A 257230-nucleotide genomic window follows, 5' to 3' on the forward strand; every position below is an offset into this window, starting at 1 on the left:
TGACAACAACAATGCGCTTAATACAAGAACACGCCTTTCATCTACCTTGTCAGTTCCATGTACACCATTTGCGTCTGATTTTGCATGTTTCTTGCTTGGTTTGAAACAAGCTGCAACGAGGCTATGAAGGCGACACAGTATGGGCGTACTGACCAGCACAAACGAAAAGCCATGCCTATAGACCTAAACACGTAGTGGTAGTTAATCTGACAGGTCAAGCCAGAAAAGTGAAGCTTTGGTTCTAAAGAAGGACAAGCAATAGTATTACGATGATCTCAACCAGCGTGTCGTTATGTTGTTACAGAGTATGTATTTGTGGTTTTGGCGTAGCTAGCTATCGATACAACATACGGAACCAAGACATTTACCAGCCAGTTAGCAAGCTAGCTAAGTTAACTGTCTAGTTATGACCATGGAAGTACAGCTACCTTCCATGGACGCTTCTTCCGAATATCCTCAAAATCGTCTCCAAAGATGGATGCAAGCGCTTCAAGTTCATTTTCTTGTTGAACAGTGTAGTCGTCCAGCTCATCTGCAACGCTTTGAAAAGAACTCATTCTGTTGCATGATACATATCACTCACGCACGCCCCTTTTCCATAACGGCGCCATCGTGACAATTCACAACTAACTCGCTATATATAAAACCGTTTAACTGCGATTAATAGCTTCATAGTGAAATTATGTCTCGCATCCGGGAGCAGGTACTGCGAACGAAAACTTCCACCTAAACTTCCGATATTAGCTAGTCACAACATGCAACTGCAAAACAGTTGAATACGCTGGCGCGTGGCAGTCGTCATGTCGCCGCAGACAAAACGTCATTACGTTTTCGAGCCTAAACAGTATGTCGTGTGAAGCGTCATTTCGGTTCAAGGTAAGCATTTGACTGCAAACACTTCATTGGAGAACACAGATCGAAGCAATGTGTTTACGTTAATGTGCTTTGTCTGAAGGAGTCCTTTCGTGGTATTTTCTATTGCATATTATGTCTTGACAGGATACATTTTTGTCATGCGAATAAATGTTTTTCACTGGTGCTATATTGTTAAATTTTAAACTAAGTAGCAAAATAAACTGAAATGATGTGCATGTATTTTAGTAGCCTATTTAGAAATCATTGTGAAAAATGAACCATGCTAAATAGTGTGCCATTTTTCTCTTACAAGTGAAACCATGTCTATTCAACACCAAATTTGGCTGAATACATTTTTTTTGTCTGTGATATTTTTAATTTATGGAAATAATTCATGAGTGAAATTTTAGCTACGCATTTTTCTGTAAACTGGTACAAAAGTGTTTGAATTCACTCTTTTTTGGACCTAAAGAAATCCTTTATTGTTCTGCACAGTGTTATTTATAGACTAACTGGCGTGCTGCTTTGATCTGTCTGAAGCAGGGGCAGGTTTGGGATGGCAAACAAACAAGGGGTGCTGAATGTGAGAAGGCATTAGCAGGCAACAGCTGCAACAATGAGACATGGGGAGGAAGACTGGAAGGGTGGCTGTCAGAGACACAGATCTGTCCCTGCTGCCCCTCGTGCGACCGTATAAGGACAGAAGTCCCCTGACAGCAGACATTTCAGCCAAGTCACTCAGTCATACAATAATCTCCAGTCTTTCTCCTTACTGCTAAAACTGACCCTTCAGCATTGCCATTTCAATCTAAGAGTTTTGCTACATCAACACAATTATATTATTTATAAATCTGAAAATAAATAGTCTTGAAGTGTTATTTGTGTATCATTTAATGCCTATACTGCCATTATGTGCTTACCATTTTTAAACGAACAACATTTAATATTTCTGAAGATAATCCAGCATATTTTATATCTTTATATCATATTTTTATATGTTTCACTGTGGAATGCTACATTGTTAGACAAAACTTGTCAGCTTATATGTGTTCAAGTTAATTGCATAACAAACCTAGTCTGACGTGTTTGCACCTACCAGTGTGCGTCATTTGTTTCAGCCACGTGTGACTACATTAGTGTCATTCCAGTTTAACATCCATCAGATGCATACAGTGCAAGGAACTCTGGAGGATTGCATGTGCCACCTATCTATGTTGATACTGCGAAAAACATTTAAAAATAGGCACTTAACATCATCCGGTGGGACTGCTTAGAGGTGAAAAATGTTGTCACATAATTCAGCTGTGACATAAGATGATGGAACACAGGTTCAAAAAATAATTTCTACTGTCTCAATGGCTACTTACTTAAATGGCAAAGTATTTAACTTAGTACATTGTGATTATCAATTTATTGCCGTCACAACAGCACAGTAATGTTTCCTGCCTTTCAATGTTACTAAAAATGTTACAAATTGAGCATGCTGTATAAAATTACAATTAAGGCATTTGAATGATAAAACTGAACACACATAAGGTGCTGAGAAAGGACACATCACATAATAGTATTGTTAGTCAAACTTAGGTCAGTGTGTTGCAAAAAAAATAAGGCTACTCATTTTTTCCCTAAAGATGGTTAATTCATTTTAATTAGTTGCCAGGGAATTGTGTCAAAAAGGTATGAAGGCTTTGTATTGGAAAAGGAAAACTGTATTTCCTCATCGAGTAAAATAAGAGATGTAAAGCGGGGGGAGGGTGGCGACAAATAAGGACCTTCAGCTGCAACTTCAACACCCTGAAGCCACACTGGTTGCACACTGAATGACACCTGTTACACGCCATGACCCTAAAAGGAGAGAGCTGAACCAATCAGAGCCTGGCTGCAGCTGCCATGGGGCCGCCTTAACAGCCAGCATGGAGGAGGGCCACATCGGTGTAACTCTCAGCTGTCCGGCATGTTTAAGGCCCCCATCCCACATACCAGGACGTTGGCCTACTGACATATACAGTATTCTACAGATTGGATGGGAGCCCCTTTCAAACATTTCCTTAAGCAGACCTGCAAATCCACATTTACAGCCCGGCATCCAGGATGGTCATTCTAGTGCGACTGGCTGGACCGATAGGATGACGTCACTCACTGTCGTTTATACGTCCATGCATGGATCCTCTGTCATTATTTCATAGCTTATTATTTACATTTATATGTTGGAAAGGAGCTCTAAGTGTGCCTGAGCATATTACCAAAAAGTGCTGTTGATCCAGTTCTTAGACATAATAAACAAAGTATGACATGAGCCATAGCTTACACATATGTGTGTTTGTAAATGTGCTTTAAATCAGCAATGTAGCATTGTCTTGCCAAATGAGATATAAAATGTAACAATACTGATGTTATTTATGTGTCAACTGAATGAATTTCCGATTAAAGAAAATTGCTAGAACAAGGAAAACAAACATACTACAATGAATCCAGAGTCTTTGAACAATTACAATAGGGTAGAACCTTTTCTGAAATTAAATGAAAGCCCTCTTCATTTAATTTAATGTCTATGTGATACATGACATTCACTGAGATTAATTTAATGTTCCATGAAAACCAATTTTGTGATTAAATAAAGTTATGTCCAACTTTGTCAGGGCTTGTCAGGCCAATAAATTGGCTGGACCATATTCATTGTAAACATGAACAGTGGCCTTTGTACAAATAAAAATAAATATATGAAACGAAAAATGGAGCATTCTATATGACAAAAAAATATGCATAGGGAAAATATGAACGTATGCATTTAAATGCCAATGTGTTAGTAAAATAATATTAGAACAGAAAACATTTTATGGAAATTAAATAATTGCAAACATAATGTCCCAAATAACAAGTTAAAGCAAAAATACAGAGTTAAACTAAATAATACTTTCAATTTATGACTAATTTTATTTTTCATAACAAGCAGGCCTGGGTTGTCCGAGGATCCATCTCTCCATTTTAGTGGTGTCTCTTCAGAGCAGATCAGATACATTTGAAAGTTTTTTTAGCAGTTCTAAATTTGGCTTGTGTGAACCCCTGGACCCGCCCCCTAGTCCCCAGTTGCAGGCTTATTTAAGAAGCCCCTCTCTCCCTCGCCTTTTGTCCCAGTGGAAGCATCAGTCTTGCGATACAACTTGGTGAGTGTTTGCTGCTCCTTTTCTCTTTGGACTACTCCACACTTGCTGGGACTGGGTATCCACTCTCAGCCCTTGCATGACTTTAGATTTAATGCTGAGAGGATGCTAGTTGCAATAAATGTTAAGAACTTCATTGGCTACCATAGTCTTCTCCTCCACTGACCAAATCAAAGGTGGAAGGACAGATTAAAAAAGAAATTGACTGAACTGCATACTCAACTGATAATATATTTGGAATCAGCCAACGATGGCATCTGCATTTCTGTTTGGTCTGTGATGGATGATGCCTATTTAAATACTATCAGAAAATATGAGCAAGAAAATATGATTGCAGCTGTAAGCATACAAAATAAGGTTAATATTCTTTCTTAAGTTTACTGTGGTAGAACAGCATGTGCCATGCTCCTGCCAGGCATTCAAAAGTTTAACAGTAAGTTCTCAAGAGAAGAGTTGAGAGGTTTCTTAGGATCAAATAGGCATATTGATCAAAACCTGGGCAATGTGTAATGAATGAAGCTGTCAGAGGCCGGGGACTGGGAGCCATGTTGTGAACAGAGGTGTTACAATGTGCTGACAGCTGCAGCAGCATCAGGCTGCTGCTGTCATTTGTCAGGAGCCAAGCTGTCTCAGCCGGGAAACAGTGACCGATAGGGAGCTCTAAGCAACTGGGTATAGCCCAGTTTGGAGTTTTCAGGGCTAGGGCTTAAAATAGACAGCTTGCCCAGGGCTCGGATATGTCTCTTTTTGGCTTCACCTAGACAGATCCAGTGTTTTGCCACATTAAACTATTAAGATATAGATATTAAGATACATCTTAATATTACCTGTTAAGATCCAGAATTTGCTACCTATATCTACAATGCATTGCATCTTTATCTGAATTAAATTCATTCAAAACAACAAAAAACAACTGTTGTATAATCTAACTAAATAACAAAGAAATCCAATGTAGAAAAGGTACTGAAATACTTTCACACCGCAACTTCGTTGGAAACAACATTCTTGCATGCACCTGAATAGATGATCGCATTACATTGTATAACGTTAATGGAGTAGCTACCTACAACCTATATGCGCATTACATCTAGCCTAAATCCATTCATCTCAATCATCTCTAAATAGGCTGAACCATTTATTCTAGAAGAAATATACATATTTCTCTCTGTGCACCTTAGTTTTAAAGTAACAGCTTTTAAAACAATACAAACGATACACATTTTAAGTTTTAAGAGTTCTTTAAAAAACAACTTATTTCGCTTTTGCTAAGTGTTTGCATTAGCATGTGTATGTTCCTCCAACGAAATTAATTTCTTATCTTACAATTCTGCATTTCTCTCCTCCAAAGACCATCCCAGAAAACACCAACCATGTGTGACGACGAAGAGACTACCGCCCTTGTGTGCGACAATGGCTCTGGCTTGGTCAAGGCTGGATTTGCCGGAGATGACGCTCCCCGTGCCGTCTTTCCTTCCATTGTTGGGAGACCCCGCCACCAGGTGTGATTCAGACCATGCAAAAAAAGTTGTACAACACGGTTAAAATAACAACCTTTATACAATAAAATATGTGATAGTTTATCTAATGCATTGGATTTGCATCTTCTATGTGGTGGTACTCTTTATGGTAACCATAAAAAAACTATGCACCCGATCAATTTTTCATTTTCTCATGAATGAAGAGTAATTCTGTGAAACTACACTCTTTATCAAATGGTGAGCAGTATGCCGTCATTAGGGTCAAGATGGTTGTGTGCTTCTCCTGACCTGTTTCTTTTCTCTCTCCCAGGGTGTGATGGTGGGTATGGGCCAGAAAGACAGCTACGTAGGAGATGAAGCCCAAAGCAAGAGGGGTATCCTCACACTGAAGTATCCCATCGAGCACGGCATCATCACCAACTGGGACGATATGGAGAAGGTAGGGGATTTAGTATGCACATACTCCCACTGCATGGCAATATGTTTAGGCCACCAATGGTCATCACTGACTTTTGGCGTTAGCATTGAGACATTGAAAGTAAATAATTTAATCAGATGTACATTTAGACTCCCTCTAGCTCTCTGTAGTGCATGTAGTTTGCTGTTGTACCGCAGAACCTGTATAAAATAGTAGGTTATCGTAACTAAGTACATTATGAATTGTAAGTTCTCAAACAATGTTTCATAATCATTGCAAAATTGCAGAATAAATATTGCAAGGATATTCCCAATCACCCAAAACTGCATTTAGTTTTGTTTTGCTTATTTGACAATTATTTAAAAACATGGCACAAAATAGATTTATCTTAAGATCTTCAAAGATAGCACAAAAAGTCACACTTATTTACATTATAGGCATTTAGTAGGCACTCTTATTCAGAAAGACTTATACAATGTTTTTATGGAACTTTTATTTCCACTTTGGTCGTTGCAATGCATGTGCCAACAGTGGACATTCGATTATGTCTATTTTGTGTTGAGTCCTCTTCTTTGGCACTTTTCAGATCTGGCATCACACCTTCTACAATGAGTTGCGTGTGGCCCCTGAGGAGCACCCCACTCTGCTCACAGAGGCCCCCCTGAACCCCAAGGCCAACAGAGAGAAGATGACCCAGGTAAATTAACACTCCAGCCTTGCATAAACTCCTACTTTGAATTTAAAGAATGTGCCACTCTATCGACACAGCAAACCTTTAAAGACAATGCCATCGCCTCTTGCAGATCATGTTTGAGACCTTCAACGTCCCCGCCATGTATGTGGCCATCCAGGCTGTGCTGTCCCTGTATGCGTCTGGCCGTACCACTGGTTAGTACATCAGAGTTTTATCTTTCTTTCTGAAATCAGTCCACGAGAACAGTTGATATTACCCAGATTCTTGGAAGAACTTTTGCTTGGGAATTGTGAAACACAATTGCTTGGGTTTTCCAATACATGCTATTACAATGCAGTCGTGTTTAATGACTTTTTAAAATATTGAAAGAATGTACAAGTCCCTCCAGGAAACTGAGTTTTGCCAAGAGAATTGATCATTTTAAGGCTTGGAGATTAATTTAAAAATTGGCATCCATGTGGACAAACAAGGTCAAGCACAAAATGGTATAGTGCTGAAAGAGATCTCTGTCATTGCCAGACAGCTTGACAAATTGCTCTTGCATTGTAAAGGATTAGCAATACTCTTCTTTTGGCATAGTATGTGCCCCACCTACAATCATTAATGTCATCAGTAGTGTGTGTTTATGATGTAACAAATGCCCAGGGTTATTGACATACGAAACCGAGGACATGACATGGCATGCAGACTGACTGATAGTCTTGTCTGTCTGTAGGTATTGTGCTGGACTCTGGTGATGGTGTGACCCACAATGTCCCCATCTATGAGGGTTATGCTCTGCCCCACGCCATCATGCGTCTGGATCTGGCTGGTCGTGATCTGACCGACTACCTGATGAAGATCCTGACTGAGAGAGGCTACTCTTTTGTCACAACCGGTAAGAACAACACAGATAATTTAGGAATCAAATAGCAAAAAATATTTGAGCTATTTTGAACATGACAATGTAGCAGCTTCTGAGGAGAGAGGATTTTAGGTACTTTATGGAGACTGTTACTCTTAACTTAAATTGAGGTATATAGCAGCCACCATTCAAAGACTATGGCTACTTTGGTGGATCTCCCTATTTGTGACTTCACAATCATGAGTTAAAATTACATTATTTGATGCCATGGGGTAGCCCTTTGCTCACTTAGTAAGAAAGTGTGTAAGAGACACCATTTTGTAGGGATAATTAATTATTTATAGCCAAAAATATGTGCGTTAATGTGCATATTGATGTTTTAATGGTGTATGTGCATACAGTGGAGCCACTGATTGCTAGAGATCTCAAATCACTGTGTTTTTCCACTGAAATTGATCATGTCTTCTCTGAAACTTGTTCACTCTAGCTGAGCGTGAGATCGTGCGTGACATCAAGGAGAAGCTGTGCTATGTGGCTCTGGACTTTGAGAATGAGATGGCCACCGCTGCTTCTTCCTCCTCCCTGGAGAAGAGCTACGAGCTGCCTGACGGCCAGGTCATCACCATCGGAAATGAGCGTTTCCGTTGCCCCGAGACTCTCTTCCAGCCTTCCTTCATTGGTGAGTCCCACTCCCTCACCCTTTTCATTGTAATCCACTATTGTATCTGTAGCATCACTGAAAACAAGTACGCTACAAAAAAACAAAAATGTCCTTACAAAAACATTTTTAAAAAACTTGATGTTTTCAACAGGATTCAATGTGTTGTTTTGTGTGATTATATATCACTATATTGTGACTGAAATGAACACATAATCTGATGTTTCTATCTATTTAAGTGACTTTTATATTTGCCTGACAGGTATGGAGTCTGCTGGTATTCATGAGACTGCTTACAACAGCATCATGAAGTGTGACATTGATATCCGTAAGGACCTGTATGCCAACAATGTCCTGTCTGGCGGTACCACCATGTACCCTGGTATTGCTGACCGCATGCAGAAGGAAATCACAGCCCTTGCCCCAAGCACCATGAAGATCAAGGTGAGGGAAACCACTTTTTAATTTACCAGTAATGGAAGCAACTATATTGCTTCAGGGCAGATAAATTGAAATAAAGGCACACATCATGGTCCTGTCATGTCAAATTAATCATTCAGCACTTGTATCAATTGAAACTTCAGAAAAGATTAGTTTTGGCATTTTTAATTAATGAATGTCCTGTCCTCTGTTTGCCCACTAGATCATTGCACCCCCTGAGCGTAAGTACTCTGTCTGGATCGGTGGCTCCATCTTGGCTTCCCTGTCCACCTTCCAGCAGATGTGGATCAGCAAGCAGGAATATGATGAGGCAGGCCCCTCCATTGTCCACAGAAAGTGCTTCTAAGCAATCAACCCTTTTCCATTCACTCTATGGATTTGTACTGTGCCATTTACTGTATATACATGTACTGTTGTTATAAAAATAGATGCTTGTAACAGTATTTTTGTGCTTTTTCTTTATTCAAATGAAAATAAAATCACCATCACCAGGATCCATAAAATTAAACTGAATATAGTCATTTTATAGACAAATACTTCATAGACAAAGATGATACACAATTATGTTACATTACAGTCATTTAGCAGTTGCATGCAGATATACAATACTTTAAATTGGGTACCTCTTTACATCTTGGTGAACTCGGTCATTGGAATTACCCAGTGACAAAGGCAGGATCACATTTATGCAGCTAAAAGCACATGAGCTGTGATGCAATAAAAAGTTGGTGACTCATAATTAAATATTACACAGAGGTATTGCAAATCACACTTGAATTAATTCTGCTCAGCACTCTGGCTGGTGTTTGGTGTTATTTTACCTCCCTGCATGAATTATTTCCCTCATCTGACAAGGATAATTTCATGTTGCAAGATTAACATAATCTAGGAAGAAAATAAACTCATAACTCATAAAAAATAACTACACCATTTTAACAAGCAGTTAATGCTTCTTAATTAGGTGCTTTTCATGCCATGGAGAATAAAACTTCCATGTTCATATTGTGCTATATTGCAAACAACCATAAAAAAATAGGTTAATTATTTTTAACTGATCAAATTAAAGACTGAGGTGAATTGATAGGCTCAGAACTGATGAAAGTGTGGACATGTGGCCACTAAACCTAACCATCTGGAAGAATTCAAAGCCAAAGTAGTAACAAGCCAAACCTGCAATGTGCGAATATGTTTAAGGCCATAAGGTTAAGAAATTGAACATATGTTCATCAACCTAATTAGGACCCTATTGATTAACCTTTGTGTTTCATTTGATCAAAAAAATTACAATTTTGTATGCAATTGTTTGCAATATAGCACAATATGCACATGGATTTTTTTTCTTTATGGTATGCAAAGCTATTTCTGACATAATGTGACTTTAGATGGTAAATAATCCCTCTAAACATGAAAAGCACCTAATTAACAAAAAATAAAAGCTTGTTAAAATGCTGGGATTGAAATTGTGGTTGTAAAAGAAACCCAGCATACACATCGGGCCCCAGCACGGAGTTTGGGACCTCAGACCGTATAAAGAAAGGACCCGTGCACTGTTCAACACTACAGGTTTTTAGCGGGCATTTCCACGGCCACCTGCTAACTGTGCTAAGTCTGAAACTTGGGTCCTGATATTTGAACATGTTGTAGCCAATCAGCGTACGGATGCAGAAAGCGCCTGCCGTTTGAATGGTTTGCGGAACAACGCAATACGGGTCAGATGTTAATGAAACGGGTAGTGTTTATGTAAGTGTAGTTAATTGATAATTCAGGAATTTAGAGAAGAATGTAGCTATTTCTTACATCTAGACCGATAAGTAGTTGTTCAAGTCAGCGTAACGTAACCGAAAGTCGTAGACAAATGAAGTGAAGAATTGAAATTAGACTTGGAACGTGAAAGAAGGTCCTTGTATATGCCAGACGGGGTGGATAGCTAGTTAACATTAGCTAGAAAGCTAGGATGTTGACTGGTCAAGCAAAGTTTATCGAATCTAATAAAACTACACGGAAGGTTTGAGAAAGGAAGGGGGTCGCTCAGTGGTTGTTTTCGGAACGTTACTGAATTGTTTTGGAAAAGTTGGCACGCTTAAATACTTAACAAGAAAGAAAATGAAGATTTCGGATAGAAATGTGATGCGCTTGGCCGTCGTACAACACATCCGCACAACGTACGGAATAAAGATGAAAAACTGGAACAAAAGCAAAGCAAGCAACAAGTTGACAGCAAGCCACTCGGTAAGTGTGATAACTAGCTAATTAAAATGGCTAATGTTGTCTAGTCTAGCTAAGTTAGGTTTCTTGCTGGTTGGCTTTTTAAAGATAATTCGTAGTTAAATGGGCCGATTTAGATATGTACGTGGCTGGCTAACTTGAAGTTTTGCACAGCCAGTGTGTGATATGTATTGAGCTTGCAAGCAAACCATCGTGGGCTAAATACTTGACTAAGTAAGCTACCTAGATGGCTACTGAGCGGGTAACTTTTGGTTAACAACTAACATTAACGTTACGGTTAACAACTAACATTAACGTTACCGAGTAGTTATATGTTCGTCGTCGATGTGTTAGTTTAACTGAGCTAAACTGCAAACACTATCGCTATGTTTGTAAAGTAGTATTTTAGTAACATGAAGCTGTTTTTCTTCAACTAGGATATATTCTAACGCCCGTAAATCATCGCTAAAGGCAAAGTTAGTGTTACCAGCATGGTTGTTTTTCATATGCAGACCGACGTTATGCCCTAGGCTAAGAGGCCTCAGCAGTCGATCTGAACATATGTTGCATCAGGTAGAAGGTAACATGGTCAAACTGGGAAGGGTTGGAACGTGTATGTTTAATAGATAAGGTTAACTGGTAAAATGCCGTTTCCTCAGTTGTTCCTAAGTAGACGAGATGGTTAGTCGGCTACATAGCCGTTTTATACAGCCCACAATTCAAGTCTGCAAAACAAACACGCGATAGTGCCAGCAAAGGTAGTTTGGCTTACGTTAAATGTAACATTCTGCTCTGTGCAACGGATGCCTCTTGTACATACAACAAAATATTTCCTAGCTATACGTGGAAATACTGCCACTGCAGTGCAAACAATTCTTTTAAAACTAGGTCTACAGAAAAACGTCTTTCACTGCGGCCAACAAACCGTAATCGAAATGCATGACCAGACCTTAAGATTGTCTAGTCGTTTTATAGATGAACAGTGTTGCATCTGTGTCGAAGTCTCTCTGTTCCCCACACTACGATTTAAGTCTTTGTAAAGCACAATAGAGACTTTGTAATCAGGTGAGACTAATTTACCAAATTGCATGCTGTGGAATGTCAGCATTGCAAAATTGACAGCTGAACAGAACATTTCTGCCGATCCAGAAATTTTTGAAAAACGCTTACTGTTGAAATATTTGCTTAAAATTTTACTATGTTATTAAAACTTATATAATGGAAAATCTTCTGTGGTGTCTCGTGCATGACATTTAACATTCGTTAATGTAGGCTATATTTATGTGTATATATGTGTGTATAATAAGCGACCTTTTCAAACAGACCGGATGTGGTCATTACATTACATTACATTACAGGCATTTGGCAGACGCTCTTATCCAGAGCGACGTACAACAAAGTGTATAACCATAACCAGGAACAAGTGTGTCGAAAACCCTAGAGAGAAGTACCGTTCCAAGTGCAGGGAAGAACCGCATACCGGCCAGCTTTAGTTGCCAGTATTACCGCAGGATACACTAAATCTGTGATGGAGCTCGGTAAGCTTTGACTGGTCTCTGTTTTTCCCTCCTAGAGCAAAGTATTTGGAGTGCCTCTGGATACTTTGCGGCAGTGCAATGTGGCTGAATATGGGAGCATACCCTGGTAAGACTGTCGGTGTTCACTTGGTACTTTACTCACACTGTCATATAACGTACATTGCAAAAAATTCTGTAGTAAGGATTTAACTGTTCCCCTCAATCTTATTGTTAGTGTTACGGTATTGATTAATTTTAATATGAAATTGCTCAAACAGAGCCAACCAATTTAAATTGCTTAATTTGAACATGGTCAATACTGATCTAATAATTCGTCCTATATCCTTTTATCTCCAGCTTTCTGGTGGATACTTGTACATGTCTAATGGAGCATGTTGACACAGAGGGCTTGTTTAGGAAGTCTGGCTCGGTTGTTCGTCTGAAAGCCCTCAAAGTAAGTGATAGTTGGTTGTGTCCAACTGTCCATGTATTACGGTTGTGTAAGGGGCCTGGAAAAGGAATTTAAACATGATGCAGAATGCATGAATAACACTCCAAGCAACACATGTTGATGACTACAATACTTACCAAGTTCAGTGCATTGTTTATTCACTGTTCATCTGTTTTGAGGACTGCTGAGGAATTTTGTGTCTTGCATAGCACATTTTTACAATAAACATCCTTTTTTTGTTTCACCTAACACTGGTTGCTTGTCCCTGCATGATTTGTGCCATTTTGTCTAGCAACTTGCACCGTCGCCATTTTAATTGTCGTTAAGTTTGTTAAAGCAGTTGTGTTTGGTCCTTCAGGCAAAGCTGGACCAGGGTGAGGAGTGCATCCCTACAGCGCTCCCCTGTGACGTGGCTGGCCTCCTGAAGCAGTTCTTTCGTGAGCTGCCCGACCCCGTCATCCCCCCCGAGCTGCACGAGGCTCTGCTGAAAGCACAGCAGCTGCCCACTGCTGAGGAGAGGACCTCGGCCACCCTGCTGCTGTCCTGCATGCTGCCCGACAGAAACCTGCATGCCCTGCGCTATTTCTTCATTTTTCTCAACAACGTTTCGCTGAGGTAGAGTACTTTTATATGCACAGTGTAACTGCTTACATGTCTGCAGTCCTACTGGTGAGATCAGTGCCCTTGATCCCTCTTCGTATTTTTTCTTCTTCTCTTCCTCATCCCAGATGTGCGGACAACAAGATGGACAGCAGTAACCTTTCGGTGATTTTCGCCCCAAACCTCCTCCATTCCAGCGACGGGACGGAGAAGATGAGCAGCAGCACCGAGAGGCGCTTGAAGCTACAAGCCGCCGTGCTGCACTGCTTCATTGAGAATGCTCAGGCCTTTGGTAGGACTCAAAACTTCACTTTCTTCTGAGCGCAGTGTGTACGCTGCTTATTTAAGCGTGAATGCGTTCAGTCCTGCTGTGGAGTAGCTTCTGAAAGCCCCCAATCTTATAGGTGTGGTTCCTCAGTTCATCGCCGAGAAGGTCCCTGCCATGCTGGGCTGCGAGCCTGGGCTGGGCTCCCCTTTCCTGGATGCCACCGAGGATGGGGATGTGGACTCTGGGGTGAAGAAGAGGAGGAGGCGCAGTCTTGGAGGTGAGTTGTAACCTGCAGTGATCTTCCACAGTCCTGTATGCAATTAACTTTTAGATTTAAGCTGTTATTCCTCGTAAGTGTGAAATGTAGTGTCAAATCAAGTTTAATCCTCTGGTGCTTTCTTCACTTGGAGCTCCAGACATGCTTCAGATCTCACACATATAAAATGGTATTATGTCTTGCATTCCAGATATGGTAAATGGAGCTCTCAATAAGTTAAAAAGTAGTAGAACTCCCACAAATACACCCCAAACTGACACGTCAGGTAGGTGTTGAGGTATAGACTTCCTGCATTCTAAACTTGTTCCCAACAGTGCCTCATTGATATGTCTGCATATTCAAACTACCCATTTCGCCTCAAAGAATCTGCTCATAATTGACAATAAATGGACTGTGTAGTGAAAAGCTTAAATTCAAATTAATAAATTAACTTTGAGGAAGGGTGGCTTGAATAGTATTTTATTGCTGATGGTAGTGAATGCATTCGTCTAGCAGCTTTGTCCTGCAGATGCACCTCTTTGGCAACGTTAAGAAAATGTGCTTGTTCAAATTTGCACCATTTGCCGATTCTTTGCTTGTGTTCCTGCTACTTGTTCCAGTATCTTTATTGCTATGAATCAATGATGCCTGCTTTTACATATGGAATGAATCAACTTAATCGACTTCATTTCCAGTCTCAAACCTATTTAATTCTGCTGCCCTTGTTCAAAATTTGTTGTTTAATGGAATAAAGTTTCATTGTATTTCTTTCTTTGTCAAGGCTTTTCATCAGCTACTCCTGTGATTAGGACTCCAAACACTAAACGGAAGCTCGGTCCAGAATCTGCCTATAGCATGGGGTTCTCAAACAAGAAACGGAGATCCATCAAGAAGAACCTCGGTCTGGAATTGCTTCCAAACGTTTTGTTTGGTACCGGCTCCACCCCTGGCTCAGGTATACTTACCCTAAGTCTTAATAAGAGCAGCAGCATCTCTAGCAGGGCTTTCATGACCCTTGAAGGTCAGCGTTGTTCATGTTACGTCTCTTTCCTCTCCTCCCAGTACACCTTGAATCCAGCCCATCTGTGTCCCTGGACTCCTCCCAGAATGCATTGTCTTCAGTGGGCGTGGCCAGTAGGCACTCTGCCAGCTCTTCCAGGAGAAAGAGCAGACGAATCAGCAATAAGCATGTCAACAGGTAGGTGGTGAGCTGGATAACCTTATAAAACATTAGATAGTCGGCCTTGAACACCACCAGACGCTACCTCAAGTTATTTTATGCAATTGTACATTTGGATCCAATTGGAGGCAAAGAAGCGAAGGGAGATGAGATGAGGTGAGGCCTTTTTCTGTAGGAAATCATGGATAAGCATTGAGCATGGCAGGTCCGTGTGGTAACTGAGTCTTTTGAATGGATACCATTCATCCCGCAGCCATTTGATTTGCATGCTTAAATGTTGCGCCTTGATTTTCAGAGTTGAATCTGGAAAGGCTGGCTGCTTCTCCCCCAAGGTCACCAAGAAAGAGGCAGTGCGCAAGTCCCTGCGGCTGCGCTTCAGTCTGGGAAAGAGCAGCAGAGAGCCTGTAAGTCCCACTTCCGCTGAGTGAGTGTTTGATTCAGCACTCGGGTCTGTGTTGCCGTTGGTTGGAACGGGTCCTCGAATCAAGCCATGTGACCTCAAATGAGTTCATTGTGAGCAGCTGATTTTTAAATAATCTGCAGTTATGTCTGTGCATGGGGGTACGGTTTTGCATGAACATTATTTTATTGAATGTGATTTATCTTTCTAACCTTTTTGTTTTTAAAGCATTTTAATTGGCTTGCACATTTACATTAACCAATTAAGTTATATAGCGCTTTTGGTTTTGGATTTTAAACTATGTCATTTTGGGCACACAATGTATAATAACAGTGTGTCCCAATGCCTTAATCGGTTTAAAATTAAAATGGTATCACTCATTTCTTAATAATAAAAACTAAATTATTGGTATATCAATGTGTTGTTTCCACATAATTGACTCAATCTTTGCACTTTTGTACAATGATGCTTGTATAAAACTCTTGCATCTCTTGTAAATTTTACGTCAGTGCATTGTTTTTGAATATACACTACATAATGTTCATTGTTAATCCTAACTGAAGGGTTAAATATGCATTTTTAATATTTAAAAAGAGGAACTGTTAATATAGATAATACTGTTTGCACTTCAATGCAATGTACATCTGTAACTCGGTGTGGGTTTTTAGTGAACTGTAACATTTTTGTAAAATGTTTTTCTAATGCATTATATTGGACTGTATATTTACAACAAAATAAAATAATAATGACCAACTACTTGGGGTTCTCTGAATATGTTATTAGTCATACGTGATTCTTATTATGTACAGTAGCTGAAGTCTCCTGTCTCATAACCTTACGCAGTTAGAAATTTTTACGCGCGGTTACTCGATCAGGAGAATAAAAGATAGATACCTCTATTCCTGCAGAGTGTCATTTCACATTCACTTCCGGCGCCAAAAGGATCAGAGACCATTGGCTGGCGACTTGCCACTCAAGAAAGCGCCACCAGTTTTCGGTTCACCACAGAGACCGCATTTAGTCCTGCAGTTTTGCGAATCAAGAACACCTCAAAAAGTAAGTACTTCCTCTATCTTGTGTTTGGACTTTTTTTTCTTCTAGATTTAGCACTATCTCGATGGAAAAAAGCGACATCTCTCAATTTTGCTTTGCAGGTTCCAAGTTTATGAGCAAGTCTGAGGACAACTTGCTCACCCCCCAGTGCGATACCACCGGACACAGGACGTCCTGGAATGGAGCCAGCCCGGTTGGGCCCCAGAAATTCAGTACAGACTCCTACACAGACACGCCCATCGGTGCGTGCCTCAAGAACAACTACTTCTCGGAGCCCGTCCTGGTGCCAGGCAAGCCCCCGGTCATCGGTGGCATCCCCAAACGCCTCTGCTGCGTCACCAGTGCCGAGAGCCTGGAGGGCGACGGCTCCTTCACCGAGAGCGACCGCGTGACCGGCCCCACCCTCCTCAAGATCAAGAGGGCCTTCACAGAGTCCGGCAGTGATCTGCGCTCTCTCGTTCAGGAACACGGCGCCCCTTCTGGAGCGGCGGGGCAACCGAAGCCAAACGACACGACCTGCGGTTCCGTACACCCAGAGTCGTCTGCAAGAAGGGACACTGTGTTGGAGGGCAAACCGAATGTGTACACGCCAAACCTAAAGAAGACTGTAGTGGATGACCAGGACGTCACCTTTGGTCAAATAGAAATAGTGCCTTTGTCTCCTTTGCACATAGACAGTGCCCTTTTTGAGACGGATCCATTGTATTGTCCACTGGAGAAAGAGGGCAGCAGGCTGTTCCAGTCTACTGCTGGCAATGATGACGGTGTTAAAGATGGAGAGACTGAGCATGTAAATAGCAGCAGGCTCATTGAAGCCCTTGATATCAGCCCTCTGCACTTCAAACTTGGTCCCTCATCGGAAGCACAGTCGACGCCTTACAGAAACGCAGTGCCTGTTCAGGAGCCGGACACTCCACTGCCTACTGCTAGTGAAGTCCCAGCAGCCACACAGCCCCAGTCCGTGAAAGAGCCTGACCCCAGAGCGCTCGCGCGAAATCCAGAAAACTCCTCAGACACCGCAGAGATGCTCAGACTGAGGGTGGCTGATCACGTCCAACGGTTCAATAAGCTCACCTTGAACTCCCCAAAGGCGAGAGGCTGCCGGTCCCCGCTCAAGTTCCAGCGAACCCCTGTGCGCCAGTCCGTCAGAAGGATCAACTCCCTCCTGGGGGACCCGAGACCCTCGCGGCCCGACAGTTGCACAGCCGCTGTGGGGTCCCCCATCGTGAAGTCGGTTAGTTGTGATAGCGGCCTGTCTAAGGGTGCAGAGCTAACGCTGCACCAGGCTGAAAGCCAGGTTTACGTTTCCTGTGCCCCTTCTAACAAGCGGTACAGCTCACGGGTGCCCCCTCCTGTCCCACCCAAGAAGTGCACTAGCATCAGACGACAAAGCCTGCATACCGCACTTGGTGATGTGACCAACAAGATGCAGCAGAAGGCCAAAGGTGACCTGCCCCTGCCAAATAAGAGCAGTACAACAACAGCGCAAAACCCAGGGATGTCTGCTGTCCGTGAAATCGCTGAGAAAGAAAAGTGCCGCTATAAGGGCTCGCCAAAGAACCCCCTACCTGAAGGCAGGCTACGTTCAGCCACCAAGCCCATCGATCTATGAATCTCACGCTTGACCTCATGCTACGTGCAATGGTATGGTCCAGCTGAGATGGACTAAATTGCTTCAGACCATTCCATTTTTTTATTAGACTTTCCTGAGTACCTTATAATTTGTTTACTCAGTTTCCAAATGCTGTTCTGTGTAATGTGACTGATTGCATAATGTCTGTTTAACTGCTGATGCGTCGACCTTATTTTATGTTGCAGCCAAAATGTTTTAAAGCGGGTTTGCATTTATACATTGTTCGGTACTATTGGTGCATGAGGGGTTGACTGAGACTGAGAATTATTTTAGCCTATAGTGCTCATTGTGCAGTTTGTGGTTATGAGTGAGCATGGATGGTTGGATTTCGAGTCTGTAGTAATTTATACCTAATTTCTTGTGGGTTATTTTCAGAAGTAATGTGTGGGGAAAACTGGTGTTGGTTGAAGTTCGGCTTTTTCCTTTAAATTCTATTTTGTGCATTTCTATTAGATGTTGGTTGGTAAAATATGCCTTGTATTTATAGAAACATTTTAGCTTTGGACATATTTAAGAATGAGGTTTAATTAGCAGTATTACTTTTATTTGATTTTTTAAAATGTGTGATACAGTCTGTCCATTTCAAAACAAAATGGAAAATGTAAAAAAAAAAAAATATATTTTTGCCTTGAAATAATGTACAGATTAAGTTTAAGAGTTCACTGGGTTTAGTGTGCTTTTTTGATTGGTCCAGGCCGCTTTTGTGTACAGTGACGGATACTTTACATACTTCAAGGCGTTTCTGACCACCTACAGTATTAGCTTATGGTATCAGGGCTTTCAGGAGGTGACTCCAAAGCACTGATGTTATGCCTTCTGACCTTTTGCCAGACTTTTCTGCAAAAAGCTATGTTTATACTTATTTTTATTTGACATGACCATGCAACCTGCACTGCGTGAAAATATGGTGTGGCTTTCAACATCAGCATTTCTTCATGGATCTTGGGATGTAGAGCTTGTGCAGAGTTTGAGAACTGATGAGAATCTGCTCATATGTTAAGCCTGTGGAAGCATAACATCACTATAGGCTGGTTTGGGGTTACTTGGCGTGCATTTTCTTGCTTTAGACCACAAACCCCTGAATGCCCTGGTATCTGGCAGGTTGTCAAACTTCTCTAAATGTTAAGTATCCAATTTATCCTTTGTTGCACTCAAACTGTCTAGGGTAGTCAAAAACATACACTAATGCTGAAATCTATCAACAAATTATGATATTTTCTATCACAATTTACGATAGTGAATACCCATTGTAAACTACTCCTTTAAGTACAAATCCAACCTGTAATAAACTATGCACAAACGTTGGTAATTACATTTTTCGTTTTTTGTGTAACTGAAGTGCCTTACAGTCTAAAGAAACACCTCCATTTAGTTGCAGTGTACATATAGCGTATGAAGTTTTCTTTTGTGTAATTTAACTGGGTGCTTGAACTAGGCCTGTCAAGCTGTCGTCATCACGAATTGTAGGTGCACAGCAACCATCGACGGATGTAGAAAATGGTAATAAGCTGCTTCGCAACTCAGAAATAAGATTGTTTTAAATATACAGTAAAAGAGAAAATATTTGCGGGGCAGTTAGCATGTTACACTGACACTAGGCCTACTTTTTAACTGTCAATGTTATTTATCTGACAGATTAGCATATAGTTGTATAGCTATCAATTACCGTATTTTACATAGTGATATATCATTTGCATGCCAGGACAATATTACTGCATTAGCAAAACATTTTCATAAAAAGCAGGACTTGTAATATCCTAGTGCTGCACGATCTAAGTCTGACTAATCGTTATAAATGCTATCTTTATAACGTTAAATAAGGGGCTATGTCACTATACAGATTTACAGGTGATCAGTACATTTCTAAACACGAAAGTGATTCATTCATGATTTTATTGCATACATGTACTGCTTTTCAGTTTATTTTTAGCATTCTGTAATTAGATGCCACCTTTGCCATCTAACAAGACTTGAAACGGTCATATGTGGGTAATTTATATTACCTTGATGTTTTGCAGCTGTTAAACTGGTGTTAAACTGGATTAGGCCCATATTGCACTTTCAATGCAACGATTACATAAATAATGGGTGAGCGAAGGTACTACACATTTACATGACATTTTAAGCTTTAGTAGATGTTCTTATTTCGAGCGAGTTACGCAGTTCACATTTTTTTGAGTATACACGTGGGCTATATACAATCTGTTTATTGGATATTTTACTGAAGAAATTCGAATTTAGCCTACCTATGGTATGCATATTCTGCATTATCAAGGAGTTTTGCGTGGCTACATCAAAACTGACTTACACCTACCGAAGCAATAAAAAAACGGGTTTTGGTTGCAGCATTGGTCTGTATTAACAAAAAATCTGGATCTGGAAGGGTCTTCTGAATTTTGCTAGGGCCAATAGCAGCTTGAGACTGCAGCGGGGTTGGCTGCCCTAGCAACAGCATAAATTATTAATCGTGACAGGGCTGCACCCAGGAGGAAAATAAAACCGTCCCCTTTCCTTCTATCTGCGTCCGGATATATTATGGTAAGCAAATATAATTTGACGCATTTTGTAAATAAAATGTTTCGTTCGTACACGCATGGTTTCTCAAGAGCATAAAAATGAAGGTAGTAATTTAAAAATGTATAGCTCTTGCTTGACATAGCATAGTGCTCTTTTGAATAACAATGTGTCTGCCGGGCCTATGACACTAACTCGGTAGGCAAATATTCTTACAGACAAGACGACGTTACGCAGTGCACATTAGTCTAGGCATATAAATCCCAAGGTTAATCAGGTTGGTTCTTATCGTGTATGGCTGCAAATAGTTCATTTTAAAGATGTGATTGCAGTAAATAATCCAATGTTCTTTTTGAAAATTTCCTTCCGATATTAATATGTAGTCTATTTGAAATAAACGGAAACAACTCAATGCTACCCAAATAATGTATAACGGCAAATGGGCTACTTTCATGCGAAATATTTTTGATAAGAAAATAAGGTGGAAAGCACGCGGCATAGGCTACATCTCCAGCTGTTTTCCCCAATTCACTAGGCCTGTCAATAGGCTACGTTAGCCTATACCTTTTTAAAGTCACTGAACGTGATTGATGTCACTTCAGGCGACCGCAGCCATGCCGACCACGACAGGGCGGTTGTGCAGAGCTGTGCTTTGCGCTTTGGTGTGTTCGGCCCTGACATCTGGCCTCAGCATCCGCGCTGTGGACAAGATATCGGAAGCTGACATACAGCGCGTACTGCACGGTATCATGGAGCAGCTGGGAATCGCGCGACCCAGAGTGGAGTACACTGCACAGCAGGCGACCAACGTCGTGGGACCTCAAAGCATTCAAGGTAAATGAATGTCTCATAGTTCCAATTTCGACGATATTTTTTTAAAGATTTGTACCGGGGAGGTATGAATATCTGGTAACGTTGGCTTGGATGTGGAACCGCATGGGGTCAATTATTATTTCTGTAAGCATGATTACAAAGTAGCCTACTCACAACGGATAGGAAACACAGAAAATATAACAATAAGATCATAAAGATATATATAGTCCAGTTTTAATATTAAGAAAATGGAAAATAATATGTAGTAACAAAACAAACAATAATTAGCAAACAAGAAATTGGGATTCATAAATCAGTGAGTCCTTTCTGTGGTGACTTTTAAACTGAGAAACTAACTGGTTTCTCCTTCATTGTCCAGGTGCACTGTTATGAAGGTTTCACCTTTTTCATAGTGACAAATTATAATTTGTCCAGATTGTAGGGACTCTGGTTCAGACACCTTTCCCTCTTCTTTTATTTCCCACCAAACATTGCTTCAACTGGCAGAGGCTCAAACACTGCCTTTACACATGTGTTTCAGTGGCTGGGGCTGGTGGATAACACTCCAGACAAGTGTCTCTCTGAAGGATGAGGTCACCCACAGTGGATTGGCTCTGCTGTGGTTGCCTGCAATACAGACGGTCCCCAATGTAGAATGGTCACCGCAACGCCACACAGATCTATAGTCTGAAAATGTGACTCGGCCAGAGGCCCCCCAGTGCAATCAGCAAGCAGCAGCCAGCCTTATCCATTATCTTGTTTGGAATCCTGCAAAAGGGCCCTTGGTGATTATTATCATGTGTAACCAAGTTGACCATTTCGACACCTGAAATCAAAGTATTTTATTCTCCCAATATCCATATCATTTACAAACAATAAAGTGCTGAGCTTCTAAATTTGTGGCTTCTCTAGAATATTGTATGAGGGAGCCATGCACATGATAACTAAGGTCACTCACAAACTATGCTAATTCTCTTCTTCCAGAAGAGGGTGCTGTAGGGGAAGCAAACCGGACATCAAAACACTATGACTTGATTACTAGTGTAAACTTGTGGCCAGTATTAATATTGGGAACATCAATGGCCAAGAAACATATTCTGCTAGAAACCTGATACCTGAACTTTTAATTTCCCAAATTAGATATGCTTCAAAATGTGGTTAGCCCAAACAAAGCTCTATTTGTTATAAGTTAACCAAACAAAAAGCATAACCGTATTAGAAAAGTAGTCTAAGCTGTGTATGTTTTTTTATTTGATTTATGCTTTGCTTTAACTGTCCCTTTCTGGGAAATGTGGTGCATAAAAGCAGCCACTAATAACTTAGGAAACCCCCTTTTGCCACCAGGTGGTGCTCATGAGGGACTCCAGCACCTTGGCCCCTATGGAAACGTTGTAGCTGAGTTGACAGGTAACAACATCCCAAAGGAGGACCAGGCCTATCCAGACCCTCCAAACCCCTGTCCTCTGGGCAAAACAGGTGGGCTATAACATGTTTAGCAGCAGTCACGTGATGCACATAGCATACTGTTTCTACGTGAATAAAATGTTCACTTGATTTAGTCTTTTCACTGTATTTATTTCCACACTCTATATTTCCATCTCTTTGTACTTCCATTTCAATATTTCAGGCTTTCTGCACTCCCTGGTGGATTGAGATACCTGCCTACTTTCTCTTGAAAACACCTCTTTAAAATACATGATGTATTCTGCCGCTTTCTCCATTTTTATACTGTTAACACTTCATTTTATGCCCTCTATTTCATGATGGTACATAAGAATTTAACCTAGATTATTTTAAAGATTTAACCTCCGGTTACAATTTTTCAAAATTAAACAGATATACCTTTCTTTCATTTTAACCAGGATTTATCCAATGATCCAGGGTCATTTATCCAACTGTAACATGCATGGTATGTCAGCCTGGACAGGGGTATCTTCTAAAAGAACTACTGCTGCTGCTAACTACTACTACTACTACTATTACTAATAATAATAATAATTCTAATGATCATCATCAACATCATCATCATCATCTTCATTTAAGGGTGATACAGTCCGTCTGTACTTCTGCAAATACCTGTGGCAATAGCAACTCTCCATCTGCCAGTTTAGAGGTCATTAAAGGGTAATAAGCCCGCACCCCTTAGAAAGTCGTTTTTCTCTTCACATAGGATAGTGCTGTCCAATAAACCACATTTGTGAAGCACATATACACCAAGGACTAACTCTTAATCCTGCCGCAATTACATACCAAAGTCTCTTTAAGGGTTCTCATAGACTAATTACCTACTTTAGTTTGTTCTATGTATACAGTTTGAGAATCAGTGTAATACCCATCTAGAATTATGAGGTGTAAGAATGCTTGATGCTATAAGCACTGTAATGATGGAATATCTCTGCAAGACTTCTGTGTATATGGAACCTTTCATGTGGTTTGAACCATACAAAACTGCTTAATGTGTTTTAGTCAATGTCCGAGTCCATCAGCCCCAGTTGTGAAAGCATCGCTCGGTTGCTGACACCTTGCAGATTTGAGGCTTGTAAGAGAATCTGTGCAGAACAGGGCACTTGAGGAACCGAGGATGTGTTTATCTTCCTCACAAAGAGCCCTCACGCAAAGAGCCAGCTGTCCCCTAGGCATTCAACTCTGTCTTTCTTTTGGTCCTGTCACATACAAGCCCTTCAGAATGCAAACAGCCATGATGCCTTACAGAGGGGCTCTAAGGCTGCTCTCTGTAACCAGGTCTCAAACCTATCCATGCTTGCTGTGAGAGCAACTGTGCACAGGCGAGCGCAAAGCTGTAGCTTTAAGGTCAGTTCAGAACTATTCATACGGATGGATCTCTTTCATGCAACATGGGACGTAACATGGCCAATACGGGAACCTTGCAGTCAGAATGTGCCGTCTTGCCTGTGTAATGTAACCGGAGTTTCTCCCACTTCTGGCATTTTGTGGGTGGTGGTCATCGCTTGGCTACACACAGCAGATTCAAGCATGAGGTCCGATATTAATCTTTCATGCACATCAATACTAGGCCGATCTGGTTTGAGAAAATGGTGGTTGGGAGAGGTCCAAGTCTGGGCAGTCTGGCAGGGTATGTTTGAGAGCAAGAGCGGTGATCTGGGCCAAGTCTCCAGGGCGATCTCTCCAGATGAATCCATACAGAGCCTGGTCCAAACTGGCCCAACACTTACTGTGAACTGCAGCGAGTGTTTTATAGCCTATGTTCCATGGTCTTAACACTTGTAGGATGTTTTTTTGAAGGATTGTTCACTGTTTTTAAGAAATTCCCCTTTCGTGCATACACCATCAACAGATTTTCATCAGCAAATTTTTTAACTTGTTAGCTTAGCATGTGGATATATTATGTATTTGTTAAAAAACATACTATACAACTACTGTATATCCTTTGGTGTGAGTGATTGGTATAAAACAGGATTGCTGGTTTTCATCACCCTTTTTGACAAGGTTAACTGAATGTGGTTGTGTATAGGTAGGTGTTTGGTATGTGCTATAGACATGAATGCAGTAGTGTTTTGGTGATTGATTTTATGTGTCAGTGGTAGTGTTTGGTGATCTGCTCAGTTCACTATTTTCTTGGTGCCACAGCAGTGGACGGATGCCTGGAGAGCTCCCCAAACACAGCCAAGTTTAGCAAGGAGTTCCAGCAGCACCAGCGCCTGTTTGACCCAGAGCACAACTACCCGATGCTGGCTAAGTGGGTAAGTGAGGAAAAGTGGGTTGTAACTAGATGTTACAACCCACGGTCGGTGTAATCTGTAGGGAGTTGGGACTAGTTGGACAAACCTGCTCACTGTCATTGCTGCATTGTCCAGAATTGTGTGAGTTACCCTTTTTCAACTAGGTCTGACACATTGGTCTTTAAATCTAAATGTATGATGACTTTCCTCTTGGATACACAGGCCCTGAGGAAGACAAAAAAATGTGGTCAAAACATGTTCACCTGTTTTCGTTCATGTTTGTTTAAATATTCCTGTGGAACATGCCATTAAAATAAAGAGTTTTGAAATGTATTTTCCTCTTCCTCTTTCACATAAGAGTGCCTTGAATACAAAGGAAGTACACTCTATTCATGTTTTCCACACTTTTCAAGAGTTTGGGATTTCTCGTTTTTTTGTCTTGTTTGATTTCCCCCTGGCTGAAAGAGCACCCTTTTTCTTAAATTTTTTTACATTAGTTTGATACACTGAGCAGCCAGTGTTCTCTCATCACAATGGGGCTGACACATTTTTATTAGGAGTGTGATTAATAATCTTAAATGTATACCTACGTGTAACTGTAACCCTTGTCTTCCCTGGACCTCACGTCATTTAGTTTATATGAACTCGCCACAGTTTTTCCGCAGCAAGTATGCTCCCAAGACTAGCTAGTCTTCCGCCCACCTTTAAGGGCTGCCTGTGAAATGTGTCAGCTACTATATTTTGCTGATTGTTTACTCAGTGGTGTCTGACTACATCGAATAACTGTTTATGGATATCTCAGATTTGTCATTCTGTCTGTATGCTCTTAAGTGACTTAAGTTTACACCCACAAAGTATCATTTTTATGCCATTCTCATTGTAATGTAGATGTCAGTGAATCAATTAATTCCTTTTGAGTGGTAAACAGCCAACAACAATGGCATTAATGTGCAAAAAAAAAAGAAATTTGACATTTCATTTTTTTCCCACAAGAGAGCTTCAGAGCAGGCAGGGGTGAAGTATAAACTTTTATGAGAAAAGACATTGGTACTGTGACTGATTTTCCTTACTATTTTCTTCTAGAACAAGGAGCTGCTGTATGAGAAAATGAATGGTGGAGCAAAAAGAAAGAAGAGGGTACTCATCTCTTTATGACTTCATTTCTATGGAAAGCTGTCACATTCTTTGACATCTTTGAGAGTGACCAATCACTCAATGACACATATGGTAAAGAAGTACTGTAGCCACCCCCCAACAAACGCCTATTCTAGTAACACCATCTTTTATCATTTGTTCCAGAGCACCAATCCTTATTTGATGGGCCAGAGATTGGATAATGTGGTGGCTAAAAAATCTGTGCCCCATTTCTCAGAAGAAGATGACTCCAACATCACCAGCACAAAGAAATAATGAGCCAGCTCCAGAATGGTACACACCATGCTGTAACATTTTGAATGACTTTGGGGGTCTTATCAACATAACTAAATAACAAAAACATATAAATATATGCACGTACACAATACAGTTTTACTTTGTCATAACCTAGGAGCTTTCATTTCCTTTATTCCAATTCAAGTAATTCATTTTGCCATAATCAGAGACTTCCCCATTTGTTGGTAAGCTGTTCTAGAGTCTCTTATTCAGGGCTACCCAACCCTGTTCCTGGAGATCTGCCATCCTGTTGGTTTTCACTTCTACCCTAACAGAGCACACCTCATTCGACAGCTAGAGCAGTGGTTTCCAAACCTCTCCTTGGATACCCTCAGCCCAGTTCTGGTATTTCAGCACTTGATTACTTGCATTAGATGTGCTTGAGATGGAACACATCAAATACCTGGATCTGGCTGGGGATAATCAAGGGGCGGTTTGGGAACCACTGAGTGAGAGATCTCATTAAGCTGCTAATTAGTAGAATCAGGCGTGCCAAATTAGGGTTGAAATGAAAACTTAGAGGACGGTATATCTCCAGGAACAGGGTTGGGTAACCTTGCTCTCACTAGTTCATAAACCCAGCTACCATATTACAGTCCCTCTAAACCACCAGTTATTTACTGCCCAGTTCTTTTTTTCTCTGAAACTCACTGTCCTACTGCCTGTATATCAGCAAGGTTATCACAGGGTGATCCTTCCTCTGCGTATGTGTGCGATGTAGATATGCTGAGCCCAATAAAAACTTCAATTGATAATGTGCACATCTGGTCTTGCACAGAAGAATTATGGATTTATATTTTTTGGTATTAAGGGTATGAGTGGGAGCTTAATGCCACAATGCAGATAATATTTTGTGTTTGCACCTGGGATATTCTTTTCAAGAGTGTTCTATAGGGAGATCTCGGCGTTGGGGAAGTGACTGTGAACCATGTGTTGAGCACATGGGTGCATTACGACTACAACAGGGTTTTGAAGAGCCAAAGAGAGGGGCAAGAGTTTGAGGATGTAGGGTTTGTACTGAAAGATATCTTTGGCAAAGTGCTAACAATTTCAAATACTTATTATAGAAGTTTATGCCAGAAGCACATTTCACCTCAATTGATTATTCTGTAAACAAAAACATACAAAAATGATAAATATTTGGCATAGCAAATGATGTGGGCCGTGTATTATTATTTATTTATTTTTACTATAAAACATACATTTTTTATCTACATTATTCATTCAATGTTGTACAATACATCACTCCAGCTTTTGTATTTTATTTAATTTATTCAATCTACAGTACCTAAAATATCCATAATTCAGACTGGATGTTACCAACATTTACCTTAAAAACGAGGTTCCTATATATGCCTGTGAAAGTAATACTTGATGCCCGACGTTATTTAAATATTGCCTACTTTAAAAGTAAAATTACAAATGTTTCGCACAACAAACTGAAATATTCACAATTGCTCCCACAGAATGGCAATGCGTCAAGATTCAGTAAAGATTTTGCCGATTACTGTAGGCCTACTTGTCATGTGTATACCATTGTTTTCAGTGAAGGTACTGGATCAGTGGAGGAATTCATGAAATCGCCAGCTGTATTAAAACAAATACCTTTGTGTTCATTAAAAATATATATTTTTAATTATCTAAAAATCCTGGTTGTTGTGAGGTTTTGACAAGAAACCAGTTTAAAAACAACAATTTGGAAATGTGTGCCAGACATGGAAATAGTTTTAGCATCTTTTTTAGGGGCTGATGTTCGCGACATCAATTTTGCGCTGTAGAATTCTTATACAATATATGTTAATACCTAGTTTGGCTCGCTTGTATTAGGTTTTGTTGTCGTGTCATTCGATAAAGTAAATGAAAAATGATTTAATAATACATGCTTCATGTAGGCATACTTTATGTATATATATTACCGAAGGACCATCATTGATGTACATTCATACATGTAAAAATGTCAATATGCCCTTGTTCTTGCAAGTCTTGTATTTATAGACATATATTTGCAGTAAATTACATCGTTCAGCCGGGTATGGAAGTCGTTGCATTAATTCTCTACTGGCGGAAAATATCATTAGAAAATAGGCTAACAATTTCACAATAGCAACCATGTTATTATTTTATAATGAATAACGTTTCGTCGTTGTTGTTGTTGTTATTATTATTATTATTATTATTAATAACAATAATAAATGGTATCTTTGTGTGTACATACACATCATTCTCATGTTATCCTTTACTGGAAAATAATGTAATTCTGTATTTCACGTATCTTCTAAAATTGCAATTACATAAATGTGTTAAAACGTTGAAAAAACGTTCAGTGCATGTGATTCTGTAGGATTATTTTTTTCATGAGTTTTTATTTCTTTCTTTTTTCGTCCGTTTGTAACATATTGGAAATGAACCAGGACCGACATGCCATTACACACTTTTACTTATGCAATTAATTTAATCAATTGCTAGAGATTTGCTACCTTGCATAACTAATGTAGGCTGCAACATTTAACAGAATGTATAACTCAAACATGCTGATTTATTCTTCTTCATAATGTATGTGGTGGTCAGTAACCCCCCTCCCCCTGACACACACACACACACACACACGAACACAACTGCGTCTGTGAACTGTTTCTCTCAAGTGGGTTCGGGGAAGTGTTGAGGGGGCGGATAGTTTGATTTTTCCTCGCATCTTGCCCAGCCAATAATGTGGAGGGAAGTGTTCTGCACATCTCAGCTGGCAGACATTTAAAAAGGAGACAGTCCGGCGCTGCTGCAATTTGTACTAAACCCAGTCTCTCTTTCTATGGAATCGTTAGCAACTACAGACTCCCACAAGCGCGCACCCCCACTGTTGTACTGTCCACACGTTTAGTGTTTTCTTGTCTGGGGAAAAGTTGATACAAAGAACACCTTCGGGATACCACTACTTTTGCCTTTGTTTGGAGTATTAACAGGTGAGTTATTTTCACGTATTTCTCGTTAATTTTAATTATAAATCAACATGCGTAAAACGACGAGTCCGTTAACTTCGAGGAATTACAAAGCATGCAACGAAACAGGTGACAAGTTTTCTAAACCAGCATTCTGTTGAGGACAATACTTATTTCACTGAATATTTAAAAAAAAATCATCAAGCTGCAGATGAATACAGGCTTCCGTCGGATCACCAACAGTTTATTTAAAATGTTTATCTTCGAGTGTTATATGGAAAAGTTTGCTAGAATATATATATATATAATATATATTATATAATATATAATATATTGCCTATATATAAATGGACTAAAAACCTCGACGTTACAGCAAGGTATTAGACTAGATAGACTCTTGCGCACCCATATCAGGCTGAAAGGTTATACGATTGAAGAATAACTTTGTACACTCTCATTGTTTAATCTTTAAAGTTGTCTTTTGAGCTAACATGGAAAGTACTCACAGTCCTTGCCCTAAAACTGTTTATAAACTAAAACTCTTTATAAGCACCACCAACATGGGATGTAGACTTTGTGACAAAGGATGCATATAGAAACTTTCGATTTCTTTAATATTACCAGGAATTCACATCCACAATGTAATTCGTTAACTGTGGGCTGTTATGTTCTCTCTTTATACATGTTTTTTAGTTCATTTTTTATATTTCAAAATGAAATAGAAATCAGCAAGTATTTTGTGTCATAAAGTTAAGTATATGCATATACCTCACATTATGAGGAGACTTGTGGCGCATAACTAAATGTGACGTGCGAAGTAGGCTATTCATGCGTCTTGGTTCTTGTCGCTTATACTTAAAATTGATTTTGTCCTCACTTTATTTTCTTCAAGAATGACCGGATCTGCGCGAGTCATCTGTGCCATGGTCTTCGTCTTTGGGCTGATCTTCTGCCCGGTGGTTTGCAAGAGGAATCGAGGTTCCCAAGGCGCCATCCCTCATCCCGACAAAAACAATCCTAACGAATCAGAGCAGCAACCGCAGCCACCGCAGGCGGGTTCAGGGTCCCGGGGGCGAGGCAGGGGGTCGGCTGCGCCTGCAGAGGAGGTGCTGGAGTCTAGCCAGGAAGCATTGCATGTCACGGAGCGCAGTTACTTGAAACGCGACTGGTGCAAGACTCAGCCGCTTAAGCAAACTATCCACGAGGAGGGGTGCGTCAGTCGCACAATCATCAATAGATTCTGCTATGGACAATGCAATTCGTTCTACATCCCCAGACATGTTCGCAGGGAGGAAGGTGCCTTCCAGTCTTGTTCCTTCTGTAAGCCGAAAAGATTCACCACAATGACTTTCACTCTTAACTGTCCGGACCAGCAGCCTCCTACCAAAAAGAAACGCGTTCAGCGCGTAAAGCAGTGCCGCTGCATTTCAATAGATCTGGACTAGGTCAATAATTGTATTATGCTGTGTTGATCTGGCAATTTATTTAACACAAAAGGGATGATTCACGCACGGCGTATGTACAACACGGTTATAAATGGGACTTATCTGCCCCAGCAGAACTCTGGGAAATCTTCAGACGGGAAAGAAAAATGAAAAACCACGAACATACATGTCAAATGATGTGAATACATTATTTTAGAAGTCAGAGTTTGATTGTATTTAAATGCACGCGGTTCATGACCAAACCTACACACGGCACGTTTTTGTTGCGCATTGCAAATAACTAATATCACCAAATATAGCAGTTCACCAGGTACAACATAAGTGTGAAATTAACACATTACAAACCGTGGTTTGACATATAGCCAAATTCACTGCTGTCATACGCTCTGAAGACTGCAGAACTTGGCTTGCTCGTGTAGGCTATAATACCTACAAGAAAAGCCAGCGGATACAATATAGTGGTATCCATTTTTTTAAGTTCCACAAGTTGGACAGAACCAGCCATATTCCGGACCACTTATACGGGGTATGCTTTATCTCCTTATTCCAACTGCATAATGCATTTTTGCCAGACTTTAAATATTGATTGAGTGGATAGATAGTTTCCACTATGTGGAATGTGAAAACAGAACAGAGTGATGATAATATTTAATGTAATTATGAGACGGTTGTATTATTAATATGTATGCTGCATACATGTCTGTGAATCTCACTTAGTCTAAATTGTCTTAGTTGCTGTTTGAGAGAAAATGTTGATTTGTAATGATCTATGTTATAAGACATCAATGGGACTGAATTACAATAGCCTACAAGTGTTCGCAATTTCAAATGTGTACCGGTCAAATAACTGTCTTGGTTTTTAAACAGCTTTTTTTCCACTGTAAAAAGCTGATACATAATCTTTAGGGTAACATCCTTCTTGTAAATTAATAACATAACGTTGTACAAACTGCAGCAGGATCATGACTTTTCCAGGAGCCAATTAAAACGTTGGGAAAACTTGAGCTGTAGCGAAGTTTTGCGCCTTGACTGAAACGGTTGCCCAGAACTAGCGTAACACCCGCATACTACCACGCTAAATACTGTTGTTAAATTTCAGCACACACGGCGGACACTACAAGGGTGAATGGGTCATAAATTATTTGGAAATTGCGAAGACTCCGATTTCATGTGGAGCATTTTATGCATCAAGTTAACCCGAAACACCAAATAAAAGGCATCTTCTCTGGCGATGGCGTACTTTCTTCTCGCTCGGAGCCAACCTCTTGCTGAGACTTTTATACGTTTCTTAGACCCTTGGATACATTTCGTCGTAAACCGATATAATTTATGAGGAAAGACCTCGGGAAACGCGATTAGATGTCAAGCACAACAACCTTTTCAACCACCCCTTCAAAAGATGTTATCCAGGTTAACTATAGACTCTCCACTGGTTCACAAAACCTGCCACAGCCATAGGTTTTCATCATCTCAGTGCTTAAGTGCAATGTGCTGCTTCTTAAATCTAGGCCTACAGAAATAGGTCAATATACCATTCGCTAAAGTAGGCCTAAATATTATAAAACAAGAGTTGTCAGAGTCTCCCTTAACCAAAATTTAAAAAGCTGGGGAAAAAACGTGTTAAGTGGCATAGTTGGTAACAAGTCACTTGTTTACGAGGTCACATGATGTGTATCATTACTTTATTTAAATTAAGACCAAGAAATAAAACAATATATTAAGTGTTTAATGTTATTCTAGGATGGATATGCATCTAGGTATCTGAATCAAAATCTGAATTCAGAATCTAGGCTATAATAATAGCCCGAATCTGAATGATCCTCTGATAACTAGTAGCCTAGTTACTTGTCTTGAGTCTTTACCTACTAATTAAGTGGATGCGAAACCATCTTGTGATTCATAGCAAGTTTTTATGTTGTTCTGGCTAAGCCCAATGATGTAAAACAAGCAGTTAAAACCAGATCACGAATGTTCCCAAATGTAGTCACGGATGGCAAAAGACCATTTACACAAATACTTGGTAAACAGATGTACATTTTCAGCCCAATAATTTCACCTTCAGCTGTCTGGCCTGGAGGTAGATGGGTAGCGTTTACACATAACTAGAAAACGTACTGTTTCCCGTTCAAATCCTCATACATTAGATACCCTATCTGAGAATATTGTACGCTACAGTGCTTAGTTCCACGGAAGCTGTTCTCGAACTCAACCGTACAGCTGTTGGCTGTGATGTCAAGTGAAGAAACTCATTTGAACTGTATGATGTAATTGTACTACAAAAACGATATTTTACAAAGAAAGGCACTTTCATAAAATAATAAAATACAATACATAGCCTAAATCCACAGGACCACCAGTCTCAATTTAGCTTAAACCAAATGTTCCATTTGACAAATTTAGGTTTCACAAATGAGCTAATCAGAAGTAAATGGGTAGCCTAGTTATGGCTTTAAGCTTCAAATGAGTCATTATACGCTATCAAACAAATACCAGTTTGCCATTGCATGCATTTTTGCCGAACACACAGATTGGATTGCTGACATCTATCTTTCACTGCCATTGCATAAATTGAACATGCAAATCAAATCGTTTTTATATCTTAGTTCCAAGTTATTTTTCTGGAAATGATGCAGGGACGTTTCTAGCCACGTTTCAATAAATTGCTTTAATCCCAGACTGAGACGCATTCCTCCTCAATCAGCGCTCATTGGAAATTCTCTGGCAGGAGTTCGTAGCTACTTCCAATAGTTCTCGATGGCTCAAAGGGCTCGGAACAAAAACTCGGAAAACAACCGCACCATACATTTTGCTTAAACGTACACGTGTCGCCAATATTATCCCCGTTAAATGTGAAATCAAGTTATAATGTTGAACACTTAATTAACAACTGAAAGTCATGTTGTGGCATAAAATTAGCGAGTTTTTCCTTCATCATTCAGAGCTCACCTCAATGTATACGCTACCGTACCAAGCAATAAAACATGACCTATGATAATATGGGAAATGGCCCAAACTGGATTAGTAATCAAATTTATTGAATACACTAATTTCATATTTCTGCCCCAATGTAGCTCCTGTAGTGAACCTTGGTAAGAATAAGACAAAATATTTCAATGCTTAATGGTCTTGATATTTTTTTCTCATGTAAAATGACTGATCTGAGTCACTTCATCACTTAAACGTTAAACTGTCAAGAGATCTTGGATTCATCTTATAAATAACAAAGGAAACAAATTACAAATAGAAATATTTTTGTCACTAGAGTGCAGTTGAAACTGTACGGATATAGCACAAGTTATATTTAATGTACTAATCCATCTGAAATATTGAAAACAGGAAATTGACATTTTTTTAAATTAAACATTTGATTGTGAACATTAAGGGTATTTTTATTGGTGCCATCCTTCACAAGTGAGTAATCTGGTCAACCCTGCATTTACTTTACAACATCCATATTCAGAGCTAATCATACATTTTGATTTTCATGATAAACAAAATAAAAATGGGTAGGCATACATGAATATGAATGTTCTTCTGCCAGCGTACTGCATTTGAAGTTCAAAAAGATCATCTACCACATTTGATAGGGCAAACCGGTTATTATACACACACACACACACACACACACACACATTTAAAACCTTTTTTTGCATGAGTGCGATCACTCAATCCAAGTTCTAAGTGAGAAAAAAGAATCTGTAAATAGCTAGGCCATTATTACAATTTATATTTCACATTTTAATTTATAACCAGGTTTTACATGGGGGTGGCAACTTTAAGAAAAAATATGTCTCATCTAATTTAACCATATTGATTCCTTATTCACACGAGTATTTTTTCCACTTAAAATACAAAAATACATCTTCAATGGCCATACAATAGACAATTTGGCATAAAATAAATCTCTAATTTATATGTACATATATACTTCAAACCCTATTAATTTATAATGAATTACCTTTTTGTTTTTCTCCACGACAACTTTCAATTTTCATCCAGAATTCAAATAGAAATGCTTTATTAAATAAATATATATGGTTTCTTCCTAAAAGTACAATGGACAATAAGTTTTTATAACATCATTCAATAATTCACAGATGTTACACTTACAGTGAGAAAAATATTGCATAGGAATTAAAACAGAGGTTTAAAAAAAGTGCAATATATCTGAACCACTACCATTTCGGCTGCAGAGTGGCATAGCAAGTAAAGCTGTTGCAAGCAGGAAAGTGCTTAGGATTGTGATGCATATTCTCATATCTCATAACATGTAATATCCATTTATTCAAGAAGGATTCTATAAGAATATCTATGCATTTTATATACACACAAGAATGCAAACTCAGTGGAACACTCAAGTACTTTCAATTAGAACCAAAATTGTACTCAAACCAGTCCGTGAAGCACCTAGTCCGCCTGAACAATTTAAAGGAATAGTCTTCAAAGACAGGTGTCATCATCTAGCATTGCCTGACCTTCCCCTGAAAGGGTCCCTGTAGTTCACATAAAACCATGTTTATCTTGCCATCGTAGTCTGTCTCAATAACTGTCAGTCCAAAATGGTGGGAATTTCTTCTTAATTATGATATAAATCTTTCATCCTGGAACATGCTTAATTAACAAATTTGGCAGAATCTGCCAACATAAGGGATGAACCGATGATGATCCACGTGTGCTGAAAAAATAAACGTGGATTTGCTTTGATATTGTAAAACATTTTTTCTGGCCCATACATTATAGATAATGAATGACATGTTTTAATTGTTTGTTTTGCGTCAGTTCTTCATCTGATTATGTATGTAAGTAGTGAGTTTGAGTTAAAACCATTTCATCTTTGTATGCTACATATAACAGAACTATAATGCATTTGATTGAGTTCAAGAAAGATCAATTCCAATGTCTAGAAGAAAGTGCTTCCACATTTACTAGGCATATGAGAACACAAGTGACCTTTTTTTTCATATATACCTCGTGTTTAAGCAGTCTCAACATTGTGTTGCTACATCCTCACAGACCAGCCACAGAGATGCCGTTAAAATGAGACCCATTCTTGATGTGACACACTGGTTATAGGATACTGGATATCCAAGCATTCACGTCACTGTCTTGGACTTCTACCTTCTCTGACTCTTAACAGAATGGTAAGTATCTTCCACTCCAAAAAAGCAGAGATGGCTCCTGTCTCATCTGGCCCCCTTATAAACTGTAAGTACTAGTTCTGGACAGTAGGACAGGAAGTAGTAAGGTCTTGGCACTGAGGCAAAGTGAGAACTGAGGTATGATGTCCAGAGGATATCCAAGGTGAGGATTATATAGCTGGAGGTGAAACACACAACTTTCTTTATTTCTTTCTTCACTCTTCTGTCTCTCTTAGCTAGCTGGAGGGCACACCTGCTTCCTTCTGTCGAAGTCGCTCTTTCTGTTGCGGGTAGAAAGGAGGCTGTGACACTTTTCAAATGTCAGATTTGGTATTAAGCATTTCAGTTACTTCCTGGAATCTGAATATTTTTTTTTTGACTTAATCCATGTATACATTATTGAATTGTTGAAATGGATTTTGTATTTAACACAAGGGAAGGCTTGTGAGTTAGTGTTTGATATTAATTTACCTATTATTACACAATGAAGGCCTTCTGTATTTGCATGCCATACAAAAATATTCATTGTTACAAAAAAAAAAAAAAAAATAAAGTGCCTTAAAGCTGTAAAAACACATTCTCTGTAAAAATGTAAAAAGATCAAAGATTATCTTGATTATCTAAGAGTATTTAGTTTGGCTAAGCACACTTCGAATATTGAATGGATTAGATGTTTTCAGAAGCAAGTGAGAAATAATTAAACACAACTTTATTCATTAAAACATCAGTGACTTCCAATAAATTGCCAGTTGAATAAAAAGTAACATTCCAATAAGATTCCTTTTAATAACCCATCCCATTCCATGCTTGCTTGTTTTTTTTTTGCATGAATGTATTAATTTTTCTTTGAAAAACAAATATTACACAACTCCTGCTCTGTACTGACCCAAACAACACAAGTCAATTGAATGATTCATAAACAAAATTTTGTTTTTTATTTTATTCTGTTATTCTCAAAACTGCGAAAAGGAGCATCTGCCTCTTACCAGACTTTTGGGGTTGATCTTCTTAGTCTCCACTTTCTTCTCTGCAGTGATCTTCTTCACAGTCTGCTGAGCCTCCTTTAGCCTATAACAGGGACATTTGCAAACAACCAGCAGTTATCAATGGTAACGACTGAGAATGGACATTAAAGAATAATGGTTTTGCAGACACATAATCTAATGATATGTTGGCTGACAGCAAAGTGGCATGTTGGTTAGAGCAACAGGGTCCCGCCCCCAGGTCTTGTTTGATACTTAATGAGAATTCCTTCCTCTCACTTTGTTAGCGATCTGCAGCTAAATCGAGGTGTGCTCTTAGCGGGTTGAGGGAGATCCCATAGATACTATCCATACTGGGGCTACTCCTAGAATCATTCACTATCCAAATCTATTCTTCAGCAGTACTTCACAATAAAGAGGAACAATTTGAAAAACCCCCTCCTCAAAAAAGCAAAATATGCTGACAAAAACCATATGGGACACTAGCACTTCGGAAGGTGAAGCTTAAAGAATTAAACATGGTAGCGCGAGGTAGTGTTCATGTGACCTGGGGAACACTTCACAGGGCAGACGTGTGTCAGGGGAGGACCTCTAGAGACCGCCGGCTGCTACATATGGACACAGGTGACTTGGCCTTGATGAATGGAAGGCAAAATAAATCTGCACTTCTACAAAACTCATACAGTTCGTTCTGGCTACTTAATCTGAATTCCTGCTTAAGTGTTAAATGAGGCACAAAGTATGAAGTCCAAACAGCCAGAGGACCCCCCGGGCTGAGGAGAAATCATTAGGGCCATGTCCAGAGGTTGCCCCTGTTTCATGTTAACATTGTCACGAATGGAGGATTTTAAGGCGGGGCAACCAGTGGGGCCTGGGAACAGCCAAATCCGAACTACCACACCGCTGCTTTTTTCAGAATCTTCACATGGAGCTGAGAATTGGCAGATGAGCCAAAAACAATAAGATGAATATTTAAGTTGATCCCCACCCACTAAAAAAGTTCATAATAAATAAATAAAATTATAGCCTAGCACTGGCGTCCACAGCAAATCTGGTCTCACACCTGCATGTTTGCTAAATGATGCTTCGGGTGCTCCTTTCTCAGTTTTCATACCATTTATTTATAATTAAGCAGTGATATATTTTTTTAAACACAGATCTTCCTTCAGAGAGCTCCCTCATCTCAGGTGTATTCTTCGAGCCTTTTTACCTTTGCCTCAGCTGTTCATTGTCATGGTTCATTGCAGAGTTTTCAGCATCGTAGTAAAAGGAAGCACTTTCAAAGAAGTCAGTTGCACAAAGCAAGGGAGAACAAATAATTACTACAAGATGTCCAGGGGGAAAGACTGACAGTAGCTGGGATATTAGAGACCTCATGGTGCAGCACAGGAGTCACGAGGGACCGTGCCTATCGGGTGGTCTATCATAATGAAAAATACACCAACAGCGCAGTACCACCGCACGTCCCCAATGCTAATAACAGCTATATCAACTCAGCTTGGGAAAATGAAAATTAGCAGTATATGCTCGTACAGCTAATTCCCGACCAATTATTTTTTTATCAAGAAAGCAAATCCACGTCAGCCTTTTTTTTTCTTTTAGCGTGCTGGGAAAAATGAAGGTCCTTTATGCATCTACAAGCTACATGAACCCTGATACTTTTCTCATTTGACTGTGGGCAGTGGTGCCTACTTACGAATGGTGCAGGACAAAGAACTGTTTGCTACAGTAACTTTGAAGCCCTTTCTCCCATGGACATGTGCGCTAGCCATGAGCATGCTATTTTAACTCTTCTTTAAAATTTACATGCTGTTAACATGAGAAAACTGAGAGAAAAATTACACTAGGTTTATGAGACAGTTAGTGTGTTTCTAAAAATAAAATAAAAAACGCATACAAACATTCTGGATTTATGGGTCTGTAAACAGTATTTAAAAATATAGGTAATTGTACATAAGCACCTTCAGATGTGGGTAAAATGGGAGATGATTGCCTAGTAAACAATTAGGAGAAGTACCATGGGATGGCATTTGGATCATTAACTCACCACTTAAAGACCTTCTAGGGAAGAATAGCAGCTCTGTTCTATGATATGCAATGCTACAATTTAAAGCAACATACACAAAAGCAATATTTTGTCATACTGGTCCTTTAAAATGCTGGAAACTATTGTTTTAAACCTTAATACACATTCAATATTAAAGGTCCCCAATCTTCTTTTACATCATACATCCTTGTGTAAATTAATTGAATCAAGCATACACTTGGATTTAAATTTTCTGCCATCGTTGTTTACCATTTCATCCATACATTCCCTTGATTTTAAACCAGCCAACAGAGACAGAGAGAGATTTACAGGGAACTGTATCTGTAAACCAACAGTATTAACCCTGTTCTTTGGATTCTTCAGATCATGGCAACATTTAAGAGTTCTCCTGGAACACCCCCCCTTTAATGGGCTCCTGTTGCCCTAATAAAGCTAGGAGGCTGCAGAGAGTGGTGCTGTCCCACAGTTTGACACTCCTGTTAGGAAGCCCTGGGTCAGACATTGAGAGAGACATTGTAAATCCAGCCCTAGGCTTTGACATTGTACCAAGCCTTGGACCAGGCCTCCCTCCCTTTGCTTTGATGCAACTTTGGTCTGCTTTAATACCTGGTAAAAAACAGTCCATATTGTATATGGAATTCACATTGTCTCAATTAAAGGGATTCACACAACACAGAGATGTGTAAGAGCGAGATGCACAATCTGGCCTATGTTACGGGAGCTTCCCCTCAGCAGGTAATTGAAGAACATTAAAAAGGTGTTGTCATTCCTTGATTTAGAGGGCAAAGGCCCAACTTCCCCACAGACACAGACAGACCACTGTTTGAAAAAAACGAACCTTTTCTTTCACTGTGGTGTCAAAACAACTGCAAGAGCTGGGAAATGGGTTACAGGGATTTCTGGTTCTGGAAAGCATAGCTGTGTTCCCACCACATCCCACTTTTTTTTATAATTCCAGCATCTGACTGCTCACCTCTCCTTGGAGATGTTTTTGCTTTCCTGCTTCCAAGTGTTCTTGAAGTCGCTGCAGAACTCGTACCACAGCATGAAGACGCTGCTGGGCGCTACCTCCTTCTCCCCAGACTTGGGCTTCACACCGAAGTAGTTCACCGTGTCCTGGAAGCTGTGGAGGGGGAGACCGAGGCTGTGAGACGGCCTCCCACTGGGCTTCAGGGGAGTCGGCAGCGGAGGCTCCGATTATCGCATTGACCCCTCCTGCCCGAGGGGAAGTGAGCCAAGACTCGGCTGCTCCTGCAGAGCCGCGAGCCTCACTGCAGGGCCTGTTTGCTCACCGCAGCTACTCTCTCAGTCTTTTCTTTTCCATCCTGGAACGGAGACTACTGTGTGGGGTGAAGAACCTTTACATGCATACAAATGTGTGAAGCATGCAGCGCATACCAGTGCACCCATGTCTACGCACATATACATGTTGGGCATACGTATCCATACATACTATACACACACACCTAACTGTGTGCCGAATGCATTCATTCAGTCACTCTACATGTACGTACACCCTAAACTGCCTAATGTTTCTTTAAGCAAATGCACATGCAATAATGCTTTTCAAGAGTGCAAATGTACTTGTACCAAATTGGATTAACCCAAATATTAAAATGTCTTGCGGTACAAAATCTGTCACTGAGATAATTCTTGTTGGTTTGTGAAATGTAATAACATGCAGAAACCTGTGGTTAACCAACACTCAGTTAGACCCAGCCATCAACTGTCTGCTAACGAACCGTGGCTTCTTTAATTACAGTAGGAAAAAACCTCTAGCACAGAACAATGACCTGCGCTTGGTCATATGTTTTTTATATTTAAATTAAGTTTTCTTTTTGGCAGAGTCTCTCTTTGTTTAATTTGTATCAATAAAGCAGTAAATAACACTTCCACCATTTAAAAAACAGTTAAAGTCACACAAAAGATACACAGTGCCTAGGGTTTGTTGGAATGAAGTAGCACGTATGTTCTGGAGCACTGAAAGAGATTCATGGATCTCATACATCATACATAAGGAGAATCTCCAGTTGGAGAGACTTCAGGGCAGCTTGTAGGGCAAATACTGAGGCTAATTCAATTGTAACCAAAGCTGACTCTTCACAAAAGTGGTTCTCACAGCTCAGGGACGCTCTCCACCTTGTACATTAAAGACTTTCCTTGCCCTTGTTGTCATGCACTGTACATAAAGGAGCCATGATTCAAGGGATGTGCCGGGATCGACAAACAGTTTTTGACCTCCAGATGGTAAGTGGCTTTTGCGATGTTAATGGAAGACATACTAGCAGGACCGCAATGTGCACGGCAGAAGTTTCCAGAGCGAAGCCACTTTCCACTCCCGGTTATCCGTCACGCACTCCGCCACTGCGGCACTTGGGAAGATAGTGTCGTAGATCATCCTTCCCTCTCCCTCGAACCCGAGCGGAACTCCAGGAACAGAGGCCGGGAGCTTTGATTTACTAAATTGACATCAATTCTCAAGCCCTTTGTAGACTCTGCTTGGACCCGCTATGATTAATTATCCCTCTTTTGTATTGGATCGTTTTATGACTCGGGTCATGTGTCAGAATGGACACAAATCACACAGAGCCTGCGTTGAGTTTAGCATCCCCATGGCCACACTCAGATATCTGCACCTTTAGATCAGTATGGCGTCATTGCGGTGAGAATTTTTATTGCTTCATGAGATGGCATGAAGAATGAAAAAAGGGGCCCTTTACATACTTCTGGGGAATATTAGAACAAAAATACACAAATATGAGAGCACAGATGAGTAAATACCCAAACAGTACAGCGCATACACACACACACACACACACAATTTACAATATGAAAGCTTCGACATGAAAGCTTGACCAATAAGAATATGAAGATTCTAAAATAAGTCCTTAGTATGCCACAGTCGCCTGAATAAACTAAAGTACACCTGCATATCAGGAAGGAAAGCATCATGAATGAGGGGAAATTTAATGGGCCTTCAAATGTGAATGTACAAGGTAACCTCAACAAAACAGAAACATAAAATTAGCAAATTAGGACTGTATTTTCTGCAGAGAGCGACCTTCCTCGTACAAGCTGGTTAGCATACACTAGAGGGTTATGCACTGGTAGTATGTGTCTGAGAAACTAATCATGTGAATTATCAAAATAATAAATAGGTGTTACACAATCGTGTTGCAATGGACGGGACCACACGGTATGCTTGCCAGTGACACTGTACAGATTTGTTCTGACAAAGGACTGCAACACGGAATGTGGTCTAGAGTGGGCACTGAAAATGGAATCTGGGCAGAGCCTCAGTTGATTCAGAGACCATTGTGACCTGAAGGCTGCAGAGACGCTATTGTGAAATGTGATTGTTTTTGTTGAGGTGAGTTGGGTAACCACAGCGTTGGTCTCCATATACCTTGAGGAGATCATGCTGGTATTAAAATGGAATGCAAGAAATGTATACACAATCCTTCATGTCCCACTCCCATTCTTGTGTAAAACTGAAAGTTTAAATAAACAGTCAGAAGGCTCCAGCAATGGCAGAAGCTTGCTTTTAGTGCTTGGCTGAACTATGGAAGATGAAGATACTATAGCCCACTCACACTCAGCTGAACACACTGATTCATTCCCCTCTCACAGCAGATTAGGTCTTACAGTACTGTATGGAATATTTACTGTATGTCATTTCTAGAGTTTCTATAGAGACATGTATGAACAGAAAGAGTGGCTTAATGGAAAATGGCTTAGATTAGTTTGGACCTGTAGAGATGGGGTGGAAGACATATGAGGGACCATAGTGATTCTGGCCTAGTTAAATCTAATCCCCTAGCACGCGTTCTAGTCCTCATATAGAATCACCACTCTGTGGTCTAGGCAGATATTTTTTTTCTGAAAACTTGTTCAAGTAAGATGAAAAATGAATGGTGCAGCTGGGTAGAAGGAAATTCGGAAGTGGTGTTGGTGAGCCAGTAGGGGGCAGTTTTTCCTCTGAACCAAGAGGAAAAAGGAGTACCTTCCCAGTACAGTGATGAGCACTGAGGTCCTTGTACACTATGGTCATTAAAGATCCATTTACCACAGAGTAGGGAGTTTCTTTGCTGTCTTGGCAAAAATTCTCAGTTTGGATTTCTCTGTCTGATCATAAAAGCCCCACAGACAAATGGCACAAACAAATCCTCCATCTCAGTTGATGTGTGGTGAAGATTCTGAGATTAAATAGCAACTGTATGTCAGAACAGATGAGGGTGCTAGACATTGGTAGTGACTGAGGTGAGTCAGTTCCCTGATTTTACAAGATCAGTGGAAGCCACTATATAAAATAAACCAATAACATTGATTTAATTCACTGTTATTTTTTGGGGAAACAGTATCCTACAAGGACCAGTGATGGGGGTTGTGGCTTGGACATCGCAAACCAGTTATGGGATGTGCTCTTGGCTTAAATGTGCTTAGTGGTTAGTGTGGTCAATTCTTTTTGGTTAACTGTAAAAACAATACATTTTGATAATTAAATTTGGTCTACATGCAAAGTATGTTTTCACCACATTTCTAATAATATAACACAGTGAACATATGCGTCATCCTAATTTGCTACATCCAACATTACCCCCAAAATAACTTAATGCTTAATGCTAAAATAGAATTTGAGTAGAAATCTTCCTTATTTAACCCAGGCAATTAAGGGCTGTTTGTATATACTATGTGTAGAGACACACACACACATGCACGAACACACACACACACACACACACACATACATACACACAAACATTTTTTATTATTTTTTAAAATTTGACTGAGCATTGCAGTACTGCTATGTAATGTAACAATGCTGAGGCTCAGTTGAGACATTTTGTTAAAGCATTCAATTTGATTTTGAGTAGCACAAGCAATAAACCAATAAAAAAAAATCACATCTTTCGTCCAACACTGTGTGTGGACCTCCCCCATCAGGACAGATATTAGGGTCCAACCAGGATCCCAACATATGGCCAGGGCTACACGCATCACCAGCATGTCATTTTAACGAGGTGTGTCGGTGGGAACGTGAGAAAGCCCCTTTAATGCCTCTGGTTTTGGATAAAATAAAAGCCGAACGTCATTACAGGCCCCACATAAAGCTGCCATGCGCTTTTGATCAATATTGTGAACCTGGCACTTTCATTAGTTCGGGTGCTAGACCTGACACTGAAGCTGTAAGAGAGATGCAACGCTGAAAAACCGTGGAAGATGAAATCATCAAAAGCCTCTGTGAAAGCCTGGCTCATGGAAGCCTTTGAGAATGCAGTTTGATTGGTTTGAAATTGAGCCACAAGGTGAAAACATTTGGAAAGGTTTGCTGAATTACGGTATTGTCCAAAACTAGCTATGGCTTAATTGTTTATAGTTCCCCATTTCCAATGTCTAGTGTATTTCTGATTGCCCTTTTATGTGCTATCCGTGATTTATTTTCAAATCGAGTTAGTTACGATTTAAAGCAAACAACTCCGGTTTCTATCTAAACAAGGAAAAATAATCAATTTGCTTTGTTTGTCCTCTCCAGTGTATTTTCCGATATGAAATTTTCCAGATATCATTTCCCCTTACAAAAGTTAAACGTCTGCCAGTTCACAAATTTCCCAATAAATCAAGAGGGGCCGTTTCTGGTTGCGACTTCTTGGACACTGCCCCACCAAACACAGAAGATAAGGACAGAGAGCGGTTCTAGAATGTAACGGATGAAGGTACGTCCCGGTCCACATTTCCAGGCATCACTCCAGTTTCCTATCCTGGATTAATTATCCAGCCACTGGATTATGACCCGTGCACTTTGTAAATGACAGAGGGTCCCGTGTTAGGGTGGACGTTAAAGCCCAGTTGAAGGGCCCTGCGCTGGAGCTTCTCTTATCTGAGGATTCTTTATCAGGTCATGCTAATTGCCACTGACAGCTGTACAAATCGCTGGTATTACTTTTATCTGATGCTGGGAGCTGGATGGTTCTTATCTGTGTGAAACATGCTAAATAATTGACGACGACAGTATGATACTGACTATCAATTACACTTGGCTGTGTTCCCTTCCATACGTTTAGAGACTCCACTAGGAAACAGAGCATTACGACTGGAGTAAGACACATTCAAAAGATGCCTGTTCCAAAATAGATACCAGGCATAGTTTGGTCAAAGCCATTTGAATTATCATTGAGGTATTGTACAATACCAAAAAACAATTACATTCTTGATATTAAGTAAACCACAAGCTTGTTAGTTTCAGAGAGATTATTCTGTACCTTTTCTGTGCAGCTTTGAGATGGTCGTCTTCTGCGCTGTGTTCGTTTTGTGCTGGAAAAATGAATAAATAATTGGTTACATTCCAAGTACAGAAACGAAGCTGAAGTCAAACAAGGACATGTATAATGAAGTAATGCAGTTTTAGTTGATTAGGGTGTCTGAATGACTACACATAGTGTAGGCCTACGTATTGTAGCAAATACAAATGTAAGGTCAGTCTGGATTCCATTATGGACATTTTATGTATGAAGCCTGTCGTAAAAAAAGCAGAAAGAGATATTTGTATCTACAAACTTCAGTTAAAACAGCAAGCCATCTGGTGACATGCAGTACGGTGGGTAATAGAAGTGCAGTTATCAGTTTTAATGTCATGCCTAGTACTTAAATATAAGAGATACAAATATAAGAGAAATAAGAGAGTGTTGATGAGAAATACACACAGAAATTAAGGGACAGCAAACTCCCGTGTCCCACCCTGAGTGGGTGGTCCAGCCAGGAGTGTTGCCCCAGTAGAAAGGATGGGTGGTATAGGGAGGACACCATTACAAACCCCCCCCTGCTGATTCTGCTCTGGAATCTGTGTTTCCCAGGCTAGGTTTTACTGTCCACTAACCACTGCAAAGCTGTTCATGAATGTTACTGAACTCCATTGATCGTCTTAGTGGAGAGACTCATGTTTCACCACTGTCAGTTATGCAGTGAGGAACACAGCCGGCCCACTCATAAAGGTGCCCAAACTGGGGGGCAGCACAGAAAGAGGGGCTGGGGACTGCTGAGGGAGAATTCAGGAGAAGGGTTCTTTGACTGTGGGTAGGGCTGTGATGGCTGGGTCGTGAGAAGTAGGGGTCTGGGGCAATGGCTTGTGGGCCAGTGGAAAGGTCAAGGGAGTTGATGTTTAGGAACTGAGCTGAAGAGCAGGGATGAAGAGTTCAGCTGTGGAGTACTGAGCTCAGGACTGTAAATGGTTTAGGAGCTGAGGAGCATAGCTGAGGAGTAGCAGAAGTGAGGAGCATAGCTGAGGAGCAGGGCTAAGGAGGAGTAGGGCTGGGGAGCACAAGGACTCCTGTGGAGCCTGGCCATGTAAAAGGGCCTAAATGCAAGGCAGATGTGTGCAGTGGGCCAGACCGAGGTGCAAGAATTTATCTAGGGCCAGAGAGTGCCTGTGATCTCAGATTTATTGCATTTTTCCAGATTCATCCTTTTTACAATGATGGGGGGACCTTTCCCAATTGAAGATTTAAGAGGGGGAAGTCTCCAAAAAATTGTTCAAAGGCAGGTTTGGGGGTGTGTGTGAGAGAGGGTGAGCTCGAGGCACCGCCACCCCTGTTTTTTTTTTCTTCTAAATATGTATGGGTAAGCAGACTAAGAAGGTAACCTTAATGAAGGAAGGACAGCCATGTCTTGCATTGGAAGGGAGGGGGCAGGGGAAACGGAGGGAAGGGCCGTGACCAATGGTGTTTGCCACGGCGGGGGTTTACTGGCGCCTGAGGTACTCCTCCAGTGCGGCTTTGTGCAAAGGTGGCACCGCAGTTCGTGGGACCAGCCCAGCGAGAGGATGTGTGAGTTTTCTCTTCCCCCGCTCCCTCTGTAAACATGAAACCAGGAGTGGCTAGCACAGGAGTGGCTAGAAAGTTATGGGACTTGCATGCTGAGAGGGACAATAAATTAGGACCTTTAAAACTCTGACACACTTTACCAAACCCTTTTTTTTTAACCTTAAAGTCAGATAATAAATGTTTGAAATTTGAAATTAATTACAAAGTGGCCTGTTGCTTTCTGTCTTATTCCCAGCTCCTCGATTTTGTAAACAACTTTAATGCAAAATTGTTCAGTTCAGTGAAAGGACTGGGATTTTCACATACTGTGCTAATTGCTAACCTTACCACACTTTCGTAATTTTCCTCATACTCACACTTTCAGTGGAACTCCATCACTCTCCAAAAGAGGAAAAAGGGTCAAGTACAAAATGTAAAAAGCATTACACGGAGGCAGAGTTCTCGTGTTTCTCAACCACTGTAGACCGTCTGTACACTGTTAATCTTTGTAAACTTAAATATTACAGTCATCTGTCACAAGGAAATGCAAACACTTGGGGTATCTTATCTTTTATATTAATGCAATACGAATAATATTAACCTTCTAATATCAGAGTACATGATGTTTCTGTCAAAATTGTACAAATACCGCAGAGGAGAAATAATCATTGACCCTCCAGTTTCATGATGTGGTAACAGATTGGATGACACACAGAAACATGGCCAAAGTGTCCATGACCAGTCCATTACAGGAAGGTCTTCATTTCTCCTGGATATTCTCCAGATATTTCCTTGAACATCTCCTGTACAGGCGAGACAGCCCATTTCACTGTCCATGAGGAGATGATTAAATCCTCTTTTGGACTCAGCAAAACAATCTCTCCCTTTTGAAGATGACACTGTCACTGGCTATTCATGTCACAAGAATGCCGGTTTAGCACAACTCCTGAATGTGCCCGCGACTGGTCCACAGACACTGTATTAGTCACTGTGGGGCTTTACTGTAAGAGCTGATGCGTCGCGAGAAATTATAAATAACAGGGTGCACTAAACTGAACCACATGTTCCTCTCTTTGTCGGAACCACGCACAAGCTAGTGCTGCTATGCGAACACAGCAAATCCAATGGTACTTAATGTGGATGCCCATGCAATTGACAGGACAAAAATTCAATTACTGCATAGAACCTCAAAACAGTAATTGTACACAGAAACATCCCTCTTCCAATATCTGGAACCTTTAATTCCTGTCAAGACGATGTGAAAGAATAAGACTATTACTGGGAATGGAGGATACTAAATAGAAGTTTGTTTCAAATTCAACTCAGATTTTTTTTAATTCCTTGTCTGCTTAACAACCCCCTCCACACCCCATCATCACGCTGCTGTGAAACCAACAGCACTCTAAATATTTGCTGGAAACATCAAAGGAGGAAACAAAATCTGGGTAGGATATAGAAAACTGAGGAGTTGGATCTGTTGTTGGCTGCTTTTGTTACAGCCTACGCAGTCAAAGCAGACTGTTCAAAAGCATATTTGTGAGAAAAAAAAACAAAAAAACACTCTCTCATTGAAGCCATTACACCAGGATAAATAAAACCATAGCTCTCATGGCAGCGAGCTCAGTGCCCAACCTGAAAATGCAAGGAGGACTTGGTAAATAGGATGCATAGCCACAGCTGGTACAGTTTCATATTCCATTTTCTGCTTTGACACAAACATCCCTGGGACTCACCATGCACCTTTATATAAAGTTCAGATGTTGTGATTTATGTTGAGCATTAATAAATGTTAAAAACGTCGGTGAGAGAGCAGGACAGAAAGTGGGATGGGGGGTTGAAGGGGGGTGTGGGGGTAGAAGAAGGGTAATGGATTGCAGGATAATGGTTCAATGAGTTCTTGAGATGTAAAACCTTGTCAGATCACAGCCCAGTTTAAAAGCCCACGCTCAGGTCGTTCGAGTTCACCTGTGGGCCCTGCTGTGAGGGAGCTGCCTTTGCGGTCACTTGAACCTGTCGCAGTGGTGGGGCCGTAAACCGCTCACGCCTGAGTTATTGGTCACTGCTCCACGTCCGCGCTGAAATACGCAGAGCAGCCACCACTGCGCAGGTAGAGACGGCACAAAGGATGGGCAGGGGATGGTGCGGTGGCCGTACACCAAAATTTATGGCAATAACAAAGCGTGTAGTTGTGCATGTGTGAGGAGAACAAGTTCTCCAGACATTATTTGAAGCAAGAGACACACAGACACAAATATGCATGCATCTGTGTGCACACACACACACACACACACACACACGTGATTTAAGAGCAAGCACCGGACCCCACCCTTTTCTCATTCACTAATCCAGGTGTGTTCCCCTTACTGTCGACTCCCAGCAAGACCCTGGTGCACCTGCAAGTGAGAAGCCACTTTTACACAGGCCCCACACTCAGACTTCACACAGCTCAGGGTCACTGAAGCACAGGCACAAACGTTTTAGGTAAAAAAAGAGAGAAATCACCGGAAGAGTATGCAAACAGCAATGGAGAGCTGAGTGTTTAAAATAAAAAAGATTGATCAACAAGAAATTCTATTGGAGGGTTAAGAGTTCATGTCAATAACACAGTGTCAAGATGATTGAGGATAGGTCGGGGGGTCAAAAATGGCTTGGAATACCTTCAACTTGTGACTGTGTATGTGGAGAAAGGGGAAATCAAAATGACTTGATTTTTCTAATTGTCAATTGATGTGTTCACTGTAAAGGGCTACTTTTTGCAAGCATGCACATGCTCAATGTTTAAAGTCTGTCAAAAATGACAAGCAGAGAAGAAACCTGGAGACAGGAAACACTCCACAGTGTTTTAAATCAGGTGTTCAGAAATATGCAAGGCAAAATCAAAATGACAGATGAAGCACAACTACCACCTCCACTGCAGAGAAAGGTCAGCGTACACAGGAAACAGTTCCTCCTCTCCCCTTCTCATCTCCACAAGTGAATACATAAATATAACAGATTGCATCGCTATTTGCAGCCATTTCCAGAAAACATTGGGATGGTTAATGGTTGCATTTTAGCACAAATGCTATCCCAGCTTTAAGTGATAGTTTAAAAAAAAGTCAAAGATGTGCTAGAGGACTCTAACTGCAGATAAATGGGAATACAAAGAATTGGAACATTAAATCACTGTAACAGCCTGTAATAATGTAATAATAATTAGAATAATAATATTAATAATACTTCCTTAAATACATATTTGGTTGAAAGAATGATACATCGCTTCACTAGTCCAATACAGGTGTAAAAATGACTCCTCATTTTTAGAAAATGAACAAAAAATTAGATGAGAAAATTAGATTGTAATGGCAAAGCAAAAGCCAAGAATGCCAAGAAATGTCTGCTCCATGGAGCCAATTTTGATGAATAACTACTCAAAATTCACAGTATTCATACTCAAAAAGTATGTTATAATAATACTAATAATAATAATCATAATAATCATAATAATACATAAAGAGAACCTTAGAAAGCAGCCATTTTGATCATTCACTCTCTAACATGGGTAATAATAACAATAACCCCACTCAAAGGGGTTGAGAAGTGTTACTGTCAATTTCTCCTTTCTGTTTGGTGCAGGAATTGTTTAGAAGTATCCCTGTGGAGTTTATTTTTAAGAAGTGTTTTGGTAACCAACACTATTTTGTAGCCAGTGGCAACAACCAAGGTTTTAAGACCATTTGGAAGCCGGGACACTGTGCCACACTGTGCTCACGTACATTCAGATGCCTGCCGTTAAAAGGTGAATAAACAAACTGTAACAAGTCAGTGGAAAATTTCAACTTGCATTCTAAAGCTCATAGACAAATGCCACCACAGTGTGTTTCAAAGTTCCTTAGAACAGGGGCATGCAGCAAAAAACTTTTGAAAATTCCAGTGAGTACCACTTATTCACTACCCTTCCTTAATTGTCATTCTGCACCTAAAACATATGGACACAATCTTGCCGCAAGATGCCTAATTTGCATGTTTTATAGAAGGAGGCTATTGTTTTACAATATTTTAGCCTACCGCAAGCAATTTATGAAATTCCCCTTTTTTTACTTTAGAACCTGGATCTGCTTGCGTGATGTTAACAGTTTTGTCTGTCAGGAACACTTTGGGAGATTAAAGAGGTGATGATGTGGCCTGAGAAACAAGGCTCCACTTAGAAACCTGTAGACTTCCCAAGACAGGGGTTCCTGGCATTATTGTTTGTCATCAGACAGCTCTTGGTGGTGGAGGAAAAAGAGCTAATTGGATCTTTTTCCTTATCTTGCCTGAGGTATCTTTGCAAAGTGGTGAAGGTAAAGATTGCACACAGGTGGGGCCAGATTTTTCAGAATTCCTTTTTGGCAGAGCTTGCTCTACAATTCCATCTTGTTCTGTGGTTTCAGAAGGCATACTTGGTTCCCAGGTTTTAACCCTTCATTGATCACAGCTAGAAAACCATAAACCACATAAAATGTGTGCTGCTGGCATGGCATGTGGGTAGAATGTATCTTGCAGTCCTTACTGGCACTTGGTAAAGTATGTGAGAACTACTTTTCATGCTGCCTCTGAACCTTCCTTGTTCCTTTATAGAAAAACTATGATAACAATACATAGACAGGGATGACTTCAACATAAAAGTGGCCCTCAGTTCTATATATTCTTCTATTTATTATTATTTTTTTCTAGAACATTCAGTGCTTACTAAGTCAAAACACTAGATTATTGATCATGACTCTGCAAATGTGCCAGTGTTTATGTAACTCTGGCAAGTGTGGGCCCACATATGACTCCATCGATTTCAATGTTAAAATAACACTTTTAAAAGTGTTACAAAATATACACTAACGGGGTAACGTTTTTGACACTGCCAGAATTCTACAAGCTTTGACTATGCTTCAGCAAAAAAAAAAAAAAAAAAAAGAAAAAAAAAAGAAAAAGAAAAGGTGATATCAGGCACAGGACTCTGTCCTATTTCAGCAAAACGGTTTACACTTACTTGGCTGCTAAAAATAATTACTGATGCTCGTGATAGGTATTCACATAATTCCTCTGAATGGGAGCAGTATTCACACCGTAGATTTAAATGTTTGTCACTGGAGCGGAAACATTAAATGAGTTTCCTCCTTAAGGACAATTTAATGGCTCAATAAATTACTGTAATGTTACACCTAATACATGACCATTTTGTTATTCAGTCAATTATAACAGTGTTGAAGGCCTGTTTTAAACAGGATATATTTTTATATATATTAATACCTGCCTTGTATTCTTGCTACATAAGTATTATTACATTTGCTTAACCTTCTTTTTTGAAAAATAGGCAAAATAGACATTTTATGGTCAGTTGTGTATAAGTATGTAGCTATGTAATTCATACGAAGAACAATTGATCACATTTGGTAATTTGCTTGGCAAGCAAAACAAGGATTGTCATACCAACAATCTTAGTGTTGGTAAGATGGTGCTGAACAGCAGATAAAATACTACACAATACTACAAAAATAAATAAAAATAAAATTGATAAGGCTGCTGATATTAGTTGAATTATTTGATATGCTTTGATACGTTTTCACAACAAATTTATTTGGCTTTCAGAGTGCAGTCCTACAGTCATGTTAATCTGAATGAATGGTTCCTATAGCATTTGCAAAGAATCAATGACAATTAATAAGTTTATATCTTGCCAAATCGAGGCAGACAAGAAAAGGAGGAACTCATTTGTGGAATTGGTTATGACTGCCATGTTTGTTTCACCATACTTGAGTGACTCTTTATGAATAATACAAAATATTACTGCACCACCGGTTACACTTATGCTTATTTGATACTTTTATAGTATGTAGTTCATGGTAATTTTCAAACAGGGTTATGAAATGCATTAACCAGCAACGCATCATCTGTCATTTGCACCATCAGTCATAAATGTCAAGAAGAAACTACAAAGTAAATTTAGTAACTGTATTCTATCTTGAATCCCACAATGCATCATTATGAGAAATGGGGAATTTGAGACCCTACTCCTGTTGTGCCAGCAATGCCATGGTGAAAACTGAGACAAATATGAAGGGATTCTTTGGCCCTCAAATGTGCCTACTGCTCCATTTCATTCTGTGATCATAATCATCTCATCAGACAATGACACGGCATTAAAAATGGAAACATTTCCATTTATATTCTACTTGTACTGGTTCACCTTCAGAACTCAAAGCAGCGGTACCGAAGAAGTATGCTCTGCTGCCCTGGGCTTGCTCTGCTTCACTCAGCCCTCCCAGCAACTGCCAAAGCCACCCTGATTCCCATCTCACACTGTCTGCAGCCTCAACCTAACTCGGAACCATCTCTCCAAAGAATAGAAAGTCACAGATGATAATCAGGGTCAGAGAGGGACGAATCGAGATGTTCTCCATGGGAGCAGAACGAGCGCGACTTTATCTAGGGAGCGGAGATGGTTTAAAGGGCAAATGGTAAAGAGAGAGAGAGTGAGAGAGAGAGAGAGAGAGACAGATAGATATAAAGAGAGAGACAGAGAGGCAGAGAGAGAGATCAGGGAGGCGTGCCGAGGTGCACCCTGCCACGGTGGTCCCCCCGCCATCACACCGAGACCAGCTTGTGTTTACAAGCCTGCAGCTGGGGAAGTCCCGCCGGCTTTACAGGAGGACGGACTATACGCGGCATCCTACCCCGTGCCGCTTTTGATACCCGAGCCGTCTTACAGTGCGCATTCCCCTCATTCCTGCACCAGCCCCACAGGGTGACGGCGTAGCGAGTTACCGCCACCATGCTGAAATTAAGCAGGCAAGCGCGGTATGAAAATAAGCAAGAAAGCGTCAAAATTACGCCGCAATGGCTTCGGAAATCGCGTATGAGTAAACCGAATCAGTCGCCTGACCGCCACGAACCCCCTCCAAATTCTCCCCTTTTCCTCTCGCAAGATCAGGAAATGTTTTATCTTGGGAGATGTAAAAATGCAGATCAAAGACTTTCTTGGTTAAGTGTGGAGACAGCCTGTAGTTTACAAGAAAAAGATGAAAAAAATTCATCATTACTGTCTCACTCTCAGGATTTAGAGTTTCTGTAAATATACAAGAGTGAAGGCTCCTCATGAATCAATTCCAGAGACTTGCTCTCGCTTGAGCCCCAAATTGCCTCAGACATTGTGAGTAATATAGCACATTTGGGAATGCCAGTTTCCAAGCGCCGTCGTTATAATCAGCCGAAAAAGGGTCTATGGAGCCCACTGAGAGTCTAAACACATCTAAACATAATCAGTCCAGCCGCTCCGGCCCCTGGCTTTATTAGCAGACCTGCTCGGGATCAAAAGGGAAGCTTGGGCTCGGGTTAGGTGACACGTTATGTTTCCAATCCACAGCGTCTGCTAGTGCATTGACTCAAACAAAACATATCACCTTCTTGTAGTCAACACAAGGGGTGGGGGAATTTCTTTATTTCCTGTTTGCTTTACTCACCGGTTGAGATGAAAGCTTCCATTTTCTCCTTGAACGGCTGGAGGTGCTCCTCCGAGGAGTTTGCACACACCTTCTCCACATTCTTTTCACAAGCTGAAAAAAGGCAAATGCATTAGATTATTTGGGATTTTTACACCAGGATGTAATGAAATTTTGTATCCGGAGGGAGACAGAGTTGAAACTGTCTTCAGGGTGTTTTTTGTCTAAAAGGAAAAACAAAAAGGCTGCACTAAAGGCAAATACACCCAATAAATTAATGATTAATTTCCTAGCAACATTTTCATAATGAACTCAAGCCTTTAGGGAGGGCACAGCATAAGAAGCCTGCCAGAGCAGTACAAGCAGATGGCTTAAAGGAACCTTTAAATTAGATTGGCTTCCAAGAAACGACATTTTTATTTCTATTAGCTGTTAGAAGACGAAATAATTTCCTTTGGAGGTAACAATTAAGTTTTCTGGTGGTAGAAGAATGTATGTAAAACTGTAATTCAAGTAATTAATGGACAAGAATGAGCAAAATACAGATTTTCAGTATCTGTCAGATAGGAATCTTGGGAAATATTTCTACTGCTATCTGGAGATAGAACGTGTGAGACGTTGCAGTGGAGTACCCAGGAGTACCGTTCTAGGAAACCTCTCTGAACTTCCCACAGCACCTGCTGCCCCCTGTGAAGCAGACCTATCCCAGGCTGACTCTGTGAGAGAATAACCTCAGCCAGCCTGGCCCTGTTCTCCTCAGTGTTCACACTACAGGCAGCACATCTGGAGAGTGTAAGCCTGGCTGTCTCTTCACATTCAGCCCCAGAGCTGCGCTTCCTTCAGGGGGGTTACCAGCAGCAAGCCTCTAAAAAAGCCCCCATGGCCTGCCACCCCCAGAGGGTCTGGGCCCAGTCACCTGGGAAACGGTACCGGACGGCACGGCCCCGGCTATTCCACGTACACACGCTAATGGCTGAGCACGGGGATCCTGTTTGTTGTTTGTTCTTAACGCCCTTTGTTTTGCTGCCAAACTACGCGGCTTGCACAAGCGATGCCTTGGCAACACTCTGGTCAAACTGTTCTGCTGCCATCAAAGATCTGCTGTAGGGTGCTGAATAAAGAGCAGTGTTAATAAAGTTCACATTTTTAGAACCTGTTAGTCATTAATAACTGCAGTAAATACCTTTTGTTGGTTATAACTACGCACTTAAATAGTTTCAGAACAGAACAGAACGACTGGCTGCTCAAGGTTTGAGTTACCTACTACACGGTATTTGTTGTTGGCTGCCTCTATAACATTCTGTTGCCTCAGAACAATCCTTTCAAATAACAAACAGCACATTCCATATAAAACCAGACCATCAAACAAATAGCATGTTAAAAATAAAAACAGGCTTCTGACACTCAGTGGCTGCCTATGGGTCACTAATACCAAAATTCAGGAAGAAATTGGAGCTCTAAAATGCTGTATATAGGAGTTAACTTAGTCTGGTGCTTCTGTGTTTATACTATGCCTCCCTAGTTTACATGGTACTCTTTTTGCAGTTCCCACAGCAGAGGGGCTGCTGAGATGGCATATTCAGCACTGCTCAATGTACAGATAAGCTTGAGCATGAATTAGCTCTGCAGGGCTCATTCTCCCAGTGCAAGAGGGGACGAAAAAGGGCAGGAACTATTACATCAAATACTGACTTCAATTCGCAGGGTGCAGTAGACTAGTCATAACTATGGGTGGGTGTTTGTCACAGAAGTTGTAGGTGTCACAGATTCAGTGACTTTTGCCATTTGTTTTGGAGCTCTGTGACTCCCAGTTTTTTTTTTTGCCATTTCTGCTGTTTCCCCTGTTTTTAGTGCTTCCATGCTCATAACTGTCAACTTAAAACAGCCTATATTGTGATAGGTCTAAGCATTTTTACCATGTTTCCAAATGCCTGGAAAACCAAAGATCGACAAATTAGAGGAATCTGGAACGCGCTTCCAGAAGAAAGAGTCCCATCCTTGCCAAACATTGCAATAAGATTTCTGATGGCCTCTGACAGTGTTAATGCTCAGCAATCCTTTCCCCATGCGAAAGTAACATTGTCAGTGACAACAGGTGCTACAATCAAGGACTCAAACCAGGCAATGTACTATAGAAAACGAACACACGGTAACCCCGTTTTATTATTTTAGTAATGCAATTTAAACATGCTCGTTTTCTTACAATGTTTTGTCAAATTAAAGGCAAAAAAGGAAACTCTTTCTTTCCAAGATGGACCAAAGCGATTCATTACACCAGCCTATCAATGCATAATACTCGTATTTGCTTCTAGCGGCACCTGCCCACTAATTGTTTTTTAAACTTCAAGCACTCAACACTGTTGCAATGCTTGCATGTTCTTTCAATCATCTCCCACTGCTGTGCATGAGATCTATTAATTAATTCAATTAATTGATGTTTAAAAAAAAAAAAAAAAAACGCTCTGTGATTCCTTGATTTTCTTTGCCATGACTGATCTGTGACATTAGCCAATGTATATTTTTCACACCACAAGCCACCAGTGTTTAACAGGAGAGTTCTGCACTGAACAGAGGAGCAAGACTCAAAACAGGCATGTCTGTCTGTAAGGCTCAGTTTGTATGATTGAGCCACCTGAATGCTGCTAGAGAGGGATATCTGATGAAGTTCATGTCCAGGTGGGTGAGAAACATTACTCACCGTCACGGCAATTCACTTTTTAATAATGCTCACCGGCTGTTATCCATGGATAATTGCTAAAGGTTGATTTGAAATGATATCCATCCCAGGTAGGCCTGGCTGAGCGCAGAAAAAAGGCCACAGGTGCATAAATTCACCGTTCGTAGAGAGGCACTGCAGGTGCACTCACCTCATCCCAAGCCAAAAGGGCCACCAGTTTGACGAGCGACCTTAAACAAGAAAACTCTGTTTTCCCCATCCGGGACGTTATACCCCCATCCCCCAATCCAGCCCCCCACCCAACCTCTTCTGCTTACGTATTACCGGCTGTTCACAATGGCTAGGCAGCAATTTTGTGGCGGCTACCCCTGAACAAAGCAAACTGCGGTCTAGACAGTGAGGACCACAAAAAAGGAAACTCCAAAAAACAACAGCAGCTCTACAAAAAACATTCAGCATTCCCTGGATTCGGGACACTGTCTCTGTATAGGCCACGGGTGGGGCGGGGTGGGGTGGGGGGGGGCAGCAGGGGGGACGGGCTTTTTTTGAGTATAATTACTCCTCCTTCGTTGTTTACAGGCCCCGCTCCTGCTCTAATCCCATTACGGCAAATAAATCCATGCTGTTCTCTAATTGGCCGGCTAGAGTTAATCGGGCCCTCTCTGCCCGCAGATCTGTATCAACTTACCGGTGGGTATGCGGTCTGAGGGAAAGCTTCCCCCTGATCAAGACCAGAGAGCACACAAGACCCGCACTTTTTTTTAAGGTCTCTTACTAGGTCTCTTATTCCATTTAAAATGATTCTATTCTACTGTAAGCCCTGTATTGGACTGAAAACAGTACGTTCTGCTGGGCCAGCTAACTCCTTGACTCATTTTTTGTTGGTACTGAATAAACAGCATTCAGAGCCTTCCACATCTGAAGAAATTATTCATCAAACAGTACACAGCTGAATTCCGTAGCCTGGTCAGACCTACAGGAGCATCCGTGGTGAGCTTCTCCTTCCCTCCTTTTTTATCCCCTCCTTCATCGCTGGGAAAGATAAATCCCCCGAATCGTAGACGCCCCTCCACCTGAGCCAGAGGCCGTCTCGGCGCTCCCCCTGGGCTATCGGCTGTTTGGACGATGCTCTGATGCTGGCTGCAGATATCTGCGCTCCGCCTGCAACGCTGCCCCGCGCTTTTGTCTGCGCCGTTTGTTCCCTCCGGCTTCCTGTCCAATCAGAGGATCACAGGGGACTCGTCTCCCGCCGCAGTCATAATACGCCCTGATGGGAGCCGGAGCTCAGCGACCGCGGCCGATCAGCATCGGCCACCAGATAAGATTACAAAGAATACTGTTTTCATTCAGGATTTGTGTAAACTGTGGAGGAGGGAGCGGAGCGCTGGGTCTCAACTCTGGTTTTTTGCCTTTTGTGGGGAAGAAGAGCTCATTATCAAAAGGGGGGAAAAGGGCAATGCTGTCACTTAACCTATAAATAAATAGGACACGGACTCCTAAAAATAGAGGTGGAACAGATATTTAAAAATTGTTGTGTTGTCCTTCAAAAGTCTCATGCCGTGCTCAGTAATCATTGATTTTTATATGAACTCTGTTAATAATTACAACATTGGGAAACCTGTAAACCTAGACTACAGTTTATAACAAAAATAAATTCTAACATTCACTCCTTCCAAGTTCCAATAAAAGAACATTAAGAGGGAATCCACATAAAGTTCACATGATAGCAATGAGGCAAAAAAACACTTGAAAGCAAAATGAACCATGTGCTTATTTTGAAAGTTCAAACCCCAACAAAAACAAAAGAAAAAAACAAAAGCGGCGCTCGCCGATGTCAGGGCACACATAGATACGGAGCACTCAACCGAAGCATGAAGTAGATTCAAAAGCTTGAGACAAAGCTGAGATGAGCACGATGTCACGGTCATTCCACCGCACAATACGAATGTTGTGTTCACGGGCAAAGAATGTTATTGTCTCAGGCGTATCTCTGGCACGCATCTGGGGCCGCGGTGAAGACCGCCTGATACGGCATCGATGTAGCGCAGATAAAATGTTGATACAGTGTATCACGGAGTCGCGTATCCCACCGCCCGTCAGGCAGACAGAGATAAAGCCTCTGGACGAGCGAGGCGGACTGTTTCCCTCGTTGCATAAGAGCACAGGTGAAGCTGCTGGATCCAGCCAGCTTTACCTGGTAAAGTACGAACAGAGAATAAAAAGATACAAAAATCAGATGGGCAGGATTATAATCGTATCTTAAAGGCGCCAGGGATGCATTAGGGAGACTCCAGAGAGTCTCTACCAACCAAGAAAGAGAGAGAGTAGGTCAGACGGAGAGAGAGAGAGAGAGAGAGATGTCCTTGGGGACACGTGCACTGGGCAGACTGCCACACTAGAGGATTGCATCATTAGAACGTATAGAACAAAAACACAGAAATCCAATTCAACGGCTTGGTCAGCCAAACCTTTCACTAAAAGAAGGTCATTTACCAGCATTAAATACTGTTGTGACAGTGTCACTATAAGTTTTAGCTATGCAGCAAAATAACAGCAATGTGGTTTTAGGCAGGTGAGCGAAGTGGTTTTAATATGCACAATGAGGAAGTTGCACTGAAGTTTCCATTTTAAAATGATAAAATAATTATCAATTATGATTATGATTATTATTATTATTATTACAACAACAACATTCAAATTTACTGTAAGAAAAAAGTTAATTCGACAACTTTGTAAAAATAAATGTGAGTGTATTACAAATTGCACAAGAACTGATACATATCAACGCAGGTTCTCAGTCATTTGCTGTGCTGCCATTGTTTTTCAGTTTTTTTTGCAATTCCAGAAATTAGCATCATGACAAAATTTGATGATGCCAAAAGTAGAAATGTATTTTTCCCAAGAAAGAAAATATTCTTCAGTGCAAAGACAACCTTGGGCAGATAAATAATAACATGCAGCTACACACACACACACACACACACAACCATTTCAGGTTTTTCTCCTGAGTGTGATAATGTTTTGGAAAGTCTTTTTGTGTCTGAGCCTATCCAAGGAGGTCAGGCTCTTCAGTCAGTATGCCTGGCAGGTCTGTGTTATTTACACTGTGTCATGGATCATCCGAGCAAAGCAGCGGAATTCTACAGATAATCCACAATTATATACAACCTCAGTGGGCCGCCAGGCTTTCATTCCCCCCCCCCCCCCCCAACATAAATTCCATCTACTCCACAGGCTAGAGAGCTCTGTTGTGCAGCCCTGGGATTGTAATTTACCCTAATAAATATATTCCCATCATTCCACACACGTTAAAAACTACACTACCTGCTCCTTGAGACTTTGAACATGGAGTTCATGCCCCCAAGATCATCTTTATAGCATGCCACAAAGATAAAATAAATAAAGAGTAAATGTTCTACTGATAAATAATGCTCCTTCGCAGGAGGCATTGGTTGAGGTAGCAATCGTAATGAGCTGGAGGAATTTTTTCACTTTTACCCTAGAACTATTTGAATATTGTACATTTGAATATTTGATGTCATGAACCCCTGCTCGCTTAAAAAAACAGACTAATTGTGGTGTGTAGTAGAGTCATTGGATGTGTTCAAGGGTGTCAGTGTATAGTGTGTAGTAGAGTCAGTGGGGGCATGTAGTAGTGCCAGTGTGCTGTGTGTAGTAGAGTCAGTGGGGGCGTGTAGTAGTATCAGTTTGCTGTGTGTAGTAGAGTCAGTGGGGGCGTAGGGGAGTGTCAGTTTGCTGTGTGTAGTAGAGTCAGTGGGGGCGTAGGGGAGTGTCAGTTTGCTGTGTGTAGTAGAGTCAGTGGGGGCGTAGGGGAGTGTCAGTTTGCTGTGTGTAGTAGAGTCAGTGGGGGCGTAGGGGAGTGTCAGTTTGCTGTGTGTAGTAGAGTCAGTGAGGGCATAGGGGAATGCCAGCATCTGGGAGGTGGCTGAGCAGTGGGTCTGTTTGTGCTCTGCTGCCTCTCTGAGTGAATTAGAGTGGCTGAGTGGTGTGGGAAATAGCCAGCACACAATGCTGTTACAGCACCCATGAGACTTTATCTCTCCTTCCAGCCAACAGAGAAACAGCCGTCTCTACATGTACACACAGACAGTCTAAGGCATCCTGTGCCAAACTATGTAGGCTATACAGTTTGAGAGTACATAAATACAGGTTTGTTTCTTGTAGTTGGGATGCAATTTAAAAATGGCTTGATTTAATTTAATTTCAGGCATTTCTTGTTATGTGAATTGATACTTAAAATCAGTTCAATTTAACCTTTCTATAGACTCTTTCATCATGCTGTTTTTTGAACTTGCATTTACGAGCATTGCTAACTTTTAATCTATGCCACATATTTATTGCTATTTTTTTGGGTTTCGGATTGTTTTTGATTGTATTTTGGGCTGTACTAACAAACAAATACCCCTTGCCATTTAATGAAGTGAATTTCATTGCTATCAATAGCTTGATTCTTCACTCAAGGGTATGGGGCTGCATAGCCACATAATTGGCACTGTATAAACAAAATCCTTATTATAAATGATTATTAATTTGATAAATTCTAAGATAGATGACAGCTAAAAACACAGCTGACCTGAGAATATTCACAGCGAAGCAGGAAACAGGCATTTATGCACAGAGACTGGGGCAGGCTACCGTGCACACCATGGAAGAGGAACTTCCACGGTGGATCAGAGGCCCGGGAGCCCATTTAAAAGACTGCACACATGGGCCTTGGAGCCCGCGCTTCCACAGTAAAAACGCCTCTCAGAGTAAAGGCCTTACCTCGTTTTGACATTACGGGGCATTTAAAATAAAGACACTGCCTGATTTGCCGTGGTGATGAAGGTCTAAGCCCCGTACGAGCCTTCTGTGAAACATTAAACTCCCCTCGGCAGCAAATGAGCTCTGACTGTTCACTTTTATTTGATACTTCTTCATCCCGGAGCGTCTTGCCTCGCTGTCCGCTTCAATTACGCCGCAGTTAAAGTGATGTTTACGTGCGGTTTCCCTCAAGGAGGGATAAAAGAGCCCCTCCGTAGCCTCGTTCTGCCCCCGGAATGCATCCCCCGCCAGGCTCCTGGGACACGTTGGACTCCGGGATCAGTGCGTAGCACCGCCGACTTCACGGAACCAGCAGAGGGGATTACCTGCCCCGTGCGGTGCAGCATCAGCGTTGTACTGTAATCCTGTCCGTTTTTCAGAACGTAACATACAACCAGCAGAGAGCCAAATGCGCACCAACCCCCTTGCAATATTCACCATTACACTGCAATTGGAGAACGGCCCTTTTACAGCATGACACCTCAACGTTCAATTAACTGCCTACATGACACTTTAAAGCTGTTTCAGGGAAACATCTCCTTCTCCTTTATTAGTCCTAGTTTACTGCAGAAGAGACTCCCTTCTTGCCGTAGGCGGTGATGACCCACGGCACGTTCGGCTGAAAAGCTATTTGAGGATGCAGCCTGAACGGGAGGTACAGAGGATTGTCAGGCCTGAAGCGGAGGAGCGCAGGGAAGGAACGATCCCGGGGCAGCGGTGAAAAGAGCAGCCCCGGCCCCCACCTCCCCAGGAGGAAGGCTGATCAAACACAGATCATGTTTCTGCACAGAGAAGCAGGGAGAGGGCAGTGGGGCCGGGCGGGTCGTCAAGCCAGAGGCCAGCGTGCTCCCGTGTGACCGCGCCGCACAAACAACAACTGATTCCCTCCTCCCCGCGCTAACCCAGCGCACCCCCCTCCCCCCGCCCCCACACACACACAACACCGAGGCGGATAAATCACCGCGACCCGGCGCCGCTGCTTTGGGGCAGACCCCAGAGATGGGGATGGGAGACGGAGGGGGCCGACTCCCATGTCCAAGGTCCGGAGAGCGGGGACCTGTCGAGTGAGCCTTCTCTAAGGACGACAGGAGGAGGAAAAGGAGAGGTGGAATTTCCCATGTGCCATGCACTGGGGCCCGCTCCCTCGCTTTTAGGGAAAGGTACCGGCAGAGGACCTGCAATGGTACACGGTATTACACAGAGCTATACGAAAATAGCAAATTGCATCAGGCTATAGAGACACTTTATTTTTAAAAGGTACTTTTTTTGGTGATTACTAAAATGGTGATTACTGAAACGGTGATTACTAAAAACATGAGGCGACTTCTTTCACCAGCCAAGATAACATTTAGAGCCAAACCTCAAGTTGGACATGCTCAGCAAAAACACTAAGACTTTTTTTTCTTACAGGGCCGTGCCAATACCCCTAAGGGCATTCAGAGCAGACTTTTAAACTTCTGGAGAGATCAAATGCGAAGGCTCTTATGTTGCATTTATTGTCTCCGAGTCTCGGCTTTAGACTAATAAATGACTGACAGCTCAAGGTGGGCCTGGGACTCTTTTGCAGACTCTTTGTATTTTTCCCGCAGGTCAGAGAGGATCAGGGTTTAACAGAAATCTGCAAAGTGAGGGGAAAATGGCCAGCATATCTAATTGCTTTCATATGGCGTGTTATTGGTTGATTTTAATAATCACAGGCATAGGGGCTGGAGGGGTTCCACAGCAGACTAGTACTCAAAGCCTTTCACCTCAGGACTGGCTAGTGGACAATTGGGTGGACCAGGTGGCTCTCTCTCTCTCTCTCTCTCTCTCTCCATCTCTCTCTCTCTCTCACACACACACACACACACACACACACATACACAGAGGAGAGCATCTTACCTATTTCCACACTAAAATCGTTACTCGCTTATTTCCAAGATCAAATTTCAGGTTCACACCTCCCACGGACATATAAACTGTCAGCTTACGGAACAGAATTGGCTTTGTTCTTATGAAATGCCCACACTGCTACTACAAAAGATGCTCTCCTAAAACATGAGTATCTGAATAGGTGGTGTGGGAGTAATAACTTGCCTGTTATAGCGTTACATAGCAAAAGTAAAATCGAGACATTCCTGGTGATCAGCCATTTGTTCCAAGGGACTCCAGGGGTGAATATAGTGAATTATGACTTTGAGATAACGCTAACAATCATGTCATTGCAATCGTAAAGTGGCCAGTTACCTGTCAGATCCCTCTTGAGCTTCCTGATGTCCTTCTCCAGGTCATCAAACTTCACTTGGGCAGCCAGGAAGAGGTCCTGTGGCTCAGGCAGAGGGAAGACACTCTTGTCTGTCCCTGCATTCTGAGAATAAGCAGGAGCAGATCAGGGACAAATAAAAATATAGACTGGTGCTGCGGACAAGTGCAAAAGTCTGCCTGGTATCTTAAGTGCAAGTCTTAATCTGCAATCAGCTTAATTATTAAGTTAATTATTCATTGTTAATTCATCACAAAACACCCTGTTGTTGGTGAGAGACTGACATGACAGGACCAGCAGTGACCTTGTTATTCCATCCAATGACCCAAAATACAGAAACTGCGTGACTGACAGTTAAAGATGCAACACCAGGAACAATACCCAGCTCACTGCATAGTACGTTGCAAAGAAGTGAAATGTCGTGCTTTACACATATAGAGACAAAACTCACCATTAGTTTCAGTGTGCAACACTACGGTCGTTGCTTTCTTTAATCGTAATCACTTTCATGCAGTGTTCATGCGCAATTCAAATGACCAGTTATTTAAAATAAGTAACACATGAGCCACAGTCATATGTGCCAGATTATCGGTTGTTTTATGCATCACTAAACAATGGCATCTGCATGTCCGTCGAGTTTAGCGTCACAGTAGAGTTTTCTGCGCATACCCTGTCAGTACATGGCTTTATCACCAAGAGCATGGCTTCTTCACTCATTCAGTGTGGCGGCACTCTACCTTGTCAAAGTTGCGGAGATAGTATGACACCACGTAGTCCACCAAACTGATACGATTGTCCTGAAAGACAGGAAATGCCAATGAGTCTAGGAAGACAGCAATGGCAGAACACAGTTCTGTTTCTTTTCAAATACTGATTTCCCACACCACTGCCGATATAGCTATTCCCCATTAGTTAGAGAATACATTCATTCCGTCGGACTATACCCTGCTCTTGACATCCTTCAGTTTGGGCAGGATATCCAGGCCGAAGCCGTCGGCCTGGCCCCTGGTCCTGTTCCCGCCGTTCATGTAGTTCCCGAAGGCCAGAATCAGCCCAATCACCTGCTTCACAGTGTCATGATCCAGAAGACCCTAGAAACAGCCATAGTCATTGTTCAAATCATACAGAAACTAAAGGACCTACAGCACTGTATTTCTGTACAGGAGGCATAGTTAAGAGCTCCAGGCCAGGCTTGACACCAGGCTGTGCTGAACACCACTTCTTTCCTTATGAGTCCAGTCCAGAGCCCTAACCACAGCTCCCAGATGGTCCTGTTCTACATCACAAGATGAAGCAACCTCTCTGGCTCGGCTTTGCGTCTTTTATCCCCTAAACACAGCGCCATGACTTTGAGAAATGCATTGTATAAAAATAAAAAGGCTGAAGTCACCGGTTTGCTATTTTGAGAATGGAGAAAGAGGCGCGATTCCTCTGTTTCCCCTTATCCCACACGGTGCTCAACGATGTAGATCACAGCGCCGTCAGTCAGGGACCAGCATAATGCATGCACGTCATTCCTGGAGTGGGATAATCCTGACCGCTGATAGCGCTGATGAACGGAGCAATAAAAAGCGTGGGGTCACGGCTCAGGCCTAACCTTGCACACGCGAGAAACCATCTCCACTTTGCGGCTGATGGAAGATATCCCGTCGAAGAAGACAGACTGGAATATGATGCACTGGGCCCGCCCGGCGAAATCAGGAATCTGAGAGAGCTCGTACAGAAACCTGCGGACAGAAGAGATGCAGGCGCGTTACGCACAAGCCAGCGCAACGAACCGAACTTCGCCGAAACGCAGTCAAATGATTCAGGCAATCTCAATGTTCGAAAAAGAGAATTTGCGGTAATTTGCGTGAGACATTCCGCCCCCTTTCTTTCAAAGGGCCGAGCGCAGCGCCTGGGGAACGGCTCGAGCACGGCCGAGTCCGTGACTGATCAAAGGTAAAGGCCCACCGATTCAGCGACGCTCGCATAAACATAAACATGTTTGGGTCGGGGAGTAATATCCTCGCTGATTAGCTGGCCGATGCAGCCAGACACTAAAGGGATGTGACTCATCTCCCCTGTGACGGCTAACTCAAACATGGCAGCCCCACCATGACAATTCCTTTGCAGGCCAATGCTCGGCCTGGCCGGATCCATCGCAGAGAGCCAGCGGTGATCAGTCAAAAAAATGTGGCCTTCGTACAAACAGGAGGCTCTCTGAATCTTTCGCAATTTTAGCATAGCGGCTTGGGCTATTGTGGATTTGATGGCTTGTGGAAAGTCCTACCGCCAGCAGGGAGGAGAGAACTGGATGGAAACAGGGAAACTATTCAAGGATGGGGAAACAGACGCAGAACAAACGTCAGAGCTGCAGCAGAAATGTTTGGTTTACTTTTTACTGGAAAGGCCGTGGAACAATCATTGAGTTCCGATTATAAACAACATCACACAATGACTTTGGCTGTCAGGAACCAGTACATCTGTGAATTCGGAGGGTGCATCTGGCCTCTAAGTTCTCCATGGTCTAAGGTGTCAGTGATAATGACAATCCTGAATAAGTCAACTGGCAGGCACACATTATATGATGATCCCTGTGGCTATATTGTAAAGTTCACAGTAGCCCCTTCCCTATTTTTCAGACAGCCATCTTTTAATCACATCCCCCCACCCCAACCCCATCCTTGGATGCCTGTGTTAGAAACCCTGTAGAATGTGTCTTACTGTTCAGGTTTGTCTAGCAGCTTGACTTCATCCTCTTTGCAAGTATCAAAATGTTTCTTGATTCTCTCTAGCTCATCGCTTTGGGCTCTCTGCGATTGAAAACAAACAAGGGAAACTTCAGTAAAACGTCTGGCACTGGGAGAAAACGAGACTAAACAAGATAAAGGAAATATTCCAAGATGGAGTGTAGAACAATACTGTGAAAATACCAATAAGAATACAGGGAAAGCAGTGGCAATACGAAAGTAACTGGCGAGAGGCAGAAAATCAAAAAATGACATCATCCAACATAAGCCGTAGGCACAGAGCACACTGATGTTATTAAATACTGGCATGGTATTAAGAATTCACAGTGAAAAACACTTAAAAGGGAGCAAAGGGTGCCCGGTTTCTCTCATGCTATCAGATTACTTTGCAACATATTCCATAATACTCACATTTTCATACAAAGCCTCAATGGTCTCCAGGTCCACCACAGAGTTGTCCACAGTCAAAACAGCTGGAATGGTAGATCCATGTATTAAAGGCATTCTCTTATAAAGAGGAATTATTCTAAGCAAACATGCTGTCTTAATTAACTTCTGCTTGCATTTGAAGGCCATGCCTAGATGAATTTTGCTGCAAAGTGAAGGAGGGTAAATCGATGCTGTCATGCTGTTTCTTTTTCCATATAATTCCCACCAAACATACAGCAGGTTTTTGAATAAAGGAGTTCGTTTTTGGCCTTGTGATGTTTTTTTTTCTTATCTCACAGAGCAAGACCAACAAGAAGGAGTAACAGGCTTATTTCTCATCTTGAATTTGTGCTGTAAATTGTTTTCCTACATCATTCAGGCACAGCGAAGGTGGAAAAAAAGTATGTGCTGTGATCTGCAAGCCCTAACAAAATGCGCACTGGTTATAAAATCCCAATATGCAAAACATCCCCAGAAAAATACATAATATGGAAACATTCATTGTTTACCTTGCAATAAAATGATACAGAATTTTTAAATCATTCTGTTACTAACGAAATATAGTTGGACAAGCATGTATACGCAACCACACACACACACACACATACACACACATGAACGCACACACACACACATGTACACACACACATGAACGCACACACACACGCACACGCAGCATATGAGATCACGGCAGACGTGCGGGGTGTGTGCTGTAAGCAGAAGTGAGGGAGGGCAGCCGCAGTGTGGGGAGAGGGGCCCGCGCACAGTGGCGCTGCTCTAATCTACACGCGGGGCACTAAGCCTCACGGCCACGGGTCACAGGAGAGAGCCTGTAACTGCTTAACCCCTGGACCTGCGGCGGGAACCACCGCAGCTCGCAGTAATGATCTCTGGAGTGGGAGCCGGGGGGGTGGGATGGGGGCTGCTATCGGCTCTGCTGCTCTCCCCCCCCCCCGCCCAGCCTGCCGCTTCACATGAGCGGGCCTTCGGCAGGTACGCTAACAGATAGCACTGCCTGCGCACTGTAATCGCGCAGAGGGGGAGCTCTGCTGCTCTGCTCTGTGTTTAAGAGGGAGGCAGATGTGTGCTTGTGGCCGACTGACTTCAGAGAGCAGGAGGAGGAGGAGGAGGAGGAGGAGACATTGAGGTATAGCTTCTGGCGCTGACACTGATCGCTCTGCTGTTGGGGTCGGGGACTGTTCACTGCGGGTCACGCTGGGTTCAGTGTGAGAGCCAAAAGTCCCTGCACTGGCCCTGCCATAGCGGTCTCTGTCTCTGCTCTGCTTTAGTTTGCACAGCACTGAAAGAGAGGCAGTTGGCGGTGAATGTCATGCAGTTCCTCAGGCCAGTGCTCCTATCCCACGACTCCAGGATAAGAAGGACCAACGCCTTCCGGCATTCCAGCCCTGTGATCCCTGGCCACCTTTACTGAGGCTGGCACAGGCCTGGTGGCTGTTTTTTTTTTTTTGGGGGGGGGGGGGGTACTATTTCCCAGCTCTGATTAAAAAGGATGACCTTTGGGCCTAGGTGCGTGCCACCTGTCAATCAAATGCCAAAAGGAGAGGCCTGGAGCTCGGGAACTGAGGGCGCTTCAGGTGTACCTCCGTAGTGGGAGATCAAAGTCAGCCCCACTACAGCCTCACTCCATTTCCCTCCACTCACTCATCACGCCAGGCGTGGGGAGCCGCCCTTTCACCTCCAACTGAGGTGGGCCGGGAGGTCCCCCCACCCCCCCGACCGGCGCTCCCTCGCGCCCCTCCGGCCGCAGAGAGTAACCAGAGCCCTCCCCGCACCTCCAGGTCCCGCGAGGCCGTAATTACATTACATGTCCCATGTCCTTTTAATTTGCCAACAAAGGGCTGGCGAGCAGGGGCTGGGGCCTTTAGAAGTGCTTATTAGGCGGCTCTCCAGCATTGTCAGATTCAGATTGTCCATTTCACCTACACCTCCCATTAAGGCAGAAGGAAGTCGACACACGCTGGGAGAGAGCTGTGCTCTTTTATTAGGGGGTTCTCTACCTCCACACCGACTGAAGGGAGAGAGAGAGAGAAAAAAAAAAATCAAAACCAAAAAGCGCAGCTTGGCCCAATGTGTTGTTTGGCTTGCGTCGAGCGTTTTTATGTGGCGGTACGGTGTCTCTGCCGGCTGCGACGGCGGGATTTATATACACTCAGATCATTAGTGGGGTGTCGCTCCCATTAGGCGGTGGAAACCGTCACTGGCAACAATAAACAGATCCGCGGCACGGTCAGACTGCCAGGCGCTCTGCTGGGAACACCAGCGCTGTCCCAGCGTCTCCTCCTGCTGGAGTCCTGCGCGAGGGGGCCCTGCCCCCACCGGGGCCTGCGACGCCATCGCATTTGTAAACAAGGCCCCGAAATAAAATCTCACTAGAAAAAGGAATGCGGCTTAGAATGATTTAAATCAAATTTGGCTTTTAAAATGTTCTCAAATAGAATTTGCCCCTTTCCTGGGAGCGGACACAAATCAAATATAACCTTCTCCCCCTGGACCTAGAGGAAGAGTTTGTACTTTTTTTTCCTGCAGACTGAAGGAAAATACCCCCATTTACATTTGGCTGGTGCCTGCAATAGACAAGCCAAGCGAAGGAAATGCATGATAGCCGTTCACGAGACAGCACAATTGCCTGGGAAACTGCTCTCTACCACGAAAACCAGGAAAATTTCAAAGCCAGACTCAGATAATAAACCAACTACCTGCGTAGTTTCTAACGGCAGCAATCAATACAGCTTTGGAACAGGTATGGTGCTGAAAGATTTAATCTGTCTCCATGTCTACATTTTCCTCTGCCCCTATTATCAAAGCAGAAAGTACTGCATCTAGACTGCTCATTGGCCTGCATCACATCAAACATACCTGCTCTTCTGTACGTTTCAGGGAGATGAAAAATACTGTCTACAACTTGACAAGAGCAATGGAGTACAAGTGCATTCTTCTCTCACCTTGCTGAATGTCCTTCATCTCCAGATGCAGACTAGAAATCAGGATCCCCACTGCCTGAGACCGCTTTCCGTCCAGCAGTTTAATCTGAAAAACAGGCCAAAATTATGACAGTCTTGTTATTGAGCTTAATGATGAGAAACACAAACACTCTCGGCTACTCTGCCTAACAGGACGGTTCCATGGGTAGGCTGATGTAAGGCACTGTTGGTTTAATGATCAAAGTTTGATGTTTAATGATTTCATGATCAAAGATCTTAGGTTTGTGTAACAAAACAGCTGTTGTTGCAGTTATATTTACACACCATGGTTTGCAGCACCGTAGTAAATCATTGATGTTTTACTTGTTATTTTTATCACATCCTTGTTTTTGTTGCTTGTGATCAGGCACTATGTATTTCTTTCCAAGGTAGACTGGTAAGTTTCTTGGCTTGGCCAAGTAATAATAATATTGTGTTCTTATTCACAGTAAAAATAGAACATCTCTGTTATTCCTGAAACCTGTCCACACTGCAGACAAACTCTTGCACTCGAGCAAAAGATTCACATCTGAAGGGGGGAAATGTAGGATCTGGGAGAGTGTAATTTGAACATCTCTCAGAGACCCACAAAATGACCCCAACCCACGGCAAATCCATAGACTGTCAAAATCCTCATGACCCCGCGTGGCGTGAACCTCAGCGATTGAAAGGGACCAACGAGGAGTGAAAAAGCTTGCAATTCAGGCCCTACTGAATGACACCAGCAAGAGAAAAGTAGGAGAGGACCATTCTGATTGGGCGAAAAATGTGAAACACAAAGGAAATCTCCACAAAACATGCATGTGATATGGTCAAAAATATTAAGCAGCAGGAAAGTTAAAAGGAAAAAATGAAACCATAAAAGGACATCTTTTCAATCTGGAAGAGCAGGCTTGGGTTTTATAACAAACTATAAATTCACGGGGTTTTTATTTGTGCCTACACATGGTCACAATTACTTATGACTGAATTACCCATAAAGCTAGAAACAGTTTTTGGCAAGGTAAAGCCCTGCTTTAAAAGTTAATGTTTCAGCCTTCTTCATTAGGTAGAAGTGCCTGTTATTACTTGGTTTTAGCTACCGAGACATCCAGTGGGAACCAAGAAGAGAAGCCTTAGAAGTGAGTATTGCATTACAGAAGGTAAGAATGCATGCTGCTTCAACAGCCATTATTAATATCACTGGTGATATCCCACTATAGAGACAGAGAGGGGAACTGGGAAAGTGTGAGTCTTTCCCTAACACCTTTAATTAACTTCTTTGTAAAGGCCACACTTTAATCTTTGCCAGCAATCCTTCCCAGCTACTGTTTCCATGGGCACCAAGGGCGACTATGACAACCAGGTAATTCAATGGCCAGCCATTTGGGAACTTTCAATAGCCCGAACTAATTGAGATTTTCAAAGCCACTTACACTGGCAACTTTTTATGACAGATGCTGATGCTGTCAACCCCCTTTTATGTTTTGACCCATGCATGGTTGGACACAAGATGTAACAGCACCCTCCAGTGGACACCAGGATTGTTGCCAACCAATCACAGAAGTTTTCTTGAGTCTCCGAGTTAGGTGTCAGAAGGCACATCAAAAGTCACAGGATAAAGCATATTGAGACAACAAAATAGTTTCTTCTGAATATGCAGTGGTTAGAAAATAGCGGATGCACCGATTCATATTACAAGATGATGTATGGTATTGGCACAAAAGTAGGGAATTTCTCTTTACTGTTACCCCTAACCTTAACCCAAACCACTGGCCTAGTTTGACCTATTTAGAGGTGCAATATCATCTACACATTTGACATGCAGCAAAACCCCAGACCACAACAAGCAGTGGGCTGCCAATTCAATATCAGCTATACTTTCACCCAGATACAGAAACACATGTGGACATGTGCCACACCAGCCATAGGTTCCAATGGCAACCTCGGCCATAACTGCAGCATCTCCATGGTTTCAACCAAACTGTTAATTGTTTCAATGAGGTTCATTTTCAAAGGTGCTGCACGAGACAATGTGGATAAGAACGCCCATTTGGTCTGTAGGTTGGGACAAGTTTACACACCCTTGACACATGACCATGCATCCCTGAATGCAAAGCTGTTCCATACTGATGGAGAGAGGTACCAGGTTTCTCCAGTTTCCAGTGAGACACACTTGTGAAAGTGTAACATTTGTAAAAGAGGCACACTGTCTGCTTAATGACAACCAATTCAGACATTCCTGCTAGACAAAAATAAGTAAGCAACATACAATAAACCGTCTACTACAAACTACACACACCAGTGTTGTATCTTTAGACTGACTGCACACACCCACAAACTTATTTAAGTACCTTTTCCCCTATTGGATTGATAAATTATGATATAGTTGATTTAACACAAAGCATTTTGACATCACCATAAAAGAGTAACAACAATTACAAATGGTTTCATTTGAACTGGAGAGGACTGCTCATGGGGACATAAACAGTTGTGTAATATTTACTCCCTCCATACCGTTGGTGTACATCAGAGACAAAGGGGAAGTCTCTTGTGGTGAAAGTTGTAGTGGAAGCAGTTGTGATGGCTGTCTGATCCCCCCCCCCCCCCCCCCCCCCCAGGGCGATCTGCTGCCGCAGCATTATCCACGTGGAAAATGCATCGACACGCGCATCCCCTCCACTTCAAACGTCCCATCATCCCAGCGCCGCCCGCTCCTGCTTGACCCTGAGTGAAGCCACATGCCCGCAATTACCGCCGGTCCGGCTGGCAGTTAGAGATGACAGAAATGCCATTCCCTTCCATGTCATCCCCGCGGCTTTGATATGATAATGACCGGCCGGGCGAGGGCTCCAGAGTAAACAGGGCCTTTTGATTCGGACTGGACACATGATACAAATTACTCAGCTCCTAGGTAGCGGAGCGGTGGCGGACCTTTGTACGCCTCCAGACTGACGTGAGAGAAGAGCTCATTTCCATAATGCGCGTGCATTCCGGTCCTTTCCCTACACGTCCCCAAGGACCAGCCCCTGGAGGCAGGGAATCATTCATAATCTGGCAACACTTTTTTTTCACGAAGCCTGTGAGATATGCACGGCCTCCAAAGTCGTCACATCACAGACAGCCTCTTCGCTTAACATAGACATCGGCCTGTGTGGCATATGTAATTGCGCTCTGCTTCTTCACCTACTTGCTTGGAGACCACGCTATGATTGATTGAGTTGAAATAGCCTGACCAGTATTGATGGGGGCAGGAACTATTGGCTTGTCAGATGTCCTGGGGTCAGATATTGCCAAGTGAGGCAAGACGCCTCTCTCCATTGACTCTTTGTCTCTCTAGGCCCAGACTGGGCTATTGGTCGTTGGGGGGAAGTGCAAATAGTGCTGAGGGTGTCTGGCAGGCTAACACCTTTCCCCCTTTCCTGTGCCAGTCAAAGTGACTCCATCTCACAAAACCTGGAAGTGCAAGTCCAAGCAGCTTGTACCTCTCAGGACAAACTTCAGGGAAAATCATAGAAATGTAAACAAGTGACTTTTGTTTAGCTGTGCTTTACGAAAGCACCCTGCCTGCCAAGGGGGGGAAGCCAAATTTTCACATTCATCTCCCCATGCACACTGTAACTGTTGGGCAAGATCTGTTAGTTCCGACCAAGTCCCAGTTCCCTGACACAGCTTCTACATCAGACAGGTTTGACAAATACAGCTCCATCAGAAGGATTTGTAATACGGAAACAATGACCACTTCATTTAAGAGTTATACAGTCCGGTACTTAAGGCAAAGAAAAAGATCTATGCCATCCTATATGGACACTGATACTATACACTCATCTCACTGTGATTATACATTATACATGGAATGTCATGACTATTTCACCCTTTTGTCCATAGCTTTAAAACAATATGTATAAACAGCTCTGGATAGAAACATTATATACTCTTATGCTATTCATGGTTGCAGCTATTAATCAGATCATTTTACATGTTGTCCAGGAGTTCCAAAAAATGAAATATGCACAACACAGTCTATCACTATGGAGCGATGAGAAAAGAGGGGGCAGCAAAATTGAGACACAGTCCACAACTCAAGCACTGGGCTCTTCAGCAGGTGGGAAAGCTAATGTAACACCCAATTTCACTTTCATTAGTGAGCTCACAGCAATAGAGCTAGCGAACCTTCTCTGGTAAAAGCACACATGGTCCCCATTGCTAACCTAGGCTAATGTACAGTATCCCATTCCATTTTAATGGGTAACATTTCTCTGGTTAACCACAAGAACACAGACCTCTAAGGTCTGATCTGGACAGTGATTCCAGAAGTAATGTACTATTTCTTAAAAGGCAGCATCCTTTTCACCCTTTTCACTTCTTTTAATCATTCCCAGTATTCTTACCAACAGGGAAAAAGAGTAATGATAACAGAAACATTCCTGTAAATTATAAATGTGTGTGTCATGGCTTACGCTTGGCTGAGCATTACAAGTCGAAAGAAAAGCAAAGTGTTTTGGCTTGTGCTGCAGTTTGAGGACTGCAGAGGATTGGCAGTATGGATATCTGTGGCTAACTGGGTCAGATCGGATGTCAGGGCAGCGGTTTTTATGGACTTGCTCGGAGTGACCAGACTGGATAGAGGGCTGAGGGACTGCTACAGAGACTGACACACAGACGCTGGCGACCTGGAGCCCAGTCCCATTGATCCGGGAGGGGGGGGCGGGCGCAGACTCGGCCAGCTGGTTCTTTTTAACCACTTGGATGCCAGGCGATGTCGGCAGCATTGAACCTGATGCGTTACCCATTTTGCAGGGTTGCCACAGCATGCCTCATTGGGCAGACCCCAGTACTGATGAAGCTTGTCTCCAAAGGAATACAGGCATTTATTCATATCTATAAGAAAACAGGACTGGTGGAGCACTGGACTGTAATTCACATTACAAACTAACATATCACACACAGACCAGGACCATCCTGTTATAAGACAAAGGACCTATGGGGCTGTTGAACCGAGTCCCACTTATAAACCTAAATTAATACTTGCTTAAGTCTTTAAGCATGTATTACATTCTTATTTTATTAACATTTTTTTAGGGTTTGGCTGAAAGCCCCCTTTAGTCACACAAAATAGTGACATCCACTTATTACTGAATTCACAATAGAGATGTGACACAATAGAGATGTGTTTGAGATCTTTTTCAGATGCTCCAGCTTGTCTGTGGCTCAGGGGGAAAGTTTGCTTCTGACTGAGTTTCACTCAAATTCACCGCAGGACGCTTGGTTAAGTTTGAGGTTTTCACTCCAGTCTGCAGCTCATATTCTTTCCAAAACATGCACAAATGGTCTGTTCTTGGAAGTCTTAAAAATCTCCAGCACACACTGTACACAGACCACGTACACTTAAGGCACCACACAAAACAAGTAAAGAGTCACAAACTCCCCAACAGCTATCAAAGAGCATATATCTTTTTGTTGTGTTAATATTTTGTCAGAAATACATTCATGAAAAATAATTCTGTTTATTCTCAGTTTTGAGAGCTGATACTAAGGAGGGGGGAAGTTTAAATATGGGTCCTGCCCAGCTGCGATTAACCTCGAGTAGAGAACTCCTGTTCCCTGATACCCAAGTTTATCCAAGCAAACAAGAGAAAGCAATAGTCAGAATTTGGACAGCATGGGGAGGTGGGACTGAGTTGGCACACTTTGCACTTTCTTGTTTTGATTCCATTTAAGGTCGGCATTCAGCATAATGTGTGCTTAAACCGGTAAACACAGTAGGGCACTGCAGGATACTTAAGCAGGTCCAAGTGTTCCCAAGTTTGAATATGAGTAATGTGAAAATGTGGCATAGCGCATGCTCTCACAACCATGTAATCAGATGCATGGACCAAGTTCATCCATTGGATTTATTTCTGAAATCTGAAAAAGCTGTCTGGGATTGTCAATGCTTTGAAGAGACGGATGGTCGGTGTAGATGAAAGTAAAGCAATATTTACATTTGACTCATCAAGAAAGCCTCAGAAAGTATAATAATTAATCTGTGTTTATGCTGTTTCACAAATCACTCAATATATTGAAAATGAATCATTGTGCTGACAAACGAGTTGCGTAAGAGAACAGACACAACATCCTGTAATGCCCACAATGCCCTCTAAAGTGCTCACTCCATTACGCTCACTTCACGACTACTGTGTTCTCATCAGTCACTTGGGTTCAGTTTTAAATCTCTCTTAAGCATTATGCTGAAGCACATGCTCAGTGCACTTCCATCATTTAAAGGTCCCTAAGCTAAACAAAATGAAGAAATTAAAGAAGGCAATGAAATTTTATTTGCCATTAAATTGAATGGCTCTTTACCCCTAATTCTTATGTCAAGCCTGCTCAAACTGACTTTTTTAGGAAGTTACTGGAAGATGTACTGAGGTCCTTTTTAATCTGGTGGGACTCCTCGCCATGCCCATTAGCATGTGCTTCAAACGCCCTCTGGTGGCGCCAATTAAATTCCATCTGCTACTCCTACTCCTTCCAGATCAGGAGTTCACACTGCTCAGTAAACTATTCTGCACAGGAAGCTATCATAAAGCTGCCAGGATCTTTCCTGTGAGTAATGCCACCAATCATCATGTTTACCGTCATGTTTACTCCTTCTATGCCTAGTGGTTTCAGTAGCCGATGAGCTGAGTTATGTGAGCAACAAACAGCACAGCTCTGGAACCAGTGATGTAGCGCAGTGGTTCTCAAACTCGGTCCTGGGGGACCCCTGTGTATGCTGGTTTTCATTCCAACCTCAACAGCAATCCCAGAATTTTAACGAGATGTTAATTTTTCTTAATTAGGTGCTTTTCATGTTTTAGAGCTGGGGTCCCCAGTCTTATCCAGAAAGGGCCAGTGTGTGTGTACACACCTGATCCTGATTCTACTAATCAAGGTGCTTAGCAATGACTCTAGTGATTGATTAGTAGAATCAGGATCAGGTGTGTGCACCCACACTAGCCCTTTCTGGAACCACAGCTCAAAAACATGAAAATCACCTAATTAAGAACAATTAACAGCTTGTTAAAATTCTGGGATTGCTGTTGAGGTTGGAATGAAAACCAGCATACACAGGGGTCCCCCAGGACCGAGTTTGGGGACCACTGATGTAGCGTACTGGAGTTTCCACAATTGTATCAGTTTATTACAGATGAAGGTTTCCCACAAGTCCAAGCAAAGAGTCCTCTAGAGCAGAATAAATTAAAATGCTTGACAGTTTGCATGTTTGCACACGCATAAACAAAATAATAAAAAAACATACCTTCTTGGCCTTCACTTTCTTCTCAAAGGTGTCTGACAGGGGCTTCTTCTTTGGTTGCAGCGTTGTTTTAGAAAAGAGGTCCTCAAACTCTTGTGCGTCGACGATATTTGGCTCTTCAAGAGAGCCCCAGAGCGTGTTATTACTGATGGGAGGGACAGTGACACTGGCTTCAGCACAAAGACCATCATAGCATTTGTAGTAGATGTACAAGCTATAAATGCACATGATCTGAAATTGAACTTAAGTAGTGACATATTGATGAGGGGGACAAGGCCTTACAGAAGCTCTTGGATTTTTCTCAAGTAGCAGTACAAGCCAAACCCTGACATAAACAGCCTAGTTGCAGTTTATGTAATGTGTGCTGAGGGAATCCAATATTTATTTCTTTTTTGAGAATGGTTGACATTTCCTCAAGTATAGATTCACACTAAGAAAACACAGACCTGGACTTGTCTGTTTTTAAAGTGAAAGTCATCACTTCAAGTTTCAGTCTAAATTTCTGGAGCCAATGGCTTTCCTGGTCCCAGCACATATCAACAGAAAGCCCATTTTAAACTGAACTGCTCAGATGAATTTTGGTTCTCGTTGCCAAGCAACACCAGAAACAAACAAGTGAAGTCAGACGGTCTGAAGAGGAGTCTCACAGAGGTCAGGCTGAAACCCCTACCTTGCTTTTCCATCCCTTCAAATAAAAAAGAAGAGAACACAGTCAAGCCAACACTGACTAAGCTACAGTAAGCAATAAAGCACCTACAATGGCTGCTAATGCAATGCTTTAATCAGACTGAATATAAGTCATTTAGCACAGGCATGGGTAGTAGACTCAGAGTTCATCAGGGTTGTTCATATGTCATCTGGGCATGGGGGATGGGGGTCCTGTCTCTTTTCCTCACGTGAACGTGTCTCCCGTGCGGTTCTGTGCTTAAAAGTTCATTTTTACCTCTGACAACATCCCTGAAATATACTGTCCAACAGACATACTTTTTCACCAGGATACTTTAACGAGGCACCGTGGTGAATCTATAATTTAGCCTAATATCTGCGTATGAAACATTACTACCCTCATGACCGAAAATAATTTTTTCAATGGACAATTATCCAAGATCCAATCTCTACCCAGTGCTAATGACTTGCCTGGAACTACAGCAGCTCTGAACTATTTCAGTAGAGAACACGGCAAAATATTTTGTGCCTTAAAGAGAATTGCAGATTCAAAAAAAGGAGATTGGCTCCAGGGTTGGCCTTGGGCCACATTGTGATTTGGAAACATGAGTAAGGATATATCATAGTTGTAATGCTAAATATACTGTAATGTACTGTAATTAAGTCTAGTGCCACCTTGTTGTAACCACTGAGCCCACTATTTGCGAGGTTTAGTTTAAGATGTTGATCTTAAACTAAATTTGAATACGTTTAAACGAACAGTGAAAATGCAATACATGATGGGGGGTGTAGATTTTCCATATGTGTTATACTTGGCCATCACAGACACTTTAGTGCATTCTTTATGATTGTCCACATTCTTAATTTCTATTTCTTGAATTGCAGCATTTATAGCATGCTTTCACACAGCTCTGGCAATCAGAAAGACTGCAAATCCAATCCGAATACTGAATACTTTAAGTTTCATTATCTCATGCAAAACCAATAAGCAACCCTTAAGTCAAATTTTGGAAGGGCAGATTGTTTTGAGTAGAGCGTCCAGGATTATTTTCAACAGCAGCATTTTACAACTGCTGAGATGGACTGAAACAGACAATCAAAGTAAAAGGCTGGCTTACCATGCAACCATGTTGCCAGCAGTCCTATTAGTGTCAAGCAAGTCCAATCAGACCAATTTGCAATTGGCAACTCACACCCATGACAAAAATATGTCTTAAAACGGCCAGGAGAACTTAACAAACCCCATTATGACTTTATGAATCTTTTCTTCATTTAAAATTGCTTTCAGAGGAACATACTGTATCTAAGTAGCCATATACTGAAGCTATTGGGTCTGACACATGGAGAACGCCAACAAGTGAACCTCATTAGACCCCTAAATACACTGAGTATGAACAGAAAACTGTAATTGAATTAAGTCAAAATGTAATTTAGAGTCCTCATCATTTGCAAAGGATCTCTTTCTCACTTACAGCTCCCTTGTAAAGCTGCCACTTAGATCCTTTATACAAAACCCAAATGCGTACAGTTTGATGGGGTCATAAAATATACATGAGAGTGTTGGCCTGGCATTGTTTAAAACATAGCGCATTCCCCATAATTTGCCACAGAAGTTCTTCCTGCAAATGGCTTTAACATGGAACTCCGAATTTAACCAGTCGTATCACTGCTTGACTGATTTCATGCTTGCCGACTTGCACTTCAACTGTAAAATTTATATATAACATGAAACTGCTGTGGCCCACTCAATCCTTCGCTATCAGCCTGGTCTACAGAGTGCGAGCCAGAACTCAACTTCCTCTGTTAATCCCTCTATGGAAATACAGGGCAATAAATCTTTCACAAAACACACAGATTGGCACTCAGACCGTTCCAACTGTATATAGCACTCTCAATTTAACTGCGGACATAGTGCATTTCATCAGCGCCTTTCAGCTCTTGTGAAAATGCAGGTGTCTTGTGGAGGGCTTAACCAAGGCTAAAAAGCACATTCTCCCTGTCTGCATTGCTTCTGAATCTTCCTGCAAGTCTCAAATCAAGTGTGAGTACGAACCTGTTGCCTTGGATCTGAATTCTTGTCCAGTACAATGGTTTCATGGGGCATGCTGGCTCCACAGCTGGCTTCCGCGGGGCTTTCTCCTCCGGGCGGCTGAAAGCCAGCCCTCCGGGGGGAGGAGGCGGGGGAGGAGGTCCAAACCCTGGCATGGGTGGGGGAGGAGGGGGCCCTGCCCCTGGGAGAGGAGGTGGAGGAGGGGGACCAGCTCCAGGAAGAGGTGGCGGGGGTGGGACTCCAGCACCAGGCAATGGAGGTGGAGGTGGTGGGGGAGGAATCCCAGCGCCGGGCAATGGGGGTGGAGGTGGTGGTGCAAACGAACCACCAGGTAGTGGTGGTGGAGGTGGTGGTGCAAACGAACCACCAGGTAGTGGGGGTGGAGGTGGAGGAGGAGGAGGAGGCGGGGTCGGTCCTGAGCCATCGTCCGTCTTGCCTGCAAGGCTCATGTTGATGGACTCAAGGTTGAGTTTTTTAGGCACGTTCTGGTTGGGGCTTTGGGCGGCCTTGCTGCCCTCACCTTCGGGCGACTTGACGAAGGTCTCGCGGTCCGTCTGGATGCACACGTTGCGGAAGGTCTTGGGCGGCAGGTCGTCCTCCGTGGACACGCATACCTCCCGGACCTCACCGCGCTCGTGACACCCGTTGTAGGCCAGGTCTTTCCGCATCTTGGCAATGATTTCCTCCAACTTTGACACTGTAACAGCATGCTCCCCTCGCAACTGGAAGATCTGGAGCTGGAACTGTTCCTGTGGTGAGCATGGCCAGAGAAATCCCCAGTTATATACAGAGGAACCAAAATCATAAATGCAAATGCCAAATGGATGGTGATAACACACTGGTATGACAACATAGTCATACACAACATAGAAGCCTCTACTGATGGCTTTAATAGTAACAGTAGTCCCTTTCTCCTTAAAGTTTGACACTAATGTCGACTTCATGTCCAGATCCCAGTGCATTCCTTTCAATTTAACCACATGTGGCACAATAGATTTATTGCTGATTGCTAATGAAGGGCTAATACAATATACAATGGATGTTTATTGAACATTTTGAACATCAAAATAATTGGGCCATGCTTGAAACAATGGGATTTTGAGTATGCGTGCAAATAGACTCAGAGTCAAATTGAAAACCAGACTCGGGTTTGGAAGGAAACAATTTTGCAATATGTTTAACACATGTTCCTCGTTAGCATGTGGTCAGCACAAGACTGGATCTGGCACGTTACTGTAGTTTCACAGTGTTTAAGTTTATGTTTATGAATGTGAAAATCATGTTCAATTTCTGAAGTGCGTCAACCACGCACGCACATACAGTTCATTACAAACGACACCGGAGATTCAACACTAGAATATCATTCAAAGTTAATTTTCATCATCGATTCATCATCATGAAGACAATCTTGTCAAAACTGATAAAAAATGGTTGCAAATGTATGTCAAAGGAGGTTTATGAAACATTTATATGTTTTTATATGGAATTGAATTGCAGCACTACATCATTGTAATTTTGGCATATTATAATGAATATAATATGATTTATATAATAATACAATATGGCATAAAGTATATGACATTATAATAAAACATGTACTGTAGACACAAGTCTTACAAGAGGGAACAAGACAAAGGCCTGTAATTCTACTGAAATGACTTCAATGTCATGACTTCAAATGTTTGATCACAGACTAATACATCTGAGTGCTAATCCTAGAACAGACACTAGAATTAAACCAAATGCATTTTAGACCTCCCTTGAGACCAAGTTATTCCAGCTTTGACTGCCTACGCTTCTGTTCAGTTGGACAGGATTTGTGTTACAACAAACAAATTTAAATATATGAGCACATTAAATTCCTGTCAATAATTCACAAGAAAACTCAACAGTACATTTCACAAAAATAATGGATGGAGAACCAGAGAAGAGACAGCTCTGACCACAACCGTACAAATGAGCCATTTTGGATGCTTGCAGTTTGTTAAAGGCCACCAAATCCCAGATGCAAAAGAGTGATCTTATTTCATACGCAGAACTGGCAGGAGGCAAGCTGACTACATGTGGAAACAATTACAGCACCATAGACATCTTATTTTAGCCTTCCTCCACATCTCACATCTCATTTTTTGTGAAGGTATGTTTCCTAACATTTTTTGGGTAGGTGCTTGAAGTTTATAACTTAATTTGATAAAGATGACAGTTCTCAGAAAAGATTTCCGAACCTTTCTGACTATCCTGATTCCCTGCTTAGGTAGGACTGTAGTTATCCACCACGCTGTATATTTCACTCTTTTATAAAAAAAATAAATAAATAAATAAAAAAAACCCTTTTCCTGTCACTTGTTACATGTTGTCCCATCCCAGCACTTCCTGGTAATTTGTATTTGTCCTAATACTGTACAGAATAGTGTTCACTGTTCTCGGCTAGAAATAGATGTACAAAATAAGTATTGTACCTTACTGAACCCGTGTTTAGCAGTTGTCTACGACCATGAAATGCACTTTTTTTTGTACGTTGCTTTGGATAAAAGCGTCTGCCAAATGAATGTAATGTAATGTAATAAATGTAATGTAGGAGAATGGCTCCTTTTGCACACATAACTCAATGTGAATATTCCTCAAATGCTGAATACAAATAGCAGCTTCACATACTATTACTCCTCATTGTTCCTTATGCATTTTGCACCACTATTTATGTTCTACAGATCTTACTTCAAGTTTGAGATGATCCTCATCAAAATGGCAGCTACAGAAAGGAAATACCCAATGATGATAGACAGCTGGCTTATTGCGTTAGTTGTCAAATTGGCGCAGGCCACAATTCAAGGCTCTTTGGTGATGGCTAGGTGGGTGATTCAACAGAGGCACAAAGACTGTTTTAGATTTGTGCATCAAACCAAGTCAAATTTGTTACTGGTCTGCAGTCCTGGATACATTTTCCCAATAAAGAGATCTCCCAATAAAGATTCCTCTTGCAGTAGATTGCTCTGTGTTAAAACATAGTTCACATTTGACAAGCCCACAGTACAGCTTAATCTAAAAAATGAATTTTAATTATAATTCGCTCCCCTGCTGCTATATACAGTAGCCAAGAAAATTATTCTCAAAAACAAGAAAACTTAATAATGTCCAGCCAGTCCTTATTATTGGACATGCTGGCCAGTTTACTCTCTCAGCCTGATTTTTCCAGTGCATAGATCTCCATCGGAACAGACTGTGCTCTGATATTCAATTTCTGAAGTAATGGGTCCGGTTCTGTCCATGCCCAGCCTTCCATCAACTGTCTTTGGATTGTCTTTCGTAACAACTAATAATACATAACACAACAATTTATATTCAACCCGGCACACCAACTAAATTTTTTTATTTATAGAAAAGCAAATGCTATATGAATAATTGTCATATTATATTACTTAAGGTTTTCTCACAATTCAAAGGAAGTTTTCCTCACGACCAATCTCTTAACTAATGACTAATGACATTAAACCTTAAAATGTCTACTTTGAAACAATAAACGGCCCTTTCTACTTGAGAATTGCAATTAACGCTGATGGGAACCTGCATGTATATTTTTGGGAAACCATGCTGTACAATACAGATGAAGAGTTAACTATCAAAACGGCTGGAATTAACAGCTGTTCAGAGAAAGGTTCGAAAATCAGCCTCAAAAGTATTGAGATTTGGTGATAGCTGCATCATTAACACTCCCCGTACAGACATAAGTCACACTGATCGCACCTGCAAGCACTGCAAATCTTTCCATCTGTCATATGGAGTGTTGTTTGCCACAGTAATTATCTGTGTATTATGTGGATACACTGCGAGAATTGAAAGCGGTTCCTTCATAGGTCATTTGATATGGCCTTTTTACTGTGTATCATGTGTCAGTTAGTGTTAGGCAAAGTAGATTTTGGTATTCACAAATGTCTCTTTCTTGTAACTGGTGACATCTAATGAGTTCTGAAAATTACTCCAGGGCTTAGCCCAGTGTACAAGCTAAGTGGTTGTATTTATTTTTACATTCAAATGGTTATGGGACATCTGGCCAGTAAAGAAATACACACTTAGCAACTTGATATGATTTTTATTTTGCCATAACCCCTCTGTGTTTCAGTAGACAAATTAACTTCCCTCTCTGCAAAATGAAATGACGTAACAGGAGATCACTCCAAGCTTCCCAACAGTGAACCCTAATCGACATTTGATTTGGGGCCCAGTAGAAGGAAAGATGAGCAGGATTTTTCTTTTTCTGTGGAATTTCTTATGCTCTTATCGTTTTGTATTACACAGACACTTTTCAGCACGCAGGTTAGGAGTGATTCTGAGACAGTGTGTGCATGGCTGCAAAGAATAACTCTGCCAGGGGACTCTAGAGCCTGGGACTGTAGAATCCACCGGAAGAGGTGTGCTGCAGCGGAGGTACAGAGACTGACTGACTTACATGCTGCTTTTCCACCTCCTCTTTGCATTCTCTCTTCAGCTGCAGTAGGGCAGCCTGGTGCTCTGTGAAACACAAAACAGCTTCAGGGCTCTTCACCAGAAAAGTCAACACTCACTTTGTAAAAGCATATATTTATATAAATTACACAATTATATAATTATTTAAATTAAACATATTACATATAAATAATTATTTTAATTATGACATATAATGTACAATGTAAACATTTTTTTTTCCACAAAAAAAGCCTTTGCAGAAAGGTTTGGATGGAGTTTATACTCTCACAAAGATAATGTAATACACAACACTTCCACAGGAGGGTAGAAGTGCAATATTTCTTCTACTGACAGTGACACATCATTGGGTAGCTTCTGGTGGTTTCTGGCCTAAACTATAGGCAAAGAGCCTTCTTTATAAAAACTGCTGGGTTCTGGTCACTGAAAACTAGGATGGGTCCAAAGTTTGGGAAGAGGTTATAGAAGTATACTACTGGACATAGTAAATGATTGTTTAGGGTTGCAACACTCAATCAGTTAACTCATTTAGAATGGTAATTATTTTTCTGTAACATTAATAATAACACGTATGCTCCATGATAATAATTATACACACCCAAGGACATAGTATATACAAGTTCATTTTTTTGAAAAAAACTGACAACTTTCAATAATATATTTTCACCTGTCTGCCAAATTAATGCTAGGGTTGGGATACATCCAAACTGTTTTACATCCACACCCAGGTAAAAATGAAGACAGTGTAGTCATCATGCTTGTTAGGCAGGTATATTATAGTACACATTTTATCATTGTGGCAATGGGAGAGAACACTTTTCTTCCTGAAATGTCAACTTACCTACAGTTTAAAAAGATACTTTTGGTCTAAAGGGCATGCCATAAAACTACTTACTATTTTACTTAATACACTATTAATGTACTCTATTAAAACCGCAACTATTACGTCCCATTTCGTATCCTCAAATAGCATTTCCTATTTCAGATTCATCGATGTGAATGCCACAAAGTGATCAGATAGCTCATATTGTTTCACTGCATGTAATTTTGTACGACTATATTTTATAAACTACTATAATAATCACACTAATATAATAATAGTTCTATACAACAGTATATTAAAACACCATGCTAGCTCTGTGATATGTGTACCATCAGGGTTGTACAACAGTAAGTGCTTTTAGAGTTGAATGTTAATTAACAAGTTGATCTGTTAACACTTTTACTGTATGTAGTATTATCATGGACACAAACCAAGGTTTACATTTTAGTAGTATTTCCTGGTAGAAGAGGTATTCAGAGTGGGCTTATCACCTTCAGTGAAGACACGCCCACACAATAAATCATTCAAACAGGACAGAAAATAATCTCAAATTATCACTGACCTCTCCTGACAACCTCAAACATTATTCATATACAACATATTTTATCAACATTGATACCTTTAAAATATCAAATAATATGTTTCCCACAACAGTACATATTTGTATTTTTATGTATGCGCACATGTAAATTTTATCAACATGTGTATGCCCAATTTTACACATGCCTGCTGATATATTATCTATTCATTTGTGGACTTTTGTTCCACTAAACCTCGTCTTCAAAGTACACTAGCCTGGTTTATCTGGTAGAGTAAAACTGGCTGTACCAGTGGAGTTGGTTTCATGTTGCAAAGGTCTTTGCTCTCAACAGTAAAGGCATGAGGAGAAACTGACTAACAGCCGTAATTAGATCTGCCCATTTTCAGTGCGGCACGACTTCAGCTTGTTTGTGTGTGTTCATGTTTTTGAGCAGCCTGACTGAGGTGTGGCAGGCTGACTCTATCCCAGAATTCCAGAGTTTCCTCTGTTCCAGAAACAGAACCTCTCTGAGCCCTACTCTGTCCTGTGAAGTCACAAGATGTCCAGCAAACAGCATTATGAGCTCAGTGTTTTAGTGGGTTCCTGCTTTAAACAGATTTAGAAGATACATTACACAGATACCATGTATCTGTGCTTAGCTAGCCTTGCACAACACACACACACACACTTGTTAATGTTACCCTGTAATTAAATTAAACAGTCAAATTAAGTGTTTTGGAAGGACAGCCTCCAGTCCTGGATTAAAAAGAGTGGAGGTGTGTTTATTTTCATTAGGACAAAAAGATTAAGCTGGACATCAGTGCAATAATTGGGCTTGGTAGAAGATGAAAGCTGCAGTGTACAACATTGTTCCTCACCTGCTTCAGTGTACCTAAGGCCCACCTTCTCTTCCTCATCTCTGGGTTTTGGAGGGGGCCAGACAGCCTGCAGACGGCCAGGGGTCCGATCCTCACTGTCTGTTGGAGAGATCACCTCAGTCTGAAGACAGAAACATCAGAGACAGAAGTGACAAATAAGAAGCAGGTCGACATGCAGTTTTACAGGACAGATATGAATTGATGTGGACGTTAAAAATAAAAAAATGCAAACACTGCACAGTAACAGAGATCTGTGGACATCCAACTTAAATCTATATGAAGAATTCTGGTTGAAGAAACTTCAGTGCCAGAAATAACTAATAACTTATTTATTCATCTGCTGAAAATGAAAGCTTAAAGCAATTTGGGTAAGGTTGAGAGCAAAATCAACTTAATTTCCATAAAGCTAACATAATTTAAAACTTTCAAACAATATTTGGAGGTTAGAAAGAAATAAAAAGCAGGTTTTTTGGCAGTATTAAAGTGAGATTATTTGCAGTAAGATCTAAAACAACACATCTTTCAGTACAAACGGCTTTTGTTTTGTTGACAAGAAAATGTTAGAAGGACAAATACATACATACATTTAACTCAGTTATGCTTTTAACTTCAACAGAAGCAGATCTTTGAAAGATGGCTTTCAGCGCCTCCTTGTCATTTCTGATTTTCCTCTTCACTGCATCCAGGTCCACAGAATCAACAGAATTCTTTTTTGTGGTCTTGAAACTGGAGTGAGACTTTAAGGCATCCGATGGAGTCTCTGTGGCTTTCCCGGCATCCTCTTTTGGGGAGGCTGGCTCTGTGTCCTCCTCAGTGCCCTTATCTTGCTCCTCGGAGTCCCTTTTGTCCCTGCACTCTGATGTAGAGTCCTCTTTGTCCTCGATTATTGGACTGTCCAGCTTCAGCAACTGGGTGAATTGCCCCAGCAGGCTGCCCTTTGGCTTCAGCGAGCCTTTCGGCTCCAGACGTTTCCTGCTGGGCAGTTGCTCGGGGAAGAGCTTGGCTTTGTTGACCGGCTTTTTCAGACTGAGCAGAGCCAGATCCGTGTCTCTGTGCTTGATCTCAGACACGGTCTCCCGTTCCTCACCCACGGCCCCCTTCTTCAGCACCTTCAGCCCGCTGAAGAGGGCAGGCAGCTGGAAGGACGTGCTCCGTGAGGAGGCCCCCAGGGGTGTGCTCGTAGGCTTCCCCCTGCTAGCAGGCGTCTCCTTCTGGTTCTCAGGCACAGAGGGCATGTCACTTGGCTGGGTTTCAGCAGAGGAATCCTGTATGTGTGGCTCTGCTGTGTCCATCTCTGGAGGGCCTTCCTTAACCTTGTGGTCAGGCTGCTCGTTCAGGCTGGGGGAGGTCACCTTCTCCGTCTCTGTGGCACCTGGAGGTTCACTGAAACCTGTCTGGTCATCTGCAGGGAATGGACACTCAGATACTCCTGACGTTGCTTGGCTGTGGTGGGGCGATACACTTCCTGGGTCCTCCTCCAACCCCTCAGACACAGCCTCCATCAGGGCAGGGGTGAGCAGGAGGTCTGATGGGGTGCGTATGACGGTGGAACCCGTGTCTGAAGAGTGATCTCCAGAATGCACACGGTAGATTGCGGAGACATCCTTGACGTCGTGGTCGCGAGGTGAACGGTCGGTGGATGTGTCACAAGCACTGGCGTGTGAAGAAAACTGGAGGCCCATTGCGTCCGGGGTAGCGTCTGGGCTGCAGAGATCTGGACCTGCGTCAGGCCTGCAGTCAACGGCAGGCACTTGTTCGGTCTCACAGGAAGGCACGGTGGGATCCTCTTGACTGTCACGTTCTGCGCTATCTGGCATCTGTTGAGGGTCAGAGCCATCTGTAACTGATTTATGCTGAAGAGAGTGAGGCCTGAAGACAGGAACCTCTATGTCCCACTCAATCGAATCACCTTCAGAGCCCAGCAGCTGATCTTCGTTAAGGCCTGCCGTGGGCTCATCTTCCTCAGGAGGGTGGATCTCACTGGGGGAAACGCACTCTACTAATTGGTTCAAGCTGCTATTCCCCTCCTCATCCTCCGTCTCCGTGTCACTGTAGGTCTCCACCATGGTCACCTGGACCAAATGAGAATCTGGCGTTTTCGGAGTGGGGATTGGCCCATCCACTCGCAATTTGGGAGAAGACTCATCCCCACTCCTACAGGGCTCAAATACTTCGTCACTCTCTGTCTCAGATACCTCACTATTCTGATGCTCCCCTTCCGTATCTTGGCCCGTGTCAATTTTGTTTAGGCCATCATCACCATTGCTGACCGGGCTACTATTGTTTTCAGTGTCATCTTGCTCATTGGACAGGTTCCGGAAAGACGTGAGCACCGCACTCTCCTCCGTCTGATTCTGTGTTTCCAATTTCTCCATCCCAGCTCCTGAAAACATGCCCGTGATTCTACTGAAAAATGAGCCAGGGGGAAATTTCTCCTCGGCATCTGGGTCATTGTCTGCATTTGCCATTTTTCTAAAAACCAATTCAGAGGCTGCTTTAAATCACCAAATCACATTAAATCATAGCAGTGCATCTCATAATTATGTTTCTTTTGTCATGAAGACCGTTATTGACAAATCTGATATGCTGATTTTTACAAAACTGTAGCCTGGCAAGAGGAGGTTAATCCAGTACAGAGTGAGTATTCAGTCTTTTGACAAAGGTCATCTCTACACCTTTACAGGCACTTCAACCAGCCTCTGGTCCAATTTCAGCGGGTCCAGTAAACAAAAGCCCTTTGTCACTACAAATCCCCTGGGCCTTCTTACTCTGCCCAAGAGGGCTGCAATGATAGGCCCTGGTTTCTTGTAATCCTTTTGGCAGCACACAAATAGACACTAATAGATTTTCTCCAGGCAGCAATATTGGCATTTTAAACAAAAGTCTTTCCCTTAATTCACGCTTCAGTGGCCAGGAAATGTGTTTTTCGGGTGTCCGAAATGTAGCCGAGCGGTGCTGATCCACGTAATGATCCCGCCGGTGTAGAGGGAGTTTCACACAGAGTGAGCATGCCTCTGAATAATCTCCCTGGGAAACCAGGAAGAGGGAGCAATCACAACAGGCAGGAGGAGGGTAAAAACTTCAAACGCAGCCCTGCCCAGCCCAGTTAGAGCGAGACAGGCCGTGGGATCCAGAAGTTTCCACCTCCCTTCCCCTAGGAGAGCATGTGAAGTGGGGTCCAGCTTTCTGTCCTCTTGATTGCGATGTTTTCGCTTGTCCCCGGGTATATCCGTGTGTGCACAGGAGAGCTCTGCGCTGCCTGAGAAATCCCTCCAGGTTTGAAAAGGAATGCAGATCGGCATCCACCCAACCTCTCACCCCGCCCTCCCCCGCCCCCCTCCCTCCCAGGGAGGGAACTCTGGCGGCAATTAAGGTGTCTGGTTTCCACTGGTTCCACAAACTACTTCCGCGGGACAGGTACAGCGCTGCTCTCCCTCGCACTGATTAAACAGAGCTCTACAGCGCAGCCGCTAATCTCCCACAGGTCAGGTGGATTGGTAGGCACAGCATAGCACTGCTCTGTGTGCTATTACACCACAAGACATAATCTGTTGCAATTAGCCTGTCTGGCCCTGTGCGCTTCAACAGCAAATCTCCCACTATCTCCAACTCCAGAGAAAATATTTCAGTTATTTTCTACTTTTTTCTGTTTTCACTCATGTTTTTTAGGGTACAAATCACATTTACATCTCAGAGGCTATACATTCTATTAATGAGTGATACCCTATGCTTTTAATTCTGGACAGTAATGTTCAATGCCACAGTAATATTTACTCCTCAGTAGCCTTAGGAGCTCTCAATATAATTGCTGTGTAATAGTTTTAGTGGTGGGTCTAGAAGGGCCACAATTCAAAGCTCAAAGTATAAAACAGATTATTCAATGCAATGTAATAGCAATGCTAATGGACAAGGCAGCCATGATTGTAGTTTAAATTCAACACCATGATGAACAGTATACACATAGCAGTACAGCAAGGCTACATCATGCAGCTAATTTACACCTTTGAGCTCTAGGCTTGACTAATTCTCAGCACAAAGGTGTGATTTCCACACATCTCAGTACAGCCTCTAGCACAAGACTATATAGTTTAACTCCATTTTAGCACTGGCTGCCTTTTAACTGGCTGCTTTTTAACATCTACTACTTGAAGAGAAATGCCACGCAGCTACCAACAAAGGCAACAAAGCTTATTATAGCGTTTCAGGGGCATGAGAATAAAATGTAGGGTGTGTACGTAGTGCATGTTGTCAGAATGAAGAAACACATTTGTCTGTACATGGGTGGCTGTGTTTGGGAGTGGCCCTGGAGCCTTGTCATATCAGGTTCTGTTAGTACCTCGAAGAGATAGTTATCTGCCATGTCCCAGACACTCTATTTTTGCCACAGTATGCATTAAGCACTGAACAGACACACAGGCCTTCTTATCCTGCAATGTGGATTATGCACACACTACATGTAAATGCCAGGCTCACGGCATGAAGCCCACTCTTGATTTGAAAACTGCTTTGACTGAAATGTGATCATTGTGATGACATCAGTAAGTTATGCATAAAGTCTGTGCCACCGACAAGTTAAAAGAAAATGTAATCTCATACAACAAGTGAAGAACTGACACTAACTTAACAGCATAACTACTGATACTCGGCTTCACAGTATACAAGGAAACATTCCGTAAAAAGCCTGAGAAATATTCATTTAGTCCCCAGTGGAATTTCCAATGGAATTTCAAGCCTGGTGAAGACCATTAGTTGCCATGCAAATTGAAGATCCATCCACATTCCTTTAAATATGGTGAACTTAATGTGAACATATGGTGACTGAGGCTTTTGATTTCATAAAGGGGGTCAACAAAGTGAACTACAAGAGATTCTTCAGGTTGAGTTCAGTTAGTAGAACGAGGGGGAAAAATGGAAATGAGCAAAAGGTAAATTCCGAACAGACATTACAAGAATTTTTCACACAGAGAGCAGTCAAAGTGTGGAATAGCCTGCCAGGTCATGTAGTAGAGGCAGAATTTCTGGAGATTTTCAAAACTAGGCTTGATACAATATTATCTAGTCTGTAGGTAATCAGGGAACTAATTTAGTCAGGAAATTGTTGATCTGAATGGCCTGTTCTTGTCATTATGTTATGCTATGTTATGTTAAAGGAAACCTACCATTCCAGCCATACACTAATATTATAGCCATTTAAGTATGAAGTAATCCTTTGTACATTTGGATCTAGGTTACTATTAACAATTATTTTATGAAAAAATGTAATAGATTAATGGCCAGCTTCTGTTTTATATAATATGTGTAGTCCTCAGACAGCATTTAAATAGAAAACAAACAGTCAAAAATATATTAGTATATTGAAAATCAACAATACGTCCTGTCATGTGTTTTCCTTTATGAAGCTGGATTGTCACTGTAGTTTATGGCTCATGACAAGTGTTGTAAATAAACCCATAAATAAATACACCCCAATGACTAAATCTTTTGCACTGAAATGTATTTGAGTGCATGCATTATACTCAAAGTACCATTACAATGATAACTTAAATCGAAGATTATAAAACCTTTCCACATGGTCACTGTTAGTGTCTCTGCTAAGTCGCCAATATGACACTATAGATATTATGCCTGGAGAGGAAAAGGAAACGTGTTTGTGTAATTTATCAAGGCTTAAGAGTGATTCTCTGTCATTAAAAGGGATTTAAAATAGCCACACGGATAAACAGAGCGACTCATAAGGCCTTTGGGAAGAGTAATGGTATTTACTTCCCTCAGTGTAAATCCATCAGGAAACAAGCCAATGCAGAACGGTCTGTTCTATGCTCAGTGACAGGATGAAGGACCAGAAGCACAGCAAGAGAGGGGAGCTCTGTGACTACACAGCACAGAGCTGATGCACTCACACACAGCACAGAGCTGATGCACTCACACACAACACAGAGCTGATGCACTCACACAGCACAGAGCTGATTCACTCACACACAGCACAGAGCTGATGCACTCACACACAGCACAGAGCTGATGCACTCACACACAGAACAGAGCTGATGCACTCACACACAGCACAGAGCTGATCCACTCACACAGCACAGAGCTGATTCACTCACACACAGCACAGAGCTGACCCACTCACACACAGCACAGAGCTGATTCAGTCACACACAGCACAGAGCTGATCCACTCACACACAGCACAGAGCTGATCCACTCACACAGCACACAGCACAGAGCTGATTCACTCACACACAGCACAGAGCTGATCCAATCACATACAGCACAGAGCTGATCCACTCGCAAACAGCATAGAGCTGATCCAATCACACACAACACAGTGCTGATCCACTCACACACAGCACAGAGCTGATCCATTCACACACAGCACAGAGCTGATGCACTCACACACAACACAGAGCTGATGCACTCACACAGCACAGAGCTGATTCACTCACACACAGCACAGAGCTGATGCACGCACACACAGCACAGAGCTGATCCACTCACACACAGCACAGAGCTGATGCACTCACACACAACACAGAGCTGATGCACTCACACAGCACAGAGCTGATTCACTCACACACAGCACAGAGCTGATGCACTCACACACAGCACAGAGCTGATGCACTCACACACAGAACAGAGCTGATGCACTCACACACAGCACAGAGCTGATCCACTCACACAGCACAGAGCTGATTCACTCACACACAGCACAGAGCTGACCCACTCACACACAGCACAGAGCTGATTCAGTCACACACAGCACAGAGCTGATTCAGTCACACACAGCACAGAGCTGATCCACTCACACAGCACACAGCACAGAGCTGATTCACTCACACACAGCACAGAGCTGATCCAATCACATACAGCACAGAGCTGATCCACTCGCAAACAGCATAGAGCTGATCCAATCACACAACACAGAGTTGATCCACTCACACACAGCACAGAGCTGATCCACTCACACACAGCACAGAGCTGATCCACTCACACACAGCACAGAGCTGATTCACTCACACACAGCACAGAGCTGATCCACTCGCAAACAGCATAGAGCTGATCCACTCACACACAGCACAGAGCTGTATGCATCCCACTAGCACACAGTCAGAGTTCCTTCTCACTCATAGCACAGTGCCTGATATTTACTCTCCTAAATGCAAATCTCTGACATGGCAGTTTTAAAAATACATTTAAGCTGCAGGCGTTCTTAAAGCTGATATTTCAGCGACTCCCTGTCATTTGTTTTATGCAACTGATCACTAGTGGAATGTGAGGCTGGAGGCCTAAGTATACAAACACACTTTCATTTTGATGGACTGAACCAGTGCTAATGTGCATTTCCTATATGGTTCTGTTCAGCCACATAGATGGTATTATTATGACAACAACAACAACAACAACAAAGGAACTCAAATATACAATGCAATACTACAGCAGCACCATGTTCACCAGCAATGACTCAGCAAGGGTGGAACTATCATAGTTTGAATGTCAAGTTTAAGGGAACGGCAACAATAACAAACTTCTGCACCTAACTCCTACAAATATTACAACATTTAAACAGGTAATATATCCTGAACTATTCAAATAATTGTATTTTTCAGGACACGCTAGGCAAAAGACAGACATCGCCGCACACACATAATCTTCTACTGGGGTTGCCCATAAAAGCCCAGTCCAGGGTGCTCTGGCTGTCATTGGTACGGTATGGCTGGCATTGGAATGCTGATAAACACGCATGATTTGTGCTTAGTTGTTCATCTGACAAACCTGACTATTAAAAACTGAGAAGGCGCACCTCTGCCTGGCTCTGAATGGATTTGAATCTACACATAAGCTCTGTGATATCCTTATGCTCTAGATAAGATCTGTCACGTGGAGCTGTGAAATGTGCTGCTTGTTTCTTGCTGAGGTCGTGGACACACTATTGAGCTCAGAGAATTTCTGGTCTTATAAAGATGAAAAATAGTATTCTGGAGCTGTCTTATACAGGAAGTGCTGTATTGGGACAATAATGTAAATTTAAAAATGAGGAACGAGCTTAATTTTGAATGCAAACATTGTATTCATTTGTTGGCTGTGAGAGTATCTCACCAGTAACTTTGTAACCTTACTTTTGGATTTTTTTACAAATATTTTTTGACTCCCTACACATGCTCACTACATTTAATTAGTGATGTCTGCACCCACGCAAGGACCTCTGCAGCTATTCATGCACTCATAAAGCCAATGATGATTCTGCTCCCTACAGCCCTTGGAGTGCTAAAGGATCAATATGAGGAGAGTCATATTTGACGGATGATAACTGGTAGCCTTTGGGTGCCTGTCGTGGAGTAGGGAGAAACCAATGCAGTGGTGCCCAATCATGTGCCATTTGTTTGGGGATACTTTCACATTGACACTCACTGTGAGCTCCAGGGTTGGATAGTAAGGTGTGTCGCCGATGATGTCATCCTCTGGGGGCGTGATCCTCAGAAAGTCCAGGTGGTCTGGCCTGGGAATACTGGACGGGCCCTCGTGACTCTGAGAGATAGCATCATCTCCTTCCAGCAGCCAGATCTCAGTCTCTGGAGAACACACACAACGCAGGGCAACACTCAGTTCCGACGTCTTGGGAAAATCAGACATTAGTGTGACATTGCAATTTTCAGCTTCCATAACAGAACTATCTATGATGATTCTGATTTATGTTCATGTTTATGTTATGTTCATGAATGGAAGACATTTATATTTATATTGTGTACTCAGCTATTCCAGTTCCATCTTGAGCACAAGCTTTTGTACTGAGGCTGAACTCCTAAAGTAATAATGAAAAGTGACTCAAGAGTGGTCTCCACATGAGCACAAGATATGCATACAACATACAACAAGCCATGATGTACCATGGATCAATGCGGATGAGTCAGTACATCCTTCATCACAGGGTTCTTATAGACAACGACTTAGGTTCAGAAACCATTAGAATTATCCCATTTTTCAAAAGGTTGCATTGTACATGCACTGCATGCACTGATTATGTGGATCATTACTTTAAGTGCAGGCAAAGTCAATAGGACTCTGCATTTGTGGCCTAAGGTCAGGGTGGGTATGTGTGCGTGTGTGTATGTGTGTGTTGCCTGGATTCAATCAACATTTGTACAGACTTGACTTGTTTATGGAGAAAAAATGGAACGCTTCCATTTGATTGTAAGTAAAAGGCAATGACAAATGTTGATTGAATCCAGGACTGTGCGCCTGTTAGTGCATGCATGTGTTTTTGTATGTGTGTGTGTGCTTGCGTATTAGTGCATGTATGTGTTTTTGTATGTGTGTGTGTGTGTGTGTGTGTGTGTGCATGTGTGTAGGGTCACTGGTTGAAATCCATCTAGTGCCCCTTAAGCACAATGAACCTTGGTTGGCTCTGTAGAAAATACTGTGAGTGGTTTGTCAGTTTTCATTTACACAAAGTGTACTGAGAGTCTACAGGTCACCCTTTCCTGGAGTAGAAAGGCCTGTTGACGCAGAGTGTGTGAACAGGAACAAAGGCTGCATCAGGAAATACAACATGGGAGGACCAGTGACATGCTCAATGTTCATCTTTATTCCTTAAATATTTCACATATGACTTATTTATATCCCACACATTAACATTGGACAATTCATAAATTAGCCATTAGCAGCAATCGCTATTGCCAAAACTGTTTATACAGAACTGATGTGCTCCTAAGATTATATAGATTGAAATTGTAACAACAATTCAAACTTCATGACACGTGTGGATGAGCATAGATTGGACAGCGATTGGGTAAGATGTTTGATTCCTTTCTCAAGCTCCACTGCTTGCAAAACATTCAGTGGTGAAACTTTTCAAGCATGATACTAATGAATCAGTGCAATCAGCTCATAGGACAGTGGGAGACAGCCAAGGTATGAACAGCCAATTAAATGTTGACATATATGGTCCGAAAGCAAATATGTGTGCTCCATTTCCTGATTCACTTAAGGCCTAGTGGATGGAGAAACACACTGATAAAGAAGGATTATCTTTTGGATGTAGAGATTAAATTTGTATTCTACTTTACTGCTCAGCTTCAAATAGTGCAGGCCGTTCTTTTACCCAGATCTGTATACCAGACTTTTAACCCATCATATGTCATTACCCTCTATGAACAGAGGACACAAACATACCCACACATGTACATATACATGCATACTCAGGCACTCATGGTCAATCACACGCACATACATCAACATTCCCTTTTTCATTCTCTGTTGTACACACATTTCCACCACAATGTGCACATACATGTATGCACATACAAAGTCTAACACACTAACACATACACTCAAAAAGTAATTCTGTCTGTGCACTCCTACCATATACACATCCCACACACTGACATTCACACTCACAGATGCACAAACACAAAGTCTGCACCTACACTTGTGTGGTATCATCATCCCTGAGGAGATGTACTCACACAACAGGAATAGATACAGAGAGAGAGAGAGAGAGAGAGAGAGAGAGAGAGATGGAGACAGAGAGCGAGAGAGAGAGAGATGGAGACAGAGAGTGCGAGAGAGAGAGAGAGAGAGGTCTGGGATGCTCTGGGAGAACGGCCTGAAAGAGAGAGAGAAGTAGGGCAGGTAACTAGACCTGACATACATCTCTAGGTTGACAGAATACCAAACAACACAACCATTATAGTTTCACAGCTGCAACCCTGCCTTTCATTTACCTGAGAAAAGGATTCTGTTCTAAAAATAACCAATTCAAAGCTCCTGTTGAGCACTGAAGCAACTGATGCTCTACCCTTGAGTATGGCATAGTGCTCAGCAGGGATTGCTTCTGTAAATACATTTAGCTGGATAAATGAGCCCACACATTAGATGAAAGCCACAGTCGAATAAATTACAATAAAATGCAAACTCACAGGGGTTATATTTGAATTTATTGCCTTTGCTTGCAATAGAAGTATCAGAGCAGAAAACTGGAATACAAATCATTCATAGAAAGCACCCAGCAGGAGACAAATATTATGAAGAGGTACTGTATGAAAAGACTGTACAGAAATGCAATGTAAAAGCCTGACTGAGCTAGCAATCTCTATCATAATAACGTATCATAACGGGTTCGGAGCTGGAGTCCTCAAAATGCTGACTGCATAGTTAGTCCAAAGCCAAAAGCGGAGCTACATTCTGCTCCCGACCTCGTCAATTCCTCTCTCTCTCCGCTGAAGGAGCAATTATTTCCCCCGCCAGGCATTTCAGCTTCCCACAAAGAGTCAGCTGATAATCTGTGCTGAGTGTTAGTCACCATGTCAACACGGAGAGAGGAGGCGGTGCGCTACTGCTGCCTTAGCGAGACTGGCTTCAGGGCTCACTGTCAGTGCTCAGGGCTCAGCCTCCCTTCCTGGCAGTCTATACTCAAATCCTCAAAGAAACCAGTGAAACCATGCATGTTTTTCTGAACTGACCTTAGTGTATGCTTTTGATGGGCTCTCATCCTCCCTAATAGAGGGAACCTTGCATATCCTCAGAAGTAGCCGCCTCTGCCAATTGAACATAAAAGGAAAAACTGAATTCCTGGGTGAGGGCAATATCAGATTATGTTTCTCAAACTAAAACTGTTTGAAACGACATTACCACACAAATGTCTTTTCGTTATTCAATTTATTCACAGCTCAAGAGACAACAGCATAATTAGATCAGAAAAACTCCTTTAACGTGCTCACTGGCAGTACATTACCCTCACAAATCCGAGATCACACTTCACTTCTGAATGACGCCTCATTTACATATCAGTTAAATTCAAATTTAAAGGGCTCACTTTTAAAATAAACACTAAAAACACTAACAATAACAATAGGCAGGCATAACATAAAGCAGATGTTATGCATGTGTTTTCTCACCGCCGCTAATGTTAAATACATTCACATGAGAGTATGTCATGTTGTGCTTTAAAATAACAAACCTGTAACAAAGTTTCCAAACTGAGTAACATTGCCACCATAAGGCTAGAAAAGGTATTGCAGCTGCCACTGGTTTTTGACCCAGCAGACGAACTTTCCCACTGAATATTTTATGGGAAATCCCAGGATGCTTTGCATAGGTGACACATTACATAACAATTCAAGTAGCTTTCACAGCCATAAACCAGTATTGCCTGATATGAGAATCAAACATACAACCCAGTGTTTAAAAGTCCAAAGATTCCTAGGCCATTACTTCACATTATTAAGGCCCAGCTCCCATAGTGCCCTCTCATACAGGTTTATAGCACAGCCATTTCTCTTCTCCATTTGCTGGAGCCTGATCCCTCATGTGCAGAAACACACAAGGGAGGGAGAACGCAGCTGCTGCGGATGCGTGAGCCACTGTGCCATTATGAGAGCTACATCTGCCGCCGGTATAAAAATATCCTTTCATTCATTTAAACTCGACAAGCTTAGTTAATTCTAAAATATAGTCCTGGAAATTACTCAAAAACATTTTTACTAAGATAAAGACTTTGTCTATATAGTAGTGAACTATACTAAGGGATATAATAACAGCCAGATGAATGTAGGCTGAATTAGAAAAACTGAATATTTCAAATCGCTAAAGAAATCAGTCTTTTCATTGCTGTCAAAAGGAAAAGAATTATAGTATCAATGCTGCCTTCACTCTCTTGTTGACAGCATGGCAACTGATGGGATCCAGTCTCAGGTAATGGTTTTAGCATCAACGGTATCATTGACATTCCTCTCTGGACTCATACAGCAGGGATTCCAGGGCAAAACTGACCCAGCCCCACAAACAGGCAAACCTCACAGACCAAGCAACCCCACAAACAGGCAAACCCCACAGACCAAGAATACCCAACTTACAGGCAAAACCTTTCTATCCCATTTCACCACTGAAACGTTTTTGCGCTGTGATTGATCGACACGCCTGCAGTCGGAAAAGCTGCCATTCAGGCTGTGAGAGGTGAGCAGCTGTCGGACAGACAATGGAGACAGGAATGGAGGGACTCTCTCACTTTCATCCCATGGTGCAGAGCACGGTCTGCGGGCATTATTCTGACCGCGCACATCAGAACGTGGGCCGGGCATAAGCACAGGGAGATGTGCTGAGACTGCCGCAGACGTCGTCATGAATCACTGCCGGTTGTGTGGACTCATCCTGCCCACCTGATATGGAGAGACGAACGGCCGCCCCGCTCTGATGCTACTGAGTGAACTGGGTCCTGTGCTCTCCATGTTACACTGTAAGACTGAGGGTTACTTCCCCCAGTGGAACCAAACTGTATGTAGGTTAAGAAACACATCCTCCTTTAGAAACCTTGGCTCAGTGAGAATGGGTAACAGTGGAGCTGTGTATTGTTAAGAGTTACAGTCAACCTGAGTGATACGTTTTGCCATAATGTGTCACCTTATTTCTCCCAATTGAAATCAGCAGCAGTATGCCACAAGCACTGCAGCTCATGTGTGCATACTCTTTAATACATCTGACTCAGCCACTGTTTTCTGCACTACTCACTGATGCAGGGTTCACTCTTTAAATTTTCTGCTGAAAAATATGTTAAATTTCCCCCTTCCAAAGAAAAGAACAGACGCTATCCCATCCTACGCCAGTAGCTTAGATTGAGAGATTTGTTTCATTACCTTTCTGGCATGCAATAGCAGATTCAATCTCCTAAATAGCATACAACATACGAGAAAACCTTATGAAATGTATCCTGGTACTGCATAAGTGACCATTAACTGAAAAACATAATTATATGGGTTTCTTCTTTCTGTCTTTCATTGAGCTGAAAAGTGTAAAATCACATGCACACACAAATGGTCTGTACTTTCAATATAACAAAGGTGCCATTCAATATGTATAAAACCCTCTCACTTCCTAATCAGCGGCAAATGTCTCATGTTTCTGTTGATGTATTTTCCAGTTTTAACTCCATCCTTCATGGTGTCCAATGTATGTTAAGAAATTAAACCCTGGTGATTAAATATTCAGGGACCAACAAACAGAGTCTACAGAGATCTAAACTTGGAGCTTATTGGCAGAATAAACCGTGAAGGGCAGGCTCTTCCACCCCAGATTTTGTCTCTGTTTCATTTGACCTTGTTAACATTTCAAGTGTAATTAAATATTGACCATGTCCCAGGAATGTCTGAAAATCCTGATCTGTGGATTAGCAGAGAATAGTCTGGGGATCATAAAATTATGTCAACAATAGTGAGGTGAACCTCAATAAGAGAGACTATCAAGTGAAAAAAAAATATATATATGGTTTTCTTTCTACTGGCCTTGAGAGAGCTGAAAAGCATGAAATCACATGCACACACAAATGGTCTCACACACACACACACACACACACACTCATGCGCATACACACACAGGCACTCATTCGCTCCCCTTCAACTAATCTCTGATCAGACTGATTTTCTGAAGAGCTACAGAGGCCTGGCTCATGAGAGGCCCTGGGTTTGGATCTCATTAGGGCAGGCAGGGGGCTGTCTGTCTGTGGAGGTCAGGGACAATACCAGCAGCATCTGCTCCCAGAGCTCAATGACAGAAGAGCTGAAACTGTCTGCTCTCATCAACTCATGTTACATAGCAAATTTATTCTGCAAACACACACGTGCGCACGCACTCATGCACGCACACACAAGCACACACACACGCACTCACGCAGACACACACGCACACACATACCTAATCAAATTTCTTATGCTGATAAGGTTTTGTCTTGTCCTCCTGCGTGTTTCACATTACTTATCTCTGTTATTGGAAATTTTGACCCTTCCATCCTGTTGTTATTCCAATTTGAAAACCCATAAACCTAAATTGAAAACATGAATGCTTCCAGATCCCGCACTTCTTTCCTGCTGTCCTGACTGCTGTCATTAGTGCTGTGGCTTACAGCATTCGGGTGAGGAGATGAATATGGAGAGTATCGTAGTGCCCTGAGGGAGACATCAGTAATGTAGTGTACCAGATCCTCACACAATCATTTTTCATACCGACTCCATCGTGAAAAAATATTGTCCTTTCTATTTCTAGGACAAAGAGCTTACAGAGTGTTACTGAACGAGGGAATTCCACCCCTGCCACCACCCCCCCGCCTTCCATTTTTATTTTGCTTTAGAGAAAAACCAGCATGTCATCCCATTTAATCAGAGAGTCTATGCACAAGTTCCACACTCCAAAAGCTAACTGGAAGAAAGATTAATCTGTTTGGCATGGTACATTAGATGCGTTTTATTGCTTTTGTTCTACCAAAGAATTCACTTGTAAAAAAAACTGAGAACAAATGTTGGCTAATGTTTATCTGTTTCAACTTTTGAGCAAGCATATGTCCTTTCTATCACAGCATGTCATAATGTATTAAGTGACAGTATGTGCAAGAGACAGAACTGAGAATGTGAATAAAAATGTTCAATCTTCCACTACAACTTTGCAGTTAAATCCCTGGGGAAGAAATAAAAGAGCTCCATTCAATAGTGCTTCCCGCATCGCTATGACAAACAAAACAGAGAGCAAATCCTCCTTCCCCAAAACTGTACTGACAAACCACTATAGTTATCTGCAAAGAACTGCTCTTTGTCCTTAATCGTTTAGGTCAGCTGAGGGAGCAGTACGGCGTGCTGTTCATTTCCTGTTAGATGCCAAAATGGAGATGCCGAACAAGTTGTTCTCTGGTGTGATCAGTTTCGAGTGACTCCTTGGGAAAATTGGTTTATAAAATAAGAATATTACTTACAGTACATTTGGGGGTACATCCAGAGGGCATTCATTAACACTTTGAAATAATGTGAGAACCACAGTCACTTCCACTGCGCACACTGAACCCCTCTGCCAATGAAACCTATCAACACACTCAGTACTAATGATGAGACTCAGCAAATGTGCACCGATTGAAATTCTATCAGCAACAGCAATGTGCAAATTGGCATTACCTCAGTCCTCATTACCCAACACTATTTCCTTCTTTTAGCCGCTGATCTTCATCTGAACTGCCTTATCTCAACTGTCTGCTAGAAGCCCACTTTAGGTGCCAATTATGAAAAACTGGCGTACCAACAGTTGGTGAATGACTGCAAGCTTCATAATTGGGAGCAACATGTGTAAGACAAGACAGTAGGCTCTATTATGCACTGCATTTATGTACTTCCCCTCTGACTGTGTTTTGGAAGTTTCCAGTGACCTTTTCCTCTAACCTTATGGTAGCACAAATAAAGATTGATTCAAAAATGCAAATAGGAATTATGGGATATACTCCAGCTATAATCCATTCTGTACTTTCAATATAATAAAGGCACCATTTATTATATTTCTAAAACCCTTTCACTTCCTAAACAGGGGCAAATGCTGCACAGTTCTGTTGATATGAGTCCCGCTTTCATCTCCATCATTCATCATTCATTCAAAAACATATTCAGGGACCAGCAAACAGAGTTTAAAGAGATCTAACTGGATCTAAAGGGATCTAAATTTGGAGGTCACTGGCAGAATAAAAACCATGAAGGGCAGGCTCTTCCTTCCCCAGTTTCTTTGTCTGTTTAATTTGACCTTGTTAACATTTCAGGTATAATTAAACATTGAACATGTCCCAGGAATAACTGAAAATCCCAACCTGAGGATTAGCAGAGAGTTGTCAGGGGATCGCCAAATTATATTTACAGTAGTGAGGTGAACCAAGAAAACAGACGCTCTTTAACAAATGCCAGAGGGTAGCTGAATCTCACTTTGGTGATTTTAGGCACTTTTAAAGACTTTTTCCATTTACTGCCAGAAGACAGTAGAGGATCTAGTGAGACTACCTCACTGACACAAAACTCTCTCCAAGTACAGTATGTGCAGAGAGTGACTAAGGTTAGCATCTTATTGTTGTTTGATTTTTATACCTATGCTACTCGTGTTTCTGTTCTAGATATGGGCAATGCAATGATCATTTAAGGCATGCAATGTTGCCTTCTCCACAACAATATTCCACATTAAGGATTAAATATGGATAGTGCTAAAACATATTTTCATATGAATGTTGGAAGACTTATGTAACATAATTCTCTGGACCAAACAATGCCAGAAAAAATATAAAGGCACTTTAATGGCCTATTATTGTAATAGAAGAATTGAATATCATTGCGCAATAAATCCTCAATCTTTTTCATGAGTGTCACGAAGCAGTTAACAGTAAACCTAATATTTTCCCTGACACAACACATAGAAACATTCCTTTGTGTATGGAAATGCAGCCAGAAATGTTGCAGTCTTTGTTTGATGCAATGAGAATCATAATAGTGCATTCAAATTATGGTCTAATCTTGCTCCAGTTCACTGTTGAACACAACTGGGACACAACCAAAAAACCATATTAAATTGTGGGCTTTTAAGCTGACACAGTCACAGTAAGACTGGAGTGGCTGCTTTGTTGCTACTTCCATACTCTGCAGGAAAGTGCATAACGTCATCCATTACACTGACATTTTGGCCAAATAAGGGGCCTAGCCAATCAATGGTCAGTTAAGAAGGTTTTGTTATTGCTTTGGAAAGTTGCCTACAATACTTTTCCGGAAACAATGCACCAAGATTTGTGCCTGCTTTTTTAAAATGTATTTATTTTTTTACAAAAATGGAAAACTAAGTGTACCATGAGTTACCGACAGTTCCATAAAAACATATTCTTAATAGAACTCTTATCACTGCCTTAACTTAGATTACAAGACAAAGATAGATCATTTCTGTAAAAAACAACGTCTTATCAAAAATTGAAAAAAAAAAACTTAAATCTACATACATATTCTTCTCTACATACATGAGGCAGCAGGAGAAGACGGATAAATACTGTGGTGAGTTGAATTTTTATACCAACAGCCAGATGCACCCTACAGCAATGGCATTTTTTCTGTCACTGGCAGAAAGTTCACGGATTTCCATTAATTAAAGCCTATAATCATCATATAACTGCAAAGCACATGCTTGTGATATATCTTCATATATCATTCATGTCATGACTTCAAGAGAAGTCATGCTATTGAACTACAACTCTACTGTGACTGCATTTAGTACATGGAGTATACAAACTACCAAACAAATTACATTACTGCATTCTAATATCCTTTTTTGAATAACTACAGAGATACAAAGTAAAAATAACATTGACATTCTGTGTTATTGCCTCCCCTGAGTAGAATCTTGTCAGTCCTGCTCTTTACAGTATGTGAGTCAGCGGAGCATATTCAAATACATTTTTTTTGTTGTTGTTTTACAACACAACAGAAACAGACAGATGACAACTGTACCCAACTAAATGAAAAAGGATCAAAATAATTGCCTATCTCTACGAATGGTCCACAGTGATCGCTATGCATGGAGGATCTCAGAGTATTTTTCCAAGCTATTGCACATTGACTTTTGGCCTGAATTACTGAGCAAGGCAATGTTGCAGCATATCCGTGAAGAGCCTTTTTCTCTCCCACAAATTACACTAATAGAATGACATGGAAGGAACTGACGGCATACTCTGTTTCGGTATTTCAAAACAAACAAAACATTCGGATGCCACAGTAAAACCAATGAAAAGCAGTCATTGTCTGAGCAGCGTTACCAGAACTCACTCATTACAAGTCACAAGCGAAGTCATGAGTCTTGAAGATCGATTAACACGACATTATACAACTGGACATTGGCAGCCTGCACATTAGTCAGAGTATATTTGCCATTAACCATATTTATAAATTGTCTAATCATAAATGCAGATTTTGTGGAATGATATTGAATAGCATTGCTCGTGGACTTCCTTCAGAGCTAAACATAAGGGTTTATAGGTATGGACTTGATCCCGATCTTGACACAGATAAATCAGCCCATACAAATCTTGGCTATGCTATGATAACAAGTTCCTAAGGTCAAGTGGGCTTTGCCTTAAGTGTATTGAGAGTGCATGGCCAGATTCATTTGATGTAGTTAATCATAAAATGGCATCCAATGATCCAGCATTCTACAATGCTGGATCATTGTAGAATGCTGGACCAAGACCGATAAATAAAAGGCTTTGGGAAGTTTTTTTTAAGCATGAAATTGAGAATCCATACATATAGCTATAGAATTTAGCATATGCTACTGTACAAGTCATTTCAAAAATACTTGAAATTATGCTCCAAAACTTCTCACTAAGAGAGCAATGTAACGATGAGCATACCCTTCGGCATTGTAATTAAGTTGCTTAACTAAAATATGGATTATTTGAAAAACTGACTGGAATCCAGACACCTCTGAAATTCCTTTGCCATAACACAAAGTGTAATAAATAAGCTCATTCACTGTCACACAAAGGTCAACTCAATCACAGGGAGCTGAATAGGAAGAATACAGGTCATTAATGCAGTCAAATAGCATAACGATGTAACTGCTTTAAAACGAAGCACAAGACAGACCCTGACACAATCAGCCGGCTTGGTGAACCATCGCCATTGTTTAAAATGAGTAGAGTGAGACGGAAGACAGTTTCTTCCGTCCTCAAGCTGAAATGAGATCAGCCGCTGACGCCGAGAGATGGGAGGCCACAAATGAAATCTCTCGATCAGCCTGGAAATCAGCAGTCAGAATCTGAGGCTTTGGGGAATAGGGTGGGATGCTTTATCTCCAGAAGGGACAAGAAATTGGGGGTATCATTCATTCATAGACAGGAGAATATCACTGTGTTTAATTAAACTAGGCATTGGTGCTTTGCTTACATGTAGAGTTGGTTGCTGGCTGGTTAGTTGTGAAAATGCCGATGCAACCCAGCTCAGATTACCAAAATTAATCTCCGGCCCTCCAACTCGGAAGTCCACTTTTTCTTAAAACACCCGTAAGTTCTATCTAGCCTAATCCTTTTCCCTGCAATGAAGGGAATGCAGACAGCCAGTACAAATCTGACATCTGTCTCTGCTTCCCTCCTACTCTCTGGGGAACGTTTTTAAGGTGTGGAACACTAAGTGGGCAAATTGGCAGGGCTTTAGTTGAGTTGTTTTCATGGGAGAGAATGTGTTTGATCTGCACACTGACATGGAGCCTTTGATCTGGGACTCCTACCGAAATAGTTAATAATGATTAATCAGGAGGGGGCATCAATCTCCAACTCGGAGCTTCATCCGTGTTTGCTCCACTTGGCTGCACTCCGTTGGGCGCCTTTCACCCGAGAGTCACATGGCTGGCCGGGGAACGCACATCGGGTCAGCCCCCAGCTTGATGCCGGGAAGCCGCCCCAATTAAAATAAGATCATCAGCGAATGACTGGAGCGCTGCATGCAGCCGTGTATTTCACAACAACCATCGGCGGTGCAAGGTTTTACACATTTGTGGGTAATGCACTGCGCACAGCAGGGTCTAGCGCGCATGTTATTGGAAAAGTGCTGTTTGTCTCTGTTTGTTACTGATAACAGACCTGTTTGGCAGTCAATGTACTGCAGTGCTGCACCTTCAAAGACACCTTCAGTCTCTTCTTTCAGAGGGCATGAACGTTCTGGAGCCAGCACACAAGCCTGACTGCATTTAAATCTCCGCAGGTGTTATATATGCAAATTTGGAGAGGCTCTGCAGGTGTTATATATCCAAATTTGGAGAGGCTCAGACTTCACAATGCTTCAGCAAAGCTCATTTTCTTTTCTCAAAGCCTGAATGCTCCAAGAAAGTCTCCAACAATATCTATTGATCCCAGGGTAAGGAAATTTTTTAAGCATGGAAAAGTGTTGGGTGGATGTGTGGGGTATAGAAAGAACAATGAAAGGCAAGAGGTGTGCTCATGCATTCAGCAACAGTCACTCACCTGCGATACAGGGCGTGGTCACGGTCGTGCTGGGAGTGGTCCACTTGGAGCCTCCCCCCTGCCTGGAGAGGTTCAAATCCAGACGTGTAATGGTCCTTTTGTTGCCGTTTTTATCAATGACCTCCGTGGTGACTTTGGGCTCGTGTCCGCTGTCGAGGGACGAGGGGGCCCCCTGCGCCCATTTCCTGTCACCCCTGTCCAGGCCCCCATCTTCCTCGGGCAACAGAACGATGCGGTGGTTGAGCTGAGGGCTGGGGAGCTTGGAGGACAGGGGCGAGAGCACAGGAGACATGCTCTGCAGGCTGTTTGTGACGGGATAGGAGTTGTTGAAGACCCCCGAAAGAGAAGGCGAGGAAGGGCTCTTTGAAGACCCCGATTTAAGGCCCGGGGTCGAATCGGCAGGGCGCTGGTGGGTTAGGTGCAGAGATCCCGAGGGATCACCAAAAACAGCACTTCCCCCTTGCCCCCTCCACTCCTCAAGCTCCTCCAGGTTGCCTGCCTGCAGTCCCTTGTACAGGTGCTTCATCAGCACCTCACCCTGTGCTACCTGATCCTCAGAAGGGAGAGCTGCCTGTGGCTCCAGAGGCATGGAGGATGAAAGCTGTGAGGAGTTGGAGGCGACGTGCGAGCCTGTGTGACTGACCCACTGCACCACCCCCTCTGCCTCCTGCACCTTGGCCACCACTCGTACCCCTGCATCTCTCCTGCTGATCTGGTCGTACAGCTGGTGTGCTGACTTTACAGGGGACTCCTCCTGCTTGGGAACATCGCTCTGGCTAAAAAAAGGGCGTAGGTTGCTCCCACTCAGCATTTGCTCCTGTCGGATTTGGTCCTGCACCTCCTCCAGGAAGCTGGAGGTCACACCATAGCCCAGGTAGAGCTCGTTGTCGTATTCCGAGAGCTCACTGCAGAGGTCCATGTCCGGCTCAAGGTTGTGGGCGTCCATGAATTCCCAACTCTCCTGAGTGGCGTGGAGGTTCTCCTCCGTAGCGAGGTTGCCACCGCTGGCCATGCTGGCATAGGAGCCCATACCAGAGGTGTCAAACCCCAGTGTGGAGCAAGAGGTCCCCTGGCTCTTCACATCTTGTGGTGACTGGACCCCTGGTATAGCCTCCTTTGGCCGTGCAGAGACCATCTTGGGGGTCTTTACTTTCTTCTTCATCTTGCTCTGCAGGAACTCTTCTGCGCTGTCAGTCTTCTTCACTCCCAGTTTCTTCAGCTTGCGAGTCCGTGAGACAGCCCTCTTGTACTCAGGGGAAAGGGCGAGGGAGTGCTGCAGGTTGCTGCTGCTCAAAATCTCCACAGGTGGTCTCACCCCACAGTCTTCGTAATCCAGGGGCTTTCCGTCCTGGTTGCCCATCCTGACCCTGGCGGCACAGTCGGCACACAGAGCGAAGAGGTCAGCCAGCAACTGGTGGTGCTCAGCCGCGAGCCGGTGGAGCTCGGCAATGGCGCCCTTTGTTGCTTCCCTGGAGTTCTGGCTCTCGCATGCATTCTTGCAAGACTGGCCCTTCTGTTTTGCTCCTGCTCTCTCCTCCCCCGTCTGGTCATGGCTATTAGTGGGCTGGGCCCTGGACAGAGCCCCGCCCTTGTACGTGAACCTTTGCCTCCTCGCAGCAGGGACGTATAGGCTGACGCGGCTGAGCTCCCGGATGGGTCTGTGCAGCTGCAGGACGGTATGTGAGCCCTCCATGGTGGGCGCCATCTTATTATTCATTCACTTTAATTAAGTGATCAGTCTTTGGAGTGCCCTGCTTTTGGCACTGAGCTCAGGGCAGAGGAGGAGCCTTCGAAGCACTCGGCGTCCATCTTCCGGACTATTGAGCTCCTGTCAGAAACGAAGAAGAGGCCGTTACTGAACAGGCCGTAAATACATCAGCAGCCTTTCTTGACACTGACTTATTTATTCAGAATGACGCGACACTGTCATTCTGAATAAATAATTGCGTCTTTTTATAATTTACTGCATTGTGCACCAAACTATAAAAAAGCTTAAGTGACAAAGAAAATACAGAGCAACCCAGCACTCTTTTCCTGTAGATCAATACAGCCATTGAACTTTATATGGTAAAAGATCCCGGCTCAATACAGAAGGAGAAAAAAAGAGCTACTGGAAATCTTAAATACATCTCTCTTGCTATGGATAAATGCTTTAATTTCATGTTTAACTTCCCTTTAATTCTTGTTGTGCCACACAAACACGTAAACAGTAAAGCACTTACTTTCTACAATATATTCTATAGAACATAATTACTCAGCAGGCTACAGGTCACTTAAAGGACCATCACCATTGTGCCAGATAAAAAGGCGATTGCAGAAAAAAGAAAACTGCTATAGCAGCGTGAGAATGAGTCACACACACACCTAAAAAAATTGGCTGCTCGGTTGCTATTCTGAAATTTCACAAGTTGATTTCAAACAGACACTGAATAAGTCTCTGCTAACAAGCTTAGCGCACATCAGGAACCTGAAATCCAGTTACAGAGAGATAAAAAATGGGGGTACATGTGGGCGAGACTATAGCTGAGAAAGCCTGTCCTGCCTCTGCTTGTTGAACAGGCCTGCCTTCTCTCACAGGATCGCTAGATGCAAACTACAAAATGCTGCTTTATATATATTTATATAGACAATATGATTTGTAATTTTAATATCTTAAGCAGTCTCTTCCAGCACACAAATAAAGACAGAAAAATGTCAGCACATCAACAGCAGCATTTATTTTCATTCAGGTTGTACAAAGACATTCTGTCCGCACAATAGATTCATCTGATTTGATAATTTCTTTCTCAGCCAGACACCTACCAAAGTACTATCACTTTAAAATTGTTTTACATCATTGGAGAATGCAGACATATGGAAATGCAACACAGGCCTACTGCAACCAAATACTGTATACTGTATTTACATAATAGTAACAGGTCCACAGTAGTATATAAAAAATATATATATATCTGCGTAATACTGTGCAAGTTAATTTAGTTATGTGAGTTCCATAGCCTATATATGACTAATAATAACTTAATATGAAAATTAAATACATTTCAGTTTTAAAAAATGAGTTAATTCTGCTCAGAATATGCACCATATAGCCTGCAACAAAATGCAAAAACAATTACGTGCAGCAAAAGTTTGTCCGTGCATTTCATTTTATGCATCACTGCAGCCGCTCTTGTTAAATGCGGTATGGCTGTTATAAATAAATGGTAGGTCTAATTATAGTTTTCGTGTCCTCTGGGAACTATGGCTACAGTATGTATTACAAACAGGAGAATGATGGCAATGAATGGTTCTACTATATGCTACCCAAACACAAACGTAAAAGTACTACCAACAACGTTCAGCGTTCTAATATAGCCATAGCTTAATCATTTCCATAACAACCCTTTAAAGAATATGATATTCGCTTTAGCCAACCAAAAGGCATCAACATTTCACAAGCTGCAGCAAAAAGGTCCCACAAGGAGATGCTTCAGATGGAACGGAAATGTGATTTTCATTACCGTAAATAGCACAAATTCTACACTTAATTTATATTACACAAAACGTGCGTGTAATTGGAATTATAAACATTTTTTCAATAGGACAATTCTTTTCTTAAGTTGTAGGACATAAATTATAACAATTTCTAGCCCGTCTGTTCGCAACGCAGACATAGGTTGTACAGGCTACGTATTGTGTAGGTAATATGCTAACCTACGTAAACGCTAAAAATCTATGGATGCACACTACGGAATAGTGGAAAATGACTATTTCACACAGTCCTCTGACCAAACTGCATCCAAAGATGCTTCTAAGTGCATCCGCCACTAATATAATACCCGGAAAAAAAAAACAGTGCGGCATTATAACTTTGCACGCGCATCCTAGCAGATGCGCGTGCTACGATCCTATCGCAAAATATGCGGGAATGTATATAGACGCGAAAACCCTCCTAGAGACTCACCTGAAGCAGACAGGTGTTTTCAACAAAAACATGTATGTCAGTACTTACATTCTGTACTCGCACTCAGATGAATTCTCAGATCTGCTCTGTCCTGCCAGTCTTCACTGTTGCCTCTCAGAGGACAGCGCTCTCCGCTATTGACAGGCAAGGGCCAGAGCCATTCGGAAAGCCGAGAGTTCCTTTGGACAGCTCCGATTGGAGCGCCGAAAAATTATCCAAACCAGAAGTATCGTGATACAGGGAAGAAGGCATGGATAAATTACAGCTGCAAAATTGTAGGCAGTGAAAATATAAGGAAAAGCGATGCTTCTGTTTGTTATTCAGCCTGAAAAGTAGCTGGAGACGCGTAGAGCGCCGAACTGCTAGAATACTGAGAAAGAATAGTAATAGAGAAGAACCAATTCGGTTTTGTGAGTAATATTAATAACACCTAATCATTTTGTGTGAGAACGGATCAAACTGAGGACAGGTGACAAGGGCAAATACAATGACAACTTAAACACAGCATATAGTAGCATTCTATAGCTACTATATTCAAAGGCAGTTGATTAGTTAACTATAACCCATATGGATCAATTTTAAAGGCAATTTCACCTTTTTAAAAATAAAACCAAATAGTAACATGAAAGATCCAAGGTGACAAAATACAAAATAAAATATGGTAATAAAATTATGTACTGTATTCACACTGTATGGATGCTTTGCAACAGCAAACATTTTTATTATTAGTATCGTTTGCATTTTAAAAAATAGACTGTTCAGAGCATCTTTCTTTTGCCTCATTGTTTTATATCAAACAGCTGATCAATGGTACATTGGTTCCCTGAACCCAAGGCTTTGCAATAAATTGAGATATTTTAGCAGAAGCCTTCAGCATAGAATTTGTGTTTTTGACACATCCAGTGATTGCACAATTGAGCAAGGATGAACAACTGATTCCTTGATCACTGTGGCATCGAGCTGCAGGCTAACTATCCCTAACCTACAGTATACAGCTGTCCTGACTATTTCCCTTTCCCCACAGCCTGGAACCTTAACCCCGATACCAACCCATTGACAGTCATCTGCACTGGTTGTCTTCAGGCCTACCAATAGTTAACAGTTCAGTTATTCTCATTTTAACCATAGGCCTACTAATCAGTACATTCTCGTGAATAAATTATTGCTAATGTTCTTGACAAAGTGAACTTTTTGTGTCACTGTGTGAAGCTGAGCACATTTCATCATTTCTTATTAGTCTTGCTAGATTCTCCTATTTCATGCCTCTTTAAATGGAATCAACAAAGACAACAGCAGCTATTTTTCTTCTGAGTGCATTAACCTTGATTCCTTTTCAAAGTATGTTATGTACATGACGTGAACAAAAAATGACCATAACAAAAAGAAATCATTTTATGCATGTTGTATTTGTTTTATTGAGGTAAATATCACATTGCTGATGATGTATGCAGACCAGGAAAGTAGTTACAGGAAATTAGTACCCCTCAAAATACTGGGCTATAGTTGTCTTTATAATAATAACTGCATTGTGTTCCTTTTGATTGCCAACCTCATATTATCTAATGAGTAAAAAAAACATAACAGAAACAAAAACAACAATGATTATGTGTTTTTAACTTTTTTCCTCCCCATGAGTCACACATTGTCCTTTTTGAGTCACCAATAAAGACTGCATTTGAGATGTACTGAACGAATGTACTCTTCCAATGCACAAACTTACTCATCTTACATCAGGTTTAAAAATGTACCAAATGTACAACAAATACAGTACATCATACAGCAGAACCTACTACATTTACTTTGTTTAACAAAAAATAAATCTACCACTAGAGGCTGTATTTCAACAGAACGCTATATTTCAATCACTAAGATTCCATAAGAGGGCAGCAAAGGACACACATTTTGTTCACATGATATTTACTTGTTCAGCGAGAACTGAACTTCCACTTTTCATATAGTATAAGCACAACATGCATTTGTTTCCTATGTGTAGTAGGTCTCACATTCCTCAAGGTGAATTGCAACGGCACGTAGTAGCTATTAATAATTATGCTGAAAACTGTTCATAAGTGATTATCCAGATTGTGTATTAATATGTTTTTAGTGGGACTGAATTGGCACAGGCCCATGTCATATGCAGTGGTTGCTCTTGTTGTATAGCCATGCATGACCAAAAAATGATTTTGTAAACAGTGTGCCTCAGTTATAGTGCATTTCTGAAGTTGTTAACCTTCAAATACAGTGTAATAGCTGTACTAGCCTAATGCTTCTCTCTTCTGAATGAACTGCCTTGCAAAGGACATATCTGAGGCTTTTGGAATAAAGGGTTTTTTGGCATCCTCTTCATGCCAACTAGTCCCATAACATCAAGATTCGATCTCATGGTCTCCATCTCCTGAGGAAGGCATATCTAGGCCTACACTAAAGGTTTGACCTCTCCCGCATCCTGTGTGATAAGATGTCACTGTCTCTAGTTATCATGTGTTCAGACTGACATCGTGCTCCTATTGGTAGAAATAGTTACATCAGATAAGGCTAACACAAGGTTGAGTAAGATCAATTTATACCATGCTTGGTTCAGAGTTAGTCTGGTGCTCATGCCTCGGCATGCTTTCCATATGTTTGATTATGGACACTAAATGAACAGTGATCTAGATAAACACTTAATTGGAAAGCAATGCATGAAGATTAAAGCCCCAACGCATGATCTAATGAGCTGAGGATGAACAGTACCGAACCTCACACGGCAGGGATATTTCGTATGGTAGGCCTTGATTGACAGTGTTCGCTAACCGACATGAATTATATATAAATACGCTATTGCATACAATAACTGTACACTAATAATACTGGTTCTTTCGCTATATCTAGCGAACGCCGCGACGCATTCTTACATACAGTAATTGCACGTACACTAGGCTGCCTGTGTCTTGCCTTTTTTTTTGTTGAAGAAAACGAAATGCGGCTCAAAAGGGCTGCGCTCGAAGATCTCACACAAAACCGCTGGGGAGCAGCAGAGGCCCGAGAATGAATGTTCGTTTTGCAACCTCAACTCTTTGATCCGTTTGCGAGGCATCCTTTTTGACAACGGACTTTTCTGATATATATTAAAATAACTCCAGTACTAGTAAATGGGAGATAATGTGCATTTGGTGTAACTTTAATAACGACATTGTCTCAAATAAATCATATAAAATAATTCTGATATACCTAGACTAGCCTACTTTTACAGCTATGTGTGCGCCATCGATGTATATTATTATCTGAGCTAACGTCAGAACCCAGTCTGAAAATCCAATTTCTCGTATTGCCACATTTCAGAATTCAAAGCAGAAAAATTGTTGTTTGCCTTTACCCACAAGCTTATATGTAGGCTACTTAGTATCTCTGCAATGAGACCACAGTGAATCCAACTGGCTCAGATGAGCTTTCTCCGAACATAAATAGGAACAGCTGGCTTCTATGCTATCCAGTTTTGCTCTCTAACTCCCATGTTGGTCACATGATCACCAGCTGGGTGGCGGAATCCCCAACTGACTCTCATGCCTTGTCCCCTGAACCATGTGGGCACAGCCATACAGTCTCCTTGGCCACTCTGGCGACTGCTGCTGGCCCCCTGGTGCCTGTAATTCTGCAAAAGAAGAACTGGCACCAAATCTAAATCAGGAATTTCCTGGTTATTTTGTCCTTTTAAATGAACTGTCATGGAATGTACAGTACACATTTGGCAACAGTTTTATTTTTATTATTTATTTTATTTTTTAGACAAAAAGTACAGGTAGATATACCTTGTCAAATGTTATTATGCAACAGTGATACAAGGGTCTCTCAAGTAACTGTAAAACTAAACATATGAAAGTATGGTTCATTAATCAAACACACAAATGAATAACAAGCAGTCCACATGACAGATTCTTAATCTGTGAGGTAAGACTTATTGTGTCCTGTCACTTTCAGCAAACTTCTTCTGACTACCCAATCTACTTCACTTTGAAAGTAGATATGGGCAGGTCGTTTGCACATAGTGCATTTCTCATGTTACTTTAGAATAGAAGAACATATAAGGAACTTGCTGTCTAACTTAATGGACAAATGAGTGTATAATTCAATTAGGATTTTACTTCTGCAAGCTATATGTCATAGCTTTAGCCTATGTTTGGTGTAGCCTATGCTTGAACAATAACTTTATTATTTTAACTATTGACAGCTTAAGAACTGTACTGTATATTTGCACTGCAGAAGTCATATTCTGGGTCAACCTGCAATATTTACAGTTTAACACCATGTATTATGTGATCTATCTATCTATCTATCTATCTATCTATCTATCTATCTATCTATCTATCTATCTATCTATCTATCAGTCTAAGCCATCACCCAAATGTAACTTTCCTACGTGCTAATATTAATCTACTATTAATTCAACCGTATAAACTTCATGCCCTTAGATGCAAAATGTCCTGCATTTTTTTTTCATGAGGCTATTTAGCTACTGATGCAGTATACTGTAGGTGTCCTGCCATTAATTGGAGGAGAGAGCTATTCTTCAGCGGCGTGGGTAAAATCTTTGCAATTAAAGTGGAGATCACTTTTAGCTTGGCACTAATAAACGCCAGAAGTGACGTCAGAGATCAGACCCCAGTGCCATATTTTGACTGCAAGAATACGCTTTATTTTGCATCAGCATCACCGAGAGCTGATGTTCGCTTGTCCCCTCGAGAAAGGCACCCTTGGCATTGGCAGTGAGCAGGCTTGAGTGACAGGCTGCAGTGCAGTAGGTTTGCCCGGGCTCCCCTATATGGCTGTGGATTAGCTATATGCTAATATCGTTTGGAGAGAGGAGCAGCAGCACGGTGCTGCAAGCCGACAGTGGAGGCTATCAGAGTCTAAGCAGGCTCCTCAACAGCCATGGCTGAAGGTGGAGAAGGGGAGGATGAAATTCAGTTCTTAAGAACTGTAAGTAATTCCGCTAATTTAATTTAGCAAATGTTGAAAACCGCAGCGTACTTAAGGTAATTGTCTTGTATTCCTTTGTCTATGTCAGTGCAGCCTCGCTATAAGCAAGCCCGTGGACACGATTTTTTGTCCAATACAACAAATGCTTAAGCATCATCCGGTTCCATACAAATTCCAAAACTAATGAATTGCGACGTCTCTTTCAGTGGACATTTTAAGTGAAATGTTGCGCCCATGATACCTGTTTCTCGTGCGTTCCTCCTGGTTTGGCTAAAGGGCAATCCTTTTGTTTTGCGCATCGTTCGTTGTGATTGTCGCAACTTGTCTTGTACGGATTATAAATGCGCACGAACTGGATAGCCAAGTTACTGTCAATATCATCTGTCGTTTTATTATTTAACTCGCTGCTCACATGGTGCGTTTTTTGGTTTGGGATTCAAATAAAAGTTTGCCGTCTTCTTTTGCTAGAACAATAGATTTCACCTCTAGTTATCGTAGAAAAGTTGAACTTGTCATGTTTATTGAGAGAAACGAAAGGCGTAATATTCATATAACACTTCGATGTGTGTGTTATTGTAACAGAACAGCGCGGACACTTGGTAACAAGTGTGACGTTAGTGATCGCCGCTATAATTTTGACAGCGGCTATGCTTTCTGCCTCTAATTTCTTCAGACGTCGCTGTACCTCTGGTGCTTTGGTGTGCCTGGAGCGAATATGCGACTTTGACCATTTTTGTTCACATAAGGGCTTCTTATAGACGTTTCTATTTTTACTGTTCGATATGAATCACGCAAATGTGATACGATATGTCAGATATATTTAATGCGTTTGCATGTATGTTAGTGTATTGCCCGTATTATTTGATTGGCCCTAATTGTTTAAGATCATTATTGCACACCTGCAATTACGGCGCCTTACTCAGTAGTAGAGCCATACAAGTCAGTACACATTAAGAGGGCTATATGTCTTTATTTGGTGGCTGGGTACTACCTTTGCTAATTTGCCTTTTTCACGTAATATTTTGTGTGGATATCATTGATTTTGTATGACGCTTTGCTTAGATATGGAATTCATAGCCAAATGGATATGAATGGTCACTTGCTTCAGTCCATCATAAACGCAAATGTTAATGCGTTAGATGTTGTTATACAAGAGAAGTAAGACAGACTGATAGCTCCTCCAGTTGTTAACATGCCTTCACCCTGCCTCCCCAGGACTCCTGGATTCCCCTGTCACAATGGCATGCTAATTATCTGATGACAACAGTGATTTGTGTAAGGGGCTTCCCTAAATATATTTAACCTCAGTGTCAAAGTGAGGAGAAATAAAAATAAAAACAATGCAACACAAACCAGTACATACTGTTTCACTACTGTACTAAGGTAGACATTGGCATGCACGTCTGGAATTAGGCAAGAATTGCCATGAGGAACGGATCACTTGATGGTGGTAAAGACAGGTTCAGTCTTACTGGCTGTGGTGATGGTGACACTGTTGTGTGGGTGAAAGTGTGAGGATAGGGATCACAGTGTAGCATAATGGGCTTAGATGCTGATGTCTTTTAACAAGCTCATTTCTGGCTGACACAGTCTACATTTCGCCTGACCATTGCCAGAGTACTAGCTGTTGTGAAAATAAATAATAGATTTAATAGATACATATACTGAAAGCTATACCTCTTTTATGTCTTTTAACACATCTGGATCATTTCAGTGACAGTGAGCTCACAATGCTTTCACAAGATACTCTTCATGTTGGTGCGATAAAAGTCATTTTATTAATTACTAAGAATCAAACAATTTATCTGTTAGTCACACTTTTTCAGATATCTTCACATATTACTTAAATGTAATTTGATTAGTGCACTGGGATATGTTTTAATGCGCAATTTCTCTGTGTGATTTTATTATAGTTCTGTTATGGGGTTTACTGCATAGCTTGTGCGTAATAAAACACAATCATGTCTGGCAGTTGTTCATGCAAACATTGTGCATTTCAAATTAATTAATAACACTGGTCCATGTGAGCAGCATGGATATTAGTGTGTAATTTTCAATGAGAAGGCTCCCCTTCCAGAATAGCTTAGCCATGTATTTGTTTACCTGTCTGTGTGAGGTGAATGGAAGCTGTGCGCCCTTTCTTTCATGATGAAGTGCACAACCTGGTCATGGTGCCAGTCCAAACAGAGAGGGTAGTGGGTGCATTCCGATGGGCCATTCGCTGCTGATGCCCTGTTCAGGATACAGGGGTCCTATTTTATAACAAAATAGGACGTTCAAATTTCGGGTATGGAAGCAGGTTGTACAGTTTTACATTCAGAATTTGGAATACCCTATGAACTCTATGTTCTGCATTTTTATGGTTTACTAGAAAAAATAATTTCCATGAATAAATTGCACGTAATTTTTGATAATTTCGCGATTATTAGGAGATTAATTTGTACTTTCTTCTTGCTTAGGTCTTTCATATGTCTGTTTTATATGAGCAGAGTTGAAATTCATTCCAAATTTAGCCCTCGTCTAGCCTACGATTCCTCGGACCATTCTAGCCAGCCTTATGCAAGTCAGGCATGCATGCATGCCAAGAAGAGGGGCCTCCTGTCATTACAATTTCAGTATTATTTCAGTTTTTACTGAAATGCAGTCAGTTGCATTTGTGAATGACGGACAGTTTGAAGTCATGCTGTAGCAGATCAATCTATAAGCTTGGCAGGCTTGCCATATATTGCTTTTTCTCACCTCGTGGTTGATGTGTAAAGGTGTGAAAGCTGGCAGTGAAACGGACTCTTTCTCAATGACAACGCGAGAGAAACTTGGTCGAGTGCTTGTTGACTGAGGGCCTGCGATGGAATGTGGTGAAATGTATTCAGGCTTTCTTACCTGACTTTTTTTATTCGCCTGTATTTATAGAATTTATAATGTTTCAAATGCGATGCCTGCAGTGATAGCATCCAATCTGTTTTTCCCGTCACCTGCCACTCTCCCCCCAGAGGCCCCCCTTCTGACACCCTCACCCCCACACACACCCCCCCCCCCCAACTCCAAAGCGTGACATGCATGTGTACAGACTGATCAGGTTTTCTCACGAGCAGCACTTGTCTCGCATCGCGCTTCCCTCCTGACCTCAGGCACTTCAGTTTTGTGTCGCCCTCTGAATTATGGCTGTAACGTAGTACGCGACAGCGCTCTATAAATACGAGAGCCTGATATGCAGGTAAAGTAAATGTTTTCCAATGTGCTTGTCCCGGCCTTGGGATTGCTCTTCTTATGCGTGTGCAGCCATAGAATGAAAACTAATGCATTCCACAAACAAGCAATGTGAAAACTAATGGACTGAGTGCATGACCTGTGAAACATCAGTCACCTCTAAAGTGCAAGGCTGAGTCATGGCTATTAGACCCCCCCCCCCACGCACACCCCCCACATCACATCATGTTGCTGATTGTATTTTTGTGCTACTTGTCCCAGTTTCATTGCACCACTGTTCCTTTTAAGAGCCATTAGGAATAAATGGGCGAGATGTAGCAAGGCATCGGAATCGTACTGAATCCAGTTTTCAACATGAGCATAATTTTACCTTTTAGATGTGCACTTAAAGGGTTAGAGACCTCATCAGTGCCTTCGGCTGTGTCCTCTTCCAGTAGAGAATGCCGCCTTGCGCCGTGCTCTTGCGATGTGCAACAGGTGACAATGGAAAGGGAGCAAAGGTACTGGTGCAAACTGCTCCTTTAAAACCAGGTGATCCAGAAGGCACTTGCTCACTAGCAGTGGGCTTATTTGGAGCTTATGTCCTTCTGGAAGCCTCTTGCATTCCAGGAGACAGCTCCAAGGTTTAAAATTAGCTTTTAAAAATCTGAGGCTTCCACAGCGTCTGCAGGCTGTCCCTTGATATTGACGCATATACAGACAATTTCATCAGCTTGTATACCACCAGGTCTGGCATGGCATTTTGACACCGACACTGGGAAATATTCTATTCCGGACTAATGAAAACACTTTCTACCCACAAAGTATGATAATATTAAAAGAACCTGTAACAGCCCTGAACATTTCTGTACTCCCTCTTTCCAGGTTATTGAGATGGGACTCACACGTGTCCCACAGTGTGTTGTGCTGTGTTGTTGAAAGAATACAATTCTTCCAGTTGCTGGAGGCTCGATGATTCAGCTTGTCAGCCGGTGGGAGTGCAAAAGGCATTGTGCCTTTAAAGCTGAGCAGCGTGTTGGGTCTGTCCACACGAGGCGGCAGCTGACTGGATGATTGTAGTTGGTGGGGGGGGGGGGGGGGGGTAGTGTTCGGGGTGTGCGTGACGTGTGAACGCCTGTCTGGAGGAGGCGTAGAGCCGGACTGGTCCAGACGTGGCTCCGCATAGCAATTATTCATCACTCTGATTCTGAACTGCTCCCCACCTGCCTCTCTCATGCACACGCACGTTACACAGGCTGGACTCAAGGATCCGCCATTCATTTATTTCTAATTGATGCCTCGTGTCTTTTTTTTGTGACATGCTTTGTTGTCAGCGAGCTGTAATTGTTGGAACAATCTGTAGGCTGCGTGTGTTGTTACAAAAGCCTTTAATAAGTGGGAGCGCAGGCAGCATTATTGCTTTGTATCTCTAACAGCTAAATGAAGTTATTTCCCCTGAGAACAGAGAGAAATGACCCTAGTCTCGGTGTTACTGTAAACCCAGGAGATAGGAGGGATTTTAGTGCCATGGGCAATTTGATGCTGCAGGAAGAGAAATGTAAGTGCTAATACTCTGCAGTCAACAGCTTCTCATTTCATACGGGATACTGAGGGGAACGGGGGAAGACGTGAAGGCCTTCTGTCAGAAGCTCTTTCTGTGTTGCACAAGCACAAAACTCTATCGCCATATTCTCAAACAGGTACCTGAGGAGAGCCATGGTGGATTTTTTAAAGTTCTGGAAAATGTAATTTAAAGCTAATCAACTCCACCTCTGTGTACGGGCAGACAAGATGATTTAAAATACCAATCTATTGGCAAAGTATATCAGTGTGTTTATAAATGAACTTGATCAGTGTGGCATGTTTTGAAATGTTTCTCCTGGCAGATGTGGAAGTGTAGCATAATAAAATTCAGGACCTGGTCTGAAATTATGTCCTGGGGGCATGAGTGCTGGTGTCCAGGAGCGGTTTGGGTAGGGAGGTGTGATGCGACGCCCAGATGGAAAGCAGCCAGCTGTGCCAGTGCAGTCGGGCGCCTTCTACACTTTCTCAACTTCGCCAGCTTCGTACACCAGCCTTCTAATTTCTGCACCGGTGATTAAGAAGGGTCTTCAATCACTGCCTCTGGGGAATGGACTGACCCCGGGGGCCACAGAGCCATCATCGCTGAAAGACCAGTTGCCCCACTTCTTGGCCTCAATTTATTTGCCAGTTTGATTTTGTTGTTTTTTGCCTCAGATAAGGGAGGCGTCTGATTCTGCAGTGCATGATCCGCAGTTTGATCACCTGTAAATCTGAATGAGTAAAGCTGAGTAGAGCTTCCATCACAGGAAGATACACCGCTGCAACAGACAGCTCAAAATCAAAGGCTCTGCTTCTAGCGTGAGGCAGTGGGCGGACGGCAGTGGTGGAAAGGGCGACATTTAAATGTGATTAATCCTTACTGGCAGAGCCGGGGAATGCTAGCTTTTACAGAGGCGCACTTCCGCTCTGCGCACCGGTGAGCTGTCAGCGCGGAGGGAGCTGATATTAATTAGGACCTCACCGTCCATCAGGGCAGCTCACGTAGGCGGTGGGTCCCAACAGAGGTCACCTTGTGGTGAGCACCCATCTCGTCTCGCGCTGCCTTCCTTCAATGCTAGCGAGGTGGCGGCTGCCTGGTCTCCGCTCCCACGCACTCCTCTCTGCAGGGCCTCGCCGTGACTCATTTCCTCCATGGATCCATCAGTCCCAGGTGTTTGAAACTGTCCATTGTGACCTGATGGCTCTTGCCGGACCGCAGGGCCAGAGACCCCCTTGATCAATGTGGCAGCTGGGGGGATGATTTGCAGTTTCTTCTGCAACGACTAGTTTCACCTTAAGAGTAGATTGTGGGGTTGAAAAACACCAGTCATCGCTATTCATCTAGTGATGACTGGATGACTAGTCCATTATGTTCTCAATAAAATTATCTCCTTCTGGATCACTGTGGAATCTGTGGAAAACTGTGAGACCTGTGTTCATGCAGTTTGGTAAATTATTGTCTGAACTCAGATCTCACTTAGTCTACGCTGGCTGCAGATCTGCATTGGTTTAGACTTTCTGATCAGACTCAGTTTTGTCTGAAATCAGTACGAGTGGAATGAAGCACACGTCCAAGGTTTAAAATCTGATATAGCTTTGGAAATTAAAGAGAACACTTTTATAGTGACAAATCACATTGCAGCTGTATAGTAGTTTTGCATGGGACTGTACAGCTGTAGCTTTCAGGTGTGATTAGCTTTTGTAATGAGTACTGCTGTGTCAGACAAAATCTGTAGAAACATCAAACAATCTGACCAGCCTATATAGCACTCATTTTATAGCTCTTCCCACTCTCCCAGAGAACCTCAGCTTCACAGTTTCAATAGAACTGTATTTTTATGGTATTTTTATTTATTGTATTTCTTTTTGTACTTGATTTATTTAACTTTGTATTGCATATTGTGGCATATATTGTGGTTTCTGTAGCTTGAAACCCGTAATTAGGTAAATCTGCAAGTTTGAAGCTAACAACTCTAGATTTAAAGTGTTCGATGAAAGTGATAATAATATTCCAGCACGATGAAAGAGGTTGCTGAGATTTTTAGTGTTTATTTGCAAAGAAAAGTTAGCTAAATTGCCTTTTCTCTTTCATGATGTCATCAATATGATTACATTACAAACACTGAAGTTTAAGCCAAGTTTTTCTTTTAAAGGCAGAAGGCTAAATTGAACAGGAAATGTCAGCAGAATGATCCCTTCCTGTTCTCCCCGAGGAAGGCTAGTGACTGAGAACTTACAGAGGGAATTAAGCCTGCGCCACAATTTGAGCTGGGCTGCTGGGTGCTTTAATGAGGTATTGATCCAGTCTCTAAATTAAGAAATTCCTTGAAGACTGATTTCAGTGGTATGCCCGTTTCAGTGCTGGTTGATTGGTATTTCAGTCCGATATGAGTTTTTATTTATATAAATTTAGTCATTCAATTGAAATGTAAGACATATTACTGTGAGTAAAAAAAATATATACAAAAAAATATATTTATACGTAGTATTTATGGAGAACAATTTGTGACTGTGTGTTCTATCACCATTAAACATTGCAGGAGCTATCATGCATAAATTAACCGAAAACATATTTTATCTATTGACAAAAGTTAGAAATAAATTGCTGGGACTATTTCTGAAAACTGCTAATTATTGTTCCCTGTGAATTCTAATGGTGCTTGTGCCTGTCATTTTTACAGGATGCATTGGTGGGCCCCTGTTCTGCACACGCCATTAAGGCTCTTGTGCTCACTACAGTGATGCTTCTTTTGGCAGTGATTTGTCTATTTAATAATGCAATAAAAGATAGCAGATTTATGTGTGTGAATCCTCTAGTGCATTGTTTTTCAACCCTGGTCCTGGGGACCCACTGCCCTGCATGTTTTAGATGTCTCCCTGCTCCACACACCCGATTCAAATGAATGGGTCGTCATCAAGCTCTGCAGAAGCCTGATAATGACCCATTCATTTGAATCAGTTGTGTTGGAGCAGGGAGGCATCCAAAACATGCAGGGCAGTGGATCCCCAGGACTAGGGTTGAAAAACACTGCTCTAGTGTTTTTCTCGCTGTCTATTTGAACATTGGTGTCCTGTTTTTAACATTGATGTTCTGACTCTTCATATCAATGGTGACACGATGTCTTTGTATGAGTTTTCTTGTCAGGTTTTTTGATGTAAATCGCTCCTGTGGAAATGTAGGAGCAATATTTTGGCCAAGGGGGAATATGATCCAAAATGTTTCAGTGGAACAGAAATTCTCTCAGGGCAAATGGGAATTTGCCCACATTTTTCATGGAACCAAAAAAAGTTGTGATCTGGATTGTTACACTATGTACTGTGACATTACTGTCAGGCATCATTAATGTTCAGCTACACTAATGCATATTTTAATTATAGTAGTTGGGGGAGACTGATTTTAAGGGGAAAAAATGTAATGTTGCAACAAAATAAAAGAATTTAATTCCGTAAACCACACACTCCCACATACACAAGGGCGTAAAAGAGGTTCTTTTGCTGTTAGAGCTAACTTGCTATCGAAGTGAAGCAATCACAAGCAGTGCCTCAGGATGTGGATTTATTGTATGAGCTGGAGAGGAATCAGTATTATTGCTTATGCTGGGAAAGCGTGGCCTGTTGGAGGGCTGCAGAATGAGCTGACGCACCTCATTTATGGAGGACTGCCGAACATTTTAATTCCATAGCGGGCATGATGCTTTCTGCCATGTTCTACCTGTGTCTGCTAGAGCTGAGTATTGGAGTTACATTCTCAAGTGCCAGAACCTGTTCCAGCCTCCACAGTGGCCCACAATGCCATGCTGCATGTCGCAGGATGGGGCGGGGGAGGGTGGTCTGCGTTCCCAGACTCCTCGGCTTGTCCTGGCCACCATTGCATGGAAAGTGACTTTGGGGCAGTAAAAATGCAAGCGTTGGGTGAATCCAATTTACAGGATTCCTCGACATTGACCCCGTGAATTCACTTTTACTCGAGGAGCATCGTCGTTTCTTTGAAGAGCTCTGTGTTTCCCCCATGCTGCGGTATGAGCCGCTTTCAAAAATTGGGCCATGCCGCTCATGACCTAACAGGAGGAGCAGTGCGTAACCGCCAAACGCCGACTGAAAAAGAACAGCACTGCTCATAAAATTAACAGCAGCCCAGGTAGTGTTGTTCCAGAAAGCAATTTCTTCTCCCTTTTATTTCACTGTGGGTCTCTTGGTCTCTTTGGAGCGGTAATGTAGTAACTGCAGTCCTTTTTATGTAGTAGCAGAAATTCTTTTTATCCTTTTATCCACTACATAGCTGTGCTCTGTCCAGTTACACGTACTATGTAGACACAAAAGCCGGCAAATGCACCTGGAGCAGATTGCATTTTTAAGTAAACCAACATTTTTCTAGATTTAGCTAAAGTAGGTAAAGCAATGAAGCAAAGTATAATTTACCTCCACTTCATGCAGTACAAGTGTTGACACACTTCCCGTACCTGCCTCTGCTTTGCATCAGCAGTATTGTGTCTGAAGTTAACAGAACTCCCCTTCTAAGCACACTGGGTACTGATGCGTCTCTGAGGCAAAATAAAGCTATTTTTGATCAGGTAGTCATTCTGCAGGTCTAATCCCTGAACTCCTGCACTACTTACATTTGCTCAGAGGACATTTTTTGTTTTTACTGGTGTGGTACTTAAAATCGCTGCATGGTAATATTGCGTGCCTTTTTACAAAACTCACTGATGACAGTATGTATTCCCCCTTTCATTACTAAAGAGCATTCGATGCACTACATTCATGACATTAGATATTTAAGTTTCCAATTTAAGAAACAGCACAGGCCTGAATTGTATTTACAAGGATGGCGTAACTGCAATCTTAAGTTTTTTTTTCTTTTTAAAGAACTGCGAAAGTAGAAACGATATCTCTGCAGTTTGAAACACTCTCCTATTCCCACTGACATTGTTGTTTTATTTTTGTTTTCACAACGAGCCTCCAAAATCTGAGATTTCGTAGTACTGGAAATGCAGGTTAATTCATCTCGAATTTAGCATTGATTCTGCTGCTCACTGATGCAGTGACTTTACTTGCTCTGTGCATTTCCCAATTACACTCGCAGACAGTATCAGAACACGCGCGCGCTGGGTTAATTACTGTTTGTCGGGGATTCTACTTTCTGTCAGCCGCTAAACCCGAAGTCCAATATTTGCGACACTGCCGTTCTTCACCTCATAAAAGATTCATGCTTCTTTAACGGCCGCTGTGTTGTCCCCTGGTCATGAGCCGCAGACTCAGAGATATCTGCGTTTTTATTTGGGCTCGTTGCAGCGGAGTCAATGATGTGTGTAATAAAACAATGTATTTTTCTGCCACCGCAGCAAATGGAAGCCGGGCTAGGAAGTGCTGAGCCCTGATTGTCGTAATATACAGCCGTGACACTGATAAGCTTTGACATAAAGGGATCTTGGGCCTTCATATGTAATCAGGCCTCGCCACCTCTGCTCCTGCACCTTTTTAATGGAGAGCGCGGCCCCCTAATTAAGACACCGGGCTGCACCTGAGGACCCCGGGTTCAATTACATTTGTCTTGGAGACAGGGAGCAGAGCGGAGCAGAGGCAACATCTGATTGGCCAGTTTAGCTCTCAGGACAGGGCCTGTCAAACAGAAGCTTTGAAGTGTGGGGTGCTGCTGTTCTGTTATGTATTACTGTTAGGGCTGCTAGGCTACTGCGTCTCTCTTACACAGCCCGTGCCCCTTCTTTTATGTGCTTGTATGGGACATTTGTGCACTCCAGATTTGTAATACAGGGAAATACAGTACCATAAGGCTGTGTTTAGCTGCACAATATTACTTTGTTTATTTGCTCTTGAGGAAATTCCATTAAAAGCCTTTAACTTTGCACCTGTTTTCTGAGATCTGACTCCAAAATCACCTTATTGATCGATATAACCTACGTGGTTTTTCTCTTCTGAATGCAGAGTGCTGTGGACTGCGAAAAGCACAGAGCTGGCATTTCTGACATTCTCACCTCAAATTACGTTTGACAAAGTGGCGGATCAGTTCTGGTTCACAGGATACCCTCACTGTGAGGTATTCTGCCTGTCTCTCACAAAGAGATGGGCAGCATGGCTGTATATAATTTGCAGGATCACAGTCTCTTTCCTTGGAAAGGAAGAACTTCTGGCACAGGCAGATAAGACATACAGAGAAATTTGTGAAGGCTGTCTGGTAAATTTGTTATTGCATATGTTATTGAATATTTAATATATCGTATATGAATTCAGTGTCCCTTACATGAAGTTAGTGATAAACATTTATTGCTGAGGAGACCATAATTGGTTGAATTGAGAGAAGTAATTACTCTGGATAACAAGCTTTTTTAAGCTGAACCAATATCCCAAGCACTTGTCTGGTGTCTGCAGTGAATTCTGCACACGTCTGCCTTTCGTAAAAAAGTAAGACTTGAATTAAAATGTGTGGCTTTCTGGACTCCGCCTGAGCAGATGGGCATTCTCGGCACAAGAAATTGAAACGCAGCAGGCCATCCGCCTTTCCCTAAGACTGAGACACTGGCACACAGTTTGATTGTTAGTGGTAGCTCCTCAGCTGAAACAGGCAAGGCGAGTTTTTACGCAGCATCTGCAAAACTGAGCTGTGAAGTCAGTTATGAGGCGATTCAGCCATTATCTTTTATACACAATGCTTCAATCAGTTCGGTTAATGCCACCCGCAGTTCTCTATAAACTAGAAATGGGTGCTCTGACTGTGGGCATCTAGCCTATGTTTACCTTAAGGAACTTCCTGGGTCTTTTCAGCTCTTTACTCAGGTGGAAAGCAGTGAGCTCTCGTAGTTTACAGCCCCAGAAACTAGGCTTGGCTCTTTAAAAAATGTGTGGATAGCATAGGAGACAACGTCACTTGTACCACATCGTCACACAGTAGACAAGGCTAACCGTGCTTGGGGTACAGAGATCATTCTCGTTAGCTCAGTGCAATATGATCTGAAAGAGGATCAGCAGGCTCTGTCGAGTAGCCCGTAAAACAACAGGTGGCTTGCCAGGTTTTGCACAGCCATCCCTATTACTGTACGACCCTTCTCGCACGATTAGTAACAAGTTCAACTAGAGGTGGGAGATAGTTTGGAGTTTTTATTGGCATACTTGAGGAGGATAGAAGGTTCACCGGTCATTGCCCAGCTCTGCTGGGGGCCTGCAGATAAGTGGGTATGACAGCGCCAATTTGCATTTCCCTCCCGCAGGACGTTCAAAGTGTTTGTCGCTGAATATGTCCTTCTCTTAGCAGGTGCCTGTTAACATAGCTGTTTTCCTCCTCTGTTTGGTTTCCAAAGTGTCTCCCATGGTAAATCAGTCTTGGCTAAGGGAAATAAGCAAGCTGTTTCTTGTTTTCCCATCATGCAGCTGTGGTGGAAGTCTACTTCATGACAGGCAGAGACTGTGCTTTTTGTTGTTTTGTGATTTGAAGTGGAATCAGTTCATTTAAAAGTGGACAGTGGAGATTTTATGACAGTCTTACATTGTAAGAAAGCCATTTTAGAGTGATTAGTAGGCAGTTCACATTACTGACAAGGCCTTTTGGAAATGAATTGCCTACTGCCTCAGATTTCCCCCCTGTGAACCACAACCAGAAATGGTCACTCCTATCCGTCACTCAAATCGGTACCACTACTATTTCAAACACTGTTGAAAAGTATGGACTGTTCACAGTGGAGTATGGATTACTGGTTTGATTTATGTGGATACTAGACAGATTGCTGTCTAAACCTTGACAAGGATAACAGACTGTAGTTTCATAAAACCTGAGATGTGAATGGCGATGCCCGCTTCATCCTGGTGACCTCTGAACTTCCATCACCCGATATTCAGCAGTGACACAATTTTCCACATCAGCAACACATGGTACTGTAGTGCAGGCATTTCTGTAGTGATGATATGCATTTTGCAGATACTCTGCCTTAAGAAGTACAAGTACCTTTCACAAAGGACTGCTGGAAAGTACGGAGAAAGTAAGATTATATCAGAGATATAACTGAGCCAACATTCTGGTCATAAAATGATACAGGAAAGGCTCCTGAAAACCCTGCCAGCATTGTTCTCCATATCAGTCCCATTACCGGACAGGGAAATAAACATCATGAGCAGAAGTGGTGATTTACAAAAGAGGACCCTCGCCGATAACGCTAGTGTTTTATGGCTTAGACCTGCCTTGCATACGTATGCACACACACATGCACACGCGTGCGCACACGCGCATACATTCAACATCACATCATAAAGCTGTCGGATTCCGTGCCGTTAGCGACAGGTTTAAAGCAGCCTGAAATGTGTAATGGATGTAGAGATTAATTTATCGTGTCACTCCAGGGAGTGGGAACGCAGGGCTGGTGCTCAGGCAGCTTGCTCATCAGCCGGCTTCCTCACCACTGCGGTGCTGCTGAACATTAGCGCCAGTGAGTCACAGGTGCTAAGCCCTGCCTAGAACTAAAACCTGGTGCTCTTTCTTTCTTTCCTTCTTTCTTTCTGAATCATTCCTGCGTGCATCAGGGTTTGGAAGATCCACATTTAGATGAGGACAGTTGCCATTAGATTTAATGCTTCATATTTAATTAAATTTATCTTTAATGAATGGTTAGCATGTGTGCTATTAACAATGCAGGCAGTTTGACAGTGTGATTTTTGTAGGGATATATTTGGTTGGTGCGTGACTTCACCCTTTGGGCTCCCCTGAAAAATAAAAACCTAACTCGATAGTTTGAAAATAACACTTATCACCTTGTCTGACGTTTATAAGACCTGCAATGCTATACAGAAAATATTTTTGACATGTAACACTAAAGTGTAAATGCTGACAGAAATAGTTTTACATTAATAAATGCTTCTGTTCAGGGGCATATTTTCTAAGGGTAGGTTATCCATTGGATCTCCTGCATACAGCTAAGGTACGTGCCTGTCCCGTATGTGCACCTTTTCGCAATTCCCATCTGTGTTTTCGTTAGTTTGGCCCTGCAGGGCTCTGGGATGTCTCGGGGGGGGCGTCTCAGGTTACTGCTGAACACTTGTTGCGGGACACCTGCTCTTGTCTCTAAAGCTTTCGAATAGACGGAACACAGAAGAGAAGCCCCACGCGGAGGCCTAACACTGTTTTGTTTTGTGTTCAGAGATGAGAAGGTATGTTGCCACTCAACCAGATGTTGGAATGTTGTGTTCAGGAGACTGACAGGGCCGGCGATGGGGGTTCTGAGCACCACTAGGGGGCAACAGGCCTGGAAGGGTTTATGTGGGGATTGGGGGCGGTGGGGGGTGGTTCTGGAAGGGGAAGGACACCATGTGCCTTGCTCAGATTGCTGCCCCAGGGTAAAGGGGGAAGAGCCACTCCATTCCCCAGCACTATACATAGCATGTGATGCCACCGTTTAGCCAACTAGCAGATAGTTCCCCCAGATCGCTTTGCAGCAGATTCACCAGATTCCTTGGCATGGATGCAAATTATAGAGTGAAAAAATCTCCCTCTTAAATATGAAGCACTGTGGTTTGAGTCGATGGCTTGCTTTTACTGTATGTAGATGAGGTACATCTTAGATTGGTAGGAGGCTTTACACGCGTAAATCTCTCAGTCAGGGGAAAGGTTTGTCTGAAGAAAAGCATCTTACTATAACTGAACCTCTTCGGTTATAGTAAGAGAAGAAGGCAAGATTTAGTTCCACCTTTTAAAGCTTTGAGTTGATGAAACTCAGATATTTAGGAGGATTGCTGCTTGATTGAACTTCCGACTGTTATGCAATACAGACTTGGGTTGATGTTCAGGAGATCACATCGAATTACCAAGACAAACAGTGCTTGTCATGTTTGTCTCAAGGCTAGCTTATATCTGCTGTAACGGATAAAATGTCTCCTTAAGTAAAACAATGAAGTGCTGAATTGCTTGTTGAAAAAGGTTTTATAAATTTTAATGAGCATGGCATATTAAAAAAATATATACATACAGTATATATATATGTATATTTTGCAATTAAATAAATGAATCAATGCACAATTTCCGTGACAGATAGCTGTACCCTTATTTTAAGGGGTCTGTTCATATTGGGACTTGAAAATTATGAAAAATCCATAAAATGTTGCCTAATATTAAGTCAACGCATATTTGGAAACTTATTTTTAGATATCATGGTGTTACAAAACTGAAAGAGAAACCTGAGATTGCTTAGATGAAGCAAGTCTTTATAAAGTATATAGTTAAGTCTTACTTTCATGCTGTCTGTTTTGATTATCATCCATCATTCATTATAATGGTGACATGTATCTCTACCAGTAAGATTTATGGATAAAGAAAGGAAGTGGAGACCTTGTCATGAAAAAGGAAAAACTAAGACGAGGATCCTGCTTTGTGTTCACATCTGTCTCTAGACATCTCTCTTGCTTTCAGGGAGCGCTCATTCTGAAGCCTGAGGTCTTCTTTCAGAAGCCAGTTTCACTTAGTGCCCCCAGGAGACTGCTCAGTGGGTGTGCTACTCCACCCCTGGGAAATCAACATCCCTGGGATCACACACCTGGTCTAGGGCAAGGAGAGGAAGTCATGCTTCCAGGGGAATGGGGCTGCTAGCCAACAGCAACAGAGGCTCTCCTTCCTCTCCTTGGGGAGTCAAGTTAGCCACTAGGCCTGTGTGGGACTTTCATCGTAAAGTTGGCTGCCAGGAGTCGTCATACCCCCTGCCTGCACTGTTTATGTGCCCTGATGAGCACAAGGTAGTAAAGGGGCCGGTAAACTGAACTGTATTTTGGGGTGGGGGTCCTGGAGTGGAGGGCGGAGCAGGGTGGAGAATTTTGGGTTTGGGCTCAACTTCCATTTGGGACTCTTGGACCGCACCTTTCAGCAGTCCAGCTGCAGAAATATTTTCCTGAGCCTGTGAAAGATATTTCGATCATTTCAAGTAGTTAGACAAAAATAATTACCTGCACGTATGCAATTGATGCATGCATGTACAAACTAATCCCGTAGTAGCACTGTCATCAGTGTGTTGAGACCCTTTCCATTCAATAAAATGTATGGTTGTTATATCAGGATTGTGTCCTGGGTTCTTGGAGTCGTTCAGGAGGGATTTCAGACTGGGGGGGCATGACAGTGTACCCATGAGGCCATATGGTGCGCAAGGTCAGACGAGTTTGCATCCTTATTTGCATTCACTGGAATGGTTTGGGTGTAAAGTTGGTTGGTGTAATTCAATTAGCTGTGCAATCCCACATTAAAGAATTTCAGAAATGGTAGAACTGTAGGTTTGAACAGTTGGTGATTAATCTTACACCAGTTGGAAAATACACCAACGAGCATTGTGCCAGCATTTGAGATCCATTGTAAGCCCATGCTTTAACAATGGATGGTAGTTAAGGGCCAGGTACAGCTTGCATTGTGAGGTAGTTTCAGGGCTGGAGGTTTTTGCTGTATTAATGTATTAATGCCGCGCTGAGAGAGGGGGCTCTAGGCCAAATCATGGCAACTGCTGGTTCTGATTAATGTGGCTTCTGAGCTAGCCAAGCAGACAGCCAAGAAAATGAGGGAAACACAAATCAATATTTCTCTCATATGGCACCAATGAGAAGGATCCAGAGGCTCCATGGGGTATTAAGTCAGCAGTTGACAGCATGATGTTGATACAGTCCTTTGTGCTTGCAGAATTTTGTCTGATTTCCATATTATTGATCCTTGCTGATTTTAATTTTGTTTCCAATAGCCTTTGCCTTCATGGTGGTAATGTAGTATACAACAGGCTGTACCTGCCTACATAGTAAAACTCCCTATAAATCAGAGCAATGAATGAGAAATTGATTGATCAGCATTATTCTCTTTATCCAAAGTGACATATTAGCACAAAGAATTTAATAATTCCCTTAATATGAATGATTAATGTTGTGTTTTATTAGAGGTTTCGGTGTTTGAACACATTAGGGTAGGCCGAGACCTCCCTGGAGCCGGGTCTCATTTAAATTCATGCAGCAGTGTAAAGGTATGTTGCCCTCTTGCAAAGTGTGGAACTCCTGTTCTCTCCCAGAATCTCTTCATATTTAATAATGCAGCTTCCTATTGTGCCATAAAAGCAGCCTCTCTCATTTTGGAGCAGGATCAGCACATTCTGGCCCATGGAAAATGAATAAAATCAACCTAAGCAATCCCCCCCTGTAAATCAATGCAATTACCAAATTTAGGGAATGACACAGATTTTGCAAAGTGCTTGTGCACAGATTTTTACTGTAGCAGTATGAGGATCATGGCAATAACTGCCTGGCCAAAGGAAAACTTGACTTGCACTGCACTTACAGCCAGGCATTGCCGAGCAGAATGCCTTTCTCAACACTATTAGTGCAATACGTCCCCCCTTTTAATGCTAAAATGGGTAACGGTTAGTTGCACATTATTAACCACATGTTGAGTTTCAATTTATTAACATGTTAAGAGGAAATACATCACTCAGAAGTGATGGATTGCCTAATTAATAATTTACATATTTATTTGCAATCCCTTAACAGAAGTGCTGCCATTAAGTACAAGCTCAAGGGATATTGTTTGTACATAGAGAATGAGGGAATTTAGATTCATTTGCCTTAGGATAGAGAAAATGCTGCATCAGAGTTTTAAATTTGACTCCCAGTCCCAATTGAATTCCCAGCTCTATGAATTATGGCCATATCTGCTCATGAATGTCTTAGAGAAAGTATTTTTGCGAAAAGTATTGCAGCATTGGTTCCTCAGTCCCATCAAAAAGAACTGGCTACACCTTTTATGTTTACAATGAATACCCATCTGTGTTAAAACATCTGCCCTTATTTTCCCATTGTTGTAACGTTACAGACATTGCTGTTGACAAGGTCACATGCTTGAATGATGCTGTCTTTTTTATATTTGTGATCCCATGGAATAAACTCAAAAGTGAGAGCAAAGAGACCTGTGTTGCTGTATATCAAATTCTGTTTGGAGAGCTGACGTCCTCCTCTGCTTTTTTCGAAGCAGTGGGCTATGGGCGACAAACAGCTGAATCACAGCAGTTAAAATAAGACATTTTTGCTTCCTTTCTTATTTCCATATGCTTCAGCTTTTGTCATTTATAATAATCAATGAATCTCTTATAAAAAGGATTTATATTGAATACAGCTAGGGTGGACAACATAGGGCAGATTTATCCCATAAAGGATTTGTCTTAAATTTAAAAGAACCATTGAACCTTGTATTATATTTTATATGTTTTGCTTCATCATCATTTCTATTTTATTTTTTTGCTTTTCACAATTCTGGTGTTGTAGTTTGTAATTTATGTTTTAAACAAAAAATTACAGCAGTACTTATTATGCATTGAAGTAAGCATAATTTGGAATCACTATTTAAAAAGATAGGTAATTCATTTAAATTTACCCAATAATTCTTAGATTATTGGTCAAATTAAGAGTTTAGAATTCAGCAACGATTGCAGGTTGTCAAATTTGCATGTGAAGTGAGTGATCCAGATTATTATAAAACATATAGTTATTTCTTCAAGTGTGATTGATGGTACGTGCATGAAACCCGAATCAAAATTAAGTGGGAATAAAATAATCAAAATATTTCTTGGGTAAACTGATACATTATTAGAAAAAGCCTACAGATCTCTTTAGATAAACACCATGGGTTATACAACAGCTTCAGGTCTTCTTGTGAGCCCACACAAGAAATATTTATCTAGGCTTAAAACTGATGGATGTTGTATATACTAATTAAGACTTTTTTATTTTTGTCCACAGAGAATATCTGTTTCCCTCTCTCTTTCTAGAGTTCAGTGGATTACAAACTCACGTATTTCTCTACAAACTGATGTGCAGTATAATGCTAAACAAGATTCTATCCTTAAAACCATTCAGTATATCAATGGCGATGCTATAGGTATGATCAGTGTAGCTGTATCAGCAAGATGCATAAGTCACAGAATTGCCTCATTCCTTATGGTGTTGGCTGTCCCAGGAGTCAGCATGATTTAAGCAGGATATTTATCTTCAGTGTTTGAAAATGAGATGCTTGGTTGCAGTGAAAGAGCTCTCAGTACGTGCACGATGGTGAACATCCTATGCCTGTTTACAGTCAGACGCCCTGTTTGCGTATACAGGATATATATATATATATATATATATATATATATATATATGCATGCTCCATAATGTTTGGGACAAAGACATATTTTTAAATGTATTTTGGTTTCCATGTAGAAATTACAGCACTTTTATACATATTACCCCACCCACACACCATTTTGAGACCATAATGTTTGAATGTTTGGGACATTGCAAATTAAATACTTCATGTTTAGTAATTTGTTGCATATCCTTTGCATGCAATGACTGCTTGAAGTCTGTGGCCAATAGACATCACCAGGTGCTAAGTATCTTCTCTGGTGATGGTTTGCCTGGCTTGTACTGCAGCCATCTTCAGCTCCTGCTTGTTTTGGGGGCCAGTTGCCTTACGTTTTCTCTTCAGCATGTGAAACACATGTTCAGTTGGATTCAGTTCAGGTGGCTGTCTTGGCCAGTCAAATATTTTCATGTTTTTGGCTTTGAAAAACTCCATTGTTGTTTTAGCATCGTGTTTGTATGTAGTATATAGCATATAGCAGTACTCTGGAGGTATTTGGCTGAACCTGAGCAGATAAGATGCTTATGTACACATCAGAATTAATTCTGCTGCTGCTATCAGCAGTTATATCATCAACAAAGAGATGTGAGCCAGTACCTGTGGCATCCATGAAATCCAAAGCCATGACACCCCCATCACCATCTCAGATGAATGGGGTGCTTTGGATCTTGGGTAGTTCCTTTTGGCCTCCATTTTTAGCTCTTGCCATCACTCTGATACAAGCGAGTCTTGGACTTATTTGTCCATAGGTACGTTTTCCAGAACTCTAATTCAACTAATTAAATAAATTGTGCATTACCCTTTATATTAAAGTTTGACATGGACAAAATATTCTCAAATTGATCAACAAATTTATGGTGTCATAATGATTTATGATAATGGGTTGGTGTTTTGAGAACATACATCGTATTTATTTTTAATAAGACCCACATTATCCTAAGTTGTCTCCAATACTCACACTGTTCAGAATGTACTGATATTTGGCCTGCAGGGTCTACATCATAAAGGACAACACCTCCTTTTGCGTATTTGTCAGTCCCATTCAAATTGTACTTGAGCTTTATTAAAAGAACTAACAGAGGAATAGCAAAATAACTAATTATGCAAAGCTCCTCGGTGTGTCTTTAAATTATATCTTCAGGACAGTGAAAGGAAAGAGTGCTGACTTTGTTTTTCCCTGTGAGATAACCCCCCTTAAGCAAAGTGTAACTGCTCTCCTTAATGAAAGCTACTCAGCACACTTGTAGTTATAACATTATTTCCTTTTATAACTAAGCAATCCAATCAGTTATTGCAGCTTCATTTACATTGTTTGAACAGTGAACAGCAGGCCCAAAGGATTTCCCATTCAAACATTTTTGTTGAAATTGGGATGTGACCATACTTCAGACAGTCAGGGGATTTATGGGTGTTGCTTTATTTTCATCAAGTGAGTGAAAATCATGACATATTTTACTTTTATAATTAACCTGTTTACCAAACATAAACATGTAATTCTGTTTAAGGCAACCAAGTCATTAATGAGCTGTTTTTAAAGGGTGATGATAATGATGATGATGATTATTATTGTTGTTGTTGTTGTTGTTGTTGTGATTGTTGCTGTTGTTAAATAATCTGGAACTGACTTGCTTGTCTGTATTCTGGTATGTTTACTGTGTTTTTCTGGTGTTTTCAGGATTACACATAAAATAGAATTAACATAACAAAACATCATTTCTAAGGACAAAGTGCCAAATTGCATTTTTAGATGAAATGCATATACCATCTCTAATGTCTTAGGGCCAGATGTATGTGCATAAAAATAGCTGCATGTGTACAAAGATTCTCTCAGTGCATCTTCAAGGGCTATACCTGTGTTTCCGTCTTGCTTGCGGCTTGATTTACACCTGCTCTTTAGAGGCAGAAAAATTTCAGGCAAAAATTGTTCCTCGCTAATTGCGTGAACTTAAAACATAAACATAATCAGCTACACCTATAATACAGCATCCCCACTCATTATTTGTGTAATCTTCTATTTCTGTTTGCATAAGACACATGCTTTTGGGGCAGAACGCTTCAAATTTGGACCTGAAACTATTTGCCAAAGGCTTAGTAAATCTGGCCCTTGAGGAAATAGTCACAGAGCAAAACATTCGGCTCTGTTATATTGTGTTATATAACTATATGGCGGCTCTGTTGCAGTCGCACATACCAACACATTAACCACCGATTTACCAAGACTGGTTCTATTTACAATCAAAAAGTTATCTGGCATCCTGTGTATTAGCTATAGGTCACATCAGTGCAAATTACTGCCTGCTTTCAGGAGTTCAAAAAATTCTCACACAATTAATGCATGCTTCAGTACGTTATTTATGCAGAGAATTCCCCACAAAATGCATCCTAATAGCGATTTTGACCCATTGTGACCATTTAGTAAATATGACATACATAGACCTTGTATCAACTGCTTATGCATCGGAAAAGCAGTCATGTTTGTGGAACAGTTTGAGGAAGGCCCTTTCCTGTTTCAGCATGACAGTGCCCCCAGGCACACAGTGAGGTCAATATTATAGAAATGGTTTTGTTGAGAACGGTGTGAAGTAAATTGACTAGCCTACACAGAGCCCTGACCTCAACCCCGTTCAACACCTTTGGGATAAATTGGAAAGCCAACTGCCAGCCAGGCCTAATTGCCCGATCGGTGTCCGTCATTACTAATGCTCTTCTGGCTGAATAGAAGCAAATCCCTGCAGCAAATGCTCTAACATCTGGCATAAAACCCTCCCAGAAGAGTGGAGATTGTTATAGCAGCAAGGATGGACCAACTCCATATTAATCCCCATAATTTTGGATGAGATGTTGGATGTCAGGTGTCCACATACCATGTAGTGTGTATTTTTATGCATACATTTATACATATTGAACTGTCTTTACGTTTGTAAGAGTCAGAACTGAGTAAGCTGATTGTGGTTGAGTTGTTTTGGACAGAAATTACACAAGTCATTGGATTTAAGCCTACCTCAGTGAACCTACGCGCATACCCCTGGTGTTTCTTGAGAGCACTGATGGAACAGCAATCCTTCAAGAACAGCTGATAGAGTTTAAACACATGTCTGCATTAAGAGCAGGACGTGATGTAACAGGTAATGCATTCTTGCCTGAAGCTTCCCCATTAACCTACGGCGGAGAAGTTTAATTCCGAGGCCGCTCACTCTGTGAGTGGAACTGACAGGAGAGGTCTAGACTCTGAAATAAAGAGTGGCTTGTAGCTGAATAATCGGCTCAGAAACAGAGGGTGGCTAAGAATCAGCGCTTTACAAGACAGGGTTTTCCATGGCCTAAAATGGGGGAAGTCCTGTTGAATCTTGTCAGGTATTCCAGCCTCGCTGACTACATGTAATTTTTGTCATCTGACAGGATGATGAAGTGGTGCTGCAGTGTGTCGCGAGCATCCAGAAAGAAAATCGCAAGTTCTGCCTGACTGCGGAAGGACTCGGAAATCGACTGTGTTACCTGGAACCCACATCAGAAGCAAAGGTAGGTCTGACTGGTGTCTGGCAAAAGTATAAGTCCTTGTTAACCCAGATAGCTAACCCAGTATGTTTGATTTATAGTTCAGTTACTTCAATTCACTCTGCACTCCAAAGCATGGGCTTGGCCAAAACTGGGGTGCAAGGTCCCTGGGGGTCGATGAGGGAGCATGAGGGGATCTTTTTTTAAGTTACAGTTAAAGGCCTTACTATAACAGCATTACATTATTTGGTCTTAAAAACAGGTACACGTTAAGTAACATTTGCAAGTCTGGAACATTTTTGAAACAGTTGAATGAACATTGACTTGGAGATAACAATTTCTGCTGCTAACAGTGGGCTCACAGACTTGGTTATTTGGTAACCACCATATTAATTATTCACATAGTTTATAATTCAAGATAGATTAAAAAATGGAAAGTAATCCTAGTAAAAATGAACCTGGCGAGGCTTTAAATATCCCTCAGACAGGGACAAAGTCATGCAAAACTAAGGAGACAGAAGCCTAGTCCAAACTGGAAAGACCAAAGAAGATCAAAGAGGAACATCTGTGTGTGACAGCTGTCAAATACAATGAGTGAAATAGTTTAAATGTTTTTATGCTTCAAAAGTTTATTTGACAATGGTAGCAGTGGCATTTTGGCAATCCATTTATAAAATCTAAGAATGACTTTAGTCCTTAAAAACAATTTCAAAATAATTCTGGGTTTCATTTGAGATAGTGGGCTGCACACTAGAAAAGATCATTCCTAGAAAATAAAATTATGTATAGCATTATAAAATGAAAATGAGTTTAATTATACAATAATATATTTACTGCTTATGTTGAAAGCTGTGTTAAAAATAAACATGAGCTAAAAGTGAATTGTGCTGCATTGTGATCATGTCCATTTTTGAATATTAAATTGTAGTGAATAGTTTTAATATACTGTAGAACCATAAAGTAATGAAATAAGTATTTTCTAACATGTACAGTATATTATGTTAACTAGCCACTTCATTACAGCCTGTTGTTAGTTTTGGAAGTGTCAGAGGCTCACCATTTTATTGAGGCACAGCTCATAAACCACAGGGTGGTCAGGTTAAGCAAAGATTTGGGAGCCCCCAGGCTAACCAAAAAGCTATTCTTTGTTAGCACTCCCATGACATTTGAGGGTATTTTTTTATATATATTAAAACACCCTGTTTCTGTCATTAATCATACTGGACGACGGCACAGCTCCTCACTCACATAAATAAGGCAGTGAACTGAAATAACCCTACAAAAGCAGTCGTTTGTCACCCAAGGAATGTCAGTGAACACATCGGTTGAGACTTTTAAAATCCAAAACATAATCCTTTTAATTAGCCACAGTCTTAATGCAGAGGAAGGGGTGCATTTAAGGCTGAATTTAAGTCTTTACAGTATAGTGTGTGGGGAGAGAATTGCAAGCTGAGCACCATGGCAACCACAAGCTCTCTGGATTCAACTCTGTTACTTCAATCCAACCACGAGCAAGCAGAAGTAAGGAGTGGGAGAGAGAAATAATGAACTGCATCACAAAACAGATGAAAAATCTCAGTCATCGCATTCCCCACTGTAAATGTGCCGTCTCCTCATTATTTTAATGTTTCATTTTTTGTTTCCTGATCTTAGTCCTGATTGTTTACAAAATTTCATAATTATGGATAGATGTACATGGATTTATTAATTGTATCAACCGCTAACATGTTCTGTATAACCTGGCATGAATGCAACAATTGCCTTGCAGTTATCAGTTAGCATAAACACTCAACCAATTAATTAGTCTAGTATTTTTCCTTTCAATGTTTAGAAATAGATACTGTTTAAGTCCCTTGAGAATAGCACTGAATCTATGGAAGCATACGTTATTGCAGTTATCAGCACATAGTTTACAAATTGGAGTGAAATAGCTATTCTTTTAATCAGGATACACCAATTAGCAGCCCACGGTTAACCTTACATTACTATGTTCTATAGCAGGTTGTTGACAGCAGGACGTAATTGGATTTTCTGCATTGATTGTTCTTTGGATTATAATCCATTGCCATTGTCTTGAATTCATTTCTGCATGGCTCAGATGCAAGCTCACGCCACAGACACTCAGAAATGAAAGACAGCAGGGAATGATTTATTTCCATGAAGCTTTCTCTCCACCCATGCTCTCGGCCAGGAAAGAGGACAAGGAATAAAACCGAAGGCTTACGCTCCATATCATACTGTAATTAAAGTGGACAGAGATGATATATAGCTTCTTCATTGGACGCGTTGTCTTCATTGCAATTTATTTGTATGAAAAGCATCATCCCACTGAGAAATATGGCTGCCAGAGGAAAAGTGGCTTGACTGTGATTGAGCTGTGACTGGAGGGATGAAAGGGGCAGAAGCATTCCACTGTCATTACTAGTGCGCGGTGCAAATCTCGGACCAGTCACGATTTAGGGTGACGCACTTGAGTTTACTGGTGATGTCCTCCTAAGACCCGACAGTTCTTTTTCAGGACATGAGACTGAATTTCCAGATCCATATATTCTACTATGCTGAAATTTACACTACAAGGGACATTCAATTAAATAATATTTTTTAAAAATATTTTCACTGCAGTGTGTTTTTGTCATCCGAGACACTTGTGTTAAATCAAAAAAAAATTAAAGTACTTATACTTTCTTTCTGCCAGTTCTCAGGAGTATATATGATTGTTCTGTTTATAGTGCAGATTGAGGCCGAATTGAGAGTGAAACAGGCACCACCAGTCTTAGTGCCTCCAAACTGTCTTATCTGTGAAAGCCCCAGGTCCTCAGGTTTGAATAGGAAGACAGCACCGGAGTGAGGGGAAATCTATTACCAACCTGCCTGAGGTGAAGACCTGGGGCCAAGCCTGTTGGCAGAATTCTTTCGGAGCCGGGTTTCTCATTATGAACAGTGGCATACTAACACTGAACAAACTAAACATGTCTAAGTGTTAGTCTGGGTTTCAGGTACTTTGACAGTCTATTACTCCATTCCTGCTGTGTGTTATTATGAAGCGGTTGGTTGGAACATAATCACTTAGTGTTTTTTTTGGGAATCAGCTGATAAATCCAGCCTGACCTTTTACCCTGGTACAGTGAGGAAAGAGGGAGAACTGACACTGTGTTTACAGAGCAGCTCACTGATCGGTTTGATCTCCCAAGCAGACGGCAGCATTCAGGCATGTACCCGTCAGCCCGTCTCCCCCCGTGGCCTTAGGGTTTGAGGACACGCTCCTCCCAGCCCTGCCCGCGCTCAGACCCGACACCCTTCTCATTATTTGCTTTCTCTCACTTAGCCAGTTCCCAGTCTCCCCACCCCGCTTCACCCTGATAGAGTTTCACACCATTCCTAAGGAGCCACAGGTCACCAGTGCCCGCTTCTCACCACAGGGAAGTGCTGCCCCCAATTTCACTTTCCCTCATTACCGGAGCGCTTGGTGAAGGATGATAATTTAAAAAGAAAACATGCTTGACAAAGGGCAGGGAGGGGTGTTGTGAAGAAATGCTAGGCTTGAGACTGGGAATGAGGCCTGTGTGTGCTAATCAGATTTGAGAAAGACACCGAGGAGACGTAGGGGAGAATTTGCGGAGATATTGGAGGAGAAATGGACCGCTAGCCCAGAAGGTGCTGTCCAGCTTTAAGCAGACTGTACCATGCATGGATGCGCAGCAGACAAAGGGTAGGTGGCAGATAAACAGATAAAGAGGCGAGAAGAAGGGATGGCAATTTGATCTCTGAGGATTTGGATAACAGAGAGAAAATGCTGGCAATTAAAAGAAAGTTGATGTGCGCTGTGATACGAGCCGGGGAAGAGAATTAATGGACCTAATTAGGACAGAGCCAACCGCAGGGCTTCCACCTCTGACAGCCCCTCGGAATTAACAGCCTCTCTCACCACAGACCAATAATTAAAGAAACAAAATGGCATAAATGCCATCTGAATACAGACTTTGGTGGATGACAAAAACACTGAAGCTGAATGTACTGCTGGACAGATGTACTGTCATATTTTGAGTCTAATTGCTCTGGACAATAGCACTTACATTCTGCAAGTGGGCGTTCGCTTTAATCCAGTTCCCTTCCTGATGAGGGAACTCTAAAATACATAATCTACTGTCTGCTGTCTGTAGGAAATTTAAGAATAATGAGAGTTGTGGTCAATTTCGGGAGTGTTGATAAGGTTGCCACATGTCACACTATAGTGTTTGTCTTTGAGCCTGTCTCCTAGGGTATCTTTTTCCCCAATATATATGCCATCAAATATTATATCACACCCTTGTTGTATTAGAAGTATTTTCTGTCTGGAGTTCTCATGCGCTTGATATTTTATTTCAACACCATTTAATTAATGACTGATTAATGTCAAAACAGAGTATACCGGCATTGGTTTTGTTTAATATTTCTTGTAGACAAGATTGATTTGTGTAGTTGAAGTGAATGTTTGGATTTCATATTGATGTATGGTGTGAATCCAAAGCAAATATATGCTTTTCATGTCAGAGGCTACCCAAGGTGATCATTGCTATTAAAATCAATTTCTTGTAAATTGAATTGAAATATCAGTCTGTAGCCAGGAGAAACATTGCCATGGGGGGGGGTGCTAGGTGGCTCATCCTGCTAAGGTGCTGTTCTAGTGCATGGTTGGGTCCCATGGTATGATGTCCAATCTGGGCCATGCCAGTGCCAACTGTGGCCAGCTGTACCACAAAGTCATACATATTTGGCTCTAGAGTCACCCAGGGATGGGAAGGCTTAGTCAGACAGGTTTATGGCCCCTCATCACACACCAGTGCCGCCCACTGCTTTGGTGCAGGGCATGACGTACACAACTCAGGGCATGACATACGCAACTTTTTACATAGCATTTATATTGAATCCATTTATACAACTGGATAGATACTGAAACAATGCCGGTTAAATACCTTTCTGAAGGGTACCATGGCAGTGTCCTAGCTGGGAATTGAACCTCGAACCTTTAGGCTTCAAAGCCAGATCCTTACCCATTATCCTACACTGCTGTTAAGCTGCATTTAAGGTGTAAAAGGATTACAAAGGAGAAATCTACCGTTACCATGTCAGGATGCAGTAAGGCCTAGGAAATGAGGGCAGCTCAACTGGCTTGTGTTCACAGAACTACAACTGCAGCGAATTGATCTAGTTAAGTACAGTTTACTTTTTTGTACTTTAAAAAGGGGGACATGTAGCTTAGGTTTGCATCATTTATCTTTGCATCACACAGGTCCCTGCCTCCTCTTTTGCCTCAATCTGTCAGCTTGCTGCCCTGCCCTGTTTGGCTGTTGGCCCATATTTTAGGCCAGGCACATTTCTCTTTAATTGTTATGTCTTTACTTCTGCCATCCGACTCCCAGCCCCCCATATTTTAAATTCTAAATCTTTTTGTCCTGTCATGGGGATATGGTAATATGGCAAGATCATTGCAATAATGTTCATTATCTTAATGGACCTGCCCAGTTACCTTAAATTGTTAGAATGCTTCCTGTTTATGTACAAGGTGGAGATTGCATAAGCTAGCGTTAAGGGATCTGAGATTACCAGGCAGGCACTGAATATGATTTGAATGCAGTTACACAGTCAGCACATGGTCGTTAAAGATTGGGATCCTAATAAAAACATCAATCTTGCTAGTTCAGTTTTAGTAATTCTTTTTTTTTCCTATGTTATCTGATGATTTTTTTGCTGATGTGGAATGTTTTATATGACTCAGGAAGACACTCAAATCCATCAAGGCATCAAATTATCATGCTAGTGGGCTTGAAGAAGTCAGGTTATTCATATGGATGCAATGCAGAAATTTCATCAGATTTAAAAAAAAATTGTTGATATTAATGATAGTGCCGATGAAATCTCAATTTCAGGAATTAATCCATCTTTGGCATGTCAGTGACTGTATGTAACAGTACAAGCTCAGCACTTTCTCCCTTCTCACATTAATTGCTGAAATATTGCAGTAGACCGAGACCTTTAACCACTAATGCAGTGCAGTAGGCTACTGCTACTGAAACTAGTTACTCTACAGTACTACTAAATAGTGCAGTTCTGTGCTAGTTTGAGTACTGGACTAATCAGCAAAATACTATGCAAAGGAAAGCCATAAAATAGGTCAAGTTCAAGTTTATTGAGAGATCTGCAGTACGCTTGTCTCATTCTGACTTTGATTGACCTTGCTTCACCGTGGCACATCTGACTGAGTATTGTGCTGAGGATGTCTTATGACCCAGATCAAATATCGTCTACGTTGACTATGTTGACTGCGCCCAGTAGTCCTGTGGGAGGGGGGGATTCACATACATACACACACACACATGCACATTTCACATGAATATTGCCATGTGCACACACTCATGTGTATGTGCATTCCCCTTCTGAATTTGTGTTTGTATCTCCTTATTAAATCAATGCTCGTTATTAGATATGCCTTACCATACACTGTTTGTTCTATGATCTCTCCACAGAGGATCTCAGAGTTTGTGTGGGAAGTCCATCAATTTGTGGAGATACCTCAGAGAAATTGAATTGTTATATAACAAAAACACATTCAGATTACACCACAGATAGTTCTCTGAGCATTGTTGAATGATGGACCTCAGATATTTTGCCCTATTTCTGAACAGTGATCAAAAAGTTAAATTGGGAAGAAATGTAAAACCACTTCAATGCAAAATCCCTGATAATTCTGGAGGTGTAAATCACATTTTTCTGCTCAAGAGTTTTACATTTTATTGTTTTCTTGATCTACAAATGAAGTAACGGCTAATGCACTTCCCAGTCATAATCACCACAACATGCGGTGTTGCGGCACAGCGGCTTGGGAGCTTTCTGAAAGCTTTCCTGGCAAATGCGATGCATTTTGTCCCCCGCAGGTAGCTGGCCGCCGCGGTGCCTAATTTGTAATGGCTGTGATTATTTCCTTGATGTGTGTCCTCGCCACAAGTTGTGACGGATGGATGCAAACCTGGAGTTCTGTGTGAAGCAATTGTGTTCAAGAGTCTAAACACTGCAGAGAAGTGCACTTTCAATTCACAGATGTGTGCCATTGAAGCTGCCCCTCCCCCTCCTCTCTCTGTCTTTCTCCTGCAATGCAATGTGCTTAATACATGGTGTGGAGGAATTTTGTGGCACTGGATGCAAGAGTCCACAGTGTGCTTTACACTAACTACTTGTATAGTGTTGACTGTCATGGTAATGGCTCTAAATGTGTAAAAATGAAGATGCTGCTGCATGAACAACAAACAAACAATATGGCTGCCAATGTGCTCACTCAGTATGAACTGTAACCTAGCTAAGAATGGATCTTGCTGCTAATAAACACAAATTTTCTAATTCAGTTTTACAGGCTCTCACAAAGGTTAGCGAATGTCTTTGTATATGGTGAGGCACTGGCGCCCTGGTACAATAGGCTACTGTCTGTTCAGCTTATTTTTGGATGAATTTACTTTCCAGAATGATCTGCTAGAGATATCCTAATACATATCTACAATTCTTTAGGTAAATTTGATCAACTGTGACCAAATTGTTCACATTGTAGCAATACAGTTTTAGGTTAACATGTGGTTTTGGGGATTACCCTAATTTTATTTCTTGACAGTTGGGCAATTAATGCTGATTAAAAGACAGTTTCACTTACTATAAATGAGCTTGCTCTAATACATTCGGTTTAGCAGTGAAGTCACTAGCTAGCATTAGCTGGAGTAGAGGTAGGTCTAGTTTAGGAGTGTTCTTTTCTACACAACAATGCACCTGTACTAAACGATGACTCTTGCCTGACTACTTCCTGTCTACTCTCTCCCTATCTGCTGCAGTATGTTCCTCCAGACTTGTGCATCTGTAACTTTGTGCTGGAGCAGTCCCTTTCTGTGCGGGCCCTGCAGGAGATGCTGGCCAAAACTGGGCCAAACAGCGAAGGAGTAAGTATGGCTCTACAGTCTACACCTGTGCAAACAGACGATGGCCATCAACTGCACTTCCAAACATTGTGGTTATACTTTATCCACAACATAAAAAAATACCCGACATAAAAAGGCACAACAATTTGGAAAAAGATTATTTGGTATTGACAGTGGTTATAAAGTAAGGACTGTACTGATGCCAAGTGTTTCTTGAATTACAAACTACTTAAGTCGGAAGAGAGCACATGGGAATCTCTTGATTGCCTCTGCCTCTCTTCAAGTGTCATTATAGGATGTGTTGCTTGTTACTTACATTTTATGGCTGTACGGAGAACATAAAACGTAATTTTATCTCCGATGTTCCTAAGCCGAACTAAACCGAACTTGATCTCTCACTGCAACCCTTCCTGTCAACGTCTGGAGGAGACGCCTATTCTTGCTTCTATCTACACTGCAGACGCACCTCGAATTATATGCTGCCCATGTCGTCGGAGGGTGTCGAGGTCACCATGTTCTCGGATTGCGCGTCTGCGGGTGCCTGGTCTGACCACTAGAGTGGCCAGTAGAGAGTGTTGAAATCAGCGGAACTGGCCATCATCCCCCCTATCATCCCCCAGCAAGGCCGGTTGTAGCCCTGCAAATGCGGATCTACGGCCGTAGCCAGCAATGGCGTGACAGGGTGTTCGAGTCCCAGTTGCAGGGCTCACGCTTTGTTTTTGGAACAAGCGCCTTTACAGCGTGAGCCAGCCGGCGGCCCTGTGCGGAGAACATTGTAACAATTCCTTACTGCATGATGCACTTGCAAAGAACAAACATTGTAGCTGTGACAGCCTGAAGTAGCTGTATAATAATTTCGCTGTTGATAATACTGATAGAACCTGTACAGGATAGTTAGCTGCTAAATGACAGGGCAATTGCATACATAATATTATACATAAAAAAATTTTATGCAGGCAGGAAACAAGAAACTATTCTTTCACAATCATGAGAGGATGCACAATCACTTTTTTGCTGGTTATGTTCCCTCTCACCCTTTCCCTGACAAATGTGCCCAGAATCTCATCTCTGTTCTAGCTGTGCAGTTTCACTCTGAGTGGAAGATGAGATGTCCACAGTTGATTGAAAGGTTACGCTGTGTGCTATTCAGTTAAGGCAGATACGATTCAGAACTTTCTTGCTTTATAAACTGAGAACTACTGTAATAGTTAGTTCCCTGAATTCATGCATGTGTGTGTACATGAAATGCCTACAAAGTAGTATAGACTGTTATTGTGGCACTTTAATGTTTTTACCAACTTTGATTGACTTTTACTTTAATTCATCGCGCAGCAGTTTTTTTTTGTTTTTTGTTTGTTTTTGTTTTCTTTTTTACTTTGGCTCAAAGGTGCAAAATCAGAAATTTCTATACAGTAGTTCCTTCAATTGCCTCTTGAAAAAAGTTGTATTGAGCCAGGTAAGAATAGTGTTGTAATAAGAGACACAGCTGTACAGTAATGTGAATCTGTGTTAGTTAAATCTGTGCTTTTTCTCCCGAAGCTCACCATTGATTAATTTGGGCTGCAGCAGATCAATAATTTGTTTTTGTCTTGCTGTATCATTTTCTTCTTTTCAACATTGCTAGCCTCCTGACCACGACCGATGGGTATGTTTATCATTCATGCAACACTTCTGACATTTTCAAAGAGCATGTAAGCTTTCTTAATGCAATGGGTTACTTGGCCTATTTCACTTGAATATGTTGAATCTTTATATTGGGAGCAGAGAGTGGGTTGATAATTCGGTGGCAGCAATGATGTGTGCTGTAAGGTGTGTGCTGCAGAAGTAGCCTAATTATCATTTTGATGATCTGGATTATGAACCAGTGGTGTCAGTTTTTAATGACATGGCAAATTATTTGCAACCACGGCCAAATCTACAAATGTATATATTCGGCGCTTGACAGTTATCTTTACAGTATTCCAATTAACAGTGGAAACTCCAAATTTAAAATGAATATGTTTAATCTAGTCTGCTGGAGTTTTAAAAAAGTATGCAATTTATTTAATTTTAGTTGAAAATATATACATTTGCAAAATATATGTATTGTACCCATGTCAATCGAATAATTAACATCTATAAGTTTTTTAAATCTGTAATATTGTTTGTCCTTAATTAGATTATCACTTTACTCTACTTTGAAATATCACCCAATTATTATCTAAAAATGTACTGTACTGTAAATTTGTAAGGTTGAACCTAAAATGGTAGCATGAATCTTATTTTTCTACACATAAAAAAACAAACAAACTGTATTCAAATAACCTGCTTATTATACAGAATTAAATAATGTGACATTTCTTTGTCTGTTTCTCTCCCAGTTTATGCATATGGAATTCCAGTGGACATTTAGGTTGCATCTAAAAATAGGTTTTTGACTTTTATCAAGCTTAAAGTAATTGCTCATCCCGATGTCCACAGTCTGACATTTTGAGAGAATAGAAAATGGTCCTTAAATTAATGAAAAACCTGAAGCACTCATTACTAATGTGTGTGAGTCAACAGACCTTTCTGGGGCCTGCACATATCTCAGCCCATGAATGGAGATGCACGTACTTGTCAAAGCAGCCACCCTGCACTATGCTTCAGAATGCCAGCTGATGGTAATTTACAAATCCAAAGCAGCGCTACAAAGGGCTACCATTAGCATACACTTGCTCCTGCAGCCCAATATACTGTAACATTTTCAAGTGAAACTGTCTAATCCTGGTCTTCCGCGCCAAGATGCACAGTTAAGGGCCTTCTTCTTCCCTACCATTTTCCTTCTGCTTAAAGAGGAACTCCAGTGAGAAAAATGTACTTTTTTTTTTACAGTTGAACACACACCTTCACAGTCTGCAAATACTGTACATCAGTATTGGTACTAAACTACACTTTCACATGAAGAAGTGCTGCACTTGCACTGATATTCTGATATTCAATTACTGTATTTCTCTTTGCAAATTAGCTAAAATACAGTTTTTTTTACAACTACTTATACCTAATGCTACTGTTATTATATTAACTATAATTCATGTGGAGAAGACCATGGCTAATGTAATGCTCAGGTAATATTTAGGCTATAGTGCATAGGCTATAGTGATTCATGTTCCAACAGTAGACGTAAGTTACTTAGCTAAATGGTGGGCAGCCATCTAACTAAGCCACACAAATAAGGACTTCTTTCGGGTTTAGAATGAAGTCACACCTCTGCTTGTTAATTGCTGTAAGAATATTTATAATATGCCAAAAGAAAACAATGAACTGAACTAGACACTGGGGTTCCCCTTTAAAAGATTTACTACAGCGCCTTGTTTTGTAGCTTCGACTGTGAGAGGGAGGGAATGGTAGAATTTGATCAGCGTATAAAAAACTGTAGCCAACTGACCAAACTAAATCCAGTGCTTGTGGAAAACTTGTGTGACACAATGGGCTTCAGTTCGGTGTTATCACTGAAGTGTAATGCCTTTTCTACTGTTTTCTAGTTAACTATATTCTTAATTTTTATGGTTGTGCCTTTCTAATAACACAGTAGGGGCTCACCCGTAGACATGAAGGAATTGCTGTGGGAAACTCAATATGCTCAGCAATTGCGTAACTCATTGGGTTTTGTGTCTTCTGTTATGTGATGTTTTTTTGTTCTTCTCTTTCTACATTCTTTGATTTCTAACCTCTTGAAATTTCAAGTGTACCAAGGAGGAGGAAATGTTCTGGAATCGGACTTGGTTCTGGAATCAATGGTTTCTGTTGTTGAGCAGAGCACACTGTCTTTGAAGTGTGCCGTTACACCTGCAGCCGAATGTGCTGCAGTAGCCTACACATGCATCATGAGTGTCTCCCCCTGGAGGTGGAAGTTGTTTTATTTTGCATGCCTTTTTTATAGGCTCTTTCTTTTCTATTTATTTTTTCCCACTCTTTGTTAGAGGGTAACAATCTTGTACCTCTCTTGAGTTTTTAACCATGGAGTACTTATAAATCAAGGTGTCTGCTGCTGTTTACTAGACGATGTTCAAGGATGATTTGAGGTCAAGTCTTTTTTGAGGTTTGGCTATGTTTCAGCTGGGTCTCTCAAAATGAATTTGGCACAAAGTTGCCCTCCTACCAGCTTTCGTGGATCTCGGTGACAAATCTGCAATTTGGACCATTTTGGATGAGGTCTTGGTCAAAGGTCAGCAGTAATAAGCAATCACTAAGATTTAAAGAATATAACCTTGATGTCCTCTGGCAGCAGTGGCAAGCAGTGCTTTTTTTTTTCTCGGCCGCTGGGGTGTAATCCTCCTGGGTCCTAAAGAGAAACCCCACAGAACTGTCCCAGTTGGAGCTGAGAACCGTGGTAGCTGCTGGTGTGTGGCAAAAGGTCAAAGTTCTTGATTTAATGTGAGCATGTCGTCTCCTGGCAACAGCTGGGGGCAAGATACAGTTTTCGCTTTTCTTTGATCGAACGCCCTTTCCTTTTTCGTCCGTGCTGTGGGCTGTCCTGGGAATATGAAGCTACGGTTGGATGTAGCGTTGGAACTGGGCGAGGCTAGGGCCAGCGTTATGTTTAGCACAAAGCCATGGTCCTACTCCCACATGTGCAGTAGTCAACATGATAATGAACACAGCTCCATGTGAGGGTGTTTTCTCCTGAAGCACACAATAATTATTCATAGATACAGTTGCTGCCTGTATGTACTCCATGGCAACTAAACCAGTGCATACACTGAGATAACAGTCATGTCAGTTTTTTTTGTGCTTGGAGATTTCAAATTCTTGATGCACATGTAAGATTTTAAAATGTCTGTGGTTTGATGTGGCTGTCTGTTTAAAGTCATTTTATCTCAAGTCAAGGTGTCACTAACATAATCGCTGATACCAATTTGACCTGCAGTGTATTCACATTATTACAACGTCTGAGAAAATTGAAAGACATCAAAGACATATATGTTGTTTACCATGATGCCAAACAATACTGACAAACGTCCTTTTTTCTTATCTTAATGCTTCCTAGAGGCTCATAAGAAAGGTGAGTATTATTGGCTGTCTAAGCTGTCCATAACAAAAGGCTTGAAAAAGGATCTAAGCCTAAATGATGTGTGTACTACCTGGTTTTACAAACCACTTGGTTTTTATAGAAATCTTTTTTTATGCAGCTTCGTTTTGCATCTTCTACAAAATGCTGAGAACCTTTATTTATTTTTTTTATGTTTATTTTTTTTAATGAAATCTTTTATTTTTTTTTTGTTCTTGCCAACAAAGTAATCCTGAGAGCTGTCATTTCCTCATCAACGGTACTGTGATGAAATTTTTCCCGTTCTGTGGAAGAACAGGGAACCCCTCCTAACAGAATCAGCCCTGGTGATGGTGTGCATGTGTGCACTGGTTTGAACTGATAAAATAGGAATTCCTTGAAAGAACCTCAGCACAACCTGCCCTCAGCGAGACCTCAGAGTCGCCCCTCTCCATGTGCCATGAAAGCAGTGGTCCTCCCATGGGCTGAGGCGGGGGAGAGGGAGCTCTGGTGCTCTGACTGAGAGGTTTTCTCCTCCGAGAGGGTGGCCTTTAAGGCGGGTGTGCTGTTTTCACAGGCGGCACAAGGGGGTGGACACCGGACCCTACTCTATGGCCACGCCATCCTCCTCAGGCATTCCTTCAGCGGAATGGTGAGAATGCCCAGCGGCCATAAAACCTGATATGGAGAGAAATATAGCCTTCCTGTCAAACATGCTATTTACTTATCGAATTCCTTATTGTCAAGGATGAAGGAGTTACAGTTCAAACAATGGTAATGTATGGTTTGAATTTCTGGCCTGTAATATCTACCCACAGTTTTAATATTAATTTATCCCAGGGTTTCAAATACTGTATGTAATACAAAATAAGCCGTGTACAAAATTGGGGACTCATTGAGCACATGCTATGAGAAAAGAATTGGAAATCTGACAATGCATTAACTGATTTATATGCTTCAGGGGCAATATACTCCTTATGTCATTATATAGTTGACATCAATTTGTGTACACTGCAGTACCTAACCTGCTTGAAGACGTCAAGGTCCTTGACAGATAAACTGTCTTTTGATGTGGGATTACAAGAGGATTCGACAGGTAATACATACATATACACTTGGGTTCCATTTTAATTTGTTACTTTTTCATTTTCAAACATTTGCTTACCTATGATTTGACTTTTGTTTTCACATACTTACAGCTACTGTACTGTTAGCAAAACTTAATTTCAACATAATTTCTGTAGCTTTGACATACATAATATCTGTAAACAGAAACAAATTCTCTTCAGTCAACAAAGGAAAACAAGTTTTCCTTTGCTGACTGAAGAGATTACATTTTAAAAGGTTTTCAGTTTTTTTTCTCCAAACAAACAGTCTTGTTTGCCTTCTCTGTGCTTTTCAAGAGATTCTGTGCCATAATTGTGCAGCGTCTTGAATTGAAGTACTGGATCACTGTAATAACTGAAGAAGGCATCGTATAACTTTATTAGAATTTTCTTATTGAGATCCTTGGTCATTGATTTCACCCGAGACAATTTTACTGTATGCTTTAAGCTTTAATTTAGATCCTCCCATAAAATTATATGGTCTTAAATTATTATCATCTGCATACAGAGCATTTATCTGTATTACTGACGTTTGCCATGAAAAACTTAACAAAATTTTTAAGTAGATGTTTATAGTATTTAAACATTTTGATAGCTTCCAAAATGTTTTCAACAGTTTTTGCCATGCTTTTTTGTCCCCTGAAAATGTAAATGTTTTGCCGCAATTATCTTTATCAAGGTAATTTATGTAAATAAGAACAGAGCCCCAGAATGAGTCACTGCAGCACTCCACTTCCCACAGAATTGTGCTCAAATATAATGTTTCTTTTGCTGCTCTCTGAATTATGTTTTGGAAATCCACTTTGAGAGTAATCCCGTAATTCCTGCTGATTTCAGTTTGATAATGTGTCACGGATAGAATACGTCATTGAAGTAACTTCATTTAGAAAATGCACCTATCATTAACCCTGTTTCAGTTGAAAGTTTTAGAAAACTGTTTGTAGCCGTCTTGAGAAACAAGATTATTAACATGATCCCTCTCTTCCAAAATCATTTGGTAGCATATTTTTAACCTGTCCCTATTCATAGTTATCAGTATATTACATTAGATGCTGTTAAACTGGCCTGTCATTTATTTTTTAAACAAAATACACTTCATCCAAATTTTCTTTATTCCCTTCACTTATTTACTTTTTGAACCCATTTTGTCCCCAAGTTTTGAGTTGCCTGAACATATTTGTAGGCTAATCTCATGCTGTAATTGCTCCCATTTGTGCCTCTGTAGCACATAGTGTTAGATACTGTTTTGTTTTCACTCTGAAGTCCGCAGTCTGAGCTGTGCAGTAATTGCTTTACAGTTGCTCTTGTACTGTACAATGAGATGGAGCATACCCTGGTGGTCACTATGTAAGAATGTGGGCGGTTGTCTGTCACCACATGGGACTAATGCCACAAGATTGCAAAGGATTCAGTTCCAAACCGTGGTGCCTTAAAGAAAATTTACTCTCTCAATATCCTCTAAAACTTCCTATTCATTATACAGCATTCCATTTTTGGCATATTTGTAACTTCTTTGGGGAAGCTGTGAATAATAGGACTGTCTAAACTATCTAATTTCTTTATTGTTGTAAAGTCCCCAGTTTAAATGCACCAAAGCTTTTCCCTGGCTTTGTTTTCTACTAAAACCCAGAAATCCAGTGCTTTATTAAACTAATACTTTAGTACCTCTGAGCTGAATGGATTTGATGCTTCATCATTTCTGTTATACATTTAATACACAGTTTTATATAAATATAAATTTATGAATGTAAAAATATATGGGAATTATAAATATATAGATTTCTGTTTACTCATTTGTGTGTGTGTTCATGTGTGTTCATTCGTCTTTATGTATGCAATGCTCTATTTGTGGATAGGTGAAATTATTGTGCAGCATGGTCTTCCATTTATATTATTTCTGCATCTCTTCCTCCTGCAGGTGAGGCCTGTTGGTGGACTATCCACCCTGCCTCAAAGCAGAGGTCAGAAGGAGAGAAAGTGCGCATTGGTGATGACCTCATCCTAGTCAGCGTGTCCACAGAGCGCTATCTGGTGAGCGCAGCAGCCCTTAAGCCTGAAGTGTGCATGCAGTCTGTACTGGTCAAGCCTGGACAGACCCTGGACAATCTGCCCATTCTTCCCTGAAGAATTATCATGGAGGCCAGCAAAATCAGCTTCTGTGCCTATTCTGTGATTGCACTCATTGTGCACCCTTAGGGGCTCACAAGAGTGGGAATAAGCACTTTGAAAGGCACATAAAAGGCCTGCAGTGGATGAAGAGAGACATGGCTGAGAGGAACACTGCTACGCACGCTCTACTGAGCACTAAGCAGTAAACACAGTGGGCCTGAAGGCCTGCTTCACTTACCCTCTCAGCCAAATCTTCAAATGCCTGTTAATGCTAACTATGATAGAGTGGTCTGGTACGACTCTCTGATGACGACTCTCTCTTTGGTACGACTAACTGGCTGTGGAAGTACATTTCTTGGACAGAATAGTTTCTGTGGATTTCAGTCGTATATCTAGCCACAGACTGCCCCGATGCGATCAGATCAGCGGGATTTACAAGAAATAGCCCAGGTTCCTTTGTCGTCACTTTGTGCCTGAGGGAGACTTAAGGCTGAGGTATGGCTCTATGCAGTTGTACCCTACGAAAAGGCCTTTGCTGGGAATGTACTTGTGTAACACAGGAGAGGAGAACATGCCATCCAACCCCAGGCCGAACACTTCAGTGGGCCCCGTTATATTTCCCCGGGCCCTTAGACCCGTTATGATTTCACCGGTTTCACACCCTTGGAATCCCAGCCCTGGGAAGCATCTCCGTGTCTGACGCTCGGAAAAAGTTGCCTCAGGGTGTAAAAGCAGTGTCCCCACGTGGCCAGCATGAGGGAGTAGGCATGCCCCGGAGGAGCCCTGCTCTCATGTTACCGCCGCTCCCCTTGTTCCATGCAGCCTCCCAAGGGGCTGTGTTTTAATAAGAGCTAATCCAAGGCCCCAGGTCACCAGTAGTAACACACTTCCCGGTGACCTACTGTTACAGAATTCTGCAGGGTGAGAACAGTCTACTGACCTTAGGAGAAGAGGGTCTGCCAACATTTGGTGTACATAGTCTCACACACAAGGATACTACTGCTACTACACACACACACGCACACCACAGAAAAATAGTAATATAGTTACATGCACAGGAAAAGACCTTTGTGTTTTCAGGGTTGCCGAATTTCAATATGAGAGTTTTAGGATCAGTTCCACTGAATTATGCTGCCTACTCCAGTGACGCCACTTAAATATGTTCCTTAAATATGTGTAAAGGAAATATGGTTTGATTTGGCCAGTGGCTTAATAATGTTTTTATTTTTTTATATGATGAAGCATTTACAAGTTGAGTCTCTTCATTGATGTTAGATGAAATGTTAGTAATTTCAAGATCAAGTTCAATTTTATTGTCATATGCAATAGTTATGCTCAGTGCAACCAATGCAGTGAAATTGTTACTTGCAGTTGGTCTCGGTAATAATAAAAGGCACAAAAGATGAAATAATTATGCTTCTAAATAAATAAATAAATATATAAATGTGTGCTAAGACATCACATTTGTTAAGTACAGATGCAGTCAATGCAGTGTATGGATTGAAGTGTTTTTGTTTCACTGTCTTATGGTAACTTTGCTCTCCCCGTTCAGCATCTGTCCATCTCCAACGGCAACATCCAAGTGGATGCCTCTTTCATGCAGACTCTGTGGAATGTCCACCCTACCTGCTCAGGCAGCAGTGTGGAAGAAGGTAACTCTGCAACACAGCAGTGCTCACATCAACAACATGGCAGGCCAGTTAAGGGAAAATCAAAGTGGCTGCGATACATAAAGATATTGTATCTGGTTAAACCCCGATTTTTTTCCCCTAAATTGAATGGTTAATTGTTTTTGTAGGCCTACTCAATTGCTGTGAGATCCTTTGTTAATTCGGGAGATTGCAGGCTAGTGCTTGTGTCCTCTGAATTATTTGCTGCCAGCAGCTGCGTCTTATCACACTTCAGTTCACCAGCAGAAGTGTCATTGAGTTGGAGGGCTACACTTCATACGCAGCAGCAGTCACTCCCGTGTGACGAGATGGCAAATCCCTGAGTGAAACTCTCCCTCCCAGGCCAGGGTGGTGCTAACTAGTGATGGGAGAGTCGAGTTTCAGAACCCCATTTAAGACATTCTGAAACTCAGTCAGCGACTTGTCAAAACAAACCGAAATGTTCAGCCCTCCACAGTAAAATGCATTGATATGTCAAATTAGTCACTAATGGCAAGTGGTCGATTTGTTCATTTCTGTTCCGTTTCCCAAATCTCACTCTCACGTCACTTTTGCTGTGTGCAAGTCCAGCTGTGTGTCGCCCTGCAGAAATCCCAGCCAGTCAGTACTGGCATGGCCAGGATTCTATTCCCAATGGGCCTGGTGCATTAAGTCACCTGTGTTGTAGCATGATGTGCCACCCAGCAGATCAGTCTAACCTTGTTTAAAATCCAAACACTTTAATGTCATATTTTTTAAGCCATTCACCATGCCCATAGGGTACCATTTTAAAACAGCCATTTTGAAACAATTTAATATGAATTATATCACCTTCTGCTCTGCTCATTAAAGCTGCATGTTTTATTAATTCAAGATTTGACCATTTAAAATGCTGTTACATCTTAGCTGCCATTTAGCAGATGCTCTTATCCAGAGCGACACAATGCAATTGCATTAAGGCTCTCTGCAGTCTTCCAGAGGAAGTTGTTAACGGTGGTTCATTTATAACGTGTATGGATATAAATTGTACTGTCATTGTTCATTTTCGAGAGGAGTATCCAGCATTGCCTGGTGTATTTTTTAGGAAGTGTGGTTAGCTCTGGCTCAGCATCTCTGAAGACATAAATTGCCGCATGCCATTTTAATTATGGTTCATTGTCTTTTGCCCTTGTTCTACTATTCCATAATAGTTATCTAGCTGGTGTTCAGTTAGACATTAGTCTTTTTCTGGGTCCCAAAAAAAAGTTGGGGAGAAAAGGGGTTCAGCATTATTAGCACATTTTGAAGCGCAAAAAGGCACTAGAAACAAAAATAATAGCTGCTTCAAGACTGCTTTTTACCTCCTTTGTTCCTTTCTTTCCGTGATGCTCCCAGGATGTGTATTGAGTCTGCATGATATAGCGAGGGGTGAATCACTTGTTTGGATTTTGTTGATTGGCAGTAGCAATGATATAGCAAAAATCTTTTATAACTCTATCGTCTTTTATGGTTCTTTAACATTCTGCCTATCCATTTTTATTCTCGTGTGTGTGAGATGTTTTGGTGGTTCTTTGAAATCTGCGTTGACCTTTTTAGAGCAAATGCCACCATATCCTAATGCCTTGCTCTTCTTTTAGGCGGGTATGGCATCCTTTCCATGCTTCAGGCATATGGGTTAATGTAATTGGGCTAGGCATATTCAGAATATGTGGAAATCCATATTGCCAATTTCCCTTTGTAACTTGTAATCTGGTTCCCATCTTTATGATTCAGTAGATTGTCTTGGTTTGGCCTTTGGTTTCCTGTAAATTTCTGGTTTCCTGTCATCTCTTCATGTTATGCCTCTTTGTTCTGCTGTGAAAAAAAGCTTTTCGACAGTCACTTTTGTCTTTTCTTTTAGTCTTTTCTGATGTAGCATCCATTGAAATTTTTTTGATCATTTTCCCTTCTTACAATTGTCTTCCATGTTCCTAGGATAGACTTTTGTCCTTCCATTGCACAGTTCAAACTTATGATGGTGAACTCGGCTTCATCTCACAGTGCTGAAAAACTTTTTAAGGGAAATAGTGAAATCTTTATTCCCTCGTCTGCCATCTAGTTTTCAACTGTCAAAGCAGTGTTGTTTTGTTTTCCTGTTTTTTCCTGAGTTTCAGAGATACAGTCCCCATGGCCATGTTCTGGTTGCTACTCATGTATGCTTTTCTTCTTACTCTAAATCCTGCAGAGATCTTTCCACTTACAGTTTATCAGGGTATGATCAGTCACACTCTGTTTTTCCGTCAAGTGATCTCTATGTGAGTTTATGAATTCTATTTTGCTCAAAGTGGGTGCCTGAAATACTCAGGGATTTCTCTTCACCAAGACAACACAGCCATTCCCCATTTTTATTGAGAGCTCCCTGGCCATATTACCCCCATATTCTGTCTCTCTCTGGTAAAGTTGTTGTTTCGTACTCTTGCATTAAAATCTCCTGAAGTTAGTAAGACTTCATGATTTCGCACTATCACAAACTATATTGGAGTCCAAGAGTGGGCAGGTGGTGTGTGATGTAAAGTTTGACATTAGAACCGGGAGTGCCTAGACCCCTTCCTACTGACCACCTACAGGTCAACTGTACAGGAGGCCGCTCGGGCAAAATGTCATCTTATTTAAGATATTTTATTTTTGATGACACCATACCATGTATCCACAACTGGACTAGAAGTAATGGCATTTAGCACTCAATGCAGATAGCTTAATATCCTTGTTTTACTTAAAATACACATGTTTAGCAGCTGGGTGGCTCATCCTTTTCAAGGCATCTTCCAGTTCACGGATGGGCCCTACAATCAGGTATTGAATCTGGACTGTGCCAATGCCGACTGTGGCGACGCCCAGCTCTGCAGGGTGACACATAGCTGGTGGGCCGGATGGAACATTTCAGACAGCAGGAATGACAATGCTTATCGCACACCAGTGGTCACCACTGGCCAATCACGCGCTCGCAGCTTGTCTGTTGAGCTGCACAGGAAGTGTTTCCGATGTACGTGTATCAGGCCAGCTTGAAGACTGAGGTGCGATAACTAGCATCAGTGATATTATATGACTTGGAGGAGAGCTGATGTTTATCTTCCTGCCAAATCGGCAACCGAGCATTGCAGTGTGAGCATAATTGGGTGGTCCAAACTCAGGAGAACAGCATTAAAAATACCGTATGCATGTTTTCTCGAATAGATTTAATTGTGAATATTTATTTTCTTTACATCCTATGCATACAATCATTTGAATACTGTAGTTTTCATTTTTATAACTAATGTGGCCATTACTACAACTTCTATGATGCTATATTTACCCAAACTACTGTCCCCACATATAACATAATTGCAAAATGACAGGTCTGGAGAAGTAATATAAGCTATTCAATACTTAATATTTATATAAACAGTATGCTTCCTCAATAGTCTTGGTGGGGATGTATAATTGTGCTATGATCACAAGTTAATAAATATCCCAAATATCTATTACAAAGTGGGCTTAGATTGCTTCAAGAAATTTCGAATGTGTTTAATTAAAATTTGATAAGTTTTTCGATTAAACACACTCCTTAGGGGTAAATCAGCTCTCTCTACTTTTGCCAGTCATCAGTGATTCTTTATTGTCCTTTCTGATGGTGACTTTCCCCCCTCCTCCAATAGGGTACTTGCTTGGTGGTCACGTGATGCGTCTGTTTCATGGGCATGACGAGACCCTTACCATTCCAGGGTCAGACCAGAGTGAAGAGGAACAGAGGTGAGCTTGCAAGAAGCTTATGTTCATTTATGTACTTGTATGTTCATTTTCTAAGGGATTATATTATCACTTCACGTTATCCATCATTCGTGCTCGAGCTCTCTTTGGGCAATACATCTTGAATCACCTGCTGTATTATCCAAGTGACTTTGATTTTGCTCATTCTCATTCTGTTTCCATTTGAGATGCTCACTTTTCAGTCCAGCACAAGTTAATTCCCCAAACTCAGTGCTTCAATTCTCTGAAATATCGGACAGGCTGGCGATCAATTGGTTGTTTGGATGGTTTCTCACCCATAATGATTCTTAGACTTTCTTATGAAAAAAATGAATGATTCCTTTTTGGGCAGTGGGCAGCACTGCTGTCTCACAGCAAAAAGGTCTTGAGTTTGGATCCCGGCCCGGGGCCTTTCTGTGTGGAGTTTTCATTGTTCTCTAAGTATCTGTGGGTTTCCTCCAAGTGCTCCGGTAGTCCAAAGAAATGCAGGTTATTGGAGAGTCTAAATTGGCCATAGGTACAGTATGAGTGCGTGAGTGAATGTGTGCCCTGTGATGGATTGCCGACCTGTCCAAGTTGTATTCCTACCGCTCGCCCAATGCATGCTGACCTGACCAGGGATAAGCGGGTTAGATAATGGGTGGATAATCCCCCTTCCTCATCGGTTCTTTTTTGTGTGTGTAGACTAAAGTTCATAAGATAGATTTGGAATCTAAAAAGCTAGCTATTGTTTGTTTGGTTGGTTGTTCGTCTGTTTGACATTCACTGCTGAGTCTAGACCCGTTTAATAATAAACAGATGAGAATTTGTGTTCAGCCATATAAAAGTTGCTTGCATTTTCTCTTTATGGCTTGTGCCTCTTTTGTTGCTTGCATTTTCTCTTTATGGTTTGTGCCTCTAGCCCTTGTAGTCTATATCATGTGGAAAAAACTCATTAATTGCTAAAGATATGCATTAGCAATCAGAGGCCTCCAAACCTATGGAGCACCTGTGCAGTCAGTGTGCCTCTGTGCTTTCCATCAGCCATCATGAACAGGATTCACAGGAGAGCACTAAGGCTGTCCCATGTTGGTAGACTGTGCAGACTAAGACCGGTCATGAGGAAAGGGCTAGGGGCACCACAGTGCGGTGTCACAACTCATTGTGAGTCATCATCTCTGAGGAAATGAAAAAAATTGTTACCCTTCTATGTATAGATGAGCTGCACTACAGATGACAGTAAACAGAGGAAAATGGCGTGCTTTTACAGAAATGGGTCATGGCCGAGGCTCTGAGAAGCATCACCAAGCACTGGAGATGTGATAGGACCCTTCATCTTCTTTGGAACCATGTGGCCTATTTTTAGCTAATAGACTTTGGCAAATACCCTTGCAGATTAAATATTAGTTGTCAGCATTGGCTTTACTTTTAGTCCTGTCCTTGAAATTTAATAGGGCGGGAACGTACATAAAGACCCTTAAATTTCACCAGGTCCGTCAACAACATTCACGAGAACTGTCACCAATAAGAATGACTATATTCTGTAATTTTCCGATTCACATGCATGATGGGCACCTTCTTTTCAGTTGTCACTGTGTGTGTGCTCTCATTGATGGCATACAGTGTGGTAAAGATGAGTAATAACAGACTGCAAAACCAGAAAGCAATAAGGACTCCTACGTCATGGAAATCTGACAGAGAATTTCTTGAGTGCACTAGGGTCCAATGAACAGCTATTAAATGGCTTTTTGTGCTCTCGCCCCACAGGATAGTGAACTATGAGGCAGGTAAAGCAGGTGCTAAAGCCAGGTCTTTGTGGAGACTGGAACCGCTCAGAATCAGGTGAGCTCACCCATTTTCGGCAGTTATGTTGTAATACATTTCTTTCAGTGAAATCCCAGTTTTGAGATCACACTTTTTTTGAGAGAAATCTGAACACTCACCCAAGTCATCACTCACCCATGGGATAGATGGATTTATTGCTATTTATAGCATTACTCCACTCCTTCGATTCGACAGCTTTAGTTTTCTCCAGCTGCCTAATTAATGAGCTTGGCATAGGACCATTGCGTCCGCTGTGAAGTAGTGGAATTTTTGTATTGACATTTATTTTGCGTTCGTCTGGGCGATGCGTGTGCCCTTGCCAGCTGGAGCGGGAGCCACATTCGCTGGGGGCAGCCTTTCCGCCTTCGCCACCTCACCACGGGTCACTACCTGGCACTGACGGAGGACAGGGGGCTGGTGCTGCAAGACCGGGAGAAATCTGACACAAAATCCACTGCCTTCTGCTTCAGAGCCTCCAAGGTGAGGTCCAGTTCTAAAGCACAATGAGGACCCTGTCACTGCCCGGTCCACAAAGTAAAGCTATGGAGAAAGAGGTTATGATTGGTCTCAGGTTTATCTTTTTAAATACCCTTTTCAAACTTTTTACAAACTTGCAGTTGAAATTTGATGTGTGAGTGTTGAAATTGTGTGTTAGAATTACATAACAGTGTAGCTCTTATAGTGAGTCAGGTGCTTATGAGCTATGGTGGTTCTTCAGACAAGCTCCTACTAGCTGTGAGTCATTATATAGCATGGCAGCCATGGTGACAAATACTAAAACTCCCCAGTTTCAGCCTAGCATGCATATATTTTCTGTTGCGAATGCACAAGGCAATCATATAAAATATAAATTCACCTAATAAACGTGTTTTAAATCCATGTAAACATGACACATATCGTATCATTATGTCAGGATTGTTGTTCAACTTGTATAGAAAACAAGAGGAACTTTTTGGGTTAACAAACAAGAAATTAAATGTTCCAGCTAGAACTTGCAAATATTTATATTTTCCAGTTATTACATTATTATCTAGTCCTTATAACACTTTTGATACCTTCTTAGATATTAGAAGTTCTCTGGACATACCCACAGACCTAGCATGAGATAGGATTCCAGGTGTTTATATTTTGGAAATGCAGACATTTCTGGCCTTGACAGATCTATTTGTAATAAATAATTATGAACACAAATACCTGTACATCTATTGGTGGATACAACAGACATAATGTATTTGATCTATTATATGAGATGGTGTGCTTTTTTACTTATTTGCAGATAGAATACTGAAGATTGCATAACAAGTCTGTATCTAGCTGCAGCATGTACTAGTCATGATTTTCAAGTGTTTTCTCTGATAATGATGTTCTCAGTCCTGGTATGTGCTGCTCAAAATGGTTTTTTTTTGTAACTCATTACAATAATTTTCTATTTGCAAAATTGTTAATGGTATTGTTTTCAGGTTTGAATACGTGATACAAATGTAATGTAAGGTACTGAGTCACCTAAATGATCCTGCCAATATTATTCAGTGACAGTATTATTTCTTTCTTTCTCTCTCCCTCTCTGTCCCTCATTTTTAATTATTAATTATTTTTGAGAAAGAGGTCACTGCTTTCGAAGGCCTTTTACCACGCTGATTTAGGTCTGTCAGCAGGTTTTAAATTGCTTTCTCAGATCACGGCCTCAACACCTGCAGCTTGGCATAATCAAATGTGTGATTTGAATAGTTATGTATTTTGAACAGGCTGCACATTCTGTGACTAAAGATTTCTCCACTGGATATCTCCCTTGTTCAAAATGGTGCCTTGTGCTATCGGTGTGAAATACGAATTTGCTTTTTGCTTGTTTCTCTTAGGACAAGCAGGATTCCAGCCCGAAGCGAGATGTTGAAGGCATGGGGGTGGCAGAGATTAAGTACGGAGACTCAATCTGCTTCGTCCTACATGTGGCCTCGGGGTTATGGCTGTCCTACCAGGCGCCTGATGTAAAATCTTCTCGCCTGGGACCTCTCAAAAGAAGGGTGAGGGATTATTGCAGTCGGAGTCTGTGTTGATAACCGTATCCAAGGCTACTTGCAGAATGTGCATTTGTTTAGCCTACTTTCATTAAGAAACTGGCAGTGACAATTCACATAAACTTTCCCCTGAAGTGTAAATCCTTCCTCAAACAGTGTAAGACCTTATGTTTCCCCCATAAATTTTGAGATGGTTAATGCTTTGACTCTTGGTCCAACATTAAGCAAAAACTTCAAAGTGCTGCTGGATGAATCTTATAGTAAATATATTGCAGTGCTGCCACTCAAAGAGTACTGGCACGCATTCCAGATATTGCAGTTGCTGCCAAGCAGTGGTCATTCTCAGTTGTGCAATATGTAAAGCATCGTCAATAGTTCACTTCAATAGCCTTTTTTTTTGTGCCTTTGGCACATTTCAATCTGCCAGAAGTGAGGGCAGGTGCCCTTCCTCCACTCCCGTCGTCCCGCGGGGTCTGTGGGCCGAGCTGGTTTTAGCACAGACAGACAGAACACCTCAATCTCAGAAGCCATCATTTCGTAGGTGATAATGAGGTGAGCTCAGGTGGGGAAATCTCGGTGAGAGGGTTAGCCGTGCTGATGGAGGCCGTGTCTGCGAGGTCGCCTGAATTCGGGATGGGCTCCAGAAATGGCACGCTGCCCAGACGGGTGCATCAGCATGCCCCACTGCAGCCGTGACGCTGCCACGATGCGAATCCACGCAGCGCAGATCCCGCAACGTTAATTAGCGTGGGTTTAAAACGGGCCAGCTTCCCCTGCTCAGGATAAAAAAGGCTCTGGATTTTCAGAGTTTTAGCAGCTGACTGGCAGCTGGTGTCCAAGCTGCTGTGTGGTATAGCCGCAGGATAACCTCTGTGAACCCCTGTGCAGGCCTGTCTTCACGTGGAGGGCCACATGGACGACGGGCTGACCCTTCAGCGCTGTCAGCACGAGGAGTCCCGGGCTGCCCGCATCATCCGCAACACCACGCGGCTCTTCAGCCACTTCATCAGGTGGGACCATACGGTGGCCCATCGGGCCCAAATGCAGCCACTTCACCTGATTACACAACACCCCTCAATCACTCAGACAGGACCGCGGCACGAGCGTCTATTTTTAGCATCTCAATTCACTGGACTAATGGCTTCCAGAGCTCATCAAGGAAAGATAAAATCACTTCATGAATATTACTCTGTGTGTCAGCATTACAGTGCTTTTGCAGTGATTGCAGTTATTTTCCCAATTCAGTCACCGATGGAACATCAGACCAAGGCAAGGACAGCCATGATTGATGGAGTTGAGTTTCTGAGAGGGTGCACAAGGTGGAGCCCTGGAGAACACACTGTTATATAACAGACATATGCGTTCTTGTGCCTACTGTCTGTGTCCACGTAGCTCTTCATGACCTGAACCTTTGCCAGTCTCTTTTACAATTTAGTTCAGCACAAAAAGAGTTAGGGCCTATTCTTTTGAGGATTACTCTGTGTTACTGGCAGTTGATTGCAACATATGGTGTAGCTATTTAGTGGTGTGTATATAGCTAAAGCGCTAATGCTTTGTGTACAGTGATGAGCCCTGCAGTCTGGAATCAGACCCTGACTGTGTCAGAGCTCACTGTGGCTGGCAGCCCTACTGTGTAGCACGTAATTAGCCATAGCATTGCCTGGGGGGTTGAGTCCCTGCATCATGAGACAAGAGTGACTCCAGTAGTGTTCTGGGTGCTTGCAGTACTCTGTACCAGCTACATAAAAATGGTACATAGACCTTTTACTGTGAAGTAAACTAATTTGTTAAACATGGCCGTCTGAACTGTGTGGTAAGAGATTGGTGGTAACTACAACTTGGACAGTATTTTATACAAGATGTGAAGTCTGGCACTACAATACACTGACAAAAATATTTTTACTGTAGAAAAAAAACAACAACTCCATTCTCTCTCATTAATGGTGAAGGGAAATACAGCAAGTGCTGTCACAGCTATTTGCAAAGGTTGCATTCTGCCTGTGGCCACTGTCATTTATTCATGAAGTGAGATTAGCTTTACTGAGTGGTTGTAACTGCCCTGAGTATTGCTTTAAGCCTAGACAGGAAAATGATAATTGGAAGAAAGTACCGAAAGGTATTTAAATGGTCTCACTGGCACATTGGCAGCTCCATCCATACATCCAGATCCAGAAATAAATCAAAGGCTGAATGTATCTTCTTCAGGTTTATAATGTTCCTGGGCTAATTATGTCATCTTTGAAAACCAAAACTTTAGTAGATTTTGGAATGTTTTTGTGTAGTGATTTCAAACCATGCGCACAACGAATTTAATTTCGCCAACTCGATACTTTAGTTAGCTAAGTAGGAATATTTTATGTTGAAATGTATCAAAATTGTTAACATGTGAGAATCTGCATATTTACATTTTTCTCTCAAGCCTCTGACATATGAGTGGTCGTCATGTTCATTTGTGGTTCTGAAGACTCTGATACTTACATATGAGTGGTCATTATGTTCATGTGTGGTTCAGAAGACTGATACTTACATATGAGTGGTCGTCATGTTCATGTGTGGTTCAGAAGACCGATACTTACATATGAGTGGTCGTCATGTTCGTGTATGGTTCAGAAAACTGATACTTACATATGAGTGGTTGTCATGTTCTTGTATGGTTCAGAAAACTGATACTTACATATGAGTGGTCGTCATGTTCATGTGCAGTTCGGAAGACTCTGACACTGCTGTGTGAGGTGTCCTCATTTTCATGTGTGGTTCTGCTCTCGCAGAGACTTGGACAGCCTGAGAGGGAAGAATCGCGTGGCGGTGGCCCTGCATATTGAGGAGGTCCTGCAGACCCTGAATGACCTCATCACCTACTTCCAGCTTCCAGATGCCGAGCTGGAGCACGAGGAGAAACAAATCAAGTTGCGTTCACTCAAGAACCGGCAAAACCTCTTCAAACAGGAAGTAAGTCCTGCCACACACGGGAGGAATGTGGGGAGCCTGTGCAGGCGTCTGTGTATTCCCTACTTTAACTGAGGGATTTCAACTGTGTTGAGCCAATCTTTGTAAGTGGAAGTCCCTTGCCTGCCAAAACACTATTTCATATTGTTTAACCAATTTTTTATGTTTTTTTTTTCTTTTTGATGCCACATCACATTTTAAAGTCTTTAAACTGTCAGCAGTTTTTAAATAACAAGTTACTCTGCCCCTGACAACACAGCAATAATTTTTATGATTGGGCTTTTTGTGGCCAGGGTGAATTTTTTCTTTTTCTTCCATCAATGAGAGTAATTCTTGTTTGTTTGTAAACCAAGTTTTTAAATATCTGCTATGGTAAACAATGATGTACCGAGTTCTGAAATTATAAACAATATCAATTAAAATGAAACAAATAATTTGGTACAAATAATTTCCCCACAACTTCTTTTCACTAATGTCTTTACATTTTTTACCAAAACCATTCTTGAGAGCTTCAATAGGCAATGGGGGGCAATTAGTTTGTTATTTTATACAATATTATGTTCAGCATGTATCAAAATGTTTTCTTTTGCACATCAATGCTTGATGGAACATCAAGGATTGTTTCCTATAGCCTGAAATTCATAAATCACTATTTTGTCACATCTGTGTGAGGTTCTTCTTCCCTTCTTTCAGTTCTTCTGTTATAACATACATTTTTCACTGTTGAGAGCTGATCTAAAATAATTGAATATTTAGATTGTTTTTTAAGTTTCATCATTGTCCTCTCTCTCTACTTTTCCTTGCTTCTGAGCACACACATCTTCAGTGTATTACATTAGCTTTTGAATTTGAGTATTATATTAAGGCAGTAAAGTTGGAAAAATGGGGGGTGGGGGGGCACAGATGTCTGATGGAAAAAGGTGAAACGCGTGGTCAGAACCCAGAGGAACGACGGCTCTGTGTTTCAGGGAATGCTGACTCTGGTGTCCAACTGCATCGACCGGCTGAACCTGTACAACAGTGCGGCGCACTTCGGGGAGAGCGCCGGGGAGGAGGCGGCCGGGGCCTGGAAGGACATTCTCAACCTGCTATACGAGCTGCTGGGTAAGAGAGGCGGAGCCCTCCGGCAGCTGTCTGCACCAGCGGCCCGTGTGATCGCCCGCGCCGATGACAGGCCCGCCGCAATCAATCACCGGGGCCCGGGGAGCCGCTGCTCCTCGCAAATCAAAAAAGTCTGGCCCGCTCTGAACCCGCCGCTAGCGCCGGGCTAGCGCAGGCAACGCCGCGGCGTGGGCTATTTGGCTCGGCGAGGCGGGTGGGGGGGGGTCACATGCCATTTACACACTCATTTATGGCTTCTGGAAAAGCTCCCCGGGTGGTCGCCAGTGGGAGCAGCGCAGACCCTGGGTGGGGAAGCCGGTGGCTGGAGGCAGATAGTAGGTCTGCTGTGTTTTGAGAAACTCAGACAGATTTTCCCCTCCCCCCGCCCCCCACAAGCCTTTCAAGCAGGGAACACTCTCAGCTGAAGAAAGTGGTTCTGTTCCCCGTGTGGTTTTTGAACTAGCAGAGGAACATGCCATCAATTTTGATCACCACCCTCAGCTGCATCCTGCCTTCTCCATATGCCTCATGTATTACACTTTTTTAGTGGAAAAAGCGTAATACAGCCAGCCAGCCTGTCAGCCGCTATTTCAGCGAGAGGGAGGCTTGGCTACAACACCATATATTCATGTCGTTTTTTTTTTCCAAAAAGGACAATGGTATAATTTTAGTTCTTTTTTTGAATCATTTTGAGATTCAGGAAGTGTTCGCCATTCTCAGAGGCTTTAAATATCTGTGTGTGATAAATTTTAATTCCCCGTTTGAGTCTGTTGGGCGTCTCTCGAAGCTGCCTTTATTTTCATGTTTACAAAGCGTGCTTGGTCCTCACGGGGTGCATTAGTGTGCAGACCACGTTCGCTTTCATATTCCTCACGCGGTACATCCTTAAATGAATGTGTCCTCAGTCAGGCGGGTTTGGTTGACCCTGTCATTTCGCCGGGGATCTCTCTTCCCCCTCTCTGTTGCACCTTTCCCCTTTCTTTTAGTTGGCGTAATTAATAAAGGCCTAGAGCAGGAGACGTCATTATCATTGAGACTGAACGAGGGTGGCTGATATTCAAGGTGTGCTTTGTTAGCAGGAGCAGCGTACTCAAGATGTGCGGAGTCCCAGGGCTAGCGAATAAAGAGCTAAAAGCAGAGTGTGTGCGTAGGGAGGTGCAGAACCTTGGCTGAAAGTTAAATGACTGGAAAAGACATCAAAGGAGAGCTACGGTGTGACAGCGAACAGTAATAATGTTTTTGTCTCCCTTCTGCCTCTTGTTCCCCTGTAGCCGCCCTGATCCGCGGGAACAGAAACAACTGCACCCAGTTCTCCCAAAACCTGGACTGGCTGGTCAGCAAGCTGGAGAGACTGGAGTCCTCATCAGGTACTACACTGCCGGCAAGCCCCCTGCCTCAGACGCACGTAGCTGAGTGGGGCCAAATGGGTTAAAGCTGGGGGAAGCTACGGCGATCAGAGGGGATTTACTTGGTCATTAGCCCCTGTCACCGGGCCAGCGCTGTCCTCGTGCCCCAGAGGCTGGGCCCAGGCCAGACAGCGCTACATTATGTGCGCGCTATGGCTTTCGCCCAGCGCCTGCCTGCTACCCTTCACACTCCAACGCCGATGTGTTGGTATTGATTTTGCTCACCATTACTTTCGACAAACCTGGTGAGTTACACCGACCCGAGTTCTTGTCAGCCCTGATATAATAACTGACCGGTGAAATTTACAGGAGGAGCAGCACATCTTTTCACCGTGTGCTTGTTAATGGTTGTCTGAAATGTGCAGGCTGTACCAGTGAGTGAAATATGCTCAAAGAAATAAGTTTGCATCGTCATGATCTTTTGTGATTCCCATGTCATTATCGGGCTCTCTTGTTTAGCTGTCCCCAGTCCTTTTCATTGCTATCTGATTTCTTCCTGCAGGAATTCTTGAGGTTCTTCACTGCATCTTAATTGAAAGCCCGGAGGCGCTCAACATCATTCAGAGAGGACACATTAAGTCCATCATCTCCCTGCTGTACAAACACGGACGGAACCACAAGGTGAGACGGAGCCGCTCTCTGACGGACACCCGCCGCATACTAAGCACCAACAGTTCTGAACGAGACTGTGTCCCTGGACAGGAGAATATGAAGATGAGAGGAGAATAAGAATTACACTGTGGGATACTGTGTGCAGTGGACAAGTGTTGTAGTTTTTGGCGACAGGTTTTTCTCAGAGTAATGTTGATGCAGGGTAATGCAGAGGTTGTACTGAAGTTTCCAGGGGAAACATCAGGAATGACAGGGTTTGAGCCTCCAGCAAAGAGAAGGAAGATCATCTTCATCTCAGTGAAGTAAGCTGATCTGAATTAGCCGATGCTTAGGTAGTTGAGTAGTTAGGTAATTTTTTTATATAAGTGTCATGCAGCAGATTTCTTATATTATAAGAAGCTGGAGTGGCTTGCAAATTTCAGCAAAAATCTGTTATTTATTTTAAAGTATGTCTGTTTTATACAATCATTTTAGTCTCATGAGATCCATGATGTGTTATAGACAGTTACACCTGATAGCATTCACTGTTTAAATGTATGGATAACCAGTGGATACCCTTCCCACTCCACTGTGGATGTGGTAGATAATAATTCACATGCCTTGGTCCAGCACCTATCACATGGTAAATGGTAAATGGACTGCATTTATATAGCGCTTTTATCCAAAGCGCTTTACAATTGATGCCTCTCATTCACCAGAGCAGTTAAGGGTTAGGTGTCTTGCTCAGGGACACTTCGACACGCCCAGGGCGAGGATCGAACCGGCAACCCTCCGACTGCCAGACAACCGCTCTTACCTCCTGAGCTATGTCGCCCCACATAGGCCATCCTCCTTCCCCTTTCTCTTTTTCTCACTTGTGAAGTAGCGCTGTGTGTCATCATATATGTCCATATATGGTCAAGTATGCCTTTCATCAATAATCATCTCTGGATGATGGTCTGTACATTATTGGAATGATAAAAGATTACCACAGAGTTCATCTTGGGATACATCTACAGTGGGATACATCTACCCTCACTCCTCCTCCTCCTCATCCTCTTCCTCTTGTCTTTGACTATTATGCAGATTTTGGACGTTCTGTGTTCCCTCTGTGTTTGCAATGGAGTGGCTGTAAGAGCCAATCAGAACCTCATTTGTGATAACCTGCTCCCAAAGAGGGACCTGCTCCTCCAGACGCGATTGGTTAATGATGTCCAAAGGTAACACACTTCACTGATGTGGTCTGTCACTCGATAAAGTTATTTGTAAACCACCACCTGAATAGAAAATGGTTTATATTTGTGAGAGGAAGGATAATGTACAGTACACCATGTAACACATGCCTTGTGTTAAATTATTTGTGATAGACTGAAGCACACAATTCCAAGGCTGCATTTTGTTTTGTTTTTTGTTCTTTACTTGTGTCACCTGTTGCCATAGAGAGCCTTGATAATGATTTCTACCTTGTTTCATGTTTCCAGCATGAGGCCCAATATTTTCCTTGGCATGAGTGAGGGCTCAGCACAGTACAGGAAGTGGTACTATGAGCTGATGATTGACCAGGTGGACCATTTCCTGACCAGTGAGCCGTCTCACCTGCGTGTGGGCTGGGCAAACTCCAAAGGGTACGCCCCCTATCCTGGAGGGGGCGAGGGTTGGGGTGGAAATGGCGTGGGGGACGACCTGTACTCCTATAGCTTTGATGGTCTTCACCTCTGGTCAGGTGGGTCCCTGTAAAACATCTTTTTCCACTGTGTTAAACAGGACATAGTGTTACATAAATGACGTTTTTGTGATGATAACCTGTAATAAAATGACATGGCCAGCATTGCTACAGAATTGCTGATAAAATGCTCACTTGGCCATATCACTTCTTAGACTGCTGTTCAATGAGACATGAAGCAAGTAGTGAGCATACGGAAGGATATCAGGATCTTTTTACTCTCCATCACTCTGGAATGGTTTTCTGAGTAGTTTTACTTATGTTGTCCCTATTGTTAATTGATTAAAACATGCGCATATTCTTTCTCATTTGCCATATCAGCAAGATCTTCTTTTTGTCATGTCACGTTCCCTTCAGGCCGTGGCAAGACTGGCTTTAGGTGTATAAATGATTGTAATGTGTACTCTGTGGTGCTGTTGTAGTAAATCCATATGACGAGTTCAGATCTGACTCCTTGTGCCCACTGCAGGTCGGATTCCCCGGGCAGTGGCCTCCATCAGCCAGCACCTGCTGACCTCGGACGACGTGGTGAGCTGCTGCCTGGACCTGGGGGCCCCCAGCATCTCCTTCCGGATCAATGGGCAGCCTGTGCAGGGCATGTTTGAGAACTTCAACACCGACGGGCTCTTCTTCCCTGTTGTCAGCTTTTCTGCCGGGGTCAAGTATGTGTTCTCAGCTACCCGCGCGATCACTCACAGACGCGGTGTAAAGTGCAATATACACGCACACCCACACACACACAGACACACACCTGCGCATAACACGCACACGCACGTACACGGGCTCTCACTCGCACTCACACACATTCTCACACACACAAGCACACATACACAAGCACACGCGCGCACTGAATTTCTTTTTACATAATGACATGTATCTTTCTTTTTATTTTGGAATCCATAAATATAAAGGAGTCTGGACACAGGTGCTAGAACTACTTCTCATGGTGTTGCTATGGTTACTTCAAGTTATATGATTGGCATGTCTGCAGTAGGAATTTCAAGCTCCAGCGAGCTTACACGGCTCCCATGATTAGCCCTGCATTCTCGGCACACTGACACACACTCAGTATGTACAACCCCAGGCTATTCTTTGATCTACTTTCCAGCCCGACCGCTACTACGGTTTAACTGCAGAACATTTGTACTTCATTTAAATTTTTCCTACTTTTGTTTCCTTTGTGTATTAATGTAATTTGAGGGAGCTTTGCACGGAATGATGCGTGCTGGTACGAGAGATTTCATAACCCATCTTTTGCATTTACATCATTTTGTCAGCTATCAGAGCTGACGTAAAGGGAAGAACCAGCGAGTAGAAATAACGTGCCCGCTGAGGCAGGGCACGTCCTCACCTCTCAACTCACAGAGAGGGAGCAGAAGGAGGGCAGCCACCGTGCGACGGTTTTTTAATAATTGATTCCGCACTCAGAATAGTCCTGAAGTACGTCACCATTACTACTCCTTCGGCTGCTATTTCGGGCAGACGAGCGGTGGCTCGGCGTTCGAATGGAAAGTCTCGGCGCTGTTTCTCCTCACGCCTGTCAGGCTGACTCCACACAATCCTCATTTACTTGCAAATGAGACATTTAAAAAATTGAGTAAAAAAGCAGAGTGGCTTGAACTAGTGTAAATGTATAACTTTTTGCATATGACTTTTTTTCTGATTTAATACAGTAAACAGTATTTGATCAGGTTATGGTGCACAGCCGCAGCCTGTGGCACACTGATCTAGATCATAACTAGTTATAATGACCTTATTCTGTAGAACTGGAAAGATCTGCAATTTATTGTCAACCACACATTCTAGTGAATCTGTGTTATTCATTCTTGATTTTCCTCATTTTAATAAAATTATTTCATTTTTAAATTTATTTTCTTTACGAGTTTGAAAAATAAAAATATAGTGACCACTATGAACAATGCAGTGCATTCTGGGTAAAAGGTGGCAGAGTGAGGTGCACTGTGGGTAAATGGTGGGTAAGTGAAGCGCACTGTGGGTAAACGGTGGTAGAGTGAAGTGCACTGTGGGTAAATGGTGGCTAAGTGAAGTGAACTGTGGGAAAACGTGGCTAAGGGAAGTGTACTCTGGGTAAATGGTGGTTTAATGAAGTGAACTGTGGGTAAATGGTGGCTAAGGGAAGTGTACTCTGGGCAACTGGTGTTTTAATGAAGTGAACTGTGGGTAAATGGTGGCTTAGTGAAGTGAACTGTGAGCAAAAGGTGGCTAAGGGAAGTGTACTGTGGGTAAATGCTGGCTAAGGGAAGTGTACTGTGGGTTAAAGATGGCAGAGTGCAGTGCACTGTGGGTAAATGATGGTTACGGGAACTTTACTGTGGGTAAAAGGTGACAGAGTGCAGTGCACTGTGGGTAAATGGTGGTTTAATGAAGTGAACTGTGGGTAAATGGTGGCTAAGGGAAGTGTACTCTGGGCAACTGGTGTTTTAATGAAGTGAACTGTGGGTAAATGGTGGCTTAGTGAAGTGAACTGTGGGCAAAAGGTGGCTAAGGGAAGTGTACTGTGGGTAAATGCTGGCTAAGGGAAGTGTACTGTGGGTTAAAGATGGCAGAGTGCAGTGCACTGTGGGTAAATGATGGTTACGGGAACTTTACTGTGGGTAAAAGGTGACAGAGTGCAGTGCACTGTGGGTAAATGGTGGCTAAATGAAGTGAACTGTGGTCAAAAGGTGGCTAGGGGAAGTGTACTGTGGGTAAATGGTGGCTGAGGGAAGCGCAGTGTGAGTAGAGGGCATCTGAGTGAACTGCTTTGGATGGATAAAGAGAGCATTTGAGGTTGACTGCGGGCAGAGACAGCCTGCCCTGTGTTTTATGTAAACAGATTATTAGTGAGGTGCTCTTTTGGTAAATTGACTGTCTGGTTTTAAGTAGCTGTTTGCTCATCTGCCTGGCTCTGATTTTTTCAGAGTGCGATTCCTGTTGGGCGGTCGCCATGGCGACTTCAAATTCTTGCCACCCTCTGGTTATGCGCCGTGCTACGAAGCTCTGCTGCCCAAGGAGAAAATGCGAGTGGAGCCGGTGAAGGAGTACAAGCGAGACTTTGATGGCGTGAGGGATCTGCTGGGCACCGCACAGTTCATGTCGCAGGCTTCCTTCATACCTATGCCTGTGGACACCAGCCAGGTAACCACATCAGTGCCCCTGTGTACAATCCCACTAACCTGATCTGTTCTCCATCTGTTTGATACAGTAGTTTACGTATGATGGACTTCTTAGAAATTATATTTGACATAATAGCTTGTGTTTTTTGTTTGTGTTTAAAAATAATAATATTGAACTTTCTTTTATCCATGGTTAATATACAGACCTTTGGGAGAAGTATTTGAATGATATGGACAGCTGAGTGTTATTTGCAATGCCTTCATAGCTTTGGGTAATAGGTAGTGGTGCACGGTTCTGTTCACTACAACTGTCTTTTGATGTTTCTTTCAGATTGTGCTGCCTCCGCACCTTGAGAAAGTACGGGACAAACTGGCTGAAAACATCCATGAACTGTGGGGTATGAACAAGATTGAACTTGGCTGGTCTTATGGTAAGGTAAGTTATGTCATATAAAATACGTGCCCACTGTATTCACAGACACCAGCAAGATGAGAATATTGTTTCTACCGACTGTATGCATTTACTACCCTTTAATAATAAAGGATTGATTAGTATTCAGTGTCACTAGGATGAGTTGCGGGGGACACTTATCTCCAGCAGGTGCAGTCTCACAGATGTAGTCATCACCCTACATCTTTGCATAATGCTAATTCTTCATAAAATGTTTGAACAAATTAGAACTAGCAATTATCAAATATTACATTTTAGAATGTCAAAAGTTTATGTTGTACAACCTCTGCCGCAAAGAGGAGCAGTGTTTTTGCCAGATGCCGTTTACAAAATGCACAAGCGTTTTTGCTTTTGAATGTGAACTGCGTGATCTGCATGTATATAAATCTGACCTAATTTAATCTTTTATCACCATTCAAGCCAAACAAAAGCCTATACGTCATTTTGCTTTCTCTTTTATAATTTGCGGTTCAAAATAACAGCGGGTAAGTGAAAAAAACCACATTCTGTTCCTTCACGACATTCTGCTCATTTATTTTAGTGATTCCATTTTAGTTTGCTTGCGGTTTGCTTTTCGGGCTCATGGCGATCATTCCGTAAATCTGTCACACAGACGGAAAAACAATAATGATGCTAAGCTAACATCAAGACAGCTTAATGTACAAACAAGAAGAGGAAACAGTTTGTCAACAGTACTCAAAATCAAGGATATCATGCTTTAGTAAGGCAGCGATTAATTCAGCCCCTCTCTCCACCCCTTATAACTGCTGCCCTGCAATTGGCTTCCATTTCTGACAGGCCAAAAGTATACCCATCACCAAAGTGTACAATTACCAGCCTGAACATTCCAGGAAATAGTCCCAGATTCTCTATTAGCTCCTCCCCCAGAGAAGAACTATGTGAGAAATGGCTCCACCCACAGGCTGCTTCCCAAGGCCTTGGACAATGTTATAGGGGGTGAAGACATCATCACGCAATGGTCAAACTCTCTCATTAATTAAAACATGATTCTGATCTTCCAGTTGTGACAGATTGTGTTATTTCCCTGTCAATGTGTCCTCACTGCTCATAGTGGAATAGCCCTACGCACTGGATAGATTATTATCATGCTGTGTGGTGGTGTTTTGGCAAGGGTGATATCTTTGAATTTCTGGTGGTTATTCACCCCACTGTTGCACAGAATGTTCTTGTTTCCTTGGAGATTCCATTACACTGTAAGCATCTATTTTTTTCTTATGTGTGGTACCTCCAGTTCTCTCCTAACATTGTGTTTTGCTTTTAGCCAAAGCATATTCACTGATAGCAGACATCTGTTAAGCAAGTCAAGTGCTGCAGTGTTCCAGTCAGACTCACTGCATACTCTGAACCCGCAAACCACCGTGTAAATTATTTAAATGCCCCGCATTTTGCACGTCCGCAATTTCCGGGAATGTTGGTAACAATTTGAACTGCAACATTTCCCTTTTCCCAGAAATAATTATATTTCAGAAACCAATGGAACCCAGCCATCAGTATTTGTATGGAAGTCGATGTGAAGGATTGTCAAGTGGTTCTCTCTGAGAAGCTTTTAGCGGTAGTCCATTTCAAACGTGGAGAATAGTCTTTTTAAAGTAAAATTGTTGCATAAAATGAGCTGACTGGTGTTCATTTAATTAAAATAAATGACTGCAGATCTGAAGAGGCTCGCTTTTAGTGAAAAACAAAAAAACCCACTGCATGTTTTCTTGGAAATGTAAATCTAATTCTGCTTCAGGCTCAGGGTTGTTTCAAGTGGATAATTTTGCACAAAAATACAATCGTAAAAAAACATCATGAGATTACTCACCTGGTATTCCACGCTCCTTTCCCCAAGAAAACATGCTTATGTGCATCCATACCATATTCACTAGAATAGATTTTATCTCCTCGGTATTCCGACACCGCATACATGTAAGCCACTGCTACGTACATATTGAAAATGCTGCCAATAGTGACCATTTTATGACTTCAAGTACAATTACTGTGTTTAAAATTTGTTTCTCTGTCTTGTTGACTGTGAAGTGCACATACATTCTCTGTTGCAGTAAATACAAAGAAATGATTCTCTGCGTATGTTTCCTAGATGCGAGATGACAACAAGAGGCATCATCCCTGCCTTGTGGATTTCTCCAAACTCCCTGAAACTGAAAAGAACTATAACCTGCAGATGTCAACTGAAACTTTAAAGTAAGCTCTGAGCTCCTGGGTCTGTTGGATTTGCACTTTTCAGTCCAGAGTTCGGAATTGGAGAGGAGCATGCATATGCTGCGAGCCTCCGTATCATTGTGCGTAGGCAAAATGTGTGAAGAATATTGCCGCTTGCAGTAAAGTAGATTCCTCGAATGAAAATCATTCCTATGACAGGCCTCTGTGATGCTGTCTGCTTTCAAAGAAGATGCGGGGGAACAGATGTGTCTAGTCAGAACAAAGGCTCCCTCCTGCATGCCCAGCTGTGCTGGGGACGGTGGGAGCTGGGCTGCACAGTTGCTGTGTCCGCAGTCTGTGTCAGCTATTGATCCTTTCTGATGTATCTCAGGAAGAGAAACACAAATGAAAACTCAGGGCTGTGGAAAGAGCTTTTTTTTATGAAATTGAAAGATCAAGAGTCATGCAGTTAATCTCTGTCTCGACCAGAAGACGCAGAAGTCACATGCTCAGATTTCTCGAGTGAAGCTCAGCAGAAAGGCCACGAGTACATTCATTGCCTAAAATCAATTATGTACTTCAGCGCATCCAGTAAAGCGCCGCTGTCAAAGTTAATATGTTGAATCGTGGCTGTGATAGAGTGAGGTTCATTACAGGGCAAGAATAATGTATTATTTCACTGTGTCTTCAAGATAAAATGACATGTTTACAGCTTCTCACTGTCTGTTGTGTTATACCAATGAGATTTAAGCTTTCCTATCCCCTTTTTTTTACAATTTTTTTGTCTTTGTCCCTTAATTTCACCTCGCCTGCACCAACTGCTTCATGAACACTAGTAAAACTTACACCAATAGGTGACAGAAAGTTTGACCCTTATGTTTTGGAATCTGGTATTATTATGCTCCATGAAGATATTGTATGGTTACTTATGTAAATAACTTACCCTACCTCAGAAAGATGCTTAATTAGGAAAGTCATTTGTTTTTATAATTAAGCTGATGCTACTGTTGTTAGCTGATCCTCTGTAAATCTGGCTTGCATCTATCTAAAACACAAAAACAAACCTATAGACCCACATTGACTGCAGTACTGTAAGTACATAGTGATGACTTTGTTGGTTACAACATTGATTCTTTTTCTTTTATTAACTGTAAAAGATGGTTTCATTTCACAGTATGTAAAAGGACTTACTGTTTTAAGGGCTGAGGGTTCTTCACTCAATCTGATTTTTAAATAATGCAGATATGATTTCATATGTACAGTCCTTTCCTTTCTTCTGTTATGGTATTCACAAAATACTTTTCTGGCCCTCAGGACCTTGTTGGCGTTAGGATGCCACGTTGTCCACATCAATATCGATGCAGAAGAAGACTTGAAAAAGATGAAACTTCCCAAGAAGTGAGTCTCTATATGTTTGCAGAACTCTAATTGCTTTGGTAGATTACATGTATCATGGAATGGTGGTCATTGTAAGCATCTCACTAGAGACAATATGAGCTGTATGCCTTATTACATATTTTATTGCTGCATTGAAAACAAAGTACAGAAGTGGCTCATGAGCATTACTTTTGGGTAGTGAGTAGTATGGTTTCCCTAATTGAATTATATGCTTTTGGTGACATCCTGTCTTTGTCGTTCAAAGCTACATGATGTCTAATGGTTATAAGCCTGCGCCACTGGAGCTTTCTGATGTGAAACTGACCCCTGGTCAGGAAGTTCTGGTCGATAAACTGGCCGAGAATGCCCACAATGTCTGGGCCAAGGACAGGATAAAACAAGGATGGACCTATGGCATTCAGCAGGTAAAATTCTGTGAAGGAGTGTTTCAGCTTTCTGAATGTTTATTTTTATTCATTTTGGCAAATGGAATATAAAAGGATTGTATATTTTATTGACTACAATGAAAATGTTCAGTACTTGAAATTCATCTTTATTTTTGCTTATTTATATAGCTGTAAAATAGTGCTTGTACGATTACACATAATGGGCTGTGTACAGATGGAATAGTGCAGAGATAAATGTTTCCTAGAAAGAAAGGAAAAACTGTACTCTTTTTGGCAACAAAAGATGTATTTAGTGCGTTGAAATCTTGATCTGTTTAAGAATGAATCTATATTCATTTGAAAGATAGCAAATGATATAGCATCCTACCAATCTAAAAGAACACGTAGCTGTGCTATACAACCCTTTGGATTTCTCTGGTAAAATGGCCAAAGCTGAAAGGGGTTATGCCAGCTTTGTATTTGTATGGCAGACTAGCTTCATGTTAGAATGTGCATTGATGGGCCAGTCATGCTTTTTCCACTGGACCAGTTGCTTGGGGAAAAAATAAATAAAAACATTCCCCTAGTGCAGAGTTTTATGATGTTTTAGTTTCCAGCTTTCTCATTGCATTGACAGGAGATCCTCACTGGCCTTAAAAAACGGTATGCCACTTATTTCAAGGAGTAGTGGTGTTCCATAGTGTCCAATTTTTGCAATTTGGCTGTGAACACCCTGTTAAAATGGCTAAATATATAATTTACCCTACAAGCCAAAGTGTGGTGAGTGATCTGGGGCAAAATGGCTGACATAAATCCTCTCTGTGGGAGATCTCGATTAGTTGTGGTCCAAGCAACTCCCTCACAGGAAATGGCATTGAGATCCTTGAAAGGCACTATATAAATGCAGCTAAGGGATGTGAGACATCTATAATAACAAATGGCAAGTCAAGTGTTTAATTATGCTGGGGAATTGACAGCTCACTTGTGACAAACACCAGTACCCAGTACACACGAGTACTGCGGCCTGTGCTTTAGCGTCTGCCAGCAAATCCATTTTTTGCCTCTGTGTTTTGTGAAGGATTTGAAGAGCAAGCGCAATCCTCGCCTGGTGCCATATGCTTTATTAGATGAGCGCACAAAGAAGTCGAACCGAGATAGCCTCCGCGAGGCTATCCGAACACTGATTGGATACGGATACAACATTGATCCTCCCGACCAAGAGAGTGGTGAGTCAAGTCCCCTTTCAAATCAGATGAGATTATTTTTTTGGGGTGGGGGATTTTTGACATTTGTATTTTATCCGTGTCATGAAACAGCTGATAAAGTTGTTTTTACAGCCTACTTGCCGAACATAAATGTTGGAAAATGGAAGAAAGTAGCAGTTTTTTTTGCTGTCACAGAGAATTCCATGCAAGGTTTTTGCAGAACACAATTTGTCTCGCAGGTCCGATCGCTAAGACTTAGCTTAAGCTGTCTTGTCAGAAAACACAAAGTGGAAAATGGGATACCTGATGCCATGCTATCCAATTTTTTCTAAGCGGCGCATACCTCTGAGAGGCTGAGCATCGATAAGATACGCTTCTTCCGCGTGGAGCAGACGTACGCTGTGAAGACCGGGAGGTGGTACTTCGAGTTTGAGGCGGTGACGGGCGGAGACATGCGTGTGGGCTGGGCGCGACCTGGCTGCAGGCCTGACATTGAGCTGGGCATGGACGACCAGGCCTACGTGTTTGATGGGTTCAGGGTGAGACCCCACCCCCTCCATCTGGCATTACATTGATTATATTAATACACTGGCTTGATGTTTTTTATGGTTCAAGGCTTGGAATAAATTCAGCTATTCTGTCACTTTTTGAGGAGTGGTTACTTGGGGATTTGTAATGATGGGGACTTTACTGACCCCCATGATAAATGTTTGCTATCAATATAAGACAGCCAGTCGAGGTGACTTGCTGTGTAGAACAGAGTGTTTTCATTGGCATACATTTTCCAGTGATTGCTAGCAGTGAGCAGCTCTACCCATTGTGGAGGGGTTCATGAATCCCTGCTTTCTCTTCAGATGCATATCTGTACACAGTGGCACATATGTGAGTCGTGAGTCATGTGACGTGAGTCACGTGGCACGCAAAGCCTCAGCAGTGAAGACAGCAGTGTGCCTTTTGGCGGTTTCAGGGTCAGCGGCTGCACATGGGAGGCAGATTCTTCGGTCGCAGCTGGCACGCAGGAGACGTGGTGGGCTGCATGATCAACATGGAGGACAAGTCCATGATCTTCACCCTCAACGGCGAGATTCTCATCACCAACAAAGGCTCCGAGCTCTGCTTCGCTGACTTTGAGACTGAAGACGGTGAGCGGTGGGCTCAGTGTTTAATCTACGAGGGTTCTGCAATGTGATTAATGTGTGTGACTTTAGCATTTTATTAGGTCGTGACCTTTCCCGGAATAAGTCTGCCCCTAGTATGGCACGACCTTTATTCAGTGTGACGCTTGAAAATTGGTGCACATTAATTGAAATTATTTGCTGCACATTTATTTCCCACAACCTTTCAAGCATTTTCAGAGAAAATTAGCATTTGGAAATGTAATAATTCCCCCCCTGTTTTCCCAAGGCTTCATCCCAGTGTGTAGCCTGGGCCTTTCTCAGACCGGCCGCATGAACCTTGGGAAGGATGCTAGCACCTTCAAGTACTACACCATGTGCGGGCTCCAGGAGGGCTTTGAGCCTTTTGCCGTCAACATGAATCGAGATGTCACCATGTGGTTCAGCAAGCGCCTACCAACCTTTGTCAATGTGCCAAAGGACCATAACCACATTCAGGTAATGGTAAATTAATATATAAAAACAGACAATTTGTGAAAATATCACCAAAGTTCAGTTTGTCAGGGTCGGGATTCGATTCCATTAAAATTTAGACAGTTCACGAAAATGACCATTACGCTCTACAAGGATTGGTCATTCATAAATTGAATTTCAATTGATTTGAATTTAAATTCAGTTCACCCCAACCTAGCAGTATCTGATGGTGATAACAATTCCTGTTCTCCTGTGTGAATATTCCATTTCAGTTAGGAAATGAGTCACCAACATTTTTTGACTGTGTGTAAAACAAAATTAAGCAAAGAACAGAATTTAAATCCCAAGTGTTTGCAGGTAACCAGAATTGACGGGACTATTGACAGCCCACCCTGTCTCAAAGTGACCCACAAGACCTTCGGGACCCAGAACAGCAACGCTGACATGGTGTTCTGTCGTCTGAGCATGCCTGTGGAATTCCAAACGGCCTTCAGGAGCAACCCGTCAATTGACATGAACGGAGTGCACGAAGACGACTCCCAAAAACCCAAACACAGGTGTGACCGCCTGGAGCTCACAGTGGCCTCGTACCATTCAAATAAACTGAGTAATAAAAACAGCAGATAGCCGAACATATTCCAGCTCCGTTCACAGTCTGTGTTCCTCACATAAAGATGGCATGACTGATAACCTCATTGGTCTTGCTTCTCAGGTATCCCGTGAAGTCCCTGAAACACTCTGAGGATGGAAGAAGGGCGGATTACAGCAGCATCACAACGGTAAAGCATCACTGTCCCCAAGACTTTGAGCATGACATTGCCTGGGACGTCCTTGCAACTGCTGTAATTAAAAAAGAAATGTTTTTGTTACTTAGGTATAATTTTGATACATTGTGCATTTAATGAATTCACTCATAATGATTTAATAAGCAAACATTTATCTCATTGATACATTTTGGGTCAATTTTGTGTTGCTGTTTTTTGTTTTTGGAGGATCATGGGGATTAAGTCTAGAGATAATGGCTGTTCATGCACAAATGTCCCATTGTGTTGTGTTTTGCAGTACTACCACTCTGTTAGGGTGTTTGCAGGGCAGGACCCTTCCTGCGTGTGGGTTGGGTGGGTCACCCCGGACTACCATTACTATAGCAACCACTTCAACCTCAGCAAGAATCGAACTGTCACTGTAACCCTGGGAGATGAGCGTGGGCGAGTCCATGAGAGGTACATATTTGGCACCCCCCCCCCCCCCCCCGTGCACCCATGAAAGCCTCCTTCTGCCAACGAAAACTGTAGCTGAGTGTTTGAGTCAAGTCATTCCATCTTTTTCCTCATCCAGTCTGAGGAGGAGCAACTGCTATATGGTGTGGGGCGGAGACATCGCGAGCGCCTCCCACACTTCCGGTCGTAGCAATGTAGACCTTGAGATTGGCTGCCTCATCGACCTAATGACAGGCCATGTCAACTTCTCTGCCAATGGCAAGGAGCTACCAACCTCTTACCAGGTACCCACTATACATCCACTCTGTTTACCAATTTTATCAGAGTATCACAGTTTTCTAGCAACAGGCAGGACAGGAAGTGCTCTGCTATAGCTGTGTTTTGATATATGGAGAGAATTTCAGGCTGAGCTGTTGACTCTGAATTGAACATCACTCTGAAGAGTACAATCTACTCAATGTTTCACATTGCAGTGAAGTGCAACAGTACATATGAGTCACCCTGCACCCCCGCTATTACTACTGCTCTCAGCAGCACCTGACACCAATAGCCAAATGACATTCCAGTTCTGATTCCTCTGAAAAATCCCTCCGGATTAATCCTGACGCTGAGGCCTCCAAACTGCCGGAGGGCGACATTAGCTCACTGACTCTGCATCGCTAAGTTGAGTAAAGCCTGCCAGCGGGGGCATACTGTGGGCAAGGTGACCGGGCTGAATGAGGAAACTGAATTTCAATTTCAGAGAACACCCCTATTCTGTGGTATCTGAATACTTTGTTGTAAGCAATGCTGATTTTCTTTGAAATAAGCTACGTTTTTCTTTTGTTTTGTTTTTTGGTCTTATCACTAGGTGGAACCAAATTCAAAGCTCTTCCCAGCAGTTTTTGTGCTGCCAACTAGTCCCAACCTGTTCCAGTTTGAGTTGGCAAAGATAAAGGTTTGTTTGGCTTTTGGCATGAACATATGTCAGTTTTATCTGTCATATTTGTGATTTTTTATGACCTGCTCGACCTCCCTCAAACATACACACGCAGAACGCCATGCCCCTCTCCTCGGCTATCTTCAAGAGCGAGCACAAGAACCCTGTGCCGCAGTGCCCGCCTCGGCTGGATGTGCAGACTATTACCTCGGTGCTGTGGAGCCGCATGCCCAACACCTTCCTGAAGGTGGAGACGGCCCGGGTCAGCGAGAGGCACGGCTGGGTGGTGCAGTGCCTGGAGCCACTGCAAATGATGGCTGTGCACATCCCTGAGGAGAACAGGTCAGAGACGGGAGAAGTACACACGCATGCATATAAACACACTCAGCCCACAAACACACAGTCATGCACATACACACCCATGCACAGGCACACACACACGCATACACTCACGCACACACTCATGCACATATGCACGCATGCACAGGCGCACACACACATAAACCCACTCACGTAGATGGACACTCTACCATATCCACATGTGGGCTCACACACACACACACACAGACAGGAATGTACGAACAAAATCAGATACACATGTGCATGCATGCTCCAGCAGAGACACACCCCTTGGGAGAATACTTCAGTTACACTCATACATAAATATGCTATGTAACATATGTAATATTGGTCAAGGGTGTGACTTAAACTGTATTACATAAAAAGCCTCAAAGCTCAGACTATTAGGAACAACCACCATTACTGTCCACTGACAGCATTAGAATGGTGAATTAAGAATATCTCATTTGGTTCCTGTTTCAAAAAATAGCTTTTTCGTTATTCACAAGTAAAAAGCACATTTGTTTACAAACCCATTGGGGTAATGCTCAATTTCTTCCATTGATACTATTATATGCAATATGCCCTGTGTGGTCTCTCAGGTGTGTGGACATAATGGAGCTCTCAGAACTAGATGACCTGAGGAAATTCCACTACCACACACTGAAGCTGTACTGCGCCCTCTGTGCTTTGGGAAACACCCGGGTGGCTCACGCCTTGTGCAGCCACCTGGACCAGTCCCAGCTGCTCTACACCATCGACAACCAGTACCTGGCGGGCATGCTGCGCGAGGGCTTCTACAACGTGCTCATCAGCATACACCTGGAGACCTCCAAGGAGGCCCGGCTCATGATGAACAACGAGTTCATCATCCCGGTCACCGACGAGACACGGAGCATCCGCCTCTTTCCCGACGAGTCCAAGAGGCACCAACCCCCGGGCGTGGGGCTCAGCACGTCGCTTAAGCCCCGCTTCAATTTCGCCCCGCCCTGCTTCATCTCCATCAAGCGAGACCAGCACCTCTCCAGCCCCGAGATCCCCCTGGACATCCTGAAGGAGAAGGCCATCAGCATGCTGACGGAGGCAGTGCAGGGTGGCGGTCACCACATCCGCGACCCCGTGGGGGGCAGCGTGGAGTTCCAGTTCGTGCCCATCCTCAAGCTGATCGGCACACTCCTTATCATGGGCATTCTGGGAAGCGAGGACGTGCAGAAGATCCTGCTGCTCATCGACCCCAATGTCTTTGGCGAGCGCAAGGAGGAGGAGCCAGAGCAAGCCACCGAGAAGGAGGACGTGACCAGCAATGAGGAGAAGGCCGTGGAAGCAGGAGAGGAGGAGGCCAAAGATGGCAAGCAGCCTGTGAAGGGCTTGCTTGAGAAGAGGCTGCCAGAGTCAGTCAAAAGGCAGGTAAGTCTATGGAACGTGGCTTTAGCTTCCATCTTCCAGGAATTAAATGGTCAATCGATCACCATGGCAACAATGAAAATAGACCTTGATTGGGCTCTCAGTGGCTCTTCTGTCTAATGCTGTAGAACATTTAGGCAGTTTAAGACATTTTTAATATCCAGTTAAAGATTATACTTTTTTCCGGACATTTATGAATATGGAAAATCCCTGCAGATTTGTGAAATCTCACAGATCCCCCCACTTCTCCCTCAGATGTGTGAACTGCTTCATTACTTCTGCGACTGCGAGCTGAAACACCGAATCGAGGCCATCGTGTCCTTCTCCGACAGCTTCGTGTCGAAGCTGCAGTACAACCAGAAGTTCCGATACAACGAGCTAATGCAGGCCCTCAACATGTCCGCCGCCATCACAGCAAGGAAGACCAAGGAATTTCGATCCCCACCGCAAGAGCAGGTACTGTACAAGCCCTGGGCGACCGACAGTCTTCCAATACACATGGTTAAGCCTGTGTTTAACCTGACTTGTTAGACACAGCTGGGACTGTGGGCTATATTTAGTTGTTTTTTTGTAATCTCCTGTACAGTTACAACATTAGAAAATCACAGCTTGGCAGCTTTATTCCCAGTCTTCTGGCTATCTGATGCTTTAATTGAGTTTGCCTTTTATTTGCATCTTGAAAAGCTGCCCACTTCCCAATGGTACCACTGTAGGGGGTTTGTACCCGCTAACTTTGTTACGTTGATATTAGATCTCTGGAATTTGCACATTAACACTGAACAGGCTGCGGTACAGCACAGCAGCAGAAGTTGTGCATTTCAAGAGAACACTTCATTGGCTGAAACTGTGCTGCAAATCCACAAGTGCCAACCCACTTGGTGTTCCAGCTTCCTCAAGCGTGGCTCTCATGTGGTCCCACATTCAAGTGCATGTGGGGAGCTAGTGGGAATATTATCATCAAGCAGTCATGGGTAATTGATTTCCCGCAGCCCCAGTCCCATTGGTCCTGTGTCATTAAGCTCTGCAGGATCTGCCCATTTGCGGGCCGCAGTTCCAGTCTCTGGGAGTGAGAGAGTACGGTTCACATTCTGGCGCTGATTGTTCCCTGAAGCCTTCACATTTTCATTTCAATTTCACTCTGACAGCCTTGTGTCAGAGTCCCAAGGTTATGTGAATCCACCCTTTTCTGCTGTGTCACTGATGCCATGACACTGAAATTCCCCTGCTTTGCCTGGAAAGAAATTCCCTCCCTTCTCAAGCCCTTTTTATGGTCTAGTTGCAGTGCGTTGACCTCAAGTGTATCAAGGACTGTCTCACCTTTTCCCATCTCCTCCTAGCATTGAGCACTCTCTGAACTTTGCTTCTATGGAGGAGTGACACACATTTTCCGACCACAGCTCTGCACTTTGGACCGCAGCCACAAAGCACTTTCCCATGTACTCCAGAACACGTTACCACACAGGGACCATTATCAGACCTCAGGAGTAATTAAGATGGCTCTACTTAGACTGTCTTCTTGAAAACAAGATTTCAATGTCAAGTGAAATATTGTCTTGTAAAATGTGCATTATGAAAGTATTTGGCTGGATGGAGCCCAGAGAAAGGCTACACAGATACGGCTCTGTTGATGATTAGGACCCGACACACCACTGAGGATGCTGTGGAAGGAAACTTAAGGAAATCTCTCTCCCACAGATTAACATGCTTCTGAACTTCAGTATGGGAGAGGACTGTCCCTGCCCAGAGGATATCCAAGAGGAGCTGTATGAGTTCCACAATGAACTTCGCCTGCACTGTGGTACGACCATGCAGACACTGAAGCCACCTCTGACCCATCAGCTGACTTTGGTTCCCTCAGTTAGCAACACAATGTGTTATAGGTCACAGTGTTAATGGTGTCAAAATGAGTAACTGTGATGGACAACAGCATAAATATATCACAGAACAGGAAATTAAATTCACTATTTATTTATTACATGTTTATTCAGGCTACATCACAATGGTGTGAGCTTATGATTTTTCTATCACACACTCCCTTCAATCTGTAAATGACTTGATTTAATACTGTAATCATATGAAAGAATTTGTACATTAAAGGTAGTAAAAAAAAAATGTTAGCCTTACAACTGCAAACATCCGTTGTTTAAAGCATGAACAGCCCTAATCATTAAGAGTCACAGGGTCATTCAACCTCAGTTATTGATTTTTTTTATTTGAGTCATTATTCTGGTGCTCTACTTTGTGTAAATCTGTTGCTAAATGGAACTCTGAAACCTACAGGATATCACTGTTCCAGGACTTAACTACCCATCCCTGTTTTAAAGGTCAAGTACTCATCTTATCACTTTTGACAGTACATCTTAATGACATTCAGATCTGAGAGAAGACAGCTATTTTTCCTTGGTCTTACCAGGGCATGGTGTTCTGCCGTGAATTACAGGGTCAGTGTCTCATTTTTGGTTTCGTTTTTAAACTTAAACTTAAGACATGACACCATGTACCATTAATAACTGAGGAGCCTTGAGCTGTGGGGGATGCAGTTATAATGCTATTGACTTATCTGCAGTGCTCATCTATGGCTAACACGCCCAAATGGAATAGTCTTCAGTGCAAACATCTTGGTAACCGTGGCATTTTCTGGCCTCCTTTCTCTGCTATGAACTGGTGACCATTTATTTTCATTATTTTTAGTTCTGCTCTCAACCCATAGGGAACCATAAAAAATTTCATGTGCCAGTTTTAGTTGCAGCACCCATTGTACCCCCTGGCATTATCTGAACTATTACCCCCCCCCCCCCTCATCCCAGAAGTTGTACTGCAGGGTTCTACCCCAAATTTCTTCCCATTGGGGAGTTTTTAACCTTAACTATTTGAGAGTTCTGGCCTGGTTTTTCCCAGTTTTCTTTTTCCAGTGTAAAGCATTTTTGTGATAATGTCTCCGTAAAAGGACTACACAGATAAAATTGAATTGAACTGAATTGAATTACCACATATGGTTGTACCCTTAGCCCAGCATGTAGACCACAAGTGCCCAAGGGACTCACAAAAAAGAGCCAGGTTAATCAGAGAGACATAGTTTATCTGTGGATGTAACCTTTCCATCACTGTCTGTCCAGGAATCCCGATTGAAGAGGAGGAAGAGGAGCAGGACACCTCCATAAAAGGCCGCCTCCTTGCCCTTGTGTACAAGATCAAAGGTCCCCCCCAGAAAACAGAGGAGAATCCTACAGAAGAAGAACAGGCTGCACCTAGTAAGGCTGCTATCTGTCCACATGCAGGAATTTATGTGAGAGCAGTTGCTTCTCAGGACCATCATATGTGGTTATATATCTCACTCTGTCTTAAAGCATTCAGACTCGGTTGTTTGATGAGCTGTGTTTAGAAACAGTGGTTATTGATTTTCTATGTTTTCCCTTGCACTTCATCAATATATGTAAAAAGGCTTAAAGCTACATGTCACCATTTAGCATTTTACCTGATGTGTATGACGTGCTCCTATTGTCTGTGGGTAGGTTAAGGTGATAGGTTAAGCGTTAAGACAAATTGTTGCACTTTCGCTAATTAATGAAGATGGAAAAAGCTGAAACTCACAGGAAGGAGACCAAAGCTATATTTCTTCGTCTCTCGTGTTACTGCTGCCCAGTATCAGTCATTTCCATTTCAATTTCTGTTTCAATTTTATTATGGTAATGTGGGGTGCGCTTGTCCTTGGTTCACCGTGATGGCGAGACTTATCTGTGCTTTATGCCCATCCGTTCACTCTCTCATTTGCTCTCCTCTGCAGAAGAGAAGAGTTACAGTACAATTTGTTTTCTTCACCCTTCAAAACACACAAGGGCCTCCACCCTGCTGTTTAGACTCTGGTCTATAGACCTGACCACCGGCTCCCAAACATTCCTGAGCACAAGACCCACTTTCCGAGCGCATTATCTTATACATATATTTAAATATGGAATAGAAATATCTGTGATGTATGTCAAAACACCTGCATGAATGCTGTAATTAATGCAGTGAATGTAACTTGCCATGTTTAATTAGACAGATGTGAATGTCAATGGAAAGTGATATGAGTTATGATGTGTGTTATGGCTTCTCTTGTGGCTCTACAGTTTAAAGCCAGTGCTGTAGATCTCCATGCTGTTGTGCATATTGGCATGCTGCAGCTTGCCTGCGGGAACACGCTTATAGGTCATATTGGGAGAAACTGGCACAAGCCTTGGCTATTCTCCATTGGCTCTTCTCCATTTCATAGATGACATTGGTTTTCTCATTCTTATTTTACCACACCTCTATAATAAAATAACTTTAATGTCTAAAGAGAATTAACATATATTTCAAGAACATGAAGTGAATAGTATTGTGAGGGCGAGCTTGCCATTAATTCTTTTCAGGAATTTATTTCACAGAGGGGACATGGTTGATTCACCGTACCTGGGCTCAACCAAACTAAAGCAAACTGTCAGCAGTCCAGTAGAAATGTTAAATTGCTAAATTGTAGTGAGTGAAAATCAATAGAGCTACTCAACTGGGATTTGAGATTTTTGCACTGGCAAGCAATAATCTGAAGAATAAAAAACAATAACAAAGGGCTGTCTATATGGTTGTTGGCTAAACATATTACTTGCTTAATTGCCCAACATTTGTGTTCCCCATGGTATTGCATTAATTTGTTAAGCAATTAAATTACACCTATGTTAGAGGAAAGCAAGTCAAATGGCCTTAAACCTCATGTGTGAGTACTGAATCAGATTCTCTCATGTTTTGAATAGACATTCTCCTCACAGCAAATAAAACTAGTTATGAATGTAACTGCAATTCTGTGGATCCTGGATGACCATCAGAAGCAGTGCTTAATTTGGAATATCTTCCGTCTCACACTAGTGCAGGTCAAGAAACTTATACCAGCAAAGTCATCCGTGACCTAGGATGACGGAGGCGAAAGGAATCCGCTCATCTCAGAAACTGTCCTGCGGAATCTTCTCGCATGGTTGCGATGATTCTGAGTGACAGAGAACTGTGGCAGTCCTCCAGGAATCATAGAATCTCTGTTTACATTTGTAGCCTTCATTTTATTTCATCCTTCCTGACCAACAGAGGCAGTGCTTAATACTGGATGACTCATGGAAACAAGGTCACAAAGAATCCGAACACATGCCTCACAAAGCTGAAGCAGAGGGCCTTGCCAAAAAGGCTGCACCCATTGGATGGTAGAAGGAGACAGTGACCCAGTAATATGTTGAAAAAGTGCAAGGTGATGACCACAAAGCCGTGGCACATATGATGCCCAGAAACACTCCGCTTAAAGCTGCCCACAAGGTGGAGACACTCCTGGTAAAGTGGCATGTGACCTTGGAAAATGAGAAGTGATTCCTCACTCTGTATGCATGGGAAATCATATCTTTTGGGACAGATGTTGCCTTAAAAGGGCAGAACTGTGGCAGACAAAGTGCTGGTCTGACTGCTGAATAGTCCCAGTGAGTTCAACGTGTGACTTTAGGCCCCGCACTGGGCACAACAGCTTTGCACTCCCTTCCCCTTCACTCTGATGAGAATCAAACCTTTGGCATTCGGTCTGCTAGTGAAGCGGGTTGGTCTCGGTCACGCCGGCTGGTGGAGAGAGCACACGCACCTGGGTTGCGTTAACTAATCAGCACAGGTGCTTAAAGGGTTGTTTTTCTCCACGGGTTGGGGCCGAGGCTGGGAGCAAACACTGAGGGAGTAAGTTTTGAGTTTCGTTTCATTGCATTTTGTTTCATTTGTCTGAGCACAGCAAGACCAAGAAAGTAAACCCGCAGCTGCAAAGTTGGAGTTATTTTTATATTTGGTTATTTGAATTTGTGTTTGTGTTGGGTGCTCTCAGAGGCCAGACTCACAGCTGAAGGTACCCCCAGGTTTGGATGCTAAATCTGGCCCCCCAGATGAGACAGGAGCTCCTGCCTGATGGGAATGCACAGGGGAGTCATTTCGAAAATACTATATGCTGTAGCACCAGCAGAAGCCTTTGGCTCCCCTGAAGAACTCTGTGGAGTGTTTGTAAGATCAGGGGTATTTGGGAAACTAGTTAGGCCAGCTATTTTATTTGCAAAGAGAGTGTGGCAGAACCACCCGCAAGCACGGAGCAGGAAAAAACAACAGCAACAACTCGCTAGTTAGTGGCAGGGACTGCAGAACACAGCTCCGTACTGAAACCCGCTGCTCTGACCTGAGATCCAAGGCTACCTGTGACAAGATACGTTGCAAATGAGCAATTGTTTTTAATTCACTCAGACTAACGAGGTGATACCACACCTGCATAGTAAGAACATGGAAAAAGGACAGTTTTTCGGATAAATGGGTTGCTTATGCTTTTGCTTATGTCATCCTAGGTCACGGGTGATTTGTCAATATAAGTTTCTGGACCTGCACTACTGTGAGCTGGGAGATATTAAGCACTGTCTCTGACAGTCAGGAGGGATGAAATAGAACCACTCCTTAATTCTCAGTGGCAGGAGTCAAGAAGAAATTCTTTATATTAAAAAGTATATTTTTTGTGCTGAGGAGTGCCGGGGGCTAGTGATGTATAGGCACTGAAGTGTACCTTACCTTCCCTGTAAGAGTTGGGAGATTAACTTTCTCAGGTTGGTGTCTGGTATATTAGTTTGGCCACGTCTAGGAAAGCATGTTGGTGAATGCAGAATCATTTGAGACCTCAGCTACAGTTTCCTCAGACATGGAACACGTGTGTGTGTGTGTGTGTGTGCATGTGTGTGTGTGTGCTGTGTGTGTGCATGTGTGTTTTATTATTTTGACCTTTGGTATATTCTATCACAGTGATCAGTAATTGCATTTGGGGGCAGATTTTTTTTCAGGTGAAATCCAGAATTAGAAATGGCCTGTCGGGACAATGTACAATATTGATGACATGACCTCCTTTGTAGTTTAGCCCCCCTGTTGTTGGGAGAAGCGAGTGTGGTTTGTGTTAGCACTGCAGCCGTTATTGGCTCTGAATTAATCATGATTCAGCAGGGAGTTTGAACGCAGGGAGAGGCTGTGGGGCGCATCAGCTTGCATGATAGAATCCCACGCAACAAAGCCCACTGAGAGGTAAAACCATCAGGGTGGGCTGAACACTGTGACGCATACAGCACTACTTCCTTTGGAATCATGGGTAATGTGGGCTGAGTAATGAAATACACCCAGTACTCCTGTGGAATCATGGTTAATGTGGTTGCGTAGTTCACCACACCTTAAAACTCCCTCATTTGGAATCAGCAGTAATATATGCTGAGTGGAATCCTGTGCCCATCGCTTTTGAACCATGGGTAATGTGGAAAATGACACTACACATTAATTTATGTTAGGGCCACCAGACACTCTCCTCCATATTTGTATAGGGATAGCTCACTTTCTGAAGCTTCTTTAATATTACTTCAGATTTAGTTTATCTGTTTGATTGGCCTAGAAGGTTATTGTGTGTTATTGAAGATATTTTAGATGCCAGCTACTTTGGAGTTACTACTTCATTTTGGAGCATGGAAAAACTGGGCTTGTACTGAACAGAGAAGACAAGACGACAGTTGCTTTCTACTTGCTCCTCCCATTGGATCCTGTTGAATCAGCAATCCCCTCCCTGCCGTGCTCTACAGGCTTCACAAAGTGCTCCAGTTACAATCAGCAAGCCGTCATGTCAATTTGTTGTCCTCACTGGCTGATGCTCGGTTGCCCTGTTAATCTCCCCAGGGATATTCGCAGCTTGCTGGAATGCATTCCGCCTAATTGGTCGGGGTTGGATGAGGGGGCGGGTCCCATAAAGACATTATTTCCCGGTGTTGAGTAGGGGCAGCCAGAACAGGGGAGACAGGGCATGATGGACGGTGCCGTAAATCCTTGTGCCCGGGGTAATGCCTCTGTGGGAAAACAAAGGCACCAGTGAGGCTCTGTGTCCCTCTGCTGGGAGTAATCAGATACAGACGCTTGGAAAATTCCCAGATATATTACACATCTGTCAGTCTGCGCAGCCGGTGGTCAGCCTTTGTTATTCACGCGTTTCCGATTATCACCCTGTAGAATACCTCAGATGAAGAGATGTGCGAGCGGCGCGTCCGAGAGGATTCTCGCTCCAGTGATCCGTGTGGCTGTTCATTAGAATAACTTCATTGTCATTCCCCGCAGCCCGGAAGAGACACGAACGCCATGTTTCTGGAGCGTTAGAAATGCTGTAATGCGCGCAGTAGCAAGTGTGCAAGCGTCCACATTTTCACACCCCTTCTGGGTCTCAGCAGTCATGCTGGTCGTGGTCGAGCGGAGCATTCCTCTGTATAACCCTGCTCTGCCTGCGATAGCTCATGAATGTGGCTACAGTTTCAGAATGTGCTGAACAGAGGCCGCTGCCTTGGGCTTGCTCGGAAGAAGCCCTTAATACTGCTGTCTCTGGTTTTACATGTCTGTGGTCAATTTCATGGAAGCGTTTTGGAATCTGAATTGGATCCCTCTCTTGTGTGACTCCCCAGCCTTCATACAGGGCTGGTGGTGTATTGATTTGAATTTAATGAAGCCTTAAGGTTTGCCTTTCATAATAGCTGTCCAAAGAAATGACCTAGTTTGCCACTTGCAAATATAATACTATCAATATATAAATATGTAAATACAATTCTGTACTAGCAATATCCATAGTCACATATTTGGATGTTGATATTGCAAGTATATTTTGAATAATGCCTTGCAGATGTTGCAGCATTGCCACTGCATAAATGGGATTTTCAAAGTGTATTTTGGTAAATAGTGAATGAAAATATTATCTTTTTGCTTCAGTGACACAATTGATGAAATAAAGCCTTTGCTGTGTGGTACACAAAGAGGGTTTTCCCCCTTGTTTGTTTAATTGAAAATGCTGGAAAGCTTCTAAAAGCAGCAGTACAAAAGGGAATATTTTCGCAAGTTGATTTGCATCACTGAGACGAGCTCTGAATTGTTTCTTTGAGTCGTTCTCTTTTATCATGGTCTGCACTTTTCGCAGCGGTAACAAGTGGGATAAACCAACACAAGGGCAGACTGAGGTCTACTGAGCTCTGTTTGCTGTAGACCTCAGTTTGGTGTTGGAAGAGGCATGTTGGAGCACTAAGCCAGACCTCAGAAGCTGAAGTGTTATTTCCTGCACTGTGTACACAATGGTGTAAGCAGCGATACCCTGCAGAACTAAACTGCAGAAAATAGCTGTTTTCCTGGATGGATCGGAATCCTTGATGTTAAATGTGTGGGCTGCATTGTGGAGTTGTCAGAGTTTTTCATTAGCAACTGCCATTTTTTGCTTTCAACATCCTTGCTGGCACTTGACTACCCTTGTGGAAAATCCCAACCTTGCACTCTAAAACACTAAGCATTTCAGTCTTGGCAAAGACTGTGAATCTTCTCAAAGACAATTTATTGGTTCATCAAAAAGATGTGTATATAAAGGATGTGTATAAAAACCTAACCAAGCACTTTGCTGTATAATGTTTTGACTCAATCGTACTGTATTTGACACAATTATGTAGCTGAACTACTGCTGTGCTCTGATAAATGCCAAGGTATAGTAAAGTACAGTAGCCATTTTAACAGGTTCTTCTTGGTCAGTATATCATCTAGTATTATATTTTAATCATCAAGTTATATATCAAGTTATATATATATATATATATATATACGTGTATATATGTATATGAGAGAATAATAAAATGTGTGAATGATAAAATAGTTGTCTCTGCTCATGAGTTAAGTTTAAGTTTGCTGTATACCTGCACTATGCTATGGATATATGTAAGCCTGTGTGAAACCAGGGCCCATGAGCGTTCTGTGCCCCCCACATTCCCCATTTCCAGCCAACCTGAAGGAGCTGATCTCCCAGACGATGGTGAGCTGGGCGCAGGAGTGCCACATCCAGGACCCGGAGCTGGTGCGCGTGATGTTCAGCCTGCTGCGGCGGCAGTACGACTGTGTGGGCGAGCTGCTCCGTGCCATGAGGAAGAGCTACACCATCAGCGCCGCCTCCGTGAAGGACACCATCAACCTGCTGGCCTCCCTGGGCCAGATCCGCTCCCTGCTCAGCGTGCGCATGGGGAAGGAGGAGGAGAGGCTCATGATTGACGGCCTGGGGTAGGGAGCCGCACCCAAGCATGCCTGAATCACCCATGAACTACACCCTCACTGTTAGAAATGACATGACAGCTCTCAGTCCTCAGTTACTCATGAGGCATATTAGATTTAGTAAAGTTAACTGGTTTTATGTCCTTAAACTGTGCCTCTCTTGTGTCCAGTGACATCATGAACAACAAGGTGTTCTACCAGCACCCCAACCTGATGCGGGTCTTGGGCATGCACGAGACTGTGATGGAGGTGATGGTCAACGTGCTGGGAGGAGACAAGTCACAGGTACTAATACTCAAATTTGTATTTTAGAAAGTTGGGAGCCCGCTAATATGAATTTCTTAAAGCCAGAAAAACATCGCTCTAAGCTGTATTTGCAGTGACCCTATTGGTTCCAAAAGTGAAAATTACGGGCGTGTGTAATGATATGAATGAACACAGGAGCGGTACTTTGATTTTGTGCGGTGACAAGGTATCTGGCAGTTGCTTTGCGCTGGCAAGTGGCCGCATTGCAGAGTGAGCTGGTCCTGTGGGACTCCCAGCTGAATTCTGGCAAGAGTAAACAGTAAGTAGTAGCAGTAATGAAGACGTGAGTCTCAGCAGGTGAAGAAACTCCCTAGGCAGAGCTGTTTATACTCTGATACTTGAGTACGAACCTGAGGGTGGGGTAAGGGTGTAGAGGATCTTCATGCCAGGCCTTTTTGGGTATCATTTTGGGTTTGGGTGTGATCCGTAGCAATGCCTGTGTAGAAGCTATGCACAAATTAGACAAGTGGGAATCCTAGAATGAATCATTATCTTCTTTCATTTCTCTACAGTGCTCAAATTAGGGAAGCCCTGTGGTGTTAATATGAATTCTGGCTCTCATTGTTGCCTATAAATCTGTCTAGTTTTTGAAACTTTATGAAGAGCAATGTATTCATAGTGTGTACATATGTGAAAACATATAATTCTGATATGTACTGTAAAATGTAAGATCAGTTAATTTTTTTTTTATTCAGTCAAATGGATTATTGATCAACTTTACATGTTTGTGTATGCATTATGGTTATACTGCTCTGTTAATTGAATCTAAAAATAATCGATTGTACAGATTCTAATATGTTTCAGAAGAGTGTTTTGGAACTATTGAAAAGAAGATGAATGGGTTTGTGTCCAGGAAATGCTGCAGATTGCCTTGCCTTTAAAATAGAGCAGCGTAATGTGGAAGACCTTGTTGCCCTTCAGGAGATCGCCTTTCCCAAGATGGTGGCCAGCTGCTGTCGATTCCTGTGCTATTTCTGCCGCATCAGTCGGCAGAACCAGAAGGCCATGTTCGACCACCTGAGCTATCTCCTGGAGAACAGCAGTGTGGGCCTAGGTGCGTCTAAACTACGGGACCTGCCTCTCCCTCTCCAGCTTCTGTTTCTGCGTGCAGTGTGTCTGTGTGTGTGTCAATTTACAATGAGATGAATTTTTATTTGCTGCTCTGCAGTTCTTACGCAGTGGTAAATTGCCATGGTAACATCTCCACTTGGCAACTATCAAGGGAAAACCATGCTATGCTTATGAAAATATAAAAACAAAAGCGAGGAGAACCCTTCAATGTTTATGTAGTTCTATAACTAGCTATGTTGCCCTTGTTATTACAGTACATGTTTATTTAGGTAAACAAAAAATACCCACATAAATACTAGGGTATGCAGTAATATGTACTACAGTAAAGAATAATAAACTGTTATACGCTATGATATGAATGTAGTAAGTATGATGGTCCATGGATCTATCTCAGAATAAAACATACTGTATTGCAGTGCATATATACTGTAGCACACCCAGATGTGCTTTTGAATCCAGAAGCATCCAAGTAAACATTCCATGTACCATTAATAGTAGGCACTATGTACTAGGGACCTTATTATTTTACGGTCCTATATTAATATTCATTTGACTTTGTATTTTACTATTCTGTGTGTACTACTGCTGAAAGGTTTAGATAAAAAAGTGCTGTAAACTGAACGTTTTATGGCAGTTCACGTTATCAAAATGAAAGTTATAGACTACATCATTTGCACAAGGCCATTTCAAGCATTTCAACCACATCACAAATTCTCTCTGAAAGCTACTATAGTTATTTAACATGGGCTTGAGTTCAGATGGCTGTATAAAGCTGTGGTCACCATCGGGACAATAATGGTGACTAAAATAATTGAAAAGTATTGCCAAAAGGAAGGTGGGCGCATCACATAAGTAAAGAAAACTCCCTTGCAGTCTTGCTGTTATGACTCACTCTTGGAACTTTCATTCATTCATTCATTTATTTATTTATTTATTCATTTTTTAATTGATGTACTGCAACTTGTATTTATATATGTAATCATTTGAAATAGGGACGTGTTGAAAGGCGTTTTGGTAGCGGAGACAAAGTGGTCGTAATAGCATGTGATAGCGGAATGTACTCTCTGTAATGGATTGTAATCCCATAAAGCAGTGTGGTGCTGGAGGAAGGCCACAGCTAGACTCAGGTAGGGCCACAGATCAGACTCCCGCCTCTTCACTGGGCGGGAATAGGCGGAGAGTGGTGAGGTGTGTGTGTGTGTGTGTGTGTGTGTGGGGGGGGGGGGGGCGTTGTATTGTTTTAGAATGCAGCAGAGGGAACGGTGACTCACCCTGAGTTTTGGCAGGAGACGCGGGCACAAAGTTAAGACTGTGGACGGCGCTGAACGCCTGTCTGGGCGGGCAAGCATCTCGTTTCCCTTCCGGAGCTGCTATGGTTTCTCCCTGATATGCAATTAAATGCAGGAAACGTCCAATCAGATTGGGTGCTCTTCGTAATATACGCTCATGCTCATCCTTCAGATACCCTTGCAAATATGACATTGCATGAAAAACAAATGCAGCACAAGACATGCAATGAAACCGTACATGACTCAAAGGACATTTTGAGCAGATCACAATCATACAATAATTTAAGCATGATTTGGAATGATATGAGTGCACATTTTTTTGGTGCAGTTGATGAATGGTTGACAGAAACTAGCTTTCAGCAGTTTTACATGTTTTTTGGTTACATTACGTTGAAATTTACATTCCACTCACTTATCCAAGCTCTTATCCAGAGTGAACTGCAGAAGTGTTTTTTTCTGCCCAGCATGTGCTCATTGTTAGTGTATACCAGTTCCCCTAAACATGGGAAGTGTGTTAGTAATCCTTTTAAAGAAGCACTTGAAAGTTTCAATTAAATTCAGTGTAGGCAGCTGTTAACAGATTAACAGTTTGCAGACAAAAATAGAACCGAACAGCACAGGGGTGAAAATGCTTCCCCCTGCTGCCTGTGCCAGTAACTGCACTCATCTTCACATGCTCATGTTACATCCTGTGTGGCCTTGTATGATTTTGTTTCCGGGATTTCATTAAAGTTTCTGAGTCAGAATTCCAGGGAGGTTTGTGATGGGTGCTAACATGGCACCCTCCGGTGAAGACATGGTGTTGAGATCACAGGGCTGTGATGAATTAGGAGACAAACATTGCATGCCAGTATAGTAGTGTGCAATTCTGAATCAGAGAACTCTAATAACATTGCATTACCTAACATGATATTTTTATATTACATTACATTACATAACACAACATTTTTGCATTCTGCAGATGCTAAAAGATGTAACAGCACAGGTTACATCTGTACATAATATCGACTTATGCAGCTGGATATTTACAGAAGCAATTCAGGTGAACTACCTTGCTCAAGGGTACCATTGCAGCACCTCTGCTGGGAATCAACCCAAAAGCTTTTCCGTTGCAAGCTCAGTTCCCTAAACATTATACTGCACTGCTGCCCTAGGCTCTAATAAGTAAGGATACAGATATTACATGCCAGTACAGCAGTGTGCTTTTAGAGGGCTCTGGTGGATTAGAGGGACATTACATGGAAGTAAAGCAGTGTTTTACTCTACGCAGCATCTCCAGCCATGAGGGGCTCCACTCCCCTGGATGTGGCCGCATCCTCAGTGATGGACAACAACGGGCTGGCCCTGGCACTGGAAGAGCCTGACTTGGAGAAGGTGTGTGTGTGTATGTGTTTGTGTGTGTGTGGTATGTGAGTTGTGTGTGTGTGCGTGTGGTGTGTGTTGTGTGTGTTTGTGTATATGTGCGTGTGTGTGTGTGTGTGTGTGTGTGTACACGTTTGTTCTTCTTTTACGGCTTACTGAAAGCTGTTCTCGATGTGGTGTCATGTAGTGTTGAGTGAAGTAATTTAGTGCTCGAGGCCTCTCATTGCTGTGTGTTTGTGGGGGTGACAGGTGGTGATGTATCTGGCGGGCTGTGGGCTCCAGAGCTGCCCAATGCTCCTGGCAAAGGGATACCCCGACATCGGCTGGAACCCCATTGAAGGGGAGCGCTACCTGTCCTTCCTCCGGTTTGCAGTCTTCGTCAATGGTACGTCTTGCCAGATTCGGGTGGAGTTTCTGTGTATTAGCCCATTTCAGTGGAGGGCAGGGAAACCCAGGCTGTTTTCATTGACTGATGAGAAGACCGCGAGGCCAGACATGCTGTGGAATGGTCTCCCAGGTAACAAGAAGACAGACAGCTCGGCAGCATTTGAGTGGCTCTGGGAAATGGTTTACACCAAGCAACCAGTCCAGGATCAGCTCACACAAAGTTGTTTCAAGGCTCTATCATTATGTGAAAAGATTAAGCTGAACTGCTACATGGTCATTATTTGACCTGCTGGCCAGGTTAAGTACCCAGGTGAGGAGATCACAACTGTACAGGAGTGGATACAGACAAAAGGAGACCTGATCCTCTCTGTGCCTGTTCAAGATCCTGAATAGTTTACTCATCCTGTAACAGGAGAAAGAAACCCTGTTCCTGCAGTGACATGTTCTTGCAGACCTTTCTGATGTCTCTTGATTGGTAATAACTGAGTACATTACCGCTTGCTCGTCTGGGTTCATTGATCATGATATCTCATTACATTGCGTAATTAGGTTTTTGTGTGGTACAGAGTCTAGCAGCATCTCCAGCATCTACAGGGAATACACCAACTCTGTGTTTCTTATTGCTCTTACAGATGTGATGATGATGCAAGCATATTTCTCAGAGCCTGGTTTGTGTTCAGATTGATGTAAAGTACCAAAACAGGTCTTCACAATTTCTATGCTTACAACGGGGCATGCTTTGTTGAGACTTCAGTAATCTGTCGTGTTAAACCAGAATCATTTCTTCAGATTGGCTTATGGGTGATGCCTCTGTGTGTGTGTGTGTGTGTGTGTGTGTGTGTGTGGTACCTCAGGTGAAAGCGTTGAGGAAAACTCTAGCGTGGTGGTGAAGCTGTTGATTCGGCGTCCTGAGTGTTTTGGCCCAGCGCTCCGGGGAGAGGGGGGCAATGGCCTGTTGGCCGCTATGAAAGAGGCCATCAAGATCTCAGAGAACCCCTCCATGGACCTGCCCAGCTCCGCCCACGGGGTCAGCTCAGTCATGTAAGCCCCCACCGCATCAACCCCGCCATCCCGCCCTGTCTACTGCCATCACCAGGCCCCTCAAACCCCTCTCTTCTCTGTCATGACCAGGCCCGCCGACGGCGAGGAAGAGGAAGAGGTGGTGCACATGGGAAACGCCATCATGTCCTTTTACTCCGCCCTCATTGACCTGCTGGGGCGCTGCGCTCCGGAGATGCACGTGAGTCACAGCGGTGTGACACTGTCCTCCGAGCAGGAGATTTTAATGCACAACCTGGGCCCGCTTCACCCGCTATTCTTTAAAAAACAGGGCTTGTACTATATGTGAAAGCATTGAATGAATACAGATCTACAATTTGCTGTAGATCTAATGTGCGTTGTACAGTCTTTGTGTAATACTTTCTTATTTGTGATAGAACACTATTGTGATAGAACTCGTTTGTAGAACACAAGGAAATGTGTTTGTGCCACAGTTGCCAGGTAACATAACCCTGAGCTGCTGTGTTATCTGTGTCCTGCAGCTTATCAACAAGGGAAAAGGAGAGGCCCTGAGAATCCGTGCCATTCTGCGCTCCCTGGTGCCCACGGAGGACCTGGTGGGCATCATCAGTATACCCCTCAAAATGCCCATAGTGAATAAAGGTATGATGACTCAGTCCCCAGCAGAATGAAAATGAAAATGAAAACCCTGCTTTAATGGCAGATTACTTCCCTCCTCAGCGTTAGCGCTAATCTTAATGATTCGGCCGTTTGATTGAGCCCGCTCCGGCTCAGCTTTAAGCTCCCAACTCATTGCTCAATGTGCTTTTAACCACCGAGAAAGGATAAAGACTAGACGTGATGTTCACCTAAGTGCAGCCAGATCTCTGGAGGCTTATTTTCTCTTAGTTATTTCAGGACGCAGTGGAACCGCGTAGGCCTGAGCCTGCTCGGCACAGAATGTGCTCTCCCCTGTAATTCCCCTGCCTCTGCCTGAGACTGCCCGAAGCAGCCAGACTGCTGCTGTCTCCCATCAGAGTATACACAGCGCATGTTATGAGTCAGCGGCGTCATGGTATGCACAGACCTGGATTTATTCTCTCAAGATTTATTAAGCCGTCCACTTAAAAATCCCCTAAAGTGTATTCCCCATCAATCAATACTTGGAGCTAACATACTGTATACATCACATTTTCCTGAAGGTATGAATGCTGGTACAGGGCTACATGGATAGTACACGGATAGATTAGAATAGAAAAAAATGACACTTTCATAGCACACATTGTTTGCTTTTTACAAGGATTTGTGTTCTTGGTGTACATGGATTAGCTCTTCTTCAGTTCCTTTCTCTCTCTCCCTCCACCCTGACTCTCTCAGACGGCACCGTGACGGAGCCTGACATGTCGGCCAGCTTCTGTCCGGACCACAAGGCCCCCATGGTGCTGTTCCTGGACCGTGTGTATGGTATCGAGGACCAAAGCTTCCTGCTGCACCTGCTGGAGGTGGGATTCCTGCCTGACCTGCGGGCCTCTGCCTCCTTGGACACGGTGAGTCAGGCTGTGAAAACAACAATTAGAGCCAGAAAATTTAGACAAGGATGTTGATCACTGGGGATCAGAATTTGGACTTTGAAAAGTAGTACTCCAACAGTCTGAACAGTACTGAGCTACACTCGTGGATTTTTGATTTTATATATTTTCACATGGTGGAGACTCGGGCGATGTTTCAATCGCCAGGGGTCCACACCCAGGCCTTCACAGACACTGGCCGCACATTAATAAATTGGCATTAGTTTGCAGGGCTTTGCTGTCGTAATGCTGCGTCCTCTGGTTTCTGCCCCTGGGGCTGGGCTGCTTACTTCCCAGTGGTGTACATTAGCGGGCAAGGTCAACACATAAAGTTGCGGCGGGGTGAGGAATGCATGCCGTCATGAGCGCTCGCTAGACCTGCGGCCGTGCTGATTTATTTAGGGAAGTGGGAGGATATTGGTGATTCCCTCGACGGCAGTACCCTCGATAAGGTCTGGAATCTCCCCGGCCCTGCTCGTTTTTGACCTCTGTCGGGCAACCCTCTAACACGATCCCCCATGTTAATGTGACAACGGCTAAGAATAGCCAACTGCCGTATCGCCTACTGGACACCCAACCCTATGATCCATGCTGAAAAGCGCTAAGGCTCACGGAAGGGGACTTAACCCCACAGCTAACAAATAAAACTTTTGACTGATTTACACACAATGTGTGGCTCAGTGTCTAGACTGCCTGTGTGTTATGATACCCTTTCTATGTGGCCAGCTGCATCACAGAGGCTGCCTACCCAGTGACTTTCTAAAGATCATCACAACAGAGTTTTAGTACAGGACTAATAGATTTATTTAAAAACAAAATAATGTAATGACATGATATCAGAATACAAAATGTGAAGTTATATTGTTGTGTAATAATCACCATTATGAACAAGCAGTTCACATGGAGTGAAACAAACAATTTGCAGATGAAATACGATACTTTATTTGCGGTGGAAGAAAGAAGTTACGACAGAAATGAATTTGCTGTAAAGTTACTGCTTCAAAACAGTTGAAAAAGTCATCCATTTCCTCTGACAGCAGTGTTACAAAGTGGTGTGATCGTGATGGCATGACAGGGTGCGGTTTACCCTCCCATCTGCAGGAGGCGCTGAGCACCACGGAGACGGCCCTGGCCATGAACAGGTACATTGGCTCAGCGATGCTGCCGCTGCTGACCCGCTGCGCCTCGCACTTCGGCGGCACCGAGCACTACGCCGCCCTCATCGACTCCACGCTGCACACCATCTACCGGCTGTCCAAGGGCCGCTCGCTCACCAAGGCCCAGCGTGACGCCATCGAGGAGTGCCTGCTCGCCATCTGCAAGTAAGAGCGCCCGCCCTCTCCCAGCATGCACCTAATCGCCTGCCTCTCAGACTCTCTGAAGGGCAATCCCCCGTGCTTGACTTCCACGCAAATGAGTCGGCTCTAAAGTCCTACCTCCTCAAGGTCTGAGGTAATTCCCTGACAGAAGTGTTCATGAGCTACTTCCCACTCTCATCTCTTCAGTAGTTTGTGTTGTGCCGGTCCATCGCTGGCTCAGTGACCTGTAACGTACTGAATGCTAGCGTTACATAGCGTAACGTGTCATTGTCTACGCGGTGCTGTGTGACACCTGTCGCTGTTCCGCAGGTACCTGCGTCCCTCCATGCTGCAGCAGCTCCTGCGCCGCCTCGTCTTCGACGTGCCGTTGCTGACTGAGTACTGCAAGATGCCTCTGAAGGTGCGTCCCCCCCCCCCCCCTTCCCTTTCTCCACACGTCACGCCCCCTGCTGCTGCCTGCAGGTGTTCGGTAGGCGGAGGGAGATTAGCCGCGCGCGCGTCGTCTGTCACTCGACGAAGGTTTGTTCCCCTGACGGCCCCCCCGTTAACCGACGGTAAGGTTGTTTCCGAGTTTAGCACATGTCTGCACCTCCGCTTTTATGTCTGGGTGCCTGGGGGAGAGTCACAGGAGAGTGACATCAAAAGCTGATGTCAGATGTGCTGTGCCTTCAAGTTCTGCCTGTCTGTGCTTGAGAGAGCGAGTAGCTGGTTCTGTCCTTGGGAACTCAGCATGAGGTCGCAAAGCTGTACCCGCACCATTCAGGGCCTACTTATGTATGTTTACCAGGTGCGAGAAAAGATAGTGGGGATCAGATATACTGGTTGTAATTCGAGCCGGACAAATGAGGCAGTGGACGTGGAAGGATGAGAAAGGCTCCCAGTAAGGACACTCCCCAAGAAAGAAGCGGGAATTTGAGAAGGCGGCGCAGCTGGGACAGTTTGCACTGGCATCCTCTCTTTGATGTTTGGGAACCACCAGCTCTCTCTTTCTCAGTCGCCAGTGCTTTGGTGTCTGGGCCGCTGCAGACCCTGGGCTGTGATGGGAAGTGTTTACGACAGCGGCCCACATCTCAGATTCCTCCCCCACCCCTGGCTCTGAGTAGGCCAAGACCCCTCCTCCCCCCCCCCCCCCCCCCCCCCATGAGATCTAAATGTCAGTGTGTCAGCAGGGGCATTGGTGACTGCACCTCTGGTATATCAGGTCTAATCAGAGTCCCCCCCCACCCCCACAGAGACACTGGGAACAGCATCTCATCCTGAAAACACACAAGCTGTCACATATGCGCACGCACACACACACACACACACAAACATATATGCAACACATGAGAACCATCTCCTGGCTCACTGGTAACCAACCCTGGTCCTGGAGATCTACCATCTGGTACGTTTTAATTTCTATCCTAATTTGGCAACTAATTAGCAGCTCAACGAGATCTCTTGCTGTTGAGTGTGATGTGCTTGGTTAGGGCTGGAGTGAAAACCTACTGGTTGGCAGATCTCCAGGAACAGGTTTGATAACCACTGTCCTAGCTTCATGCTAGCAGCAGGATGAGCCTTCGGATGCACAGCAGTGAACATATAGCACATTCCATTATCGTTAACAGAGCAGGGCGGGCATATGCCACTCTGGCCCTCTGCGTCGTCCAAGCTCCTGCTCAACAGGAAAAGCCACGAGAGCCCCACGACAGACAGGAGGCTGATTCCCATCTCTTTCATTCCGCAGCTGCTGACCAATCACTACGAGCAGAGCTGGAAGTACTACTGCCTTCCCTCTGGGGGCGGCGGCTTCGGCATGGCGTCTGAGGAGGAGCTGCTCCTCACCAAGAAGCTCTTCTGGGGCATCTTCGACTCGCTCTCACAGAAGGTGCAGTACAGCATGGCTAAACTGACTGTTAGAGTAATACCAAATAAACTACTTATAAATGAAGAAACATCACTGATATTTGACTCTATTGTTACTAATTAGTATTAGGGTTGGTGATAGACTGGAGGTGAATGCTGCCAGAGGGTTACCGGTTGGGCAAATCATGTGGGACAGTGCTGTTGTAGCCATGATGTACATTAATTGCCTTAGTTGTATAAATGGATATCACGTAAAATGTACACTTAGGAGAGGCCCTTATCTACTGCAGTCTGTCTGCACTGGATAAGGGTTTCTTCTAAGCAAATGATTAATGACAATCAGAAGTGCAACCATTAATTAAAGTGAGATAGCTTTCAGCGGAAAAGAGAGGCTTGCCTGTACACATTTGGAACTAATTGCCATTTTCAGGATGCATCTATTTATGATTCATAACTGCTACACCTCAGACTTTGTAATGGAAATAAAGTTCCTCCTTTGATCAAATAGGGCTGTGGCAGAGCAAATCTGTGAGTGCACATGAAAGCAAAGGTTCTGAGAAGCCAAGCTGAAGGCATGAATATTTTACCAGCTGTCACCAATTTCATCCTTTTCTCCTCAGTGCCTCTTGCTCTTTGAATGACAGTGCTGTGAGCGTTGGTGGCCTCTTGTGGCTCCTTTATCTCTGGCTCAGAGCTGGAGTCTGATACTGACCCCCTCAATAAGCCTCTGTAATTGGGCCTTGTCTCTGGTGCAGAAATACGAGCAGGAGCTCTTTAAAATGGCCATGCCCTGTCTGAGCGCCATCGCCGGGGCCCTGCCACCCGACTATGTGGACGCCTCCCTCAGCACCACCCTGGAGAAGCAGACCTCGGTGGACGCCCATGGCAACTTCGACCCCAGGCCCATCAGCACAGCCAAGTGAGTGGCCCAAAAGGGTAGGGGTGGGCGGGGTGGCGAGGGCGAGCAAGCCGAACGGTCAGTGGATCGCTATCCCGAGCTGCCATAGATGGGGTCGACATTTTCTGCCACGGTTCCCGGCCTGAGCCCTGCGCGATTCTGCTTTCGCAAACACGGTCCTGCTCGGTTGAAGAAAGGCCTGCCCCCTTTGACAGCTGCATTATTTAGAGGAACACCCTGAGAAGGCTGAGGATATTACAGCTACGGAGTACATGTATACTCGCTAGCTTCCCTCTGCAGCACCTGCAGAAAGGAGTAAGCTCACTCTCTGCTTCTGGCCCCAATCTGCCAGGCTCAGGGTTACTACACCAGCCCAGCAACCAACAGCATAACAAATGTAGGTTGAGACAAATGTTTTATTTAAAACATCTACGCAGCCTGTTTCAATGAGCATGCAAATGTAAGTACAATGTATATGGTAGCACAGTAGAATGCACACCAATGGGCAGAGTTTCCTGTAGTGGACAAACGTCTATGTTTTATTATGCAAAACTGTATGCTTCTTTTTCAATCTCATTTTGTGTGTGCGAGAGAATAATGCACAGTGAGATCATCAAAAGAGGCCTTATACAATATTCCTGTATGATAAATCATACTGAATTTATGCATTCTGCATTTGTCAGTGAGACTCTCCTAGTTTATATGGCCATTTTGGCTATGGTTGTTTACAGCAACTCCATGCTTTGGATTATGGGCTTGACTTGAAATAATTTATGTTTCGCCCATTTTATAGCATTTCCCTCCCTGAAAAACTGGAATATGTTGCCAACAAGTACGCTGAGCATTCCCATGAAAAATGGTCTGCAGAGAAGGTAAGTCAGTACAGAGGTTAATTGCCGTGGCATTTGTTTAAAATTCGGTCCAATAGACCTTTAGAAAGCAGACATTTTTAAGTCAAACTTTTTCAACATTTTTTACATTCAGGGACCTGTGTCTTTTCTTCCTCAATGTTCTGTTAGCTGCTTTTATCATGAGCAGAAAAGGGCAAACTCAGACAGAATTCCTGTCTGTGAAGCTCACTTGATATTGTAAACATCCATACTGGAGCATAGTCTCTTTGTCCCATCAGGTAACATTAGGCTGGAAGTATGGGGAGAGCATTGATGAGAAAGCCAAGACACATCCCATGATGAGGCCTTACAAATCGCTCACCGACAAGGTACTGCAGCACAGTGCAATTCAACTTGCTTTCATAAAAATCCATTCAATCTCATTTGGAGGTGACGTTGAAGAATTAAAGGATGAGGTGTGTTTATGTGTGCGTTTCTTCAGGAGAAGGAGGTTTACCGCTGGCCTGTGAAGGAGTCTCTGAAGACCATGCTAGCTATGGGCTGGAACATTGAGAGGACCAAGGAAGGGGAGGCCATGTTTCAGCAACGGGAGAGTGAGAAACTGCGCAAGATCTCCCAGTCTTCTCAGGTATGTTGGGTGCTGGGTTTGTGTGTGTGTGTGTGTGTGTGTGTGTGTGTGTGTGTGTCCATGGTGTTTCACTTCATTGAGTTCCATACTGTTTTTGTGATCTTTTGTAAGTCATTCAGTATGTTTTAGATGTCCTCCTTAACCAATAATTTGCGGTGTTTTATTTTGACAGGGAAATGGCTTCAACCCATGTCCACTGGACATGAGCAATGTGGTTCTTTCCAGAGAGTTACAGGTCAGTATGAGAAAAGGTATTATTAATGTACTGTATGGGCATATAGTCTACATCCAGACAGGCATAGTTAATCTACACACTATATCTGTTACTGTATTGGGGCAGTAATCTACACCCAGGCAGGCGTAGTTAATCTACAAACTATTTGCTGATGAGTAGTGCCACTGATTTGATTTAGATTTTGTCCTCATAGACAGCAACTAACCGTGATTTTTTTTTTCATGAAGGGCATGGTGGAGATTGTGGCAGAAAATTACCATAATATTTGGGCAAAGAAGAAGAAAACTGAGCTGGGAAGCAGAGGTGGGGTTATTGTGTTGTTATCAGTCACTAACAATGTATCATTTGGAGTCGGACATGGGCTCAGCTGGCATTTACATGCAGGGAAATGCTTCCCTCAAAGCCTAGAAAAAAATTCCCTGCCCTTGCCAGAGAAAGGGCCCCGGGCATGAGGAGTCATGGATCCCTTCAACCGCAAAATCTGCTTTCTGATAGTGCTGAAAAAAGTTCAAAGTCTTTTGACACAAATCGTATACTGGAGGGGAATTAAAGATAAGGGAAGTGGTAAATGAAGAGTTGTTCTCAGTGTTAGAAGTGGCGCCAGTCACTTTACTGTACTACACCTTCTCAAAGTTATATTTATGTGTTATTATAATTGGACTAGATAACAGGAATTAAGCAAATGCATTTCTGTGAGGAAGTGCTTCCATTCCAGGCCAATTAATTTTGTTATACACAGAGCTGTTTATTACACTGATATTAGCAATGGTGAAGAAAGCAGCAGGATTAGAACTGTGCTGTTTTTATGTCATTAGGAGGCGGGACACACCCCCTGCTGGTGCCTTACGATACGCTGACTGCCAAGGAGAAGGCTAGGGACAGAGAGAAGGCCCAGGACCTCTTCCGTTTCCTGCAGGTCAACGGCTACGCCATCACCAGGTCCAGCAGCCCTCTCTCCTCCCCGGAATGAAATCGAGTGAACAAACGATGTGGCAGAAACAGTATCAGAATTTACAGCGGCGTCTGCATAACAGCAGCACACCGGCTTTCTCTGATTCCGCTCTCCTCTGTGATTCAGGGGGCTGAAGGATATGGAGCAGGACTCGTCCTCCATGGAGAAGCGCTTTGCGTACAAATTTCTGAAGAAGCTGCTGAAGTACGTGGACTCGGCGCAGGAATTTATCGCCCACCTGGGTGAGTGGGGCGGCCTCGGATTTACAGCCTCCGAGCGCAGGCGGCGGAGGGCCCACTGTTATTTATCCCTGTGAAACCCCCGGGGGGGGGGTGGGGGGGGGGGGGAGGGAGGGAGGGTCACGCTTCATCCAGCGGAACTGCTCGCCGCTGGTGCGAGCGCGTGCAATTGCGTATCTGCGCTCGTCGAGCGCTTTGTCACCTTATCTGCTCCGCCTTTATCTCCTGACGGGGGCTGAGAGGAACGGCGGGGCGGCGCCGATTAACGGGCGGACGCCACCGCTGGCGCTTCGCGCGATGGAGCGGGCTCCATTTTCCCTCCTTCCTGGAGGCTGACCGGGGGCCCATCCGACCATTTTCACAGCCCTCTCAGAGCTCCACGTTTGACCTTTAACCCTCTCATTTCAGAGGCCATGGCCACCAGCGGGAAGAAGGATAAATCCCCACATGAACAAGAGATCAAGTTCTTTGCCAAGGTCGGGATCCATAAAATAAAAACCAAGATAAATAGTAAAGATTATTATTTTTATCCTTATTGAAACCATATTTTTTATTTAAAGTGCACAGTTAATCTGTGAGATTAATTACAGGTTTGTTTCCCTCTCTCCTTAATGTTTTGTGCTGAAGTGTGTCAGGGCCAGCTGGTGTTTACTTGATGTGTGCTCACCTCCATCTGTGCTTGCTCCTCCCCACCAGGTGCTCCTCCCCCTGATTGACCAGTACTTCAAGAACCACTCCCTCTACTTCCTGTCCTCTCCCAGCTCTAATCTGGGTGGCAGTGGTTACGCATCCAATAAGGAGAAGGAGATGCTCACCAGGTACCTCCATGTTTGGACATGCACACACACACACACACACACACATATGCACACACTCACACAAGCGCACATAAACAGAGGCATGCAAACTCACATACACACTCACACACTCTCTCTCACACACACACACACAAACACACATGCATGCCAAAGATACACACACACAGATAAACACACATGCACACTCACACAGGCACACATACACAGAGGCATGCACACACACACACACACACACACTCACACACGTTGACGCACATGTGAAAACTAGGCCCAGTGAAGCCCAGCTTGTTTTATTTCACCCGACGTCTAAGCTAAACCCTCAGCACAAAATGGCCCAGCCACTCTATATCCACTGCTGATTGTAAACATTAACCAGATTCATATTACTGAACAAGGGCTCTCTTACGACCTACTTTCACCATGTCCCTGCCTCTCATCTTTTCTCCTCTTCTTGTCTTTAACTGTATCTCTTCACTGCTCGTCTTCCTGCTCTCTCCTCCTCTCTTCCAGCCTCTTCTGTAAACTGGCAGCTCTTGTCAGACACAGGATTTCCCTCTTTGGTAAGGAAATGTCTGCTTAATTTATTTGCTTGTCCTTCTGGAGGGCGCTTCATACGCTATGCTTCAGACTACTGATGTGGATTTCCACCGGTGTTGTGTTCCCCTCTCTAAGGGAGTGACTCTGCCACCATGGTGAGCTGCCTGCACATCCTGGCTCACACGCTCGACACCAGGTACGTTTCTAGCTGAACAAAGCGTCACTGCCTCGCAATGCCGGTCACATCTCACACATCAGTTAAAGAATCCCAGATGGCTGGCCATAAAATAATAAATATATTTCTTGTGAGATTTTGGCCTGGTTACATTATGTGCAAATCAGCTGTGAATAAACCCTTTGCAAGTGTGTGAAAGCAAGCAGGATCCATACTGTGTGCATGCCCACTTGGTGAAAAAAATAACAGCACTATCAGGTCAACTTATAAACTTGTGTAAACTTGTGTCTCACAGAATGGTAGAGAAATTAACTTATGGCTTTCTATCACACTGGAGACTTGGGTAAATTAGATCTTTGTTCTGGTGATAAATACATAACCTATATAGTTACATTTTCAGGCACTTATGGGGAAAGGAACAGCAAGAACCAAGCTGGGATAGCCAACAGGTGGCACCAGTCTCATAGTGTGTAGATGGCTAACAATGTTGACGAGATGGCTAATAAAATATTAGAGATTCATGCATTACATTATTAATTAGTATTAGCATTCACACATACAAACAGGAAATTAAATGAGTGCCAACCATTTGCATATTTTTTAGATTCCTTTGGGGCTTCTTAGTATTCAGCCTCAATTATCCAGTTTGCATGCTAGCTCAACAGAATTTATATTCTTGCTTACTCTGGGCCAAGTGTGTCAAACAAGTGCATATTTTGTTAAATAAATGACTGTGTTGTGGTAAAAAGATTTATTTATTTTATTTTTCACCCATATGAGATTTCACATTCTGATAAGCCTGGCTGTAGTTACAGGTAAACAGGTATAGTTTGAACAGTATAGCTTGAAGAAAATGTTTCCCCAACCTATGTGCATGTATGAATTACATTAAATCCATTTAGAGAGGCAAGGGTTCATGAATTCATTTTTTATCACTTTTGACACAGCCACAATAACATCCGCAGTGGTATGAGGGGTTGTTTTCACTACAGCTAGCATACAGCTCACAGCCTTATATTTCCCTTTCCAATGTTCTATTTCTGGAACGTGAGGTAAAGTATATGCAGTATCCGTCAGATATTGATTTTAAAAAAAGGTTGTAGCTCTCGCTTTGTTTCACTCAACTTCTGATTATTATTTCAGTATTTCCCTTCCTATTTTGTTGACTATTTGTCATCTCTGCAATTGGAAGTGCTTGTAGATTTTCCTCTCTGCCGCCTCCCGATTTTTTTATTGGCAGCTTTCTGTCATGTGGGCTCAGTTTCAGAACGACCTCCCCTCAGCCTCAGCCAGGGTAAAAATATACATCTGTGAGGCGGGGCAGTGAGAGAGACCTCACCGTGTGAAGGAAGGTGTCAGTAAGATGACGGCCATGATTAAGAACTGGAACTCATAAAAGCAACACAAATCTTTTCAATTATTTTGATTAATGTCACAAAGCATCTCTTGACTGCGCAAATGACAATCTAGGACATATAACTGGGTATTTTATGGCCCTGTTGCTTTCTGATCTGGAATAAAAACGCCCCACTGGCATTTAATAAGAACAACAAACTGGCCACAGAACATTAAGCTCAAGGTCAATGCTATCCTTGCTATCCTAAGGCAGCTGTGGTGTTGTTCTTGCAGAATTCATTTGAATTTCATGAAATCATGCTTGTGCTGTGATGCATAGGAAAACTCATTTCTTTATCTGCCTTGTCCTCCACTCCACAGTATGTGAAATTGTGATATCTTTTTAAGCTAATAAATTTTAATTGGTTAGTTGTGGACTGTCATTGCCTACTCATAATGTCCAGTGTTACTACTATTCAGAAGACTATTATAGATTTGAAGCATGACACCGTTGATCTGACTGCTTTATTGATTCTGATCATTCATGTCTGTAAAACCTGAGGTCAAAAAAGCCATATCACAGTGCAATGGAATCATCTGTTTAAGTGGTGTGCTCTCCTAGTCATATTCTCTGATATTTACCTTTGTGGAAAGTAAAGGAAAGGTCTTTGTAGGTTTCAAAGCTGTAAAACTAGAATTTGTTATCAATGTGTTTGTCCTGTGTGGGTCCTGGGTCTCCACGGTGACCTCTGCTCTTTCAGGACAGTTATGAAGTCAGGCTCAGAGCTGGTGAAGGCAGGGCTGCGCACTTTCTTTGAGAATGCGGCTGAGGACCTGGAGAAGACTCTAGAAAACCTGAAGCTGGGGAAGTTCACGCACTCCCGCAGCCAGATGAAGGGCGTGTCCCAGAACATTAACTACACCACAGTGGCCCTGCTGCCCATCCTGACCGCGCTGTTCGAGCACATCACCCAGTACCACTTCGGAGTGGACCTGCTGTGTAAGTGTCTCAGCCTTGTGAGCCCTGGCCAGACCTACATACTGTTTCGGGAGTTATATAAACTCTCAATAACTGAAAATGTGATCTTATGGGGTGCTGATTTAGTTACTTTGGCTTTTATGTGTGTTTCAGTGGATGATGTCCAGTTGTCCTGTTATCGTATCCTGACCAGTCTTTATTCACTAGGAACAGGAAAGAACATCTACGTGGAGAGGTACTTTTCAAATTAGCTGAAACCACCTTTTGTATAGACCGTCAGCAATGCTGATTTTGTCATGTCATCAAAATCAGACTTTGTAAGTCCTCATTTTGCATAATTTTGTGGATGATGATATGACTAGCACCAAATAGTCCAATGTGCTTCATGCAGTATTAAAATTTACAGGATGAACACTCTTTGAATGATAGCGCTGCTGCTTTAAGATGCATTATATACCGTGATATGACAGTGCTGGTGGTCTAATCTTGATTTTGTGGCCCTCAGGCAGCTGCCGGCCCTGGGTGAATGTCTGGCCACCCTAGCAGGAGCCATGCCTGTGGCCTTCCTGGAGCCCCACCTCAACGTGCACAACCCCTGGTCTGTCTTCAACACCAAGACCCCCCGAGAGCGGGCTAGTAAGTAGCCCTGTTCACAGCCGTTTACTGCTCTTCATCACCAGTCATCATTCAGCTTACTCCTTACCTGTTGTGAACTTAACTGACATGTTTTTTTTTTGCTTGCGTGGACAACATCCAAAGTACTTTTTACATTAATTGCGGGCAGAGTCGTTTATATGTTGCATTAAGAGACCAGGCATCACAGTCCCAATAAACACGTCTAGCGTGCGTGTTCTGAGTAAAGGGTGTTCAGGTGTTAAGCCCATGTTTTGTGCACCCAGTCCTCAGCATGCCAGACTCGGTGGAGGAGATGTGCCCGGAGATGCCCCGCCTGGATGGCCTGATGAAGGACATCAACGACATGTCGGAGTCCGGGGCGCGCTACACTGAGATGCCCCACGTCATCGAGGTGGTTCTGCCCATGCTCTGCAACTACCTGTCCTACTGGTGGGAGAAGGGGCCGGAGAACACATCTAACGGTAGCAGCAGCAGCTGCTGCACCACAGTCACCTCCGAGCACCTCAGTGTCATCCTGGGGAACATCCTCAAGATCCTCAACAGCAACCTGGGGATTGACGAGGCCTCCTGGATGAAGAGGATCGCCGGTGGGTGGGCTGGCGTGGCACGACAGGGCCTTAGCTTCAGGCTTGCTTAGTTTCCTGTCCTTTTGAAAGCCAATGCCGCAGTGGCATGAGATCATAATCATATAGCCAGTGACAAAAAATGTCAAATTTTCTTGCTATTAGCTAGAGTATTTAAGATGTGTTGTACAGAATGTATGACATGGTGGTCATCTATTACATTGACTTACACTTTTTAGTTTTAACTAGCCTTTAGGCAGATATGGGGTTCAGTAAGGTGCAGGAAGTAACGTTCCTTCATGCAACGTTTGTGTAACATCACTCATAGAAAAACTTGTAGACATGTTAACATGTACAGAAGATAAAAGATGTGGCCATAGAACCATATTCTTTTTAAATAAGGCGATGAAAAGATATAAATTAATGTAGCTCTGAAAATAATGAAATTTCTAAAACTGTCTGAAATGGCTGTAGCCATCTTGTCTCTGCTGTATTCTCTGGATGACCCCCTCTGTGGCGTTGCAGTGTATGCCCAGCCCATCATCAGCAAGGCACGGGCGGACCTGCTGAGGACCCACTTCCTGCCCACACTGGAGAAGCTGAAGAAGAAGACAGTGAAAGTGGTGGCAGAGGAGGAGCTCCTGAAGGCTGACAGCAAGGGCGACACACAGGAGGCGGAGTTGCTGATTCTGGATGAATTTGCTGTGCTCTGCCGGGACCTCTATGCCTTCTACCCTATGCTCATCCGCTATGTGGACATCAACAGGTAATCTAAAACCTCCTTCGTCCACATGACTGTCCCTTACTGTGTGGGTGGGCAACCCTTTCGATTGGAGGCCTAAATGGATGTGTGTTGATCCACTGTTCAGGTGACAGCCAAAAGCCAATCGACTCCCAGTGCTCTAGATCCCCTGCTGCCACATTCTCATCTGCTGATCGGACAGCTACTAAATCAGCGATTCTTGCTTTCCAGGAGATCAGGCACTCTGCTGGTCTATGGACACTGTAGTTCCCTTCCAAAGCAGCTACAGTGTGGGAACATGAAACGCTATTAATGGGAAACTTGAATACATCCCAGCTTTTCGTTTGACCACAGACCCAAAATCGCAGTTTGACATGACCACTTTGTTTCCCTTCATCTTCTTCAGGTCTAGGTGGTTGAAGGAGCCAGATGCCGACTCCAATGCACTTTTTAAGATGGTGGCAGAGATCTTCATCCTCTGGTGCAAGTCCCATGTAAGCCTTTTACGCTAATTGTAAGACTTGAGATTGTCATGGACCGGTTGTCTCATATCTCACGATCCATCTTTCCTGTATAGAACTTCAAACGGGAGGAGCAAAACTTTGTGGTTCAGAATGAAATCAACAACCTGTCCTTCCTTACTGGAGATAGCAAGACCAAGATGTCCAAGGTAAAGGGGTGCACTGGGTCTCTGGTACAATTGTGAAATCAACCTCATATATCTTCCAGCAGGACTGTGTTAATGAACAGGACATGTTCCTGATACAACATGGAGACATTAATTGCCTAGTGCTGCAGTTTGAATCCCCCCTGGTTATCACTGCACAATATATCCCTGGCTAATATATCCCTGGCTAGTCTCTCTGTTCACTGTCAGCACTTTGGAAGGCAGTCGACTGTGATTTCACTTTTGCAGATACAGCCTATTTCCTAATACAGTAGAGAAAATAATTTATGGGTCTGACTTTCCATCTGGTGGCCAAAAGTCGGTCCTAAAGGTAGTCCATAAAAGCAAGATACAGTATGTCAGTATGGTACGATACTAAAGCGATCATTGTTGTATTTAAAATACATATATACAAATACAAATATAATAATAATAATAATAATAATAATAATGCTTTAATGCTTTTATATGCTAAAGCATATACCATATATTATAACATACTGTATTTGATTTTATTATCTTTTTTTATGATCTCATTTATATCTGCTGTATATGTGTGCATTATCTGGTTATTCTCATATACTCTATTTCCTATCCCTATGTTGTATAGTCTTTTTTAAATATGTAATTTTGAACTATTTCATACAATACCTAAATCCATGAAAATTATTATATCATGATTTATATACAATCAATCTTTGATTGAATAAAACAGTAGCATTTAAAAGGAAGGTAAAAATATCTGAAATTTGAAAGTCTGTTATGCTGTGAAATGTTTTTTTTTTTTACTCAAAGTGCCTTTTACTGTGCTTTCTCCTCCATACAGTCATTTCTGGGAAAGGTACAGTCAGTGTGCATGAGCTCTGTCTTAATGGCAGGCTTCGTAGCAACACCTGTCTCAGTGTACTACAGTGTACGGTGTCCAATAAACACATCTCACCAGTCAGTCGCTACTGTGCATCACCTCACTGGGTGCAACTGGGACCATACGGTGTTCATTTCATTATTGTGTGGAAAGATTCAAGTCACACTCAGCTTGTCTTTACAGTGAATAGCTTGTTGTATTGTGTTTATTCCATGCCTAGTACTTGTTTTTTCAAAAGGCCATTCAGCTTTCTGATTGTCCATCGTTGCCTCTGTGTTGACATTTACCCTGTACGCTTCCCCACACCAGTTGATTTAGGTAGATATATGTTCCATGTCTGCCAGCTACTTCACGTGTCCTTTTTTAACAGCTCGCTCTGTTTTATAAAATACTGTTGTATTGATTGAGAAAAATCCTAGTGCAGCTTTTGAAGCTAGTGCTATGTAGTAAATGCTTCACTGGCACCAGTATTCAGCTTTGTTTGCAGATTCACCTGAAGGGGAATAATTCTAAAAAGCAAATGGCTTTGCAAAAGTAAAGTTGCTTTAAAATGGAGAATGTGAAATGGCAGGAGTACTTCTGATTGGCATTTCTACTGTTCCACCTTTAAATGTCAGTGCTGCATTCAGCCTGATCTAAGTGCGTCTGTAAAATATTATTAAAATTTGTTGGAACATCTAATAATCATCAAAGGTGACTGCCAGAACAAAATCATTTGTTCCAAATTCAGTCATGACTCATCTCCAAAAAGACATTCAGTCAAATTGCTTTCCTCCCAGCTAGTCACCAATGAGAAATCAACAGTACATCAACCCCCCCCCCCCCCCCCCCCCCCGCCCCCGCCCCCAATAAAGAACAGCAATTGGCAGTTACGATAGGTTTCACACCATGATCATATTAGAAGTCCTTAAAAACGAAGATGAAAGCTGATGGTCATTCCTCTTACCAGACAGGGGGTCAGGACCAGGAGAGGAGGCACAAGAAACGGAGGGGGGAATTCTACTCCATCCAGACCTCCCTCATAGTTGCGGCCCTGAAGAAGCTGCTGCCCATCGGCCTCAACATGTGTACCCCGGGAGACCAGGAGCTCATATCTTTGGCCAAGATCCGCTACAGTCTGGTGAGGGAACCCGTCAGCCCGTAGAATCCCCAGGTGGGGCTTAGATGGAGGTACCCTGTGGTCTGGAGGTGTTTTTGAATATTTTTTCTGATAATTCAACAGAAAGATACGGATGAGGAAGTCAAGGACCACCTGAGACAAAATCTGCACCTGCAAGAGAAGGTATGTGGGTGAAAAGTAGAAGGATTTTCCCAGTACAGGGGCAGTTGCATGTTAAACTACTTTGAACCATTATGTGTTGAACTTTTTTGTTTTGAAAGTCCTCTACTAATGAGCCAGCACTACTGCCAAGGATCATTAGCTCATACTGGGTTTTGATACAGTAGCTGCTGTTGTTTCGTCTGACCTGGCCTGATAAATAATGACCCTAATGTCTTTATCATTGCAGTCAGAGGATCCTGCAGTGAGGTGGCAGCTGAACCTGTACAGGGACGTGGTGGTGAAGAGTGATGGTCCTCCAGACCCCGAGCGCACCGTGGCCCGAGTACAGAGCATCTCCGCTGCCGTCTTCCACCTGGAGCAGGTCAGGTGACCTGCCCTATGGCTGCTTAAAGGGACACTGCACCTCACTTTGTGCATTTCTGTAATATCTTTGCAGTTTTACTGTATGTTTTTGATTGGCCCAGATTTTGGTGAAATAAAGGATATTTAAAACAACGGATATTATTTTAATTTATTTTAATTTTCGTCATGTAAAGCATGCTCCTTGTAAAGCACTTTGAGCTGCATCTCTTTGAAAGGTGCTATACAAATAAAGCTATTATTATTATTGTTGTTGTTGTTGTTGTAATATCTAAAAAATATATACACAAGAACTATTAGAGCCAGTCCTAAACATGCACTAATACTGAAACAATATTTTTTTTTGTGCACTATCCCTTTAACCAACTGTGGCGTATTACAGCAGTGGTGTTCTGAACGTTCTGTTTCCTAACCACCAGGTGGAGCAGCCACTGAGGTCTAAGAAGTGTGTGTGGCAGAAGCTGCTCTCCAAACAACGCAAGCGCGCAGTGGTGGCGTGCTTCCGCATGGCTCCACTCTACAACTTACCCAGGTACACTGCACACAATATCCATGGTAACAAGGATGCCTCCTCCTACTGAATAAATCTGTGTTCATGCAATGTAAGCTACTCATGTAGTCCTTTTGTTGTCTTTGTTCAGACTGCCTACAGCCTACAGTTTGTGTTCTTAGTCGGTGGTATTATTTAAACATTCTGACCCTCGTCAAGTGCTGCATTCAGCATTGATTCAGCATGACTCAGTTCTCTATATCCTGCCCCAGAAAAGGAAAATAATTCTGCACCTGAGCTGTGGCTCAGCTGGGCTTTGCTACACACAAAGACAGACAACTGTCTCTTTCTTTTCAGAGCAACTGTTCCTGTTCAGTGAAGCTCTTGGACTCTATTTGGTCCTACCCAATGTTTGACCCTTGTATTAATGTGAAGTTTCCCTTCCCCCAGTCTGTTGTCCTTCCTCAAGCATTTTTCAAGAAAGCGAAAAGGACGCTAACAATTTCATGCCCGGCTGCACTGTAAATTTATCAGTCTTACCCGGGAGGAGAAACAGTGGGGAAAAAAACAATTATTTACCCCGCCTGCTGTCTTTGATGTTTTATTATTGGTTCGTTCAGTACTTACTTTCAGTATGACTTATCAGGGCTGTCTGTCAGCATTGTTTTCTTTCTGGATTATAAATCATCATGAAATGCAGCAAAACTTGGCATCGCTATCATATTCTGCAGTTAGAGGAATATTAGCATAGTAGCAATTGTAATAGCAATTGTAATATTTGGATAAAAGCGTCTGCCAAATAAATGTAAAAATGTAATGTACGAGTTCACTGGATTGCTAGTGTTAATAGTGTAGTAGCTGTACTCGACATTTCAATGGTGTTTTATCTGAACTTGATGCCATTTAATATTTCCCTTTCCAACCCATGCTGTTTGCCATTTAATTTTGACCTTAACCTTGTCTGTCTGACTGTGTCAGGGTCAACTCTAAATGCCTCATTTCCATGACATGATATGTCTTTCTCCCTCTCTACCAGACTATCAGCTTTCCTTTTTGTATATAGCCTCTGGTAGCTAATGCTAATACGCTTCACAACTTAATCTTAACGCAACAACTTTGTGAAGTTGGGCTGCCTTTTTTATTTATAGCGTATCTTATTCTATATACACTGTCTTGACATGTCTTTTCTGCTCTCTTTTGAATGACAACACTGTACTTCCCTTCAGGCACAAAAATAACAATTACTTCCTGAACGCCTACCAACACTATTGGCTGGAAAAAATGCATGAGAACACAGACTATGACAGTCTGCTCTCCATGCTAACGGTAATGTAGGACTGAGAGAGCTGACGTTTGTGACCTCTTCCTCCCCCCTCCCAGTCATAATTCGTAACTCATGCAGTGTCCCACTGACATTCTGATTGGTCAGCCAGGAGGCAAGAGGGCACTCTGTGGTTTTGGTGTACTTTAGTAGAGCATCCTAATACCTCTTAAAACCTGTATTGCAATATTGCCTAAAACACAAACAGCTCTGTGTTGCACTCTGGTGTTGTGCTGTTAATATTATTACCTAGCGTCATTTTTAATGATTACTCTGACATTTTCATATGTTTTGAAATATGCAAATGAAAACATATGAAATATGTATCTCTAACTTTAAAGAAATGTGTGTTTGAATTCGGAATGCATCCATTCCTTGGGCTGCTTGGTGGCTCATCCTGCTATTCAGTGCTGTGGATAGGGCCCACGGTCTTGTATTGGATCCGGATCATGCAATTTCAGCCCCACAGGGAGCACATAACTCCCCGTAGTGTCACCCAGAGAGGATGTCATTCTGCAGGATGGTCATGTGTTATTGTGCAACAGCAATCCCCTCCAATCCCAAATCAGACAGCCACAGTCTGCCTGTACAAGCTGCATATACCCTTTACCCTTATTTACTCTTTGTATCATGCCATAATTACTCATGTCCAGACATCATATCCTGGTTCGCACAATCGCTGAATGGAGATGTGAAAATGACCACTTCTAATTTTGTAGGCAACCAAATTTTCTCAAAAGAAGCCTCCCTGTTGTCAAGTAACTGCTTCGTTCCATGTCCTTCTCAGGATGACCAGTTGGATGAGTCAGTGCCCCCGTACTAACAATTAACAGCTTCCGTTCAGCCCTTCCTGTTCCAACCCCCTCCCCCCTCCCTCTCCCTCCCTCCTACCGTCCTGTTAACCCTTCCTAATCTCGCTCTCCCCCCCTCCCCAGGCATCGCTCTATTAACCTCTTCCTCATGGGCTATCAGAAAATTTGGATAGAGACAGAGACGTACTCCTTTGAGGAGAGGCTAGTGCAGGACCTGGCAGTAAGTACCGACCCCGCGGCGCTGGCCTCTGTGCATTGTGGGTCGGCCTCGCCGCTGAACGCTTCGCAAGCACAATTCCCGCCGAAACCGCGGGGAACGCTTCCCCCTCGCCCGCTTTGGTGTCTCTGTCATCCGTGTCCCGCTCCAGCTCGTGTCGCACATTGCCAGCAGGCGTCCACCCGGGTTGGGCATGTCATTTCCTCCAGCGTCAGCACAAACAGTGCCCTCACGAGAATTGCGGCCCACCCCTACGGCGGTAAGCGAGCATCCACCCAGATGCTCAGGCTTACCGTTGAAATTTATGGAAGGTGTAGCTACTTTCGTAAATTTGTTTTTCACAGCATCAACGTCATGGTCACATGGTTTATGAAAAATAGTAATGGCTTGTATGAGTTGTTTTTATTTTGTGATAAGTGTTTTAAATCTTTAAATCGATTCAAGAAATGTAGGATGCTTTGATTTGTTCAGTATTATCTGAGATGTGTCGTGTTAATTATTGGTCTTCACGGAACACATTAATGATAATAGTTTGGCAGATAATTACAATCAAGGGCCAGAACAAGAAATTTCTGAGTAGCGAATTACCTAACACAACAGAGAAACGCAAACAACACTGTGAATTGCCAGAGGTAGCCATTTTTGCTGTAACTCCCACCACATGTCCCCTCCACATAACTGGTGCTGTAATGGAGGTGAAGTTGTACGGTATTGATAGTCCTCTTGCAGTCATGCTTCATAACTACCATCATCTGTTTTAACTACTCCTCACACAAACGCTGATGCTGCCTCGCCATCACAACGTTTGTGTGTTCTTGCGTGTGTACAGTATATGCATGCTCTTCTAATGAATGGATGTTTTATCCTGACCATCAGTGACCCATAGCACCTGTGTGACCAGCGCTTCATTGAGAACTTAAGTGTGTGTGTACAGTGTGCATTTACTTTAAATTTACTGTCATTTTTGCAAATGTAGTAGACCTGCATGTGTTAAAGGTAAGTGATCTATGAATGATTTTATCGTACATAATGAACGTACTTCTATGAGAATAGCAACACAGTTTTTCCATATACTAAGAACTAAAGATCTTCCAGCAGAAAAGTGAATGCCAGACTTGCTTCATATAGGCACCACATCAAAACTAGCTATTATAGTATTGGTAGTTTACGTAGTGTTAATATTGGCAGTGTTTTTCTTGCCATTTCCTGTAGTTTGCCTTATTTGTGGTAATACAGTAGTCTTTATGTACAGTACACAAACTAATACGGAGATGTTTTTTTTAGCAAAATATTGTTAACATTAACAGATTTTTCCTAAGAAAGTATTTCACAGATGAGATAGATGCACGTGCTTGGTGTGATCGTTTGCCATTGGCTGGGTGTGGGGGCAGTGTGACAGTGCACCCTACTGACTACCCTGTGTTTCTGTATAGAAGGTCCACAAGAAGGTGGAGGAGGAGGAAGAGGAGGAGGCAGAAGTGCAACCTGACCCGCTTCATCAGCTCATCCTGCATTTCAGTCACAATGCTCTCACCGAACGGAGGTGGGATAAATGAGCGCAAGCACACACACGCACACACACACGCACACACCTGAACACCTGGTGCTTGCACTGTAGGCTCCATCTGTACAGAGGAACTCTATCCACATGCCCCTCAGTTAATTGACTGCTGTACTAAGCTAATTTGCTGCAGAAATATGTGGAACTAGAGCACAATGTAGTGTTTATCCAAATATTGAGGTTTGCAGATTTTGCAAAATAAAAGTCCTTTCTTTATGTTTATATGTGACTGCTTTGATGTGACTTTAAATTACTGTATGTTTTTCTCCTTAGTGCCCTGGATGAAGATCCTTTGTACATTGCTTATGCTGATATGATGGCTAAGGTACACAATTACTATGAAATACATGTAATAATACAGTTTATCATCTGGTGACCAGGTGTTGTTTTTTTTTGTTTGTTTCAACATTTCAGCATTTTGATATTTTGTATTTTTTCTGAAATTAATTTACCAGGCCTCAACTGAAAACAAGTCGTTAAACATAGACCTCATTAAATATTAACCACAGTTTGTACCCATTTGAAATAAATAGTTGTAATGATTGACACAGAATGTGAGAGACAACAGAGTACCCTTGAATAATATGAATAATGCTAATAATCATGCTAATAATAATTGTAATGTGCTAATAATATGGTCTTGCTGCTGACAATAATAATAATAATATTAATAATAATACATTTTATTCATAAATCACTTTTTATACTTTTTCTTCAAAGCACTGTCTGCACAAAAATGCCCTCGTGCACAAAGCAAGGTCCATAAAGAAATGATTTGTTGAGTTTTGTGGGGAAGAACTTGACTGGCCTGCACAGAGCCCCAACCTCTACCCCATCAAACACCTTTGGGATGAATTGGAATGCAAGCCTTATGTCCAACATCAGTGCCCAACCTCAATGATGTTCTTTTGGCTGAATGTTAGCGAATCCCTGCAGCCATGTTCCAAAATTTACATGGAAAGCCTTCCAAGTAGAGAAGAGGCTGTTACAGCAGCAAAAGGTCCACCCCCATATTAATGCCCATGGTTTTGGAATGAGCTGTTCAACATGTTCATATGGGTGCGATATTCAGCTGTCCACACACTTTTGGAAACGTAGTGTATTTTAATAGGTCTGATATTATCTGGACCTGCAGAGAGAAGGCTTTGTTTTTAATTATACAATACAGGTCCAATGCATTATAAAACACCTGCAAGTGATAGGTCAAACAGTTCCTTTTAGATAACTCACAATGTGCAGTCCACTATATTGCATTGCACCTGTTTTTAATATTACCATACAGGTGCAATGCTACACAGCAGCAAATCATCATACTAATATATGCAGTAAATTGCACTGTGATTACATAATGCAGTGTACATTATAGTATGTATAAATAGTGAATTACTATAGTTGCATACTCCCTTAATGTGTCTCTTTTATATTTTTAGAAATATTATATGTTTACATTAATTATGTTGTCAGTTTCATGAACTCCCCTGTAATTATTCTGGCTGTGGTGTGCATGTTTTCAGTTATGTAAAGGGAACTGTTTGACCTGTCACTTGCAGGTGTTTCATTTGTGTGGGTTAGCCTGATAATGTGTCAGCAGGGAAATTGACTTGTTTTATCAAAACAAACACCAATGGACTATCAGCAAGTGCTAAGCAGCATTTCACAATTACCACGCTAGCTATAATGTGAAGCCATTTTGTCTCATCTGTTGGGAGGAGTTAAGCTATCTGCAATATGGATGATTGCATATGAAAAATCCTGTGAGCACACATAATGTGATGCGCTGTGTGTAGATGCTCCAGGTTTAACAAATTAAACTGGAAGTGTATACTACAGTGATCTATATTAGCTGTTTCCCTTCCTCATTAGAGTTGTGCAGAAAATGAAGAGGAGGAAGAAGAAGAAGGGAAAGAAAAGACCTTTGAGGTGAGTTTTTGGAGGCCATCTAGTCGCAGTAGTTTCATAATTGTAGGGACGAAGGTGACTGTAGGCTACTGTGTGTGCAGGCTACTAATCACATGCCCTGTCTGTGTGTGTCTGCCCACAGGAGAAGGAGATGGAGAAACAGAAGACTCTGTACCAGCAGGCCAGACTGCATGACCGCGGGGCGGCTGAGATGGTGCTGCAGATGATCAGTGCCAGCAAAGGTACGGACACACACGCACACACACACACACACACACACACACTCACAGACACATACACACAGACTCACACACACAGACACACATACACACACACACACACACACATACTCACAGACTCACACACACAGACACACATACACACACACACACACACACAGACACACATACACACACACAAGCTTACTCGCAGGCATCACTCGCATGACACAAGCACAGACTCACACATGTACGCACACATATACATGTCCACACACACACACACACACACACACACACACATTTGCACACACACACACGCACACACATGCACACACACCCACGTACAAACAGATACATACGATCATGCACAACTCAGACTTACAGGTAAATACTATGCTCATCTTGACCTCCCCAGGTCGGCTGGGACCCATGGTGACCTTCACTCTCAAACTGGGAATCTCCGTCCTCAATGGGGGCAATGTGGTTGTCCAGCAGGTACTATCATTGAAGGCCTCATGTGGCTGAATGTCTCTCCTGGCACTGAGATTGTAAAACTGCATTCTGAGAATAAATGATAACAGTACTAGGAATAATGTCGGCTAGCCTGTGATAATGGATGGAGAAAAGATTTAAACATAATTACTTTAGCTAATGTGAATATATAAACAACAGTAGTCACAAATATTTTTTTTCTTTTGCAGAAAATGCTGGATTACCTGAAGGAAAAGAGAGATGTTGGTTTTTTCAAGAGTTTATCTGGACTCATGCAGTCTTGCAGGTAGCATGACTACAACACAGAGTACACAGACCAATTTGGCATTGCATGACACAAAAAAGTCCTTTAAAATAACTTGATCATCGATTGTGTCACCAAGACAAATTCCCAGAATGCTGAATATGGCTGATGAATATTGTAAATGATAATGTGGCCTGTGTTTCTTTTCTAACCCTACCAGTGTCCTGGACTTGAATGCATTTGAAAGGCAAAATAAAGCAGAAGGTCTTGGAATGGTCACTGAGGAAGGATCAGGTAAGTTAGAAGAGGCACCTGGAAGAAGAGGAGAGCACACAGCCAACTCCAGTGCTGTGTGTCTGTCCTGCCGACTGTGCATTCAAGGCCATGAAATGTCCTTCAGGCCCTACACTGCAATAGCTTTAGTTATTGTATTTATAAAAACAGCAAAGTAGACATATTTTTATAAATAAGTTTGTTGCAGGTCACTGCAATGCAATATTATACCTGTATTATTATTTTAAAGGTACTTCATACCATTCATTCATTTAAACAGGACCACAATGAAAGTTGAAATGGTAAATGTAATAGTAACTAATTCAGCCTGTACTGTATTAACTGCTAAGTTTCTGGAGCCAGAATAAGATGATGGTCTAGATACTGATGTATTAACACAAAATCCTAACAAACATAATATATTGTCCCATTTCAATGGCTACTCAGGCCTCCCAAGATGGGTGGGAGCAGACTACCCCCTGATATTCAGGGAAGGAATGTGGCACAAACCATAAGCAAGTATAAAATTGCATTATCTCAGTAATGCAATTTTTGATGCCACGCTCTTTCTGCTTGTGCTACAGCTGGTGATCAGTGTGGTCTCACTTATTTTCACCCAGCTATCGTAAGTGTCAAGACCAGACTTTGGGATTCTCTTTAGAATACTGCTTTTGAGCTGTCACTGTGCACCAGTGAAGAGCAGAGAGTGTGCTTTGTTGGCCTTCAGAACAGGAATCAAAGATGTTAGGCGTCTGACAGAAAAAGCAGTTCTTAGATTCTGCATCAGCCATTGGGAACCTCAGATTAAGCAGAAACACTGCATGGCCACGATTTCAGACCAACTGCCACTCAACTGCCCCTAGTGCAACGCACTGCTCATCTCTGCCTCTTTAAAGCTGGAATACAGTTTTTCTGTGTGAAATGGTGACATGCTGTAGCACAAGCAGTAATAGCCTTCCACTAGACAGTCCTCTGCTCAGGATTGGTTGGCAGTTGTCCCATTTGTCAGCGATTAGCCAAACTCTGCACTCTGCTCAGTGATGCCCATGTTCAGGGCTCAGAATGCCCCATTCTGTCCTCTGCTGAAGGGAGGTCACAGTAGAGATGGTACAGCATTAGCTGAACACACTCGTCTTTTATTTCTGACAGAAACGGCCCGACTCCATGTTCATTCATATCGACGTGTGTCATTTTACAAATGAAGCCTTTCTGTAGAATTCACTCAGCTCCTAAACAGATCTGTCAAGAAGTACAGATTCAGCACACATTCAAATGTTGCATTAAAATGAACACTTCAGCCTCGATCCAGTCAACATTTGTTCTTGACTTTGACTCACAAGTAAATGCAAGTGTTTTTCTTCTCAAATATAATCTGCTAAATTAATTTTGGTGGCAGCTGTACTTACATAACTGCTAACATTTGCCTTTATTTCTAAGTCAAAGTTTGGGACAAACTTTGATTGAATCCAGTCAAAGTTTGATTAAGCACATTTTTCCATAGTTTTGCATAAATGGATGTGTTATTGTGCATAATCCAGCTCATTTCCATCTCATATAATCAGGCATAAGTGATGGTGAGTCCAGTGTTGTATCGTTTCTCACTCAGACACCTGCCAAACTTGTGCAGAACTTAATAAGCGAGATTCTCTGTAACAGCATGTTAGTGTCTCTTCTGTATAGCAAAAAGTGATGTCAATTTTCTCTCTCTTCTCTCTCTCTCTCTCTTACTTCTTATTGAAACTCAATGTCTTCTCCTTTGCTTATGTCTGCTTTTTTTGTTTGTTTGTTTCTTCTTATCATATTTACTCATCGGTCGCAGTCAACGTGAGTGAGCGGGGTAAATACACGGTTTAGATTCTACTCGTTTGGCAATGCTGCAGTCCCGAATGCTGGCATTACAAATCCTGCCTCCCCCCCACCCCCCTGTCCTGGATGTGTTAATCAACTGCTGTGGTCTGCAGGAAAACATGCATGCTGAACAGACATTTTTATTGAGAAACAAAAGGAAAAACCCAAACTGACTGACCCACTCAACACCTGTACTACGTACAGTATTGCTTGTTATTTGTGTGAGAAGTGTATTGTTTCTTAATGTTAACAGTACTAACTAGAATGTTTTTTGGTTCTTCCATGAGAATAAAACACCCAAGCATCATTTGCATCTAAAACAACAGTGCTCTGCTATGCTGTTTTAATCATGTAGTTGATAAGACTCTGGCTGTATTCAATCAACATTTGTCCTTAACTTTAACAAGTAATCAACATGTATTTCACACGAACATTACACTTTTTCTTAACAAACTCATCTTGGTGGTTCAGTTTCGGTGACCACTGAACTTGCCATACTTGTGAAGAAAAATATAATAATAATTATTTATTTTAATTGTTTGCCAAAGTTAATTGTTTATTGAATCCCAGCCTATTTTTTCAATATGGAGTCCTGAATAAGTTGCTTACATCCTTTGCAGTGATGTTAGTTCGTCAGCACAAAGGATAGACAGTAGTTTTGTGAGGGCATGAAAGCTATGCTGTTGAAAATTTGTCAGGTTTAAGATGAGAGCTATTGGCCTCTGCCATTCCTTCATCAAGGAATTTGATTATTTTAATTTCCTGTTTCCGAAGGTTCCAAGGTACTGCAAAATGATGAGTTCACCAAGGATCTCTTTAGGTTCTTGCAACTTCTTTGTGAAGGTCACAACAACGGTAGGTGCCAAGTACTGCATAAATGCAGCTTTCATGAGAAACAGTCATAAATGAGACGCCTCACCACAACACGTATGTGGCTTCATATTTTTGCCCTTCGGTGAATTAAACTTTGAGTAAAGTGTGTGCTACGGAATCTTGACAGTTTAACCCCTGTAGGGTGGAGAGTGAGAAGGTAATTTATCATGTGTCATGAATAATTAATTATTGGTTCTGTCATTGCCACTCCAGGGGTTCTGGGGTTATTGCTTGTTATCCCCGTAAAAGGCATTGCAACGCACTATTAACTTTAATATGGCTGACAGAACACTACTTGCAATAATGTGACAAGACCCCTTGGCAGGCAAAAAACCATGGGTGTTAATAGAAAGCCTGTTTGCACATAGTTGGGTGGGGATGTTTTTAAATTAAAAAAAAAGTTTTCACTGTTGCAGTTTAATATTTTAAGAAATTCAGTTGACATTTTTTAGTATTTAGCTACAGTAGCAATTATACTCACCTCAATATTTAATCTACATTATAGATACTGTATGATTTCTAAGCAAATATATACTGAGGTTTGCATTGTATCTCTGCACTCCACAGACTTCCAAAACTTCCTTCGTACTCAGACAGGAAACACCACCACAGTCAATATCATCATCAGCACGGTGGACTACCTTCTCCGTCTGCAGGTAACACAAACAAAGGCAAACATATAGCTTGCAAAATCAATGAGTCTCAATGAGCCACACTGGTTATTTACTGATGATAAATAACACACTGGGTGGGTACTTCTGATCGTGATCTAGGAGTCCATCAGCGATTTCTACTGGTATTACTCGGGAAAAGATGTCATGGACGAGCCTGGGCAGCGTAACTTCTCCAAAGCCCTGGCTGTAGCCAAGCAGATCTTCAACTCTCTGACTGAGTACATTCAGGTAAGGGACAAGTGTGCTGTAAAGCAGGTGCACTAGAAAAGAGTGAGCTTCTACAGTCTCAGGAAGGCACCTGTAACCTCACCTACGTGGAACCATTGTGTTTTGGGGAGTGTTTCGGATTAGGTGTCTGGACAGTTTCTCAACTTTCGAGGCCGATGGGGATTAATTTGTGCTGTTATGATATTGCATCTAATGTTATACTAGCTATAATCAATTTTCTGTTTGATAAACCCCAGTGCTTTGATTTATATTGTCTCCCAGGGCCCCTGTATTGGAAATCAGCAGAGTCTGGCCCACAGTAGGCTGTGGGATGCTGTGGTGGGGTTCTTACATGTCTTTGCCAACATGCAAATGAAGCTCTCACAGGTAATGCACTTGCTAGCTAATACAGCCTTTCTCTAGAATATAAATAAAGCTTTCAACAGGTAAAACACATACATTAAATGTCATTACTGTAATTAATTGCATGTGAATGATACATTTTTGTTTGTTAAATAATACAGTAAAACAATCATTAAGTAGAGAGAGAAATACATATTTTACCTGAATTAATCGTTTAAAATTACGACTACCACCAGAGGTCTCCCTTTATTTAGAAATAGTGTCATTTCATGAAGTCACCCTTTAATACCCCTTTATAGCCCCTGTATTGTGGTATTTGAAATGTGGATAACCAGCTACAGTGTTGGTTTCTTTCGGGGTAACTCTCACTGGCTGTCAGCTTAAAATGTGGCATCTTAATTTAGCGCCATAAACAATGTAGGCTTGCTTCAGTATGAATCTTGCTTGTGTTTAGTGTGCCATGGGGCATATTAAATTCGAAAAAGCAGTCACAGTATTGGTTTGCTTCAGTATGTATCTTCAGAGCCTCCTGCACAGATTGGACAGAGTGGCTCAATGGGACAGTTTGTGGGTGCGCTTGATTTGGCTGATCAAAGTGCCTCGGTTTTATTGCTCGCCGGGAGCTAAGCTCCCAGGCGTCCAAAATTGAGTCAGGCTTTCTCTGCCACCTGCTCCTGACTAATAGAATGACATTAGTGCAGGTTTATGGATAGCGCTGACTGTAAGGATTATCTATTGGAGGCCTTCATCTTTCTGATTGCCACTATGCGATAAGGCACGAGAAGTGGACTCTTGAGGGAGAATGAAAGTAAAATATAAAAGGGAGCAACCTTAATCTAGTAATGGAGCATTTTTAAGACATTATCAGAAACATGGAACATCACTTCAGAAATTCCCCAGTTATTTTAGTCAACCGTAGTTTTTCCTACTTCTTGTTGTCAATAACAGCATAGAGATGCAGGTTGTGGTAATGGTTTGTCATCATGGTCATTTATTATCATCGTGTATCACACAGAGATGGGCCAAATTGCCTTTTCTTATGTGTCAGTGTCACCAAGCTGCTTTTTTGTCTTCCTATAGGATTCAAGCCAGATTGAGTTGTTGAAGGAGCTGCTGGACCTGCAAAAGGACATGGTAGTCATGATGCTTTCCCTTCTGGAAGGTTAGTCTGACAGAATAGTACTACAATATGCATCTGAGACAGCTTGTAATTAGTGAAGATAGTGGCTTGCAAGTAAACCAGTTGCATAGTTAGCATCATTCAAGACCTTGGTGGTAACGTACCAGGCAAGCGAGGGCACAGCTTGTTTCATCATCAGCCCATACACACCTGCATGAACTCTCTAGTCTGCACACTCCACTCATCTGGTGGTTAATCTTCTCCATGGCGGCACTCTTATTTACCTCACTGGGCACCTAGTGGTGGAGTAGTCTGAATTAGAATGGTAGAATTTTTCAGAAGTTATCAGAAACTTGACAGGTTTTATGCTAAGCAACCATTATTGTCAATTAGATGCAGTATTTTACAGATTGGACTGAATTAACAGAATTTGTGTGTTTAAATTGTTCAGTGTTTTTAAAAGAAAGTATTTTGTGTGTGTTTGCGGGTGTGTGTGTTTGTATACTACTAGCAATATGTGGACGATTGCATATTTCCAGAAGGTTAATGAGCTATACTGCTCTCTCACAGGTAATGTGGTGAATGGGACAATTGGCAAGCAGATGGTGGACACCTTGGTGGAATCCTCTAGCAATGTGGAGATGATCCTGAAGTTCTTTGACATGTTCCTTAAGCTGAAGGATCTGACTACTTCTGACAGTTTCAAGGAATTTGACCCTGACAGCAAGGGCGTAATCTCTAAGAAGGAATTCCAGAAGTCCATGGAGAACCAGAAGCAGTACACCCAGTCTGAGATTGAGTTCCTGCTCTCCTGTGTAGAGGCCGATGAGAACGATATGTTCAACTATGAAGAGTTTGTGGAGCGCTTCCATGAGCCTGCCAAGGACATTGGCTTCAATGTGGCGGTGCTGCTAACCAATCTGTCAGAGCACATGCCCCACGACTCACGGCTGGCTGCCTTCCTAGACCTGGCCGAGAGTGTGCTCAACTATTTTGAGCCCTACCTTGGCCGCATTGAGATCATGGGCGGCGCCAAGCGCATTGAGAGGGTGTACTTTGAGATCAGTGAGTCCAGCAGAACTCAGTGGGAGAAGCCACAGGTCAAGGAGTCCAAACGGCAATTCATCTTCGACGTAGTCAACGAGGGCGGAGAGAGCGAGAAGATGGAGCTCTTCGTCAACTTCTGTGAGGATACCATTTTTGAGATGCAGCTTGCTTCCCAGATATCTGAGCCGGATGCTGTGGAGCGACCAGAGGAGGACGAGGATGACGCCCACAGCATCCTGGAAGAACTGGAAGAGGAAGAGGAGGAGCATGCCTTGGAGTCATCCTCTGCCTTCACTATTGCCTGTGTTTCCATGAAGAAGAACTTGTCCCACTTCCGTCAGCAGATCTCAGTCAGGAACATGCGCAAGCAATTCAAGAAGTTCAGGAAGATGAGCATCCGGGAGATGATCAAGGGTTTCTTCTCCTTCTTCTGGATGATCTTCACTGGTCTCTTCCGCTTCATGTACAACCTGGTCTGGGGCTTCTTCCATATCCTCTGGACTTCCATGTTTGGTGGGGGCCTGGTGGAGGGCGCCAAGAATATGAAGGTGACAGACATTCTGGGCAACATGCCTGACCCAACGCAGTTTGGAATCCATGGTGACGTGCTGGAATCAGAGAAATTGGAGACGAGCGAATCAGCATCAGGGGCAGAGATGGTACAGATGGCAAAAGGGGACCAGTCTGAGGTGGATTTGATGACGGAGCTGATGAACATACCACCTAAGAGAGAAGGGGGGAAGCACGGACCTGAACCTGGCCTGGGAGATGTCTCTGAGATCGTCGGAGTTGACGCACCTTCATTAGCTAGTGCCGTAAAGCAGAAAAAAGCTCAGGTCAGATTCAGCCTTTGTGCTATTAATGACACCACCATCTTCTGTAGTATTATGTATTTTACTTAATGAGTATTTGATCTGTGGAAACTAGCGGATACATGACCCTTGTTTTAATGTAAACCAGGGCGGCTTTATGTTCTTTTTTCAGTGCAGCAAGTTCAGTGTTTGAAAGGGACTGACATTGTGCTTTGTGTATTCCACAGAAAGAGGCTGCATCTAAAGAGACATCGGAGGTTGATCAGAAGGCAGAGACGGAGAAGGCAGAGTGAGTGTCCTCTTAGTGTGAGCAGGGTTTGTTCACGCATTCATGCTCCTCACTGTTTGTATGTCTGCACACCACAGCACAGAGGATGGCGAGAAGAAGGACAAGGCCAAGGAGGAGGAGCCTTCAGAGCCCGCAACTGAGGAGAAGAAAGTCCCCAAAAACAGACCTGGCCTGAAAAAGGAGGAACCAGAGGCCTTCATGGCCAGCTTTTTTGCAGGATTAGAAGTCTACCAGACTAAGATGCTGGTGAGTCAGGAGGATATGATTATCCAACCAACCTATGTACAATTGCATAGCATTCCTGCTTGAGGACTATGAACATAGGAAACAACCATGATTGATGTAAATGAGAAAATGTTAATAAAACCACTTGTTTGATGAATAAGTTTAATAAATTCACTCTTTTTTTCAGAACTATCTGGCGAGAAACTTTTACAACCTTCGCTTGCTGGCTTTGTTTGTCGCCTTTGCCATCAACTTTATCCTTCTCTTCTACAAGGTAACAACCCCTGCTGGGGTTAAACATAACTGCACAACAGTCCTAGAACACTGAAAACGAGAGCTGATATTTAGTTCTGATGTGAGAAATGTTAGTGGCAAACTAGGGGGCACTCTTTCCTTTCAGTCAGATTTTTCTCACAAAGTTCCAATTTCAGAAGAGACACTAAATATAGGAATTTAACAGAATGAGTTCCTCATTCCATTAAATGCCATGCATGAATTTTCACTTGGTGTGTAACCTTGATGGTCTTATCAAAGTATCTCATTCTGGTTAAGTAATTACCCCCACAGTTTAACTGCTAATATAGTGCTTGCAAATCTACCTTCCTGATATGTGGTGAGCTGGCATAGCATAGCTGCCGCATCACAAAGACAAATTGATGTCTGACTGTGAAGTGTTTTGTGATGCTTTAACAAAAAGTTCCATACAAATTGTAGCACAAGGATTCTACTGTTTTTAGGTGACTGGAGATGACTCAGGTGACGAAGACCCTGACCCCTGGAATGGCGATGATGAAGATGAGGATGAGGGTGGTATGGAGTACTTTGTGTTGCAGGAGAGCACTGGCTACATGGCTCCAACTCTACGCTTCCTGGCTATACTCCACACCATCATCTCTTTCCTTTGTGTGGTGGGATACTACTATCTAAAGGTAACCCATATGACTGCTCCGATATACCCTGAATAAGGCAACAAAGTTATGCCATTGCTGCATTATGTATTAAATCCATTGCTATTTTTATATATTTATTGGTTATGTAACTGGGGTTTCAGGGTTGATTCCCAGCTGAAGCACGTTCATTGAGGCTTTGAGCAAGGTGCCGTTAACAAAAATGGCGTTAGTTAAATATCCATCTTTATAAACGGATTGTATGTACATAGGTAGTGAGATGTGTAAGTGACTCGGGATTGGAGGGTCTGCTAAATCCTTAAAATGTTAACATACATTTAAAGAACAAATAAACTTACCGATACACAGGATAAAAAACGTCTTAATTTCTTTCGCCTTCTGTTTATTTTGCCAAGACAGAGGTGAGCGAGGTAGTGTACTGAATTAGCACCCTGTCTCCCTAAGGTTCCCCTGGTGGTGTTTAAGCGAGAGAAGGAGATTGCCAGGAGGCTGGAGTTTGATGGCCTGTACATTACGGAGCAGCCCTCGGATGATGACATCAAAGGACAATGGGATCGGCTGGTCATCAATACCCCGTAAGTCCGACAGAAGAACGCCGTGCACAGCTGTGCTCTCCTCGGCTCTTTCAATTAGCCCCGATTTTGTGCTAATAGAGAAAAGGAGAGGCCTCATTCAGACTGTTTTGTGCATGTGAGACAATGGAGCACGTCAACTCACTGTATGGCACAAGTGTCTATGTCAGTTTACACAATGACTGCAAATCCCCCCCGCCATTCCACAGCCGCTCGACCACATGGGCTTTCCTTCACCCACGGTAACTGAAGTGCGCTGACGCTTTGAGCCGTGCTTGGGTCCCACTTGTTCAGTGCAGCTGACTGCCCCCTCTCTGTCACCTTTTCGAATATTAACCAAGGAGTGTGATGTGTCCCTTTTCTTATTGCACACAGATCCTTCCCCAATAACTACTGGGACAAATTTGTGAAGCGAAAGGCAAGTAGAATTCCACAGACTAATTTTTACACATGGGAGTACAGCAGTTAATCACTGTGTGGTCTAACAGGGGTTGTACAGCATGGTCTCACCTTACAATTACGGTATTGCCATTCTATCTGTTCCATCTGTAACCCAGCTCATTTCCGTTGTGTACAGGTCATTAATAAGTATGGGGATCTCTACGGGGCCGAACGTATTGCGGAGCTATTGGGTCTGGACAAGAGTGCCTTGGACTTCAACCCCACAGAGGAGACAGTGGTGAAGGAGGCCTCATTGGTGTCCTGGTAAGGGACTGTAGTTTGGTATGGTGATTCTAATCCAGACAGAGAATTATTTCAAGCAGTCACACTGCACATCCCTACTGGTCTAATTTAACACGTGCTTCACAATAGGTCCCCCCTCTTCACCAGGCCTTGTTCTGAGATTTCTGTGCATATAATGGCTTTGATAGTATGGTTATATCTTAGTGCTCTTGGTTGGCTGGACGTTTTATCAGTAATGAGTTACCTGTTCTTCTGTGCATATGCAATTGTTTTTTCTACAGGCTGAGCTCCATTGACACAAAGTATCACATCTGGAAGATGGGCGTAGTGTTCACTGATAATGTGAGTTTGATACTAGATAGTAGATTTGCTTGGTGTTGGTAGTAAATAGTCTTACCATTCTGAAGTGTCATTGAACACTGTGGGTGATGATGTGCTCTTTTTGTAGTCTTTCCTCTACCTGGTGTGGTACACCACCATGTCCATCCTGGGGCATTACAATAACTTCTTCTTTGCTGCCCACTTGCTGGATATTGCCATGGGCTTCAAGACACTGAGAACCATTCTGTCCTCTGTCACCCACAACGGTAAACAGGTAAGGATTCCTTCTAATCTGAGCAATAGCACTTACTTGGGGCAGTGGAGTTCCGTAACTGAGGTCCTCTCTCCTTTGTACACAGCTTGTGTTGACTGTGGGACTGCTAGCTGTGGTAGTGTACCTCTACACAGTTGTGGCCTTCAATTTCTTCCGCAAGTTCTACAACAAGAGCGAGGACGAGGACGAGCCTGACATGAAGTGTGATGACATGATGACCGTGAGTGTCCCATCCCTCCACCTAACCAAACAGGCATAAAATTCAGCTTCACTCTCCGCTACAATACTAGATTTGAGTCGTTAGCTTAGAGAACATTTCACACAAGGAAATGTTTGGAACCACCTGTAAATTAGCTGGATTAAGATTCTGTGCCTCATATTTAACAGTGCAGTTACTTATTATTAATGGGCCTCTGTGCCTTCTTGGTGACATCCCATTTTTGTATTCCTGAAAGTTATACTGGTGCTCTCCACTTCTATATGTCACTCTGGATAAGAGCGTGTGTTAAGTGATTGCAATGTAATGCAGTGTGTGAAGGAATTTTCCCATCTGCTACAAGAAGTGTCCCCTTTCCCTGTCTCTTTCCAGTGCTATCTGTTCCACATGTATGTGGGCGTGCGTGCTGGCGGTGGTATCGGTGACGAGATTGAGGACCCAGCAGGCGACCCCTACGAACTCTACCGCATTCTGTTCGACATCACTTTCTTCTTCTTTGTCATTGTCATTCTGCTGGCCATCATCCAGGGTTTGTACTCATGCCATTGGGGGGGGGGGGGGGGGGGGGGGGGGGGGGGGGGGGCGGGGGGAGTGAGGACCACCCATTTTAAAGTTATCTTGGCTGTGCAAGAGGCTCTGAGATGCCCAGAAAGAGTGTGAAGCTAGGGGATTATTCCCCAACTGCTCCTTCACAGCTCAGCTCTGAAAATAACCTTCTATAGTTTCACAACACATCGTAGTCCTAATCCCACTGTCCCTGTTCAGTTTCAGCAGCGACACTTTTTGAAATAGTTTGGTGACGTAAGAGGCATTCACAGTCTTGATTATGTGCTGAAACAGGTCTGATCATTGATGCATTTGGAGAGCTGAGAGATCAGCAGGAACAAGTGAAAGAGGACATGGAGGTGAGCATGAAGAGATTTTACCTGATCCCCATGGCTTTCCAGTTCAATTTACTGTATGAAGTTTTGTTCAAGATGTTCAGATCTGCTGTATATGGAAAACCTGAACTGCAATCTTAAAATAATAATTTGTAGGTTCACTGTGCTCTCATACACACACTAGACATTTGTTTATGTTGTTAATACAAGGTAATTCAGCATATGTACATACTGGACAGTCAGATTTCCATTTCTATTGTTTGACATTGCAAAGCATTACAAATCTTGTGGGGTTGTACTTTTATTTAAGATTAGTGCACAACTAAATTCCAGCTGTTCTCAGTAGCTAGCATGGAAGAATCAATTCACAATAAATCGTTTCACGATGAGCATGATGAATATACTCAGGGCCCAAGATTTGTGCAGAGGGAAGCCCAACTGTACATGTATTGTACCGTGCCTGCATTGCTTGCTATTTTCTGGGCAAGTGCCATCACATCATTTGTTGTGAAGGTAAGGCTGTACTTTGCAAAGCTGTCTTTCCCCATTGCTGGGAGTATGCTAATAACATATGTATGAAATAATTATTTCATATGTATGTGATAGTTTCACATTGTGACAAAATCCTACTCTATTCTACAGTGGTGGGCGTGCTTTCTTGGGCAAGAGTTTCATGTCTGCATATTATTTAAAATGCACTCAGCTGACAGATTTGTTCCTTGCTTATTCCTCAGACTAAATGCTTCATCTGTGGGATTGGTAATGACTACTTTGATACGACCCCACATGGCTTTGAGACACATACCTTACAAGAGCACAACCTGGCCAACTACCTGTGAGTATCCCTCTGCCACCCTCACCCCTTGTACTCACATGCCTTAAAGAGACCATTCACGTACACAAAAGATGTGTCGATTGTATTGTGTTTTGGTGACACCTAGAATGCAATCTTACTGGTGAGTTGCATTTATTCTGTATCTGATTTTGATTAATCATATTTTTAAACCTTTAGAAAGATGGCAGAATAGTTCGCAGAGATTTAATTTAAAAAATGATCTGCTGCAGCCTGAAACTTTCTTTTTCCAAAATTTACCTGATGGACATTTTACTTTGGATCACTTTAGATCAATTTTTGGTTTCCTGTTCAACATACCGGATGTAGCAGTTACAGAAGAATGTTTCACTTGGTTACAGACTTGTAGTTCTGTGTTTTGAGTATTTAAATTAAGCTTGGTGGTTAACATGCTGTGATATGAACGTGATTTTGCTGCTGCTTATGGGGATGACTAAGGGTCAAGGATGCCCATTGTTCTCTTTTCAGAATTAATTTCCATGCTGCTTCATTATAGAAAGCCAGAATTGTCAGTCCCGGGAAACCATGGCGACTACACTCTGTTACTCTAGCAACAACAGACCCACTACTATTGCAACGGAAAATGTAACATCATTTGAAATGCCTCCGACACTGTGGGGGCAATATTAAATGTCCACTATTGTGAACCCTAATGATTTCACAAAAATCCATTTAGGTACAAAGCTGTCTGGACAACCACAGTCTGTCATGTTGGAATTATCTACCATTTCTGGTTCACTTAACTTGGTGGGACAAAATACAATTGAAAATCATTCAGATTGATTTGGATTCTTGGTCAGACTTGAGTGCTGAGTTGTGTGATGACCTGGAAAAATGGTGCTATGCTTTGGAGGAGATTAAGCTTTCATTGTATGGTCATCTTCTGCAGAATCTTTCAACATTGTCGAACATTAGAAGAAGTCTACTTATGCTTATTTTCTAAAATCTTCCATTTGATTATCCCTAAGCTTAACTGGATTTATTTACAGTATATATGCGTCTCCACCAAAACTAAGGTTTGATGAGTGTCCTGCATAAAATAGCCACTGTGCATTAGCTTAGGTGTGTGCTAACCAATGGTGATGTTTGAAGTGAGCATCTGTCCTAAGTAATGGGCCATGAAATGCACTGTAATTCATTAATTCATGAGTGTCCATGTTGTGCATGAACAGTGACAGTATCCCCAGTCATTTTGTTTCTGTTGCCCTTGCAGGTTCTTCCTTATGTACCTCATCAACAAGGACGAGACGGAGCACACTGGTCAGGTACGCCTCCTGTTCTACCCTGTAACCGCTATCTTGACCTGCCAATGAATCTGAAACTCATATATATTAGAGAAATGATCTCATATGAAATTTTCTGTGGTACTCAAACATTTTTTTAATTGCACAATACACCACTTTCCATATCAACCAATGCTCTGTGAACATCTACCAAAATTCCTTCAATTTGTTTAATCATGCCCACTCATTTTGTAGCAATAATAATCATAGTAATAATCTTTATCCTGCTCATATTTGTGGCAGAACTACTCTCATTTAAGTAACGTGGCATCAGTGTGCCTCTTGGTATCTAATGATATTTTTTTCAATGTGTCTCTCATGGTGGTACTCACACTACACTCAAAATCTCAGTTGTGTGTGCAATTTAATTCTGAGGCAAAGTGATTTTCCATTTTTCATCGACTAATTTGTTAATACATCCTGTACCACAATAACACAATTCTCTCATGCTGGATTTCAAGTTCATTTTGAATTCGTAAATTCATGTTGTTAAATGAAAATGGTACTGGTTATATGGTAGTCTCTTCATTAACTGTTTTATTTTGGATTGATTGTGTAACTGTCTGCTATACATACATATTGTAGTGAATTGGTTATTTAAAAATGTAGCGGTTAGTAAATGCATTTGACACTCAAGAATGATCCAATTTCAACACCAACCCGCCCCCCCCCCCCCCCCATACAGTATTATAGTTCAGTATTATTTGTTCAGTAAGAAGTTTACTGAAAAAGGAAACATGAGAATGAGAATATTATTTATTGTTTTTTGTTAAATGTTATTGCTCTTTTAACACATGAGATGAGTGGCTGTCACTCGAGAGATATCTCACAAACAGCCCCAGGACATTCAGAAACAAAGGGATAGCACATTACCTCCAGAGACGTTGTCAGGCGCATCCAGAGAAAGCTGCTGACCCCCTGAAGATTCCCTAGGAGCGTGGGAGCATTAATGCTCTTCACTGCGCCAACTCACCTGCATGCAAACGGGCTGTTTGCACAGAGTCAGAGCCTGGGGTTAATCAGCCTTGATGGAGTCAGCCATTACATCTGACTATTGAGCTATTAGAACATCTTGAACTATCAGTGTTCTAAATTGGGCCAGGCTTATAATTTACGTCAAAGAATAAGCCAGTTATTGTCAGCAGAGGTGCAGAAGTACATTTGTTGAGGGTATCATACGCTAAACAAGCAACGCAGTTCCCTGTCCAACTAAGTAACGTATGTATGTATGCCGATCATGTGCACAGGTAGCCCCTGTTTAATGCATTTGAGAAAGCTGCTCTGAACTGACGCCGTGCTAATGCGCTGTTTCTCTTTCCCCTTCAGGAGTCGTACGTTTGGAAGATGTACCAGGAGAGATGCTGGGACTTCTTCCCTGCCGGGGACTGTTTCCGTAAGCAGTATGAGGACCAGCTGGGGTAGAGAGGACACAGCGCTGTCCGACCCCGCTCCACTCCCACCATCCCCAGCGACACTCCACAGACTGCACCCAAAACTTTGTCCAGCTGAACTACCACACTCCCAGTGACGCAAGTTAACTACTGAAAAACGTATGCCTCTTTTAAACTTTAAAGAAGGACTAGACGCACGAGTCGTAATGCTACCTTTTGTATTACGGAATAACCATTTCATATCAACGTAAGGTGTTTTCCTGTTACCTATGGTACAGTGCCACGTGCCAATTTACAAGAAACTGCAAAGTCCAACCTGCCCAGACATTTGTTTTTCTTCTCTTTTCTGGAACAGTCCGTTTTTTTGACAACGCGTTGCCTTTCCTCCACCTAACCCCAAACCATTGCACAAATTTTTTGTCTTTTTGAGAAACTCTGGATTGTGTGGGGTTATGGAATGAGGTGTGAATCTCCACCCTAATATGCACAAGAATACTTCTTCAATATTCACTGAATGTTGGAAATGAGACTTATGCCAAACCCTAGGGTGAGTAGATCTATATAGAACGAAGTTGTGTTTTATTATACATGGTGTCAATCTGCTTGCTGAGATGAATAATACAGTTTAGAACCGTCCAGCTAAAAGGTTGAAAATGCTATGAAAATGCCTACTATAAAGTATTAATAAAGTGCCTTAACAACATGACAAAGCTATGCAAAACCATTTCTGTTCTTTCTAGAATGTTAGTGCTGTAGTTCTCCTGGATTAGCAACAAGCAGATGTACCTAGGTTAGTTTTGTGGCTTTTGTTTTCATTTGTTTTTAAAAAAAAGAATAAGGTTGGACTGCGTTAATGCTCTTTGGTTGAGGTTATTTCGAAATGCAGCATCCCTACTGCAAAATGTCACGGTACAATGAAAAAAAAAAAACACAAGGAAATCATGTTTCAAAATTTGCTGAATACTTTAAGACAAAAATGCTGTTGTATGGCCATTTGTATGTAGTAGCTTTGCTAAACTGTGCTCTTTTAAGGAAAAGAAATAAATTACCCAGTGCAATAACTTCCATCTCTCAGTAATGTATCTGTGTTTAGTATTGGTGCGTGAACTGAAACAGTGAATGTGCATTGGCTTGAACAGAGCTGACAGAATTCTCAGGAAATTACATCGTTGTCTGACCATGGGAATTCAAAAATCAAACTGAAACACCAGCATCACATGCAGGAAGCTCAATACTGACCTCTTAACCTAATGACTGACCTCTGAACCCCAATTCCCCAGAAGCACTAAATGTAGCTCTTGTAATTATTATGTTCATTAAAAATCTTCTTTGCCGACAAATAAGCAGGAAGACATTAAAGAGTGGAGATTTTTATTCCTCGGGTATGTGTCTGGAAGGTGGATTGCCCTGTTTCTTCCTCATTTCACCTTCTGCCCTTCAGCATATTCCCTGTCCTTCCTTAATAGACGTCATTAAAGGCCGTTCTTGTGAGTGCTAGTGAGCAGCCAGAGGTCCTGTAAACTGTTCCCGCATGGATATCACAACTGCTCATCTTTGTCAGTCCCTATCAGCGAAAGTGCAGAGGCAAGAGGAGGGGGGGTGGTTATTCCTGACTTCATTCATAAAGTCAGACAGAGACTCTTTCTGTAATTTGCTTTTTTCCCCCATGGCCAAGCCTCCATCACACTGCCATGACTGCAAATGGACCAAAACCCATTAGGTAGTGTTCTCAGATACAGATCTCTGGCCATCTGCAGAGTCACCATGAATCCACCATGAGGCTGTCTTGTCCCCTCTGTCTGAAGAGTGAATCCAGTACCTCAGTTTCCAGCTCTAGGGTCAGGAGAAGCAGACCCCTCCTCAATCACCACCTCCTTCGCCGGCTCCAGCTTCACCTCCCGTCTCCTGGGATACCGCCATGGAAAGACAGCTCATCATTGCCAAAACCAAATTAACAGCCTCGTTATGCAGGCATGGAGCTGGGTGGGCAGGAACCCAGTTGTTCTCAGTCGCCACAAACGGCGGAAGTCATCTAGGAAGAGACGTCTGGAATAAATGCAGCCAGATTGGGGGAGAGGCCCACGCTGCTGGACTGGCACACCGTCCTCAGGCTGTGGGTCCAGACAGGGACACTCACTCTGAGCAGTGATGATCAGCATTCAGGAAACCTGCTCAGCAGCCTGCAGGCCATTTGGTGACCACCTGCACTGATGAGAAGACGGCATTTACTCCCTTTATATAATCAGCCACGCACTATACCGTCATGCAACAGCCCGTTGCCATCAAAAAAGTTTTTTTCAGCTTTAAAGAATTCTTAATTTGCACATTTGTAGCATGAGCAAAACTCTTTATGATTGGGTGATACGGACATGCACAGTGTACAGAAGCAATAGGGGTCAGACACTGTTAGCATTTTACTAATTAAATGTGTGAGTGTAGAGTGAATTCATTATCATACCAATGTCATACAATATTAATGAAATATTTCTGACACTATAGCTCTTCTATTAATATGCAATCTCACAAATATACAGGGCAGCCTGGGAGTATTTGGACAGTGATACAGTCTTCATACTTTTCTCTTTCCATCACTTTGGTACAGTTTAATACGCTCATAAGTTTTTTTAATGCACTTTTTAGCAAACTCTAACCTGGCCATTCTGTTATTGAGGCTTACCAATGGTTTTCATCTTGCAGTGGACACTCTGAGGTTAAGTTGGTGTAGTCTTCTCTCTTCATTAGTCTTTGATGTATGCTTACATCCTGAAGAGTTATCTTGATCTGCTCGCCAGATCGTCTTTCTTTACAAATGCAAGTATTCTTCAGTCATCCACTACAGTGTTCTTTCCGCCATCTACCAGATTGTTTTCTATTGCTCAGCTCAACCTCTCTGATCCTCATTTTGAGAGACAACAGCAATATACTCCCAAAATGCAAATACCACACCTGTAATCAACCCTAGACCTATTATGAATTTTCTTGTGCATGAACAAATAATACAACAACTCACATCTGGTCCTCCAAAATGTATAAAAATGGTTGTAATTCCTACATGGTTCACCCAATATGGATGTAAATACCCGCAAGTTAAAGCAGTCTACGCTTTAACCTTGTTTTCATTTCAAAGCCAGTGTGCTGGAGTGCAGACAAAACAACCTTCAGAAGAGTACATTTTTCTTAATTTGCTAAAACCACTCAAGCCCATTTGTATTTTACATGCAAGTGGGCTTGAGTGGTTTCAGGCAGTTGTATATAATATTGATTGAATTGCAGTTGTTTGATTAGTCCTAATGCCCATTTCACACAGTTATTTTGTCTTCTCAAGCTGAGTTAAAAGCGAATGTCTAGTCTTTGTATAATGTCCCGCACTGTTCATGCTAATATGCATATACCCCTAGTTCACTGGGCAAGCCTAGCTGAAGTAACATTATAAAGTCTCATACTGTAATAATGGAAACGTAGCTTGCGGTGAAAGATATCCTTATATAATGTCTTAAATCATATAAAATTAGCTTTAATCTGCTGTATGATGCTTGACAGATGTTTGCCTTTGACTTGCCCTTGTTTTATCAATTGCCAGAAGAGAACCTTTTCCTCTCAATCAAATGAATGGCATGAACTTTCTCTTTGTAATAAGGTTCCTGCATGAAATTGAACATTTTAAATGCAAGAGTTCATTTTGAAAAAGTTAATTCATTAATTTAGAAGACAGGAACATTTAAGAACAGACCACAGACTGGGCTGGGTAATTAATTGACAAGGTAGGACAATTTCTCAATCAGTCATTATCCCTTTCTTACAAGTGTGGCACTTTAATTCAGAATTGCCCTGCTGTCTAGTAGCTACCTTCTGTCTGCACCTTATTGGTCTCTAGATCAAAAATATTTCAGCCTTATGTCGAGGCTTAAAGTGTCCACTTGAGTAACCGCCTTTCCTGTTCTTCTGTGAGCTCTTGGAGCTTGGAGCTTAGACTCAGTGCATTGTACTGCGCAATAATGGACATTGGGAGGTTTCATCACAGGAGCTCAAAGAATAGTGTGCTGACTTTATTTCCTTTAGTTCATAGCTTTTGTGGTCTTGTACCTACTGTATAATTTGGATGTGTATGTGACTGCTTTGATTTTGGACCAAGGAAATTTTTCCATTTTCCCCTTGCTCACGGTAGACATATTGCTCACTAGAGCAACTATTTCCTTCCCTTCAGTTCTGTTCTTTATTAAAGTAAACTTGCACTTCCTATTCAGTTGGGTGAGATAAAAGTCACGCTGTGTATTTGAATCATACCAAACCAGGTGTTTGGTGAGAGCGAGAGGCATTAACACATTACTTAGGAGACTCATCAACACCTCTTACAGCTCCTGTGTGCCTCACCTTCTGCTCCATCTGACCCTTCAGCATGCAGACGCGGTCAGGGTCCCAACAGGCGGGCCAGGGCATCGCAGTGACCTGCCTGTGTCTCAGAGTCACGCGAGGGCATGGGCCACCTGCATGTGTTCTATTTCATTTTGCTTCACTACTGCATCATCCAGCAACAGCATTAAATAGCCACTGTACTTTTGTGTCTACTTAAGAGTTGGCTCACTCAACTGAAATGTGAAATGAAATGAAAGAGTATATACTGTAAATCTGAAACATTTGTACTGTATACTATTTGAAGGATATAAATACTGTTCAAGTAAAATAGAGTAATATGTAAATATGTAAAGCCATTTTTTATTATCCATGTCAATTTATATAGATGTTCTTGTGTGAATTTTTTGCTGTTTTGCTTTTTTATGCAGAAATTGACTTTTTACTTTGCTGAAAAGTACAACAGTTGCGCAGAGAATCAAACCTATAACCCTGTGGTTACCAGACCTGTTCCCTAACACTACCACAGACAAAATGCACTAGACAGGAGGCAGCTGGGTGACACACTGCATTGACTATTGGAGGGACAAAGGGTTGGGGTTAATAATCATAAAACCTGTGTCGGGACAGTTGGGGTACAGAGAGAGGCCACATCTGTCTGAAGAATTTCTCCCGGCTTGCGGAGGCCTGACTGTCTGCATTAGGGGGCTGTGGTGCGGTGAAGAGGAATGCTGCATTAAAGCCAGTATTTATAACCGCCCTGAGAGAGGCCATTCTGGATGTGCGAACCCATGATTCACACCAGCCCTAAATGGGATCACAGTCAGAGAGAGAGAAGGAGAGAAATGCCTGGGGACGTTAAAGGGATACTTCCCTCTCCGGAGTTGTCTGATATTATTTCGGTTTTAGTGCTTTTCATTAGTCCAAGTATTTTATGTGTGATAAAATACATTCCATATATTTACAGGCGTTTCTGATGACCTGTTTGCTTTACAATGGCTTTGTGGTTCAAAGCAAAAATATTGTAGCATTTATTCAAAATTATAAACATAAATATAGGAAATAATAGGATATAAACTATTTCCTGTCGCACATACAACTCGAGGCTCCTGTGCTCAAGGAAAGATGTACTGGCGCAATATAAAAATGGAAATGTATGTTCACTCTAAAGTGTTTGTTGAATATTGTTTTTTAAATTAATGTGTTCATATGTGTGGCCGCTGGAAGGATAAGCACTATTATTAAATGCATTTCTTCGCTTCAAACCACTTTTGAAGTCCTTCATTGCGCTCAAACATTGACTGGGTGAAATGAAAACATTAAAACTCATATAATTTTAAAAACTTCAGAAAATTCACTATCCCTTTAACAATGCCAGCAAAGCAAAGAGTGTAGAAAAGCTGAAAAGCTAGAGGTGGAACGTCCCTCAAAAAAGAAAATTAGCAAACATACATAATTTAGAAGCTGCTAGCTGAGGCAAGCTTCCCAATTCAGTTTCCCAATTCATTAAAGCGAAAGGATGGTTTGGTGTCTATGCATCAAAACATTTCAGAATTCTGAATGGGATGGTAATGCAATGGGAACACGATTTAAAGAGAAATAAGACATTGGATGCTACATATGTGTTTATGATATTAAAATCAATATGTTTTTAATCTATATTTCCAAATAACAATGCACCACGTTGCCTTAAATTTAGGCAAGAAATAATGAAGTAAAGGCATAGTTCTGGGGGTCAAAGTATCATGTGTTTTGAGCTACGAATTACGTTTTTTTTTATGAGGATGGCATGAGGTTGGAATAACTGGAAATAGAAATCACAACATAACGAAGCACAGTCAGAAAATCACCCCGAAATCTGTTGCTTAATGACACCGTGCTCGCTCGCTGACGCATTTCCTGCCAGTGACTTTATTCTTGACATAAAATGTCATGCTCCTGCTGCTTTCTAATCTCCTGTACTGATCTCACTCGGCATTGTGGGGGAACGGCCTTCCGCTGGGACGCAGCAGCGACTGAGGACAGCAGAATAAAGGACGCCGCTTGCCTGACACGCTGGTCTGTCACGAGCAGCTGGGCACCCGCGGTGTGCGCTCGACCCCCGCTCGCTACAGCGAGCACCCCCCCCCCCATATACACACATACACACACACGTAACACATACCCAACTCGCCACTGCCCTTTGCTTGCTTCCCTCCTTCCTCGTGGCTTTTAACTTATCATCAGTGGAGAAAAACCCTGTTTGTTCACCTCCTAATTGCACCGCCCTGCAGACACAGCGGGCCAGGGGAGAAGAGCATGGGCAGATGGTTTGTGGAGCATCGTTTCTGCCTCTATAATTCTCTTTTTGAACAATGACTCACTTTGCTGACACACGGCGCAGAAGTGATGTATTTCTTAATGAGGATGAGCATAATTACTGTCTTAAGCAGACAGAAAAACACGAGAGAGAGAGAGGAACGTTTAAGTCTTCGTAAACATGCTCAAAATGAAAGCTCGGTAATTTGGGGAAGATATTTGTTTTCTTCTCTGGCCTAATTATGATTAAATAGCACATTTTCCCACCCTGGTTCCTGTGTCTTGCGGGAATTTCCAGGAATTGCATAACTTCTTTTTCCTAGACTTCACAGGGACGCTAATTGATATGGATTATATTTGCCTAGTGCCTTAATTGCAATTCAAAGGGCTTTAGTCCTAGGGCAATGGGCACTGCAAGACATGGCCTAGGTGTATCTCATAATGAGAAGAGCTTATACACCCTAATCTCCTTTTCCCTTTCAGTGAGCATTGTGAGGATATTGTGCAGCCTGCCTGAATCAACAGTTGATTAAGGAAAACATGCAGACTACCACAGGTAGGTGGAGATTCTTGGGGTACACACTTTCAAAATGCGAACACCCTGAGACCCTATGCTCAGAGACCCCATTTGTCGAGTCTACTGCTGTGTCTCAATGTTTAAGGAGGCTAGGCCAGTTATCTTGAAAACACTTACCTTTCTGAAGTTAAGTAGGAAGGTCAAAGAGCTGTGCTGGGTCCAGGCAAACAAGCCTGAGATAAAGTGTAAGCTATAAGTAAATATGAGAGAGTTAGGGTTCTGACTGATGGAAAACAGATATTGTGCAGACCTCAGCAGAAATCAGTCCCGTCTTCTTCTTCCATGTCAGTCATGCCTGGTGTCGGGCAGGATTAATCAACCAGGCCTCAGACAACAGGACACGCATGGACTGAACTGGAGCCCCTCATCCAAGAAGTTCTAGAACATTACCCCAAGTTGGAATAGACAGCACCGCAACCCTGGTAAGAGCTGCCATGACGATGAGAGATCACACCATGTGGCATACTTTGTCACTTCAGAGTGTTTTAACCAATGTCCTTTAATAGATTAAGTGAACTTTAGAAAACTCTGCATGGGAGACATTTTTTCCATAATTAAAAACTAAAATAAAACTTTACGTACCAGGTATCAAGAGACAGAAACATCATGACTGTAGCCAAAGAGGAGATACCAAATCCAGCCAGTAATATTACCAGCTCTGGGACATTGAAGGGTATGAAGATACATTGAAGATACGCCACATTATTTCTCATGGCTTTGATGAGAAATGTATGTGTTTTTTTTTGTGTGTGCATTCGGCATGTGTGCGCGTGTGTGAGTTAGTGTGCCAGTGTCTGTGTGTATCTGTGTCTATATGCTTGTTTGTGCAGGTGTGCGTGTTGTGCGTGTGTGTGAGTATGTGTATGCATGAGCACACGCGTGCCTCCATGTGTATGTGTGTGTGTGTTTGTCTCTGGCTCTTGCACTCCACATCCCCTGTGCTGTTACTGTGTGCTCTGCAGTTCTGGCATTCACTCTGGTGACAGATGTGTCTCTCTCTGCAGCCTGGCAGCCCCTAGCCATGCTCTGTGAGGTGGAGAGAGAGATGGAGAGAGAGTGATAGAGGGAGAGAGAGACAGATAGGTTGAGACAGAGGGAAGGGGGATGGAGATGGAGAGATGGAGACAGAGAGGAAAAGGGAGAGAGAGGGGGTGCTGAAGATGGAGAGAGATGTTGAGACAGGGAGATAGAGAGGGAGAGGGAGAGGAAGATGGGCATAGAAAGGGAGAGCTGCAGCAGGGGGAGGGGTGACAGAAAGGGATTTAAGGATAATTCTCCATGGAGTACATTTCACTTTCTGAATTTTATCTTGTTTTAAGCGATAAAGGTAAAAAAAGATACCAGGCTGTGAGACTGTATTGGAAAAGATGAGAACATGGTTGTACCAGAATTGTTAATATTGTATAAGTCCATGGAGGTTTGACCTTGCCACAGAAGTAGCATTCAAGTTTGGTTGAATGCTACTTCGAGTTTTTTTGACCAAAGCTGCCTTAGCCAGAGGTGCTGAGAGACACCAAACTGGAGTGTGACAGTATTTTTTCCTAATAAAAGCAGGTGAGCCAAACATGATAACTGAAAGATTACAGGTAAGGAGGATCGCTACATTACATAGTCCAGAATGAATCACTTGTTCTTGCAGTCCTTGCTAAGGAGATTCCTTTCAGTTGCTCTTGTATAACTACCTCATGCATGGATAGGTTGCTCCCTGCGAAAGTCCATGTTTAAACAGTGAAAAAGGCTCACACAATTAAGAGCAATGACTCCAAAGATATGGATCTGTGGGAGTGGCTGAGATGGGGCTTGAAATTATACATGAAAAAAAATAATAAAATAATAATACAACACCATATAAAACACACTTTCCATTGAAATTCTAAACTGTCTGCTAAAGACTACACTTCTTTCAAAATACTTAAATAATTACTTTAACGTTAAATACAGTTTAATTACATATTTGAACATACTGAACATCCCGAAAATGCATTCCCTCATTAAATGGGTTATAGCTACAGAAAGGAATCCCCGTATGTCGAGGTATCCCCAGATGTAAATATCTCCACAGAAAGAGTAGCTTTAAGCTTTTTCCTCTTTTCTGTGTCATCCTCTGGGCAAAAAGGTTTTCATAGCTTAAGTATGAAATGAGCCTGTCCATGTGCTGGCTTTTTTAACCAGCATTGGAAGGTCATCACCAGACAGAATTATTCATGAACAGGCCATTAATGTCCAAAACACAAGGCCTTTTATGGCTTTGTTGTTTCTGTAATTAGGCCCCATTATTATTATCTATTTGCTTGGCAGAGGCCTTTGATTTTATGTTCCCTTGTTGGACAATATGTTTGCTGGATATTTACTGGACCAATTCAGTCTCTCATTACTTCGATGAAGGCTGTAGCAGCCAGGATGAGAATCGAACCTGCAAGCCCAGTACTGCTGGCATTGCGGGAAACAGACGCCCTTTCAACCTTGAGAAAGTGCAAGCAAAATCTGCGTGGACCACAACACTGAGGAGGATCAGTAACAAGGTCAGACAGAGGACTCCTGCTGTTTTAAGTAGGGAGAGACACAGGGTGCAGAGCCCAGGGGCTTTAACAGCTCTGGCGGTGTTTCATTGCGCTGACCAGGCAGGCATCAACCGCCGGTATGGAAACTGAAGTTGTTAAAATTCAGCGCGCCAAGGGGTGGTGTGTGAGTGTGGGGTGGGGGGGTGGGGGGAGCTGTCAGTGAATAAATATTCTCCCTCTTTTTAAACGGAACATGACAGCAAGAAAATGATAGTAGTAAAGAAAAAAATCTCCTTGCCTTTGGCGACCGTTAAAGGAGGAGCTCGCAATGAAGTTCAGCCGCACCCAATGGGGTGGGGTGAGACGTTACCCTCTCCCTCCCTGACAGAGAATTTGAAGAGAACGAAAAACACTGGCTGGGTCCGTCTCCTCTACTCACCTGGTCTCTCTCTCAAGTCCCTCTCTCTCTCTGTGAGAGAGACGTATGACATAGGGTTTACCCATCAAACCTATGGGCTCCCTTCTGAAGGTAGGTCGGGTTAGGCCATGAAAGGTCCAGGCATAAACTGTCAGTGGGCATGTGGAGATATGCCCTCCTCAAACCTGGCACAGCTGACATATTACATTACATTACATTACATTACAGGCATTTAGCAGACGCTCTTATCCAGAGCGACGTACAACAAGTGCATTCGTTCACGGTGCAGAGGTGCAAAAGAAACACACTAGAGTGCAGTAAGGATCGTAGTGCCAGAAGTGACCACATCGATCAGGACTCCAACCCTGTAGACACCATTTCAACACTCTTCAAAGCCTCGTTGTCCAGCAGAGATGGGGATTCAGATAGCAGATTCTCACTTAGGGGGTTAATCTCCTGTGTGACAGACTGCCTGCACAGGGCTCAATCACTGTGTTGGCAGTAAAACACTGCAGTCGAGCCATAGTAATAATCCATGTGCCTTTTAATCTGTGACTCATGTCAACACGCTTTCAGACCTTTGCCAGTAAACAAACAACCACCCTCCCCCATATGTTCAACCTGCCACACAGGAGCCTCAGTGGTTTAAGCCATCCCTCACTGTGATCAGAAAAGTCATTTATTTCCAGTCTATTAAAGTTCTCCATTTCAGTTTGAAAGGATGAATCTTAGTTTAATTTAGTTTAGTTTATTTGCACACAGTAAAAGAAAAAAGAAATACAACAAATAAAAGAAAGTAGTACATGTGCGGGTGAGATAAGCTCAACGAGCTTGTATCGAAACCTCACCGGTTATAAGGTTACGTTTACAGGCATTGTATATTAATGTTAATGTGATACAAACATGATAAACAAGGATAAACCCCTCAGTCAATCACATGTAGACAAACGCACATGCTAACACACACATGCATACACATGCACACACACACACACGCACATGCACACACACACACAGTCCTACGGGAGCAGATGAGTGAATATGAGGTCTGACCCCGTGGAGTAATGGCTCACAGCAGCGCCCCGCTGTTGGAATGAGCGGAGGGGCCCGAGCGAGGCCGGGGCCCACACCGCCACGGCCAGGGGAGGGGAAGAGGAGGATCAAAGGGGCAGAAATGCAGCCTGACAGGGCCGCGCTGACGTCCGCTGGGCCGAGACCGCGGGGAGCGCGGTGGAGGCCGGGCCGCGGCGTGACCTCCGGACCGCGGCGTGACCCCCCTGACTGCGGCGCGCTCCGCGGGTCGGCCCTGCTCTGCCCCGTGCCCCGTGCCCCGGGCAGGCTGCACCACAGTCTGCTCCTCTCACCACGGAAACAAACAGCCAGCGTCAACATCGCCAGCACCACCAACCCCTGCCATCGATCATAACCATAGCAGTGTTCCTTGTTTACCCATGGATATGAGAAATATTCATTAAGAGAGACACATCTCAAATCAAATCTAATGACAAAAAGGGGATTTGCGTAATTGTCTGTCAGTGAGCCATGCTGAATTCCACTCACAGCAGATACATAAAGACCGCTCTCTTGTAACAAGCAACAATACAGGCAGTGTTATAAACCTTAGAGGTGGACCACAAATGTAGAAAAAATAGCCATCCACATGGCTGCATATTATTGGTTAAAAAAAGGTGAGGTACCCAACAGGACGCCTTAGGAATCCCCATAAGAGGACTATGGGTGAATGAGCAAGTTGCTAATGACCCTTCATTTGCAGTCGGTGTATGCATCCCTGGAAACCTGTTCCAAATCCAGTGAGATTCCTGACAGGACGTTCAATCACTGTATCAATAAAATCAATCAGGACCTCATTATACTGTGTACAAGTGACTTTTATATTTTGATCCTTGTAACATGGATTCCCCTTAATGTTGCCTCGACCTGCACAAAGCGGTCTGAAGAGCCAGTGCACATAAAATAATAGTCAACACAAAAATTAAAATTAAATAAAAAATAAAATACCTGTGCAACCCATTAACGTCCCTCATCAGTTCTATATTTACTATCCTGATCTTTGGCTGCTGAGTGACAGCCACTAGTGTGGGAGTATCATGCATTTATCAAAAATATTTTGACGTAGGATCAGTCAATGACAGTAATGAGAAATGAGAAACATGCCTGCTATAAAGCCCTACTAAGCGTTGCAGTTTGTCATTCAAACAAGAGCAGGATAACACTCTTTGCACGCATTTCTAAAGTCAATACACTCATTCACAAAAATATTTACATAAAAGTACAACAAGTCAGTTAAAATAAACTCAGCCTTTGCCTAAAAAATATGAAATGCTAACAGTGACCTGATTATTAATGACAGTAAACAAATGAAATTATCAAGAAAATGGAAATATAACAATTCAGTAAAAGTTCAATGGAATTAAACATGTTGGAATAATCTGAGGTACAGTTCTTATTTTAAAATACTTTGAACAATTGACAAGACAGAATGGAGCCCATTATTCAAAAAGTATAACCAGTATGGTTTAAGTTGTACACAGCATGGAAGTTTTGAAGTTTGTGCCCAAGGGTCATTAGATTTTCCTCTGTGTGTGAAAATTTGATTTGCACTGTGAATTTCAGGGAAAAATTCAGTTGCATTCTCGGCTTAATTATGCTTTGTGTTTTTTCACAGGAGTGCACAGGGGGAAATTTTCATATGAAGAAGTCACAGTCATCGCATTCTATCCACAGTGTGGAATGAGATTTCATTAGGTTTTAATATTTTTCTGTCCTAGATATGATCTCCCAGACCTGATCCACCATTTGGGCCAGTAAACATCACATGAATCTGCACCTAGAATACTGTGGGTTGCCATGGAGACAGGGGTCACAGTGAGAGAGAGAGAGAGAGAGAGAGAGAGAATGAGGAAGCAGGATTGCTCAGTACTGCTGCTGGATGGCCACAATCAATCATTTTTCTGCTTTCGTTAAAACACCGCCAGAAGGGAGTTCCATTGGTTAAATTGTGACAGTGATTACTCTCAGGTGATTCAGTGTTAGGCTGAGAGGAAGTCACAGGTACAATCTGATTCTTCTGCATGAGCTAGAGTGTTCATCTAACTGATGGGACTTTACATATTTTTCTCGGTTACATATTAGAAGTCCTTTGTTTTTTGTTCTCTGGTGGAGTAGCAGTGTAGCAGTAGTAAATATTTTATTTTAATATGTATTCATTGGTGGTTGAGGGAGAAATATATTGTAATGATAATATGTATGGTTTCTGCATTGCACCAAATGGTAAGCCTGCCTTGCCAGGTTTCACAGTGTACAAGCTACAGTGTAATGTTAAACGTGTCAAAACAAATCAACCCCAGGTGTTGTTCACTCTATAAAATCAGATTTTTGTTGGCATTAACTAATTACTTCTGGCTCTGTACATACAATACAATAAGGGAAACAGACCTTTTTGAGATACAGTAGTAGATTAATTTGGGAAAGTCTGTTTGGGGTTCACTGAATTGTGTATTCCATTAAATAAAGAGTCAAAACCTAAAAAAGATTAATCTTGCTGCTTGTCACAATTAATAACCTCATTTCTGACCACAAAGCACTAAAGACCCAAAAAAAGCAGGACAGCAGCTATAAGAAAAAACAACTACACAACTCCAGCAACATATTTCTCAAAGGGACTTGAAAAAGGGACCACTCATTAGACTCCTATATCAAACTAAACGATTAGATCAGGTGGAAGCACAAAGCATACACAGTAGGGACTGGAAAAACTGTGTTAGACGGCAAGTGTCATGTGTGCAGTTTTGGTCCAGCAGCTTTTATCTGGCACAGGTTGGAGTCTCAGGTTAGAAACAATAGCAGATCAGTCCACTCATTTTTTCCATAGTGACTATCTGTAGCCCCCTCCCCCATGCACTTGGCCAGCAGGGATTCTGGAGGATTATGATGTGAATGTCTGCTGTGTTTATTACTGACAATAATGCGAAAGAAAGCGAGTCCCACTGGGTTCATTTATACTGTATATGGAAAAAGCTCAGGGGACCTTGCTTCTGATGTGTTTTGATCAAAATGGCCAACTTCCTGCAACATCTTTGATTTCATTTCATTCCTGTGGTAGAAAAAAAGTTGTCGCATTGGAAAACAATTCAAAGTATTGCCCTAAGGAGTCTCTTGAATCAGGTTCATTATGTTGGTTCCTTGTATTTGCAGGCTGACTGAGTGGCACTCATGGAATGAAATTGTACGTTTGTGCCTGTGTGTGTTTCGGCTTAATAACCGTCATTCTGAACCTGACCAGAGGTTCCTGATTGAGGTCCCCATTACCCCCTCCCAGCTGTAAGCCCTGCCCCCTACCCTGCAGAGTATTTCAGAACTGCTTGCAGGATGTAGTCTGTGCATAGCTTCTGTGGTGGCAGACAGTGACAGTAACTAACTGTTGCATACTCACAGTGTTCGTCTTAACTGCTCCCACAACAGTTACTCTGGCCACTCAGACCCAAACCAGGCTCTACCACATTTTGTGTGACGTTTTATATTATTTTACAGTACTGTTGCTGCACACTGCATGGATGTCTATGTTGAAAATGCTGTGTCTCCATTGTGAAGCCCTTTGTGTGGACATTAAGCTGCAACTCCCTGACAAATAGTGGCTTGTGTCATGTCAATGAAGCCAATACAAATTTAACATTAGAGGAAAAGTAATTCAAGGTAACTGCTTGAGTTGAGTTCAATCCTTTCACGCTTCTTTAACACAGCACAGCCCCAACTAATTAAAACATAGCACCCCAGGAAAAGAATAGGCCATTGATAAACCAAATCAAATTAACTGCAGTGAAAATGAAAAACGTCTGTAGTCACAATTAAAAAGACAAGCATTTTATCTGGCATACACACTGAAATTTCATATATTTGCCAGTGAGTTGATTTCAAGAATATTAATGCACCGTTCTGATGAATGTAATCTTCAGTATTACTGTAGCCAGACAAAGCAGTGCAGTACTCCCATTACATGAACAGGTATCTGCTGATATACCGTATTTATTTTGTGTTCATTCTGCAGACCTGTGACTCGCTGTTTCAGGGCTGTGACACCTTGATTGCTTTTGGCCCGAAGTCATAAACCAAAGTAGGTGGCAAACTGAGTGAAGCTAGACAAGCTGTGGAAACAGTAATTTATACATGTGTAGCTAACTTTCGCTTTATCATCCAGCACACTGGAAGGAACACATTATGTCAGGCTTGTTTTGTGGTAGAAAGTAATGTGTATGTGGAATAAGTTTGGTCTGTGTGGGCGTATGCAAATCCAAGTCCTCGAGTGCTGTAGGGAGCCACCACTTTCGCCCTCTGGCATGCAGAGCATACCTGACTGGGTGCTCAGTGGGGGCATAGCTCTTAAAATAAGAACCCCCTCTCCCCTCCCCACCCCTCCCCATACACCACTG

The 257230-nt window shown here is 42.4% G+C and overlaps 7 protein-coding genes and 1 long non-coding RNA gene across 28 annotated transcripts in view; 6 read left to right on the plus strand and 2 right to left on the minus strand.

Moving 5' to 3' along the window:
* Positions 1-766, minus strand: part of eif2ak4 (eukaryotic translation initiation factor 2 alpha kinase 4) — a 26337-nt gene extending 25571 nt beyond the window's left edge. The window contains exon 1 of the mRNA XM_035432468.1: positions 429-766. Coding sequence (XP_035288359.1) covers positions 429-557 — 129 coding nt within the window. The 5' untranslated portion in view covers positions 558-766. The remainder of the gene's footprint in view (positions 1-428) is intronic.
* A 24-nt stretch (positions 767-790) lies between these two features.
* Positions 791-1733, plus strand: LOC118235284. Its single transcript, XR_004766824.1, has 2 exons — positions 791-876; positions 1396-1733. It is a non-coding gene; the product is annotated as an uncharacterized LOC118235284 (long non-coding RNA).
* A 2217-nt stretch (positions 1734-3950) lies between these two features.
* LOC118210959 (actin, alpha cardiac muscle-like) lies at positions 3951-8992 on the plus strand. The gene is made up of 9 exons (XM_035387511.1): positions 3951-4019; positions 5365-5515; positions 5805-5933; positions 6499-6609; positions 6716-6800; positions 7322-7483; positions 7938-8129; positions 8371-8552; positions 8752-8992. The coding sequence occupies exons 2-9, from the start codon at positions 5387-5389 to the stop codon at positions 8893-8895; spliced, it is 1134 nt and encodes a 377-aa protein (XP_035243402.1). The 5' UTR covers positions 3951-4019; positions 5365-5386; the 3' UTR covers positions 8896-8992.
* A 1163-nt stretch (positions 8993-10155) lies between these two features.
* Positions 10156-19424, plus strand: arhgap11a (Rho GTPase activating protein 11A). 2 transcript variants are annotated; one of them, XM_035431483.1, is made up of 12 exons: positions 10156-10778; positions 12328-12398; positions 12629-12725; positions 13081-13337; positions 13451-13614; positions 13727-13867; positions 14058-14132; positions 14628-14801; positions 14909-15044; positions 15322-15430; positions 16335-16482; positions 16581-19424. In XM_035431483.1, the coding sequence occupies exons 1-12, from the start codon at positions 10653-10655 to the stop codon at positions 18089-18091; spliced, it is 3009 nt and encodes a 1002-aa protein (XP_035287374.1). In that variant the 5' UTR covers positions 10156-10652; the 3' UTR covers positions 18092-19424. The 2 variants fall into 2 exon arrangements, with proteins under 2 accessions (XP_035287374.1, XP_035287366.1); XM_035431475.1 differs by lacking the exon at positions 14058-14132 and having other exon boundaries at positions 10160-10778.
* Positions 19425-20496: 1072 nt separating this feature from the next.
* On the plus strand, positions 20497-27332 carry LOC118234715 (neuroendocrine protein 7B2-like). 2 transcript variants are annotated; one of them, XM_035431497.1, is made up of 6 exons: positions 20497-20650; positions 21229-21460; positions 22784-22915; positions 25049-25161; positions 26224-26277; positions 26440-27332. In XM_035431497.1, exons 1-6 carry the CDS (start codon positions 20648-20650, stop codon positions 26548-26550), a joined length of 645 nt encoding a protein of 214 aa, XP_035287388.1. In that variant the 5' UTR covers positions 20497-20647; the 3' UTR covers positions 26551-27332. The 2 variants fall into 2 exon arrangements, with proteins under 2 accessions (XP_035287388.1, XP_035287396.1); XM_035431505.1 differs by having other exon boundaries at positions 25052-25161; positions 26440-27326.
* A 536-nt stretch (positions 27333-27868) lies between these two features.
* grem1b (gremlin 1b) lies at positions 27869-32179 on the plus strand. Its single transcript, XM_035431513.1, has 2 exons — positions 27869-29528; positions 30397-32179. The coding sequence occupies exon 2, from the start codon at positions 30398-30400 to the stop codon at positions 30947-30949; it is 552 nt and encodes a 183-aa protein (XP_035287404.1). The 5' UTR covers positions 27869-29528; position 30397; the 3' UTR covers positions 30950-32179.
* Positions 32180-34317: 2138 nt separating this feature from the next.
* Positions 34318-111805, minus strand: LOC118210157 (formin). Of its 4 annotated transcripts, XM_035386113.1 has the most exons (20): positions 111675-111805; positions 107684-109511; positions 95314-95474; positions 86906-87026; positions 84671-84732; positions 80230-80975; positions 78181-78195; positions 77514-77655; positions 70235-70319; positions 67254-67315; positions 66817-66905; positions 65708-65837; positions 65055-65201; positions 64848-64907; positions 64095-64215; positions 54389-54481; positions 45378-45429; positions 40091-40240; positions 37074-37155; positions 34318-36368 (listed from the first exon to the last, which is right to left on the minus strand). In XM_035386113.1, the coding sequence occupies exons 2-20, from the start codon at positions 109398-109400 to the stop codon at positions 36324-36326; spliced, it is 4080 nt and encodes a 1359-aa protein (XP_035242004.1). In that variant the 5' UTR covers positions 109401-109511; positions 111675-111805; the 3' UTR covers positions 34318-36323. The 4 variants fall into 4 exon arrangements, with proteins under 4 accessions (XP_035242004.1, XP_035242019.1, XP_035241995.1 ...); XM_035386128.1 differs by lacking the exon at positions 78181-78195; XM_035386104.1 differs by lacking the exons at positions 95314-95474; positions 107684-109511; positions 111675-111805 and adding an exon at positions 87490-90170.
* A 4481-nt stretch (positions 111806-116286) lies between these two features.
* LOC118228062 (ryanodine receptor 3) lies at positions 116287-242700 on the plus strand. Of its 16 annotated transcripts, none has more exons than XM_035419286.1 (107): positions 116288-116582; positions 138859-138978; positions 146805-146909; positions 148513-148533; positions 151897-151911; positions 152474-152548; positions 152914-152992; positions 154921-155033; positions 156664-156763; positions 160414-160507; positions 162251-162325; positions 162631-162787; positions 164164-164328; positions 165211-165332; positions 167091-167271; positions 168237-168372; positions 169641-169736; positions 170278-170396; positions 171453-171586; positions 171848-172089; positions 172559-172751; positions 175011-175227; positions 175537-175641; positions 176139-176141; positions 177758-177861; positions 179134-179217; positions 179462-179621; positions 180661-180808; positions 181121-181326; positions 181755-181929; positions 182192-182400; positions 182734-182933; positions 183089-183155; positions 183439-183599; positions 183715-183880; positions 184447-184533; positions 184631-184857; positions 185457-186261; positions 186514-186714; positions 187954-188056; positions 189375-189509; positions 196095-196368; positions 196530-196644; positions 197587-197719; positions 200296-200399; positions 200637-200772; positions 201629-201815; positions 201906-202014; positions 202316-202436; positions 203151-203320; positions 204443-204663; positions 204970-205060; positions 206387-206527; positions 207261-207424; positions 208197-208275; positions 208533-208622; positions 208736-208882; positions 209055-209117; positions 209345-209420; positions 209933-210056; positions 210196-210311; positions 210717-210784; positions 211005-211126; positions 211637-211686; positions 211799-211859; positions 213935-214173; positions 214306-214387; positions 214658-214788; positions 215052-215375; positions 215877-216117; positions 216500-216587; positions 216671-216763; positions 217587-217601; positions 218575-218745; positions 218848-218907; positions 219134-219268; positions 219687-219799; positions 220984-221083; positions 223541-223650; positions 223942-223993; positions 225532-225588; positions 225710-225809; positions 226204-226283; positions 226490-226566; positions 226745-226818; positions 228617-228634; positions 229420-229500; positions 230086-230174; positions 230292-230420; positions 230682-230786; positions 231843-231924; positions 232453-233765; positions 233969-234030; positions 234108-234276; positions 234443-234529; positions 234993-235184; positions 235608-235738; positions 236111-236153; positions 236313-236440; positions 236701-236761; positions 236868-237014; positions 237100-237234; positions 237604-237760; positions 238072-238136; positions 238847-238947; positions 240179-240230; positions 241575-242700. In XM_035419286.1, the coding sequence occupies exons 1-107, from the start codon at positions 116535-116537 to the stop codon at positions 241668-241670; spliced, it is 14700 nt and encodes a 4899-aa protein (XP_035275177.1). In that variant the 5' UTR covers positions 116288-116534; the 3' UTR covers positions 241671-242700. The 16 variants fall into 16 exon arrangements, with proteins under 16 accessions (XP_035275222.1, XP_035275177.1, XP_035275195.1 ...); XM_035419304.1 differs by lacking the exon at positions 220984-221083 and adding an exon at positions 222014-222110; XM_035419331.1 differs by lacking the exon at positions 228617-228634 and having other exon boundaries at positions 116287-116582.
* Positions 242701-257230: the final 14530 nt, after the last annotated feature.

The sequence above is a fragment of the Anguilla anguilla genome, chromosome 1, assembly GCF_013347855.1.
Source record: "Anguilla anguilla isolate fAngAng1 chromosome 1, fAngAng1.pri, whole genome shotgun sequence".
Lineage (NCBI taxonomy): Eukaryota > Metazoa > Chordata > Actinopteri > Anguilliformes > Anguillidae > Anguilla > Anguilla anguilla.

Bases quoted from the DNA above. Each gene is read 5' to 3' on its own strand.
- arhgap11a (XM_035431483.1), top strand. From the start codon at position 10,653: ATGAAGATTTCGGATAGAAATGTGATGCGCTTGGCCGTCGTACAACAC. The intron at 10,779-12,327 runs GTAAGTGTGATA...TTTCCCTCCTAG, and splicing joins AGTTGACAGCAAGCCACTCG to AGCAAAGTATTTGGAGTGCC. The intron at 12,399-12,628 runs GTAAGACTGTCG...TTTTATCTCCAG, and splicing joins GAATATGGGAGCATACCCTG to CTTTCTGGTGGATACTTGTA.
- LOC118228062 (XM_035419286.1), top strand. From the start codon at position 116,535: ATGGCTGAAGGTGGAGAAGGGGAGGATGAAATTCAGTTCTTAAGAACT. The intron at 230,421-230,681 runs GTAAGGGACAAG...ATTGTCTCCCAG, and splicing joins CTCTGACTGAGTACATTCAG to GGCCCCTGTATTGGAAATCA. The intron at 230,787-231,842 runs GTAATGCACTTG...GTCTTCCTATAG, and splicing joins TGCAAATGAAGCTCTCACAG to GATTCAAGCCAGATTGAGTT.
- grem1b (XM_035431513.1), top strand. From the start codon at position 30,398: ATGACCGGATCTGCGCGAGTCATCTGTGCCATGGTCTTCGTCTTTGGG.
- LOC118234715 (XM_035431497.1), top strand. The intron at 22,916-25,048 runs GTGGGCTATAAC...TTGGTGCCACAG, and splicing joins CTGTCCTCTGGGCAAAACAG to CAGTGGACGGATGCCTGGAG. The intron at 26,278-26,439 runs GTACTCATCTCT...CATTTGTTCCAG, and splicing joins GAGCAAAAAGAAAGAAGAGG to AGCACCAATCCTTATTTGAT.
- LOC118210959 (XM_035387511.1), top strand. From the start codon at position 5,387: ATGTGTGACGACGAAGAGACTACCGCCCTTGTGTGCGACAATGGCTCT. The intron at 6,801-7,321 runs GTTAGTACATCA...GTCTGTCTGTAG, and splicing joins TGCGTCTGGCCGTACCACTG to GTATTGTGCTGGACTCTGGT. The intron at 8,553-8,751 runs GTGAGGGAAACC...TTTGCCCACTAG, and splicing joins CAAGCACCATGAAGATCAAG to ATCATTGCACCCCCTGAGCG.
- LOC118210157 (XM_035386104.1), bottom strand. From the start codon at position 89,373: ATGGCAAATGCAGACAATGACCCAGATGCCGAGGAGAAATTTCCCCCT. The intron at 87,027-87,489 runs GTATGTATGTAT...TTCTGTCTTCAG, and splicing joins AAAGCATAACTGAGTTAAAT to ACTGAGGTGATCTCTCCAAC. The intron at 84,733-86,905 runs GTGAGGAACAAT...TGTGTTTCACAG, and splicing joins CCTTAGGTACACTGAAGCAG to AGCACCAGGCTGCCCTACTG.